The 266,708-nt window shown below is 28.3% G+C and overlaps 14 protein-coding genes across 30 annotated transcripts; 8 read left to right on the top strand and 6 right to left on the bottom strand.

The window, feature by feature from the left end:
* The first annotated feature begins 3,801 nt into the window (after window positions 1–3,801).
* On the top strand, window positions 3,802–8,982 carry LOC132949270 (enhanced level of genomic instability 1). Its single transcript, XM_061020066.1, has 11 exons — window positions 3,802–4,474; window positions 4,551–4,812; window positions 5,566–5,773; window positions 5,851–6,002; window positions 6,073–6,187; window positions 7,095–7,171; window positions 7,258–7,435; window positions 7,528–7,673; window positions 7,756–7,941; window positions 8,012–8,205; window positions 8,294–8,982. Exons 1-11 carry the CDS (start codon window positions 4,101–4,103, stop codon window positions 8,583–8,585), a joined length of 2,184 nt encoding a protein of 727 aa, XP_060876049.1. The 5' UTR covers window positions 3,802–4,100; the 3' UTR covers window positions 8,586–8,982.
* A 3,842-nt stretch (window positions 8,983–12,824) lies between these two features.
* LOC132948718 (LYR motif-containing protein 4) lies at window positions 12,825–16,509 on the top strand. The gene is made up of 3 exons (XM_061019339.1): window positions 12,825–13,089; window positions 13,151–13,271; window positions 16,040–16,509. The coding sequence occupies exons 1-3, from the start codon at window positions 13,001–13,003 to the stop codon at window positions 16,106–16,108; spliced, it is 279 nt and encodes a 92-aa protein (XP_060875322.1). The 5' UTR covers window positions 12,825–13,000; the 3' UTR covers window positions 16,109–16,509.
* Window positions 16,510–20,069: 3,560 nt separating this feature from the next.
* Window positions 20,070–22,042, top strand: LOC132948776 (protein SCO1 homolog, mitochondrial). The gene is made up of 5 exons (XM_061019420.1): window positions 20,070–20,431; window positions 20,568–20,766; window positions 21,183–21,380; window positions 21,451–21,659; window positions 21,735–22,042. The coding sequence occupies exons 1-5, from the start codon at window positions 20,396–20,398 to the stop codon at window positions 21,933–21,935; spliced, it is 843 nt and encodes a 280-aa protein (XP_060875403.1). The 5' UTR covers window positions 20,070–20,395; the 3' UTR covers window positions 21,936–22,042.
* Window positions 22,043–22,580: 538 nt separating this feature from the next.
* LOC132949276 (zinc finger CCCH domain-containing protein 10-like) lies at window positions 22,581–26,076 on the top strand. Of its 7 annotated transcripts, none has more exons than XM_061020081.1 (4): window positions 22,582–22,879; window positions 23,660–23,932; window positions 24,026–24,417; window positions 24,978–26,076. In XM_061020081.1, the coding sequence occupies exons 2-4, from the start codon at window positions 23,662–23,664 to the stop codon at window positions 25,068–25,070; spliced, it is 756 nt and encodes a 251-aa protein (XP_060876064.1). In that variant the 5' UTR covers window positions 22,582–22,879; window positions 23,660–23,661; the 3' UTR covers window positions 25,071–26,076. The 7 variants fall into 7 exon arrangements, with proteins under 7 accessions (XP_060876059.1, XP_060876063.1, XP_060876064.1 ...); XM_061020078.1 differs by having other exon boundaries at window positions 22,583–22,879; window positions 23,660–23,962; window positions 24,026–24,638; XM_061020079.1 differs by having other exon boundaries at window positions 22,584–22,879; window positions 24,026–24,638.
* Window positions 26,077–28,443: 2,367 nt separating this feature from the next.
* Window positions 28,444–34,984, bottom strand: LOC132949058 (dynamin-like 120 kDa protein, mitochondrial). 4 transcript variants are annotated; one of them, XM_061019814.1, is made up of 20 exons: window positions 34,866–34,984; window positions 33,664–33,942; window positions 33,435–33,567; window positions 33,224–33,328; window positions 32,272–32,349; window positions 32,050–32,186; window positions 31,807–31,970; window positions 31,590–31,728; window positions 31,389–31,514; window positions 31,088–31,318; window positions 30,858–31,003; window positions 30,636–30,797; window positions 30,350–30,549; window positions 30,071–30,291; window positions 29,883–30,002; window positions 29,679–29,816; window positions 29,406–29,609; window positions 29,046–29,139; window positions 28,853–28,963; window positions 28,444–28,790 (listed from the first exon to the last, which is right to left on the bottom strand). In XM_061019814.1, exons 1-20 carry the CDS (start codon window positions 34,878–34,880, stop codon window positions 28,726–28,728), a joined length of 2,868 nt encoding a protein of 955 aa, XP_060875797.1. In that variant the 5' UTR covers window positions 34,881–34,984; the 3' UTR covers window positions 28,444–28,725. The 4 variants fall into 4 exon arrangements, with proteins under 4 accessions (XP_060875797.1, XP_060875799.1, XP_060875798.1 ...); XM_061019816.1 differs by having other exon boundaries at window positions 34,754–34,970; XM_061019815.1 differs by having other exon boundaries at window positions 34,603–34,970.
* A 3,485-nt stretch (window positions 34,985–38,469) lies between these two features.
* LOC132949020 (E3 ubiquitin-protein ligase ariadne-1) lies at window positions 38,470–48,474 on the bottom strand. The gene is made up of 10 exons (XM_061019765.1): window positions 47,961–48,474; window positions 47,599–47,751; window positions 45,936–46,010; window positions 43,021–43,236; window positions 42,728–42,949; window positions 41,277–41,407; window positions 40,677–40,881; window positions 40,456–40,569; window positions 40,268–40,380; window positions 38,470–39,524 (listed from the first exon to the last, which is right to left on the bottom strand). Exons 1-10 carry the CDS (start codon window positions 48,165–48,167, stop codon window positions 39,437–39,439), a joined length of 1,524 nt encoding a protein of 507 aa, XP_060875748.1. The 5' UTR covers window positions 48,168–48,474; the 3' UTR covers window positions 38,470–39,436.
* A 6,917-nt stretch (window positions 48,475–55,391) lies between these two features.
* LOC132948870 (cytochrome b5-like) lies at window positions 55,392–79,152 on the top strand. Its single transcript, XM_061019546.1, has 5 exons — window positions 55,392–55,588; window positions 60,828–60,965; window positions 75,649–75,777; window positions 77,153–77,229; window positions 78,720–79,152. The coding sequence occupies exons 1-5, from the start codon at window positions 55,478–55,480 to the stop codon at window positions 78,796–78,798; spliced, it is 534 nt and encodes a 177-aa protein (XP_060875529.1). The 5' UTR covers window positions 55,392–55,477; the 3' UTR covers window positions 78,799–79,152.
* A 3,155-nt stretch (window positions 79,153–82,307) lies between these two features.
* Window positions 82,308–91,421, bottom strand: LOC132949792 (syndetin). 2 transcript variants are annotated; one of them, XM_061020873.1, is made up of 18 exons: window positions 91,287–91,421; window positions 91,100–91,227; window positions 89,860–90,051; window positions 89,540–89,676; window positions 89,280–89,457; window positions 89,032–89,220; window positions 88,747–88,947; window positions 88,543–88,672; window positions 88,258–88,426; window positions 87,330–87,519; window positions 87,079–87,261; window positions 86,742–86,999; window positions 86,570–86,680; window positions 83,310–83,501; window positions 83,030–83,188; window positions 82,847–82,968; window positions 82,597–82,786; window positions 82,308–82,518 (listed from the first exon to the last, which is right to left on the bottom strand). In XM_061020873.1, exons 2-18 carry the CDS (start codon window positions 91,142–91,144, stop codon window positions 82,411–82,413), a joined length of 2,754 nt encoding a protein of 917 aa, XP_060876856.1. In that variant the 5' UTR covers window positions 91,145–91,227; window positions 91,287–91,421; the 3' UTR covers window positions 82,308–82,410. The 2 variants fall into 2 exon arrangements, with proteins under 2 accessions (XP_060876856.1, XP_060876857.1); XM_061020874.1 differs by having other exon boundaries at window positions 89,908–90,051; window positions 91,100–91,410.
* A 101-nt stretch (window positions 91,422–91,522) lies between these two features.
* LOC132949794 (cellular tumor antigen p53-like) lies at window positions 91,523–96,273 on the top strand. Of its 2 annotated transcripts, XR_009665134.1 has the most exons (9): window positions 91,523–91,971; window positions 93,007–93,177; window positions 94,213–94,411; window positions 94,499–94,724; window positions 94,792–95,005; window positions 95,092–95,253; window positions 95,319–95,400; window positions 95,986–96,051; window positions 96,146–96,273. XR_009665134.1 is itself a non-coding variant. In XM_061020879.1 (7 exons), the coding sequence occupies exons 1-7, from the start codon at window positions 91,912–91,914 to the stop codon at window positions 95,361–95,363; spliced, it is 1,077 nt and encodes a 358-aa protein (XP_060876862.1). In that variant the 5' UTR covers window positions 91,523–91,911; the 3' UTR covers window positions 95,364–95,882. The 2 variants fall into 2 exon arrangements, 1 of the variants encoding a protein (XP_060876862.1); XM_061020879.1 differs by lacking the exons at window positions 95,986–96,051; window positions 96,146–96,273 and having other exon boundaries at window positions 95,319–95,882.
* On the bottom strand, window positions 95,473–96,484 carry LOC132949796 (uncharacterized; the record flags this gene model as incomplete). The annotated part of the gene is made up of 3 exons (XM_061020880.1): window positions 95,473–95,535; window positions 95,879–96,083; window positions 96,138–96,484. Coding segments are annotated over 3 exons (615 nt in total), but the record flags the coding sequence as incomplete, so codon positions are not given.
* A 2,100-nt stretch (window positions 96,485–98,584) lies between these two features.
* LOC132949793 (cullin-4B) lies at window positions 98,585–103,963 on the top strand. Of its 4 annotated transcripts, XM_061020878.1 has the most exons (3): window positions 98,585–98,772; window positions 98,838–98,981; window positions 101,163–103,963. In XM_061020878.1, exon 3 carries the CDS (start codon window positions 101,204–101,206, stop codon window positions 103,445–103,447), a length of 2,244 nt encoding a protein of 747 aa, XP_060876861.1. In that variant the 5' UTR covers window positions 98,585–98,772; window positions 98,838–98,981; window positions 101,163–101,203; the 3' UTR covers window positions 103,448–103,963. The 4 variants fall into 4 exon arrangements, with proteins under 4 accessions (XP_060876861.1, XP_060876858.1, XP_060876860.1 ...); XM_061020875.1 differs by having other exon boundaries at window positions 98,585–98,981; XM_061020877.1 differs by lacking the exons at window positions 98,585–98,772; window positions 98,838–98,981 and adding an exon at window positions 99,648–99,791.
* A 21,172-nt stretch (window positions 103,964–125,135) lies between these two features.
* Window positions 125,136–171,343, bottom strand: LOC132949275 (uncharacterized). Of its 2 annotated transcripts, none has more exons than XM_061020072.1 (4): window positions 171,073–171,343; window positions 137,654–137,729; window positions 126,464–126,700; window positions 125,136–125,525 (listed from the first exon to the last, which is right to left on the bottom strand). In XM_061020072.1, exons 2-4 carry the CDS (start codon window positions 137,681–137,683, stop codon window positions 125,373–125,375), a joined length of 420 nt encoding a protein of 139 aa, XP_060876055.1. In that variant the 5' UTR covers window positions 137,684–137,729; window positions 171,073–171,343; the 3' UTR covers window positions 125,136–125,372. The 2 variants fall into 2 exon arrangements, with proteins under 2 accessions (XP_060876055.1, XP_060876056.1); XM_061020073.1 differs by lacking the exon at window positions 171,073–171,343 and adding an exon at window positions 137,804–137,882.
* A 37,454-nt stretch (window positions 171,344–208,797) lies between these two features.
* LOC132948865 (cuticle protein 19-like) lies at window positions 208,798–225,467 on the bottom strand. Its single transcript, XM_061019542.1, has 4 exons — window positions 225,308–225,467; window positions 221,661–221,747; window positions 219,265–219,553; window positions 208,798–209,121 (listed from the first exon to the last, which is right to left on the bottom strand). The coding sequence occupies exons 1-4, from the start codon at window positions 225,326–225,328 to the stop codon at window positions 208,973–208,975; spliced, it is 546 nt and encodes a 181-aa protein (XP_060875525.1). The 5' UTR covers window positions 225,329–225,467; the 3' UTR covers window positions 208,798–208,972.
* A 15,585-nt stretch (window positions 225,468–241,052) lies between these two features.
* LOC132948526 (AT-rich interactive domain-containing protein 1B-like) lies at window positions 241,053–248,831 on the top strand. 2 transcript variants are annotated; one of them, XM_061019033.1, is made up of 4 exons: window positions 241,053–241,194; window positions 241,277–241,504; window positions 246,349–246,468; window positions 246,894–248,831. In XM_061019033.1, the coding sequence occupies exons 2-4, from the start codon at window positions 241,481–241,483 to the stop codon at window positions 248,274–248,276; spliced, it is 1,527 nt and encodes a 508-aa protein (XP_060875016.1). In that variant the 5' UTR covers window positions 241,053–241,194; window positions 241,277–241,480; the 3' UTR covers window positions 248,277–248,831. The 2 variants fall into 2 exon arrangements, with proteins under 2 accessions (XP_060875016.1, XP_060875015.1); XM_061019032.1 differs by having other exon boundaries at window positions 241,078–241,504.
* Window positions 248,832–266,708: the final 17,877 nt, after the last annotated feature.

Below are 266,708 nucleotides of genomic sequence, written 5' to 3' on the forward strand. Positions count from 1 at the left end.
TTTTCTGGTGAGTTCAGGTTTTTTAGAATAGAAATCGGACAACGTAAACTAACTTTAATTTTGTTAAAACTTAAGGTCTTTTGAGCTAAAATTGAAGGCAGTAGCGAGGCCTTTTAAAGTCTCAATGTGGTACATTATTATGGGTAGGTATGTTTGATTCACTCATTATAATAATATAGTGGTATATACTGTATAAAAATAAAATATTATGATAATATATAATTATTATTTTACACTTATAAACCTAACTCAATGAATTGTTTATTGTATTGTTATACAATTATATTCATATTTTATTGCATTGTAAAGCAATTACATTTAACGCTGAAAATCGCAATTTAAATTTTAAAATAATAGGTAAGCGAAACCTCCACAGCTTATATTATCACTAAAAGTATTTTGCACCTAGTGCCTACTTATCTGCAGCCGTGCCTGGTGATATTATAAAATTATCGTTATTGGTACATGTATTATAAACATGTATTAAGATTGTTAATAAAATTGGTAAGGTTTAAAGTTTAGTAATAGTTATTTATAGTCACACATGTTCACTGTTGGTTCGTCTGTCTCTAAACTATATTATTTGAAGTATTAATATAGTTCACAATGAATTCGAATAAATTAGATTTAATGAAAGAAAAGTTATAGTGTTAAAAATCGTTCATTAAAACCAAATAGTGCAGTTTTAACAAAAGAAAAATATGCAAGTTTGATAATAGACGTGAAAAAAATTAAAATAAAAAAGAAATCTTCTCGTGACTATTGGTTAGAAAAACATTGCAATATTGTAAAAATAAACGACATTGAAAGATTAATACTACCCGTGGGCCGTGAGTAATCAAAATTAAAATGTTAAATTATATGTTATGATTGAAGAATTTTTTGATTATTTACATGAAATTCATATATGTATTGAACACGGGGGTAGAGACCGCATGTAATATGAAATAAATAAACGTTATGAAAATATTACTCAATCTGATATGTTAAGCATTACTTGGATTTGTGTATACCTTGCCAGCAAAAAAACGCTTGCCAAGTCAGGGATCGGCATGTAAACTTTCTTGATTTTTCATTTTTAGAAATGTATTAACTGATATCACACCCAAGCGGTATAACAATTTGAATCCAGAAAAATGTCGGTGTGGACAGCCCCACAAAAAATCATTTTCATTTTCATTTAGTGAGATAGATCTCCGAAACCGGAGAGCGGCTTTCGTTGTTTGGGGTCTTGTTAGATTCACATTGGTTAGGAGAAGTGCACTGAAGATTTTCAGAACTTTATCTCTAATAGTTAATTCATTACAGAACATAAAAAAAATTAAAACAAATTTTATTGGGCGTTTTTTTTGATGTTATTCAGCTCAACAGCTTTGTAATGAATTAAATGATATTATATCATTGAATTCAAATTTAACACCATCCATTACAGTGACCCACTTGTAACATACTGTACAGCAGAGCAACATCCACTTACGCACCTTTTTTTTTAATGTTCTGTAGTGAATTAACTATTAAAGATAAAGTTCTGAAAATCTTCACTGCACTACTCCTAGCCAATGTGAATCTAACAAGACCCCAAACAACAAAATCCGTTTTCCAGTTTCGGAAATCTATCTCGATAAATGAAAATCTTGCAAAAAATAACTCTTTTTTTATCTGAGAAAAATTAAATAATTTTTTAAAAAAATTTAAATTCCACATTTAGTTAGATACTTGATAATCCCTTTTTTATGAGTTATTAACCAACTTTCTAGCTATCATAGTTTAGGAGAAAAGTTAAAAAATAGAAATTTTGGGACTGTTCACGCCGACGTTTTAATGGATTCAAGTGGTTATACGGCTTGGGTCTGATATCAAATCTCTCTCATTAATATTTTATATTAATGCTAGCTAAATTACCCACTAAAGCACCTACTCATCATTACTGAGTTACAATTTCATTATTTTCCTATTTAACACAAATTCTTGAAGTTTTCAAAATTCAGAATTTTTCATTTTTCATTTTCCATACTTAAAGTAAAAAAAAGGTATTGTTGTAAAACCAATGGTGTTTGAAGATTTTAACAGCCGCAAATAATGTAATTATAATTAATTCAGTAAAATAACATATTTTAATATATATATTATTTTAAATTATTTTAATGTATATTATACTTCAACGGATATCAAACTAAAAATTAAAATTGTATAGAATAACTAGATATTCTATGAAATAACTAGTTAAAAAATAATTTTCATGTATTATTTCATACTTTAACTAACATTCGTAGGTAATTCGTGAACTACCTATTTTTATAGTTATTTCATAAAATAACGTAATTCAACACTTTAGCTGTAACATATATGATATAATAATATTATTATTACGACTTTAGTTTGATTGTAGTTTATTTAACAAAAAAATAATTGTTTTTACAATTTGAATATTTTTTTAATCTATTTAACTAATCGATGGTAGTCATTAAGAAATCCTGTATATTTCATGATTAACTTACAATTACTAATTAGTAATTAACTCGTTTTCTTGTACTGAATGTCTGAATACCAAATATCTAACACCTGTATACATCTAATATATAAAATTCTCGTGTCACAATGTCAGTTACCATACTCCTCCGAAACGGTTTGACCGATTTCTATAAAATTTTATATACATATTCAGTGGGTCTGAGAATCGGCTACTATATATTTTTCATACCCCTAAGTGATAAGGGTTGTCCAGAAAAAAATAAAAATAAAAATAATAATAGTGTATTATATATTGGTTGATATTGGTTAATCGGGCACGTTTGTTGATTTGTATTATTATTTTTTGTCAATATATAAATATAAATTAATGTTTGTGTGTAGATTAGACATCTCCTGGGAAAAAGATAGGTTAATTTAAAAAGGGTTAAATTCGGATTTTTTATTCATCGGATTTTAGTTCAGTTAGGTTAGGTTAGAATTTCGTATTAATTGATTATATTAATCCACCGTAGGTGGAATTAAGTAAAAACGACCAACTTGGTATAACTTTGATACTTTAAGAGTTAAATCACACACTTACGTACAAACAGCACGGGGTCCGCGATCCACCACAATGCAGGCTACTTGATAATATACTGCTGCGAATCAGAATTTTTATTCCGGGCAACAGAAAAGTTAAGATAAGTCTATAGAACATCGTACACCGAATATTAAATAACGCATTGAACAAAGTTTGAGTCGAATACAGACCTGTACATTTAACGGGCAACGGAGTGCACGGGATCAGCTAGTATATAACATAATATAATATATATTATGTTCTTGATTTTAAGTTTTTACTTGAACATACTAAAATCTTACATTTAATATACCGCACGGATAAAAAGAACGTTATTTCTATCCGTGGTATACCATAATATGGCGTATGCGATTGGTACGACGATATGAGTTGACATCACATCGATGTTTTAAATCGTTATAATTCTGGTGGTGAACAACAATCATGAATAAATATTAAAAAATTAATACCATAATTGAACATTTTTTAAACAATATTTGATTTGTTTCATTCGTTGGAAATTGGGTTCCATCGTGAATGGTGGCCGTAAAAATTGTGTTTTGCCGTTTTGGTCTATTCGACAATGAACATTAGATATTATTTTGTTCATGTTGCCGCGCAATAATATACTGAAACGTTACGTCAACCGTTATGCCATAGAACAATTTGTACCACGGAATAGATGAAATTTCATCTATTCTGTGGTTATACCGCGGTTATGGTGGACACGATAAAAAAAAATTGGCGGGAACGTTGCATTCCGTCATTCCGATAAGACGCGATAACCGTTGACTGTGTGCAAGAACTGAGAACAGCACTACTGCAGAGAACAATAGTATTTGTGAAGTATGAATGAATCGCGTTAGTTCATTTATCGTAAGTTGTTTTATGTTTATTGTGATGTTCTCGTGTCGGGTCGCAAACATTACACAAATACACAATTCAACAATTGTCATGTCACAACCCCTTTTTTAAACAATAAAATCTGCTATCGTCACTACTGAATGGCAATGCCATTGCTGTGATTTCTACCAACAAAATTTGAGTGATCATCATCAGCGTACTGACGATGGTTGGACGCACGGCAAAGAGGTCATCGGATGATTGCGTTTTTGCCGACACCAAGAAAAAAAAAATTTCTAAAGAAAAGGGAGAGACAGATGCGGTGGTGTCCAATGAAAAAGCGTCTACGCTCTGCAACGGAGACTTGAGGCAGAAAAAGGCATTTTTTGCATATTTCGGTAAATCATTTGATGAGGGCAAAAACAGCACTACTGTTTACAATGGTGGCAATTCGAAAACCACCGATTCCAACCACAGTGTGACAAAACAGAACATCATCGTCAAAACTAGTAGTTGTGGTGATAGTTCAAAAACTCCGTTAGTCATTAACACAAAGAAAAAAGATATTCAGCTGCCCAATGACGCTGTTTGTATCATTAAGTATGACACGTTTTAACAATTTATTGTACCTTTTACTTGGGTTATTATTATTCACAATGTTCTCTTATGTTTTCAGGAGTAATGCCAATTTGCCTTATATCAGTAGTTTTGTCGAAGAATTCGGATGTTTTCCTAAGATCACACACACTAACCATCCGACATCTTTGAGGTCATCAGATCCTATACTCTGTTTGAAGGAAGAAGTATTCCATGAAAATTGTAATAAAAACTCTATTCTTACATTTAAAACTGTTCACTCTCTACCTAAACGCCTAGTATTAGAGCCCTACCAAATGGAAATTAATTTTCCATACATGATTTCATCTTTAAAAACATCTGTAAGTATTAAGATTTTCAAGGGAAAATAGTGTAACAATACATACCTATTGGATATTGGTACAAAATTAGCATTTAAAATGACATGTACGTAATATACCAGCAATGTGTTTGCATTGTATTGGTCTCAGACTTTGATACAAATCTGTTTGTAATTACTGCGTATTGAAACACAAACATTTTCTTCTACAAAATCTTTTATATTTTATATTTTATTAGGTATATTTATTTTCCTTATTTTTTTGGCCAATAATTATTTTATGATATTAATCGTTAGAATAAATCAATTCTTAATATTAATCCAATTGTTTGGAACCAAGTGCCTAAATTATTTTTCAACCTATTTTCACTTCAATTTAACTATCTATATTTAAGTTTTGTGATAGTTGATCTTCAATACTATAACTTTCAGAACTGATCTTAATATGATATTAATATATTTATCCTCTAACTAAATACAATAGTGTAGACCTCTTTTATTTTGTTTCCAGATGGCTTGCTGAAGCCACTTAATATTAAATAATATAAATAAATTATTTAAATATATTTCATACCTTTAGGTTTTTACGATAATTTAATTTATTTTGAATGAAATGTTTAAATATTTCATACAACTTATACTTTAAACTAAACATTTCATTATTTATCATTTCATACTCACAAAAATGTTAGGTAGTTGTTTATACAAATGTGTACTAATAATAACATGCACTTGAAAATATGGTAATTTACTTATAGATGATTTTTATTTACAGGTACCAAATTTTCCAGTTTCAGATTTTCATAAGAATTTGAAGAAAAAACATTTAGTGGCAAAGAAATCTACAACAGATATTGAATCTATGTGGATTGATAAATATAAGCCAATGTGTAAAGAAGAGGTGCTTGGTAATGGTAAACTTGTTAAGGATTTGAAGAATTGGTTAGCACCTAATAAAAAAAATTCTAAAAAGCCAAAAAAAGGTTAGTTTTAACACAACAAATATTGAAAATGTATAATTTAGTTGATATAATTTTTTCTAATATCTTGTTATTTTTAGGTCAAAAGTATGATGATGATGATGATTTTATCTTTGATAGTGATAGTGAATCTAGTTGTAAACAACAACTTAACTTAGCAATTTTACTTGGACCAAGTGGTTGTGGTAAAACTAGTACAGTTTATGCTGTAGCCAATGAACTTAATGCAAATGTAATGAAATTGTAAATCATCTTTGCAAATATAAATATAAAAATAACTTGGTTTTTAATGTATTGTATAGGTGATAGAGCTGAATGCTTCCTGTAACAGAAATGGAAAACGTATTATTACTGATTTAATGGAAGCTACACAATCACATGCAGTGGAAAAAAACTGTTTATTAAATCTAATAAAAGGTTTAGTATTTAATCTAGACTATATATTTTGTAAAATAACTCATGAACCAATATTGTGATCTGAGACAGAAAGCCTAATATAACTTTAGAACAAGTAGGTCTTAAAATGAGTGAATTTGCTTTATAGTTTAATGTGATATGGATAGTGACAAAAAATGTTTGTGTATTATCAATAATCCTCTTAAGACGATATCAGTGTAACATTGGTTGCCTCTTTCACATACTCATTGTAAAAAAACTGTACCATTCATTTAGCATAGTCTAGCTAAGTATTATATTAGCATAAAATATTACAAACTCGACTTAAAAGTTGTTAATTTTATACTTGAAGATTCTTCAATCTTTTTAAATATCTTATAGAACATATTTAATTATTTATTTATCTATTGTATCATAAATGAGCAATGTACAATTATTACAATTATGAATTGTACATCTAGTATTTATAGAAAACAGTTGAATGCATCAAAGCAATCATGGCTAATATATAATTGAAGTTTCAAGTTAATTATAAAAGTTTCTTTAATATTTTACATTTAGAAAAATCCTACGTAAGAAATTTTATTAAAACCTATTTTTAGTATATTTTGTTATATGCTATAATATGTTTACCTATTCTGAGCAGTTTGCCAGCATAATATTTATATTTATATATATTTCAGACCTAAATTCCGTATTACACAAAGTTAAATAACTCAAAAACTACTGGTTATTTATTTGATTTAAATACATCAATATTTTGAAAATACATCTAAACAATTTTTCAGAAAATAATGACGGTTCACATTTGAATACTTGGGTATTCTTGGTCATCCCGTATCATCAATTCCATAGAAAAAAAAATATATTCAATATTTGATTAATATTTATTTTACTTCTAAAAGTAATATTATTTTCTATATTTTAGGAAAAAAAATTAAAATCAAAAAACATAAGACGAAAGAAAAAGCAAATGAAAAAATGACAATTATTTTAATTGAAGATGTAAGTATAAAACCATATTTTAATAAATGTTGAATTGTGACTTTAAATTCATATTGACTAATTTTATTTTGTTTTATAATATTTAGGCTGATATATTCTTTGAAAATCATGATGATGGATTTTTAGCTGCAATATCAACTTTAGCTACAGATTCAAAACGACCATTAATTTTAACAGCAAATGACCCTTTTAGTAATCATTTGTTGAAATTTTTCTTGTCTAATGAAACTTTACATTTTATCCATCCACCAAAAGAAGATTTAAGTGAGAATATTGTGAAATACCAATTCAGTTATATTTAGTATAAAAGATTTCTAATTTTAAGCCTTTTAATACTGTACTGTGTGTTGTTTCAGATTGTTTTCTACAGTTAATAGCGTTAAACGAAGGAGTCATTATGACAAAAGACGAAATAAATGCATTTATCCACCCATTTAAACCTGATATTAGGCAGAGTACTCTTCAATTACAATATGTTTTGAGTAGCGGAGAAATAGATCAGGTAATATATATATATAAAAACTAAATATTCAAATCATTTTATTTGTTTCTTGATTAATTTATTCACAATATTATGTATTTAGAAAGTCCTAAATCAACAATCCGAAATGAGTTTAAATTCTATTTGGTGGAATTGGCCGCATATGATTGGTTGTCATTCGACTAGCGTAGAAGACACCAAACAACCAAAGTGCAATGTTGATATATCTACAATATCTCGAAATCTAGATATTATGTCAGAATTAAACTTAATCTATTCAAAAACGCAGGTTTATAATTTGAATTTCAGTACTAATCAAATTGTTTTTAAATGATGTAATGTGGTTTTATGTGCTTTAGAGTTACAATTTCTTAGACCCACAACCGTTTTGGCATCACCTTGCCACGAGGGATAGTTCTAGTTTAATTGAAACCCATCATTGGTCAGACAGTTCTATTCTGCTTTCCACGGATATTACTCAATGGATATACAACCATATAAATACACGAGATAATATTCCAGAAAAACTTTACCCCACTTCTGAGGAATTAAAGTAACTATACAAATTAAAGTTCTGAGTGAAATTTATTGTGAACTAAAATATGTTTATCTATATTTAACATTTTAAATATTTTTAATAGTCTTCGTCAAAGAACATGGAACACATCTAAGGACGTGCTAGAACAAATAGGCTTAGATTATTGTAATCGAAAAAATGAAACGAGTTATGATTATTTATCTACTATACGATCTATGTATAAGAATCAACACATAAATCAATCATTTGTAAACCTGAGGAATTCAAAAATGTTTTCATACTTGAGACAGATTAATATTAACGTTGACAACAAAGATTTAAATTATTTGTGTGACTCTTTTCACTCGGATTCTAATAATTATGATCCCCAATTGGAAATATCAGACCAGTTTTAGTTGATATATATCTATTGGTTTTTAATGAAATATTTGTAAAATATTTTTAATCATTTATATTATTACTTTTATATCATATTTGTTCGATACAATTGATCTATCAGCACTTATCATTTTATTTATAAAAAAAAATTAAAATATTATTAAATTGTATCCTAACCAATCATGTTCTATACAGTTTTAATTCTTTTATTTGTATATAAATTATAATTGCTATATAAATTTATAAATACTTATTTAAATTGTGTATAATATATTAATAGATATATATTTATAGATTATTATATTTTCTCAAATATTTTTGTTCAAAAAAATTAAACTGTTATGACATGCTACATTAATTAGTCTATTAGATTCTGAGCGGAGCGAATAAATGGTATTGGTTTTATAATGATATGGGTTTCTTTTTCAGTCTATCAGCAACATTTTGTATAGTAAGCATGCTTTGATTTTTGAGATCAGTATCTTTTCTTATAGAGAAGTGAACCTAGTTGGTACTTTTCCAAGTAGTTATAGCAAGTGAAGAGAAAAAGAAAAGAAAAGTGATAATATTTACGCAAAACCAATTTTGGAGAAAATCAATTTTATTTTTTTAGTGTAACTCAAAAATAAATAACTGTAGACCATTGAAATTTTCACCAAATATTTATATTAGCACTTCACATAAATGTTAGCATTTTGATTATATTTTAACTATTTTTTGAATAGTTTATAGTTATAGCCTTGAACATTTTTTAGAAATTTGTATTTTTTAAACTTTTTCACTTAGGAAAAAAAATTTAAAATTTAATACAAGATTCCTTATAACTTATAAGTTTCATAAATGTGAGATCAAAAAATCAGTAATACATAGGCACGATTTTTTTTTTTTGTGCAATTGAAGTTCAAGTTTTGACAAGATACCTAACATTTTTCATTTAGAAATTCACAACTGGTTTACTTTTCAACGGTAACATTATAAATGTTGAAAGAAGACTCAACCCAAATTTACCTACCTTAATCAAAAAAAAAAGTTTACCGAAAAGCAACATTTATTTTTTATTTTTTTATGTTCAAATCTAAGATTTAAAAAGAAAAAATTTTATGAATTCTCAACTCAAAATAATTTGCTAAATTTCGTGATTTTTCCGTATTTTGTCAAGATTTGAACTTTAAATGCTTATAATTAAAAACTATGACTAAGGATTTTTAATTTTTTTCATCTGTCTTTGAAACAATAACCTAGGTGCCTTCTATTAAATTTTCAAGCTTTTTTAACCAACAAATAAAATTTTATTGATATTTATAGAAAAAAAAACTAAAAAAAATGGAAACTGAAAATGTCCGTATACAGCTCAAAATAAGTCAAAATATTTGGAAAATGTTATGGTGTATAGAAAATGCTAATATAAACATTCGGTCAAAATTGCATGTACCTACCTACGGTCATATGTTTTAGAGTTATACCAATAACCAAAATTTCTCGAAGTAAAGTACTGACTAGATTCACTTTCCTATCAGAAAAGTTACTGTTGAAGAAAATCCAAGAACTTTTACTGTCCTAAAAGGTGATGACAGACACAAAAAAAAATAAAAAAATCAATACATTCATCGCTTCGCTCAGAATCTAAAATTTTAATAGAACATTTTACATTAAGTTTTTCTACCTGTAACAAACAAAAAAAAGTGTACTTTAACGGGACATTACTTTTTTATGAGCTTTTAAACTTATAATTTTTACAATATTTAATATACAGCGGTAAATTATTGATCGATTTTTGATAACTTGTAGTATTTCCAAAACGAATAACTTTATATTCACGAAATGTTCATCAAAGATGTATATCAGTATTTTCCATGAATGGTAAAATTTTCTAACTATTTCGACGCATTTTGAGTTATTTAAAGCAGTGATATATTTTTCAAATTGTGTAAACTATTTTTCAGTTAGAAATTCATAGAAGTTTTTCTTTTCGTAGCTAATATAAGAAATTTTAATGAAAGGTTCCCAAAAAAATTTTCTACTTGTAACAAAACAATTAAGTTTAAACGTTAAGTAACAATATTTTTTTATGAGCGTTTGAATATATATAACTTTTACGATGTTGTATATTTTTGTAGTAATTTATTGGATTCAACAAGACCTTAAATTATTTCCTTTATTATTACAATTGTAATCTGGTGAAATCTTTTTGAAGATGTGTTTGGGCCATATACTATTACTACAGCTTTATTGTTATTATAAAGTAAGCTAGGCCGGTGGACCCAAACCTTTTTTTAAATCACTGGGGTAAATTATTTTTCCAGGTGTCAGACTATACGTTTGTTGACTGAAATTCTATTTATGACTTCATCTATACTATTTGGCTCTTTACACTACATTATATAATACCTTTAATATTATGTCGGGCACTACGCAGTCTGAGGTATTTACTACAGTAGCCATACGTAACCTAACCGAACAGGTGCCACTGAGCAAGGCCTTTTGATTTAATTTTAATTTCTAACGATTTGCTTATGACCATAGCAACGAATAAAAAAATAATAATATTATAAGGACTACGCTAACCGCTCAGAATCGTTTTTTGTACCCAATGATTTATCATTGAATTCAAATATAACACATCCAAAATTTCAGTGACATACTCTACAACTACTATACAGCAGAGCAGTACCCACTTGTCCACCTTTTTTTAAATTGTTATAGGTAATTATTTTATTTTAGAAAATAATATTTTCCTTTTAGTTATCAATATAAATGGTGAATTAATGTATAAAGCTATCATAGACCTTAGTTAAGATATTTCATAATGTATTTACTCTAGTCGTTATTAATAAATTTTTATTTTTACACCTACCCTAACACGAGAAAACGCGATTTCTCCATGTAGGTGCTGCGGTAACGTTACCCCAGCACTGCCCATGACCAATTATTATCAAATCAATTTTTTAATATAAATATTTCAACTTTGTTGAGTCTTTAGAGAATAAGTACTTACTATTTAATTTTATCTCATTTTTTTTTTTGCTTTATGATATTAATTTGCCTACGGGCTTCCGTGTTGCCCTCCACAATTTGTTTTCAGTAATTTAACTATAGTTACAGTATACTGTTGATCTTTGTATGTCAATTTTTTGAACTCTGACAACCAGGTGGCATCTAAATTTTTTTAAATTTTTTTTTTTGATTCTTAAAACGGTTTTGCCTGCGGACGCCAATGTCCTCTTTCAATTTTTTTTTCATAAATTTAACTCAAATTGATTATTTTGTAAAAATTATTCAAACAGACCAACAGGTGTCATCCAAATTTAAAAAAAAAAAATTTTACTTATTTAAATGCGTATGCCTGCAGGCACCCACGTTCCTCTTCCGTTTTTTTTTTAATCAATTTGACTGTTTTTGTTCTTTTGTATAGATTTTTAAACATTGACAACCTTCAGATGCCATCTGATAAAAAATTTTTTTTTGGTTCTTTAAATGACTTTGCCTGCAGGCGCCCACGTTTGCTTTTCAATTTTTTTTTTTTAATTTAACTCTTGATTTTTAATATAAATATTTTCAATATTGATGATCTGGTGGTCTCCATTTAGTTTATTAAATAAATAATTATCATTATTTAATAAACTAATTATTGTGAATATTATTTTCTGTTTGAAATCTTGAGATTGTAGTTTGCATTCTTTAGTTATTTTGTCTAATATTTTTTTTGTTTTCCTAAATGCATGTAGGATTAAAAAATATAATATTAGTGGTAATTAGAAAGTATTTTTTTCGCTAAGCATGTTCAGGCAACAGTGTTTTTGTTATCGCAGTTGGAATGGAATCGGTCCCGGGTTCTAGTATTATAGAGAATGGAATATTATATTATTATTATTATTATATTGTCAAAAAATCACGGACGACAACAAGCGTGACTAAATAAGTCATGTCATGAGGATGAGATTCAGATATTATGAGAACAAGGTTTATACATTTGTCATGACGTAGAGCTTGGAATGAGATCAAAGAACATAGCTTATAGCCACGAATTAAGATATACCTTGATTAGGTACATCTTAATTGGTGCTCATAGCTGAGCTATAAGCTATAAAATAATTATAATTGTATAAACTAGTTTATGTCGTTTAATCGTTTATGAGAATATGAGATGACCGGGTTTCTGTGATAAGATTTTCTTATCAATCTGTCAACTTTATCGTTATCACCCACGGACTAGTCTTATCACCTGAGTCAGGCAACCGGAAAACGTTATCACGTATTATACGGACTCTGCCGTCCTGGGAAATGGGAATTGCCATTGGCAATTAGCTTCATTATTCAATATTCATTTCAACAGAAAACCAACAAACTGCCAGACGTCGTGAGTGCCGGTTCTCAAATTTTAAGGACCTGTTCATTTTTACTGTCATTTCTTCTTGAACGGTCTTTAGCCGCGATGGCAGCCCCAGTGACCAGGGCTGAAGTTCTCAAAATCTACAAGACCATGTTGAGGGAGAGTAGCAAGTTTTCATTCTACAACTACAGGTAAATGAGGTTGTTTGAATCTGTCCGATCACCGTTTCAATGAAATTAAATTTTTTGAAAGGATGTACGCAGTCAGACGCGTGAAAGATGCGTTCAGGGAGCAAAAGGCGGTCAATGATACTTCAGAAATCCAACAGCACCTGCTTGAGGCGCACAGGTTTTTGGATATCATCAAGCGACAAGTAATTTAACATTTTAGACACACCATTTATCACTGCACGTTTCGGGTGACCCAATCCCTTAAGTGCTTATTTATGTTCAGTTTTCCCTTTATTTCCTCAAAAAAAACCATTACAATTATATACGTTTCATGTTAGTTATGTTATTTTTTTTAATAAGTATTTCAGGCCTAAAAATACGTATATTTATTTTGTAGGAATCCTATTTTTTATTCCGTGTCACAAATTACATAATTTTTTATGGGTTCAGTTTATGGACTGTAATTAGGTATAATAGTATGATAAAAATATATACCAGTTTATTGTTTGTAGGAAGTTAATAGTACATTAGGACATGGTCAATACCATAGTCCGTTAGTGCATATTATTATTAACTATTAAAAGCAGGTACACCAATAGTTTAAAATGTTCTCATTTTAATTTCTGAGCTTAGCAAGAATGTAGGTATTATTATTCTTATTTGTTGTCTCTGATTTCACATCTTTTAACAGACAATTATCTTCACACGTTAATGGTGATTTGTTAATAAATTTGAATTCTTACAATTTTCTTCATACATTTGTCTTAGCATTTTCTACACATGATAAAACTTTAATATTTTAGCTCTTTTTAAACTATCTATGAAATGTACAACTTAGTTTTTTTTTAAATTTATGTTGATTAAAAATTATTGGTCACAAATTTAACTCAAGATACCTGATATGTTATTTTAACAGTTAAAAAATATCAAAAATGTGTAAGCATAATGTGTTTTTGCAATAATTGTGTTTAGTTTAAATTTGAAAATTATTTTGAAATCTTAATCTTGAAAATGTAATACAGTCTTTAGTACAATATAGTTTTTGTTGTATAATGTAAATATAAAAAATAATGTTATAAGTATTTAAAGTTAAAATGTTGATGTAATTTGTTATTGTAAGTTGGGTATGTAAAAATGTATATTTTGTAATTTCAATTTATTTTAATAATAATTCTGGAAATAAAATACAAGCTGGATAATTTGTTATCCTATTATAAAACAAATTATGTATCATTGCAGTGCCTTAGACAAGAATTTAATATGGGTAAGGGGGTATATCATAGTAATTACATAATATATTATAATTAATTGAATAAATACATTTATATACTTTCAATGTTGAAATTGGGGTGTTAAATTGTCCAGCTTGCATCTTATTTCCAGGATTTTTATCATTATAAATTGAAAATGTATACATTTTTAAATACCTTACCTACAATAACAAATTACACCAAGATTTTAACTTTAAATGCTTATAAAACCAGTTTTTGAGATTTGACATTATACAACACATCCCCCCTCCCTATATCATTGATTTTAAATTGAATATATCTATTACAGAGACATAGGTACTCACTAATGAGGTACACTTGAAACCTACTTAAGGTCAGAGCGAGTTCCCCAGTGTTTTATAATATATTTTAACATTGATTATAATTTATACATATTATATGTATAATATAACATGGTATTTATAATCAATGATTTCATGTTTACATAGACCAACATAATTACCGTCTATTAGGGTATTAGACTAAATGTATTTAGGTACTTACTGTACATTATTTGCTAATAATTATAATTATGTTATTGTCATGTAATACTGGTTAGTTTTATTATTGAATTTGAAATGCTGCTTTATAAATTATATTAGTAAATAGTTAATATACAAACTATCTACTATTCATTTTATTGATACAAAAAAAAGTATAAAGGTTATAAGTAGAGCACAAATTTATAAACATTAAAAACCAACCAAATAAGCGCTAAAAAATCTTAAATATATTATGCACTAAAATTTTGAAATATGCATGAAAAATAAAAATTATACATAAAATATTGTGTGTTTTGAACATTTAATTAAAACAATATATTTAAAATTATGGAACCCTCCTACAAACACTTTTCTTCATTTTTTTCTGAAATAATGTCAATGGTCAATGGTTGTAATCAATATTTTCTTATCTTGGTATATGTTTTTTATTTCACCGATTATTGATCTAAGCTCATCTTTGGGAAAACCGTTTATATCTACAAGCATATCTATTGATTTATTTTGATATTAATCGAAACAATAAAAGTATAATATTATTTTCTAATATTACAATAGTACCTATATATTTCAAAAACGTCTAATAAAATATCAAAATATGCAATTTAAATTATAAAATAAGCCCTTAAAATAGTAAAAAATGTGTAAATGTCAAAATATGCATTTAAAGTTACATTTTTTAAATTGTTATGCCATGAAACAAATGTAGTGCTCACTTAGCATATCATGCAATCAACCAGAACAAATATGCAAATGCATATAAATCCGCTTTCTTGTTATTAGTAATAATTTATTTATTCACTGTGACTTGTATAATACAGATTTTGAAATAATTATCTTGATAAATATTATGTGATTTAGTTTAAATTTTCACTAAAATGTATCCCATTAGTAAAAGTGTTTCCTAACTTATTTCTATGGGTAGAACCCACACTATTTTTAATACTAATATTATCAATATTTATTTAGTAGAATTTAAATGTATATTCCCAATTCAATAACATAATGTTTGTTCAGTAGATAAACCATTAAAACATATATGTATAGTAATTGTTCGTGCACTAGCTATGGGAAAATATTGTATTATTTTAAGAAAATGTCTGTAGGTACGTTACAGCTGTTTATAATAAGCAACAATAATTATTTTAATTAACTTTAACTTGTATTAATCAAATTGTTAATCTTGTTATTTTGTTGTAGGCCATTGTTGGAGACTTGTACAAATTTGATAAGCTCGTAATCGAAGTAGATAATAATGAAAAACATTAGTTTGTGGATCATGCTGGATTTGAGAGGCTGAGAGTGTTATTGAATTTACCAGTCAAATTTTCAAATGTCTACACGCAAGTTTTTTTAATTGATGATTGTTCCTATGTTCAATACTAGTATATATTATTATATTGATCAACACCATCATTGCTTGCATTGTGTGAGATTAAATATGTACTGAAAATTTTAAAAACTGATAGCAACAACCAGTTTTATAAAAATTATGTGTGGTGCATTAAGCATTTTATTTTTGTACATTGTAAACCACTATAAAAAATTATAATAGCAGATAAATATCTTATGATTGTCTTTGCTTTTGATAATATATTGTAATATTGTATAGTTATTAGTAACATTTCTCAATGAAGTATAAAATTTATTAAATATAATATTTTTATTGATTTGAAGTTTTATTTAATTCAATTATTGATATAGACTATTAAAAAAATATTTATATTTAATATTATACAAATATCACATAAGTGTAATATTTAGTATGATTTAAGAATATTGTACCTACTATAAGATCTAAGATATAAATCATTATATTATTTAATGGAAGTAAAAGAAACTATTTTGATGCCATAGTCTTTTCAAAAAACATGAAGAACATTAAAGTTTATGTAAATGTTGTGAGTGTAGCAGTCGGCTAAACGAGTTATCTTGTATAAATATTAAATTTACCATTAGATGAAATACTATAGTTAATTTGTATTTGTTTCCAGTCTTCACACAACCCAGACTTGCTACATAAATTCTGTAGGTTGTCAATATTGTTGAGAATAAACCCAAGTGGCCACGTTGATTATTTGGCTGGATAACACAGGTAAAAACAAGCAAACTTTTCAACTCTTTAACAAAGTGAAATCTAAGCTTTTTAAACTAAGAGCTATTTTGAGCCGAGTATAATACCTAATAATAAAATACTTCTATTTATTATGATTCAATACCAAGTGTAAAACAGAAAAAAAACACGACTTTATGATAATGACTTGGCAGTTAATTGTAGTGGTAGCGGATAGCCAATAATAAAGGAATATTGTTTATAGGCATAAAAAAAAATGAATACTTGTGATTTTTATTTTTTGCCAATGAAACAATGGTTTGTAGCACGACAATTGTTTAAACCAAAAAATATAATTGTATTAAAAGTCTTAAACATCAACCATCAATGAATTTAAACTGTATAATTTTATAATTACCGAGTACGAGGAAAATACGTATTATACCTTCCTCACAAAAGAAAAACAATTTAATGATTAACACTATACAGAATTGGAATTTGCGTTAAACAAGACTTAGATAGGTTAAAATGTAATCCTTTTACCACCTTGGCACCTTCTTAGTTCTCACACTGAAGTGATTGGAATAGGTACCAAAAAAAAAATGTTAGTTTTCTTTCGAATTTAAGTTGGGTTTTCTTCTACAACCGAAAATTTTTTGGGGAAAATATGACGACTTATTCAATTGGCAAATAGGTAATATTTTAATATATTCCTTCAAATGTCCTGTTAATTAGACAATTAGTACTAGTCTGACAGTCTGTGTAGCATTGTAGGTACCTACTTAGAAAATAAGCCGTAGATAAGTTAAACAATTGCTGTCATCTTTATGCTAGGAAAATAAAACAACAAAACTATTCACACACTAAGCACAAATGTAAATGTATTATCAAAAGTTCTTGGCGAAAATGAATGTTCGTAAAAATCCAGACAAATTTCTAAGAGGATTCTAAGACCTGGTCATATTTTACTTTCAAATTATGAAATCGTATCAGGAAGTTGTAGAAAATATTAAAAATCGAATATTATTCTTTTATTAGATTTTTGCCAATGTTGCCAATGGAAGTCAGGACCTGAATTAAGATATTTTGCTACTGCACACCTAATAAAATTCCACATCAAAATATTTTAAAATAATGAACGTAGACCTAGTAGTGCACATGCCACATATAACTTCATTGCATAATTGTGTTTACTATTCATTAATAATTAATAGTAATACAATCTAAGACAATCGTCTATAAAATTCCTTGATACCTATAGGTATAGGTATATGACTGAACATTTTAAAATTAAAAACGAAATAGCTTGGGTTAATATACTTATTATATTATAAGCCGCCCAGAATATGGTGTAGTCGGTATTATTTTTAGTGTTGAGGATTTTAAACGAATACAATATGCTAATTAGTAATTTTCAATAATCAATATTGAATATTAATCAAAAAAAAAAATGTATAAAAGCCGAAAATAAGTACTGCACACTCTTAAATTTACTACTGGACATTTAATATTAGCTACTGCACACAATTTTAGGCCCTGATGGAGGTCGGCCAATGTTCTTGGTGAATTTGAATGCTTGTATTAATTCTGATAAATTTTCAAAAGGATATTTAGACCTTCTGACCAAGAAACAATGGCCTAACCGACCTAACCCGTTATAAGTAAAATAAACAATATCCTAAACATAGTGCAAACGCATTAAATTCACATCCCTGATTACCACATTTTTCAATATTTATATAAAAACGTTGCAAATTTATCGCAAAAACTGTTGGTATCCAATAAATCATAATTTACGCCGCTGATTAAGTAATGAAAATAATGTTTTTATTTTTCATGCAATCATGAATTATTTGTTTATTAGTTTATAGTTATAAATAATCTTATTTGTGATCAATGGCAGGGGGTATAATGTAGAATACCTACCTAACTTAGATTTACGTAGGTATATAAGTTATTACTTCAATCTTTTCTACTTTTGAAGTATTCTTGTATACGGCTTATGGACGCCGATAATTGAACACTATTGTACGTTAAATCCATAGAAAGTTGAAAATATATTATGATTTAAGGAATAAAATTCAAAATGTATTATATTATGGTGGTGACATTTATGTTCTAAATTATTTGTATGCAAGTATTTAAATGTTTTCTTTTTTTTTAATATATTTCTTTTTATTATTAAATACTGTCATGTTTAAATGTCCTATTACAAAAAAAAATATACGAAAAATGTAAGAGTTAATTCATTAAATGATCATACATAATGCTTTCAAAGTGTTACAATTAACAAATAATAATTATTAATTATTAATTAATATATTGATTTTAAATACAATTCATAATATGCTTGTATTGAGGTTAATACTAGTATTCATATTACCTATGTGATATCAAAATGCATATATTTTGAATACCTTTTTATAAGCATTTATTACTTGGTTGTACCTATCACCATTGATTTTATAATATATTCATCGTATTTATAGTATATTATAAAATCAATGCTATTACCTATATAATATTATATATCAACCGAGATCCGGCAGGGGATAGATTTATATGGTCATCCTAGGTCAGTACTTATTTTCTTTAGACTTCAAGCGTTTATGAAAAAAAGTTTAAAGAGTTAAATTTAAATACTATTATTAATATTTTTCAAAATTATATACAAACATTAATTTACTATCCATTTTTTAAATATATCTGTGTAAAACAGTACATGTTATTGTAGGTACCTAATTTAGAAAAAAAAAAAATTAATAATCTTGATTAAGGGGGCCTTGACGGTTTTACATTAAATTTAGGGATTCTCATGGTACATCTTAAACCGATGTGACGACACCTTATCAATAAACCTTGATATTATGATCCACGGACTAAGATAATGGTCTGGTACCGACATGGTCGGCGGGGGTCGAAGGACGGCCTCGAAAAGGTGTCACTTAGCTGATAAGAACTCTGTTCTTGAAGTTTTCAGCGCTACCGGTGGTTGTATTTGGCTATACAATTTGTATCTTAGTCCGTGTTAAATGCAGAGGGCGCTGTGAACTCCAGGAACACATAGCGACCCCCCCCCCGCACTTTGCTTCTTGTACATATATTGGTGGCCGTGATAAGCTGCTCGTTTCCAGTCCATTACATCTTAGTCCGTGATAATATGATCTAATATGTTATATGAGTGATATGAGCATCATAAATCATAATATTAATTTGTGATCGTAGATGAAAATCAAAAAGTTCTCAAACCTCAAGTATAAAGTATTTGTGTCCACTGTTTATTCCTCATCCGTCGTAGTTGATAAAACTTTACCATATTTATTATAGATCCCTATGAAAAATCGATCAGAAAATATTATTGGCCAAGTGAACTCGCTTTTTTGCAATACGAAATTTTTTGTGGATTAAATCCTATACTTAAAATAAAGATAACATTTTATCAAAGTATTTAAAAAAGTGTTCACAACATTAATTTTCGTGATTTTTAAAAATCTCTATCAGTCATGTCATATTTTTGTTCCAGAAGAATTTTCCAACAAGTAAAATATCTACATAATATTATTTACTTGTTTTTATCATATTATGTTATTTTTTTTTGCTGTTATACTAATTTGAATTATAAAATCTGATTTCCAATTAATTAATTATGTATTAATGCGGTTATTTTCATTATAGTTCCAAATCAAACAAATAAAAAAATTCAACTTTAGTAATGTGTCAGGAGGTCCAAATAAACATGTTGAATTTCCCAAACGTAATAAACCAATATTTGGAAAAGATGGTCCGATTACGTGGAAAACTGTTGGAATTACTGGTGTTTTGGGAGCGGGTATGGTCACATACTTATTATATCTTAAAGAAGAACAAGAAGAAAGTAAGTGTTTATAATTATTAACTGATAACTCAACCTAATTCAGTTATTTATAATTTGTTTAATATTATCATGTATTTTATTATTTAATCATTATTCTATAATTTCAAAAAAATTTTAAATATACAATAAACAAAAAATGTAATATTCTTAATATTGTTCCTATTTAGTTATACCTGCTGTAATTTTTGTTAGTTTTTCTGATATTCTTTCTTGATATTAATATAAGGTATTATATTTTTTATAATTGTTTACCGTGCTATCTGTCCGTATTTTTAATAATTAAAATAAAATAAAACTACACATTGATATTACTTATTAAATGATAAAGTTAAAATTGTATCATTATTTTATACTAAATTAGATACATTATAATGTATAACTTAAACAAAACCTTAATAAAATGTATATATTTTCAGAACAAAGACGAGAGAGAAAGCGTCAGTTAGGAAAAGCACAAATTGGAGGTCCATTTGAGTTACTTGATGGATCCAACAATATTGTAAAAAGTGAACAATTTTTGGGGAAGTGGATGCTCATCTATTTTGGTTTCAGTCATTGTCCAGATATATGTCCTGATGAATTAGAAAAAATGGCATTAGTTGTAGATAATCTTGGTACATACATAATTAAATAAAACAATATTTTAATAATAACTTAATCATATCAGCTTTTTGCAAATTTTAGAAAAAGAAGACATGAATACAGGCATTCAAGGTATTTTCATCACTGTAGATCCAGACAGAGATACTCCTAAAATTGTAGACAAATATATTAAGGAATTTTCTTCAAAATTCATTGGTTTAAGTGGCACTTCAGATCAAATTCAGCAAGTGTGCAAAAGATATAGAGTTTATTATAGCCCTGGAAAGAAAGACGTCGATAATGATTATATTGTGAGTTTGTGACCACATTTTTTTGTTATACTTTCAGAATTAGTTATACATTTATATTTATATCCATCATTTCAGGTGGATCATACGATCATTATGTACTTGGTTAATCCAGAGGGTGAATTCATAGATTATTTCGGACAAAACAAAACTGCAGATGAAATAGTAGAACATATTTTGTTACACATGTTTAAATTCAAACAAGAAAAAGGTTCATTGTTAAGCAGCACTTTAGAAAAGATAAACTCATTAAGTGGGAAAAAAATTGTTACGTCATAAACTTGTATTTAAATGTAATCAAACTTTTTATGTTTAGACTAACTTCAGTTGCTGTTAATTGTTAAAATAATTTGAAACTAATACATCAATTTTAAAAAAGCTTGAGTTTTTTAAGTATCTACTGCTATCTGCAAGTACTCAACTCGCATGGATCCTTTAAGGTGCTCACACACCGCAGCGGTGGCGGCAAATTGCTGCAGAAGACATTTCACCGCGGCGGTAAAGCCAAGACAAGAATTTAACGCCACCGCTGCAGTGCGTGGGGACTTTTACCCATAGACCAATCTTTAGACAAAAATTTTTTTTTATACCATAGACGGTGGTCGCAGTCGACAATGTTGACTGTTGAGCCCAAATGCACGGTTTAAGAATTAATAATTAAATAATTAAGTGTGTATTAAATCGTGCTGTTGAGTCCCGATCACTGAACTAAATATAGTTTTAGTATTAACTTCAGTGTTCCTGATATATTAATATCCTATTTTTTTTCTTATAATACTTCGGTCTGTACTCTGTAGTTTGCTAGTATCCGGGATGTAGAAAAGATCTTCGTTTTTCTTCCAGGTCCCAGAACCGCTTGGAATAAAAAACTTTAAATGTTTACATCTCACTGTTTAAGCCACGCCCCAAAGGTCATTGATTATTTTTCCATTTTGATTTTAATATTTTATTATAAGAGTCGAAAAGTGGTGATTATTCTTAAATTCTTATTATATTGTTGTCTCGTAAAATCAATTGAATGTACAAAGTTTGATATTCGAGTTAACGTAGTACCTTGAACCTATACAATAATTTTACTGTTGTATATACAGTTTCTCATAGTATATAATAAAAATATAGTTGATCTAAATTGTAAATAGTCTCAATACAGCTATCGTAGTTCGTACATCCCAATAATTAATTGGAGTTTTGGCTTAATTTTTGTAAAAAATAATCTTCTAAAGGTAAAGTATTGATTAGTTATTATTATAATATACCATTATTATTATTATTATGTACAATGACGTGCCCTAATATAGTATTTAACGACATTTCGCGCTAAGTCGCCTGAATGCCAGCGATCTCGTCTCTAGGTTTAGTGGACATTTCGGCGCTACCTGCAACTGCCCAACGCCGGTCGTTCGAACATTTTTTCTCAAAAATATTTTAGATTATATGAACTGCCAACGTCTCACGCGCATTACCCGGCCATCGAATTTTCCATTGGCATCCCGCGTAATTTGCGCCGATAAATTGAGTATTTACGCAGCGAGTATAAAAATATTGAATGTGTTGATAATTATTATTTAGCAATGATTTACTGAAGTTGGGTAGGTAATTGGTATTAATTAATTGGTAGCTTTCACTTACTACAGAAGTGTGCGAGTTTTAAACATATTATTACAAGTTTTTTTTTTTTTTTTTTTACTTCCAATCGTTGGCAACATAAAAAATATGTAATAAATCTGATTGTTTATTAAAAAAATATATCTCACATAATAATGTGAAATACTTATTCAAATTTCAAGCACTTTCTGATATAATGTTATGTCATATTATTTTTGTCCCCATAATTGTCTAATAATATTAATTAACCTAATTTTATGATTGTTATTATTTAAACAATATTCTTTAAATAATATAATTCAATAAATTAAGTATATTATTATATGCTGTATTAAACCCAATTTTAGATTTTGAAATGCTAAATGCATGCAAAATTGTATAATAGTCTGAAATCGCAGGGATGAAGGGGAAAAAGGAACAGGAATCAGAAACAACCGAGAATGTATGTCGTGATTTCATGCGCAATGTGTGCAATAGAGGCAAATCTTGCAAATTTTTTCATCCTCCTGTCGAAGAGGATAAGCGCAAATATGTATTTTGCCATGACTTTCAAAATGGCAAGTGTAGTCGACACGACTGCAGGTTCATTCATTGTTCTCGTGAGGATGAGGAGTATTATAATCGGACCGGACGCATGGCACCAGAAGTGTTGAGGACGATTGAAATAACTGGTGCGCCTCCTTCTGATGATATACCTATTTGTAAAGATTATTTAAAAGGCAATTGCCATCGTAGCCAAGCTCATTGTAAATTTCGTCATGTAGATCAACCGCTTGATGTACCTGTTAGAGGTCCTAATGGTCCTTTCAATTCACCCCAGCCAGCGATGCCACCTAACTTCGGTAATGAGTTGTTCCGCAGACGCTTTGATTTCGATGAAGAGCCCGATCCCAAGCGTAGGCGCTACGAATTTGACAACAGAATGCCGCTAGGGCGCCCATTCCCCAATCGCGACATGGACTTTTCCGCGCCACCTGGGCCTGTGCATCAACAGCCATATTGGTTGTTGCAAGATGAGGTGGAAATGTTGCGCAAGCGTGTGGCTGAGTTGAAAAAGCGCAATGAGGAATTGCAAGCGACTAATGAATTCTTGTTGGAGCAAAACGCACAGCTGCGCATAAATGAACAAGCGCCCCTGCGCAGCACCCAGCAAATGGTGAGCGCTATACGCACCGTGACCACAGTCCCAGTCAGCTTGGCGGCGGTGGCTGCGGCCGGCACACCCGTGTCCATAGCTACCGTCTCCATGGCTCCAATTCAGATACCACCTGTTGTATCTGGGTCTGGCCCGCCGCCCCTGCCGCAGCCAACTAACTCGCAGCCTTTGGTATCTTATCCTATTGGCAGATCGACATCGGCCCAACACTATATCCAACCGTAGGTATGTGCCTACCATTAATTTTTTTTTTATTCTCATGAATCTCGATTTGCTTATTTTATGTTTACATGACAGTATTAGCATGTTTAAACTTCCCTTATTATTTTTATGTTTAATATTAGTTTGTATTATGTCTTCTAGTCTGAACAATTGAATAATTCACCCTTTTGGTGCAAAACTCGAGGGATTTTATATGCGGCATTTATTTAGGACATCTGTTTCATCTTGGCAGGGGCGTGGGCATGGCAGTCAATAACTGCCTAGATGAAATGGACTGACTTGTGTTAAACATTATTTTTACCATTTCAAATAACATTTTTGTGTTTGGATTGTTTCAGTTTATGAACAGTGGAAATGGAAACGTTGCTAATAAGAATTTGACATTAACAAAACAAAGAATGTACAATATATGTTTCAATAATAGAATGTAAGAAACCATTTTTTATACAATTTGAGTACCACAGTATTTTTGACGGTGGAAAGTAAAATCTCTTAATCGTGAAATGTATAAATTTAATAAAAAAATAAGTTACTTCATACTAATTTAATGTTTCATTTCTTAATGCTATTTGAATTTTTATTATAAACGTCAGCATTTGTTTTCTGATTAATAACACTCTTTTAATTGCTATTAACCTGTACAAATTAGACGTTTATAACATTTTATTGAAGTAATACCATCAATTTTCTTATCATAATATAGTGTTTGTTTATATTACGGTGAAGGTCCTTGAAAATCAATCATTAAATTACAGTACATTGGTAAAATGTAAATAAAATATTTAGTAGAAAAGAAAAATTGTCATACTGACAATTTTTATATTTTATTTTTCTCCTTTATTGCCTCTTAACGTATATTTATTTGATTGAAAGATGTTTACTCATCATGTAAGTAAGTAATTAACTATTTAATTACTATATTAAATGGTAAAGTGTAATATTATAAATGTTCCATATCTGATATTAATATTAATATATACAATTTTTAACAGATATACTCAAAGATTATCACTTTTCCATTGATAATTAATGTATGTGTCAGTATTTTTAATATTAATAATAAATATAATTGGCATAACCAATTTTGTGAGTTGTGCAAAAATTTAATAGCCAATGTGTTCTTTTACCTCTTTTCTACTTCCACATACAATCTTAATTTTTAACTTTTTTTTTTTTGTCACATGCTATTTTTATATGTAATTCAACAATTTTGTTGCTAAATCATCATGTTCATATTTGTAAACATTATAATTTAAATTTAATTAATTTGTATTTCTTGCAATTAATATTTAAATCAATTAAGTAGATTATAAATGTAACTAGTCTTTTAATTTATGTTATAGTCAAGTTTTGTAGATTATAATATATAATATATCTTTAGAATGTTTTCAGTGCATTAAAAAATAAATATTGAAAATTAAAATATTTTGAAATAAACATGGATGTAATTTATGTTTTACTTTATTATTTGTATATTATAATATACTATACACACTTTATTCATCCAATTAATTAAGTTAGAAATTTTTTTTAATGTTCTTTAGAGCTATTAATACTTGAAATCACTCTATGTCCTATGTATTTTAAGAAAATTATCATACAGACTTTTCATATTACAATTATTATCATCGTGTTGTAAACAACTAAACAAGTGGGTGATTCACCATAAACCTTTGAGCGCCGTCCCACAATTGTTTACATATATCATTTATCTAGGTACATAATAAATATAAGTATTTCTCGCCAAGTCCAGTTGAACACACACACACATCATACAAAAGTACAATAAGACTGTATGTTTTGATTACTATAAGCTTCAAGAAACTTCTTTTGGTACAAGCTATCAGCTGATGTTACTGGTATTTTTAACATGATTCTCAAAGCAATAGATGTTAGGAAATTAACCTTTCATCTTTTTTTAAGTACTAAGAACTTTAAGCGGAGTTGTATTGTCAATTGCCATATATCATCATACTAAAAGTAAATAGTTCAGAAAACATGTCTTACCAAATCATTCAGATCACCATCGGAAAATATTGATATTGGAGGATCAATATCTCGTTTAACAATAAACTTAAATTTGTAATCAATCATTAAAAAAAAAAGCGCATAAGAAATGTATATATAAAATATTTGAATATTTTTTATATTGCAAAACAATATTTATGAAAATATTTTGTGTAACAAGTGCGTCTAGACTTGCTAGACCCTAATTATGCCCCTGCTCGTATGAATAAACGTAATTAAATATGGGTGTTTAATTCTAGGTGGTTTGCTGCGTCCACGCATGGATGAACCGCTGTATAACCAGCCTATAAGACTATTCGAAATTGTGTGTACTTAAATCTCACCATAGAACAATTATAGTCTTATGAAATTCAAATAAAATGAAAACTCATTGCTCCAATGAAAAGTGATATGCTAGTTTGTGAGAATTTGTTTACCAAGTGAAAAAAGAAATAAGATAATAACAAAATTGATACATGCTAGAACTCCGTTTATAATTAAAATATAAAATTTAAGATTTTCACTTTACAAAACACATTACACGTAACTATACAAATATGTAAGTTAATATAAAAACTAAGTGGTTATTACTGTAAATTGTATTGATTCACATTTCACACTTTTTACATAACCATGAAGACTAGAATTCTACTATTCATGGGCATAACTAACGAATTCATGGCATTACTGATTACCTGGACGACTGTTGGCTATAATTAATAATATATTAGTATAAAATAAGTATTCATTTTAGATATTTAACTTTGAATTATATAAACTCACAAATAAAGTTAAATTATTCCTAAATGTAGTCACGTTAATATTTTAATTTGACTAACTAGTGTCAAATGTTGATAGTTGTATAGTTTCAGTAACAATTAAATGCTATCTATTAAAAAATAATATTGATACGTAGGTATTGTTAGACATTTTTTGAATAGCTTAGCTTTAACTCGCTTGTTACTCCAAAATTGCATGTATGTTAACTTGAAGATATTCTCACACAATGTTATCTTGAGGAACAAAATATTTGGCTTCTCATAGATAATGTGCTGTATATTTGTAGGTCTTTTTGTTTCTTAAGATTCTGTTCACAAAACTAAACATTTCTTTAAATACAAAAAACATTTTTAGACAACCATAATTATTGTTTGTGCAGTAGACGATTGTTGAAGTTTATAGACCAATCTCATCTGCGCATTATTGGTGCTACAGTATTCCATCATATTAATAATATGCTGGTTTAGATATTTTTTTATGTTTTATCGGTTTTGTTCTTAGTCTTTTCAGATGAAGACTTATAGTAAAAGCACTAAAAGCCTGATGTTCACAACGCAAATAACAGTATTCTATTTGATATTAATCATACGCTACTATAATAAATACAACACAATTTTATAAGATAACATAAAAAAAAATTATCTTTGTATCAAATAATTATTTCTCATTTATTTCCTAATATAAATGATAGCTTTAAATGCATTACTACATGCAGACATATTGTTAAGTGTTAACCCTTTCACTGCTACACTATTTATCCACTGCAACGGTATGCTACGTAAAATAAAATATTTATTTTTTTTAAGATTTTAATTTTGAAATCTATATAAACTAATTATTTAAGTTTAAAATAATGTGAAATGTGGTTTCCAAAACTTGTACGGTTACTGGAAAATGAGAATATTATTAAATACAGGGACGTAATAGTACGTCTGAAGCAGTGAAAAGGTTAAGATAACATAATTTGAAAGAGATTTTTACTATGATTACATACTTACAAACAAGAATAAAAAGTAGTAAGAAATGAATGATTTTTTAATATTATCCAATCCATCAGTCAACTATTAAATAAACATAATATACAAATATAATTATGTAAAAATTAAAGAAAACATTATCAGTTTTGTACAAATTATAATATAATAACATAATTTATAGGCATTTTAAATGGAACTAACCACTTGTAAAACAAAAAATATACAAATTGAAAAAACTAAATTATATTAAGCCAACAGTAAATAGTTAAAAAAAAAACCATCATAAGAAGCCTAAGTCTAGTTTAACGATCAAATTAAAACATTATTTTTCTTTATTCAATGCTTGAATGAAATCCTCAAGTTTCTCTTGAATCTGTTTGACTTTATCTAAAGTAAAAAAAGCTCATAAAAATACATATTCCAGACTTTATAAAGCTTACAAAACTCACTGAGTTCTTCAACTAGAGTTACACGGCGACCAGTCAACAGTTTGCACTTCATCTCAATATTTTGGCTGTACTCATCCAAAACTTCTTTTAACTCTTTATGTAAACGTCTCACTTATGTAAAAAAAAAATCAAATTAATGTATGGTTTTAGTTTACATAGTAAGTAAATTAAACTTAAATTAATATAGTATTACATTCTCTATTGGTAATCTGTTGTCTTAAGACGTTGGCCGTTACTTTGATCATACGAGTTATTCTCCAAAACATTTCAATATCATAATACTCATTCTAAACATATAATTATTTTGTTTTATAATACGTAATAATCCTTATTATACATATACATAATACATGTCACATATAATAATGAAACTACTCTTTTTATAACTTTGGATAGTATCCACATGGTGAATACGATATATTTTTATGCAAGTGGATAGACAGATGCACATAGTATATTAGTATTGTATTCAATAACAGTATTAAGATAAATTTTGTATTGAATTATTATTTTTTACAATTAAGTAAATAATATTAAGTTTTTAAATATATACCTGTAAGCCATTTGATTCTTGATAGTGGTAAAAATGTTTTTTAATATTTTGTGCATTTTCTAAAGCTATTTTGAAATAATGACGCCTGTACACTAAATACCACGTTTGCCATATATCATCAAGTTCACACGGTGTTCCATTTTTCTGTTTCAAATTGTTGCTAATGGTTATTTGTTCGTCTTTACTTAACAAATTACTATGGCTCTAAATACAATAAACGGACATAAATATGACAATTTAGTTACAAAATCAGTATTAAAATAATTTAATTACTGGATTTGAGTGCAATAAATTTTCCAGTTCATATTTAATATTATTTCTTTTAGTTTGTTCGGCCGTAGAACTTTGCCAGTAAAACCATTTCTCATAATTGGAAGGGCCAACCATTTCTTTTAGTAAGCCATCAGTTACCTAAACAAAATTAATTAAATGACATTGCTTTAAGCATATAATAATAATAATAAATCAATTGTTTACTTTTAAATTATTTTCCAAGGTACTGGTAAGAAATTGAGCTGCTTGATCCCAGTTATGTTTATCTTTTATACACCTATCTTCTAAAGTGTTCAATTGAATCACTCGTAACATTTCTAATGCCTGTTAAAAATATTTAAATTTTCTCATAAATTCATACTAGCAGTTACAAATCATCAATAATGCCTTACCTTATCTTCCCAAGAGTGCCTTTTTAATGCTTCATCAATAACAGCCATTTTTAAAGTTTCTAAAATTTCATCGGAAGCTTGAAGTTTTTGGTTTTGGTTTTCTTCAAACATTGTTTTGAACATATCTTTCAGCACAACCCAACCTATATTAATGGATTTTCTGGGTAACTGCTCTTCAGCCCACTGCTTTAATTTAATATCAACCATTGTATTGAAGCTTGCTACACAGAAATATCAAAAATTTAATTTAAGAATATATAGCTTTATTATTATCATTACCAGTACTGTTTGTTTGATTCACAGAATAACCTGCAGGTAAGTAGACATTTTCAATTATATAGTGAGAAATGCCATTCCAAAGTTCAGCACTAAGTTTCTCTTCCCAATCTTTGACGGATACAAGACTAAGATTCACCACTTCATTTAACACTTCTCCCCGAGCTTTTTCAAACAACTCGTCTCTGTCCAGTTCCAAATACCTAGAGAGGTTAATGTCGAAAATGTTAAAATATCATTCTAAAAGACTTCTTGTGTTGTATAAGATTTATAATAGTTTGTCAAATACCTAGGAAAATTATTTTTCCATTCGGTTTCCAAATTGTATCTAGTTGCTTTAAAAGAATCTGCTTGTTGTTCAACTGTTTCGCGAACCATTTTCCAAAAGCAATCAGAAACAGCCATGCTCAAGTTGCGTGTAGTCAACTGTGATGAAATACCAATGGACTCTCTATAAGACAACAACAGAAATCAGTGTCGATAAATTCTTCAAAGGTATTATAGATATTACCTAAATAGTTTGGAATTCCTAAAAAAATTCTCTTCATATTCCTTTATACTATCAATACTATCATTTTGATTGCCTTTCCCAGTTATGACAGCAAAGTATCCCAATGCTTTCATAGGAAATAGACTGCCACTAAGTATTTTGTTAACCTAAAGGTAAAACAACGTCAATTTAAATAAGAAAACTGAAAAGAAATTTTGATTTAGATGTGACAAAATATTCCTTTCACATACACGCTCCGCATTGGCCATATTTTTTTCAGCCAAATCAACTTTAGTTAATACTAATATAGTACGCCGACCATGTGGATCAATTTGGGATACCAAATCTGTAACATTGCTTCTTTCTGCATCTACAGATCCATCTTGAATACAGAGAATGATTGCATTTGGATTAGACATATACGCTGTAGACATCTGACGAATACATTCTCGTGTGTCAGGTGCCATGCCTTGGGTCACACTCTAATAAATAAATCCACACAAAATTGATAGTTTATTATTATGTAATGGCAATATTAACTTATTAACTTACGCTAATGATGCCTGGTAGATCGACAAGCACCATTCGTTGAAGACCAGGACCACGGACTGTCATTGAAATAACTTCATTACTTACCGAATTTCCTCGGCTTACAGTGTTTTTCATTCTTGCCTCTACCTTTTAATAAAGTTTACATTGGACACAAATAAATAATAGATGTGATATCATAAATTATACAAGAATGAATCTTACTTCTTTTCTGAGTTCAGCTAACTCAGATTCTTTGGTTAAATCAAATTCTCTAGCACTATCTTTGAACTGTGCTACATGATATGGACCTTCACTTAGTGTCACTTTAACTGGTGCTCTGGTCATCATTTCTCCAGCACCCCTAAAAATATTATATGATATAATATCAATGCAAAATATTTTTATCAAACTAAAACTTATATAATATGTTCTATATTACCTAGGAAAAATTCTTGCTTGTGCTATCATTTCTAAAACCGACGTTTTCCCAGAACTTTGATCACCAATTACAATAACTCTGGGCAAATGGTCTTGAGTTTGGTAGTTTGAATCGTAATCATTCAATTCATCAAGTAGTTCAGAGTACATATCTATTAATGATTTCTAAGCAAAAAAATATATTAATTATTACATAAATGTTTTAATAAAAACAAAACTAATTGGAATTGTTTTTAATAATTACTTTAACTTTTCTCATATTCATTTTATGATTTTTTGCAAGTAAAAGTATCTTTCGCAATTCTTTGTTTTCTTTTTCTAGTTTTTCCAATTCTTTTTGGTACCTTAACTGTATTTCTATAATTTCTTGTTGTGATATTTCTAATATAGTAAATGTAATTAATTAGAACCAAACAATATAATGTATAATTTGGACAATCTATAAGTATTCTGAAAATATATCTACCCAATTTCTGTTTGTAATCTTTAGAGTTTGGTGTTGCAGCTTTAGTAATAATGGGAGAAATATCTTCAACAATTTTAGCTATAAAAATAATATGTAAGTAAATGGTATGTTTAAAAATGTTCACTATTATAAATTATTTCCTCAGATAAAAAAAATTTAATACTTAATGTAAGCTAACATTAATTGGATTAGTTATATTATATTATATATTAAAGTTAATGAAGATCAAATATTTTTATCGATACATGTTTCATATTATGTTATATTATACTCTATTCCATTTAAGTTGACCCGCTTTAGTGCATACAGACTGAGCCATTGTAACGTAACATTCGGACCCTCTTGCCAGGAGCTCTGTGAATGTTAGTTGGCAACCGGCATTACTTCTCGTTTTAGCCACCTGCCGCCATGCTTATGGGAGGGACTGCAACTGGGTTTGTCAGATGAGTGGGTCAAAATAAATGGAATAGAGTATAAGAAAATGATGGTATTATAAAATTAAAAATGATATTATATACTAGAAAAATAACAAATATTAGATATACCTAATAAATTAAGTATTAAAAAAACTTGTTTAGAAAATAAAAACTTTAACTAAAAATAAGTTTCTAATTTTATTTAGGAAAAAAAAGGAAAAGCAACCGCAAATGGAAGAACTTAAATAAGTAAAAAAAATTATATATATGAATTTATCTAACTTGAATAAACATGCATACTTTCTCGAATTCAAATACAAGTAGCTTACTTAACTTCACACTGATAAACTTGAGAATTAATTAGAAGCAGTTACTGGATTTTAAATTTGATCAAGTGCATACTTTTATGTGAACAAACAATATAAAAAAAAAAGCAAGGGGAATAAAATTACAATATTTTTAGGCACTGACAAGATATTAGACATATTTCAAAATTAAGATGGTAATTTAGTTTTCTCTCACAGATAAAAACTCACATTGGTCATCTGATTCAGTTATTTCTGCAGCCTTAAATGCTTGATCAATATGAGAATCAAGCCAGACCTTTAATTTGTCCAACTTTTCATTAGATTTTGAAGAGTCTATAACATACAATGAACTGTTTGTACAGTCTAAACACTAGATTATCTCAGTCTTTAACAGATTTAAGTTCTTCCACTTAAAACATAATCAGTTTTAGGCTCTTACCGAAATCAATATCCTGCACAGTGTCCAAAATTGATTTCAATGATGTTTGAATAGTATTGGCTATGTTATTGTTGGGAAAAATATCTTCCAGCCAACTTAAATCGGGCAATGAATCCTTCCATTCTTGGTATTTCTATAACATTACATATAATTTGCAAATAATAGTAGTTACTGATTAATTAATAATGATGGTAATTGGTAATTGTAAATTGAGTTATGTATTCAATACCTTTGAAACAGATACGCCTCCACCAACAGCACTACCTATCACTAAATATCGTAGTTTTAAAACTGAACTTAAAACTCGCATTATTGCAAAATGTCTTGACAATTGTGGATTGTTTATTTTAAATAATGGATTTCTGTCCATTCTACGTTGCATAATATGGCTCATACTTCTTTGTTGATTATGACTGTAAGTATGACACCTCTTTATGAACTTTCGATTCTTTAAAATGCTCACTAGAACAGGTCGCCGACAAGCCAATATCTCCATTATTAAATTAATCTAAAAACATAATAAAAATTTCAAATTATAGTTATTCAGCACTCTTAATAACATTTTTATAAGTAATTGAATAATTTTCAATATTTTTTTTTAAATATAGCTTTATAGTTTAATTTATTTAAAAATGCTATATTTAAAATCTTTTTAAGAAAATTTAAATTGTATTTGAATTGTTCCACAAAATATATGTTAATAATGTTTACTTTTTAAAGGTTTAGATGTAAATAATGTTATTACCTACTTGATGGAAAATTCAAAATGGATTCAAATAAGATTATCAGCTATTCATTTAAATTATAAAATATTATAAAGGAAGATAAGCAATATGATACGAGGTAATATTTAGTTGCCTCTAAAGTTTATATCTATACTAAAAATATAATAAATATGAAATTAAGTGATTAAGAAAATATTATTTCTAATTTTCAACTGGCTAGCCATATTATTATTAGGTATTTCGGTCTTTGATTAAAAGTACAATGTACATATTATATAATATGAAATTATACAACAATCAGTGTCAAAAAAAGTAATAACTGTTGAATTTATAAATTTGACGTGCAATCAAAATAATACATTTTTAATAACATTATAAGGTAACCCTAATGTATTTCAATTTATTTTTGCAATAAATTATCAAGGGTTGTCGTGAGAACATACCTGTTTGCTATATTTAAGTATAAATAAAAAATAAGATTAGCCAAAGTCAAACTTGAGGAGCGACGTTGATCAAAATTGGACAGTTTAAAAGTATTTTAAAGAATATTTAATATTGTATTATTATTCACACAATTAAAACTATATATCTTACATAGAACCACGATATTTAAATAAGTTACGAGGGTACGCAATTTCACCAATATGGTTAAACTCAGAGGATATGTAAGTAATAAATAGTATGGATAAAATGAACAAAAAATAACCTCTCGTATGGTCATATATTATGCTAAATCGTTAGAGTAAAGTTCTTCACGAATCACATCATTAACTTCACAAATCGCAATTTATTCACAAGAAGGGTTCTTCTTGTCAGTGTTCCGACAACTGTTATCAATAGTTATTTTTGCGGTAATATTCATTGACTGATAAAGGACCGAGGTATAGGAAAACCGCAGACTAAGATGGGGGTCCGTGGGTGTGACTAAAAAACTAACAACCGTAGATACTTTAAATTTTCATCGGATGTTTATATTAAATTACCATTTTCTATACACCATTAAATTTTCAAAATATCTTGATTCTTAGAACTGTTTATAGACATTGGAAAATTTATAAAATATAATACATAAATATATAAAGTTTTTTATAAAAATTATTGTTGATAAAAAATGTTTGTTCTGTCAAAATGCTTGAAAATTTAATACACGATTCTCCATAAGTTGTTCTTCATGGAAATTTTAATAAAAAGTTGAACGTACATCAACAATAATTTTTCATGAGCGTCGGAAGTAAATTCCGACAAAATTTGTCAAAATCACAAACATTTGCAAATTATTTATTGTTCGAAATTCATAAAATGTTTTATATATTTTATATCTAAGATTTGAAAATTGAATACGAGCCTCATAAGTTTTCTTACTTTAGAAAAAAAAAAAAAAGCTTATACCGGAAGTCAATCTAATTTTTATGAGCGTTATTTGAAGTTAAAATTTTTTCGACATTGGATTTTCAGACCTAAATTAACTATTTTCTTATTTTGTTGTTATTGAAAAACGAATAACCGTAAATATTAAAATATACTTGACATTTTTATACATTAATACAAGAATATTCAAAAGTTGCTATAATAGCAGTTGAGAAATATTAAAGATCCATAGTCACGATTTTTTTATATAAGTATTTAAAGTTCAAATTTTGAGAAAATCTCGAAAGTTGTCAAATTAGTTTGTGGTTATTTATGTATAAGTGTTCAATTTTTACAGCTTAAGATTGAAAATGTAATAAAATGTATTCTCATAAAAAGTTAATACTGAAACCAAAAAATCTTAAAAATATATAAACGGTTGTTTTATTGACATTTTAAGTTATAATTTGGAGGAAATTTGATATTTAAACAAATTGTGTTTTAGTTGTTTTGTTGTAATTTAAAAATATTATTCGTGAAAACCTGAAACATAAACATTTAAATAAATTTTAAAAATATATATAAAAAATATGAATAAATATATTTATTTATATGTCTATGACTTGAAACTTTTAAAATATATTATCATATTTTATACACACCATGAAATTTTCAAATCCAATTTTTTTGGCCAAAATTAATTTAACCTACTGTAGTACTAATGCCTGCCTCCTAATAGCAAAACAAATTAACCTATTCTTTTCTGTTTTAGTCTATTTATAATTATGTTTAATATTTAAATTTCTATATTAAGAACTCATCGCCTTCGACAGAAGCACAGCTTATAGAAAGTGAGCAGACAATACCTATTATAATTATAATTTCAAGTGTATTAATTGTTGTGTTTGCAAATAAATTCTAATTCTAATAAATTAAGAAATTAAGAAAAAAAAAATTAAAAATTACTCTAATCACAATAATATCACAAAATATTATATGAGGACAGAAGTATAAAGTCTTCGCTCAGAATCGCTTTTTGTATACAATGACTTTTATATTATTAAATTCAAATTTAACATATCCACTATTACAGTAACTTCTTTATACACATAATATACTGCTAAGCATTACCCACTTGCCTGATTTTTTTATATATAACTCTTGGGAATAATTTTCAAGTATTTTGACTGAGCCTAAAATGATTTTTATAAACATTTATAAAAATAAAAATAAAAATTCTCATTTTTCAAATACGTATAAATAGCTAGTAAAAAATGTAAAAAATATTAAGTATTAAAATTAAACACTATCCATTTATATATAGCCAATATGGTTATATCAGGTATTCAAACAATTTTCATCCCATGGCTTCACAATATTTTTTTGCTCTCAAATTATTTAGGATACAGAGAAATGTTTTTAATGTTTTATTATTTATAATTATAATTATATATATCGGGAGACGAAGTGGCCGAGCGAACTAAGGCGTCGGTTGCGACGTGCACCGATGTTGGTTTGATCCCTGCCACGGGCGGCATTTTTCTTTGAGCAGTCACGGTGTCCGGAGAGAGAGGTCACCATCCCCCACCCGGGCATGGCAGATACCTACGGGTGCCCACTTGAAAATTCTGCTAAATACAAAAACGTGTTCCTCCAATCGTACCAAAAAACACTACAGTACCTCCCACAGCTCCTCAGTTGCCGGGCTATGACCAATGAAAAAAAAAAATTACATATATTATAAATACATCAATTATATCAGACAACTAATTTAATGGTGATTATGAATAGATAACCGAAATTAAATGTTAGGTAAGTGATCTACCATAATTAAAATAATATATTAATCACCAACATCTTATTGTTTTCTACTGTGCTTTGGCTCCTACACTGACAAAGTTAGAATACCTCTTGGTTATCTCAAAATACGTTAAAAAAATGTCAATCATTTCAATTTGATGTAGATATTTAACAATTACATTGGTTTTCTAAATAAAGTTTCATGTAATAAAGTTATTTAAAATGTTTATGAACTTATAGTTATATTTAAAAAAAAACCTTTATTCAATTGTTAACTATTACAACACTTAAATTACACATAAAAGGATATTTGGAAGACGAGCTAATTTATCTCCAAAGTTGTATCACAATTTTGAACATAAATAATATTAAAAATTTTGAAATGTATTTTAGATTTTAGGGTCAATATTTTTTATAAATTGAAAGAATATAAAAAAATACTCTGATATATAAACTAAAAAAAATATTTTTAACTAAAATAGAATGAGAATCATATTATTATCCATACACTTGTGTATATACTTATAAATACGATAAACTAACAATACAAACTATGATTTAATTACAAACTAAAGGGAGATAAACAACATTAGTAGATAGGTATAGCCAAACGATTTAAAAATCTAAATAAAAAATAAATCATTATTATCATATGGCATATACTATATTTTGTATATTATATAATCAATGAAAAAAAAAAATGATAAAATTAGTTTCATTCAAATTAAATACATAAAGCACAATAATAGGTTTATGTACTTGTTATCTGAATTAATAACATTCAATTAAAAATTAATTATCAGTTTAATACAATAATTTACATTAAACACAAAAATATTTGTAATCGTTTTTCACAGTAAAAAAAAAAATATTTGTATCCTATAGAAAAAGTTACAAATTTTAAATTAGAAGTTGTTTCAAATGGAAAACATTATTATAATGTATTATCAAAAATACAACTCTAATTTTTATTGATAAGTTATTTTCTGTACTCATGAATAAATAACTTATTATTTATAAATTTATAATTTATAATATTATGCAAATCTACAATGACATTTAATATATTATTTAATAATATATTGGAAGCAGATAGGAAATAGTGATAAAAAATTATATGATGAGAGCTGTTCAATTAGTGTTTACATTAAATACATTCAATTAAAAAAAAAAATTAAGTCATATTTAATTTTACAAAATAATCCTTTTTGCTGTAAATGTAATACTATTCTATAATGATGCCACTAAAAAAACAACTTCAAATTATATTCCAATTTTGGACTGCTGTTAAGTTAAGAAAGTCACTTGATAGAATACCCACTATTTACTAACACACTATACCTTGTACAACATTAAATTCAGTTATAAATTGTGTAAACAAAAAAATAATATGAACAGCCCAAGCTATCACAAAATAACACAAAATAAAACAATTTTTTTTTATATTTGATTTAAATTAACACGAAAAAAATTAAAATACCAACAAGATTTTAAGAATACCGTTAAAAGTACACTTCTTTCCAATTCAAATCTATATTATCACAGTAGTGAGTACCCTGAAAATATACTTTAATTTTTAATTTAACTGTTTCGAGAAAAAGGTATTTTAATTGGACAATGCAAGTCCTATGTTTTCTGATACACAATTTAATTTTGCTAGAAACTAGACATTAATCATTTTAGTAAGTATATAATATTTATATAGAATAATGAGCAATTTTAGAAAATTTAAATTATTCATCAAGGATAAAACTTATGATAAGAAATGATTACGTCAAACAGATGATTTTTTTTCTCGTCAACAATATTGAAATAATGGAAATAAGGCCAAAAAAACCTTAAATAATTATAATTATAATAATAATTAAAAAATAAAATTAATAATTATATTCATAATATAAGATGTACAGCGAGGACATTGCTACTTATAAATAATGAAAGTATTAATTACTAAAAAATATATAGTAAATAAAGCTACAGTTGTTCATTATTTTTGACTTATAATTATTAGTACATAAACATATATAATATATGATTTATGGTAGTTAAAAATTTTTTAAGCATGTTTGTGTAAATGTGTTGTATTTTTTATGTATACTTAATTTTATATCACAGATATATGTGACTAGTTCACAACTTTTCTGTGTAATCCCACCAGTCTTTCTCATAACCTTCGTGAACATGCTCTAGCAACACTTTTCGCCGACTTTCGCAGTAACTGAAAAAAATAAAATTATATTGAGCTATTAATTGGTGATGTTAGTAAAATAATATATATTGGTAAAATCATAGATAATATATATAATATATAAACTTTAATCATAGTTTTTTTATATTATATAGTTCAGAATTCACGAATTGTATTAAATATGTGTTCATTGAGTTTGCTATTACATACAGATTAAGATTATGATGTAATATTTATATTAAAATAAATAATAATTTTGCAATAACAAAAATGTAATTAGTGAATATTTTGGGTTTAATCCACGATTAACTTACATAATAAAATCCCTTTCAGTGACCAAATGACAAATCAGTAGAAACTACTATATAACAACCTACCAATTTTCAAAGGAAAATTTATAAAGGAATAGCATTAAAGTAGCGTGTTACATTTAAGCAATAGTGTTAAAACTTAGAAGTAGTGCACTACATATTTAAGAAAGTAGCCATTACTACAAAGTAGCGTCCCGACCACTGTGATTTCCTAACATCTAGCTAATAAGTTTTTTTGGTTATAATATTAACATAATATTCAGATTTCGTTTGATTTCAGTTTGTGTTTCCTACGATCCTCTCATTTATAAAAACCCAAACTACAACAATCATACATATTTCAATATTAGTTTTAAAGATATCAAACATTTTCCTAGGATTTAGGTACTAATAATAATTAATCAAAGAAACAATTTGAAAACCATCTAAATGTTAAAATAATTAATTACAAATGTTTATTACCGATATTTATCTTGAACTTTCTGCTTGATGTCGGCTAAATTTTCTGAAGTGATATCTCTTTCTAAATATTCTGACAGAGTTTCTGTAGCACTTTCTAAGTCTCGTTGGTTATCCTAATGTAACACAAAATACTACAATTTTAGCAACAATAATTAGATTTATAAATATATACAATTCATTAGATTCACCTCAAAAAGAACTGATTGATTATTCTTCTTCAAATAGTATGCAAACACATAAGTGTACATGAGTGTCTGTCTACATTGACATAATATATCGACAGCTTTTTTTAAAAATTGTACCTAAAATAGAATTCATAATTATTATTTTTATTTATATAATTTAATTGGTTACAATATTTAAAAGAAAAAAAGAAAAATAATTGTATATATTTTAAATAAAATAACACCTCAATCCATGACATATTATGTTGTTGCATTTCTTCCATCTTTTCTTTCACGCTAGCATAAAGCTTATGTTCAAACTTAAGTGATTGCATATGATTCATGTAACGGTTACAGTAGAAAAGATACCTCTGTAATGCGGCTCTGGATCGTTCTTGAGCATCTCTAGCAGCTTTAGCTTCTTCTTCATCATACCGATTACAGTTATACCTGCATAATATAAAAAATACTATAGTAATAATAGAGGTGGGTTGAACTCAAAAATATGGTCTCAAACTGAACCTTCTAATACTATGTTGAATAGAACTCAAATAATATGTTCAACATCGAACCGAACCCATATCAAACATTTTGATAAATACCAAACTGTTGAATTAAATTATGAATTAAAGTTTTTGTTTTAAATGTCAAACCAAAATATAAAGTATAAAACATTTTTTGCTCAAAATTTTGATTTTTAAAGTTCTAGTAAGTTCAATTTGGTTTTTAAAAAACTAGGTTTGAATTTTGAAAAAATTGATTTTTCAAACTTCAAACAGATAGAGACATACTTATAAATAATACATATGTACAAGTTATACAAAAATATTAATCTTATATTTTACCAAGAAGATCCATGTGGTTCCCATGGTCCAAGACATACCCAACAAAAGTCAGTTTTGCAATTTTGATTTTTGCAAACCATATGGTTGCAGCCACCATCTTTTTCTATAGTTACATTACATTTAGGGCATTCCTAAAAATATAGTAAAAATATTTTTAATTAATTTGAAAAATTATAATATCAATACTTAAATAGTTATTTACTAATCTAATTTGAAAGTGAAGTTGTGAAATTGAAGTTAAATTAATGATTAATTCATTTTAAATGTATATTGACATTGTGCTGTTTAAATGTTTTAACAGTGTACAGAAATTACTACTCGTACAGTTAGATATAGCAAGAAGAAAATGAGATTAACATGGTTAATAGATTCTACAAACTGAAAAGAAGTATGATACATGATGGAAAAAGGCTCATAACATTTTTTATGCAAAAAGCCAAAATATGCATAGAGTTTAATACAAGATGTACAGAGAGTTCACAAGACTCATATAACAAAACAATTAAACCAGAAAATAAATGGAATAAAGAAAGGATAGAGGATAAGAGAAATTCTTGAGGGCAAAGATGGAGATTTGACAACAATAGACAGAAATAGCAAAAGAATGGTAACAGATTATTTTAGCCTAATTTCAATGGTGAAGATTCTAAAGATTCTAAGTATTCTAAGTTGATCAAACAAGATGAGAACTTAATGATTATGTTTGCAAGGCTCCAACAATGCAAGAAATTATGTTACAAATAAAAAGGTTAAAGAATCAAAATTTAAATTAGTTAATGAAATCTAACGTGAGTTATTGAAATGCATAAATGCAGTAATGGTTAAATACGCATATGGTAAGGAGCCAAAGTTAACATGAGTCTGTAACATGGTGATGCACTGATCTTTCCAATACATAATCTTGTATTGGTAAAAGTAATTAAAATGATTAATATATCAACAAACACAGAAAAAAATTTGTGCAAAAAGCGATTGGAAAGGCTAATATAAAATTAATTAGCCACAACCCCCTCAAAATAAATAAAAAGTAAAATATTATTCCTATTATATGATTATGGGCACTTATAACAAATATATAATTGTTCATAGAATTATAATATTATCTAATATTAAACATAAATAAAACCTCAAATAAAACTTCCTTGTCCTCCATCCTTTCTCAATATATTTACTCTGATTCTGATTCTTGGAAATTTTAACTAATTGGAGACCATCTTATCAAATATATACTTATATTTGTATATCATTAAAGAAGTATTCTATGGCGATACAAACTTCTTTTTTCTAAGAAAAATGTTAATAATCAAATGATTTTTTTAAAATTTAGACACATCTTAATTGAGTTACATTCGAGGGATTCAGTTTATGTACTAATGGATAATTGTTTAATATAGAATATATAATATTCAGTCTAGAACTTGAGAATATTATAAAATTGTTTATACAATTACTTTAGTATTAGCTGCAATCCAATTTGAAGTTTCTGAATCATCATCACACTTTTTGATCCACTTCCTTAATAAATTACATTTAACAGGATCATGCCAATTTTCTCCACACACAAAACAAAATACATGCAAACATCGGCAGATCACTGGTTTTGAATCAATATACTGGGCTTTAATAACATTATTACAGTCAGGCGATGGACACCAACGTAATAATCTGTTACACTATTTTAAAACAACAAAATAAATATGTATAGAGGTATAGATTAAAAGTAAAAAGAGATAATATAACTTACCTCAACAAAACTATTAGTAATTAGATGTTGATATTTCATTCGAACTTTCGGATCTCTGACTAATCGCATAACAGTGGCATCATCTACTAATATATCACAACCACTTGCTGCACATGCAATTGTTTGACCAACACCTTCTTCAATAATTTTTGTTGTTAAATATTCAGTCCAACACTGTGTACAGAATCGATGATTACATTCTAATCCAGTCATCATCTATAAGTACAAAAAAAAGTTTTTACTATATCAGTAGACATTAGCATTTAAAAATAACTATAGTATTTTTATAAATAACAGCAAATGAAGCTTATGAAGTTATTAACAAGTATATTATAAATTAATAGTAATTAATGATGTTTAGTATAATTACTTAGTTATAGAATAATTTAAACTATGATAGTATGATTATATTAACACTGATAATTATTTGATGTAATAAAGTAATAACTAATAGCCACAAGTACAAAATATAATATTATATAATTTATTATTCATATTTTAGATTTTGAGCAGAGCAAAATCAATTTTTGAAAATCGATTTTGTTTTTAGTGAAAAAATATAGTGACTCTTTTTAAGCTATTTATAGGCATGAGAACATTTTAAGATTCATTATTTTATTTTCATCATTTTCTGTACATTATAAAATTTTGACATGTTTTGAGTTATTTATAAACATTTGAAATTTGAATTTTTTTTTCCTATAAATATAAATAAAATTGTATTTATTGGGTGAAAAAGTTTGAAAATTGAATACAAGATTCTCCATAAATAGTTCAAACTGTAACTAACAAATTTAAAAAATAAATTATTAACATTTTTTTTTATATACAGTTAAATTCATATTTGAACAAAATTGCATATTAAAACCAGTTTTTAGTTATTTTAATGTAATTTAAAAATATTATTCGTTGGTATATGACAATTTTAAAATATGTTATTATATTTTGTACACACAATAACATTTTCAAATGTATTTTTTTTGGAAAAATGAATTCAACATACTGGTACTAATACCTAATAGTAAAATAAATTACTTTTATTACAATAATATTATCATCAAATATACTTAGTAATATTATAGGCTGACAAACAGTTTGCTCAGAATTGTTTTTCGTATACAGTGATTTTAAATCATTGAATTCAAATATAACACATCCATTACAGTGACTCTCTAAACACAAAATGTACAGCAGAACGTTACCCACTTTTTAATATTATTGTTATGTATCAAAATATAAAATTCCAAGTCATTCACGAAAAGATAAAATAAATCCTTATTAGCATAAATGAAACTACAATTTAGTCTCACTTTATAAAAATTGATTAAAGTTATAATATATACAGAGTGGTTTACACAATGCAATTTAATTAGAATGGCCATTTTTTAAAAACCGAATAAAAAATCAACCCAAAACACATTTTTCCTGGTTATATTATGGGGATTTAAATAGTCTGCTGATCAAATACTTAAATCAAGTATGAGATACAATTTAAAATATAAATTTCACTAATTCACTGCTTTTTATATTTTTAATTTTTATTCATTTTAAATTTTTATAAACTTAAAAATTTAATGGATTTACATTTTACATAGTTATGTTTAAATTGGAACAAAATGATCGCTAATCATACAGGTATGTAGTTGAAATACATAAATGTAAATGTACATAATATAATCTTTGGGTTGCTTAGGCACTTGCAAAAATATATTTACCTATCACAACCTACACCATACATTCAAATTAAAATATTAAACACAATTATTTAAATAAAATTTAATTATAAATATTAATATTTAAAAATATTTTTTTTAAAATCAATTTTATGTATTATTTTTAATTAATTTTTTTTTTTGTCTGAAAAGGAACTTTTACTAGAAGAAAACTTTCCCCTAACTTCTAAGGAGGTTTCTGGTAGAAAATTGAATCTAGTTTCTATTTTGGTAGATCAGAAGTAGTTATTTCTTAGTACATTTTAAAATCGTTAAAAAATAAGAACATATTTAGTAAAATTGTTTATATTATTATTGAATAATTGTTTGGTAACCTTGAACTTACGTTTTAAAATTTTAACTATATTATCTAATATTTAAACTGTAGATATTTTTTAAAAATTAAAAATTTTTATATTTATGTTTAATAATTTTGAAAATTTAACGTTATTTTATTTTTATTTAAATTTATCTAACAATTTTTATGTAATATTCTGTAAAACAGGTTTTTAATCTTTCTTATGCAATTGTACTGCGTGTATGGATCTTATTACATCATATAGCTTTTCTCACATAACTATTATACAGTAGATTCCGCTTAATGTGGGCACGTTGTGGGACCAAACTCATTAGAACAAATTAAGTTAATTAGTATACATTGGAATTGGGACTAGACCATTTTGCCCATATTAACCTGTGCCCACATTAGGCGGAACCCAATGTACTATTATTCTATATTCTTACAAGACAATAAATAAATTAACATTTACTTTGATAACAGGAAAAAGTGTAGGTATAATAAATATAATAAAGAACAACTGTATGAAGATTGTATGGTGAATACCAATAAAAAACTAACCCATTCAAAATCAATTATTATTTGTTGACTATATTTTTTGACATTTTTGAAATGGATAGGGGTTAAGATGAACAACATTCCAATACTTTGAGTATAGAATGAAGATTTTCATACTACCACAGAATTAAAACTTTATCATAAGAAAAACAACAACCTAGCAACCCTGGAAAATGCACTCATGTCTATATTTGTCTTTACTATATTTTCTTAACATTTACATGAAGAAAACAGTTATTAGCTATAATTATTATAACAGGATCAATATTGTTAAATGTAAGATTTGACTATACATTTAAATAATTATATTACATAATGCTATAAATAAAAGCTTAAATTTAACTTACATTGTTTGGAAGCCTTACAAAGCAAATAGCACAATCTTCCATTCCAGGAGTACCTCTACTGCGTGTAGACGTTGGCTGTAATATATATAAAATAAAATGAATAATGCTTAGTCAAACTACTATTATATAATAAATTAAATTTTACAATACAATAATAATCAAACATTTTGTTATAATTACTTAAATCCATTGTTAATTTTATCAAAACTATTGAACTATGGTGTATATAACATTACAACAATACGATTACACAAACAAGTACAACTTTGTTATCACCCGCCATTGCACAGTATAAAATGTATTGACCCGCCACCAAGTGACTGTCTATCGGGTTAATCTAAAAATTTGAAATTTATGATCTATACCTATTTCTCTATGTCTATGATAATATTATCACTATCACAATTGTGTATTATGTAATGTCAAGTGCATACCTGTTTTACAAACATTATTTTAAAATACTATTAAAAATGTATAGGAATGAATCATTTACCATAATATTTAAGCTAGAAATTTATATTTATAAAAAAAATGTTCCGCTGAAAATGTAATAAGACAATAGTAAATAAATTACAATCAATTTATTTTTAAGAAATTGTCTAATTCCTTTATGCTTAATTATGTGAAATTATGAAATATGAATTATTATTCACTTTTATAAAAAAATGTTATCATAACATATAAAATAGAATGGTCATCTGGCGGGTAATTATAAATTAATTAACAATAAAATTAAATAATAGATACTTTTTGGTTATCATACTCCAGCAGCCAGTGGTGTGTATCATTAAAAAATTGGTGTGGCTCAAATAATACTGTCATACCGACCTATAAAATGACCTATTTTTTCATCTATCAATACCCACCCACCAACCCATATTTAAGGTGTTGCCCGAGCAACACTTGGACACTATGTTACACGCCACTGCCAGCAGCCAATAAGCAAAGTTTAAATCTCGAATCCGTTATCATATGCCCAACTGTTAAGTATTTTGTTCAGTATAATATGCATATAATATTATATAATATCCAATATACTATAATATGCAGATCAATCACAAATTTAATTTTGGAGATTTGACTAGAGGAGCACACACTCAAAATATTAAATGTTTAAGGTGATCAGTTAAAGACTAAAGAGCAGGATATAAATCAGTCAGGAACTTATTGGACTACATTAAATTCCTTCATAGGTGAATTTCTGTCTGCAGAAAAATCAAAAGTATTAAATGAATATTTAATCAAATAATAATTATTATTGTTAAATTAATGTCTAATTTATAAATTAACTACCTGGCTACCTATAATTGTTTACATTTTATTTTATTTTTCTACATCTATTCATAGTTTTAAAAGTAGGTAGTAGTCTATATAATATACATTTAAATTGACTAATGACTATCTATACCCCAAATATAATACATAAATGCAAGGAGTAATAACAAATATAAACATGAAGTTAAATAGTACAAAACCAGAATCGAAATCTCTACCGGCACTCAATTGGCCAACAGAGTATGACAACTGAGAAGTACCAAATAATACTATGAGAATAAGATAATCAATAATACAGAATACGACTCCAAAAAATGCAATACTAAAATGGTGTTTAAGTAGTCTAAAATGCATTGTTATAACATTATTCAAAAAAATAATTAATTACCCTCTGTATAATCGGTTGAGTCCTTTTAAATGGATTTATTACTCTAGCTTCAGAGAATAATTTATCCTGGTCACCATCATAAAACCGCTCCATTAACTTTTCTTTGTCCCATTTAAAATGATTTAATAAAATGCGAGTTGTTGTAGCAGGCATCTGAAATTACCAAAAGATATAATACACAGAAATTGTAACTTTAAATCTTTTAAATATAAACCAAATAATATGTAGGTATAAAGGTTATCTAATACATATCTTATAATATTCTATTCTGTGTAGGTATACGTGGACACAATAATAGAGTTCTATAAAACAAGGTCATGTATTGCATTTCTGAAATTAAAATAAACTTTCATTATGCTTACTTGAAGCACAGTATTCACGTCTTTGATGCAATCAATCATGTGTTGAACAATATTGTCTGTGGACAAAACTTCAAAGGGAAAATCATCAATGTCCTGGTTTTTTTCACGTTCGTGCCGCACATCAACCTCCATTGCAAAATCCACATCATCTCCGCTAGATTCATTTCCAGAGTCTATATCGTTCAATGCATCTTCATCCGAGTCCATCGCAACAGCTAATTCCAGTAGAATTCAACAGCAAGACAATTTTGATAAAAATTTAGGTATTTGGTACTTGGGAAATTTTAATTTTTTTTTCAATATCGCGATCGTCAGGCGAAGTACGATCTCGTCGATTGTTATTGTTATTCGTTTAATGTTTTCTAGGTGTGATGATGACTGATGGTGGACGGTGGTGGCCCAGTGAACATATTTTGAAAAAATAATTATTATTATTTATGTATCAGAAATATATTTCTGTTTTAAACACAAATTTTTTATTTTATTTTGCCTAGCAAGTAGCAATCAGTTGTTTTCTGACCCCGGTGACGTCACCCACTTTGTGATCTTATTTCCTCTATAACCTCTTTGGCTTTTATTAGTATTCAAAATGGTAAACACTGACTGTGGCCCTATAATTTCGATCCCCGCGGGCGGATTGGCCATGCAAGTATGCAACCTTATCACCCGGGGATTAATGGTTCATTGCAAACATGTAAAGCCGCGTACCATAGAAAAGAGATAGTTCAGCACTTGTAACATTTGCATTTTGCGCCTAACATCCTTTGATGCGGCCAAATTTACCGACAACTGGCGGAACGGCGTTACGGCGTTACAGAGAATGTTACAAGTGTGTACGCGGCTCAATATTGCAATATTAATGCAACATTAATGCAAAAAAACTAGAACCCTTTAGAACCATAGATAAAGAAATGGATAGGCTGTCAGTCTTTTCGGTGTTCCAAGACTGATAAGAAAGTGTATAGTATCATATTATATTATATTATATTCGATAATCAGTATGAATATATTATGTACAACGAAGTGATAATTCCATAGACCTATAAACTGATAGACAGCGCATTCCACTCAGGGGCGGCACCAGTGACATGGTTAGGGGGGGGGGGAGTCATAATTTTCAGACAATTTCGATGATTTTTTTTTTGTAATTTTGTTTTTAACTGTTTAAAATTGTTTAGAAATACAGCTTGGGGAGGCGGACCCTAGGATCCCCCCCTGGGGCCAACCTCTGATTCCATTCCGCCCTGCCCTCAATGCACGAGAATCATATAAGAGAAAGAAAGAACATAAAGTAGTAATCATAGACCTATAAACTAACACTGTATTTCCCCCCACGTTCTCTTTTATCTTTTACTCTATATCGTACCCCTGGGCTCTGACCTCTCTCTCTCTAAACGCTGTCCATTAGTTTATAGGTTTATGGATAATTCGCCTCTGTTTTCTTCCCCTTTAACGGCTCTCCGGGAACACGACCTCACTTGAGATAAGCATAGCCGTGGCCTATCAATTTCTTTATTATCTATGTTCAGAACTAAAAGTATGTACCTGACTAAAATCCTTTAGACATCTTGTCAATCAAGTCCCCGGACACATTTCACTCACGTCCTTAAAAATTATCCATGGCCATATGGAAGAAAATCTAAATGCATTAACTTTAGTGGTTAAATACTTAGATTTGAGAGAAGAATATCAAATTTTAAACGAGATAGGGAATGTATCTATAGGTATTGATATGTCCCGACCGTAAAAAATGGGGAATCAAGTTTAAAAAAAAAAAGCGGGTAAATGGGCCTAGACTCTAAAAAGTCTTGTATACGAATAACGATTCTGTCTGCCTATAATATTACTAATTTAATTGTATGATATTATCATTGTGATTAAAGTAATATAAATATATTTATTTTACTATTAGGCATTAGTACTACAGTAAGATACCTATATTATACAAAAATGTATAGTTTATTTATTTGATATAATATTTAAGTATTGTACGTATATAGCTTTTTTTATAGCAATAGCAGTATGTAGGCACCAAAAATGAACATATGTTATGAATATAATATAATATGAGTGCATGTCTGTATAAATTTAGTAAATTTCGCATGTAGGTAGGTACCTACTTAGTACTTGGGAGGTACCAATAAAATATTTTTAAATATTACAGAACAGCGAACATAATTTATTTAGGTTTATTTGTTTAGCCGTTTATGTAGGTAGGTACTTAGGTATCAACATTGTTACGAACTTTTTGCATTTTTGTTGCGCAAATTGCAAATATCCAAACTAGATAATATGTTAATGTTATTATAATATAATATACAAAGTTACATATTATTATAATTGATTATTGATGATTGATTCTAAATACCATTTGTCTATTTAAAATCAATAATATTAAATTTAAAATATTATATAGAAAGTTCATGCCTTATAATTTTTGAGTTGATAACTAAACATGCGTCCAAGTAATTTGATAAACATAAACGTATTATTTAGCTTTGTCGTTTCATACATAGGCTTGATATTATTTAGGTAGTAAATTGAGGTCAAGCCAAATTCGAGTAACCTATAATATTAAGCTATTAGTTATTATTATCTCTAGGGCTCAAATTTGTATGTAAATGGATTTTATTGAATACAGATTTCTTAATTCTGATTAAATATTACCAAGTTTCATAACACCCTAAATAAAAAAAAAGGTATTCATTTTTGCATATTAAAAATAAATGCTTATCTATACAGATTTTATCATTAAGTACATATTTTGTTCATATTTTTATATTTAGCTATTTACAGACGTATTTACAAATAATTACAATAATCGTTATATTAGACAATTTCTAGCAACATTTCATTTTAAAAAAATGCTAAATTGAACATGTGTATAGCACACGTAGTCGAAACAATAAGAGTAGGTATAGGCGTATAGCTGTTTCCCGCAAATGATTAATTTATTAATCGCAAATCGCAATTGAAAAAACAGATTTACTCAAAGCTCCAAGTAGAGTACTAAAATACAAGGAGTTATATTCAAATGTGTTATGAGTATTATGACGTGTACTTTCCACATTAACCAATAATTAGGTACTCGGTGAGAATTTGATTAGAAACTGTTGAATATTATTCTAAAAATTTCAAAAAAATTAAAGACGTATTACATTTTCAAGTATTTTTACTCGTTTGTCAAAATTTAAACTGTAAATATTTATAAAAAAAAATTGTGCAGACAATATAAGACTTATATCACAGATTTAATGTAATCTGTGCTTATATTTTAAGTGATATAACTATACCCGTTTCCACAAAAAAAGTTTTTAAAGAAATGATTTTAATTTGTATGTACCTATATTTCAAAAAAAAAATTGTTAAAATCTATTTAGGTAAAAATACTTTAGTGGGTTCAACTGAAGAAAATTTTAAGCTGCTGAATGTGTTACCAGACGAAATTATATATAAAAAAGTAACAATAAAGTATAAGGTGATTATGAATTTTTTTTTTGATGTGGAAAATATAAGAAGAAAAAAAGGTGGATAAGTGGATGTCGCTCTGCTGTACAGTAGGTTACAAGTGGGTCACTGTAATGGATGGTGTTAAATTTGAATTCAATGATATAATATCATTGTATAAGAAAAAAGATTCTGAGCGAAAACGGTCAGTCAGCCTATGATATTACCAAGTATATTTGATGATTTTATTGTGAATAAAGTAATTTATATATAACCTATTTACGTGGAGCCTTGTTTTAAATTTTCAATCCTTAGCCATAAAAGTTAAACATTTTATACATTTTTAACTACAAAATAATTTTCTCAAAATTTGAACTTTAAATGCTTATAAAAAAAAATTGTGCCTATGTATTTTTAATATTTTTCAACTGCTATTAGAACGATATATCAGGAGCCTTATATTAAATTTTCATGATTTTTTACACAACAAATAAAATTTTATTAATATTTATAGAAAAAAAAACTAAAAAAATTGAAAACTGACAATGTCGCCGTAAACAGCAAAAAGAGTCAAAATATTTTATAAATTTTATCGTGTATAGAAAATGCTAATATAAATGCTAATAACATTCAGTGAAATTTTCAAGTATCTACAGTCATTCGTTTTTTAATTACAATAAAATAAGAAAATTGTTACATGAGAAATCGAGTGAATATCAAATGTTGTAAAAATATAAATTTCAGACGCTCATAAAAATGTAATTTAAGTTTCTTGTAGACATTTTTTTTTTTGATAAAAGTAGACAAAACTTATGAGGAATTTTGTATTACATTTTCAAATCATAGATTTAAAAAGAAAAATTTTTATGAATTCTCAACTCAATATAATTTGTTAATTTTCGTGATTTTTCAGTATTTTTGTCAAGATTTGAACTTTAAATGCTTATAAAAAGAACTGTGACTAAGGATTTTTAATATTTTTCAAATGTCATTGTAACAATATAGTAGGAGCCTTATATTACATTTTCAAGTATTTTTACTCAACAAATAAAGTATTGTTGACATTCATAGAAAAAAAACTAATAAAATTGGAAACTGAAAATGTCCCTAAACAGTTCAAAACAAATCAAAATATTTTGAAAATTGTATTGTGTATAGAAAATGCAAATATAAACAACCAGTTAAAATGTCATGTATCTACGGTCAGTTGTTTTAAAGTTACACCAAAAATCAAAGTCGATTTTGTGTAAAAATTCCCGTTTTTCCTTAATTTTTTTTTTTCACGGCGCTTTTGAAAATTTTAAATTACTGGGAATTTTAAATTTTGACCTCCTCAATGCACCAACAATATTGACTTTCCCATCAAACAAGATACTGAAGTTGAAAATTGAAGCATTATTTTTACTACTTATCGTGTACAGACACAAAAATAAAAATAAAATTAAAAAAAAACACACACACACATCTTTGTAAAATCAATACATTCATCGTTCCACTCAAAATCTAAAATTAATTAAACCACGTTCTTGCCAAAAATGTTGGAATACAGTAGGTATATACATAACATGAAAACTAACCAACTGACTGCAGCATGTCGAGTGGTTATCAATTGGATAATTTGGCAGTCATGGCCAAAGTTGCAGGATTTAGGGGTCATCTCAAAGTTTAATATCGAATTACATGCAGTAGGATCAGAGAAATAGAGAAAATAAAATGGATTAACGACTGAACTATAATATCTGTATACCTAATATATAGTATAATATATTATATTAACTTTAATTTATTTCAAGATGTTCAGTCTAATATAAATCAAATGGATTATTGTACATAAAACTATCATAATAAAAAAAAGGTGGGCAAGTGGATGTCGCTCTGCTGTACTGTAGGTTACAAGTGGGTCACTGTATAATGGATGGTATTAAAAATGAATTCAATGATATATAATTGTATAAGAAAAACGATTCTGAGTGGAGACGATATGTCAGTCTAGGTATAAGACATATTATACACTTATCTATGGTATTAAAAAAAAAATTGACCTATAATAAATTCCAAATTAATCATATCACAATATCCATTAGGTACATATAACGCGTTATACATCAACAACAAACCGTGATACTATCATCATAATATATCGATGAAAATATTACAAATTAGAAGTTTCAAGTGCCCACGAATAATATTATACAATCACAACAAAATAACTAAAATAGTTATTCTAGGTTTTTATGTAATTTCGTCCAAATTTGAACTTAAAATGACTATACAAATAAACTGTGCTTGTGTATTTTTTAGATTTTTTGGTAACCGAATTATCTATTTACATGGAATCTTGTTTTAAATTTTCAATCCTTAGCTATAAAAACTGAACATTTTATAATTTATTAATTACAATGGTTGATAATTTTCGAGATTTTGATAAATTCTGTCCAAATTTGATCTTTAAATGCTTATAAAAAAAAACTGTGCCTATGTATTTTCAATATTTTTCAACTGCTATTGTAAAAATATATCAGGAGTCTTGTATTAAATTTTTACACTTTTTGGCCCAACAGATAAAACTTTATTGATATTTATAGAAAAAAAAACTAAAAAAATTGAAAACTGAAAATGCCCGTAAACAGCTCAAAAAGTGTCAAAATATTTTCAAAATTGTATGGTGTATAGGAAATGCTAATATAAACATTCAGTGAAATTTTCATGTATCTACAGTTATTCGTTTTTGAATTACAAGAAAATAAGGAAATCGGTACATGAGAAATCGAGTGAATATCTAATGTTGTAAAAATATGAATTTAAAACGCTCATAAAAATTTAATTTGACTTTCTTGTAGAAATTTTTTTTTTGATAAAGTTAGACAAACTTATGAGGAATCTTCTATTAGATTTTAAAATCTTAGATTTAAAAAGAAAATTTTTTATGAATTTCTAACTCAAAATAATTTGCAAATTTTCGTGATTTTTCCGTATTTTTTCAAGATTTGAACTTTAAACGTGTATAAAAAAAAACTGTGACTAAGGATTTTTAATTTTTTTCATCTGCCTTTGAAACAATAACCTAGGAGCCTTCTATTAAATTTTCAAGCTTTTTTACCCAATAAATAAAAATTTATTGATATTTATAGAAAAAAAATTTAAAAAAACTGAAAACTGACAATGTCCGTAAACAGTTCAAAAAAAGTCAAATTATTTTCAAAATTGTATTGTGTATAGAAAATGCAAATATAAACAACCAGTGAAAATTTCATGCATCTACGGTCATTTGTTTTAGAGTTACACCAATAACCAAAATCGATTTTGTTAAAAATCGATTTTGCGTAAAAATTCCCGTTTTTCCTTAATTTTTCTTTTGTTTTTCACATCGCTTTTGAAAACTACTGGGAAATTAAAATTTTGACCTCCCCAATGCACCAACGATATTCACTTTCCCATCGAACAAGATACTGAAGTCGAAAATCGAAGCATTATTTCGACTACTTATCGTGTACACAGACACAAAAATAAAAAATAAAAAAAAAAATAAAAAAAAAAAACACACATCATTGTAAAATCAATACATTCATCGTTTCACTCAGAATCTAAAATTAATTAATAATTATTTAAAACATTTTATTAAAATTCCATATTACATATTATAAGCAAATTATATTAATTTAAATTGTTTCTGCTATGAGTATTATAATCCGCAATTAATTAATCATACCGGTTCAAAATGTATAATATAGACCCGACGTAATAATCACCAGAATATATTATTATACATTATACCTACTATAGGTACTACAAAGTAAATATACAGCGCACATACACATAATTTTATGTATAGGTATTCTAGGCTTATACTGTTGGGATCGACACTTCCTATAATACTCGTACATTGTATTCAAATGATTTTATGTTAATGTGCAATACTTGTTAGTAGGTAGCTATAGTGCCATACGACAAATTCGATTTCGATATGCATAATATCCTCATTTGAAATACATACCTAGTTAGTTTTTACTAATTTTTTAGTGCTATATATTATATATAAATAGGTACGTTTATTAATAAGAATTTTTAACATGTCTATACATTGTTACACTCCTACCACAGTATCCAATCATAAAAGAACATGCGATGCTTGGATCAGCATTCATGGAAATGTATATGATATTACCAATTTCATTACAGTGGTGAGTACCTATATTGAGTTTCGTATTAATCATTAATACTCCCATATTATATATTAATTAAATATATAATAAAAACTAAAATTGCTAAATTAAAATACGTTATTGATTTTTAGAGGTACACGTGTCATGTTATATTATAAAACATAAAAAACTAAATAAGTACCTATTATGTAGTAATGTAGTATAGTACTATATAGTAGTATACTAGTATAGACATAACTTTACGTATAAATATCCACTTATTAGTTATTAATTTATTGATTATAGTTATATAATAAAATATGTCGATTTTCTATGTTTTTTTATAACGTTAACAGGTATTATAATTCTTAATAATATTCAGATTAACATTAACCAATACAAGTTACAACTATAGGTACTAGTATATAACTATATTAAGTTGCAGACAACATGTCAACATGTGATTATTGATTACACAATAACTAATATTGTTACATACTGTTAAAACAACTTACACAGTTACACAGTGCGCATCTATTATTCTCACTATATCTTATTTTCTCAGCAAGAAGTGGAATGTGTTGGCTTTGCTTATTTTTCTGTAGACACAATTACTGGTGGTATAATTAGTTTTATCAAGAAAATTTCCCTTTAAATTAGTTGTAAATCGAGTCTAGTTAGTAATTGGTATACTTAGAAAAAGCGAGCGCTTTTGAAGAAAGTTAGAAGTACTTAGGTATTTAGTATAGATAGAGATAGAACCATAGAAATATTTAAAAAATCTATATGAATTAAGAATTGATAATATAGTATAGGTATTGGAATTATATTTAATTATACCTTCATAAATTGTCTTCAAAATAATTTCCGTAGATAGGACATCGAAATCAATGTAATAAATAAAGTTACAAATTTAAAAGCACAAAACAAGAATGTCTAGTTTATCTGGACACCGGGACACAGACATTGTCAATGTCAAAATACACAGGAACGATTTGGCCCACCAACACGCTAAAAATACACCAGTACCTATCCAATGTTTCCAAACTAAAACATTAAACAATATACCTACATAAACCAAAATTCACTGGCAAGACATCTGTAATCGCCCCATGGAAATCCCCCTCACCCTCATCCAGGCACGAAGAAGTAGTTATCACAAGGACTCGGATTAGATACTCCCATTTAACACACTTACACAGTTGCACCTCATAACAAAAGAAGACTGCTCGATCTGCGAATTCTGTGACAAAGAACTCATCATCAATCACATCACACTAGAATGCCCCAAGTCAACAGCTCCAGACAAATTCTCGGAAACCAAGCAACAATGCAACGAGCACTTGGCTAAAACCATAAAATATCTACGAATTTTTCACAAACATAAGTTTAGCAAAATGACTGTAAAAAAATAATAATATTTCACAAACTCCCTCAACTGTACAAAAAATATAAAGTACCCCCATATAGTGTTATGAGTTTATGACCAATATGTAATTATTACAGGCTAATAAGTTCAGAAGTTAAAGCCTTATCAACCATAAAGAAAAATATCTGGCAAAATCACTGGTAAAACCAATACACAAAATTATGAAAAATACGATAAAAAATAAATTTCCGGCAAAGCTTTAGAACAGCTTTTCTCAACCTGTGGTACGCGGAAAGATCATAGGTGGAACGCTTAGTAAATCTCTCTTTATAAAAAAAATGGAATGGATCATTTGACAATAAATATTATTTGGTTTATTAAAAATTAATTGTACATATTTAATTTTCTTTTTATGCTTAAATGTTTGTAATATTATCATAATTTTGTAGTTCCTAATAAACTGTATTTCCACACATATTGTATTCATGTTTGATAAACAAAAAATATCGTTTTTTGGTCAAGTGGTAGGTACATGACAATTTTCAAACTATACGTAGGTGGTACGAGCATATAAAAAGATTGAGAACCGCTGCTTTACAACATTTAGAATAACAGAAATAAATAATAATAATAATCCGGCTGAGAGCCTGAGAATCGAACGAACAAGAAAAATAAGACCACAACATAGCAGAGAACCTTTATAAAACAATAGGTCCCGATCACTAACTATAACAAGAGATGACGTCAAATAATTTCTTAGGAGTACCTACTTCAGACTTCAGTACTACAGATAAATATATTTAATAATACAAATATTAAGATCTTGCGAGGTTTTACGCCATTACATAAATGATTATTTTCTATTTTCTATATTATTATTTATTATTATAAAAAAATTAAGCAAATTTGTGCCTATGATTATACCTACTTACAGAACATTTTTGTACATTTTATCTTTCATATAATAATATAATTAAATGTTTAAAAATCGGTATTAAAAAAGTTGTGTAAATATCTATTTTATCTTCCAGTCATTATAATAATCGATATTATGCTAATATTCTGCCTGTAAAAATAAATATCCAGATTTAAGTGTATTGGGTATTAGGTTCCTATTTAATATTTATCCATTGTAATAGGTACCTACATAAAAACGACTCTGATTATTATTATTAAAAGAATAATAATAATTCATATTATATTACGACAATGTAATCTAATTTTAGATTCTGAGCGAAACGATGAATGTATTGATTTTACAATGATGTGTGTTTTTTTTAAATTATTTTTATTTTTGTGTCTGTCATCACCTTTTAGGACAGTAAAAGTGCTTGGATTTTCTTCAACAGTATCTTTTCTGATAGGAAAGTGAGTTTAGTTAGTACTTTGGTGAGTCTAAAGTAAAAATTTCCCAGTAGTTTTCAAAAGCGACGTGAAAAACAAAAGAAAAATTAAGGAAAAACGGGAATTTTTACGCAATCTGTTTTCGAGAAAATCGATTTTGGTTTTTGGTGTAACTCTAAAACAAATGATCGTAGGGACATGAAATTTTGACTGAATGTTTATATTTGCATTTCCTATACACCATAAAATTTTCCAAATATTTTGACTTATTTTTAGCTGTTTACGGACATGTTTCCATATTTTTTAGTTTTTTTTTCTATAAATATCAAAAAAGTTTTATCTGTTGAGTAAAAAAGCTTGAAAATTTAATAGAAGGCTCCTAGGTCAATGTTTCGAAGGTAGATGAAAAAAATTAAAAATCCTTAGTCACAGTTTTTATTTATAAGCATTTAAAGTTCAAATTTTGATAAAATATGAAAAAATCACGAAAATTAGCTATTATTTTGAGTTGAAAATTCATAAAAATTTTTCTTTTTAAATCTAAGATTTGAAAATGTAATATAAGATTACTCATAAGTTTGACTACCTTTATCAAAAAAAAAAATGTCTACAAGAAACTTAAATTACATTTTTATGAGCGTCTGAAATTTATATTTTTACAACATTTGATATTCACTCGATTTCTCATGTAACAATTTTCTTATTTTATTGTAATTAAAAAACGAATGATTGTAGATACTTGAAAATTTCACTGAATGTTTATATTAACATTTTCTATATACCATAAAATTTATAAAATATTTTGACTCTTTTTGAGCTGTTTACGGACATTGTCAGTTTTCAATTTTTTTAGTTTTTTTTTCTATAAATATTAATAAAATTTTATTTGTTGGGTAAAAAAGCGTGAAAATTTAATATAAGGCTCCTGATATATCGTTCTAATAGCAGTTGAAAAATATTAAAAATACATAGGCACAATTTTTTTTTATAAGCATTTAAAGTTCAAATTTTGACAAAATTATTTTGTAGTTAAAAATGTATAAAATGTTTAACTTTTATAGCTAAGGATTGAAAATTTAAAACAAAGCTCCACGTAAATATGTTATATATAAATTACTTTATTCACAATAATATCATCAAATATACTTGGTAATATCATAGGCTGACTGACCGTTTTCGCTCAGAATCGTTTTTCTTATACAATGATATTATATTATTGAATTCAAATTTAATACCATCCATTACAGTGACCCACTTGTAACCTACTGTACACCAGAGCGACATCCACTTACCCACCTTTTTATTATTGTATAGCCTTCGATCTCATATTACGATATTTTTGATTTACTTATGCCAATGTCTTTGATCTGTATCATTAAAAAGCTGAACAGTAAACATGTATATTGGCTATATGCTTATGAATTATCAACTATGATAAATCTATCTTATGAGTTAAAATAATACTGTAGTATGTTGTTGTATATATTACTAACCAGTATAGTTAACAGTGAACTAATAATTTATTATTAAACAAAAACTGATACATAATTAATGATTATTTATTTAAAATATAGTTTAAGTATTAAACTAATTAAAAAACATATTATTAAACCAAGCATGATACTGGAAATTTGAATATATCTACGATAAATGTATAATATATATTATTCTAATTTATTGTTAAAACTTAACACAATAAGTATAAATTATAATTTATAAGTATAGGTACCCACTTAATAACTATAACTTATAACTTTATAAGTGTTATCTATATGGATAAATAGCTAGTATATACATACTTATACTATACATACTCTTGACTCTTGAGTCTTGAATAACATTTATTTATAGGTACAAATTAATTTGAACTACGGTGAATATAAAAAAATATGGAAAATATTTTTAATACTTAGAACCTATAGGTTACCTACCGTTTGTGATGTGAACGATTTGTTCATTCCATAGTGGCATATAATATCTATTATGATCCCTTTTTCATTAAAAAACTATAATTTTTTTTTTTTGTGTTTCAATAATAGTAATGAATTATTTATTTATTTTAACCTCTCTCTTAAGTAATACAAAAAATCTCAAGAATTTGATAATATTATAATAAGGTTTATATGAAAATTCTCCAGGTGACCTCAGAACACGTTTGAAACGTAAATGATGCCGGGACCTCTTAAATGATTTAAAACCATTGCTCATTACCACGTATAAAGTTCCATCATTGGATGAATTCTTCCTTCAAGAGTACAGTTCAAATAGTCCAATTACTCATACATAATTTATGCGTATTGTAAAAAAATGTTTACGAATTGTAAAGTAATATTTAAAATAAAAAATAAAAACAATCAGAATTTGAATAAAAAAAATTGTGGCGAGCATGCTTGGTAAATCACCCTGTATATTAAAATGTATATAATTTAATTTTAATTTTAAATTAACTTGTTTTTAAGAAATGCGAATTTATTAAGCTTGTCTTAATCTTAGAGTTTATGATATAATTAAATGGAAGTATCTATATAAAAAAAATATAAACGCATGGTTAAATTATGATTTTAGCACCCGGGAGGTGAAGAAGTTCTTGTTGAAGCAGCAGGAACAGATGCAACATTGTGTTTTGATAGTATTGGACACTCAGATGAAGCTTACAAGTTAATGAACGATTTAAAAATAGGAAAGTTATCATCAAAAGATGAGGTGAGTATTTATATTAGATTAACGTATGTAGATATGTGTAATATACTATAATATGTAGTACAAATATTGAAATATTGGATAATAATGGATTATTGTAGTTATAATTGTTATAAGTTATCAGTTATAACTCATATAAATATAGCTGATAATAAAGGATACATACCTATCCCATTCCCATATATTATAGAAGGACGATTATTTATAATTTAATGGATTAACTTTATTCTAAAAATAAGTTGAATATTACATTTTTTTTAGTTAAGATTCACCGATTGGCGATTATTGTTACCGAACATTATTATTATTAGAATTTAGTTTTATTACTATATTAAACAATCTGTAAATGATTATATCACAATAAGCGCAAGTGATGTATTGTATTAACTATTAAGTGACATTCAAGTAATAGCTAGACGTACTTAGAAATGTTTCTATTGGTTTTAAATTTTTGTTGGAAAAGAAACTGACAATCTTTTCCATAATGATCAACAGTTTCAGTAATTTCACCACAACCACTATTCTGCTACCGTTCAATACGGGTTGTATCAACCTATCTAAAATATTTTTAAATAAATTGTTTAATTTCTTTTTCTCTTTTAAAATAACCGTGTCAAGTTATAATTCTGCTAAAAAATTATTTAGAAAACAACTATATATTTTAAAATTTTTTTAGTCTTGTGCATTTAATACAATTTATTCTAATACTTAATACCTACACGGCTCACTGAATAATCATTTAACACCATAATACAACTATAATAATATTATTATCAATATTATAATAACATTTTATTTATTCTATTTATTAATATATACCCATAGTAGGTATACGAATTCTTTAAAATTACTTCCTTGTTAAGGTTAGGTTAGGCTAGGTTAGGGTTACCTTTTTCACAAGGAAGACACCTTATTTTTCTCGTTTTTGTTACTTAATATTTTATAAAAATATTTTTCATTACTAAAATTAAATATTTCAACATGTATTTTTATATGGAATATATTATTTAAAAATAAGCTTCTACACGTATGCCATATGCGTTTATAATTGATTATTGACCAAAATATTATTGTCATTGAATAAATTGTACATCTATGAACGTAATTAAGTACTAAATACCAAAGTCCTTGAGTTGGAATTTTCAATTACTTATTACTATTTAGTATTTACTAGGTATTTAATACATGGGTAATTAATTTGAATTAAGTAAACGATAAATGTACATATATACATAATACATCATGTCATATGGTTTTATGTGGTACAACCTTCAAGTAATATTATAATATGTTATACCTGTGGCAAAAAATTTAACTGTTGGTACCTACGTCTCACGTCTGTACATATTGTTTTAAGAATAACGTTTGAACGATAAATTATATTTGATTAGATATTTTAAAATAAATACGTCTTTATATTAAATTTTCCTCAAGCGTTCGTGTTAATATGTTATGTTTGTTCTTTTTTCATTCTACATTCATATTATGCTTATTATAACTGTTATTACAGTTTGTATATTTTCAAATGAATGTTTAAAAATAGTGAGCAAGTGGGTACCTTTCTGCTGCTGTACATATTATACAGTATGTGTCTATGGAGACTGGAGAGATCGGTGGAATGGATGTGATAAATTTGAAGTCAATGATATGAAATAATATTATATGAAAAACGATTCTGGTCAAAAACCGTTAGCCTATTTTTAATTGACAATAATTCAAAAAAACTAATAAAAATCCAAAATGTGTATACATTTTACTTAAAAATTCCTGTTTTTCATAAATTTTTTTGATCTCGACGCTTTTGAAAACAACTAGGAATTTTAAACTTTGATCTACCGAATGCACCAATACTAGATCCACGATACTGAAGTTGAAAACCAAAGCATTATTCCAACTACTTTCGTGTACACAGACAAAAAAATCGCTACGCTCTGAATCTAAAACTGAATTACGATTACCTAACTAATATCGTCTATATGACTATAATATCTAGTGATTGCCTATAAACTTAAAATATAATGAATATTGAAATAATATACTAAAATATTTTTAATAATATCGCTATATTTTTGTATTAATCGCCAATATCTAATTAATTCACATTTGTAATCTATAAAAATCAAAGTTTTCCAATTGATTTAACTATTACCGCGGTGTATCATCAAGCGATCAACCATATATCTTACCGTTATAGGTATATTAATTATAGTTTTCCACTCCTACGGACTATATAATGGAAAAAAAATGAAACAAAGATTCATCATATTATATTTATATACGCATATATACTGATATTGATATACCTATATTTTTTAGGTTCTAAGTGGAGCGATAAATGTATTGGTTTTACAATGATGTGTTTTTAATTTTCAGTTATTGTATATTATTTGCGAAGTAAAGATACTTCAATCTTCAACTTTGAGGGTGGTTTCTGGTAGAAATTTTGATCTAGTTAGTCCTTTGTTAGGACAAAAAATCGTTGAAATTTTCAAAATAATCAGGAAAAGCAAAAAAAAAAAACGTGGTATTTTTGACCTCTCTGCTGTACAGTAGATGTCGAGACAATCGAGTGGGTCACTGTAATGGATGGTATTAAATTAAATTAAATTATATATCATTGAATACAAAATACGATTCTGCACGGGGATGGTCTGTCAGATAGTATATTTCATGATGTTTTTCGATATTATTGTTATTAAAGTAAGTCACCTATTTTACTAATATAGTAGTAAAGCTTAAAATAATTTTTTGTCACGCCTGCACTGAAATTTGGTTTTCGATAGCGGTTGAAGCGTTGGAAAGCGTCCCTTTTCCGTCCAGCGGGCGGTAAAGTGGAAATCCCCAAAGTTCCGGGCGGAAAAGTAGAAATCCCCAAAAGTGCCGGGTGGAAAAGAAGAAATCCCCAAAAGTGCCGGCCGCCGGGCGCGTATCCTTCTGCACAACCAGAAACTAAAATGTATACCTACCTGCACGGTCCTTACAAAACATAAACTTTTGGTTACATCTTAAATGTATAGTATAACCTCCTTGCATGACGCATAAACATTTAAACATATTTAATTTGCACTGTTCCTAGATAAGTGCGTCGAACGATGCGTTAGTAAGTTTATTTCACGCAATTTGTATAATAATCTTATCAGTTACAATAATAAAATATACAAAGTGAAAATTGTAATTTTGAAATAAAATAAAATGTCTTCCATGAAATTGTTTTTGTAGAATAGTCTATAATTGTTGCATAGATCCCTGCATAACCTTTTCCATGAACGCAGGGGCGTGACAAAAAATAGTATGTGTGGCTCGCGCGGGAAAGCCATTTCAGTCTTGGGCGAAATGCGGCACACGACGCCCGCGACTGAAATGGCTCACTTCCCGCCCTTGCCACACAATATACTATTTTGTCACGCCTGCACCGAAATTTGGTTTTCGATAGCGGTTGAAGCGTTGGAAAGCGTCATTTTTCCGTCCAGCGGGTGGTAAAGTGGGAATCCCTAATAGTGCCGGGCGGTAAAGTGGAAATCCCCAAAAGTGCTGCGCGCACATTTCACGCGCGACGTGCGTATACCCCGCACAAACAGTCACTGAAATCTATACCACGGTCGTCGGTTCCTTACAAATTATAAACTTTTGGTTACATCTCATAATCATATTATACGTATAAGTATATATAACCTCCATGCGTGACGTTTAAAATAAATAAAACTAAATCGTTTCTTTTGTGAAATATATTGTTGTCGTATAATTATAATTTAGTTGTTGCATAGAGATCCCTGCATTACCTTTGCCGTTGTCGATGGGGTTATCGATGAATGCGGAGGCGTGACAAAATAATAGTATGTGTGGCTCGGGCGGGAAGGCAATATACTATTAAATATTTGGAGATTATCATTGCGTATGGTAAGGTATAATATGCTATATGCGTTAAGTTTTTTAAGTCCCCGCGAATAATGTTTTTGATTTGTAACGTAATTAGTAATTACTAACATCTTTATTCTTCATTTAAATATCTAAATTTCCCTCAAATGTCAACTTAAAATAGCTATAACAAAAACTGTGTTTAGGTATATATTTTTTTGGTAAGAGTATGAACTAATAATGATAAACTTATTATTATATTTTCAAGCTTTAGCTATAAAAATTTAACATTTTATACATTTTTAACTATACAACTATTTGTACATTTTCGTGATTTTGACGAATTTTGTCAAAATTATAACTTTAAACGATAATAAAAAAATGTGCAGATGTATAAATAACATTTTTAAATTTATATTATAATAATTTATCAGGAATCTTGTATTAAAATATTAAATAGTTTTTCAAGCTTTTTGACTTAGTAAAAAACGTTTTGTCGATTTTGATAGAAATAAAATTTAAAAATGAAAATGTCTATATAAAATGTTATAATTTAGTTATTTACAGAAAAGGCTAATATAAACATTTGGTGAAAATATTTTGTGCTATTTATTATAGACTTTTTCATTTATTTTCACTGAATCAAAAGCTTGAAAATTCAATACAAGGTTTTTTATAAGTTGTTATAATAGCAGTTCGAAAATATTAAAGATATATGCACGGTTTTTTTTTTTTTTTTATTTAGAGGAAAAAAGCCCTCGGCAACATAGGCCATTGGGTTTAGGTACATAAGATTAAATTACATGTTTAATGTTAAATATGAATATACTATTGAGGATTTAATTTTAAATTTTTGGTTGAAGGTTTGCTGCTGTGATGAATTGGATGATGTCGGCTATGGCTTTGGGTTGATTGTCGAGTATTTCGGCGAGTGATTCGGGCAGGTTGAGGCTTGATCGGAGGGTGTGGTATGTACGGCATTCGGTAAGTATATGTTTTATGGTGATTTGGACGCCGCATGTTGTGCATATTGGAGGTTCTTCCTTGGCCATTAAAAAACTATGAGAGTTTTGCGAGTGGCCGATTCTTAGTCTCGTTATGATGACTTCAAATTTTTTTGGTGCTTCGAAGGGAAATGTCCAGTTGTCTGTGTTGTGTTTGATTTGGTTTAGCTTGGTGGAGAAGGATAACCATTTCTGATGCCATCGTAGATGACATTTATTAGTTATCAGTGCTTGTATGTCCCTGTATGATATTATGATGTTTGAGGGGGACGATAGCAGAAGAGGTTGAAGAGGTGATTGCAGTTTTGGCAGCTAGGTCAGCGCGCTCGTTTTCAGCACGGTTTTTGTATAAGTATTTAAAGTTCAAATTTTGACAAAATTCATCGTTCATCGAAATCGGGAAAAAATTTTAAATTATTTTGTAGTTAGCATATTGTGTTATGTTTAATTTTTATAGGCTTATAGCTAAGGATTTAAAATTTAAAACAAAGTTTCTCATAAGTATTTCATAATAGTGTAACCAGGGGTGGAATGTCTACTTTTGGTCCAGGATGAAAAATTAATTAGGGGCCCGTAATTTTTATTTAAACTTACTAAAATTAGGAAAGAGTTCTACATTGCAATAAGAGATAATTTAAGAAAGGGCCCGAAAATGGTAATCGGGGCCTGTAATATAAATATGAATGGGGGCCCGGGGTGCTACCTGGTTTATAGTACCCTGGACCAGTCCGCCCCTGAGTGTAACCAATAAATCTAAAAATTATATATACACTGTCTTTTTTAATAGATATTTTAAGTTCAAATTTGGACAAAATTCGGTATTTAAACAGAGAATAACAATTTTAGTTATTTAGAAAAAATATTATTATAATATAGGCCGATAAACCGTCTTCGTTCAGAATCGTTTTTTGTATATCATTGAATTCAAATTAAACGCATCCATTACAGTGACCCACACAGCCACACGGCATCTAATCTACCTTCAGCAAAGCGGTACCCACTTTCCCACCCAAACACATTACTTTTATTATGTGGGTAAAAAGGTAATTCGCCAAAACGCATGACGCCCAGCTGTAGGGTACAGCTTTGCTGAACAGTAGGTGTCGAGTGGGTCACTGTTATGGATGTATTAAATTTTAAATCAATGATTTAACACTGTAGACGAAAAACGATCCTGATCAGAAAAGGTCTGTAAAGGTCCAAGTTAGTATAGGTACCTATATTTAATGATGTTTTTTTCATATTGCTATCAAGTCACTTATTTTACTATAATTAATACCTACCTTTTACGATAGTCTGATTAAAATTTTGTCGAAAATATTGTATTTATTTTATTATTAATATTAAATTTATTATGGTATAAATAGGTAATAATGTAATATATAATATAATAACCTAAAATTAATCTAAATAATTTGAAAATGTCATTGCGTGTATAATAACATTTATAATGCACCTACTTAAATTGTCATGTCACAAAAAAAATAAAAAAATAAAGAACACACATCTTTATAAAATTAATACATTCATCACTCCGCTCAGAATTTAAAACATTCATATAGTTTAGAATGTTTAGCTAGGTAGAAATATTTTATTCCATGTGATACAATAATACTAGACTCTAGACTACATGTCTCTAGTGTCTAGAGTACATGGATATGAGTATGATACTAAGATATATAATAGTTTATAAGTCAGTATGTCATACGTCATAACTCATAATTTAAATATAAAAACTGTACCTACTTATAGGAAATTAGCTAGGTAGCCTTGTTATTTGACCTTCACGATTCAATTGGTCACTTAAAAGTAGGTACCTAATGGTTAATTGCTGTACCTATATAAAAATACATAGATGTATTAAGCTAGTTAATTTGAAACTAAACATAGTATATATAATATATATTATATTTATAAATAGGTATTAGGTACTTTAAGTCCTTAGATTTCACTATATTGGTATGGTATACTATTTATACACTTGAGTTATAAGTGAAACATATATAAGTATATTCAAAGTTTTTCAATTAATTTTACCTGTTATAAAAATGTTTGTCAATATTCTCTTTGTATATTATATCTTCTTTCTAGGTTATGTATGAGTACGATGACGGTTTTTTAAACTAATAAAATCACAGTATTCCAAAACTATATTGTTTTTATCTTATAGGTACCTATACATAATATTACCTACATTTATATGATAACGTATTATTGTATTAGGATTATATTTATACTGTATTAAGATTATATATATATATACAAATATATATTTTTAACAGCCTTTAATCTGTTATTCTATCCGATAATAATTTGAACTCATGTACATGTAGTTCTATATATATATATATATATATTCTAATTTACTTCCAAAATTGTGCATATTGCTCAGTCCTGAAAAGTATATAACATACTGTCCGACCAGTATTTTACATTTGTCCTACGTATTTACGGCTGTCCATCTAAAGTCTCTTGCAAGTTACAACATAGCTATAATTAATGTTGAATAAGCACCTAGCACATCAACCAGGTTTTGGCAGGCGCTAGTTCTAAACAAACTTTAGGCTATCTGTTACAACTTACAAGTTCAAACAATATGCTCATTTGATGATTATAAATAATAAATAAAAAATTTACATGGAAAACAGAGTAAAGAAGCATCCCAGGAGGTACTTCAAAATTTCGAATATTTAATCCATTAATCCGTGCTTTGGACTTAGGTTGTGATAGTATCCTAACATAGTAACATATGTTTATTTTTCCAAGGCTACAGGGTTTTGAACCCTGCATTTAACCCCCGACATGGAGGAACAGCCCACGCACCTTAGATCATGTACAAGAATATGATCTAATCCACGCACTAACTATTTATTAATTAAGGTAAGCGTCGAGGCTATATATTATATTTTTGATGTAGTCATATGGGAACGCCGATTAATGGCTACTACTTATATCGTTATTACTATTTAAGTCTTATATTTTTTTGAATAACAGCGAATACATTATAAATGTCATATTCTTAAGCAGAATATGTTTTTGTAAAATGTCAATATTCAAAAATTGAATTTCAAACGAATAAGTAATTAATTAGATATAGTTAACATAACTCAAGTTTAAATGAGTGGAGGGAGTATTGTGGTAAGGGTAACTGGTAAGGTTAGGTAACCTAAGTTACGATAAAGCAGTATTTGTTTTTTTTAGCAATAAACGACTAAGCATAGAATTTTTCAAGCAACGTTGTCACAGTATCTATGCAGTGCCGTAATGAGCCGCGTATCATACAATTACAAACCTCTAAATAAATGTAAAAAATAGATGAATTAAATATGAAATCTTTCAACCAGTATTTAAATTATAAAAACACTTAAAATGTATATATTAGGTATATTATTTAGATAAATAATTTAAAAAAATGTCAATGTTTTTTTTAAATATGTATATTTTTAACTTAACGATTGAAAATAACCTAGAATAATTATTTTTATTATTATTCATTGACGGGTCATTAATATGTTACATACTCGCATATACTATATACATGACCATGAAATCGGTTTTTAATTCATACCATATTATTGTAATTATTCAAATTAATACAATAATACATATTGTATAATACTATGGTCTTACAACTTTTTTTACATAATATCAAATATTCAAGTTCATTGTTCATTCCAATAATGAACATATTAATTATTTTGGCAAATGGAAACACCGCACGACTTTTTATGCTTAATAATCTGTAGGTTTTTTTAGCTTTTAATTTGTACGTGCCCATTAGTAAGCCGATAAAGTTGCTTAATCATGTATAAAAAGGTGGGCAAGTGGGTGTCGCTCTGCTCCACAGAAGGTTACAGAACGGTCAGTCAGCCTACGATATAACTAAGTATATTTGATGATTTATTGTGAATAAAGAAATTTATATATAATCTATTTTCATGGAACATTGTTTTAAATTTAAAATTCTTGATTATAATAATAACAATAATATATTTGCAATAATAATATACAAAATATTGTGTGTTAAACTTAACAAGTTTATAATATTGCAGCACCCCCTAAAAGCTAAGCTTGTGATGGGGAGCCATTCTTATCAATTTTATGAATACATAAGAGAAGTCAAATTTAAATAAAAAGAATAAATAAATACGTTTTATTAAATTTTCATTACACAATAATATTATTAAAGTTGAACATTTTATAAATTTTTAACAAAAAAATAATAGTTAAATTTTAAATTTGAGAAATGTTGTCAAAATTTAAACTGTAAATATTTATAAAAAAAAATTGTGCAGACAATATAAGACTTATATCACAGATTTAATGTAATCTGTGCTTATATTTTAAGTGATATAACTATACCCGTTTCCACAAAAAAAGTTTTTAAAGAAATGATTTTAATTTGTATGTACCTATATTTCAAAAAAAAAATTGTTAAAATCTATTTAGGTAAAAATACTTTAGTGGGTTCAACTGAAGAAAATTTTAAGTTGCTGAATGTGTTACCAGACGAAATTATATATAAAAAAGTAACAATAAAGTATAAGGTGATTATGAATTTTTTTTTTGATGTGGAAAATATAAGAAGAAAAAAAGGTGGATAAGTGGATGTCGCTCTGCTGTACAGTAGGTTACAAGTGGGTCACTGTAATGGATGGTGTTAAATTTGAATTCAATGATATAATATCATTGTATAAGAAAAAAGATTCTGAGCGAAAACGGTCAGTCAGCCTATGATATTACCAAGTATATTTGATGATTTTATTGTGAATAAAGTAATTTATATATAACCTATTTACGTGGAGCCTTGTTTTAAATTTTCAATCCTTAGCCATAAAAGTTAAACATTTTATACATTTTTAACTACAAAATAATTTTCTCAAAATTTGAACTTTAAATGCTTATAAAAAAAAATTGTGCCTATGTATTTTTAATATTTTTCAACTGCTATTAGAACGATATATCAGGAGCCTTATATTAAATTTTCATGATTTTTTACACAACAAATAAAATTTTATTAATATTTATAGAAAAAAAAACTAAAAAAATTGAAAACTGACAATGTCGCCGTAAACAGCAAAAAGAGTCAAAATATTTTATAAATTTTATCGTGTATAGAAAATGCTAATATAAATGCTAATAACATTCAGTGAAATTTTCAAGTATCTACAGTCATTCGTTTTTTAATTACAATAAAATAAGAAAATTGTTACATGAGAAATCGAGTGAATATCAAATGTTGTAAAAATATAAATTTCAGACGCTCATAAAAATGTAATTTAAGTTTCTTGTAGACATTTTTTTTTTTGATAAAAGTAGACAAAACTTATGAGGAATTTTGTATTACATTTTCAAATCATAGATTTAAAAAGAAAAATTTTTATGAATTCTCAACTCAATATAATTTGTTAATTTTCGTGATTTTTCAGTATTTTTGTCAAGATTTGAACTTTAAATGCTTATAAAAAGAACTGTGACTAAGGATTTTTAATATTTTTCAAATGTCATTGTAACAATATAGTAGGAGCCTTATATTACATTTTCAAGTATTTTTACTCAACAAATAAAGTATTGTTGACATTCATAGAAAAAAAACTAATAAAATTGGAAACTGAAAATGTCCCTAAACAGTTCAAAACAAATCAAAATATTTTGAAAATTGTATTGTGTATAGAAAATGCAAATATAAACAACCAGTTAAAATGTCATGTATCTATGGTAATTTGTTTTAAAGTTACACCAAAAATCAAAGTCGATTTTGTGTAAAAATTCCCGTTTTTCCTTAATTTTTCTTTTGTTTTTCACGGTGCTTTTGAAAATTACTGGGAATTTTAAATTTTGACCTCCTCAATGGACCAACAATATTGACTTTCCCATCGAACAAGATACTGAAATTGAAAATCGAAGCATTATTTCGACTACTCATCGTGTACACGAACACAGAAATAAAAAAAAAATAAAAAAACTGTTAAAAAAAAAAACACATCATTGTAAAATCAATACACCCATCGTTCCACTCAGAATCTAAAAGAGTTAGCCATCATTTTACTTTAATTTATTACATTTATTAATGTTCAGTGGGCGTGGACCACATACAATTTATTTAAATTTAAATTGAAAACTGAAGCAGTGAATCCGTAACGTCTAGTATCGGGTTACTTACATTACCTTAGATTAAACAAATGCCTAGGTATACAATCTAGAAATAATTTTTTGTAACGACAACTCTGAGCAACGACAACGCCAAATAACATAATAAATTGATAGGTATTTCACTATCATCACTATTCATTATTCATTACTAATTCACTACTTCACTAGTAGGTAGATTAGAGTGGCCCTTAAAAATAAATATTCACATATTTTTTGTGACACCCACCTATTTTTTGTAAATACCCAATTCAATATTAACTTCAAATTTTGAAATCAATCGTTCAATTTTAAGACGTGCCCCCGGGAACTTGAAGTTTAGTAGTTTTGAAATTTTTTACGAAAATTACTTAACATTGGACTATGAATTTTTTTTTCAACCAGAATATTAAATATTAATTATTTAAGGTAGTAAGTTTTATGACGGTTTTAAAAATGTTACTTTTTACATTATTATATAATTTAATACCAGCATAGTTGCAATTTTATGCAAAAAATAAGTAAAAGCTCAAACAATCTAACTAAACCGTTTTTTAATGTTTTTTTATTTATGTCAGTCAAATGATTCAAAACACATTAAAATTATATGTATGTACAAAATTATTAAAATTAAATTTCTTATTAAAATGTTTTAAAATAATTACTTATATAGGTATGTTTAGTTACAATTTTTTTTTAATGTTTCCTTTTTGCAGTCAGGAAATATTTTTCTGTAATCATTTACAATTTGTACCACAAATTGTTTTTGTTCCTCATTGGTGGTGAGTATTGAATTGTAGTCTTAAATCAATTGTATTCTCCTCTCGGCCGTATCATTGACCGTTTTTAGTTTATAGTGACCATTTGCAATGCATATAAAAATGACAAGTTTCACTCCAATCTGATGGCTCATTGACGGGAAAAAAAAAATTCTGTATCCAAATTAAATATTTTCAAAAAATCGAATGTTTCACTTGAGACGAAAAATTTCTATTTCGTTTTTCACAAATTCAGGAATTTCTGATTCTTTTAAATTTAATCGTTTCTTTTTTTTTCTTTTAATCTATTTTATTAGTTAGTTTAACGATCATTTTTTATTTCATTCAATAGTAATAGTTTTATCGAAAAATGCCAATGCAACTGCTTCGGGTGTTATAGATACCACAAATGATTGTGAAATCAAATGAATCTATCTGGTAGATATTGTCGGTAACAGTGGCGCAAATGAAAAAAAATGATTAGGGGAATTTTTTTAAAATTAAAATATATATTATATTATTATTTTTTGAGGGGGCTTTGAATGATTTTAAGAGGGCTAAGCCCCCCGCCTATTTGCGCCACTGGTCGTTAACATACATTATACAATATTATATACATATATATTATACATTTATATGTCATGTTTATTACCCATAATACCTATAATAAGTAGTTACTTATTCAAGTACGACCGTTGTCCGTTTTGCGTCATAATAACAAGTATTTATAATTTATAATGTAGAACGTAGGTACTTTAATATTATAATAGTATATTGTGACAGTTATAATAAAGTTCCCCTCGTGAACGTCGATCATCAATTTATATATAGGTATGAATCATATTTTGTACTGAGTAGTGACTATAGTGAGTTGTAGTGAGTACTGGATAGCAATCTTCGCATCATTATTTATCAGTTATCACTCCGAGGAAGTCAAGGGCAACCCAACGGCCGGTGGTGGGTTGGAGGGAATCGAAACGACTGAGTGCGCAGTCGTCCAGCGTTGCTGAAGCGGCAATAGCATTGTGATTGTATATAATATTTTTTATACAAATATAATAATTATTATATACAGTTATACAGCGTGTCCCAAAAGTCCGTTATCACTCTAAGCATTTACATTTTTAATTTACAGTTTTAAAAAATGTTATCAAGAAATGGCTATCATAAAAATTTAAAAACCTTAATTGCATAAAATCATAAAATTTGAAAAAAAAAATTGTTGAGTCGTATCCCATCCAATTATAATTTCCATTCTTATCACCTACTGGCCTATTGTACAAAAATCAGCATTAGTGCAATTTAAATATATTGATTTGCCACGGATATAAGGGCGATACGAGACTTTTGGGACACACCATAATATTATAATAATAATATATATTATGTAAATAAGCAATGTAGCCTGTAGGCGCGCATCAAATAAATTAAAGTACGATTTTTGTGGTGCGCAATAGAATCACGTTTTTCACTTGTCCACAGTGAATCAGGATGATTAATATTCAATGAGAATTAGGAATTTTGTTAATTAAACAGAAAATTAGAAACAAGTAAAAACTCAACTACCGACACGACACGATTTGTCGTAAAATGTTAAAAATTACAACAGATTAAGGTGCCAAGAAATATTTAATACTGCTAATTTCCACTCGTTTAGGTTGCACGAATACGGAATAATAAATAATAATAGTATATCATCTTAATTCGTAATAGGTATTAACTAGAAGGGACGTAACAAAAAAGTGTTACCTACTGCTTAGTATTATTATAGGTAGAGGTAGTGCAGCCACAGAATTTGTGAACATTTTTTTTTGTGAATTCTGTGGACTTTGGTGTAAATGTGTAATACAATTTTGTCATGGCGTAGTAAACACTATATACAGTAAAGTTGTAGTGTTTAATGTTTATATTACTTTATAAAATCATCAACCGCATTACCATAGAACCACGGAATTGCCAATCAAGTACAGATATCTGTGTTACCCGAGGACATATTTTATTAATATAGAACATCTATAGACTATAATATAGATAGCCGACCGTAATAATCTTTTTATTTTTTTTTATCAATTTCGATGATAAGGTCGCAATATTGTAACCGCCGCCGATCCGAGCATAATAATATAACCGTAAACACGCGCCAACGACCGACGAACCTATCAACCACTCGCTGTGACGTCGATTCGCCGCGGCGCAATCACCTGGCCTCGTAATTTTAATACCATAGTTTTCACCACTCCCACCTTTTCGCAGCACCGTGCACCGTATGCGAATACCGGTCCGGTCGTCGTGTACTCGTGTCTATTTCAGTCGGAAATGACAGTCTGTACATTTTCTGCAATTCCGTTGGTGTTTCGTCGCTGTTCGCTCGCCGCCCGTTTTAACGACACACGCAATATCATTACAATCTGTGCCTATAATTGATATTGTAGTCGTGGGCCAGAGCTGCACCGTTCGTCCGCAGTCCACACGTCGTCTTGTCCGCCGCGTACCCGTAGCGATATCCGATATCCGATAACAATATTAATATAAAACATTATCGAATATTTATATTCCGTTCGTCAGTAAGTTGTCTTGCGACCAGTAGCTTAGGTTAGGTAATAATATAAACTGTGTTTTTTTTCACCGTCGCACTTCCGTGTCTCGCGCTCGGTACTATTCAATCGCACCCCATACCGCAGTGTAACGGTTGCCCGTAAGTCACGATGACCGAAAAAGAAGTGAAAAAATACTCAATGGCCGAGGTCGTTGAAAATACGAACGCTACAAACCCGTGGATCGTGATCAACGACTGCATATACGACGTCACAGAATTTCTAAACGACGTACGTCCTCCACCGTTGTTGTATATTCACGGCCAAGCCGCGCCGACTTGTGTTCCGCCGGGTACACGTCGTCTGGCCATCGGTTTTAATCCGTTATCTGGGTTTTTGATTACAGCATCCCGGTGGCGAAGAGGTCCTGTTGGAACAAGCTGGCAAGGACGCGACCGAGGAGTTTGAAGACGTAGGACACTCGAGTGACGCACGCGAAGTCATGCAAAAATACAAGATTGGAGAACTTATAGAAGTAAGTGTCGGGCACGGGTGGCATATTTGATATTGTGCGGTTCGGATCCACTTTGTGTGCACAACTTTAGTGTACACTCATTATCTAAATTATATTTTTTCGCTTTCGAGGACAAATATCGTTTGTCGGTACCTATGTACATCTATAATGAGTACTTATCAGTTATCATGATTTCAAACACTGTATTTGGTTGGCTTACTAATTATTAGTGGTCAAGGATTGTTGATGTTGATGTACTTATGTGACTTGTTATACCTATTCTGTATGTGATGTAAACCAGAGGTTGTGCAACTGGTTCAATATCATATTATTAATGTTATTAATATAGGCATCTCATTGTGACTTTGTGTGGGAATATAGATAGTGAAGTGCTTCCTCCCTCATTGCTAATATTGAGTCTGTTCGAGGTAAACTAATAGGCGTGTCAATCAAATTAACTGATTCAGACCATGATAGGTTCTATAGGTAGGTACCTAGTTTTGTATTGCAATACCTACCTATGCGTTTTATTACATTTTAAAATGCTAATATCATTAATTATTAGTCACAATCTACTGTTATATATAAAAATAATATATCTATATACCTATAAATAGGTAGTTGTATGCTGTAGATGTGATGTGGAAATAATTCTGATCTTAAATCTATTAATCAATATTTAGGTGCATATATAATAGAACACTTGAAATTATGTGTTCCTAACTATGCCTTTTTTTTATGCTTTTAACATTTTAAGTAATTTGTAACATCTAAAAATAACTTCATACTTATAAATAGGTAACTGACTTAATTTTAGTATCTAATATCTATAGACTGACAAAATATTGGAGTCCATAGTCCATTGGTGTTAGGTAGGTACTTTAAAATAAGCTTATTGTGCTTTTCATATTCAAAGTGAATGGGTTATTCCTTGTTTCGGTATATTTATCTTTTTAAATATTATGATTTTTTTTGAAATAATTGTCTTATTTTAGAAAATTGATTAATGAAAAATATTTAGCATAATATTATATAAAACACTTCAGGTATTAAACAAAAAAATATACCATTGTTATTATTACCATTTATCCATTTGAATAAGCTATAAAAAATAAATTGTATAATTTTACAATTTAAGTATTTATTGCTTACACTTTTATATTTGATTTTGGTTATGTAACATTCTCTATGTGTTTTATTTTTAAAGTAGTTAGTATTAATGATTTTGAAATTAGTTAATTACTTTCATAATTAATAAATTATTGTATATTCTGTATATTATAATCGAATCAAATATTTTAAGAAATAATATTTCCTTAATTATTATGATTAATTTAAATATCACAATATGAATTATATTGTTTAATAATTTGTTTTAATATTATTTTAATTATAGGAGGATAAAAGACAAAATAAGAAACCTGTGAACAAACCAACACCTGTATCATCAAGTGCATCTGGAGATGATTTTAGGTTAGTAAGATGTGTTAAGAAAATTAATTTACGTATGAGTATTATTTTATTAATTTTTATTAGTCTATCAAGTTATTTTTTAATGAAATATATATGAAAAAGAAATGAAAGTGGGTATTTTAATTATTTTTAAAATTAATAAGTATATACATTTATTTACTAAACATGATTTAAATGTATTTGTTACTCTACTTGATATTGATTTTAAAAATTGATTAAGTTTAACTTAAATTTTCCTTCCAAGTAATAATCAATATGTGTACCTATCTTTAAAATTAAATTAAATTCATAATATTTCGTGCTACTGCCACAAGTGATATGTGCTAACTTGAAGCAATATTTCAGCTTCTGTACAAAATTGTTACATATTTTTCTATGAAATAATATCCTAATTTTAGATTCTGAGCGGAGCGAAAGAATGTATGAGTTTTACAATAATGTGTGTTTTTTTTCTGTCTATCAGCACCATTTTGGATAGTAAGCATGCTTCGATTTTTGAGATCAGCATCTTTTCTGATAGAAAAGTGAATCTAGTTGGTACTTTCGGGAAGTCAAAATTGATAATTCCAAGTAGTTTTAGATAGCGTCCAGAAAAACTACAGACAAATTACAAAAAAAAATTCTAAAAATGAGATTTTAAATTCTAACGATTTGCTTATCACCATAGTAACAAATAAAAAAATAATAATATTATAAGGACTACGCTAACCGCTCAGAATCATTTTTCATATACAATGGTTTATCATTGTATTCAAATATAACACATCCATTACAACTACACTATACAGCTCTATTTGTTTTTCTCAGCATGCATGCATATCGGCTAGGACATGGCGTTATAATTATTACATTACACTTCATAATTCTAATGAAATAGTTAACAATAACATTTCCTGTGGGCTGTGATATAGTTGTAACTGCAATATTACCGACCTCTTAATTATTCAAATTATTTACTCTTGATTCATTGCAATTTATATTTCTTAGCACATTACATGTTCAATAGTATTATGAAAGAAATTAAAATATATGATCGCTTAAAATTAATATGTTATTTAATAATTAAGTTTCATAACTTCACACTTATTTTTTTATACCTAGTATATAATATTATGTTAATGAATACTTATGATTATATAAGAAAAAGTATTTTTTTTAATTTTATTTTCATAACAAAAAATGATAAAAGATATCAAAATATATTTTATGTACATAATAAAAGTATACATACATTTTTTTTACTACAAGTTAGTCTGAGTATATTTTTATAAGTGTATGCTGGTTTATCATGTTATTAATAATATCATTTAATATCATTTAGAACTTGATTGTACTAATATGTTATAACATTCTTTATATTTTATTCAAAATAGATAAGTAAGAAAGATAATGTTAATTTTATTGAAATAAAAATATAGTTATACACATGTTTTCATTTTACATTTTTCTTTCTAATACATTATGAATAATACAGGTTTTTTATTTTTTAGTCTTTGGAAATCGTGGTTGCTGCCTTTGACGATGGGAGTGCTTGCTATCTTCGTTTACCGATACTTTATTGCTTCATAAAAGATCAAAGTTATTTAAGTTTATCATAAAGTTATTATTGTCAACCAAAGTTCTGGGTTAACTCAAAAATATTGTCTTTAAATCCTTTTTGTGTATTTTGTCAGTGGTCAATCATTAAACTACATTCCATTCTATGTTTACTGTTTACATAATGTTTTCATTAATACGATCATAAAACAAGAAAGATTTGTATAGTTTAAACCTAAATATTACTATTAAACCTAAATATTAAAATTAATATGACCGTTTGAACATAAATATAGTGGCTAGACATGGTAGAAATTAGTAATTCTTGGAATTTAGTATTATTAATGTTTGAATTTTCAAAAAAATATATTCATACATACAGAAATACATATTGTGTTTTTAATATCTACTATAATAATAATAATAATAAAAAAAGCTTCCTCAAATCCATTGACGTTTGTATCTATAATGATAACTATTAATAATTTTAAAATTGATTTAAATTAATTTATAAGTTATAGTTAGTTATGTAAGCTTATGAAGTCTATGATTGATGACTAAAAAAGATTGGTGGATTAAGAAGAAGACCAGAGTTCAACTTTCTAAGTCATAATTAAAAGTCATATTATTCCTTCAAAATGCTTGCAATTTCATAAACATTCAAACCATTTCCTATTAACTGATATGGGTGATTTTAAAATTATAAAATCATTAGAATTCGTTAGGTTAGGTTAGGTAATCTAACCAAGTGGGTACATGCCTACATTCTATATTAACTAAATAACAGTAGCAAAATCATAAAATATCAAAGGCTGTGTATTAAAAATTAAAAATAAATTATTTCCAATTCAGTTTTGAAAAATATGTAAGTAATATTAAAATTAAATATTAGTAGCATACAATAATATATAAATTAAATAATGCATGCAGGAATCTTGATGATTCTTACGTTTCTAGTTCCTGTTCGATTCCCAGAAAAACTAAAATATAGGTTTCGGTTTCTTCTCAGTTCTTAAAAAATAAAATTGTGTTACCTGTTTTGGTTTTATACTTATGCAAAAAAAATTGTAAAGTAAAAGAAGTACATCTATCCCCCATATCTCCCCTCCACGTAAATACGCCACCGATGGACCGTATCTTAGTGCGTCCCATGCCTCACTGAATATAATATAGGTATTACTATATTTTTAGCTCCATAACTTCTGTTAAAATATTAGAAAAATTTATTAAGTACCGTAAAAGTGCTAAATTTGAGCGTTTACTTATAATTTAATCATAAAAAATTATCATAGAAGGTTAGGTACTGTTATTCCACATACCTATTATAGTTTAATTTAACTAATACATTCTAGTAGTTTGAAAAATTTGGTTTCACTACTCTGGTCATATAAACTTTAAATACTTATAACCAAAATTTCACAAATTTCAATTGTTTGCAATTAATTTACAAAATATTGACACCGGTTTGGAGTCAATCGGACGAGTTGGTGGGGCTAACTTCACTATCGTCGGCTTTGGCACCCTTAAATGAGGTTATTGGTTAATGATGAAAAAGTTCAAATTGAATAGTGAATTAATAATCTTGAAATACCCTAATACTGTATACAAAAAAGAAATTAATAATTATTCACATCAAACTATTTATTATTATTTATTTCTCTATATAACAATTTCTAAAAGTAATCAATTAGTGATTAGAAAAAATGTCCTCAGATTGTTACTTCATAATTATTGTTAACTTAGTTCTTACTTTCTTAGATAATATCAATACGGACAATAAAGGATCTAAATCGGAAATAACAACCTTCATTGTCCATATGTACCTAGTTGAAATGCTATATTAGTATAGATAAATGATATATCATATATTATGCTTATGTATTATACATATTCAATATCATAATACATTTTTATAAGCTGATACGTATCACTATATTATATAGCAACAACCCTCAATGAATCTATCGTCAACTTGCACTAATTAACATGAGGAGTAAGAGTGTTATTTAAAAAGTGAACCCAATGTTGACACTTAGCGATTTCTCTTAGCCACCTCAATCAAAATGTAAGCAAATTTATCAGCATGTTTTTGGTAAAAAATAACGTAGGTCAGTTGTAGGTTGTTGACTGATCATCTTTCTTGAAATCTACCTCATAGGTACTCTTTGATTAATTGTTGAATGTTTGCAAACATTAGCTTTTTTTTGTATTATTCTAAAAAAATATCATCAAAACAATGCTATTAGCTTTAGGCTAAAAATATTTAAGAAATAGCAAGTTTTATGTAAAAGAGTACATGCCATAACCAATAAATGACATCTATATCATAAATTGGTTGAAGTAATCCTTGATTTGTAAAATAAAGCTTATGAAAAGTATAGCCTAGAGTATTATTATATTATAAATTATAATATATGGTTATAGCATATTGGGTTTATCAGAACTGTCAGATGAATAATTCGGAACTTCTGTTAGGAACACGAGTATGAGTAATTTACTTTAGAACTTATAAGTGCTATAATGTATGCACAATTAGTAGAGAAAGGACTTTCACGCATTTGCATATTTTTTTCTGGTTAATATTATCTTCGTAAGTACACAATACATTTCACAGCGTTTCTGATCAAATACTTAACGTTTGAATGAAATCTGTATAGGCTGTGTTATTAGTTTTTTAATACAGAAAGGTACATAGAAAATTTAATTAAGTAAAATAACTAAAATAAAATAAAGAAAATTTAAATTTAAAGAAAACATTTAATTTTAGGGCATATTTTTCATTTTTTAGTGCATTTTTTAAGTCCTTTCTTAAGTGATTAGCAATATTTTTTTGTTTTATCATACTTTACAGTAATAAGACCATAAAGTTTAATATATGTAAACGCAAATGCTTAAAAAGAAATAGCATAGGATAGTGTAATCTTTACTAATAACATATTTCAATAAAATAAAAGTTAACTAAAATTTCACAAAAAAAGAATTGGAAAATTAAATTATAAGTATCCAAATCTCGCTGATGAGAGGAAATAATAGCGCATGAATTTACTTTTAAGTTGCAAGTAAGAATCCTAGTGAGTTTATACCTATATACTTTCAATTTAAATTACTTATTGGGAAACAAAATAACTTTCTTTTTTTATTTGGTAAAACCTATTCAACCTTTTAATGTGGACCCTGGAAATTGGGAGGTCGCAATTCCTACATGTAGTACACAGAGATAAAAATTGAAATCTTAATCAGGGTATAGTGTTGAAACTTATGGAAAATAAATAATAAGCGGAAAGACAATTTCCAAAATTTTAGAACTGGAAGAGACAAAAAATATAAGGAATCTACTTTTGATTTAAAATGGATAAGCATTCTATGGAAACTCTGATAAATTTTTGAATTTTTGGAGTTGCTGAAAAAATTGGAAAATTGTGTGTACTATAAAATAGGTATATAGTATCTACTATTAAGTACTAAATAATCATTGAACGAAGACTTAATTTAACCGATATGGAATAAACTGACTTAGGTAGAACTGTTGGTTGATGTATACATAAAAAACATGTTTACCAATTATTAATAATTGCATAATTTATAACTGAATAAATACAAATAATTAAAAATAAATAACTAATACATTTAGTAATGAAAATGAGATTATCTTTGTAGAGATTCTTCTAATAAATTTGTCAGCTTTTGTCGTGACCGTTTATTGTTTTGACACACACAGTTTATGACAGCTAATAATTGTTTATGTGTATATTCCTGAAATTTATATGTAAACAGAGAGTTATTAATGTTTATTTATTTTATTTATTAAGCACATTAATAAATTAATATAACCTGATGATCCCTTGTCCATGTTTCCAATGATGTTTCAGGTAAGTAATAAGCCTTGATATACACTTCAACTAGTTCTTTGTGTGGTAATGGATTGATAGGACAAATTGAGGTTATTTGCGACATAAACTGTGTGAAATCAAGTTGCATTAATGCTCGGCCAGCATTAGAACATTTTTTGGCTAGTGAAAATCTAAAATAAAAATAATATTGAGTAGTAACAAAAATTTGAATAGCTATTTATTAATTTTACCCTTCGATAAAAACAGATGATACTAGAACAGCTATAGCTTCCCAAATAGAATTTAATACCTGCTCATTTAAATATATATTTGATGTTGATGTTTTAAGAGTTTTAAAAAAAGCTCGTAACTCCTATAAACATTATTAGTCATTGAAAAAAAAAAATTAGATTTTTATATTCTATTCAACATACTTGTAGGAAATAATCAACATATCCACTATGTTCACACATAATATCTTTTACCTCCCAATTGACTTTAGTCATCATACCAAGTACTTGATTATAATCAATAGATTTACAAATCACACGTCCATATACTGGTTTTCGTAAATCTACAGCTACTGCTACAGTCTTAAACAAATATTTAATATTTTATGTCTTTGTAACAAATCAATAACTCCCAAATATTGATTTTATAATTTGTTATTATGGTTCATCATTAAACACTGTTAGAATAAATAATTAATTGTACTTGATTAAAAAATTGTTGTAATGAATAACTGCTTGTATCTGATGTTAATAATGAATTCAAATAAGAATGTAATAGCTTGTACTGTTCTCCTAAAAACACTAATGATTCTACAGCAACAATTCGTTCAGAAATGCTATATAAATTGTTTGCATCTGACAGACTTAACATGTGAAGTGCTACTGGTTCTCGAATCTGAAATTTAATTTTTCATACAAATATTAATACATTTTCCTGTAAAGTAAACACTTTTCATTTTGATCTATTTCATAACAAAACAATTATAAACAAGAAAAACTATACACTTAAGTATAAAAAATATACAAAGGTGGAAGTATTTTAAATGGCCAGGAGCGCTGATGAACTCTTGCTACAGCACTACAGAGTGTACAGAACTGTCTCCACTCAGAATTATTTTTCGTGTACAACAATATTACTAAATTTTAAATATATATTTTTCATCTGCCTTTAAAACAATAACCTAGGAGCCTTCTATTAAATATTCTAGCTTTTTTAACCAACAAATAAAATTTAATTGATATTTATAGAAAAAAAACTAAAAAAAATGGAAGCCGAAAATGTCCGTAAACAGTTTAAAACAAGTCAAAATATTTGGAAAATGTTATGGTGCATAGAAAATGCTAATATAAACATTCAGTCAAAATTGCATGTACCTATGGTCATTTGTTTTAGAGTTGCACCAAAAACCAAAATCGATTTTCTCAAAAACAGATTTTGCATAAAATTTCCCGTTTTTTCCTTAATTTTTCTTTTGTTTTTCACGGCGCTTTTGAAAACTACTGGGAAATTTTTCTTTTGACCCCCCAAAGTACCAACTAGATTCACTTTTCTATCAGAAAAGTTACTGTTGAAGAAAATCTAAGCATTATTAATGTCCTAAAAGGTGATGAGACACAAAAATAAAAAACAATTCTGAGCGAGAACGGTCAGTTAGCCTATGATATTACCAAGTATATTTGATGATATTATTGTGAATAAAGTAATTTATACATAACCTATTTACGTGAAACCTTGTTTTAAATTTTCGATCCTCAGCTATAAAAGTTGAACATTTAATAAATTTTTAACTACAAAATAATTATTAAAATTGATAAATTTTGTCAAAATTTGAACTTTAAATGCTTACAAAAAAAAATGTGCCTATGTATTTTCAATATTTTTCAACTGCTATTGTATCAATATATCAGGAGCCTTGCATTAAAATGTCACGCTTTTTTATCCAACAAATACAATTTAATTTATATTTATAGAAATAAAAACTAAAAAAAGGTGGATAAGTGGATGTCGCTCTGCTGTACGGTAGGTTACAAGTGGGTCACTGTAATGGATGGTGTTAAATTTGAATTCAATGATATAATATCATTGTATAAGAAAAACGATTCTGAGCGAAAACGGTCAGTCACCCTATGATATTACCAAGTATATTTGATGATATTATTGTGAATAAAGTAATTTATATATAACCTATTAACGTGGAGCCTTGTTTTAAATTTTCAATCCTTAGCCATAAAAGTTAAACATTTTATAAATTTTTAACCACAAAATAATTAATAAATTATAAATTTGATAAATGTTGTCAAAATTTGAACTTTAAATGCTTATAAAAAAAAATTGTGCAAATGTATTTTTAATATTTTTCAACTGCTATTAAAACGATATATCAGGAGTCTAATATTAAATTTTCACGCTTTTTTACCCAACAAATAAAAATTTATTGATATTTATAGAAAAAAAAACTAAAAAAATTGAAAACTGACAATGTCCGTAAACAGCTCAAAAAGAGTCAAAATATTTTCAACATTTTATGGTGTATAGAAAATGCTAATATAAACATTCAGTGAAATTTTCAAATATCTACAGTCATTCGTTTTTTAATTACAATAAAATAAGAAAATTGTTACATGAGAAATCGAGTAAATATCAAATGTTGTATAAATATAAATTTCAGACGCTCATAAAAATTTAATTTAAGTTTCTTCTAGACATTTTTTTTTTGATAAAGGTAGACAAACTTATGAGTAATCTTATATTACATTTTAAAATCTTAGATTTAAAAAGAAAATTTTTTATGAATTTCTAACTCAAAATAATTTGCAAATTTTCGTGATTTTTCCGTATTTTTTCAAGATTTGAACTTTAAACGTGTATAAAAAAAAACTGTGACTAAGGATTTTTAATTTTTTTCATCTGCCTTTGAAACAATAACCTAGGAGCCTTCTATTAAATTTTCAAGCTTTTTTACCCAACAAATAAAATTTTATTGATATTTATAGAAAAAAAATTTAAAAAAACTGAAAACTGACAATGTCCGTAAACAGTTCAAAAAAAGTCAAATTATTTTCAAAATTGTATTGTGTATAGAAAATGCAAATATAAACAACCAGTGAAAATTTCATGCATCTACGGTCATTTGTTTTAGAGTTACACCAATAACCAAAATCGATTTTGTTAAAAATCGATTTTGCGTAAAAATTCCCGTTTTTCCTTAATTTTTCTTTTGTTTTTCACATCGCTTTTGAAAACTACTGGGAAATTAAAACTTTGACCTCCCCAATGCACCAACGATATTCACTTTCCCATCGAACAAGATACTGAAGTCGAAAATCGAAGCATTATTTCGACTACTTATCGTGTACACAGACACAAAAATAAAAAAATAAAAAAAAAATAAAAAAAAAAAAATAAAAAAAAAAACACACATCATTGTAAAATCAATACATTCATCGTTTCACTCAGAATCTAAAATTGAAAACTGACAATGTCCGTAAACAGCTCAAAAAGAGTCAAATTATTTTCAAAATTTTATCGTGTATAGAAAATGCTAATATAAACATTCAGTGAAATTTTCAAGTATTTACAGTCATTCGTTTTTTAATTACAACAAAATAAGAAAACCGTTATATGAGAAATCGAGTGGTAGGGTCTATCATTAGAATGCCTCCTTTCTGTTAGTATTCCTCTTATATTATGTATTATTTTTGTTTTTGTTTATATACTTTAATCAGTTAGTTTTCCTAATTGTGCATTAGAGTGAATTGTAAATATTCAGTTAAAAAAAAAATGAAACTGATTTTTAATTAAGTCAATTTACTTTATTTTTTTTTTTACTTTTAAAAGTTAAAAACAAATAAAAGTAACTTAACCTTTAAACTTAACTTACATTTTTTTTACATAATAAGTTAAATTATAGAGTTAAATATATTAGTTAACTTGTCTAGCCTTGCTTTATTGTAAATACTTACAAATGGATCTTGATTTGTTTCATTTTCATGGTTACATTGAATCAAAGTGTTGCATATCCTAGTTATTACTGATTGAAGTTTTACACTATTTACACCACTACATATCTGAGGCTACAAACAACATACAAGGTAATTTAATGAATAAAATTCAGCCAATGCTTTTTATACTTACCATACTGTCTGATGTGAATAGCAAATGGACTGAGTACAGATAATATTCAAACAGCTGACATAAGCAAGTGACTACGTCTTCTGATATAGATTTTAATATGTTACATATTTTTAAGTATTTTCCACAATGTCTCATTACTGTTAGTGTTGTATTTGTAAGCAAAGGTGGCCTTTCATAGTTATCTGCTGTTATATTATCATTGTCTGTGTCTTCATAACTATTATTAGTATCATCACTACAAATACTATTTCCATCTATCTAGAAAAAGTTATTATAAACAACATTAATAAATTACTGAAAATGCATAAAATATATTAAAATAAATGTTTGTTATTACTTCTGTATCTAATATATCTTCACAGTAGGTAGTATTTAAATCATTATCAAACGGCGATTTATCTGACGTGAAATGAAAATATTCGCTTGTACTAATAGAGCTACTGTCCATAGATGAATTTCTACTATGAGTTAGACGAGAAGAATCAGTTTTTTGAATATGATTTTTAATTGTTCTATATTCCTTATGGTAAAAGTATTTGTATATAAATTCTATCGAATAATCATTCAAATATTTTAATATTTTCTTACCTGCAGTTGAAATAAATTAAATTCACGTTTCACTGGACAAGGAGTCCAACTTTCGTTTTCAAAAAATATTGTAAGCTCATCCAGACAATTTTTATGATAGGTATGAAAATAACTGATACAAGACTTTTTAGTATCATTTTGTAATTGTTCCGATTTACTATTACAAAATTCTTCACCAATTTTAATATGCCTAAAATATAATAATATATTAAAAATAATAAATTGCTGTCAATCATTGTTTCATCATAAATAACATGGTATATATTATATTGCAATTTCTTAAACACATACCTAAAGAAATAGGGTATAAAACATAAAAAGCGGTTTACAAAATGCAGCGAGAAATTGTTGTTTAGAATACATTATTAATTAAGAAAAAATTTTGATTTTCATCATATATGCACATGCACTTAGGCTAAGTTATAGACATAGGCAGGTATTGTTCAATTGTTTAACCGCACTTCTATAAAAATAATTAATTAAATTCATTGCTTATAGATCGGAAAAATAGTTAGCAGGACTCTTAAAATGGCGATTGTAGACAGAAATGCTCTTAATAACTATCAATTGGTAAAATATTTATCAGGTTTCCTTTCAAATCTTTTCAAAAGAGAAAGAGGCCAAGACCCAAAACTTTAAGAGGTACACAAGAATTCAGTGTGCTAATCAGAGCCAGTAGGCTGTATTCATATGATGTGGTTAAACAATAGCACAATATGTTCATAATTGGTTGAAATTTAAAAACTAAAAAAATCAGAGATATCTTCATGGTTTAAATGGTTATAAATTCTTAATAAGTCTGACAATAATGCAGTTCAATCCGATTGCAGTTTTGAAATTAATGTATAAACCTTTGTTAATTTAAATAATTTAAGAAAAAAAGTATCTGGTAAACTGCATTGTTCTAAAAATGGATAATTTCAAATACTTGTTTAGTATGGACAGCACTTGAAGAAAGTCGTCAAATTTGAATTTTGTCATATTTGAATTGAATACTAAATTAGATATTTTGGTAATGATGTCACCCCATAACCTTGTTGGACCTATTTCAAATTTTTTACTAATATATTCTTGATTTACATATTCTTCAATATCATCTGAAACATACGGATAAATATAATAAAAAATCTAATGTAACATTATTAAAATTTTATCAAAATCTTTATATAATGTTTAAAAATTTGTGAACACAATACTAATAATATATTTATACCTTCACTATCTGTACTAATATCTTTAAATTCTCTATGCCAATCTGCCGCTTTCTTATAGCTTTGTAATATGTTCCAAAATATTTTACTCAATGCGATAAGACATGGAATTAATTGTTCATCAGGAACACACTATTTTGAAAATAATGTAACATTGTTTAATAACTTACAAGCCATTAAATAAATGAAATATAATAAAATATAACCTGGCACAAAAGGGCAAATGAGTTTTTATTGTTTTCCACCTTATCTGTATTAACAAATAAATTGATTGTATCAAACGAAGTACTGTGGACTGCTGATGTATAATGCATATGCAATTGGTCAATAGCAATTCTTGTTTTACCCAAGCGTCTATAAGCTTCTTGAACAGCTGAGTACTTCTCATTATCAAAATTGAAACACATCTATATGAACATATTTATATAATAAATATATTGCTATTTCAATATTTTTAAATATAGTCTAAACAATTGTTTGATTTTACTTACGTTTGACAAAACAATGTCTAATTGCTCTTCTGTCATAATTAATGCATCTTGGAGTTTAACAGATAATGCAGCAATGCAAGTAAATTGTTTAAAAGGGGAAGCACCTTGAGTACATTCTAAAAGTAATGCTATTCCTTTCGCATAGTTAGCTTGAGACACTAATTCTTCAAGTTTTTTTTCAGTTTGTAGCTAAAAATATAAATTTTTTTTTTAAGAAATTATAAAAACACTGTTGTATTTTATCTTACCAGCATTTTGATACTATTTAAAGAATTTAATAAATCGAGGATTAAAGATTTTTTTCTGCAATTGCCCAAAAGACCCAAACCAGCTGTAGTGATTTGTCTTTTAGCTAGTTTTAAGCAATTCTTAGCATATTCACAATTTTCTAAACTAGATTTTAATTTATTTTGCAACATTCCAATTCTGTAAAAAAATAAATAAAAATATGATACCTAATAATAATAATATAAATAATTAATTTACAATAATTATAAAAAATAGTTACTTGTCTAATTCATCATCACATGCAGCTTGATTTTCAAGTATCAACTGTAGCAACTGTTTCTCAACAATTTCATGTTGTGCCCTTAGGTTTTTTACATCATTGGCAATCAATTTTTTATCAAGAACTCTTGGCAATTTCTAGAATTAGTAATATGTTTATTTAAATAATATTCAAAATGGTTCGTTCATCGAGAAAAGAAATAGCACAATGATAATAAATAATTAAATATCAATATGAAGAGCAAATATTAACATTTTATTTTCTCGATGATCAGATTATATATTATAATAAATAATATTTGATAATAATTTAAGACCTACTTCTAGCTCAAATTTAGCAAAATCAAAATCAGAACTGTTAAAATATACTTGATCTATATTTGATATTAGTTCAGCATCACGTTTTTCAACAAATTTTTCATTATTCACAGCTTTTAATAAAAGTGAGTCACTTTTTTTGCTAGAAATATCCTGAAAGTCTTGTGATCCTATGAGCGGTACTTTCACAGCAGTCTATAAAAATATAAATTAAACATCAGTAGTTTATTATAATATACAAATATTAAAATAAAATAAAAATAAAAACATTGTCTGATAAAATTTTTGTTTGTGAGTAAATAAGATTAAAATTAATATAATATAATGTTCTTAATTTTACTTAATTTGATATTAAAAAAAAATAAAATCTTTAGTTATCTTGTTGTAGTTCAAACTATTTTAATATAAAATAATATTCATAGGGACTCGAAACTTATTGATCATACAAATTTTATTGTTTACTAAAAACAATAGAAACATTTTTTAAAATATTTAGAAGAATTTCAGCTACTTTTACCATGACATTAAATAAATTATAAAATATCTTTATACATAGGGCTTGGCGGCTGACTTACAGTCTCTGACTTATTGAAAGCCATTTGCAAATATACGATTTTGGTAGTAGAGTATGGGAAAAATGTATACATAGATTAATAAGGAAAAATCAAAAAAAATAAAGGCCCCCTAAATTGTTTCTTTTTTAACATACTATTTTCCAATAAGTCATAAGGCAAGTCAAAATTTTCAGAAAATTTCGATGATTTCTTTTTGTAATTTGTTTTGAACAGCATAAAATTGTTTAGAAATAGATCTCTCCTACGAAACCACCCCTGACCAGAAGGTGTATACAGAGTGAATTCCAATAATATACAATAATATACTATATTTAGTAACTACCATAGACATATAGAACAACTAGATAGCTGACTATAATTTGTTATTGAAGCAGCTTCCCCATCCCGTCCGCTCTATGCCTAAACACCTTTATATGATAACAATGATCAATATATATTTATATTTTAAATATGATAAAATATAAACATTGCCGTTTAGACAAATGGCGACACAACCTCAAGACATTGCATGACAGTTTTATAGTAGTCGGCTATCTAGTTGTTCTATATATCTATGGTAATTACTAATTACTATAGCTAAAATTATGTATAATTGAAAATGTAAAACAAATAGAAATTTCCATATAACATGCATATATTATAGAAAATAATTAAGTTTAAAAACACACCTTGGTATCTAAGAGATTCTTAAGTTTTTGTTTCAATTCAGACATACTGCTCAGGTTTTAGTAGACAAAATTGAGATTCTTCTTTTTTTTTTTAAATTGCATTGACATTTTTTTATCGTAGATACATACTGTAAGACAAATTTTGATTACTGTATTATACACATAATACACTTACATAATATCATACATTGCTTTATAGTTTATACACCCAACGGGTAAACATTTATGAATTTATATCACAATTAAAAAAAATACTTAAAAAGTAAAAATTAAAATTATAATACGTAGATATTTCTTCGTGTTTATATTAGGAATTTTACTGATAATAAATAATAATGACTGATTGTTGATAATGCACGTTTTCATGGAATAACATCATACAGAATATTGCATGTTATTAGATAATAATTGTAGTCATGAGTCGCCTATAGTAGTATAGTTCATGCTTATTATAGGCTTATATTATGATCATATTAATATGATTTAGGATATTATTATGATCTAAGTTATAAGTTATAAGCTGGAATATGGTCTATGCAAGGTGTATTCAGTATTGATACAATGATACACGTCCAGCTTGGGTCTATCGTCTATGCAAAGTCGTCCACGGTAACGTAGACAACAGTTGTTGTTACCATGGCAGTGGTTCCGATGGTATTTTTAATCTTATCTCTGGAAGTCTGACACTCTGAACTTGTTTAGACTTGAAATAACTTGTCATTACATGCTTCACAATCGCCCAGAATGTTAAACTTTTAAACTTGTAACATTTATTCAGACTTTATACCGGTATATATTATTCCAAGTGTCGCATGATCTCATGTAATATTATAATGGATACTATTAAATTTGAAAATGAGGAAATAATTGAGGTGAGTTATTATTCACGTTTATCTACTAGTATTTTAGTAGGTATCTTAGTTTAACGAAAAAAAAATAAATGCATAACTATAACTTATAAGTAGAGCGCGGATTTGTATGCACTTAAAAGTATTGAAATATGCCATATAATATGCAGTAAAAATCATGAAAATATGCAAAAAATATGCAGTAAAAATCATGAAAATATGCAAAAAATATGGAGTCAAAATCATAAAAATATGTAAAAAATATGCAAACATTTTTTATTTATTTAAAATTTACAATACAACTTATAATAATTAATTACTTAAATAGGTACTTCATAAAAAAAAATTTACGGAATTTTCTGAAAAACTTAATTTATTTTTAAAATTTTATTTATTATTTATTTATTAAATTCGTGAATTTTGTTAGAAAACGAACTCCTTATTTTTAGCATATTTACAATTTACGGACAACGATAATCGACGAAACTCAATTGTATACTGGTATGTCGATAACTGACTGATACAGCAAGAGCAATTTAGATTATAGGTAGACACACATTTATTTTCGGCATATTAACGATTTACGGACAACGAAAAACGATGTAACCGAGTGCCAAGTGGTATGTCAATAACCGACTGACACAGCAAGAGCGATTAAGTTTACGTCGTAATCGATTATTTATCTTATAAAGGTTTAAATAAATATATATATACATTATTATTTAGTGACTATGAAATTTAGTTTTAATTTTTCTACTTGACAAAATATTATTTTATACATTTTTTTAAATTTTCGCTTCAATATGCAATAAATTTTGAATTTTGCCAAAATATGCAAAAATATGCAATAACCTTTAAATATGCAGGAATATGCAAAAAAAATTTTTTCCATTAGCTTCAAATTATGATGATTTGTGGAGATAACTGACAACAATCCAAAAATATTAAAAGGAAAAAAATATGCAATTGCATAGAAATCCGCGCTCTACTTATAAGGCTAATATATTAAGTAATAAGCATTAACTTAACTATTTACGTACTGAAAATGATAAATGTTAGGTGGTCAATAGTGAAGCCGAAACTGAATCACCATCTTGCAGTGAGGAATCAGAATCTTATTACCAACATTTAAGACAAACTGGTTTACAAATTTGTACTGAAGATTATCCTGGGCAATTTAATTTTGACTTTTTTTTAGATTCTACAGAAATTTCTAAAAGGCATTGGATGGTAAGTATTGTTTTTAACTGTAAATAGTTTGTTAGTTAACTATTTGTTGCCTTTAGTAAATTTAATTTAATACTAAAAAAACTTCTTAAAAGTTATTGTTGAAAAATATTATTTAGCAATTCTATTTTTTAAAGGTACATATTTCATTATCACAGCTGAATATTTTAACATAGAACACTCATTATTTCAAAATAATAAAATTTAAAAAAAAATTAGAATTAGAATTTATTATTTTTTTGTATGACAACATACATTTTTAAATCCTTATATCTCAGAAGAATATTATTTGGATTATTTAGATTTACATAAAAATCAAATAAGTCGAAGTAGTTAATTAGTTTCAAGTATTTAAAGCTTAAATGAGTAGTGGGCCAACATTTTCCAAGGTACCGTGACCACTTCACTCCACTAATCTAAACTCTAAATACTTAAAAAATTTAACTCATAAACTGCTCATTCAATATACAATTTTAATACATCAAAGTATTCTGAAAATCATTCTGCTTTGAAACAAGGATTTAAAAATGTATGTTGTCATTAAAAAAAGTAATAAAATTTAAAATTATAATAATAAAAATTTAAGCTTTTTTCAAAAATATTGTATTATAATTTGTAACTTCTTAAAATCATGCAAATTAATATTTTTAATAACATAAATAGGTTTTTAAATAATAAGTGTTCTTTGATAAAAAAATAACTTGGTATATTATAAAATATTGTATAATTTGTAATTTTCTAAAAAAAAACACATTATTATTTATTTAGATCAAATTATAAATAGAAATAACATTTTTGATTTACTCTCATAACTTATAATGGTTAGGTTATGTGTATTTATTTGAATAAATAAATAAGATTATCATTAAATCCATTTCTAATATTTCTTGTAAAACTAAAATATTGTAGTAATTTAATTGGTGCTAATTCTGTATTATTAATTTTATCAAAATGTTTTATGTATCCTGTTTAATACGTAAGTTGTAACTGTCTTTTTTTTAAATTAGGAATTCATCTGATGAATATTTTATGTTTTAGTACTCAGCCGTTTTAAATAAAGTATACATTGATATGAATCGAGTACTGCCTATTCAGTTCCAATGGAAATTTGATGATATTGGATTAATAGGAATAAAAAATCTTCAAATACGTGCATTACCAATTTTTGCAAATTCTGAATTTCAACAGTTGTCCATCAAACGTTGCCCTATACATATTATGCAGGATAAATTGTGTGGTATAAAAAATATTGGGCTATGAACCTACTCATTCAAAGTTAATTTTACTTACTATTTAAATTAATTTGTTTTTAATTTGATTTTAGATAGAAAAAAAATGGAACATATACTTTGGTGTGAACAGAGTGATGCTGTATATGAACAAAATCACACGAGCCAAAGGCACAGTGTTATTGCCATTGTTCATAATTTTGTACCTTGTTCAGATTTTAAAACTTACAATGTGTTATATAAATTTATGTGTAAATCTAGTTGTAGTATGAGTCTTAGCCGAAGACCCATTTATGTAGTTTTTACTTTAGAAACCTTACAGTAAGATGTCTGTTGTGTAATAATAATTTTTAAACAATATATCTAATACTTTTTTGTTTTGTTTTAGTGGACAAGTATTAGGTAGAAAAAAAATTGGTGTAAAAGTTTGTAGTTGTCCAAGAAGAGATATGTTAAAAGAAGAAGAAATAGAAAAAAAAAGAATAAATGGAGTAAATGCTTTTAACAAACGTACAACATTAATTGAGGATAACGAAATTCCAGGAAAAATACCAAAAACTAATAGTGATAATACCGAAGAAAAAACGTATGATCTACCATCAGTAAGCAATTTTATTATATTAATCAATTTTAACATACAAATTAAAATATTTATAAAAAAAAATGTTATTAATACAATGATTTTTAGTTACCTATTCTAGGAAAACACTTATATTTAAGCACTTTAGAATTATTACATGGTCATTTTTTGGGCAGTGCCGTTCGAGAAGATCGCTTAATAGACTCACATCCTTTGATTAGCATGCTTTCTGATCTAATATCTCAAGTGAAATCCGAAAATAATAATCATGTAAGTTGTAAGATATTGCTTGAAAATGTATAAATAAGTTAAAAAAATGTTTTCATTTTCTTTAGAACAACAAAGCTGATTCGGAAAACCAATTAACTCAGATAAATTAAAAAAAGCCATTGATGTGATAATGATAACATTGTAAAAGTAATTTAATTATTAAGTTAAAACACTAACTGTTTCTTCTAAAATGTAAAAAAAATTATATATCTTTCTCTTCTATAATTTTGGATTGTGATTATTTTCTATGTAGCCTTCATATTTTACAACAGCAGAAATAATCTAAAATAAAAAGAATAAAAATTAAGCTGTGAATATTGTTATAACGATAACATAGTATACATAATACATATAGATTTTACTGAATATACTGTAATTATGTTCTATGTAAAACTTTCAGAAGAATTTTATAACTAAATATTGAGTATTGATCTTTAAATTATTATTACAGAAAACTAATTTAATTAATTTACTGTTCGGTGAGAAAAAATAATGTTATTGAAAATGATAAACTTAACCTACAAAAAGTAAATTGGATATCACCTTAATATTGTTGTACACCTACTTCATTATTAAAATATTTATATTATTATTTAACTGTTTTAATCACTTGTATTATTATTACCTGAATAACTAATATAGCGTAAAATGAGTATCTTGTGTATGCTATAGAGTTTATTTGATTAGCTATTATCGAAGAGCAACTATTTTGATAATATTTTTCTGGATCAGGTTGTTCACAATCGGTGAATGTATTGCAAATAACGTCAGGTAAACAACAACTTATGGGAGCAGCAGGTATAATTAATTTTCCATTACGTTGTGTGTATCTTGAATAAAGTTTTAAATAATATTATCCCAATTTATGAAATATTATTTTTTACTTTTTTAGTAGAGAAAATGAAGATAAAACAATTGGTGAAACCCAAGCTGTTTGGTACCAATCAATATTTTGGGAACTACCGCAACAATAATAGTGTTGTTGAAATTGATTCCAAAATAATCGCCAGTTTCTATTCGTGGCATATTTGCAGAGACTTGCGGTCAAGATGTTTTCTACTTCTCCAGAAATTGTTTGTAAAGTAAATTGTAAATTGGCACAATAACAAATAAGTACTGTAGCTTCAACTGCAGTTACCAACACATAAGATTTCAGTTTTAGACTTTGCTTTGACGATTCAATTTTTCTAAAAACCAAAAACAATTTTGTTAGTCCAGACAGATCTGTATATTATGTGTCATTTTCATTAAAAAGAACTGACCATTCAGCTGTTAACTTTCAGGGTACTCAAAATCCATCATCTCCTGATGACAATTATCTCGGGTTCACTCATGATAAAATACTAACTTGGGGCCCCCACTTTAAACTAAAAAGAAAACCCTCAACAGCCGACTACATCTACTTCGTCCAATTTTAAAATCAAAGTTCTCAATCAGCACCAAATGTATTATCATTTATCATTGATTATATATCTATATTTATACTAATATTATAAGAATAAATTCCTAACATAATGCTACCTCCTAGATATTTTAACATGAATATGTTTTTGGGGCTGGGACACTGGGTACAGATATTTTATTTTTCTAACTGATTTTGCAATATGGACATTTATGTAACTTGAATAAAAATTATAATTTATATTAAACCCACAACCCACATATTATTTCATTGTGTATTCCCAAGAATTAACTAGTCTTCAGCTTGGTCATGGACTATAATATTATATAGGTAGGTATATCAGTCCATCTTGTTGGATTTAAAAACTATAAATAAGAAGGTACGTTTATAACTTACATAATATTTCACAAAGTTAAGATCAATGATTTAATCAGAAATGTTTGTTCAGGCTTTAATATAATATGATTTTTATTTACAATTGAATTTAGCTGCATCAAAATTCTAATTTGGACTTTTATTTTTAGTGCAAATTGTTTATTGTGTAAAATCCAAGTACCATTTGCTTTTCTGAAAATTATAACCTGTTCATCTCATGAATTATGAAGAATTTATCAAGAAACATTTAGATGTTTGTTACGTTAACGAATAAACTCATATACACACACTAATGTTCATTGACTAGTGACTACTCACACACAGGGCTTGAAACCGATTGAAAATATTTCGGTTTCGATTTTGTATAGGTAACAGTTTTTAATTGTTTTCGATTTCGGTTTTGGTTTTAAATTATAATACCTTTTTCCAATTTCAGTTTTTAAACGGTTTATGCCGGTTTTAAAACCTGGACTATATACGTTCATTCTTAGCCTTAGGCTAACTAGTTTAGTTTATTAATTTATTTGAATCGCCGGGAAAGTTTCCAAAATGTTCAAGATACAAAGATTTTCAAAAAAAATACCGTTTTTTAAATTATATATTAGGTTTTGGTTTTAAATTATAACACAGGTATTCAATTTTTTCTGTTTTGGTTTTGAAGTTAATACCGGTATCCATATTTTTGGTTTTATGACGGTTTATATTGGTTTCTGAAATCAGTTTTAAGCCCAGTGAACTAAATAGGATTTAGTTCAGTGTTCAAGCCTTGTTTCAGTGCTCACATTGCCCAAATGTTCATATGATCATGTGAATTGCCTAAATATTACTCCTTAAAACATGATATGCTGGAAACACCATGGTTCTTCGTAAGTATTTACCTTTAGTACAAAATCGTCGGCGTTTTGGAGGTAGTTTTATCACCAATATATATTTATACTTTTTGAATTTTAACATTTTATGATATTAATATAATAATTAAATAATATATTATAATATCTATATTAAGCTCCGTTGGAATTATACGTATATAACCCCACCCACCCCTCTTCCTTGAAAACACCACAGGTGTCTGTAGCCTTTAGCTTCTAAGTCAGCAATCCCCACTCATCACTAGGATTTTGGAAAGTGCCAAATATTATTTTTGAAAATTACTTTGGGGCCGCATGCAGTGAAAAATTTAAATTTAGGCATAATAATATAGACCTAAAAATAAAAAAGGGTCTTTGATGGGCGTAATTATTCTCCCGTGACTCTGGTGTAAAGATTCCTAGTTACGCTTTGAATGATAATAATTTAATAATTATAAGTTATAAAAGTTAAAATAATATTATCTTATAATAAGTCACGAATTAAGATATATCAAGTATTTAAGTATATCTTAATTCGCGTTATAAGTATTGCGATTTGCGATCACCATTCAGTATTCACCGGTAGCTCGGTACCATAGATAAGTTTATAACAAGGTGGTTTTATAATGTTCTTAAGACGACCGTGGTGGTCACGATGTTCTTCTATTATCTGTGCTACAGTAAAACTCCAGCGGCTCTTGGTGGCGACACTGGCACCGGAGCGCTTGCAATGCACGACACGTGCATGGTTTACGCGCGTTGGCTATTGGTAACCCCGTAAACAACGTTGGGGTACAATAATATGAGTAGCAATAATAATAAAATTGTTTACGGAATAATAATAATCATCATTTATACGGAATCCCGGTTATCACGATTGAATTAAATGTAGCGGTGAGCGTTATTCGTATTTATTTTGTTATTATATTAATAAACTATTGTTGTTCGTTTACATTAAGTCATCGTCGTCCGATCATCCGAAGCGTTACACAGTAGCGTCCGCTCGGAAAATCGTACACCGTTGCCATTCCAACGAGCGCAAGAATTCAGGAAACCATCGCGCAATGCACCGACAATAGACGTATTCGTCTGCCCAGACTGAGGTAATAACACAGTTATAGACATAACATTATGCGCGCGTTTTATGATAGAAAATACCATTGTAGGGCCTGTTAACTGTATAAATATCGTGTTCGGTCGCATCCACATTTTCAAAATTGTCCCGTTTGCGGTTAACGCGCAACCGGCGTCTGACACTAACGCCGCCGCCGCCACTGGGCTCGACACTTACTACCGGCAAGACCTAGCGCCGAGTTCTCCGTCCGTAGTTCGTACTCCGTAGTACGATTTTAAACATAGATATTACATGTATATTGTATATTATGTACTATCTATGATTTTAAAGAACTGTTTTATAATGTGCTCCGTAGCGACTTGTTTGATAATATAAAATATAATATAACGTGTACCTATACAACAATAATTATAATAAAATATTAAAATATTATAATGATAAATGAATGTGTTTCGTGATTGTTATTACTGTGTAGTCCGACGCCGATGATAAAATATAAAATAATAAATTCAAGCGAAATTTCAAATTTCATTTTTTCCGTGGTAACTAATAACATTGTTATTGTTATGTCTTATGTGGTGGTGGAAGTGTAGGATACGTAATCAACAGGGAGAAATTGAGAAACGTGATAAGCGTATACGGTATACCAATACTACCAAATACCAACATCTGAGTTACCTCTGTAATATTGAAAATAGATAACATGTAACTACCGTCTGTACTCTGTAGTCTGTATGGACGCAGTATGTCTGTTTATGTTTGTTTCCTTCATTATTGTAGTTTTTATTATGTTACGACGATTTACGAATCCGTTGCGTTTTAAAAATCAGGATCGAAAGTGAGTAAACGGTCTGAAATTCTGAAAATAATTATATGACCAATAGATATATCATACTATTCAAGGCCGTTTTATAATATATTTTTAACATTGATGATTGATCTCCTTGATGTTGTCCTCATTGCGTTTGAATCGAATAAAATATAAATATAATTTTGAAATGATTTAAAATAAGTAAGTACCTATATTGTCTACTCTTATTTTACACATGATTCCTATTTTACTTTTTAATTCGGTAATAATTAACACCTCGACTTGCTTCAATAATTAATTTTAGTAATTTCTACTTAGCTTTATATTTATGTCAGTAGTGGATCTTGTTGGTATTTTTCCGTGAGGCTAAATGTATTTCCCACTCCACCATTATATAGTCATTATTCAGTGAATATAAATGTTACCTAGTAAAAAAATAGAAGTTGGTTTGTCTTTTCACATCTAGTAAGTGTCATCTCTGTCTTACAATTAGTATACATCATAGCAAATTTGCATTGTTAGCTATAATATTAATGATAAAACTACATTTTACCAAACATAAAGGTTAGTACATTATTTATGTTTGTACAAGGATTTTTTGCAATTTTGTTTAAGCCAGTGTTAAAGCCCTTGTTACCTATGACTTATGAACATTTCTAAGTTAATTTATTTTACATTCTTTTATATCTTTAAGTTTTCTAATAGGTCAATTTACTCTAATATTAAAGCTAACAACACAAAATTGGTTCTGCTAATTTACTTTGTTGTATGTTGATAGTGATGACACATGTGGGTGAAATTCAGAAAATCATGCTTATTAAATTGTATTTAACATGACAAAATCAAATAAGTGTTTCTAATATAATATCATAGCAGTTGATTAGATACAGGATCATTACTAATATATACAAATTAGGCGACATACTGCAATTGAAAATTTATAAAATGTAGATGATAGTTCAAACAAGGCAGAATTCGATTATTTTCAGCCGAGTAGATAATAATTTAGGTATTTCGTTTTTTGAACACTGCCTTCTACAAGTTGCAACATAATTGTAATACTGTGCACTTACTATTATAAAAAGTCCGACAGTATAATTATTAATAATAATTGTATACAAATTTTTACTATCGGTGGTGGGGGATTGAACCTATATAACTCCCCCCTATATATAACACTGATAGTTTATATTATATTTTATTGTAATTATAGTATAGGCAAATACAGGGAATATAATAGGTATAAGCAGTCATCATTGGTTGACATAATATATGTGTTAGTTTGACAAGTGAATGTTATTTTATGAATACAATTTATATTTGAATAAATTGTGTACCTGTTACTGTGTATGACTATTTATAATACCTATAATTGAACTAAAATATTTTTTTTTTCAGAAATTGATTTTTGATTGAAGAACTTCCCTACAAAATTAATCATGGCAGATACAAAAAGGTCTAATTTAACGGCATTGAATGGTCTGTCGTTAAATGCATCATTAAAATCCAATCCTACAAAAAAGCTAGTAGTGAAAAATCTCAGAAAGAAACCTATGTTACCTGACAATTATCAGGAACAAACATGGAAGAAGTTACGCGAAGCTGTTATTGCCATACAAACTTCAACTGCTATTCAATATACCATGGAAGAGCTGTATCAAGCTGTAGAAAATATGTGCAACAATAATTTAGCTGCAGCATTGTATAATAACCTTATTGAGCTTAGTGAAGCACATGTTAAAAAACTATTATTGAATTTTACTGAAGTAACAAATGATAAAATCATATTTTTAAAAAAAGTAAACCATCATTGGTCATCACACTGTGAACAAATGTTAATGATACGTAGTATATTTCTATTTCTAGACCGAACTTATGTACTTCAAAATCCTAATGTTAACTCCATTTGGGATATGGGCTTGAATTTATTCCGTCATCATATCATGTTAAACACTAATGTTCAAAATCGAGCAGTTGATGGTTTGCTTCTACTCATAGAAAAAGAAAGACAAGGTGATATGGTAGATAAAACATTGCTCAAATCATTGCTTAGAATGCTTTCTGATTTAAAAATTTATCAAGATGCTTTTGAAGGAAAGTTCCTACAAGCCACTGAACGTCTTTATGCAACTGAAGGTTTACGATTAATGCTTGAGCTTGAAGTTTCCGAATATTTGTATCATGTTGAGAAGCGTTTAAATGAAGAAAATGAACGTCTCATTCATTATTTAGATACATCTACGAAGTGGTCACTAATACACACTGTTGAAAAACAATTGATAAGCGAACATGTTAGCTCCATATTACAAAAAGGATTGGAACAATTGCTCAATGAGAATAGACTGGACGATCTAAAGTTAATGTACAGCCTATTGACACGTGTAAAAAAAGGACTTGCAGAGCTCTGTATAAATTTTAATGCTTACATAAAAAAATATGGGCGAACTATTGTTATAGACCCAGAAAAGGATAAAACTATGGTACAGGAATTATTAGATTTCAAAGACAAAATGGATGTTATTGTTAAAAAATGTTTCCAAGCAAATGAGAAATTTGGTAACAGTTTAAAAGAAGCATTTGAAAATTTTGTTAACCAACGAACAAATAAACCGGCTGAGCTTATTGCCAAATTTGTTGACTCTAAACTTAAAGTTGGAAATAAAGAATCTACAGAAGAAGAGCTAGAGAAACTTTTAGATAAAATTATGGTTCTGTTTCGGTTCATTCATGGCAAAGATGTTTTTGAAGCTTTTTACAAAAAGGATTTAGCTAAAAGATTGTTGCTTGGAAAATCTGCAAGCGTGGATGCTGAAAAAAGTATGCTGTCTAAATTAAAACAAGAATGTGGTGGAGGGTTTACATCCAAACTTGAGGGCATGTTTAAAGATATGGAGATTAGTAAAGATATAAATGTGGCTTACAAACAGTATTTGGCACATGTTAAAGATATTCAACTCTCTGTTATTGACATGACCGTCAACATATTGACTATGGGGCACTGGCCAACTTATGTCGTAACAGAAGTGGCTATGCCCAACGAAATTATTGAATATCAAGACTGTTTTAATAAGTTTTACCTAGCCAAACACAATGGAAGAAAATTACAGTGGCAGCCAACTCTAGGTCATTGTGTATTGCGTTCTCAGTTCAAGCAGGGTAATAAAGAGTTACAGGTTAGTTTGTTCCAAGCAATGGTGCTGTTGTTGTTTAACGATTATCAAACTCTCCCTTTTAAAGAAATAAAAACTGCGACCAACATGGAAGATACTGAATTGAGGAGAACACTGCAGTCGTTGGCATGTGGTAAAGCAAGAGTGTTGATAAAGGTGCCCAAAGGACGGGAAATAGGTGATATTGATCAGTTTTCCATCAACAATGATTTTTGTAATAAGTTATATAGAATTAAAATCAACCAAGTGCAGATGAAAGAAACAAATGAAGAGCAGAAGGCAACTGAAGAACGAGTCTATCAGGATAGACAGTACCAAATGGATGCAGCTATTGTTAGGATAATGAAAATGCGCAAGTCACTCATGCATAATCTTTTGATCAGTGAACTGTTCAATCAGCTCAAGTTTCCTGCCAAGCCAGCCGATTTAAAGAAACGCATAGAGTCTCTTATTGACCGAGACTATATGGAAAGAGACAAAGATAATCCTAATCAATATAATTATATTGCATAATTTGTTTTTCTGAAATTATGTTGCTTTCTTTATATATTTTTAATTATGTCAATGTATATTTTCAAATTTATATGTGTGTATATAATGTATTTATTTATAGAGAAAATATACTGACAAGACGATTGTTTACGGTCCTTAAATATTTTCCCAATATATCAGTGAAGGATCGCATGATAATAACAGTGTGGCTGTTAGATGATAGTACTTATCTTGTTTTTATATTAGTAGCTTAATACAGTAATGATTTTTCTTATGGAATACGTTTTCTTCTTTCTATTTTAATTAAGCATCTAATCCATGTGTCGACTTTGTTTAATTTGGATTTTTATTTTGACATGGTTCACTTATCTACTGTGTTTACCTCAGATATAATGAATACATTTTATTAATTTAAGAAGATCATACGTGTTTGTGAATATTATATTTTATATTGTTAAAATTAAAATTAAAAAAGTAGTGTAAATTACTTTTTGTATGAATATTGTAAAATTGTTGTAAAAATATGAAAAATTCATAGTTGATTGTATTTTTATTTTATATCTAATTAAAGTTAGAAACAATCTTCTTTATGGCATAATATCAAAAGAATAAGTACAATATCTGTAGTAAGTATTTATTTGATTTAATATTTTTCTATAATCGTTATAAATGTTGTGTTAATTGAATTAAATGTATAATATTATTATACATCGAGGTTGAGCAAGCCAAAGCACATGATTATTCTTAATACAATAATATGGTAGCAGAACTACAAGAAAATAAACCAAAAAAATACTTAAAATGTTAAGCACTCATACCTACTTAAAAGTTTAAGCTTAATATTAAATTTTAAGGAATATATTAACTGTATTTGTTTTTTTCAATGTAATATTATTTTTACAATTAACCATTGGAAATCATTAATTTTAATTTTAATAATTGCAAAGTGTAGGTGTTTATAGTCACTTCTGGATTTCTGTTTGTCAACCACAGTAGTAATATGATGAAACGTTAGAATGTCTTAATTTTAAAATTTTGGTATTGGTACCATAATATAATATAATATATTTAATACATATTGAATAATACTGAAGTAAATATTATTAGTCAAATTAAATAATAGGGTTAAATGAAATGAATAGACATTGTATGACGGTGTAAAACAAAGATTAACTATGACGATTGTGGGGGATGCCTAACAGTTAACCTATTAATTTATAAATTCATATTTTATTATTATGTAGGCACTTTGTAAGGTATTTTATAATCTACCTTGGAGCCCTATTATGCTAATATAACCTGGGTACATAATTAAATCAAGATACAGTAAAACCTTCCCTATTGGACACCCAAGTATCAAACCACAAACTGAATCCTCTGAGGCCCTGAATAGCGAAAAAAAACTTCAGTGAGAGTAGATATTCGGTATATAGCGGTTTCACAATGTCACTGTAGGAACCTATGTAAAAATGAATGTTTTTTTTGTCCTTTTTATGTACATACTGGATCTTTTTCAATAAAAGCTATGTATAACAATGCATTCCTTGAGACTTAGATTTTAGTTTTGGCTCAGAAAAATATTTTGTTTATTTAAATGGTTGCCATTGGTAACAGATTATAGTGTCATAAAAATTAGTAGAAATATGGTATTTCAAAATTAAAAGTATGAGAACGAATTGTGTTAGGTAGGTCAGGAACCGGTGGCATGGTGGTGAGAGTGCCCCCCCCCCCTCTTTGAATTATTTATGTCATACAATTTATACATGACACTATATTACGTGGTCTAATAGTAAAAAATGCATATCCTCGAGGAAAGAAGGATAGAAATGTAGGAGTTATAACCACCGGTATTACAGTGTCGACGTGCTGATAGTTGAATTCAGTGGCCATAGAGTTCAAAATAACTCTCCAAAAACATTTCTCGTGACAATAATCAGAATTTATAATAAATATTAAATAATGAGAAGAAGTGATATTGATATTTGTTTATATCATTCAAACACTTGTAGGTGCCTATCATTTTTACCTATACTATAGATACAGTGGTGGTCAGATGAGGGGGGGATAGATCCCCCCATGATTTTTTTTTCAATATTTATAACAATTTATAATTAAACATATTCTACAATGCATTGAATTTTGTTCAATTTTTTTTCTAAAAACAAATTATCAACTATTGTAAATTTTGACAAAATGTCAAAACATGTTTATATGTATTTATATGAAATGACTATATTATTATCTAGACTCATATCTTGGAACTATAGATATTATTATTAAGGGGATTCGATACCGTAATTTTCTGTTTTTGCTTAACACACACGTGATATAGGATTTTAGACTGGTTGTTTGGCAAACACACCAATTGATCTAATTAAGCGATAAGAATTCTAAAAATAGATTTGAATTTGACGTCAAGTCTACTTGAAATCGACTTTTCCACATTTTTGATTTTTTGATTTTAACTTCTCCAAAAATTAAACACGACAATTTTTAAATATTCTTTTTTATATGACATTTATAGGAATTTGGGGAATAATATCAAACATGTGGGAAAGTCGATTTCATGTAGACTTGACGAAAAATTCAAATCTATTTTCAGAATTCTTATCGTTTTAATAGATCAATTGGAATGTTTGGCAAAAATCACGTTTAAAATACTATGTCGCGCATAGGTTAGACAAAAACAGAAAATCACGGTATCGAATCCCCTTAAAGAGTTCAAACTAAAATGTCCAGAATCTTAAACAGAAAAAACTAGACAAATTAATTAGTTCATCAAAGAAGGATTATTCATAGAGAATGTTTAAAGTCTATACAAAAATTCAATTTGAGTTGGTATAATGAAAAATATGTTGGAAGGGGTCCGCTGGCAAATGCATTTTAGAAAGCAAAAAACAAATTTGAAAAAAATTTACAGTGATAACAAACACTAAAGCATCAAACTACAATCTCCAGATTCTTAAGCAGAAAATACTATTCATACTAATTTGTATTCATACACAAGACTGCGACTAACACAATCATATTTTTATAAAAGTATATGATATAGGTAACTTCTATTTTTGAATTGATCGTTTTTTTTTTCTGGCACTTTACTATGTCGTGCATAGGTTAGACAAAAACAGAAAATCACGGTATCGAATCCCCTTAATATTTAGTTGTTTACACAAAATATAATATGGGAATAAATTATCCCTCTAGATCAGTGGTTCTCGACCGGTGTGCCGCGAGAAATGTCTGATATTTGGGATTATGCTGTTGAAAATACCAATTTTTATAAAACTGTGGCAATTAAATGTCAATTAATTGTGCAGATAAGACCGCGATGCATATGTAAGCACATAGCGATGAGTGATGACTAATTTTCTCGCATTACGGCCGTCATTAGGGGGGGGGGGGGCGAGCAGGGCCCAGACCCTGGGCTTCACAATTTTTGCTTACATTTGGATGCATGGCGTTTAAAAAATTTGATAAAATTGATTTAAAATTTGGACCTTGAAAATCCTAAGAACGGCCCATGGTTGCTTCGCATGGTTGCCAAAGTTATTGTTGTTGTTGTCAAGTGCGCGAGTGTGTCGCGAAAACTTGTAATGTATAATAGTGTGCCGTGAACCAAAAAAGGTTGAGAACCACTGCTCTAGATGATCGAGAATTCTCAATAACAACCAGCTCTACACTTTCCGAGAACATTGGCCCATACGGGCGATAGTGCGATCGGTAGGTATATTTTACAATATTACGTACCTCCAGCCCCAGGTCATTAATTGGTTGAAAACTTGAAACATCGATTGCTTATTATTTGTCATAACTCATAACTAATAATATTTAGTTATCACCGTGATTCGTCTTCACTCTTTCGTACTCGTGTTTTCTACTGTGTGTCCGTGTAGTGTACTAAAGTGTATTACTATTATACAGTCGGTGTCTTTTGTAATATTGACTATTTTGTCTTTTTATATTTTCACAATTACTATGTCTAATAAAAAAAAAAAATACTAGCTATTTTGATGCAAGTTGCTCTACTTCTAAACGCTCGGTGGATGAAAAAATAAGTAAGATAATATAATATCGTTACAGAAAATCAAGTCGTGGACTTAGTGGTAATATTTTTACTATGGCTGTTCATCGTGTGCTTTAAAGATAACATCCAACAAAGTACAGGACGAATTTGCAAAAAAAAAACAAAAAAAAATAGATTTACTAATATAATAAAAATATTGTTAATACTATAAATTATAATATACTTATAAAGTCTGTATGGTAAATGGACATTTTCCTCCGAGTCCATAGGCGCAATTTGGGGGGTCTAGGGGGGCTTGGCCCCTCCTAGTTTTATTTAAGCCCCTCTAAGTTTTTAAATATATTCATTTTTAAATCCACCTAATAAAAAAATAATGTCTGTATTGATTTTATGAATTTAGTCCCCCCCCCAAATCAACTGTCCAAATTGCGCCTATGCCCCCGACTGTTGTAGTAGGATATTTAAACATTTCCCCCCGATATATTTTTGATGCGGACATTTCCCCCCCATTTTTTTTTAAAGTTTATTATTGACTAATAAATAATAATATTGAATTTAATAATACAATATTATTTATTATTTAATATGAAATTATTTTTTTTTTTAAATATGAAAATATATATTATAAACATTTTTTTTTCATAAATATAATAGATTATAAATCTATATGTTCGATCCACTAAATACTTAAAAAAAAATAAGCATACAATAAAATATAATTAATAAATAATAAAAATAGCTAAAAATTCAGGCATTAAAATGATACATTTTGTAAAAAATATTTGATTACTAATTCTTTTGTTATTTCTAAACACATATTTTTTAGCCTTTGGTCTTAATTTTTTGTTAAGATTATACTAGTTTGGATATTTAACAATTCAATAATTGCTTTTAAATTTGATTCAAGTAGTTCAGTTGATCAAAAATATACATCTATAATTATTAATTTATTATATTTATGAAAATATTTGAAAATATTAGACAATAGGCAAAATAATAATTTCATATATTTATATTATTATTAAATAAAAACTTTAAAAAAATGGGGGGGAAATATCCACATAAAAAATATATCGAGGGGGGGGGGGGGAAATGTCCGTGAGTCTGTATAACCTAAGTTATCTCAATAAGTCAATCTAAATAAAGTTTTTATTTACCATAATTTTATAAATTGATATTAGACATAACCATAAATTATATTTTTAATGACAAAATAATGCATGTGTCAAAAAATCAGCCATATCCCTCCCCATGACAAAATCCTTTGACCGCCACTGTATAGATGTACATATTTTCTTTAATAAAATACCTAAATAGATTGAGTACCTACCCAGCAAAATAAATTAGGTGCATATTATACTTACCAACCTCAGGTAGGTACTTTATTTTTAAAATACTACTGTCTATTTTTCTATTTTCTATTTTTATTTCTATTTCATATGATGGGTTTCAAAAGTTTTAACAATATTATATAGATACATTTACATAAATATTTTATATGATTAATGAAAAACAATATTTAGTGTAGGTACCTACTAACCTATTGTTATTAAATAATATGATATAAAAGTAGAAAAATCAATAATTATACTAAAGATTCATTAATTACTATACAGCTACCTGTCTAATGTTAAAATCATATGTAGGCAACCACTCCTTGTCCCCCAAGAAAAAATCCCACCCGGGGCAAGATGAAAATTGCCTATACATTATAATCTAATATTAGTTATAGTGATATTAATATATAATTAGGTACACGCAGTAAAAAATTCCCAGGGAGGCAATGGCCCCTTTGGCTCACTCTGCGGGTGCCCTTATAGGTACCGCCCACATAAACAACGGAGAAGCGTACAGATAGGTAAAAAAATTTTGTTTGGAAAACTAGACGGCAAACGACAATGAATGGCGAATGCGTGAATTGATAAATAGAATGCTGGTGAGAGCATTCTTCCTCGGGGCTTGGGTCAGTCAGAACTTTGGATTTTGGATAATCATCCCGCAGACGATGTCTGGACACTTCATTACCTTAATACTGAACAAGAAGGAGAAAAGACGCAAGCAGACTATAAGAATCAGGTTTCATTTTGTTTTTTAATTTTCACCTGAATTATTAAAAATGTACAAAATTAGAATCACATTTACTAAATACAGACGACAAATCCATAACGAAAAATCGGGTAAATGTGTAACGCTAGAGAGTCACTTAGAATTCAATACGAAAAACGATTCTAAGCGAATATGTATCACCCTGTATAATATTACTAGGTAGTGGGTAAGTATATTTTTTGATATTATATTGTGATTAAAGTAATTTATTTTACTATTAGGTATTAGTATAATAGTTAAACAGTAGATTAAATTTATTTTTGTCAAAAAAATTATATTTGAAAATGTCTTTATGTGTGTATAAAATATAATAATAATATACTCTAAAAATGTCATATAGCCATATGGGTAACCTGCAAGAATAATATTTTTGAATTGGGTACGAAAAAATAGGTAACTGAAATCTTTATTCTCCGTTTAAATATCTAGATAATTACGTCATAATTTAAACACAAAATGTCTATTAAAAAATACTGTGCTTTTATAATTTTTAGATTTTTAGGTACACTTTTGAATATCTATAAGAAACATTGATTTCAATTTTCTATGCTTAGCCATAAAAATTGAATATTTTATAAATTTTTATCTACTAAATAATTTACATTTTTTCGTAATAAATTAATAATAAGATAAATTTTATCAAAATTTGAACTTTTAATGTTTATGAAAAAAAATGTATCTTGTAGGTAGGTACCTATGTAGATACTCGTATCCTAAATATTTTCCAATTACTAGTATAACTAATTATGAGGAATGTTGTAATACATTTTTAAGTTTTTTGACCGAGCAAATAATTTTTTATCGATAATAATTAAAATAAAACGGGACATTTTCTTATGCCTAGGTACTATATATAGCAAAGTAATGTTTCGAAAATGTTATGGCTCATAGAAATTGCTAATAAAAACATTCAGTGAACATTTCATCTATCTACTGTTTTTTTTATAGAGTAGCGCTAAAAACAAAATCGATTTTCAAAAACTAGTTTTGCGTAAAAATCTCAGTTTTTTATTAATTTTTTGTTTGCTTTTCCTGACGTTTTTGAAAAGTATTGGCAATTTATTTCTTTTGACCTCCTCAAAGTAACAACTAGATTCACTTTCATTGGCCCAATTAGATCTTTTAAAATTAAATCTCTCCGTTTGCCCCTTCCCTCTCCGCCGCTGATGCCACTGCATTGTTATTAAAAACAAAAAAAAACAATTAATTTTAATACTAAAATAAAAAATATAAAATGCACCAAAATTATAACAACTATATAATATTATACCTAATGAAAAATGATACACCATACACCTATGACTCTATATTTCCCCACTGAACACGATGACATAAATCTTGACATTTATTATTTATGTAAGTACCTACAACTTACTTGAACCTGTGTATGTTCTTTTCCGCGTAGTCCGCCGAGCTGATGGCGGTCACCGATATAACGAAAAGTGAAGCGCAAATCGAATAGAAAATTAAGTTCGACAGCCAGTCTCGGAGAGGACTGATCAAATGGTTCTTCATGTCTATCACCAAAACTGACTGGACGATTGTCATGAACGCCAACAGATATTTTAACACCGTAACGATAGTTCCGAAACACACAAATGCCGCTTTGTTCATTTTTTGCCTTCGTACCGATACGTAGGTACCTATGCGTATCTTAATGCCGTTCAGTGTTAACCTAGTATGTATATTTTGAAAAATCGACGGTATAAGATCTAATATTAAGGGCACATATAACAGGAGACTGATATAATATATTGTTGTATTTTATAGATAGCCACCATAACGCAGTAACCAGGTAACCCGCGATTATAGTTACTCACCAGTTAAGTCAGTTGTCAAAGTAACGGCTGTCATCTCTATAATATGACTATATATTATCATCTGCATTCCTGCATGCACATACACAATGAGGTAAAACCGATGTTCACATTTATCAATTTTCATAGGTACCTATATATTTTGCCTAAAAAAAAAAATTAAAAAAAATTAAATTTTAACTTTACTATGGACCTATCAAATTAGGTTAATAACCCATATTATTAATTTACGAACATTATAAAGGAAATATTGATCAATTTTATATTATTATATAATAGTGATCAATGTAAGACATATAAGTACCTACATATATGTCATACCTACCATTGGTGGATCCAGGGGGAGGGCAAAGGGGGAATTTGCCCCCCAAATTAAACCTAGGATCCCTAACTCACGCATTTTTTCTCGATTTTTAAACTACTGTTAGTACCTGCCTACTAGTTTATTATAACTAATTAATTAAAATCATGAAGACTGAAGTATACTTACTATTTAATTAATTAGTTTATAACAAAGTTCTTAAATAGGTACCTCAATAAAACAATATTTGATATGCCATATTCTGTATAGTTTATATACATTTTATAATAGGTAACTCCTAATAACTTTTACAAAATAAAATTTTATTTAGTCTAACTTAAACACGATTAAAAAATATAGCCTATAATATTAAATTTCGTGTTTACAGTGCAAAAGAAAATCAATAATATTTTTATTATTTTAGTAGTATTGTATGGGATGTAGAAGAGAGTACCCTGTTAGGTATAGGCAGTGGTGTTAAGATGAATACCAGATAAGGTCAATAAAAAGTTTATAATGATTTTTTTCTCATTAGTAGGTATACGTCATAATACATTTTATTTTTTATATATTATTTTTTAATCAAAGAAAAAAAACAGGTAAAGGTTTTCCGTATTGGATCATAAACTTGAGAAATGGTACATCGAACTATAACTATTTGACGTATAGTATAGAAAAGTTCGAAAACAAATACAAATTATGTTCCGAATCCGACGAATAACAATACATCAGTTTTTATTAACAAACAACGAATAATTGAATTACAAAATTGTTTCTTTCAACGAACAGAACTTTCAAGTAAAGGCAACCTTCCAAATTGGAATAATAATGCATTTAATTATTTTAAAGTACACCCAATATAATATTTGAAACGAACTTACCAAAACACGGAAATCTGAAGATATTATTTAGGTTTTTGATAAGAAAATTGAACAGACATTTTGTATCAATTACATTTTTTTTTCATAATATTTCTAAAAAGTAAAAATGAACATAATATTATGTCTTGATGAGGTTTATAAAAATATTAGGAATTAAAACTATTGGTACAATTACGGACGCAGTCGGGGCACAGCTATTAAAAAGCTAAAATATTGAATACCGGACACACTATATACCTATAAATAAAATGAACGCACTTCTTAAGAATTGCCTATATCAAACTCCTTAAAAGCGGTCGATATCGAATCCCCTCAAAATCTATTGCTTAATAATATTTATATAATGTTTACCTATACTAATATTTATTTGATATTTTAATCCATCATAATATATTATATAATATGTAAATTATTTTGTAGATAACAATTTATAAAATGTTCAATTTTTATGAAAAAAAAAAGATTGAAAAATCTAAAACAATATTTGTCACAGGGATTTAATAGAGCAACCTAAATATCTAAAAATTATATACCTACACAGTATTTTTTAATAGACATTTAAACGGAGAATAACGATTTCAGTTAATTTTTTGTTATTTAAAAATATTATTATAATATAAGCTGACAGAACTTCTTCACTCCAAATGGATTTTCGTATAAAATGGTTTTATATTATCGAATTCAAATTTAACACATCCATTACAGTGCTCCACAACACACCCGATGTACTGCAGAGAGGTTACCCACTTTTTTTAAATGTTATTTTATTAAAATAATTTGTATACCTTATTATTTAAAATATGTACCATTGTGTTAATTTATAAAACATTTTCTTTGTGATTTTTATCTCATTATATTATATTATCATTATGGTGAAATACTGAAATAAATTACAAGTTTATATATACAATTAATGACTATCCATTAAATATTCGCAGTATTATCGAATATTAATTAAGTTGCTTATTTTTTTTTAATTTTCAAGATTATAATAAAATTAGAAAACCATGAAAATCCTCTAATAAAAAGCTTACATATCCCGTCACTTCCTGGAAATTCCCGTCGCAGGCTGAAAAGAAAATGGTGTAGGGATCATCTAACTTAATCCTAATAAGTTAAAATCACATAATAAACAAGCTAAGTGCTACTGATGGGTGGCTTCTTCTTCACGTAACACCATAATGTTTGTTTCCCTAATCTCACATATACTTATTGTGCTTAATTGTTATAGATTGAATATTTCTTGTAAAAATAAAAAAAAAAATAAAAAAATATTCAAGATACCATTACAATAAATTGCTAACCACTACAATAATACTCGACACGATTTTATCGATAAATAGATTTTGTTATTAGATTAATTCACTCATGTTAGTGCTTAGTGTTGTTAATGCTCAAGTACAATCAAACATGGTCTTGGTAATAGGTAAGAGTGCGATAATGACGCATTGCTATGTTTGATACCTATCAAATTTTATCTTAAAATACCTTTTACATATTTTCTTGTAACTATTTAATTTAATAAATATATATAATTACAAGTATAATGCATATGTAAGTGTAAATGTATAATGTATATTGCATGTACTTATATTATTATAAATATTATAAACCTACCTATATTAGCTGTTATTTTATCTCCAATTTTTAATCAACCATGACGAAAATAGCATACTCGTGACCAGTTATATTAATATTGATCATAAATATTTAACAAAAGCTTAAAAGATAATCTCATGATTTATAATAATATTATATATTTATACATATAATATATATGGTATTCTTGATATTGGGAATTTGGAAACTATTGTTGTTGATTCATCTGTTCTGCAGATTTTAGTTTCTGATCAAAGACAATTTGATGATGGGTTAGTAAAATATTACTATTCTAGGTATTAGTATGTAAGTAATAACATTGATTACGAATGTGTATTCATAATCAATAGTAATAGTATGGGTGGATATACATTGTCGGGCTATTTTTATACAGAGATCAAATTTTATTTGCACAACGTGTCACACGAGTAATAAAAATAATAATAAAATGCATGTGTGTCAACTCTCATACATTTTATGAATTTATGAACAATTATTCCACCCCGACCAAAAAGTGTAACTGTGTAAGTAACTAATAGCTAATATGGCCATGGGTAAGAAGAAATAAGTATAATATAAAATCCATTTACCATGAATAGTATATAGTATTTTGTATAGAAATGTAGAACATTAGAACATTACTAATTACTTATTAGTCACACATCCATGAACTAATGATAAATTAGATTACAATTTATAACTGTTAAATTTTTCAAAAAACCTAACCTAACCTAACGATTTAACTTAGTGTAGGATAACAGTAAACTACCAAAAAGTACGAAGTAATAAAGTCCGTTTAAAAAGTCTGAGACGTAAAAAGTCCAAGGTGTAAAAAGTCAACGGTAAAAATGTCCAAAACATAAAAAGTCGGTGGTGAAAAAGTCCGGTATATATAATTACTAATTAGGTAGAAGGAAAAATACAATGTGATGCACAATCAAACTTCCAATTAGTATTAATATTAGTAATTGATATAAATTGTAACTAAATTATTTACCTGAAAAAATGAATAAATAATCTTGTAGGTACCAATAACAACTTTTTTTGGACATTGAACACTGCTTTACTTTAAGCTGCATGTAATATTCAAATACGATTGCTTTTGTCTTAATTATCTGGTTTTTCGAGTTTTACTCGTATAGCCTAAACATAATCCGATATAGTTAAGGCACCCGGTGCCGATTCCATTTTGTCCTCAAAAATACACTCTGCGGGAATAACGACGATACCGCCTTGTAGAATTAACCAAATTACATAATTTTTTTTTTTAATTGCTAGTGGGAAATATTCTATCGCCCGCGTCGATCTCTGATTTCAATATTTTATTCTCAAACTTTATAATATATCTAAAAAAAATACAAGATAATAAGTATTTTTTTACAAATTTTCGAATACAATTATTTGAAATAATATGGTAGACTTGATTTTTACTGGACTTTTTTACCGCTATTCCTGTATAACATAATATACTTACATAACTTAATTATTTATTTACGTACAAACACACAATATAATAAATTCTGAACCTTTTTCATTTTAATATCTATGGCTTGAAAAAGTAACAGAAGATTCGGATATAAAATATTTTTTAGGTGGAGAGGGTGGAAAGGAAGATATATGTTTAAAAAATGTACAAACATAATAGAATATATTTTAAGAAAATTTTGTCATTATCTCCTTTTTTAATTAGCAACTGAAATTCCCCGCCCATTACATCATATTTTTTATGTGATTTATGTTCCTATCTATAATTTGATATTTTTTTTTAATACCAGGTGTGTATTTTGTCAGTTTTAATGAAACACAAACTTCATCCATCAGTGTATTCTTTTGTTTTGAATAAATATAGCATTCATCGTGAAAAATAAACTTTCACAAATTACAACTATAGATGTTGACTCGCCTGGAAGTAAATTCCCGACATTCAGCATTTCATAATTAGTAACTGAGTATTATTTAGAAATAATAAAAGACATATTTTAGATTCTGAGCGAAGTGAATGGATATTATGTATACAATGATGAGTTTTTTTTTGTCATCATTATTTGGGGTAGTAAAAATGCTCCGATTTTCGATATCAGCATCTTCTCTGATACAAAAGTGAATGTTGTTGGTGCAAAATTGAAAAATACCTAGTAGTTATTGAAAGCACCGGGGGAGGGGGGGGAATGAAGTAACATTTTCCATTTTTACACAAAACCAATTTTTGACGGAAACGATATTATTTTTTTGATGTAGGTACCTAACTTAAAAACTAATAACCACATGGACACTTGAAATTTTCAACAAATATTTATATTAGTATTTTCTATATAAGGTAATATTTTCGAAATATTTTAACTTTTTGAACTTTTGAGAAATTTTTCGAATTTTTCGAATTTTGTAAATTTTTTTAAAATTTTTGTCGATAAAAATTTTTTTGTTTTGTAAAAAAGCTTGAAAATGTAACACAATGTTCCTTATAATGTCGACATGGAGGTGATCGACCTCGAGTCTACCTCCACGCTGGAGGCAGTGACCGCTGCCGTAAAAAGCCCTATTCTGATGGCCGCTAGCAAGGGCGACCAAGCAGTGGCGGCTGCCGCCGGATTGATTTCGGTCACCTCTATGTAGAAGTTTAAGAACGGACAAAAGGTGATAAAGGTTAGCGTGCCCAGAGCCGCCAAACCCACCGAGGTGAGCCACGTCAGGGTTGGCTGGACCAGTTGCAGGTTCAGAATCCGCCGCCCAGACGCCACAAGATGCTTCAAATATCACGGTTTCGGGCACGCCCAGGGCAGCTGCTCAGATCCCGACTTGAAGGACGCATGTCGGAAATGTGGGGACAAATCCCATAAGGAAAAGGAATGCCCACAGGCCTCAAAGCGTGTAGCCTGCGATCGAGCTGAACTCAAGTCAGGCCCACGCTGACCTGGATCCGCTGCCTGCTAGGCCAGGTGTGTCACCGAGTCATGGCGCAGAACGGGAAGTCTAGGAGAGCTGGCCCAGGCCGGTTCGAGAAGAGGACCCTCTGAACGAGATGTCTAGGACGACGGCGCAGGCCGGTTCGGGAAGACATCGAACACAGTTTGCAAAACTAAATTGCTAAAATGTGAGGGGATCGCCCGGGGCATGTCTCGGCATCATGGGGTTGGGGTATGCGGATACATACTAGCCAACGCTAAGGAAGGTATATATACCACTTCCCCATGTGAGCCGAAACACATGTGTAAAAATTTATATCAAATAAACGATGTTACATGGGGGCTAAGCAATGCCACAGCATTACGGCCTCCGTGTAGTTGTTTTTCCTGGAAAAAAAGGGTCCCCCCTCCCTAAAAAAGCACACTCCGTCATCACTTAGAATCGTTTTGTAGAATTGTAGATTTGTAGGTATATGCAATGATTCAAATTCAATACAATTAATTCATTACAGCGAGTCAGTGACCTACAATCCTGCAATGACGAGGTTCACTCGAAACTTACTATTCAGAAAAGCGACTTACCCGGTTTTTTCTTAGGACTTGTAGTTTTGATGTACAAGTTTATTATAGGCTTTAAATTTCAATACAAGGTCATTATTTTAAAAACATTTATACTCGTACATGCTATATATATATATTTTTATGAGTATTTAACAGTTATAACATCTGACAATAATTATTATGAACTCTATAATATAATATGACACGACCTCCGCCCAGATCTCAGAACCGTTTTCCGTGTGCAATGAATTATCATTCCTTTCAAATATATAATAACAACACAACCACTGCAGACTTGTGCCAAGGTGAATGTAGCGCAACGATTGCCCATTGCACTCAGTTTCTGAATTTCTCAGTACATCCTATCAGTAGATACACATTTTTTGGGAAACCTGTTCATTTATCTAAACGAGCATCCATTTTAAAATGTATATTACGTAGAAAGTATCACTTTGGTAAATGGAAGGTATAATAGGATAATATCAAGGTTTTGACTTTGGTGATGTTGCAATAAATTGAGTTCTAAACTAATTTTGCACAAGAATAAGTGCGAAGAGACATCATAATTGTTAACGTTGTTGATAATACAAATTAATTTTATACATTTTATATAATTAAACAGAATCAACAAATTTAGATAAGAAAATAGCCATTTTTATTGACAACATAAAGGATTTCAGTCCTTATAGGATATAGTGCTTATCAGTTCGCCGTTACATGCGATTGGTTTAGAACAACAAGATTTTTTTTTGTTTTCTAACAAGACTCATAGGGCGATAAACTCCTCTATCAATATTAATACATCTCTAGCCATCTTGTATATAATACTTATACGCATTTTAAAAACATATTAAAACGCTAAACGCATTTTTATGATTCATTGTTATTTATTGTGCAGCATCAGATGGTCCATATCCACGAGCTGCAGGTAACCACGATATTTTCCGTCGTCGGTCAGTCAAACTTAGGACAACTTGGTAGTCACCGGCCTTTTTTTTTGGGTCTGTCGTGCAGTATGATCAATCTGTTTTCACGTTGTCGTCATCAGCGAGTGCGTATTAATAAGTAGGCATTTGTGCGTTTTAAGTTATTTGCTGCAGTACGACCAAGTTCCAGCGGAGCAAGTCCTGTATACAGTAGGTACCGTACGTATTTTTGCGAGCCTCATTAACCAATCGTCGGTCTAACGAAACGCGTCGCCTGTTTTTCAAGGATTACAAGCTTAGGGCGCGGTGAGTCAAGACGACACGCAGGCACATAATAATATTATGTCATCTACAATCTACATTATTCACACATATTTATCGTAAACTGTAGCCTGTAGGGATGTTTATTTTACGGTTATTCATGCCTATAACTAAACGTTACAAACAATCTTTTTTCCTTCTATTCAAAAACAATTTAGCAATATGTACACTAGACCAAATTTAAGTATTTAGGTACATTTACATTTCAGATGACTTTCCATTAATAATGGACCATCAATACGTGTACCGCGTAATGACCGATCATAATGATTAAAACATCAACCATATGATCACAAAGGGCCAAATAATATTTATGTATATAACAGGTACTTAATTATAAACGAAAATATGTTTAATTTAAAAAAATAAATAAAAGTCATCCCTACAAAAGTGCTGTCCGGGCTGATCGCGGGTGATCCCTCCCCACCCATTACACTCTCTCCACACTGAAATAGGGGTACATATAATGTAATATAGGTACGAGTAATATTATAATGTACAACTTTAATATTGAAATTCTATATAAGTACCCTCAGTATTCAGTATTCAGTATTATGAATGAGTTTGCATTTGGACGGCTCAATACTAAAATTAATAGTGCGTTGTATTGGATATCTGGACGTTCGGAGCAGTAGACTGTAAATAATTGTTCGGAACAATGCGTGTACACGCGAAATCGTTGTAGCTCTATCGGCAAACGTATCGAAATTGTATACGAGCGTTGAATGGCATATGATATTGCATTAGTATACGGTATAGGTAAGTACCCTACATAATATACGCGTAATATATACCTATAATATTTATAGCATTTTGAGTATTGAATAAAAAAAAAGCGACAAACAGAACCGTTATGTTCTACTCCGGATTTCGTTTCGTTGTAGGTACATATTATTATAGGTACACTTATTAAAATTCGGCGGACCACATAATATCACATCGTCGACCACACAGCGCACGCGTTCCACTGTATACTAAGTTTATTATACGTATTGCGTCAAAAAGTACCCATACATAGGTACACGTACCTACACCTCTACGACCTACGATATAGTTGTATACGATCTGCACAGTCGACATAAAGGTGATATTATTTTCGAACCCACGTGTGTGGTCACATTTGTATTTGAGAGCGCACTGTTTGCGCTCAGACATAATATTAATATAGCTCTCCGATTGCACATACTTATGGGTACTCACATACCTCCGTAGTAGGCACACCTATATTATATACTGTAAACGCTGTGAATACGTGTGTTGATGTGTAGATATGAATTAGGTATACACAATTTTAGCAATAACACGGAACGTTTTAACAATACCTATTATTAACATATTAAAAACTATATTTTATCATTTGCGATTCATTAAACATAAAAATAACGTATAAAATGTCTCTTTTGAAAGTTGAAAGAGAAAGTTTCGTCGTTCGGTACTTAAAATTTTCCGAGTAAAGCATACACCACGGGTACTACGTTAAATTATGTTATGCTTGATATGTATTCGGTGCTTAAAAGTTGGGTAGTATGCATATAATATATTATATAATAGGTATACATAGTATTACATTTAGATTCTACTGATATAATTATGTTATATTCCTACGATATCTTAACATAGTACCGTGAATTAGTAAGATTGGTATCGAGTTTTGTTTTATTGATTATAAACCATAACCAAGTTACTATAACTTAAAATAATTATTGGGAACAGTTTTAATTATTGATGATGGTTCCCCCGTAAAAAAAGTATAAATGAGTCAAAGCTGAAAGGTAAATGTAATAAAGGACGTTAAAGGTTAGGTCCTATTTATTATATTATTATATTATAGGTAGTCGATTTATTCACGAGTAAATACAAAATTGAAAATACAATGGGAAAACAAAATTTTTTTCACGGTTCTCAGAACGAGAAAATGCAGCCTTATATTATTCCGATAGCATATAATGATTATTTTTTTGATCAGGAATAACGGAAATTATTTTGCTTGTATATTCTTTTTGAAATGATAAATATCTGTTATTCATCAAAAAAACGTACAAATTACATTTGTTAGGGTTTGACATATTTTTATTAGCGTACCTACTATCTTTTGACTTACAAAATATGCAACATTTTTCAAATTGTTTTTGATTATTTTATATTTAATATTTTAGTAGGTCAAGATAGAATAGCTATTGGTATACTCTCTAGAATCACTTTGCTTTATATTATTTATATTATACAGAAAGATTCACCGTGTTTGTTTTTGTCCGTATTCTGTAGCCTGTGCACCTCCTTTGTATCTTTTATTCCTTTAATAATATATTTATTTAAGTAATTATGATTTTTAAATATACTTGAAGACCATATTTTTAAATACTAAGATTTTTATACCATTTAAGAGGATGTCAGCGCACTATTTATTTTCTCTCTTTGAACCACGCACAACATATATACAAAACGCATTTGCGCAGAATCGTTTTTTCTATGTTTTAAAGTAATCTTAGAGTAAAATCACCCATTACAGAAAAGATAGAGAACAATATTTTTGAGGGAATATCATATCGATTTTATGTTTTATTGTTATTTGACTTTGTAATTGAGTTTCAAAATAAACAAACAAATGTTGTAAATGTAAATGATGTTTAAATTGTTTTGAAACAATATTTAGAGAAATCGATATGACATTCCCTCAAAAATATTATTCTCTATCTTTTTTGCGATGGGTAATTTTACTCTAAGATTACTTAAAAACATAGAAAAAACGATTCTGCGCAAATGCGTTTTGTCTATATGTTGCGCGTGGGCCAGAGAGAGAAAACCAATAGTGCGCTGACATCCTTTTAAGGAATGTACTGTGGCGAAACTATCTTCTTTTTTGCAACGTTTCTTAATTATTAATTAATTTTTATAATAAAAGATTTGTATTATTATTTATTTATAATAACTATAATTACTGTATAAATTACTGTCCATGTGTAAGGGGGTCGGGGGATATTCATATATCGTGCCAACATAATAATGTATTATAATTTTCCATTTGATGTTTCTATTTATATATTTTATTATAAATAGTTGAAAGTTTTAATTAAAATTGGATGATTATAAAATGTAAATTCAAAAACTAAATTTGTAATGATGTGACTGCGGTCTGCGGCTCATACTTTTATATAAATTATAATGAAATCAAACATTTTTTGTTAAGGGGTCAAACATAATAATTGGAAAAAGTTGATAGACACCTAATATTATAATCTTGAATCAATTCTTTATAGCTTTTAGTTGTAATATTATGATCGGAATAAAATTAACCCACCAAGTGGTTTTGTATTTATTTCAAATTATATAGGTATTATAAATATATAATCGTATATAATATACAATCTCAATAGGTATAATAAAACATTTTCTCTCGAATGATATATGTGTAAATGCATATATTATACTATCTAGGATTATGCGATGATGCGACTAGATGAATTCCGAAGACTGTATTCAACACTTAGAACATTCCCACTCGTATCGTCTTAAATGTTTGATATGTTCAAATCTGACACCTTTATCCCGACTTGAGCCAATAATTATCGATTTCCTGCTAGTTACATAATATAATTATTGTAATATTCCCGAGGCCTTCTATTGTGTTTATTTAACCATTTCACGGTACCTGTGTGGCTGTGTCAGTAAAGACGGAATGGCATTATTTTATTTTTTATCTACCTACACTAACAATAGCTATTAGTTGTTTATTGTGACGAAATGTGTGAGCCTCTGATTTAAAAAAAATATTTTTACAATCATTTAAAATCAATTTTATTACAATATAATACCCTTACAGAATACATTCAATTTGTTTCTAAGAAAATGGTCATCATTTGTATGATTTTTATTTGCATTGAAATTTGAAGTATAACGAGTATTACATTACCTAATAAGATGATACTCGAATAATTCAATGTACACTGTACAGGTTTCATCCGACATTTCACTGAGCGATAAAAAAATGCGTACAATTTGGAGGACGACGTCTTTAAAAACATAAATACATGATGTTGTTTTTTATCATTAATATTTTTTTTTTATCTTGCAACATGACGTACCTACCTATTTTTTCCATAATCTCAAAATCAAAACTCTAAAACAAACCACGTTAAATTAAAACATAACGAACGTATAGGTATACTTTATCTAACGAACATCCATACCTCTGGCACTTATTCAATTTGCCATCGAATAATTTGTTTTTACATTTCATTGAAACTTTCACAAGTTAATGGAACATAATATTTTAATATATAATTTATGTAGAGCTCATAGTTACCGTAGTTTTCTGTATTTGTTTTAAATTGACTTTGTACCTGTTATTTAGACATTTCGTCTATAATATGTTCCATACGACTATACTCTATAAAACGTGTGTACGCCACCTTCAGAGAATTCTTATTTTTGACCTTCGTCACCGAACTGGACTCGATTTGCTCGTCACTCTTTGACTATTCATATAATTCTCTTCCGGCAGTTAATTTCCGGTTGATTTCCGATGACATCATATATTCATATATGACAAACCGTCAAACGAGCGGTTCGGTGACGAGTCGGCTGATTGGCCTATTCGAAGCTTTGTGTTTCTCGAATTTATGCTTTTTGTGTTATTATATCTTTTTTGATTAAAACCTTCAGAAAATATGAAAATGTTAGTGTACGAGATTATATAGCTTTAAAATACTGGATGTTTCCTTTTGTATATGTACAGACTTGTCCATGCTTTTATTCAAAAATATTAATTAGAAAAAGTTATTGTTGAAAAAAAGAAACTACTTAAAAAAAACTTTTAACTTATATTTATATACCTAAAACATAAAAATCATTCATTATAATCAGTAACAATTTAAAAACAACACAGCTTGAGATTTAGGAAAATAGAAGAAAGTTCTGTTTGGAAATTAATTAAAAATATTTTAGGTACACTTATATTAAAATATCGTTGTCAACTTTTCAGTTTTCACCGATCAGTGCACTGAAATATTAGACTTGGGCCTGGTGTGGCGCGGTGGTTGGCCGGAGTCACTAACGTGTGCTGCGACTAAGCACTGTCCGGGGTTGCTGGCTCCCGGATGGTTGTCAACCAGCTGGTTCTAGGTGACGAATTATTATCTCATATAAAAACACGTGTTTCAACCAACCGTAAACCCCCACGGCCCCACACATCCAATAGGCCACGTTGCCAAAGGTAAAAAAAAATAGCGTTGAATAAGAAAAATCACTGATTAGGTTAGGTCACTGATTATCAAAGATTTATTGTTACACAGATATAACGAATTATGTTTGTAGCCACTAAAATGTTATTACATTTACTCTTCATATGTTGACACCCCTTTGGTCACCACAACCCTAAGGAAGTATACAGGCTAGCTGGCCACGAACCCGAAACTTCTTGATAAAAGTTTTTTAACAGTCTCTGTTGTAATACTGTTTTTTAATACCTATTAAAAGCATAAATACCTGTATGTATGATGTCAATTTTTATTTCATTCTCAAATTGTTAACTAAAATGTTATTACATTTACTCTTCATATGTTGACACCCCTTTGGTCACCACAACCCTAAGGAAGTATACAGGCTAGCTGGCCACGAACCCGAAACTTCTTGATAAAAGTTTTTTAACAGTCTCTGTTGTAATACTGTTTTTTAATACCTATTAAAAGCATAAATACCTGTATGTATGATGTCAATTTTTATTTCATTCTCAAATTGTTAACATTACCGGCACCATATTATACACCTCTTAAATCACAAACGTACTAGTCGTTCGAGTTTCTATATATACATACATGATATACATAGATGCCACATTAGGAATATTATAACCCTCGAGCCTCGAAACACTATATGAACTACGTGTGGTTAATGTGTATACGATTAGTGATTGGTATAAGACATTAAGAGTTAAGACTTAGTGTATAACACGATGAGTGTTTGCAATTATAACTATGATATAAAAGAGATGTTCTCGTGACTAATAATACAAATTATTGCAGAAATATGTTTTCAAAATATTATGATTTATTATAATTTAAAGTTTTCTTTTCGGTATTTACCCTTTGGTTTATCGAAGGTAACGGCATATTACAATAATAGGTACCTTGGTAAATCATTTCAGTTTTAGCAAAGTTATTGTTGACCTTTCTGATGAATAGTGGTTAGGGAGTCACATGAAATAGATCACATAATTGGATTTTTGATAAGGACTATAGGTACGCAATTACACATTTAAATATTGACAGTGTGTTCATAATATACAAATATGACATTTATTACACGTTGTTATAATATTATACTATATTATATTAAAATATTACATATAAATTATATTACAAAACAATATTGGTTATAGTATAGAGATAGAAACAATTATTTTTAAGAGGTAAAAAATGTATAACATTTTATTTTAATTACATATAATATATCAATATATGTATATGACATGGCAAATATTTTTGACGACAAGATGGCTTATAACACTTATCAGTTCAATGGAATATAATTTTGCTGTGGGATATTTGAATAGTATTTCCGTCTCATATTTTCGTTTTTGATAAGCTTCTGATACTTGGTCGCTGTGAGAGGGTATTTTTCATATTTCGAATAAGGTTTTTGGAACTTAATTTTCATTGGTACCTGTAAAGTATGTACACATGATATTAGTTAGGTAGAGTATAAAAAAAGTATTGGTTTTAACTTTTCATAATACTTTCGTATAATAAAAAATAAAAAAATGTACTTTTATTAGTTAAAATATTAATATTGTTTACAAAAAAAGGTGGCTGCTTAGGATTTAAGGCGTATCTTGGCCAATTTCTTTTCAGCCTTAAATCGTATTTTAAAGTTTGATTTTTTATTCAAAGTATTTATTACTCTTTTAGACTTGATGGAATTCACCAATGAAAAAGTTGAACTGTAGGTTTGTGATAAATAAATATCCAGTGGTTGTAAACTTCACTCAAGGTACAGGTAAATGACACATGTAAACTGCGCCTGAGTTTTTATCAAGTGTAGTAAGTTGATATGTAAACTGCGACCGGGTAAAATTTTAAAAATCAACAAGTAAGTAACTATATTTTTGCAAAATCAAATAAAATTACAAAACTACATATCTTAAAAATCTACAATACTTAGTACTTTATACTTAATTCGTTATAACCATATAATATATGAATAATTAATAGAATAAAATTAATAATTAAAAAAATATAATTTTAAAAAGTACAAAAGTAGGACAATATAATCACATATTGAAATTTCACCACTATTATATTTATTAATTAAACTTTGTAACTTTTCACTTTTTATTGTTATAGAATATTTCGATATTTAATTATACATCCATAATTGTATGTATGATCGTATGGCGTGTACATGTGTAATATCTACTGTCTATATAAGTTGGTTATCATTGTCATTATGTCATTTTGTTATAGGTATTGATAGAGCATTCGCAAACAAAATAACTCGCTATAAGATCATTGTAATCAATTATATGTCAAAACGTTTTCAAACTGCTTATGCATTAATCGCGTTACCGTGTATCGCTGTAGGAATAAAACAGTTGTTATTACCAGTATAAGACTTTGAGGCGCCAAGTACTCGATGAAGTTGTATGGGATTGGCACATAAGACGGATCCAATGGTGGTGGTTCGGGCCTTTCTTCCGAATACTCTTGTACGGGAGCCGGTGGTGCCAGATAGGAACCAGGCACGGGAATTATTTTTGGCTCTGGCGCAGCAGGTTCAATGGGCGTCGTCTTGCCTGTTGGCACTGATATCGCCGCTCCCAAATCCATCATGCACAGGCACTGCGTGTAACACAATCAGTAATCGGAATTTAATTTGAAATAGTAGTAATAATAAAATAAAATATAATATGTATCATGTTATTCATGTTGTCCTAAACTTATGATGAAACGTGAAAAAAAAACCGATTCAAAAAGTGTTGCTACGTGGTGTAGTTCTTACATAACTTTACAATTAATGATACACTAAACATCTAACATAATTTTAGTTAAGATCGCGAAAAACCCTCGCGTACGGAACTACTATACACGATTTGAACGATAGTCAGCACTAGTCTCAAGAGACCTTTCTGTTCGCTTTATGCTGTTGAAAAACACCTACAATCATTTATAAAATGTACTGGTTTTTTTAAATTCATGATAAAGTAAACTTATTTTGTTGAATATGTATGAAGTAAGAGTGCTTTTTTAATTGGTATTTATATATTTTTTTAACGTTGATAAAATGTGATTCCAAGAGAATTGTTACCCGTAAACTACTCGCATGTTTTTTGAGTAAGAACTAAGAATCAATGTAAACCATAAATGTATTTAATTTATCAATGACGTATTTAATTATTTATATATCTCCAAAGTTGAAAATAGTATCCAACTAAGCAAGGTCAACATTGCATTTAGTTTTTTGTACTAACCACAATCAACTTATTTTGGCTTTTTTAAAATTAATTTAGAATATAATACGCAGTTTTAATTGAGTTTTACAAAATGTATTTGAGAGTCGATATAAGTAGATTTCTATGTAATCTATAATATTATATTACGGTATTTATGGTAATAAAGTTTTAATACATATTTGTGGTTGAGAATGAAAGTTTCAAAATTAAGCTTTAATGTAAAATCATTTTTTAGAATAAGAGTTATTTATAGTCTTAACTGACAGTAGGTATAACCTACTTTAAGTGTGTTAAATTTAAAAACCAAATTGTTCGTGTCAATTTCTTCGTATTTTTTAATAATCCTAAACCAACAATTCCCAATGAAACAAAAAAATGTTTCTTAATATGGATTGATACGTCATAAGCGTTCAAATTTAATTTGAAATATTCTTTTTCATATAAATTATGAATTAACTTAAAATTACAGCAACAGTATAATATGATTTATTAGGCAATCTACTGGTAGGTATGTATAATGTATTATATTATAAACAATTTACCTACACAACACAATAATCTTCTTGTGATTTCTTTTCGACAACGGGTATCTATTATAATTTGAAATCTAATTCAAAAAGTAAAATATTGTATACAACTAATGGTCAAATCATGAAAAAATAATAAAATATGTACCTATACATAAAAAACTCAATCTATAATTCTTAATTCATTAAATTCTTAACAAATGTAACACGCTACTAGATAATTTTCCACTGGACTATATCCAAAACATATCCACGATTCCTCAATTTTCTTTGCAGATAAATAGTATCTTATAACATTCCTACTACTTTTTTTGTCTTGCTCGATAAATAATAGTAAGAATACAATAGATACGATCAAAATTTTTTTGGTTTTGTTTTGTAGACAGTAATACATCGAAGTTCTTGTAACACTTCTTCGTCAATACTATTTACAATTTTGTAATTCTATGAGAATGACGTGTTTAACTCTCTTAACAACCGATGAGTGAAATATAATAACATAATATATGAGAGTTAAAACAAACGTATGAACACAATATAGTTATGATGCTTCTCATGAGTCAACTATTATTTTTAATATTTCACATTTTGTGTGTACACGGTGGAAATAATAAAAAGCGTGAAATTGCAGTCTGTTTATGATAATACCGTATAATATTATTCTCGTGCGGTGTTGACGGTCGCACCTATACTTACTGGCAGTCACGGTCGTTTAGCAATCTAGATAATATTCGTATTCATCACCGATAGCGTTAAACTGTAGTCAATATAATATAATATTATTTTATCGATGGTACAATTTATAATATAATAAATAAAACACGCGCATACACACATATTGAGTACAGATAAATGATTGCTACATTAATCGACAAGGTTAATTTATTGTATATTGTCCAATAGGTAGTACACTATATTATTATAGGTAAAGACGTACCCAAAGATACTTTAAATGCTGTAAATAATATTAACATTTAAATAGTGCGCAACGTGAAATTCTACCGTTTTAATATGTCCACGCACTTTTTATGTGTACCTATAGCAATGGATTTGAATGGTATATAGACTATTAAAATAATATGTCATCACCTCAATGGTCATAAAACGTGCATTGTTTACCATAGTAAACTCGATAACTTTTACTTTATTATAATATTATTTCGACGTGTTCACGTTTGAAATTTGTCTTAATGCGTTTATTGTGAAACTTAGAAAATTCAAAATTACCACTTTGTCATTAAGTACGAGTTTTGTTGCTCCGGTTTTTTTTTGAAGTGAAATATTTAGTAATTAAACGAAACAATCAAAAGTGGTATTGAAAATTATCTTGCAAATATCGGATCTTATGTTATTCACACACCCTGTAACGTTCCTGTTATTATTATCGATACAAAAAGTAAAAATTAGCGCAATATTTAATACCTACAGCCATTGGCGACAAACTATAATAGTGTACCTCTACCTATAATGTTTAATGTATATTAGGTATGCTTTGGTGTATGCAATAATTAGGCATTGAGCTATTGACATTTCAAACGGTAATCATTAAAACTTGGAAGTAAATATAAATGTCCAGATATATACATATTCGTGTTACTATATAACTATGTGTTTATCGAAATAATACGGCTACTTTACGTCGTGAATAAATCACAATTAATTAATAATTACGGCAGGTCATTGTAAACATAGACGTCTCGTTTGTGATCGCGTGAGTGGCTGAATACATTTGCGTGATTTCAACAATTATTACGTATCGAAGGTAACAGTATTGATATTTCCCCCTTATTTCGACCACATCGTAATTTTCGCGTCGTCGTAATCGAAAAATACATTTTTCTCCTTCTATCGTGGGCGGATATCGTTTTTTTTCCCGGGAAAATACATAAATATGTTACTGGCAAAAGCTGAAGTCGGGCAAACATCGAAAATGCCCGCGGGCTAAACGCGAACTGCCCACGATACTCGGACAAATCACATTTCGGCTTTTGCCCGGGAAAACCTAGTTATGAATATGAACAATCTTATTTGGGCATTATACTGTAGCGTCTATAAATTAAAATTTTCAACAGCAGCTTGTATAGGTCCATGTTTTTTTTTGTATGTTACTTATAAAAACGATAAAATGAATATTATTATTGAAATATAGTTAAATATGATTGAATACGTATAAATAATAACGGAAATTGAACGGTATTAGCCATTACATTATTTTTAACCAGATATACCTACTACGAAGAGATGCAAGTACAAACCACAAAATATTTTTTAAATGTACCTATTAATTTCTTTAATTCTTAAAATCAACATTATACATACTATCATTATATTTTGTAACACAGGTATTATATATATATATATAATATATAGATACCAAGCTAATTTCTTTTCTATGACATAATATAATATACTAGAACTTATTAAATTTATTGTATTCTATCTGATTCGTAACAGTGTAGTTGTCATACATATTTGTTTAACCGTCGTAACTCAGAAATTAGTCTCAAGTACTATAGGTTCCTCCTACTGTTATAAGTTATATAACAATATAAAATAAGCATTTTAATACAAACGAGTAGGTAATTTAATTTCAAAATAATAAAATACATTTTCTTATTTAATTAATAAATTAGCATAGGTACATAAAAGCACAGTATTTAATACTAGTGAATTTGACCTATTATCAAAATTTTAAAAATTAAATTAAAATTATTAAAATTTAAACGAAGAATATTGTCTAGTGAATCTCATAGGATATTTTTATATTTAAATTTGAATGCAAGCTATGAGCATTTTAAAATGTACTAACAATAAAACATTTTGTAGTGTCCTCTTAAGAAGAACAAGAAGTCACTTTAAAAAAGAGATTAATCAGCCACACTTGTCTAAATGGTAAGCAGATTTTTATGTATCACATACAATCGTCGTTACACTGAATCACAAATCACAGTATCTATTTTTATTTTTATTTTTATTTTTTTTATAGGTACGTTCGATATTACAGTATGATCGTCTTAGATTTTCGGACAAATATATGAAACTAATATAGTTTAATAGAAAATAATATTATATTTATACTAGGTGTATAAAATTAAATATTTTCGTAGGTAATAATAAATTGTTGTCAATGTTATCATGACTTGACACTTTATATGTACAGCCATACTGCAGGTAGGTAGTATGGATCGTCAAAAAAAAATAACAATTAGCGAACTGTTATTAAATTGTTTTTACAGTAGGTACATATTAGTATTTATTATAATAGTAAATACATTGATATATTGTATGGTTGCAAATAACTATATAATTAAATGCAATCGCTGAATGCGTACAACTGTTTGCAATTCATTGATGTCTATATGCCTCCAGAAATATAATATAATTGATACATTTTTCCTAGAGACATAATAATATGACAACGGTAAACTTGAATGGAATGGCGTTATACATCAACATCGAACACGTTACAGTGAATTATTCGTGTCAGCGTATAACATATCAGTCTAATAGTATACTAACTACACACTGTTTGAACGGTAAAATATAAATGTCCACTATATTAGTAATCGCGCGAAATTTATTTGCGCCTCGTAACAATAGATTTGGGGATTCGAATCAGATATTTCGTTGGATTATTGTAAATAAAAAATATATAAAACGAGGTTATACTTTAAGCTCGAAATCGTGTCAACGCTTGGGTCAAATTGCTGGTATAGTATTGGATTACTATACTAGGTACCTAGGCAGTTTCGCCCTGTTGTCCATATTATATTAAAATATCAGATATTCGCTTATTTTCAACCTACCAAACGTGTTTTAACTTTTAAAATGTGTCACAATTTGTTTACGTCTCTTCTTGAATTCTATCTCACTTTTAAATTTCAATATATGAGTGATCAACACTATTTCGAGTACTTACACATTTTATAGTGTTGTTTTATCTGCACGTACCATGAATTGTTATTAAAGTCTTCAAGTGCTTACACTGCATGTTCTATGTACACTGTACACAGTTTTTAACACTTTGATTTTTACCTTCCATTCTCGAAATCAAAATGTTTCCTGTTACAGTTTCAGAATCTGTTTTCTATCAGATGATCACAGTGAATTTAATTATAACTGACATTGGAGACTAGTTGAACAGCCAAAACCCCCAAAACAAGTTCTATCATTATTCATCAATTTATTATGGGTATATTGAAGGACTGCTACTACGTATACCTAACTAATCTTCTATAATATAATCATAATCGTTTTTAAAAAAAGAAAATAACAGATTCGAAAAATAGGTCATATTATATTTGAATCAAAGCTTAAAAAACTATTTGAATCGAATAAGCCAATTATTATAAGTTTATTGTAAAATAAAACTAGATTATTGAGGGGTATCATTTTTTTCCAACTATCAAGATATATTTTTTGTTTTATTAAGTATATCAATATTATTGACTATCTATATAGGTACAATACTACTAATATACGTAAAATAATTGTATCCTTATTTTTCAATATAAAATATATTCATAGATTTTTTTATTTTATAGTTAAAATGTACTATATAACATAAAGTTTTAGTGTATACCTAATAAAAGTAATAACATTTCACTTACTTAAATTTTATTATTTTGTTGTTTTTTATTTATAGATTTAATTTATTTGTATCTAGTAATTCTAAATCTGACATAAATTTGACATTGACAACTATTAGTTTTAATTTACATGTAGTTTACTATTTGATTTACCTGGGACAACTAATACCATGATGATGTGACAACTGACAACCGACCCAGAACCTCCACAGCGTAGGTTGTCAAAAATTTCTTTTTAATTTGAAATTCGAAAAATGTATTTTGACATAATATTAGTGTTTTGATTTTTTTTTTTAGTATGTTTTCAAGATAATAACTTAAATAATGTGACAATTATTGTTAAAAAAAAAAAAAAAAATGAATTAGTAAAACCTGTGACAACTAGCTCCGGTCTCCCCTACACATATTTTATTTTGTTTTTATATTATGTGGAATGATGATTATTTTATCATTATATTGCTGTCTATTTTAAATAATATCAGTCGTTAAGAATATAATGACGTCATGCCATTATCCTTAGTTATGCGTATACGCGTTTCCTTCTGATATACCGAGTACCTAATGATAATTCGACGTTTCATGCTCAATCGGTTTAATACAGAAATTTTTTAAAAAATTATGACTACCTACGAAATATCGCAGAAGCAAGGCTGAGATGATAATGTGTGCTGTGTCTATCACTATATATTTTAAACTAAATATAATCAATATAATAATATATTAGCTGTATAATCATTATAATAATTATAATAAAACTATTATGCGTATAATATCCCACCGATTGTATTTATTCATACCGACACTTTATTCTGTGTGTAATATGTTTTCCCTTAGGTACTATAAAATCGTTTCCATCACTGGAGGAGAGGTCGCGGCGTCGATGACGATGACGAGGTCGTGTACATCACATACCGGAACGTTTTTATATCTTCCAGTAAGAACTTCCGCAGCTCATTATCTTATATAAATATACTTATACACAGTGAGTAAAATGTACACAGGTGTGTATTATTGTATGCGCAACTGAAATCGTGTATTCGTGATTTCACATATATCACATTGTTATTTTTATGGTCAACGGATAAAATATGAATTTAGTCATCTCTAAGAGTGAATACTGATTTTTAACGACTTTTCGAGTCCATGGACATATTATGTTTATAGTATAGCGTAAATTATTGTAATTAGGTATACATAATTTATGTGATATATTATTATTCTTTATTCTATTGTATTGTCTATCAAAATTCTCGTGACTGTTAGAAAATCCCCATGATATTATAGTTACCCGAGTCTAAGGTAATGTTTATTAGACACAGTAAAAAATATTTCCATGCGTGGGAGTACGTTCGCGGTATTAAAGGTCGGCGCATTGACTTTAATTATTTTTCTGAATCGTAGAATTGATGAATAATAATACTGAAAAAACATTATTTGATCAATAGATTCATCAAACTATGAATACAACAGAAAACGAATACTATGTAGGTAGGTACCTACTCGTTTTTCAAACTTGGTATGTCTGTGATGACTGATGAGTTATGACACCATTATAATATTAAATATTATAATCATATATGCGAAAACTGAAAATGATTGGAAATTAGATTTATAACTTTATAAGTTCCCATGCAGGGATCGAAGTTCTCAGAAAAATATTTTGCATTAGTATATGAAAACAAAAACATGTAAAATTATATGACGCAGTTTAAAAAGTAAAAACTTCAAAACTATAAAAATAAAAAATAATAAAAATATAATTTTTTTTTCGAAAATGTTGAGTTGTAATAATTTAGAAAATTTAAAAATATTTTTTAAAACGTAGGTAAACACTTTTCTTGATGGTTGGTGTTGAATGTTAAACATTTTATCCTGTTTGCTCGTATAAGAAATTGTTTTAAGCCAATATTTATCGTATTGTTTTTCCTTTCCGCACAATTCTTAGATTGTATTTTTGTTATGTATTGATTTTCTCGGATAGGTATATATATATTATTTTTATTAAATTTTCTCCAAATATTATGGTTGGCTTTGAAAGGGATTCGATAAAAAAAAAAAAAACCACACGTGCTAAAAAGTAATAAAGGTAATACGTATCTATTGATAACTATTAACTATTAACTAGCCACCGATTATCCATTATCGTTATTACCTAGGTACTAAATAAGTTATACCTATTATTCGCACGTACGCTTTCATCAGAATCAACCCAAATGGCTTTCTTTATTTTTCGTTCATTATTGTTCTATATTCCTGAGATTTTTTTTTCTTATATTGCATGTTTCTCTAGTAAAATCTATATTTATTAAAATACCTGATTGAATTTAAGAAGACATGGAAATAATGAATATGGACATATTATAGCCTAAAGATATCGGGTTTCCGGTGTAGGACTCTTGTGCCGTTCACTCACCTCGGCGCGCTATACTGTTTTGTCTCTACATATAATAATATTATGAATTTCACGAGTCATTGTATTAGAAAATCGACTTTGAATGGAGCTCAGATAAAAGAAAAGTTCCTTAAATTCCTCAAATGTTTTTGTACCCATAGTTTTTTCATAGTTGATAAGCATAGGCATGCGTAGACATTTGTGGCAGGGTGGGCCAAGTCAATAAAGATCAAGAAACCTGAACTCTGATGGAAGAAACAATTAAAATGTTACATACTTTATTTTAATTATTTATAATCACCCACTATTTAAGGCACAAATAATTCATATGATAAAAAACAGATACATATTTTTTAAAAATTAAATAAGAAATATTTTAATTGTCAACACAGTTTTAAATTTTAAATAAATACAATTTCGCAATCTGTAATGGTAATATGTTATCAATTTTATTTTTAAAGACATTTAATTTATTATTATTTATTATCATTGAGTATCAATGTTATTTTTTACCTACATATTCTATGTTCTATGATTTAAAAAATCAAAAATCGTGATGTTTAGATCATGTATTATTGTGTATTTCAAATTTCGGTACGTATCGCAGGGTGGGCCATGGCCCTGTGCGCACGCTTATATTGATAAGCCTCAAACATACCGAGAAAATCAAAAAGTTACTACATTAAATCACTTAAAAGCATTACATCTTTATCATCTATGCAGTTTATCTTTCCAGTTTATATGCAGTACCTAGGTACTTGCAACTTTTGTATATTTTTACTATTCTAAATATTGTGTCCATCACATAAAAGATATCGATGGAAATAAAAATAGAACTTGTAAACATATTTTTTGAGATTTTAGACATCGAAATGTTGTAGGTATTTATCCATTTTCAAGTATTATAAAAATTGTACAACCAATAATATAATTTTAAAAGACACAATCATACACGGTTAAATTATTCAAAAATTCACCATGGTGACTCGTAGACCTCGATGGTTATTTTACGATTTTACGTTTACTGCACCGTGAATAGTTTTTGAATTTAACAGTCTGACTTCTGAAAGGTCATTTAATGTTATTTTAATTTTTAACGTAGAATTGTACAATGCGATTTGAGATTTAATGGAAATATGACGATGAGATACAAAAATAAGAGATTACTAGTCGAGTATAATAATTAATAAATGAAAGTATTCATCCATATAAATGATAACTATTAGCACGTTCTAAATAATTATCGCGGTACATGGAACTAATTAATATAATTAATTATATTAAAAAGGCTGAATCAATCGATATTTTGTTGATTTGTGGTTTCGTTTCGTCCCAATTTATATAATCACCTATATTTAACTAATTAATAATTCTTGATATATTTTGTAGTAGCTATACATACTTATTTATTTTTAAAGCTATAATTAATATCAAGGTAAATTAAAAATCTTTAATCTGTATCATGATTTATTTATATAATATAATATAAACATAATATTATTATTATTATTATTATTATGTTTATACAGGGTGAAATGACTGGAGTCTTGATTAGGTTTATAACTGGATATTAATGGAAGATTTGGTTTGGATTTTTGTAATGCATTTGTATAGTGTTAAAGCTAATATAAACCGACATGTTATATGCGAATTGACTGAACTCGTGATTATGTTTAACTGGATATTCATCGGAGAATTACTTTAAAATACGTTTGTATAATATTGTCATCATATCCTATAGGAAATTCCCCCAAATGATATCTCCAAACTAAGGTTTTAGTAATAGTGTAGGTAATTGCCGTTTTGTTTCGAAATTTAGTAATTATGAATACGAAATTGTATTTCGACATAGGTAATCGATAAGTATCCGAGTAAGGTCAGATTTGTATTGATATAATATACTCTTCAACAATATGTTTACCGTTCCGTAAACATGCGTTTCGCAGCGTTTTCCTTATCCCGAATGTGTGTACAAATATTTAAAAAGCTGTTGAAGTAAAACAAACAAGATGTTTTAACATCCTGACAATACTTGGCTTGGAGAAAATCATAATTATTGCTAAATCCACATAAAAGGTAATATTTTTGATGATGTTGGTATATGGATATAAACCTATGTCTGGTAGTGCGTCTAACAGAGCATGACATAGGTTACAGATCATTTTACTAAATATATGAAATATGACGCTATTTAGACTTTCTTATATTTACGTTCCACGTGATAGCTACTTCTTCAGTTACGATATTACATCGGCAAGTTTTGGATTCAATACGTTTTTACTGTAATCATATTTAGCATTGAAACGGCAAAAGACAAAGAAATAAAACTTACTGTAAAAGGAAATGCTCAAGAATATTTGTGTCAGTGGAAAAATTCAGTGTTTGATGTTTTTACTTTTTACTCGGGTAACCCGAGTTATTTAGAACCAAGAAAAGCGGATACAATTATTTATTACGGCACAATTTATTTTAGTTTACTTTTATTAAGATAATTAGTAATTTATACAAATCTTTAGTTATAAATTATAATGCAAGTTTGAATATAATTTTATAATTTAAAACTTATGCGATTAATACGAAACGTATTTAATTATAATAAATAGGTACGTTGTTTTTGAAATATTTACTTTGTTTGAAATATCAAAATATATTAAACTTGAGAAAATGTAATGATCATTTGGTAAAAGTTTATTCTCAGTAAAACGTTAAAATAAGCTGTGTATTAGTTCCGTAATTAGAATAATTAAAAATATTATTTTCAATTTTTGTAATAGTTGTATCAAGACGTTTTATGATTTCTGCTTCTCAAATATTTATTAAATATAGGTACTTACAGATACGACGGTTGTCAGAAACATCAACATTTTGCAAAAGACGCGTTTGATCTTTGATATTGTTACTTTTAGTTACCTGTGATTAAAAAAAAAAAAAATTAATCAATAGTTTAAGTCGCGGAAAAAAATAGTACGACGTTCAAAACCAACAGTTGTTGCTTATATTTATATTTATGTTATAATGCTCGCACAGAGGTTCCTGAACGTTTGAACTGGAAAAAATAATGAAAAAAATAACATCATAGAAGAAGATTGTGACAATGTGTTTGTGTGCATCAAAAGAACGTATAACTCAAGGCCGTTTACCGTCGACCTTCAACTCGATCAAGCAAAAACTGAAAAACATCAGCAACTGCACTGGAGGGGGGGGGACCAACTCCATAGCCCTTGGCTGAACAGTAAGCACGTCTGCTGCTGCATCGTGTTTATTTGGTATATATGTACTTCAATCCCCACACTCGTTTTAATGTATAATATCTTATTAAAAACACAATATTTATAATTTAAATTAACAATATTATATAACCGAAATAATATCTTTGTTGTCGTATCCTATACACATATAATATTGACAGGTTTAGAATGTATACAATATACATCACATTATTATATTGTACTTATATTATACGCTTAGAGAACTCTGAAATTTGAAAATGGTTTTGTTTACAATGTAAATATTTATTACAATTCATGTCGCCGAAAAATCAATTAAATACTACTGAATTGATAATATTAATTCTAATATAGCACGGCGTGCTTACAATTTAAATTCTGAAATTCGTTCATAGTTTTTATAATCCTGGAAATTTAAAAACGTGCATATATAACTATAATGCTCTAATCTGCATTAAATTTCCGACGGAGCGAGAATGAAATATTATGCAACTTTTGCGCTACTATTGTTTAACTAAAAAAGTTATTACATGCCAACTGAAAAATACCCAATATATTTCGGTTCATTGAAAATATATTATTAAAAAATTATATTTAACATAAATTATAATTTTTGTTTCATACATATAGTTCATTTATAATCTGATTTTCTATAAATATTGCAAGTTGAATATTGATTGGAATTTGAAACTTATTTTTTATAACTCGTTTAAAATACGTATTTAATATTGTTTTTACTCGCATAATTAATTAATTAATTTCAATTTTAAAAACTTTATGTTAAGCTTCGTATCATAGTTATTTGAAATAATTTTATGTTGTGCTAATGTATTATAATATTATATATCTTGAATCTATACGACTGATACGACGTATATAATATATGCGACCGATGATACTAAAATAGATATCAAACAATGTACAGAATATATATTAGGTAATTGCATTATTAACGGAGCTCTTTGAGTGACCCTGTATTTGAAATTACATAATATTATTGATTAATATTATTATATCAGATAAATTAGTTTTAGTTACAAAAATGTTCACAATTATTATTGTGGTTATTGAAGAAAAAAAGGTATTTTACTTCTATTATTTTGAACTATCATTATACTATTATTACGCGTAAAATCGTATTAATATTTAATTACTCGTTATTGAATTTTACTTTTCTTTTAAGTTTTACTAATGATTTGCAAAACAGATATTATTAAAGAAATATACATGAATGTTATTTGTTTAATTAGCGCCATAATTTGTTAATTACAAATCGCATCATTCTTTATTATGGTGTATATCAACGGATTTAAATAAACAGTAGGTAATTAGGATTTCATCAAGTTAAATACTATTATAATTTATTTATAAGACTTAATTGACGTATTAAATTATTACCAAATAAACGTGGCTAACGACTAACGAGTGTAACATATTATGGATAAAGATCGACTTGACGTGAATGTTTAGCAAAGTCATCAGCATAACTTTTCGACACTGATTAATAGTGTTATTGTAATTACAATATACGATTCGTTTGATATATTGTTTTCTTATCGATTTCTTCCTATAGATTAAAGCAAATACTACAATTTGAACCATTGTACAATCAAAAACTACATATTTAATATTACAGAAGAATAATATTGTGTCCTCGGATTTCTACTCGTTAATTTAAACGGCACATTATATCCTGTCGATTTTTAACTCGTCATAATATCATGTGTTTCGAACTGTTTACTAGCTATTAGAAATGTATACAATATTATACAACATTAATACGATATTTATTTAAATGTAATTTGTAAATAAAGTCATCACTTTTATCAGTATCTTTAACTTGGCAGGTTAAATTATTTGAAGAACGCTTCCCGTGTAAAATATTAAGCGTAATTTCCTATTTTTTTTTTACAAATTAATAAAGACCAATGATAACCGTTTATCTTCCAATAATATATTTAGTACTTTTATTTGTTTATCGATTTAACGCATACAAAAATAAATTACAACCCAACGCGTCAGTAGTTTTATTAATATTTATTATGTTTGATTATTATTTTAAATTCTGACAAAATAAAGAGATCTACCTAAGCTTTTGTCTAGATAATATTATACGATGCATAAGTATGTTTTAGATATTTGTATTGTAATTGGTCGAACTAAATATTAGTTAATAACTTAATAAAACCTTCGTTTTAGAAATGATCACTTACTCAAAGTTAAATATGTCTTTGTAAATGTGTTGTGAAAATTAATACCTGCTTAGGTAGTTAGGTATAGCTTTCGTTCACATGCATTACAACTCGACGATTGCAATAATCACAAACTATTAACTAATAAGTAATAATAATATGGAAGTACGGCAATAATGAGTATTTCGATAATATAGTGTGGTACATGAGATAATATTAAGTACATTGTATAGGTTACATACTTATATATTATAATATATTATAGTTTACAACATTGAGTAGCATATAGGTTTAGGTTATACTTGGGCTATGTAGCCTGTATATTATTTTAAAATGTCGTGTCCGTTGTCGAATTACGTTGTACTTGTATAACATAATGCAACCAAAAATTATACATGTGCGAGTTTTGTTTGTTCGAATAAAAAATAATTATACAACACCGTTATATTATTATAAGTCGAAAACACGGGAATTAAGTAACGTAGTGTAGGTAATGTGATGTTAACAAATGTATGGAGAAACACGGTGCTTGGAGTGAAGTGTGTGCAGAACAGTGGAAAAAAGAGTATATAGGACTTTAATGATGGTCTTTAAATATTATCAATTGTAATAATATAGATATTATAAACGGATAGAGAAAGCAAAGGGGTGGAATTTCGAATGAGTGAGTGGAAATTATTAACGGATAATTCTCATCTTTGCCGAGTCATTTATTGTGATCTGGCAGAGATTTGAAGAATTATTGGTCGACCCTCAAAATTGTTTGTGTAAATACCCGCACATAGTGCATATTTTACGAGAATTCATTGGTGTTTAATAATCATTGTGCACTCATCGGTGTTGTGGGTGCACATAGACATGTTATTTTAATACGGCTTCCCGGGCTTAGGAAGTGATCACAGGAGGACTGTTGTGGCCAGCGATTAATTTTGCTCGATCTCTCAACCCCATTACCAGGACGACATTATTCCGATAAACCCTAAGAATTATACATCGTGATAGTATTGTTTTGCATGGAAATTAGAGAATTTTATTTTTTGTAGGTCGTGTCGACCAGTTGTCAATGTGGAGTGGACCAAAGTCGGCTAAAGCATTCGCTCAAAACACTCATAATTGAGGTTATGTCTCATCCCGTTGGGTATGGAAACAATTCAAAATGCTATTTTTTACACCGATATGTGTGATGTGTACCAATAATATATATATATTATTATTATTCGTATCTTAAACACATGGATATTTAGCAGTTAATAAATATTAAAAGCCATTTTCTATACGTGTTGGAATATTTCACGTACATCTTGATATAGATCATTTATCATCAATAAACTTACAAATATAGGTAGGTGCTACGACACTTTTCACTCGGTTTTCATTCAGTCTATAATATCATAATATACAAGCTGTAGGTACATACAATTAAAAATGGAGCAAATGTTTCGTTTTTGCTTACTCACGAACCACGTATTGAAGACTTCTTCAGGTTTTGTATCGGTTTACAGCTGATATTCGGGATGTTGAGCAATGCTAATCCATTCAATCCTTGTCGATACCAGTCAATCCTTTCCGTGATAGACTTTAAACAGATTTTAGTTCGTTTGAATGACGAGAAGGATCTTTTAGATGTACAGATACCTAGTAGGTACAGGATTTTTTTTTTTTTATGAAATTGCATATTCGGTATAACGAACTATAGGTACACAATGTATAGACACGGAGTTGGTTATTATTCATAAAAGCTTAAAAAAAACCTCGTAACATATATAAGTACCTACCTACATTCTAAATTGGTATATTCGTGTGCATTTTCGTGGAGAACACTACACATACATCGTACTTTAGTAGTATAATACAAATTAATGGTTGAGTGTAGATTAGGTATAGTAGATCTATTCTCAATGGTAATATCGACCTAAGTGCACAATATTGGTGGTGTAATATAACGTGGTGTCCGACTATACCGATTAGATTTTTAAAGGAGAGTAATTTTTTTTATAATTTATTAGATTCTTATAAAACAATATAAAATTACGATCGCACCTCGTATTTTAATTAATTTTACTTGTGCGTCGTAAATATGAAATTTAACCTATTCGCCGACCTGCAACAACTTGGTAAATGGTAGGTAAGTAGGTAACACAATAGCCGATATGTGCTTAATGTGACATAATATTATTTGCATACATCCAGAAATGTATATAATAATATATAGATTACAATAATATAATGTAATAATATGTTCCATTGTCCACACCAGAATAATAGCTATGTATTCAATATTGTAGAAGTGACAATTCAAAAATTATTAAAAAGAATTCGACATTCATGCCAAATATGAACAGTTACGTAGGTATCTACTTTAAATGTACAAACGTCGAGCGTATATATGTATGTACAGGTATATATCATTATACAAATATAAATGCTTCAAAATACGTAATATACATTTTTTAGGTACAACTGTACAATGCAATAAAATATTATGTTATTACCTACTTATCGTTGTATTTGTGTCCGATTGAAACTGAGAAGTGACAAATTAATAAAGATACTGTTTACACGGTGTAACGCAATCCGAGCGTGGGTATAAAAAAAAAATATATAATTCACGAAAAATCAAAAACCGCAATGATAATAGTAAATTCTTGTATACACATGTGGTGCACATAATATAATAATTATACATACATATAAATACACGTCCACATATTATTATATACCTATATATAATAGTAAAATATCGACAAACACACAACATCTGTAAAACCGGTATTTGTGTGTGTATGTCGCTAAAACCTATTTTCTGTAGACAATAAATATTAAATAGGTACGTATTATTATATATAATATATGTCATATATATAATATACACGTACATACGAGAGCAACCGTACTGGTTTTCATTTATTTATTTTCCGTGAAAGGTACTCGTGTGCCCGTGATTGAATCGTTTTATGTAAGTTTGTAAGGTGTATAATAGGCACGCATAACGTCAATGGCAAGCCCAAATGTATAATATTTGAAATCTGTATAGGTACTAGGTACTACTGTTATAAGCAGCAGCAGCTGTGATGTTATATTTTTTAAATGGACAGAGGAACGACCGTGCGCGCGTAACACTCGACGTCCAGTGCGTTTTCGAACGGTTATAAAAACAAAAATGTCTTATGATTATAGACATAATATTTTGAAATAAAATTACAATCCGTCAGTGTCACGAGACATTAGTCCGGTCGACCAACCGCCGTCGCTGACGGTCATCTGTAATTGCACAATAATAGTTTTAAATTAGACATCGCATTTATATATATATATATATTAAATCATCTGGGCAATTATTATAATTATTAATACACTCATATATATATATATGTATAAATATTTTTTTTTTTTACCAATGATTTCGTTTGATGTAACATCATGCTTTTTAAAGGTTGTTTAATTTTTAGTTATAGGTATAATGGTTTGAATTTATTATGAACCGGTTTCGAAAAATTGCCTAGGTTCCTACTAAAACGACGTAATTAACCCATTTCATGAGTATCACCAATATTTTTCGAATACTCCGTATCACAGTAAAAACTCTACATTATATACAGGTACAATTTTATACTTTAAATGGCTGTATTCATTACTTGTAATTACTTCATAACGCAAATTGATGAGTTAAATACTTTTTTTTTAAATCCTATCCATAAAATCAATAGGCTTCAAAAAAGAAATGAACACATTTTTGAAGATTAAATTTTACACAAATATATTAACATGGTATAATAATATTTTACTAATAATCTATTCAGTACTTAGGATTAGTATAAATTAAAGTATATAGAATATTTTGATAATACGGTATTGTAATGTTCACCGTTGCTACTCTTGCAAACCACAAATGGATAAACGTATTCCTATGAACCTTTCTTTAACGGGTTGATTTCATAATATCAATTAATATTTTCATCACAGCAGTAAACAATTTGTCACCACGGACTGAAAATCAAAATTAAAATTCACTCTGTTATACTAGGTTTGCAAGAAAAACATTTTTATTGATTTTATGTAAATTAGTCTTATAATAAATTATTTGTAAAGGATGTACAAAATATAGGTTATATTATACATTTCGATTTATAGTAAAATAAATTACACTCTACAGAGTAAGTATAGGTACCTATAGGACAAAAACATACCTATAGAACAAAAACAATTTATAACAATAATTAACAAGTAATTCAAATTTTTTTATAAACTTTTTTATGGATCAGTATGATATAGGTAATGTTGATTTATTAAGCATTTTAAAAATAAAGAGGTATAAATTATAATATATAATATTTAATTTGAAATATTTATAACTCTTAATTATATCTGTACCACAATTTAATGATACAACTGGTATTGTAGCCTAAAAACATTTTATTTATCATAAAAAAATGTGTTCGTTAATTTCGTTTTTTTGTTTTGTTTTACATATTGGCTTGTCTTAATAAATAAACTGTAAAAAAAAAAATCTGTTTATGTATTGTGTGTATTAATAAAATATATTGTTATAAAATTAATAATATATATATATAGATGTTATAGGTAGGTATTATATATCTTCAAGTGCTCAAAAATGTTCCACACAGGTACCTAATACTGCAATAATAACACCGATACAAAATCACAATATTATTGAATTTATAATTTTTATCGATGTACCTATCCCTACATATTTTATACTTGATAGCTTCGAAGTGAAAAATAAATTGCCAATAAACGTTAACGGACATGTTTTTTTTTTTTTTTCAAATGAGGAATTCTCTTCAAAATGATTTTGTACATAATATTATTTCGTATTGTGACTGCGATATTTCACGCACAATACAACTATACCGTTGTTGAGTAATATTTTATACTGTTTGTGATTAAATTAGACGTCTATGGTGATAACAGTATGTAATAATAATTGTTCAACATTCCGTATGAACCGTAAGTGTACACTTTTTACCTATACTATATAATAGGTAGGTACCCAGGTACCTTAACCACCTTTATGTAACGGATGGCTTACAGTCAAATTAAAAATTTTCGTTTGACGTGTCCCATTACTTTGCCACATAATACGCCGTACGCACGGTTTCCTATGCAAATTATTCATATACCTAACACACTGTTTATTGACTATATTATGTTTTGCTGTGTTAATGATGGACCTTATATTGTCCGTTAAATAGAAAGCGAGTAAACCATACTATGGGAACAAAAATCGTTTACTTATTACATGAAGAGAATCGTGACTACTCACGAGAGAAAGATCGTAATATTATGAAATCTAGATTGATAAAACTGTAGCGGTGTAAATTTTAAATACAAAGAGAGTAGGTTGTATTAAACGTTGTCCGAAGAATTGAAACCCAAAAGTGTAAATGTAAATAAGAATTCAAAAAAAGTCCTAAAAAATATTTCAAATCAACGTATAGGTTATATATAAACCTATCTAACTACTAGCAGAAGCCGTTCGTGTTTTGGGTATGATACTTTCGAATCGTGACTTTATACATAGAATAGAGGTGCGTATGATTTCGTGGCAGTAAAAAACCTTAACGTTAATAAGGTGTATTACAATTTTTTGAACCATGATAAATAATGAACAGTGTTTTAGATTGCTTATTGTTTCATTTATTTTTTCAAATATAATACATTCTATTAATTTTGTTTTAACTAATACTCACTAAAAACTTGTTAATATAGATAATGTATAATTATGGCTTTTAAAAATTGGAAGGTAATAGCAATCATCAAGTAATGAAAGGGTAGAAATACGTTATTATTAATAATTGTATAATTTAAACCAGTTTCTAAGAACGCAACGATAGTAATTTTGCTTCGTGCATGAAATAGATTGTTAAGTGCTTAACAAGCTTTCAGCGACAGTGATGATGGGTATTTAATGGTTCAATATAGGTATAATATTAGGTATAGTACACTGCAGTTGCTTAAGACGATATTCGAATAATATTTTATTGCAATATTAAACTAAAAAAGTTGATTGTTGGCTTAACTTTCTACACGTGTGTCGTGTATCGTTATAGTTTAAAAAAAAAAATCCTTTTACATTGTGCTAGGTATTATTCGATTATTTGAATTTTCATTCGTAATAAGTTATTAATTATTAGCTATTAGTTAATAACAAGCGCAATATAGGACCGACCATAATATTATACGATAATACATCACGAGGGACCACGACGGTTTTTAATTTGATTAATTTACAGATTTATATGGTGCAATTTTTTATAGAATCCGTTGGAATTGTTATATCTAGTGGACCACCTACATAAACCATGGTGAATTGGTAACTCGCTTTCAGTCCGTGGACCCCGAAAGTGTCACCGAGTGCATCAAAATTACCAGCATAGGCGTAAGTTTGGTGAACTTTTTTTTGTGGCCAGTCTACTGCGGGCTCCCCCCCTCCCACCCCCGTAACAACCCAAGTTACTCCGATGAAATATTTATTATATATGACAATCATAAAATATAATTAATATTATGATGTATTTTATTTTTACTTAACAGATCAGGAATCAATAATAATAGCTAGTTTAATATTCTAACACAGCTTCTCACCATCATGATGTATTATTATATTATGTCATGTGATACGTATTATAGGTATTGCACACTACACGAATCATATACGATCTTGATTCTGTTAATAAAATTAGTAATAACTATATTATAAGTTATTACTCACAAAATCCATTACAATTTATAATGGATTTCCGAGATCGTATAAATATTCCTCTAATGCAAGTCGGTCTATGGCCGCCGTAACAGTGTAAGTGCATAATATCGTTATCCTTAAATCAAAATGTTCACGTTCAATTCGAAATATAGTGATAGTCATATAGTTTTGGGTTTTGAATAAAAATATGGTATTATGTGGGCTATGCGTTTAATAAACCGACATTACGGGGAGGGGAGGAGGGGAAAGTAGTGCACCCACATTCGTCGTGTCGTGTGCCTCGTTCCTGGCGCCAATATGTTTACTGCATACCTAGTCGAACAACAAGTTGGCTGCGCCCCGAGGCGACTGTTTCGGGGGATTCTGCCGGCGCCAGCCAATATCTTCGGAGCCTGCAGTGCCAGGGAACCATCCCGAAACGGGTTTCGCAAGATAAGTTCAATAGCGCCGCTGAATATATTAATATTATAAATTTTCGACAATTTTCTAATAGGGAAATACAACGACAACAAAATATAACAGCAGCCGCTATATTATTTAAAAACAGTAGGTACCCGCAACAAAATATTACATCGTCACGCTATTAATCGATTTTATATTAATTCGTTTTTAAAAAAAAAAATCTGATGTAGATAAAATAATAACTTTTTTAATTATTACTTTCAAGTACTTTTCACTTGCCATCTCATGTTTTATATACACGAATAATTTAAGGGTTGATTGGGTGGTGATGAGGAGAAACACTATAGAAACACTAATTTTTGGATTACCTACGTTAGTTTTATCAAAATTAATATTTTGAAAGAAAAACAAAAAATACAACAATTACCTATTTGTCGAACTGTAAGTTTGTTTCTACAATAAAAGTTATAAATTTGTGAGTAACAAATGAAAACTTATGTTGACAATGAGTTAATAGTTTGAAGTTTTTAAAACGACTTAGTGGTGAAATAAACACTACCACTTGAAATCGATTAAACGAAATAAAAATAGATTACCCTTGGTGCCATTTTAATATATTTATGAAAATATATAGGTCATTGAACCATCGTGACATGGCTATTGATCAAAAGTTTACATTTTTAAGTTATTTTATTGCGAAGGACACTATCATCTTTTATTTGTTTTTTTATACCACAAACTTCTACAAATTATAATAGTCTATTGTATATACCTATATAATATAGACAATAGGCAATCAACTATTATTCTGATATTTTAATAATCATATTATATTAAAAAATAAAAATCACGTAACACGTAAGGCATAGAGAAATTTAACTGTTAATGTCCATTACTAAGGAACAACGATTATTACTACCTACTATTCGCTAAAATATTATTTTATCAGTTTATAGAAGACATAATAATATTATTAATTTAATAAGAAAGTTTTTAAAAATCATATGATGCATATGATGCGTTCAAGTAATTTAGGTAAACCGCTGTCGTAGTGATTCGACACTTTTGAAAACATTTGTATAATGTTTTGTTATTTGTTAGAATATTATAATTTATAAACGTTCGTAAGATACAGAATACTTATAACGGTGGTGCAAGTTAGTAATCGTGACATGAGTCATCATAAAGTAAAGAAAACAATAATTTGTAGATTATGGATTGTTGACACGAGTAGCACAATACAAATAACATGATCAAGAGGAGAATCAAACAATAGCTGGTTGGCAATCGCGAGTGGACACTTTCTCTTCAAGGACGAGTATCGTGCCAGATTGCAAAATATAATAATATAATACAGCATTTAATATTATTAGAGTCTTATGGAATTAATTATTAAACGACGTGGTAGGCTTGAACCGATTATGACTTATGATACCTACTAACAGTAGTAACTATAGTAGAGTATGTTTTTCATAATTCATAGTATGCATATATCAATAATAGCCAATAGGTGGTAGGTAGTTTAAAATGTGAAAAAATTGTAAAACTCAATGAAGTGGAAAATTGTATGATATTAGGTTAGGTTATCCGACAGTGAAATCCTAAACGTTTACCGATAATTTTGGTTACCTGTATGAGCTGCAATAGTTAATTAATAAATTGTTAAGATATTTAATCTAACTTAAAAATTAAATAAAAATTAATGTATTTATTACACACAGTGATGGATACAGGAAGGGGGCCCAGGAGCTTCGGCTTCCCCCCAGACCTCTTCAACAGACAACAGACTTATCTGTTTACTTACAGAAATATTTTAACGTGTGTAATGTATATAAGTAATTTTTTAAGGAGCCCCCCAAAAAATTAAACCCTGGATCCGCCACTGATTACATACAGCCTCATGTCCATAGAATCATATGTTTTCGCGGTTAATAAGTTTAAAAGTGCAACTAGTTGCGATTTTTTTGGGGGGAATTGGAATTGTATCAGCAGCATAGACACTGCTAATTTCTATTTTAATATAAAATGGGGGGAGGGGGTAAGTTCTTCCAAGCCCCCTAATTTTGCCTATGACAGGTATCTAAATAAGTTTCATAAATTCAATATTTTTTTATTCAATAAGGTATTCATTTTATTATGTAATTTAGTAATTATGAGTGATCCATCTTTAGGACGTAATTTCAATGAAATGCAATGCTATAAATTGCATTGAACGTTCTACAAAATACTAAAAATCAAAATACTTTTTCTTTAATAAATCATTTTATAAGTACCTACTTGTTAAATTTAAAAGCTAAACAATTTCCATTATTTTTTGTAAAATAAATTTCTGATAAAAAACTATGCGAATACACGCACCTATGTAAAAACAAATGTATGACAAACGTAGGTAGGTACACCAATATTAAACAATATACCTAATGACAATAATGGCAGTAATGACTTCGTTGTTTATTTAAATCGATTATCATGATATGACTTATATTTTACCTACTCGGTAAAAAAAATACTTATACTTAGATCAATTAATAATTTATTTGAAATAAAAAAAAGCGATTAAATAACAGACATACAATATAATAATATGTTAATATGTCAATATTTAAATAAATATAATTACAGGTACTACCTGATAGATTCCTATAGTATGTTAACTTTGTTTTGTATAAATTGTCACATCTTTAAATTTGTCTACACGTTTTCGTGACTTCTATATCGGTTTCATAGTTATTCAGAAATGTTCTCCGGTGTATCCATAGACGTGACTGATTTTTAGAGCAGGCAACAATAATATGACCACGAATCATGTTTTAAATTACCCTTGTGACGGATACCTTCGATTCATGAGAAATTATTGCGTCTAATTGAAATTAATTGCCGTCTACAGTCGACTTAAACTGTATTTCGTGTAATCGTGAAGATAATGGTAGTAGTTGGAGTAATTCAGATCTTTATTACGTTTCATTAAACGATAGTAATTTATGATGTACAAGATGTAATAATAAAACTGTCAATAAAAGGACGACAAATATTCATCCTTCAGTATTTACCCATACATTGTAAATCCTTAGTAAATTTCTATAATATTACAATATGCATTCAAAATGTGATAGTTTGGAAAATAATGTAATATAGTAATATTATGATTTGATTTAATAATAATATCCATTTGTTGACTTATAATAAAAACTATAATATTTAATGCAAACAAGTAAAAAAATAAACATATTTTCTTACGAACATAAAATGTCGATACCTCAGATACTTCAGTTTTAAAATGTACTATGCGTCTTTGCCAAATAAAAATTGATTACCAAAGTGATGTTTACATATTAATTCAATACTATAATAATAAATTGAATAAATATTGTCATATTGGACGTATTTAGATGAACATTTTTTATTAATATGTAAACGTTATTGCTTGAAATGATCATTGGAAATTTACTTAATTTTGAATGTCGTTTAAACTTTATTTGAATTTATTTTTACAACACTGATCATTTAGTATAAATGATCAATCATAGCACACATTGTTGCTATCGACCAAAGATCATATGATAAATCTTTTGTTGGCTAAAAAGTACGCTTGCACTTGTATGCCACTTACAGTGATTACGATTCCGCAGCAACAGCAGTGGCATTATTATTAATGTTTCATAAAAAATTCGTAAACCGCTAAACTGCCCTAGGACGTGATATTATGTTGGAAAATATCGTATATGTATCTTAAATGAATAATGATTGATACGATGATTAATGGAATCGACGGGTCATTTGTTTCCTCCTGGTCAGCAAATCGGTCAAAGTTTCACACCGATAGTATCTAGTTTATACCTACCGCGAACCAGAGAACAATAATATACTTCTATATTTATATACATGACCGGCGACGGCTTACTTTCATTTTATTATTTTTCGTTCTGTGTGCTCCGAGGGCTAATACGTAATATGTAACAAAAAAAAAAAATGATGAACACGAATAGGACGTGTACATAACATTTATTTATTTGCTATATTAGCTTGCACATGGACCCATAATCGTTATCGTTTCACGTCGGACATATTATTATGTACCTATCGTGATTTTTTTTTTTTGAGAGAGAATCCAGACTTGCGATATTGGCGTACGATGTAAAAATAACTCATTGTTGGTGTTTCAACACATTGTTTTAACTTGTACGCTTTTTAGTTAATAGTAATGTACCTATTTCCTTTTTTAACGTCCACTAACAAACCGAGTATTTTTTACCGTCACTCTTCTAGTATAAATTGGCTTTCTAAAGTTTTAGTTTCCCGTAAACTAAAACTTTATATTTACGTAAAGATATATTGTAATGATCTATTTGTATCTGTGCACCCTTATCTGCAGTTAAAATATTTTAATTTTCGTATGTTTACATTTTTTTTTAAAATTATTGGAAGAACAACGTTTGTTTATTTAGCTGTTATAAAAAATATCTACATCATAAGTAGTGAACTTTTTATGATTGAAATAGATATTTCTCACATTGTTAATGCTATCGATTCTTGAATAGAATTTGTCATTAATGTATAATGCCATTACGCGCCAGTATTTTTACCCATACAATGCTAAAATAATATTTTATAAAATATTCATTTAAAGTTATAAAATCAACATAGAAATATAATATCGATATCATGACGTGTAGTAAATAGATCATTGTTCATTTACCTTCCTTGAAATTATAAATTATTAACTATAGAGGAGAAAGTCCAAATACGTAATTGCGTGATATTTCAGCAATCGCAAGTCGCGAGCTAGTTAAATATAATATTTAAACTACTTTTTTTGTGCCAACATAACTATTAGAGCATTGAAGTATATTAGAATATGATTAATATTATATTTTGTACATACTGCACATATTACACGTCATATAGTTTGTTTTTTTTATACATTTTGTAGTCAGTTTATTGAATACCTACTATACAGTATACTCACAGTAAATATAATATATTCTATTTTTTTAGGAAAACATAATATTATTATAATATAGTATATTACTATTGACTAGTTTAAAAAAAAAAAACCAGTCAAATATTATATTTATTATTTTAACCACCCATTAGAGGATAATGCATTTTTGCAATATTCCACTCTATTAAATAACAGTGGTATTGTTTTGCATAATATGCAATATGCCAATACGTATAATTTGCTAATAATATATGAGTCTTGTGGACTAGTATAACTACTATAATCAAGAATCAACTATGCTAATATAGTACAATTATGAGTATGATGAACCACTTCAAAGATTATTTTTTATGAATAATATAATATACGATGTATACTTAGTAAAATTGTTGTAAAAACGTTGAAATATGAAAATATTATGTTTAAGAATAAAAGTTATGAGATTTTGCTATTTTAATTTACGATTTTCAAGCAAAGTATTTAGGATTCTATATTTGGATCCAATTAAATTAAATTTTGTGTTTATTTTTAATTGAGAATTTATGATATGATGCAACCATTATTATAGTTTACAATACGAATAATTGCGATAAATTACATAAACTTCGAAGATAATTATTAAATTGTTGGTAACGATAGACCGTAGCACGTGTTCTTCACCAGTTTGTTTATTGTTTATTTGCCTAATTTATGTATATAAACATTTAACTAAAATATTATTCAGTGTTTAGTTTATAAGTCTGTTGAAATAATGTATCCTAAGAACATTATTTACTTCATTTAAATGCATTACCTATTTAAAACGCATTCGTATTGTATTATATTTAGGCTTAACAAGGACATTGAGTGACATACATAAATATTATATTACACATCCAACGATTTTTGTCATTCAAATTGTTAATAATAATGATAACTGTTGATAATATTATAACATTGGGCTTGCACAGTCTCTCCTCCCCAACAACATCTATAGCTATCCAATTTCGATGGCCAATCCCACGAGCGTTCTTGAATAAATGTCACATTGTGTTCTACGAGGATAGCATATTAAAATACACCAAACGTCCATACGATATATACATATATATGACTGTTGCGAAAGTTATGTATAAATACATACATAATGTAAATTGTATAATTGAAACACACACTCGGGCGTTGTTATAATGACGGTTCAAAAATATTACGGTCTAATCCGTTTCTGGCTTCGCATTAATTCATGTATGTACCTATGTACCCATGTATTATGTTTGAATGAACTGTAATTTGCAATAATTCGATGGTTGTACCTCTATGGCTGTACACGCACATATGTATAAACTATAAACTATAAATGCATAATAACGATGATCGTATGTTTGCAGGATACATTGTAACTTTATTAAGATGAAAATATGCCCAGAAGTGGTTGAATGTGCGAAATTATTTTCATCTTCTCGTGGAACTATTGATTCACGGGGATCATTGTGATTTCGAGAGAAAGCTGTATCGTTGTACCCACCAATAGAACATTTGTACGTTTAAATAAATAATATAAACAGTAACAAGTTGAACATTTTCCGAGAACTTGAACTGCTCAAAAATTATTTATTTTTTTAGGAATTACTTGTATTTTTGATTTACTTTATACTCGTCTTGTATATACCTAATAGTGCCTATCTAATTATTTATTTATATTATTATTTATCGTATTTTATAAAAAATAAGCGGTCTTACTCTTGGATTTTAAAAAACTATAATTTTATATTATTCAAGGATAGTTGATCTTGAGAGTCAATGCGACAATTAACTCAAAAATCGATTTTGGGATCTAAATCAATATATTTTTTTTTGTGTTTTTACAATCATTATTTTGTTCAATAGTTCATAAGCGTACCTTTGGAACAAGACTGTCGCAACTTAAAATTCATACATTTTGAGTTATGACTGCATTCGAATTAGTGAAGAAATAGCTCTATAAAATGCATGGATATTCAATATCATTTTTCATTTAGCCACTAAAAATATGTGTCAGTAATGAATTATTTAATTTTTAGATAATTTTCAAAGGTAGAGAGCAATATTTACTTAATGGCAGTATACTTATCTTAATTTATCCAATTAATCACTGAAGTCAAAATTCAAGACCGCCTTATTTCGATTTGTTCTTAAATAAAAACGGTGTTTAATAAAAACTAACTATCGTGTGATATGCTGAGTACAAAACAGCAATATTTAGAGCTGTGGCGGTAAATTGCATTTTATAATTTGTGATATTGCAGCCACAATATGAAATACATTGCTGCCATATTTTAGTACTTAAATGGCTGTCTTAAAATCAATTTCTGTATGAAATACAGCCACATCTTAAAATATGGCAATCTTGCATTCACTTAAACAATTTTAAAAGGCCACAAGTTTTGGGTTTAAGAAAGTATTTCATAATATTTTAAAAAGTCATATTGCAAAGACGTAATAAATGTTGCAAGTATTTAAGTTTTTAGTTTCAAACGCATAGGTAAAAAACTCTTTAAAATATCTTAACTCAAACTTCAAATCTAAACTTTCAAAAATATACATTTTGAACAGTGTCAGTCTCTTGTTCTAGACGTATGGTATACGGAACATAAAAAGTTAGTACAATATTGTACGAGTTATTTATATTAGTTATTCTGACCGAATAAGAGATACAAATCCTGATGTAAATATGTAATACGTCGCCTGAATGTTACATCTTACATATTTTATTCGCAATTATTTTCATTGGGTTACAATATTGTCAATATTGTCACAATATAATTCAATAATGAAAAAGATGAATATTTCAAACAGAAAACGTTAAAATAATAATATGAATGTAGGTAAGTAGGTACATAAAACAAAATAAAATAATAGATATAACAGATTCACAAAAATAAGAAACTTACGGTTAATGTAGGTAAACTTATGTATAATACATAATCGACTATTATGCGAGTATAATAATATGTGTACCCAGGTAATACATAATGCCAGTAGGTATTATAAAATATATTACTCTTGTGCAAAAAAGGTTTCGTGAGATGAAATATTAAAAAAAAATCATCTCAAGTAATTGTGTGTTAAGCGGTAGTAAATACCTATAAAATATGTCCGGGACAAAAAATACTTACTTGTATATATTAGAATATACATTTTTTTCAATTTAAACTTTTAATAAAAACATTAAAAAGAAATCCTGTATTTTATTCAATGTTTATTGTCACTATAATAACTAATAAGTAATAACTAATAAGAACAAACTTTATAATTAATGTTTATAAATATATTTCGAATTGTTAATATTATATTATTTTATATACTAAACTAATATAAGACAATATAATACAGGGTGATTCACTAAGTATTATCACTCCCATTTTTTCCTTTAATAATGAATTTATTCGAATTCTGATTTTTGAAATTTTGAGATATACTCGTAGACCATTTTTTAAAATTCTTGAATTTATTTTTACTACTTAAAGAATATCCGGTGGTAATAAAAACTTCTGTTTTTAAATAATTTTTTTGAAAATGTTGATGTACCTAATTCAAAATTCAAATGAGTAGTTTCTTAGTCATTAAAATGTTTTTATTATAGGATAATAGTCCTTAAAAATGATTTTACATAAACACAAAATAGACGTACAACTGGATCTAGTATTTATTATATTTGGACCATTTTTACAAATTATTGATATTGATGAATTAATATTAATGATTACAATTTTAAAATCACCATAGCCCCCATACCATATAAATCCATTACCATGGATATTTTATCCTTCGAACACATAAAGTTGAATAACTCAAAACCTACGCGTAAGAATTTTGATTCTGATTCGCAAAAAATTTCAGAAAAATTATCCACCGTATTATTTACAGTTTAAATAAGGTGTTCTCATTTTGAAAACAAGAGCTTGTATCTCCACAGGATACTTCTTAAGTAATACAAAAAATCTCAAGAACTTTAAAATATAGTCTTAAAGTATGTTTAAAAATCCGAAAAATCAGATTTTTAATAACTGAATTATTGAATTAATGATGAAAATGGGAGTGAACATGTTTGGTGAATCACACTGTTTAGTACACATATTTTGAACTTTTTCATTTTACGTTATTTATTTTATGTTCTCTATAATATTATTTAATATTATAATTTATATAATATGTTAATTTTCTTTCTGTAAATTAATATTAATAATGCAATATAATATGTAAAATAGGCACTATATGTCTATACTCTATATGTCACATCCAATGAGCATGAAGCGGCATTCCGTGGCGGATAATAACGAAAAAATAATTTGAAATACTTGAAATAATACGCTATAATATTTTAACACATGTTAAATATAATAATTTAAAATAATGGATATGATTAACATAGTAAAATTTATCGTATAAGATTGTGTATAATAAATTAATAATATTGTACGATTTAATTTAAAGCAATAATATCGTATTATAGTGAACAGCCATCATTGTTAAATTCGTTGAATGATAACGTTTGATTTTATAGATTTATCTATTTATACTCATAAATATTATATATAAATACGAAGAAACAAAAACTAACTTACATTTAACAAAGTCAGTGATATCTGTCAAGGGATTAGAAAGCGAAAACTTTGTTGGTAAATAATTCATGGTTGTATGTGTTAAACTTTGAATAGTAATACATGAAAATATCCAGTCTTATTGAACATAATATTATATAATTTATGAACAGGTAATAAATACATTTCCGTCTGGAGATAAGACTCTCGTGCAACGAGGAAATTACAAAATAAAAAAATTGTCAAAAGAATTTTCATTTTATAGTCTGTATTATATTATTTGTATAAGTATACATCAAATTGCAGAATGTGACACTAATGTTAGTGAGGTAGCGTAAATTTATATAGATACCTATGTTGCATTTTACCAAGTTACTCGGTGCCATCTCGTTGGCCTTATTAATTATAATTTGAATTGCTTATTTTCGTTTGGGCGTATAATTATTTATTCGTACAGTATAAATAAAAGAATAAACAACGTCGGTTAAACAATGAATACTAATGGACTCCAATTATTATAAAACAATATCAGATTTTTAGAATACTTATGGCTCAAAAAACATTCGCATAAAAATAATAAACAATTAAAACGAGAAAAAAATACAACATCCATTACCTAAAACCTTGGCTCTGTAATTATTGTTAAGGAGCTGTTGTACTCTAGGCCATGAATGCAGTGTGGGCATATCGGGATAAGGTATTTTTTTAACAGTGGTTCATAAGGAAAACAAAATTTGATTTCTAGAAAAAGGACCCTTGGACCCTTGTACTAAAATCTAAAAAGTGGTTTTTATGTTACTCGGTGGTAGTATTGCTATGATGGACATTACAAACATTCCACGTCAAAGCACATCATATCATTTTAATTCCATGGCCATGATTACAAATCGCGTAATATATCTTACAAAATACGATTCCCTCTAAATGCTGTAAGTGTCTATAATCATAATATGTATACTGGCTGTGACCGGCATTCGACCGACGACCATACAGTGATTTGTGATAATATTGACATGCAAACACACGATATTTAGCCAACTGCAAACCGTTACTCTCGCACGTTCAGTATTATGTGTGTTGCATTATCTAGTGGATAGAAATAATGTGGTCGACCGTCTCGGAATCATCGTCTACGCGTATTTAGATGTTAAATATCGTAATCGTAATAGATATTGCAAAATCGTATTGGAATTATTCTACTCACGTGTGTATAGAATACGTATATTCAGACAACATTGTGGTACGTCTATCTTTGTTTTTTTTGCACATTGTGTTGAAGACCAGTTTATGATAATATTATTTTTTGTACAGTGTAAGTATAGGGACATGAGGGCATTCCAATTAGATATTATTATATTGGCTTTGTCACCCGTTTTTTAAGAACACTTTATTGTGTTTTTTTTTTTATAACCTTTTCCTATCACTTAACAGAAAATGTGATTAATGTTCCCATTATTATTTTTATTACTTACAAGTTACAATAAGTGTGTAAATAAACTGTAAAAGACAGAATTAAATTGCATTTCAAATGTATTATGTAAGCTAACTATTAGGTGTACAATGAAGTGTATAGAGCACTATATAGTATATACTAGGTAGGTAGATGTATAGACATCTGAAACATAGTAAAAGAGAAATATAAGTAAAAACGATAATGCTTGTAGTTCTAATAAATTGTATCACGATGTTGTGTTGTTGTGATGAGAGAACTGAAGACTTTTTAGTTGTTATATTGGTACAGATACAATTATAATAACTAATAATTATATATAGTATCTACCTAATACCTATAACCTTGTTCAGGGAATATTAATTTTTAAATCATATAAATAAATTAAAATGGATACAAATAATTTTCCATGTTGTAAAATTATAAAATAAAATGTCCCTATCATGCATAATTTGTTTAGAAAATAAAATAAAGCGTGCCTGACTTACAGAATAGATAATAGTACAATCTACAAATGTAAGGATAAAGATTTGTTGAATTAATACTGAAAAACAATTGTAATAATTATATACGCATATATGATACGGACACACTACGGTCTTTATTTTTTAATACCCCGTGACCTGTGTTATGAAGTGGTTCAATGGTTTCAGAATATTTATGTACAACTATATACGACCTCTGTGCCTCAAATACTTAAAACCATGAGGATTTTTCGACACACTGGATGCTAATACTGTTATGCACCAGAACAATGAGGCTCATTGAAGATTATTGTGTAGGATAATATGGGTTCGGTTTCAGACGGCATTCAAATATCAAGGAAACGGCTCATAGTTGAGAATCTATTCAATATGAGGAATTATATTATGACGGTTCAGTCCGTATTATCGCGAACAATGGTGGCGGACACCGACATAGTACGTCATCTATAGCTTTTGAAAAGTTGAATTCCGAAATCAACAAAATTAATATTTAGATACATTCATTATTTTTTTGTGTGATTAGATTTATAACCTTGTGAAAAATTGAAATAAACTTGTTATTATAATGTTTATAATTTATAGGCATGTCTTATAAAAGTGCAATGATGATGAAATAATTAATTAATTTATAATACTATACAGATGGGATCTATTAACAGTAAACAGTCATTATCTCGAAAAGTATTAACGTTACGAAAAGTACCTATAAGTTAATTGATTTATATTTTATTTATATATAATAGGTAGGTACTATATGTCGCATACGTACGTGTAACGTATGATCGATTTTTTTTAGAGAAACAGAAATCCAGTTTGTAAAAAACAATCAGACCGTAGATACGCTATAACTGAGTTTTGAATAGAAAAAATGGACATAGTTTTTATTCTTAACATTAAATAAATATAGCTAAATAATTAATCATTATTCCATCTAAAAATGCTGTAGAGTGAACTGAATAAGTACCTATACTAATTTTATCAATAAGTATCGTTAATTTCCTAAATTTCTAAAAATATTATAAAATGTGTCATGACGTGCAGGTTATATTTTATATTGTCAAACTGTTTTTGCTGCTATAACGTGTGTTTCTAATTATTATCAGAAAAATTCAGATATAATACTTTTTAGAAATTATTTGTGATACTGGTTATTTTATTTTGTCTTATTTGGTATTTCTCATTTCTTAAATGTTATCAAAATAATTTCCGAAAAAATTCTAAGTGATTATCACTACGATATTACCCATTTTATTTTTCAGACAATGTCACTGATGCTGGTTTGAGGAAATCGTTTTTTGAATGCTATAATCATAACTTAATATAGGTATTAGGCAGGTATAAGTAATATGATTAAAATTCCAGTCACCTTTCATGACTTAATCGTTTTTTTTTAGTAATTCAGTAATTCAGTGATAATATTATACACAACATGCAAAGAATGTTAAAATCTTATTTTACTAACTAGTTTATATTTTCTTAATACTTAAATAAATCAAAAAAAGTTAATTTTACAAGTGTATCTACCATTTTACTTACTTTACTACCTTTCAATCTAAACATCAAAACAGTGAGTTCAAAAATCACGGGATGGCCCAAAAGTTATAAAATACTTACACAAAATGTAAATTATATATAAATTAATGATGTTTAAAAAAAATTTGATTTTTTTTGAGAATATAGTGAGGGAATCCACAATAAATATTCTCTGAATCAGAGGTTTACAAAGTGGTGGTCGTAAGTTATACCAATACGAAACATGTTTATGATATAACCTGTATTCCTGTTATCAGTGGCGTGGCAAATTTTATTAACTTATGAGGCACAATAATTTATATTGGTAATTATAAATACTTATATATAAATAATTACATATTTACGTAATGGTAACTGAGAATGATTGGTTTAGTCTTATAGTGTGTACTCAATAAAATATTATTTACTATACCTATGTGAAATGCCCCTAGTCTCCAGGACACCCACCACCCTTTAGCTGAGGCACGTGCCTCAAATAAAGTCCTTCGTCACGCCACTACCTGTTATACAATAATATTCAATATTTTATCACAATTTATTATTTAAATATAATTAAATTAAATTGTATTTCAAGGGAGTAGTAAGTAATTGTTGGACGACTGCGTCCAAATTTGGTAAGCAAAAAAAACGACAATACCATAATTTTGTCACAACCTAGTTGTAAACTTATCAAATAGGAACCAGTTTTGTTCTTGTTTTCTTATACCTAGTAACTAGTTATAGGCGATAGTAAATGGTCAAATTATATCTGTTGCGGTTGGCGCAGGTAGCAGCCTTGCCCTTTATTTGGGTTTTAGAAATTTATTGAAGTTTTAATAATGTTCAAAAAGAACATCTCAAGTTTGAAAAATAAACTGCAGAAAGCTATAGGAAAGAAGGTTTTGTTAAAGACACTTTATCTAGATAAGTTTAGTGGTAGGTACGACAATACACGGTTCAAGTCATTGAAATGCTGTATTAGCAAACAAGATTTTACCATTATAGTTCAAAACTAAAGTATTTACATTACCTTCTTATATTAGGTGCACTTACTATGTGTATTAACCTTTTTATAATCACATAATTTTATAATTATAAGTATTATTATATTTATTGCATTATATTTTATGACAATTCAAACATTGTTTATAACTTTTGAAAAACAATTAATTTACCTATTTATAATATTATCAAAAAAATATGAGCGTAATTCGGTTGTGTTTTTGAATTGTCCACACGCAATTCAACATACTGAAATATTAAAATACCTAACTTTATAAGAACGCGAAATTTAATTTAATTTGAATGCCATTATGCAGCAAAATGTTTAACATCAAAATAAAAACTTTAACAGAAAATAAAGAAAAAGTACACGTTATTTGGCATGTATAAATACAAATTAATACTAAATATTAAGAATTAAACTCACAGACGAGGTATAATACTGTTTTAGTTCATTGTAAGTTACAAATAAATAAATATTGGCTTCTAGAATTCTTAACAATGAAATTCATGCTTATATAGATATGAAGTACCTATAATGTCTTGTTCAATATTTACTATATTATAATGATTACTAAAATATAATATATAAATAATATAGTAAATAATAGTAATAGTATTACACCTAAATATTTCATAACTGTTTGAGTTGATACATTAAAATTTGTCAATTACTGAAACTAGCACGCAATTATATCATTAGGTATATGAATGGAATTTAATTACAATTATTGTTTTTGCAATAAACTGATTAAATGTTCGACACACGTTTAATAAGTTTTAACTATAATCACTATTATAATGTATTATAGTACCTAATGTAATATATATTTAAACATGTTTCCATATTTTTCAATGGGAGAAAGTAGGTATGATCCTATACTATATTATATTGTCTGCATTACCTATATACACACACACACACACACACACACACACACACACACACACACATACACACACACAGGTTTTGTTTGTTATTTATTTACAAAAATAATTGTTCACATTACTCTTCATTAAATTATGAATACTGCAAAACTTTAAGATTTTAGAGGTTAAACCTACTTGTGATAATTACTTTTACTGAGTAAGTTTAGCTTAATCGCAACAAGAAATCGAATTAAATTGTTTATCATACCTAAATAGGTATATACATAATAAATAACAACAATAATATATGAGTAAGTAAGTAAGTAAGTAGATGATATTATTCAAACTGTTCTCTGTATAGTAAAAAAAAATCTAAAACAATAAAAGTTTTCCGTTTATTATGACGTTTTTAAAATGATTTTATGAACATAATTGTTGTATTACGTATTATATATAGCCATATAGGTACATCAAAAAAGTCAAATTGTTTGCAGCATAATATAAGTATATTGTGTCCATTGCATTCGTATACCTACGCCTATCTTGTTAATTTAGCAGGTATGTAGTTTGAAAGCAAAGAAGTGTTTACGTAATAATCAGGTTTGAAAATAAACTTCCGACAACAAGTTAACTAACGCCCCCGCTTGGCAGACTCTATGCACACTCTACGGACTTGTCCGTCTATCCGTGTGCCAACAGTAAGACGAGCTCACTATTTTCAATTTTGTACGCACATTTCTCATGGAAAACACACGGTTAATTGTTACTTGTATAAGACTATGCGGCCATGTATTCTGCTCAAGATGTTTATCCTAGTTTCAAAGACAAACGCACGGATAATGATTATTAAATAACAACTTGTTTGGGACGTAAAACGGTCAACGAGTCACGATAGACAAGTCGGGTTCATTACAATATAATTCGTGAATCGCACAAAATATAGACTTAATATTATGGACGGATTGGAATGGGTTTTGTCGTGACTTATCTAAATGGCACGATGATTATTTTTTTCGAGTATTATGCAGTATGCACCTTTTGAACAATGGCGTGTATTGTCTTCAAATGCTTTTGAAGCGGATCATCGTATAAAATTCAAAACAATACGACAAAACGAACTGATCGTTTTTTAGTGATATGCAAATAAATGACGGTAGTTGTAGGGTGTAAAGTGCGATTAATTTTGACACTTGACCCGTTATCGATTGTCGCATAATATGAGGATAACGTTAAGACAGGCGGATTCCTATACGATAAATCACAAATCTTATAACAATGCGAACAAATTACATGTTAAGACGATATGAATAAATACTTATATAAGGGGCCTGAAATCCGAATAAGGTTTTTTTATTAAGGGCATATAAAATATAACAAGCCTACCTTTCGCCGGCTCAAACGTTCCCAAATTATGTTGTATTCTCTGTACTCTCATATAGTAAAAAACATACATTTATATATAAAAAAAAAAGGTGGGCAAGTGGATGTCGCTCTGCTGTACTGTAGGTTACAAGTGGGTCACTGTATAATGGATGGTATTAAATTTGAATTCAATGATATATCATTGTATAAGAAAAACGATTCTGAGTGGAGACGATATGTCAGTCTAGGTATAAGACATATTATACACTTATCTATGGTATTAAAAAAAAAATTGACCTATAATAAATTCCAAATTAATCATATCACAATATCCATTAGGTACATATAACGCGTTATACATCAACAACAAACCGTGATACTATCATCATAATATATCGATGAAAATATTACAAATTAGAAGTTTCAAGTGCCCACGAATAATATTATACAATCACAACAAAATAACTAAAATAGTTATTCTAGGTTTTTATGTAATTTCGTCCAAATTTGAACTTAAAATGACTATACAAATAAACTGTGCTTGTGTATTTTTTAGATTTTTTGGTAACCGAATTATCTATTTACATGGAATCTTGTTTTAAATTTTCAATCCTTAGCTAAAAAAACTGAACATTTTATAATTTATTAATTACAATGGTTGATAATTTTCGAGATTTTGATAAATTCTGTCCAAATTTGATCTTTAAATGCTTATAAAAAAAAACTGTGCCTATGTATTTTCAATATTTTTCAACTGCTATTGTAAAAATATATCAGGAGTCTTGTATTAAATTTTTACACTTTTTGGCCCAACAGATAAAACTTTATTGATATTTATAGAAAAAAAAACTAAAAAAATTGAAAACTGAAAATGCCCGTAAACAGCTCAAAAAGTGTCAAAATATTTTCAAAATTGTATGGTGTATAGGAAATGCTAATATAAACATTCAGTGAAATTTTCATGTATCTACAGTTATTCGTTTTTGAATTACAAGAAAATAAGGAAATCGGTACATGAGAAATCGAGTGAATATCTAATGTTGTAAAAATATGAATTTAAAACGCTCATAAAAATTTAATTTGACTTTCTTGTAGAAATTTTTTTTTTGATAAAGTTAGACAAACTTATGAGGAATCTTGTATTAGATTTTCAAATCTTAGATTTAAAAAGAAAATTTTTTATGAATTTCTAACTCAAAATAATTTGCAAATTTTCGTGATTTTTCCGTATTTTTTCAAGATTTGAACTTTAAACGTGTATAAAAAAAAACTGTGACTAAGGATTTTTAATTTTTTTCATCTGCCTTTGAAACAATAACCTAGGAGCCTTCTATTAAATTTTCAAGCTTTTTTACCCAACAAATAAAATTTTATTGATATTTATAGAAAAAAAATTTAAAAAAACTGAAAACTGACAATGTCCGTAAACAGTTCAAAAAAAGTCAAATTATTTTCAAAATTGTATTGTGTATAGAAAATGCAAATATAAACAACCAGTGAAAATTTCATGCATCTACGGTCATTTGTTTTAGAGTTACACCAATAACCAAAATCGATTTTGTTAAAAATCGATTTTGCGTAAAAATTCCCGTTTTTCCTTAATTTTTCTTTTGTTTTTCACATCGCTTTTGAAAACTACTGGGAAATTAAAATTTTGACCTCCCCAATGCACCAACGATATTCACTTTCCCATCGAACAAGATACTGAAGTCGAAAATCGAAGCATTATTTCGACTACTTATCGTGTACACAGACACAAAAATAAAAAAATAAAAAAAAAAATAAAAAAAAAATAAAAAAAAAATAAAAAAAAAAATAAAAAAAAAAAATAAAAAAAAAAACACACATCATTGTAAAATCAATACATTCATCGTTTCACTCAGAATCTAAAATAATCAACAAAAAAATAGGTACACCTCTGTAATGTGTATTTATTCGTCATTTCTATTAGAGTGTAACACTATTATTATTGTTTTAATACTATTTTATTATTATTATATCATCATATAATATTTGTTATCTTTTATTCCTAATGTTAAAAAATGTATTTATCTTCTGTATACCTACTAGTAGTTAGTACTAGGTTTCGATGCCTTAGTCAGGAAAACTTGATAATATAAAACAAGTTAAGAACATTATGTAGACTAACTACCTTAAATTATTTATAAATTACACACGCAGTTTAATCAGCAGATGAAACTATATGAAAGTGTATATTGTATAATAATTAATATTATATACATATACGTAGATATTATTTGATGCGATTATATTAACATATTATTGTATTATATTATGCATACTATATAAATAGGTAAATTGATACTGTTTGATGAGATACCTTGTACCATTAATTATTGGCAATCATTAAACTAATTGTGCATGTAATTTCCTTTGTAACTGTTTAATGCATTCGATTATAATTTACACTAATAAGAATTTTGGTTGATACTCTTACAAATATTGAACTGAGATAAGATTTTTTCAAGACATCTCAACTAAATGACGGCCAAAGTCTTTTTTATTTAATATTAAAAAGATACGGGTCCATAAAAAAAAAAATCTCCAGGAACCCTAACTGCAGAGTTTGTAGCCCGTCTTCCCTGGCCATTAGCCAGACTACCGTTGATTTATTATAAATTTATAAAGTCGACCTGATAAATAAAGTGGTTTTCGAAATTATAATATTATAATTTAAGATTCTAAGAAAAACAAGGAGAGAGGAAAATAATGTTTGGCGTATATTATGTGATTTTAAAATTGTATTGTGTTTATATTTTGATAAAGATGATTATTATTATTGTTTTTGAACAATATTATTATTACGTATTAATTACTTGGGCGTAAAATAAATTACACTAATACTGCGGCTGTCAGCACAAGGTTCTCGAGACCTCTGTACTCAAGGTATTGATGTTAAACTAAATTACATACGTTTACTAAGCTTGCAGTGACGAGCGTCAAGGGAAAACGAGGGAATATGGATGATTCGGGCCACTGATAACACATAATATTATGGTCATTCAGTACATCAACGTAGACCGAGGTCAAGGGATTTTCACTTAACAAGAATCAGTGATGTCCATCGCCATAAAAAGTGTTCACACACAATTATAAAATAATAATTTTACACAGGAGGTCTAAACGAATTCATAAATCGCGTGTACTGATCTTAATAAATATCGTACCTACAGCTTGTATAACAATTTTTTTTTATTACAGATTACTGTATCGGGAAATATGTTTCAAACATTTAGGTACCTATATCTACCTATCTACATACAGTTATGGAAGTGAACTAAATCCGTATACTTCATATTTTATTATTGCGTAATGCGTATAGTGTATAACTGCAGTATAAATATATTCGTGTTATTTAATTGATTATATTTCAATGAAGCACTTTGTAAACTGAACGTATAATATGAATAAATAGATTACAATCCGAAGAATATTTACTTATTATGTACCGATTGAGAAACAACATTTCAGATGGTAAACATGCTCTTTAAAATTCGTGCATAAAATTGTTGAGATAGGTACCTAATCTTATATAATTCATAAGCGATTTGATGAAAGTCGTCCATCGTTATTTGTTATAAATACACTGCTGTATATTACATTATACAAGTATAATATATAAAATCGTAAATAAATTTTCAATTGTAAATGTATTACTTATTCATTATTTTGACAACATAAATGATTACCCAAAAATTGTATAACCTTCTACAACAACTATAATATCAAAGAGTAAAATATATGATAAATTATATAATGTTAAACATTATTTAAATTATACACGCTCAAAACGTATACGTAGCATATACATTTTATTATAATATGTTATATTATAAGATTAATAAATGTATACGTATTATAAGCAGTTTTTCCTTCGAAATTTCGAAATTTCGAAATCTTAATCTGGAATTTCGTACATTATTTTGTATGTTCAAACATGTTTTGAGGTTTTAAGTCCTAGTGTAGTAGTTGGCGTATTAAAGTAAACATAAGTTATATTGACTGTTCGTACACATAGAAGATGCTGGATTACGGCATCTAATATAAAGCATGAGATATAATATATATATATATATATATATATATTTTAAACAAGAAAATATTATGTAATATAATAATATGGTTTTAAGTTGAAATAACATTGGAATAAGCTAATTGGACTCAAATATTATAGTGAATGACAAGATATTTGAAATAAAACTATATCATTAAACCCTTTCTGAATAGATGGCATACTTATTGTTCCGTAATTGTGTTAAATATAGGTATGTATGGCCGTAGAATATATATTTTATAGTTGTTATAAAAAAAAAATGTTATTCCATGTCAATCACATAGTATATAAACTAAAACCTAACAATGCAATTGTTCGTGTAATAATATGTACGATATACCAATTTATAAATTAAAAATTAGGCCAGTTTATCGTACGTGTGTTTAGTGTTTTTACTAATTATATATTTTATTGGTATTTAAAATTGGTTTCTTGGGTATATTGTCATATAATATTATTAGTTATAAGTAGGGCAGAGGACTTGTAGCTCTAAAAGTCACCAAATATGCATTTAAATATACAAAATATGCATTAAAAATATGCACTTAAGTATAAAAAATTATGCATTTTAAAGTGGATATTTTTGAATAAAAAATAAGAATTTTTCTGTTGGTATTTATTATTTTGATGAAAAAATGTTTTTTACAACTTTATTTAACAACTTACAATTAATTATTTGATAATATAATTAATTAATAACCCGACAAATTGCGGCATTAGATCGGCAAATCTCGAGAAATCTCGTCGATAATATCAACGTTATTTTGGGTGTATAAATAAATAAATAAAAACGTCGAAGAAAAAATATTGATAAACCTATAAACTATTTAAAATATGCATCTAAAAGTATAAAATGGAAAAAATTTGCCATAAAAACAAAAAAAAAAACAAAATTTGCCCTAAAAACCATAAAAAACGCAAAATATGCCCTAAAAACCAAAAAAACGCAAAATATGCATTTATATGCACAATAAAATTTCAAAACTAGCTTTGTGGTAGCATGAAACGCATTTGTTTCGCACTCTGCTATTTTTGTGACTGTGCAAAAAAAATATGCAAATGCTACAAGTCCTCTGCCCTAGTTATAAGTAACTTATAACTCATAACTGTTAGTAATAAATATTTTATAAAAACTATGGACAAAATTAAAAAATAAGTATAATACATATTACTATAGATTTATATATAAAATAAAATGAGATTAATAAGCAATAAAATCACTCGATAAAAGCTATTTTCAATTTAAGAACCTACGACATACCTATATCAATAAAATGCATAATAGATTTGACCACCCCATCAAATTTAAGAAAAAAAGCAACAGAGAGATTTATATTATTTATATTAATGTACGACATACGAGCACAACAATTTTCAGTTTTGTATAACGAAATTTTACATACGGGATCGACACTATTATGTTTTCTATACAGTTATTCAAACATGAAAAGAAAAGAAATGTATAGGTACACTACCTCGGGCTTATAATCTACTTAAATGTGATATATACATTCCTAGGTGCATATAATATAATTGTATGGTAAAATAAACTACTTATATTATTAAAAATGATTATATAATAACGATTAGAATACAGACAATATGTCATAATATTATAATTTACGAAACGGAGACTCTTACTATTATAAGTAGGCACTATTGATCAAAAGTAAAAACACAATAATGATGTATACCTAAGTAACGGTCATACAAACGTCCAAACTAAACAATAGCACAATGTTCAATACACTATGTGTCTTGGTATAAAGGAGAACTAAATATTTAAGACTAAAATAGTAAATGGTCGTATATAGGGCTTGTGATATATAGTGTAGTCCCAATAAGTTATGAGTAGCCAGTGAGGACTGTATAGGTGTTTGAATTTTGTTTATCAAATTTAGAGAACACAAAGTTAAACATCTTCAACATGATTTTGTACTTCAATAACTCGATAGGCGTGGACAATTCGAACTTATCTGTATGCTTTTTAATAAATTAATTTTGAAATAACTGCAGCGTATCACGTAACGAAACATAACCCCATCTTGTAGTAGTAGTGTAGTACACATCATATTACTTAAATGTTTATTGTAATTCCTTATTATTTGCAAACACTCATACGGCGCTCGCTGTAATATATTTTGTAACATGATAAATATAATAATTCATCGTTTCTTATTACAGTGTCTTACTTGGATAATCTTGAATATTAATATAAGTTTAGTAAATGGAAAAATAATTCAGCGAGCGGAGGGACTTTCTGAAATATTTTTCAAAAACCTTCCAACACGGATGTCGTAAATAGTTTTCCCGTATGCATAAAGGATAGATATAAATTATTGTGAAAAATCAAAAAGACTCTTTAACTAACAGCCAATAGACTCCAATCTATACAATATTATGTTATATTATTATGGAATCATGTGCATCTTTTGGGACACACCTTCCGCCCGAAAAAGCAAAGACAGGAAATATGATAAGAAATAAATTACAGAAGTTAATATTTGGGTAAAAGTCAGTGGGTGATTTTCATCAGCAGTAGCTCAGTAGACAGTAGCATATAAATGTAATGTAGTAATATTTCTAATGTTATAACAATGAACGTGTACATAAATATGCCGAAGTGTCGAGAAAAATATGCAGGGCAATCTGAACTTTACTTGATTCTCGTTAAAATATGCTTGTTCATGAAAATCAATTTATATTTTAGACATATTTTGTTGGTCAAAAATCATAGAAAAGTATGGTTTTAAAAATACAGGGGATGCCCAATATGAACTATAAGAATTGAGCTTACCTTAAAAGAAAAAAGAAAAAATAGATATTAGTTGGCTATCGAAGGCAATTACCCGCAGGGTAAGATATAACGCATGTCTCATAAAATATTTAGTGTCGTAAACTGAAAATATACTCGTGCATGATGGAAACCAACGGGTACTACCCGAGACAATAATATATCATAACGTAAGTTCTATTATCGAATAAACGGTTTCAGCTCTAGAATACAGAGTGCTAAGCACGCACAGCACCTCTGCGATTTGAGCTTACCGGTTGGCGATTGTAGGCTATAGGTGCGTATTATACGTGTAAATATAAACAGTCTGTTTTGGATGTCGTATACAGGTACGATGTCGGGGGATGCAGTTGAGATGTGATGTTATGTATTTACTCGACTGTACACCTAATGACAATACATTATAATATATAGGTACACTCATCAAATCTCAAACCCAAACCGCATAAACAAATCTCAAACCGCTGATGAACACGCATACAACAACGATAATGTAAGACCCTTCTCGCCGACCCCTGCAGCAGTCGTCTCGTGCCAATAACAATAATAATGATAACCCGGCCACCAAACATAGTATAATATTATAATACACGTATATATAACGAATAACCAAAAACCGCGTTAAAAATTCCGAAATGGTTCGGCGGCCACACTTACCGCGGGCAACAAGTCGAGTCTTGTGTACAGTGTGGGCGGTCGTGACGGGTGTGTGTGTGTGTGTACGTGTGTGTGTGAGCGTGTGTGTGTGCGCGCGCGCGCCTGGGCGAAACGACGACGATGTGCTTTTTATCTTAAGTGGCGTGGATCGTGTTCGCGACCGGCGAGGAGCTATTGTCCAGACGTGATATTGTAACGGACTGCGGCGAATCGGACTGAGCGGTTAAGCGCGCGACACGCGCCCGGCACGGCGCACGCACGCTATGCGGTCGAGAGGCGGTGGCGGCAGTGTGTGCTGCGATTCGTCCGGCGGCGGTGGACGCCGTCCGTCCGTCCGTCCGTCTCTGTCCGTCTGCACAACAACATAATAATATAATAAAATTGTAACGTCGTCACGTATGGCGGCGCCACCCTTCCCATATCACAGGGAGGATGGGCAGCAACCCGAAGTAACTAGCGGGCCAGTAACGGGCCACTTTCAAGTACTTTAAAAATCTAGCGGGCCGCAGTGCATAGGAGAAAGCAAAAAAAAGGTCCTTTAAATTTACTAACATTTATTTTTTATCTTTATTTATATTTACAATTATTATTTAATGTGATACTTGAGGATGAGGTTTTTCAATAGACAGTTTAGTAAAATCCACTTCTATTTCTGTAGTTGAAACTCTTAGTAAATTTCCCTGCAAGGTTTCGTCTGTTAAACGATTTCTTTCCTTCGATTTAATATGTTTCGTGTTCGAACATGTACATTCGCATATGAATGTGGTTCCAAACATAGATAACATTTTTAATGCGAAATCTCTTAGAATTGGATATTTTTCAACTGGTAATGTTTTCCAAAATGACACATCAATCTCTTTTGCAGATAAAAATGGATCTGTTTGTAACTCACATAATTCTAATTGAAGTGAAGGATCTTGTTTTTCAATTTCAACTGCCGTAGGATTATTAAATTAATTTATTTGAGGACGCATAAGTTCAACTTCTTCAAATCGTCTTTTGAACTCTACAATTAATTCATCAATGTGGGTAATGCAATGTTCAAAATTAAATTCATTATCAAATTCTTGCTTTATAACTTCACAACATGGAAAATGTATTAGTTTATTTTCAACAAATACATTTTTAAACAGTTCCAATTTTTTTCTGAATCCATCTAATAAAACTACGGCAGTACGGATATGACTAAACCGATAAAATGAAATAAAGTAACTAGACAAGAATTTATATCCACATTTTATCGAAAAATGTAATAAAATAAAATACAGATAAGCGCTAAAATGATATGAAGTAATTTGAAAATGTAGCGCGGGCCGCCAGTTGCCCATCCCTGCTATATTACAATAGGTATTTCAGACTTTGGAGTACATTTCGATAGGATACCCGTGATGGTCTACGACTGCAGTCGCTCAAAAAGTCTGAAATTGTATGAAAAATATTTAAAAATGTACCATAAGTATTAACACTTTTCGGCTGTCTATCTGCGCTAGTACGTATTTGATGTGCAAAAGTTGATCAGCCCGCGCCGACAAAAAAATTCTGGCCACGCCACTGACATTAATCCGCCGCCACGTATATAGTGGACCCGTCGTAGTCGACGTCGGTCAGTCAGTCAGTAGGTATAGTAATAATATGATATCATAATGTATATAATATTATGTGGGGCAGTGGCGTCGAAACCAAAAAAATCAGGTAGGGCAAACTTTTAAAACTATGAAACACCACCACCCCATCCCATGATCAATAATATTTGATGTTTACAAGAAATATTTGATACTACAAAGGTACAATATCCCTATACAGCACATTATTTTATTAAACCATATCAGAAGTAATCATACAAACTTTGATAAACTTTATTATTTTAACCTGTGTATATATCTATCAACTATAATATTATTGTAGTTTTAGGCTTTAGGCTACATAAATAAGTCTACCTAAATACTAAAGACTTAATTATAAACTATTTTTATTTATAATTTACTATAACTTATAATAAACTCGCTGACCCAACCACTGCTGCACCACCCACCCACCACCAAAATAGTATAAAGTAGGGCAGATGCCCTACCTGAACATAGGGTTCGGCGCCACTGATGTGGGGACTGAAAGTAAATGCCGGTCGAGCACACCGTCGACAAATTTAACAGCCGCGTGTATCGAAGCGCGCGACGAATTTTTCGACAGCCCTCTCGATGGCCTGGTCGAGGTGCGGGTAGGGGCAACTGCTCGATTAATGGCCCGCCGACATATTTTACTTCCTTGTATGGAATTAATATTATTTGTCGGATAAGACCACACCCCCCCCTCCCCCCCCCCATTCGCAGTGTTGTCAAGTATAATATCATGTACTCGAGTAAAAGTATTCAAATGTTCATACCTTAAAATATACTGTTGAAACAAGTATCCGGACAAAGTTATTCAAATACAGTAGCTGTATTTAAAAACGAATAGGTACTTACTATATAATAGACAAAAGTATTCAAATTTTTTTTTTCTTTCTACTGTGTTTATTTCCAATTTCGCGTAGAATAAAAAAATTGATAACACTGCGGTTTGTCGTAGCTGTACCTATATGAGATAATATTTGTTTCATGCAATTTATATACCCAACAGAAATTCAAATACCTCGATAAAGAAAATTATGAAAGATAATTTTACTTAGGTACCCGCACCAAATAGTACGGTGTGAAATGTCCTACAAAAATACGAAAAAAATCGGTTCAGCTGCAGATTCATTATAAGATAAACATTTCAAGATGTCCAAAAATATTTTTTTTAAATTCCTCTGTTTGAACTGAAACTCTTTTTATTCACCAGAGTATTGAAGCACCTTTGTCATTTAGAAACATTTTCTGAGTTATTGACTTTTAGAAGATTGCCCGACAGGTGTGGCGGCAGCGGCCGGAGCAGTATAACCTAAAATATCATTATTCATTACGTTACGCACCGTTACGGTTCACGGCGAGCACGCGAGTCCGACGACGCCTTGTGGCCATCAGACTCGCCAAAGACGCGTGGTTACGACTTACGATTAGGTCTGAACCGGACAAGAATAACTCATCGAACGGTGTTGGCAATATACTCTGTATATCATGTAATATACGCAATCTACATTGATATTATAATATGTACATTATACAATTATTAGCCCTTACTATCCTTTTCAATATAAATCCGTACTTAAACGTTTTTATTTTTATTTTCACCGTAAAAAGGAGACTTATTGTTTCAAAAGTCCGTTCTTGTTTTTAAAATGAACTCGTTACTACCATCTACAGTCTCTTCGAAATGAAAAAAAAAATCAAGTAAAAATTACCATCATTATAGGATACTTTCACTGCGATCATTTCTAAGTACAAAAAATCTGATTGATGTCGTGACTCGTGAGACAAATTCTTTGCTCCTAATAATATGTTAAACATATGCATTTTGATAAAAAGGGGATTCTTTCATAATATATATAGTGATATAGGTACCTACTGATATGTTTCTATGATTTTAAAACTATTATTATAAGTTCGTAATTTTGTTCTACAAAGGAATATATTCTTCTTGTGAAAACAAGTTTGTTAATGTCACTGGCATTGTATATTTAAGCCCACACGTTGAAAAAACCGATTTAACCACATCATAAAAGCGCATCCCACTTCAGTGAATCTTCGAATCCTCCGAATACGTAATACTGTGGCACATCACGTCATAATATATTAAACTGTGTCATCATACTTATTTTAATAATACTATATAGTGTCAATACTCAATGTTATAAATAAAATAGAAATAATTAAAGTCGAATATGACGCAGAAGGTATGGGTATTAATTTATCATACGCATTAGTATCTACTGTATGCCTCACTAATTTAGGGAGAAGAAATAATAAAGAAAAATAAACACGAATTTATTGATAACGTTACCACGAGGAACACATGGGGTTTTTTTTTGTGTATAACTAGTTTATTGGTGACATTATCACTACTAACTTTAAGTAACTTATAACTGATAACTTATCAGTCTCAAGAAAATATGGCAAGCCAAAACTGGGCTAAAACTAGTACTTGCCTAGTTGCCTACTATATTTTTGTGTTCAAAATTACTACCTATATAATTAACTGACATTTGAAAGCATACACGATATTGATTCGCAAGCTAATCAATATAACTTCGAAAAAAATATTAAATATAAATAAATAAATTCTTAAAATGAATAAATTATGCCATTGGATCAATAATGTTTCGTGATCTCAAAAATTAAATGTTTATATAAGAACACTTATTTGAGCATTTTTTTTTTTTTTTAACAAATATTTGAGTTTGCATAGTAATAAATAATAATATTATAATATAATATAAAGTTTACGTATCATTTTAATTTTCCGATATTATTTTTTCATAATTTAATTTATGAATAAGTATTTTGATAATATTTAGACTCTCCCATGCTATATTAACCATTCGCCGTAATTTATTCAACATATACGCGTAATAATATAATATCATATAATATAATTTATTATTATATTATATAAATAATAACGACCTATTGCGATAGGTCATACGTATATAATATTACTCGAGTAAAAAAAAAAAAAAAACACGACCGAAGTAGTCGCATACGTGCCCGACAAATTATCATCGTCGTCGTCGTCGCGTTCTCGACGATTGGACAATACGCGGCGCGCATTTTAAATATGACGACAGCCGCCGAAGCCCGGAGGAGACAGTCGCGGTCCGATTTGGTATTCGGACTCTGTAAACTCGCACGCGTTTCGTTATGGCTTATTGTATTGTCATTACTACAACGACCATTACAACTATTACCACTAACAACACTGTTATTAATACACGGACACGGCGGACGTGTGCAGTGTTTATAATACATAATAACGTCGTACACGGGTGTACCCTACACCCATTACGTTGTTATAATATAGGTAGGTTACACATAAATATATTATGACTAGTTACTGGTTGACGCAGCCCGACACGCGGGTACTCCGTATCGATGATGTTTACGTAACGATAATATACATTATATCAAAGGGGGTGTGTGTACAACTATATAATAACAATAATAGCATCGTTATTATATTATTATATTATACATATTGTTGTTGTTGTTGTTGTTGTTGTACAGCAGACGGCAGCGCGCGGATTTGCGTTTTGAAACGGTTTACGTTTGTATATTCTATTATTACACGCACAGAGGCACGCCGCCGACCGGTAAACGTACAAGCCGCTAAATGGCGATATAATATAATAATATAACAAGATTGAGGCGTCATTAGGGTAATAGAATATTATTACGTTGTACACTTTGGTAGCCGGTCGGTTCTGTGGTAACTCGTGGTAACTCGCTGCAGGTTCTATCCGGGCGTGATCGCGCGTGACATTTGCGTCGGTTTCACATTTTCAGATTCAAATCGTTCTTTTCACAAAGTCCGAACGCCCAATAATTCACGAACAGTAACCATGATAATATTATTAACTTGAGTTAGGTACACATTTTTTTATTACTCGAAACGGACGATTGTCTTCATCTGACCACGAAACGCACGATCATTTTATTTGGTATACTTGTTATGAAATGAAATCTCTTGTTTCCGCAAAATGGAATGACTTTTCATGAAACGGATAGAGTTTTCAAACTTTCAGATATTCGCAATAATTTTTGTTTTAAACAAACTCATTAAATACAATTTATTATTTTTTTTTTTAATACAATACACGTAAGCATTACTACATTTATTAAGAAAATTAAATAATCCAGCATTTTAATATGTATATACCCACGGTTCTGCTAGTACCTACTCTGAAACGATCATAAATATCAGGATTACACGCGATGAACGGCGGTGTAAGATGTTTCACATTTCTGGATAAAATCTATCAATTCCAGGAAAACATTATTTGCATTTTATAATTTGGGTTTTGTGAAGAAGTGGACACAACATTAATTATCATCCGATTATCGTGTATAGATAAACATTATTCAGTATATGGTTAATTTGCAAAAAGTGGATGTGACGTAAATTATAATTGTTGAGTGTATCCAATAGGTCACTACAACACGGTCGGCGCAAGAATCCTGGAAAAATCTTCGCCATATGAAGGTGCGTATATTATTAATCCATGTTATTATATTCAGAACCTTAGTTGTTGTGGTCAGAATTTTTTATTTGGGAGTGGGGGGGGGGCTTACTATTTTTATTACTAATCATTTTTAGAATTAAAACTCATGTTTAATAAAGTAATACAAGTATAATGTTGAATATAAAATAATAATCAAGTTAAATGTTGAAATCTTAACGCCTTTCATTATTAGAGGCAAATGAATCAATGATTTTTCTATATTTATTTCAATGTCAATATGCATATTAATTTGTGCCAAACATATAATAATTGACAGACCGGAGAAGTTTCTCTCTGCTGAAGCTGTTGCCAAATTGAATTGAGTATATTTTTAATAATGTTTTAACAATATTTACTTTAGGAAATACGATCTCGAGGGCAACATCTTAATGTATTCAGTATTCTAGTGGGTTATTTGGCACTGCATTTTCCGTTTTCCATTTCATTTGAAATAATAACTCAAACGCTCCTTCAAACAAGAATGTAAAATGAGCGTACAATTGTATTTAAATGATCTGTATGAAATCATAAGACACCATCAAAATTAATGTAGCTACTACTACTGTACACCTAAAAAGGTAACAAGCAAGACAGTGAAATTAAAATGTTTGAATAAAACTTTTATCTGAAAGAGAAAGCAAGTCATGTAGTCTTAATTGTGGATAAAAAAAAAAAAAAAAAAAATGGAATTCCTGCTGTAGTTATCTCCGATGACTTTACACGGCTAGCACCACGATTGGTCTATAATTGATAATTTATTTATTTATTATAGTTTTATCTGATAATACTATTACAATGCCAATGCCTGTCGTATAATTGTATCGTCTGCAAAACGGCGAAATAACCAATAATTAAAAAAAAAAAAACAAAAAAAGATTTCGGGGAGGGGCGCGTGCCCCGGTCGGCCTCTGGCCACGGGATCGGTTACATTGTTATGTATACTCGCGTACCTATATATTATATTCCGTTTCTTTCCGGGTTTCTCGAAACGACGCCGCGAACACTCATTACGTCCGGGCATCGCGTACAATAATAATGATAATAAAAATATACGCATACCTGGAGCTACCACCCGCCGCCGCCGGTTCGCTGAGCGACCGTTCTCGATCTCTTGTGATAAGACACCGACAAACGGCGTCCACGTGGAATCCACGCACGCGTATAGATTATTATAACCCGCGTTTAAGTATTCACAATAGATTTATAATATCATATTATATCATCGTCGTGCGACGAGCCCGCCGCGTGTGCAACCCATACGATCCGGCGTCTCCGCCGTCGCAGGCTTAAATGAAATCGAGCGAGTCGGATAACGGACGACTTACACAATCCGTCGCAGGTCGGCCGATGAGCTCGCGTGAGTATTTATCACGCACATAATATAGAATTACCATCAGGATGCGCGTACGTTACACACGTTTTAATTCGACAGATAACGATATATGTTGATTCGTTGTGCTAGAAAATAGTGTTGTTGTACGCCATAATCATCCGTCAGCTATGATATTATAGTGTAAGACAGTGGTTCTCAACCTTTTTTGTTTCACGGCACACTATTATACATTACAAATTTTCGCGACACACCCACGCACTTGACAACAACAACAATAACTTTGGCAACCATGCAAAGCAACCATAGGCCGTTCTTAGGATTTTCAAGGTCCAAATTTGGTCTAATATAAAGTCAAAAAAGATCTAACAATGCTAGGGGTGGAAAACCACAAGGAGGTATCACTAAATATAAAGAGATAGAAGGAAGTGTGTGATACAAAAATGGGTCTAAAAGGCCTTTGAAGCTGAAAAAAAATTTATCTGTACAGCGAGTAAAATTAAATTTTCTTTTTGTCTCTGTGAAATTATGAGTAATACGAAAATATTTTTGGATTTCGTTATTGAATACTATAGTAATATGTATACTACATTTTTTTTTATTTATTTCATTAGTGATTAATGATTATGTACAATAATAATGCATTGTGTTCATTGCGCTAAGTTGTTAAAATACTACACAATAATGAATGTTAGTACTTAATATTAAATTAGGGTCACGATAAGAAAACAAAATTTCTAGTGTGTTTTAAAAAAATTGTAACGAATATATATTATGTACCTACCTTCTACGTTTGATATAACTGACAAATATAAATTCAACGTTAATACTGATATACTATTATTGAAAAAAAAACTATGTTAGTATAACAATAATATTATAATAAATTGTTATAATATTATTTGAAGATTTAACTTCTTAGATTTCTACCCTCCCTGTTATAATTCTAAAAATATTTTTATCAAAATTAAGTTTATTTTATAACAACCCTACAAGTAAAACTTTTCACAATTTTCATAATAACATGTGAAGAGGAATATTATAAATATTTTTTAATCAAGATTATTATTATATAACTATGTTAGTTTTATTCGATTGTTTATTTAACTAGGTTATATTATATAATATATGTTATTTAATATAATTTTTAAGTACCTATAATTTATTCGTCCATACGAATGTAAATATTTTATATCTATTTGCTTTTATCTGTACGGCTATACTTAAGGGTTCTAAACATAGTTTACATTACCAATAATTCAATATACATCAAACATAATTGGTTACATTATTAAATATAAATTGAATGTGTATTATTTTAAAATTGTAAATTGTATAAAATAGAAAATATATTTTACTAAGATTAGTTAAATCATTAATCAACATTTTAAATCCTACAAATTTAATAACATATATATTATATTTATTGTATTGCTTGTTTCAAACATTTCAAGTGAATAACGTTAATAATATTTTATTGGTTACTTTTTTAGGCAGGGATACATTTAGTAGATAAAAAGTAAATTGCGGTAATCGCAATTCGTGAACCTACAGGCCACAATAATAAATTCTGGTTTTATTGTAGACAATATAATTAGAACATTATATTATAAACAATATTTAAATGTTTTTATAAACTTTACATTTAATGATTTATTGATCGATACGTTTAAAAAAAAACATTTATAATATCAATACACTTTGTATCACTCAAAATCTAAAATGACAATGGTTTTATTTGTGCAATTCGTGTTACTATTCAGATGACTTTATCCTATAGTGATTTATCTACTCGATTGCATCTTATATATAGCTACCACGGTTTTTTACTTGTGATTTTTAAAATGTCAAATATTATGATTGACATGATTGATATACAGCTTATAATAAATAAATAGGTATGCCATTACATTCGATTTGAAACATAATTTATCTATATGCATTGTTTTCTGAGTATAAAATTGTTAACTATTATAAAAGTTTGTATTCTATTTCAACATAAAGAAATACGTTTATTGATGATTAACTCTTATGTGATTTTTACAATAATAATAATAATATACTAAGAGGTAGGTATATATTTGTTTTAACGATGTAGACAAAAAATCCAACAGACTATATAATTTTGTAATTTAATAAAAAAAAAAAAAACTGGTAATTCGTGATCTATGTAATTATATGAATTTATTGTTTAGAAATTATAATATGAAATACCTGACGAGCAGAGGCGTGTATACTGGTTATCTGAATTTCTGTGCTATATCACTGCAGGTATCCTATGGTGGATCGGTGTATAAATTAGTTTTCTTTTTGGTAATTCGACAAAATATTAACAGAAAAATAAAATAGGTAGGTACTCGTGTTTGGTAGTCCTGTATTTTTATAATATATAATATGTATATATTATGTAGGTACCATTGTTTTGTATATTTATTTTTAATTTTCTAGTTCTTTCACGATTTAAATTACGATTAATTATGATATTATTACGTTAATTAGAGTTTAACCGTATCTAATCTGATTTAGTATTTAATATATACTATAGTATTTCTTAGTCTAATAGTTCTTAAAGGCTTATAGTCAGGAGAGTACATCAGCTTCGTCATAATCCAAAGATACATTTTAAGTTGAATGAATTTGTAAATTTTATTTTCATTATACGATACTATTGTTTAAATATGAATGGGAAAATGAACTTAGCTGATAAATACAGAAGTTGCGTAATAAAAAACTATTTGATTTTTAATAAATTTAAATAAATTAAATTATTAACACAGTTTTGCTTTTTATCCTTTTATATTTTATTGTGTATTAATAATAATTAATTCTCATGTGCTATTTAAATTGTCTTCTCATAGTGTAAAGATTTAATTTTAAATTTAAATTTAAATTTTCTATTTAAAGATCTAATTAATTTTTTTAATAATGTTGATACATTAAAGTGTTAATACTCTACTTACTTGTTGATATACGTATTTTAATGGATGAAAAAAAGGTCGTTAATAGTTACAATTTTACTCTTTATTGTGAACCGTTATAAAAAGTCATAAATGTCAAGTATTTTGTAATAATGAAGGATATACCTACCTAACATATTAACAAAATTTGACGAAATAGGTCATTACACGTGGTTGGGATCTGTGATACAAATGATACAACACATAGTTCTTGTACGAAACCAAAAAAATATTATTATAAGCCATCTTCATGGACGGAAAAAAATAAATTAAATTGTTCAATGGACACTGAACATTCAACTTAATAGATTTTAGACAGAAATAACATTTATATTTAATTCATGTAATTTATACTAATTAATAATTGCATGTATACCTATTAATAGCTTATGTTGACATAATAATGTTTATGAGTACTTACAACTTAACTTTATATTATCAAAAAACTGAAAAAATCACATCAGATTGAAAATATTTAATCTAATTTAGTAGCATATTTAAAAGCTTATAACTATAAATACGTCAATAATAACTATTTTTTATTCGTTTTAAAAGTATAATTCTAATAAACAAGATGTATTTATATAGAATCAAAACAAACTTTTAATACAAAGCTATTTTGAAAAACAGCCAGAGCTTAGATTAATATTATACGTAAATTTATTTGATATACTTTTATAAATTAATATTCTGCAATTACATGATAATTAATATAATATACTATATCGAGATATCAGTAAAAAAAAACTACGATAATTTCAGAAATATTCTTTGATAAGTTCAGTTAAGTATTAAAACAATTAAAAAGCAATATATAAACCAAGCATTTTGAAACATTTAACTCCATTGATGACGGTATGACATCGAATTTAATAATAAAAAAAAATCGTAAAACTCAATTATTTCAGAGACTTGACATTCTCTCCATAAAAACGAGCACGATCTATACTTTATTATTTAATAATACGTCGCAAATAATTTTGGTCAAATCACGCTAAGTAATGTGATTTCATTAATTGGATTCAACGTCGGGTTTTAATTAGGAAACTGACATTGACCTTTAAACATGATACAGGTATCGTTATGCGTATGTTTTCCGAGCTACCATCAGATTATATTAAGATAGGTAATTATTTATTTCAATTTCCAGTACCTATGGTAGCTCGTACTTTAGACGCCCAGATGCAAGCACACTACGATCGCATCATGCAATGCACAAAAATTACCTTTAAAAATACCTCACTGTTGATATAATATTCATTAAAAGTGCTGTTGTAATATGAAACAAAATTAAATATAACTTGTGACGACAACATTAAATAACACACAGCCACAGCGAGTAAACTTGGTTATTTGCATTTAATTTTAATGTTTGTATATTAGGTAGGTACCTACCCATTTTTTATTTGCACAAAATTATATCATCATTTATCGTCCTTACTGAATACATAATATATATTGTTAATAATTATTGTTTAGTACGACTTGTTCATTATAATATATTAATTTATATAATATTTGACATGAATAATGTTCATTAAATTTTATAATATTATTGTAACAAACCACTAATGGTTTATTCCGAAAAGTCGTACATAATGTTCAGCTAACAGTAAACTAGGTCTTGGCAAATTTACAAGATTCTCATATTATTTTATAAATATAATAAATATTTCTATGATCAATTAATATTAATATAATAAACCACACGCGAGCTTATAATATAATTAATATTCTATATCCTTATATTTGAATTTTATAACATAATTTTTCTGTTTATTAGACATCGGGATTACCTTATATTGCTCACAGAAGTGAATTTACTATTAAAAAACCCCGTTAAATTTAAAATAACATGCCTACTACTAAAAACAAAATCAAACATCTTTTGTGATTACTTGACATACTTTAAAATAAAATTAATGCCATGTTTAATACAAAAAAGGGCATATATTATGAGTGCGCTTTTTAAACATTATGCGACAAAAAAACAGTTATGTAACAGGAAATTTGGATTGCGAGGCATTTAACTATGCAAGAACCCCTAGGGAAAAATATGTTTATAACATGATAGATGTTCATTACATAATCATTTTAGTTTTTTATCCTAATAAAAATTATAATTGTATTGACTTCATAATTACATTAAGAGTATTATTAAAACGTCCACTGGGTACAATTAAAAAAAATAGAAAAATCCAAAGTCATGCGATTGAATACATTAATTACCAATATGACTATTATGTAACAATGTAAAATTAATGGCAGGTAAGTACCTTATATTTTTTTTTTATTAACTATATTAATTTGTAATACAATTTATAAGTAATGAAAATAATAATAATAAAAAAACTATAAGAATAATTGAATAAAAGTTTTGACTGAAAATCTGTGATCATTAAACAATTGTTTTGTACATTTAAAGTGTGTTTCACAAAACATGTTCATTGTTCATCCACATTTTTTTATTTAATAATTAATTTATTGAAATTCTGGTTAATTTACTCAAAGAAAAATTATCAAATTTTTGAGATTATTTGAAGTACCTACCTACCTAGGTTATTAAGGAGTGTCTTGTGGTGTTACAAATTTACAAACTTTTGTTTACCAAATGGGAACCCCCCCCCCCCCCTCATTTTTATACTGTAGATTAGTTAGTCGATAATTTTTTTTGTAAATATTGATGTACCAAATTTAAAATTCAAACGAGTAGTTTCTCAGTTATTTAAATATTTATACTACTTATGAAGAATAGTCCTTAAATATGGTTTTACAAAAGTAAAGTATAAATTGTAGTATTGAATCTAATATGTATTATACTTGGACCATTTGTACAAACAAAAAATCATGATGAATTAACATTCATTTCTAAGGTTGTAAAATCATTTTAGTCCTTATATCTACCAAACCCATTATCATAGACATATTATTCTTAGTTGTACACAAAGCCAAATAACTCAAAACTTCTCTTTTGAATTTTTATTTTGATAAATTAACGATTTCAGAAAAATTATACACTAAATTAATAAATAATTTAGGGGAAAAAGAGGGTTCTCATTTTAAAAACAAAAGATTGTATCTCCACAGGACACTCTATAGGTAGTACAAAAATTCTTAAAAAATTGAAATAGCTATAACACTAGGGTTCTTAAATATGCTTAAAATTCCTAAAATTCAGAATTTGAATTAGTTAATTATTATATGTAAACATGGGGGTGAGCATTCTTCTATATTACCTATCTTCTTATATTTAGATGTTACGGTTAAATTATTGATATCAGTAAAACCTATGTGCGTTACTGGTAATTGTATTTTTATCACAACAAATATACCTACATAAAATGTTAACATGTCTTAATGTACAAATAATAAGTTGGTATATTATGTATAATTAATATTGATCATTTGATTCCATATTGTTGTGTACTTATATAATATAATACTATTACATATATTATATATTATTGCATAAGTATTATGTTAGTATAATGTTTATTATCAGTTTGGTTAAAGGTACAATAATCTTTATGTTTGTTATTAAAATATTAATGATATCCATTATAATTGTTTCAGATTTAGTACCAATATTATTACCAATCCTAAAATCGCTTAACAATTTTAACATAAATATAATTTTCATTACGCGATTAATAGTGATGCTATCCGATTGAACAAATAATATTATAATTGTGTAAAGTACAAGTGAGTGATAGAATTATACAATTCCTTGACTGAAAGATTAAGTTTTGATTTAACATCATGTCCCCATCTACGAATACGGTAGAATTCAACGTGTATTGTAATATTTATCGATTGAATCAATACATTCATAGTATGTTATATTTTACAAAAAACAACAAGACTCATAAAAAATAAAAAACTTAAAGTAAATTGACTAAATGACTAAAAGAAACTCGAAATAGTATACCCTATTCTTAAATGTGAATCTCAAACATACGAATTGTTGTACAATTGTTAAAGTTGCCAAAATAATTGTTTATCTATTATTATTCGATGTTGTCGGATACCTATATAGCTATAAAGTATAAACGATTTCAAATATAAAGTTTAGTATACCTACTACACAGGATTAAAATATTTAATCATTGTATTTACACTTGAAATGAAAACTCAAAATTCAAAATATTATATATTTATTTACTGTACATTTACAAATAACGACCAGTGGTTAAAGTGGTAGTAAAAGGGTGGCCGAGGGGGAGTATCCCTACCCCTGATAGCTGTTTGCGCTTAGGCTGTAGGCGTTTCATTTAACTAATTCTTCGAATAGTATGCTCATTGGCGAAACTAGACATTTGAACTAGGGGTGCTTAAGCTCCAGGTTTTTTGTGACTCAATGGGACCTAACACCTAACGATTTTTAGGGGGGGGGGGTGCTAATTTTGACTAAGGGGGTGCTAAGGACCCAAAGCCCCCCTAGTTGTGCCAATGGGGACGCTGGTACGCTGTTACGCTGAGGCATTGAAGCTTAACCAAAATAACTTCTCCTCCATTCATATTAATTATTTAATTTCGATAATTTATCTTTTTTATTTTTCAGTATTTGGAATAATATTTTTTTTAGTCAAGTAAAAAATTAATTGATAAATATTATTTGCATGATGAGCTTTGCAACTTGTTAATTATTATATATATAGCATTTTATGCAATGTACCTAACTCACTGCAAGGGAAATATAATTTATATTCTTTTTGATATTTAATTTTCTTAATTTATAATATTATGTAAGTGTTAAAAAACTATATTATGATATGAAATCCTTCGCAGAAAGACAATTATAATTTATGTGCCTAAGCCTAACTATATTTATACTTATTTAATTAAATTTAATATACAGGCATTATGATTTTATGTAATAAGGATATTTTTGCTACCTATTAACAAAATCAATTAACATTTCGAGAAAAAATTTTTTGGTTCAACAAATTGATGAATATTGTTTTACGGGAAAACATTATTACACGAAACCCTCAAAATAAAATATGATTCACGGTATTTATACCTGCCTGGCCATTTTTTGCCACCACTGCACACTGCTACTTTAACCCCAAATATAACGATAGTAAAGATTTTACTGATAATATATTGTGTATGTACCTCAAGTAGGCTTCCTAGTGGCCACCCTAATTTATGTACAAATACTGTTACTGCCTATATACAATCTGTAATCAATTTATACTGCGCTAATAATTGTGTTATAACATGTCGTATACAATTGTATATATTATGCCTTTTTATTCAAACGTAATACAATATAGACATTTTAAAACATTTGATATATTTTAATGGCTGACATGGTTGTGTTATTTTAAAAATGTCGCAGAGTGAAATAAATAATATGCGAAGATCGGTGTGTTTGTTAAGGCAATACTATTTGTTGTTCGTCGAATAACGTCTAAAAAAACATTAGCATGCCCCTGATAATATGCTCTATCAAAAAGCTGCGCGGTATACCGATCGATCGAGTGGTGTGCACACATTTCAAGAAAAACGATTGGCCCGTTACAAAACGCAACATGCCATATCGTAATGACGTGTTCTTCCAGGGCTATAGACGTCGGAATCCATTCACCGTCGATCGTATCGACATAATCCGGTCCGATGGGGCATACCGATGGGGCAGAAGCGTTTGAGTCGGAACGGGTTTTCCATCGCCCATCGATCATTTGACATTGCGACGAAATCCATACCGATTGGTACAGAAGCCTCGGTATATGTCTCAAGTTGATGGTATGCTCCGCTGATCCGCGAAGCCATCGGAGCGAGGTGTCGCTCGCCGATTAAGGGACGCCCGAGAAACTTTAACGCGTCAAGTGTACGGACTGGTATCCCCCCATTGGATATCTATTATCATTAGACGGACATTAATAGATGATACCTTCTATAGGTAAATGATTAGTACCCGGAATCCATTTGTTGTGGTGAAATGTTTTGAGACGATTTACTATTATATTACAATGCGTTTGATTAGAGACTAGAGTGAAAACTTGAAAAACAAAAGTTTTATGATTTATTATTTTTAAGATTGAAAAAACTGATTTTGAACCTCCAAAGTAAGATGATGAGTACGTACGTATTTTGTAAGTTTAAAATTGTCAAAGTTGAGTTTATTGTTTTTTTTACCATTGACGTCTGTCGATACATAGGGCCCTTAGTTTAAAATTCACAAGTTTCTTTGTTGTATTGTTATAGCCACAGCTATGAAATTGTTTCTTGTAAGCTGCAGGTCTGAATAACGTAAATAAATGACTTTGTACATTTTAGCTAAAAAATACAAGTAGCTACCAAAATTACTGTTAACTAATTAGCATACATTCGTACACATCAGTAGCATTTATGCGTATAATTTCGAGTAATTTATTTATTTTAGTTTTAGGTATATGCTTTTACATCATCTTTAGATACAAATGTTTATATCATTTATTTTATGCGTTATAAATCCATAGATGATAAAAATGTTTTTAATAATATAGAAAATAAATTAACATTACAGTAAAGTTAGCTGTATGTGCTGTTCTAGAAACACAGGTGCACAATTACTTACTACAATAAAAAATAATTATAAGATAACTATTGTTTATTAAGAAGTACACGTCGGTGACCATTTGTGACTGCGACGATGTCATAAATTATTATTCTATTATTCGGCTTATGGACATACAAGTTATATTATTTTTACTTTTGTGTACGTACTTGCATTGGCCTTTGGCGTTTTGACACCATATCATACCATGTCTGTATAACGCTCTACATAACCAGTTCCAAGTCAATGTACCGATGAACTAAATATGCTTTAATTGAATAACCCCATTTCTATATAATCTTCTATGGAGTATGATTATTATTATTCAATTATGTTAGAGTATTGGTAATAGCGTTATGAATAAAAAATAATGTAAAAGAGTTTTAAAATCAAACCATTGATACAATTATAATTCAATAATTAAAACATCTACAAGTTATTCTCTATGGGGGATTTAATATTTTTTTTATCTATGATCAAAAAAACAATTCAACTATAATTTTCATTTTTCATTTTCATTTTTCATATAATTATTTGTGTAACACTTACACGAAATACAATTACAAAGTTCCGTATTTTACATTAGAGAGTTGAGAACCCTAAGTATAGGTAATAGTGTATATTGTAATTTCCATTTAAGAAATAAAACCGTAAAATAAAATATTATTATTGCGCTCATCATCGCCCATTGTTCACAATGAAAGTTGTATAATACTATAATGTACGATCAAATTACGCGGTGCATTAAGGATTGTTCTTTACATATGATATACCTACCTATATTAATGCCGTAAAGTGTTACATTTTTAGTATTATAACTTGTAAACCTCACAGAAGACACGGTGTTAACAATTTTTCACTAAAATAGATCAAAATGCAGTGTAATGGACTTTTCGTAAGTCATTGGTTAACATAATATATAATTACATAGTTAATAATATCTAACAAAACCTACGCATTTTCAAACGTGTGAAACACATTTACGTCGCGTTTATAGCACCCCGAAGCTAATTGATGGCTTACTTCGTTTTATTTTATTTTTTTTAAATTATGGTCACTTTATAATAATAATTATTAATAAAAGTTGCATAAGCCGTCAGAAAATAATAACATAATCACGAACTCGTTGCTGAAATTAAAATCTAATCTAATCTAACGTAAAACCATAGATTAACAATAGTTTCGAACATTTTGTATCGGCCAATAATATTATGCTGTAATTGCATATTGTATCAGTAAGTTAATTTGAAGTCTGGATGCCTTCCCGTGTTATTGGGAATATTAAAATATAAGTGGCTCGTCCTGAATATTATTGTACTAAAATATGATCAAATAATTAAGTTGACGAAAATGAAAAAAAAAAATGTTTCTGAGTAGGTAACATTTACAGACTATTGTCACCTTGAAGCATTTATCAATGTGATTTTGATAATTAAATAAAATAATTTACTAGGCTTTACAAATTGAGAGTAAATTATTATTTGATAGAACAAAAGTTGTATTCAGTTGTATTTATATTTTTTTTTTTTGTTTTTGATCTTATAAGCTTCAATTATTAGTGTTTATTAAATATTAACTATAATTTTATTACCATTTACAATATAATAAATTGGTAATATATTTGTCTTTTATTAGCTACCTAATATTGAGAACATACAATAGACTTATCATGTTGCATTATAAATAATGTTGTGCATAACCAATGTTAGAACAATTATAATATAGGTATCTCACTATTGAGACTTAGGTACTGGAAATGTTTGTTTGTAGATACTTACGAAAATGTGAAATATAACTTATAAGTATTATGTTTTTACACTTCTTGGGTTACAACAGAAAAATAATATTTTACTTGGTAATTATTTTTATATTTATAACGGTTGCGACTATTATTAATCAGGTAATTTATAAGTACAATAATTAAGTATTATAATTAAGAAATATTTTAAATTTTAATAATACATTATTTAAAACAGACTCTTATTTTCAAACATAAAAAATAATCTTCTCTGTAACGCTACCTTAAAAATCATTATTCTATACGACTATACTTATTAGTCCATACAATTTAACTCCTATAAAAAACAACTTATAACATCTGTATAAACTGTCATAGTAAAAATGTTGTTTAAAAATAACGTGAGCAATAGGTTTACGTATACCTACTGTCATATTAATATTATTCTCTTTTCACATATTCTTATTTTGCCCTAGGGTACAGGCGGAATAGGTATATATATATTTTTTAAAACCAAAAAAATAAATAACGTGATATTATATAAAATTTAGTTATACAATAAGGCTGTTTGAATGTTAATATTTACAAATGGATTTGAGATGAAAATCGTAAATATTATTTACAAAACCGCATGACAGTACTTATACCTATGCGACCATGCATACATCCCACGTTCAGAATATATTGAGAATATATATTCAGTTATTAATAAATTGGTGTATGCGAATAAACTGTTTAATTGTAGCGATGATAAATATTGTAAAGGATAATATATTTATGTAAAAATGTAGTATACGTTTGTACTGTGTATACTGTGTGGTTTGTATCTTGAAAGCTTTATTTTAATATACACTATTCATTGCTTACGAATTACGATAAATGACTCTGATTGGTGACGTTGTATCAACCTCTATTTCTAAAGATATTTTATAATTTATTTATATCAATTTATTTTCTATTTTTACTTATACAGTAGGTTAAACATATTATTGCCAAAAACTTTCCATAGTTAATTATCATATCCTTAATTATATTATACAGGGTGATTCACTATGCATGAACAGTGTTCATTGAACACCCTAATTTTTTCATTTAATAATTTATTTATTCGTATTCTGATTTTCAGATATTTTTTTAAACATTTTAATAATATACTTCGGAACCTAGTTCAAAATTCGAACGAGTAGTTTCTCAGTTATTTCAATATTTCTAACAAGGATAATGTTCCTGAAAAATGGTGTCACAACAATATAAAATTATGTATTATTGGATCTAGTATTTAATATTTATTATACTTGGACTATTTCTACAAATTATAATTCTTGTTGGATTAATGTTAATTATTACAATTTTCAAGTCATCCTAGCCCTTATATCTTCTGAAACCATTATCATGAAAATATTGGACCTATTATCTTTAGTGCGTAAAATTAAATAAATCAAAAACGACTCGTTCAAATTTTGATTTTGATACGTCATATTTTTTCAGAAAAATTATCCACTATATAATTTTCAGTAGAAGGGGAGAGGGGTCTTATATGAAAAAAGAAACTTGTATATCCACAGGATACTCTTTAAGTAATACAAAAAAATTTCAAGAGTTTAAAAATATGGCCTATATTTAAAAATTCCAAACATCAGATATTGATAATAACTGTATTATTAAAGAAAAAGGAACTGAGCGTGCGTGGTGAATCCGTTCTATATTAAAATTGATTTTTGTGAAAATGTGAAAGTGTGTTAAAACTTAATAAATTCCTAATGTTAACAACTATTTTTCAAATTCAAATATACGATTAGTTGTTATCTACCTATATACTGCGCTCTTGATGAAAAAAAAATATACGTTTCGTTAAATTTTTTTCCAAACTTAATTAATCAATGCATTCTAATTGACAGATGACAATATTGTAATATACTTATACGTAATGATACTACTATACTAGTAGGTATAGTTACAACTTACAACTTTACAAGATGCGTAATATAATATACATACAAGAGAATTAAATATCAGTAACTAATAAGTATTATAGTATAAATATTCAATGAAGTATTCAAAGATCAAATATTATCATATTTTCACACCTTTTACGTATTTCAATAAAAAATTAACGATTGCATAATATTGACACCCAAACTAAATTAATTGCGATTTTTGGTCCTCTGAATTTGTATTTGCCCTTTTCCCCATAGTCCTATAGTGGAGGGCGCTGGCTATACCTCCTACTCATAGTACTTAGTATTAATACTTGTTATAATACGTTGGCCACAAACATAACATATAAGTATACAAACAAGTTATTCATATTTTATATTATAATAAATAATATAATATGCTGGCTAAAATATTAATATGTCTGTATGTATTTTCTTTTATTATAAGAAACTAACCATAATATACCTATTATTATAACACTGTTTGTTTAAATTTTGTTCAAAATACATTTACATAATATACATACATTTTAGCATTCATGAAAAATATGTATATTTTTCCGATTAACTGTTATAATTTGTAGTTTCTAAAAGTTTTCCAAGTTTATTTAACTTTCCTTAGTTTATTTTTGTTTGTGAATAATATATTATTTTTTATCTTAAATATGAAACCATTACACCGTTTTAGATTCATAAATGCACACATCAACAATGAATGCAATTATTAACAAAGGATTTTATTTCTCAGAACACAATTCAATATTTTTATTTTTTTCATTGTTAAGCTTGATAACAAATGTATAGAGTCCAAGTGATAGTAAGAATTTATTCTGATATATCATATAGTTCTTGGTCAGCACAACTAAACTAAACTAAATGCCTAAACCAAGTGAGATGGTTTTATATATTTTGTAATTATATTTATTTAGACATATTACATTTTATAAGTATAACTATTAGTCGGGTGGCCGTGGCACTACCTATAATGCTCTCCCAATCTGTCAGTCTCGCAATGTATGTATTGTAACCTAAATGAAAATTACTTATTGTGCCTACTTAATTTGTATATAAATATTGTAATTACTAATTATATTTTAATAATAATAAAAAAAAAAGGTGGATAAGTGGATGTCGCTCTGCTGTACAGTAGGTTACAAGTGGGTCACTGTAATGGATGGTGTTAAATTTGAATTCAATGATATAATATCATTGTATAAGAAAAACGATTCTGAGCGAAAACGGTCAGTCAGCCTATGATTTTACCAAGTATATTAATTGATGATATTATTGTCAATAAAGTAATTTATATATAACCTATTTACGTGGAGCCTTGTTTTAAATTTTCAATCCTTAGCCATAAAAGTTAAAAATTTATAAATTTATAAATTTGTGGTTAAAAATTTATAAATTTATAAATTTTTAACCACAAAATAATTAATAAATTATAAATTTGATAAATGTTGTCAAAATTTGAACTTTAAATGCTTATTAAAAAAAATTGTGCCTATGTATTTTTAATATTTTTCAACTGCTATTAGAACGATATATCAGGGGCCTTATATTAAATTTTCACGCTTTTTTACCCAACAAATAAAAATTTATTGATATTTATAGAAAAAAAAACTAAAAAAATTGAAAACTGACAACGTCCGTAAACAGCTCAAAAAGAGTCAAAATATTTTCAACATTTTATGGTGTATAGAAAATGCTAATATAAACATTCAGTGAAATTTTCAAGTATCTACAGTCATTAGTTTTTTAATTACAATAAAATAAGAAAATTGTTACATGAGAAATCGAGTAAATATCAAATGTTGTAAAAATATAAATTTCAGACGCTCATAAAAATTTAATTTAAGTTTCTTCTAGACATTTTTTTTTTGATAAAGGTAGACAAACTTATGAGTAATCTTATATTACATTTTCAAATCTTAGATTTAAAAAGAAAAATTTTTATGAATTCTCATCAAAATAATTTGCTATTTTTCGTGATTTTTCCGTATTTTGTCAAAATTTGAACTTTAAATGCTTATAATTAAAAACTGTGACTAAGGATTTTTAATTTTTTTCATCTGCCTTTGAAACAATAACCTAGGAGCCTTCTATTAAATTTTCAAGCTTTTTTACTCAACAGATAAAATTTTATTGATATTTATAGAAAAAAAAACTAAAAAAATTGAAAACTGACAATGGCCGTAAACAGCTCAAAAAGAGTCAAAATATTTGGAAAATTTTATGGTGTATAGAAAATGCTAATATAAACATTCAGTCAAAATTTCATGTCCCTACGGTCATTTGTTTTAGAGTTACACCAAAAACCAAAATCGATTTTCTCGAAAACAGATTTTGCGTAAAAATTCCCGTTTTTCCTTAATTTTTCTTTCGTTTTTCACGTCGCTTGTGAAAACTACTGGGAAAATTTTACTTTTGACCCCCCAAAGTACCAACTAGATTCACTTTCCTATCAGAAAAGTTACTATTGAAGAAAATCCAAGCACTTTTACTGTCCTAAAAGGTGATGACAGACACAAAAATAAAAAAAAAAATAAAAAAAAAAACACACATCATTGTAGAATCAATACATTCATCGCTTCGCTCAGAATCTAAAAGTATACCTTATTAGGTATTTTTAGTAGGCATTTATTGTAGTAGTGTATAATATTATATTATAAGTACTATAGATTTGTAGACTTTAACGCTCAGGGGGCCCATCTGTGCTAACGGCAGTGACAATTTAGTCACTTGAGGATTTCGGCGATTTAGTAGATGCTGAAATGAAAATTTTTCACGGAGCATCTTCCCCATATTATTCGTATCACGTATAATTATTATTTTATTTAATATTGTTATCGCCGTTTCATCACTTTGTCTAAAACATCACCTACTATCGCCGGCCGGCATCACACACAGAAACACGTTATTTCAGGATCGTAAAAAAAATGTTTATGGAAGTGTTTTTTAACATTTTAGACAAGTTTAATAGAGTTGTTCTATTGTACTGAGTGGTTGGAGACTTAGAAGTAGGACTTTGGCTGATCACTCAATTATAATAAATAAAATATAATGTATGACAAGTATAATTATAATAATATAATGTGGCGCCCTTGCAACATTGTCGTTCATTATCGTGTCCTTATAGTTGCAATATAAACTATAATCATAATAATATTTATTTTACACAAAATTACTCATATTAGGATAAATAAATTAAATAAGCTTTGCTTTTGAAAAGAGAGAGGAAGTTCGCTATAATACAGTAATTTTACTGTTTGCAGAGTGGTTATTTTAACAGTAAACTTCCATTATAAATAATTAATAAATACTAATCACCAGAATCTTGAAGTATAGGTATTCCAATGTGTATTAATTATGCATATGATAAAATAGAAGTTACATTTAAGTATCTTTTTATATTTAAATACTATATATATATTTTTTTGGCGTGTAAAGCTGTGAAACTAGATATCTAAAGTGAATTCATTAAGTTAGTTGGTTGATAATTTTTTATTATTATTTGTAGCAATTACGAGTATTTTAAATAATCCGCAGATGGAAGTGCTATTATTTTTCTGCAAACAGAAAACGAAAAACAAACATACATACCTAATATTAACAGACGCCAGAAGGTTGTTAATGATTAACAATTAACAAACATTTCGATGAAACAATACAAATTAATTGGTATATCAACCAACATTATGCGTTAATTTAACAACGATTTGTTTATCAACAAAAATTATTATATTGTTTGTTTAATAATGGCTCGATGAGTTAAAGATGATTGTGTAAGTTACACACAAAACCATGATACCTTTGCAAAATAAAATTCAGTCTTAATGCATATTGGGTATATTATAAAATATATTTGCTGGTATTTTTAAATAAACAAAGACTTGCCATTTTTTTTGACTACTCTTGGTGTGTCTTGTGGGGATACAAACTTCTTTTATTACAATGAGAACCCTATTTTTCTACTGTAAATTATTTAGCAGACATTTTGTCTGAAAATGTATAAGCTATACTTATGACTCAAACGAGATTTTAGTTTAAGAAAAGAAAAAGTATTACTTAAATTAAGGTTGGTCGATATCTACCTTAAGCGTTGTTTCATCACACATTTTTATTTTTTAAATTATCAAAATTATCTTAAGTAATAGGTATTTTTCAATACTTATTCTTAAACATCGACTAAGGATACGGCCCTTAGTGATTTGAAATTTACTAGATTTATTGTACATATTATATTTTATATTTTTGTAAAACCATATATTTTACTCATTTACGAACAATCAGTCTTAATATAAACATGTTAATAACTGAAAAACTACTTACTAGATAATCTTTTGAATTTTAAATAGGATATATTCAATACTTAGTAGCTTACAGTCAAAAAAGTCGGGGTATCTTATTTGAAAATAAAATATTTGTATCACCACAGTACAACAAATCTCAAGAATTTGAAAATATATAAACAAGTACCTAATTTTAGAAATTCTTAAAATCACAATTTTAAACAAAATGTGGATGAGCATGCTTGGCGAATTACCCTGTATATGTGATACAAAAATATGACAGGTATTCTAAAATATTTAAACTAGATACATTAACCATACACTTACAATCTGTTTTTAGCAGCAGAATTATCTATAGGTATATTGAAATAAGTATATGTGTGTTTTTTGTATTTAAATTGAAAAAGAATGCATGGTATTTATAAATATAAAATTAATGATTAGGTTATATAATAAAAATATTAGGTTAGTACCTATACTTAAATGATTGCAAACGTTACATAAGTTAAGTCAAGTTGTCCGGGTATCTGAGTATACTTTTTGATGTTTTATTATTTGAGTGGTATTTCGTACCTACACTATTAGTACGAAACACAGGATTATAATGCATGATCGAATATATTATATTATATTACTATGGTTTTAACAACTAATCTACATATAGACTTGTGATTTCGACCACAGATATGACTCTATAGTGATCTCTATCGGGTGTCCGAAACTGGTTTTTAGATAATGATGAATAGTAAATTTAATTTATAGCTTTTAAAATACGATTAGATTAATAATCGAAATAACAAATTTGTTTAAGACTTAGTACAAAATGTACCCAAATTTTTAAATCGTATTTAATTCGCATAAACAAATCTCAGAAATGCAACGATGTACATTAAATATGCAAATGTATGTAGAATACAACTTTGTGTTTAGTTGTGTTCCATATCCAACACATATAACAAATCTGTAGCTCAGTCAAAGTATTATAATATGATGATTTACTTATTTACTATGTGCATATAATATGTAAAACCAAGAAGTTCCGTGAGCCCTAATCATAGTTATGAAACGTTAGACTTTCACACGCAATACTATGAAAATAATTTACATTTTTTTTTACATTCTAGTAGAAATAAAATTAACATCGAGGCGATGCAACTGATCATATATTATTATGAAATTATTTAATATATCGCTTACCTAACTTAATCACCTATTACGAACCCTTAACTTCATAAATTATTCTAACCCGACGTTTCTCACTTCAAACAATTTATTACATTTAAAATGTTGTTCATAAAAAAAAAATATTTTTAAACCTTGGTAAATTACTAGTTACGTTTTTCAGCTTTTTTATCTGTTACAAAAACAGAATAAATAGGCTACACATTATGTACCCTCGAACGGATCATCAGTTGTAACTATCATATCCATAATGCGCATTAAAATTGAATACATAAATGAAAACAAAAAGCGTTTTGCTGGTTATATAAAATAAAATTCAATTTATGATTCAATTATATTTATGATGCTAAACAAGTCTGTCGTATTTATGTAATGACAACGAACTAATTTAAGAGTTATCCAACTTGTGAATTGAACATTAACAGTAGCGCACTATGATATAGCACGCCTCGAAGGCCGCACGAAATTGTAATTTATTTTTTTTATATTAAATATTCCGATCATTTTAATTTTAAGCACTTAATCAATGTTTATAATGCTCACGAATTGAATTCATCACAATTCTTATGTTTGCTCTATTACAATTTAATAGGGTATTTAGTGAAAAGGAAACTGCATATAACGTTTTAAAACGAATCAAGACAATCCATGTTTCGTAAACGCACACTTCAAATAATATTATACCTAAGATTTATTTTCTCGAACACAAGTGACGGGATTAAAATTTTCTGATGTTGAAAAATCCTGTCACCAGTGACCTCCCTCGCGGTATACATTTACACAAATTTAACCATTTATCGTGTAATGTAAGAATACAAGATGAATATGAAAAATCACACATTAAATAAATACTGACAGGCAAATTACGACCCGGCGGACTTGTAATAATTATAAAAAATACATAAACATTCGAGCAAACTTAAAATTCGTAATATTGTTACAAGATTGAACGCATGAGTTCTACTCGAATTCGTAACAAAACACACTATGAATTTATGAACTGCCTTTAGTTGAATATACATATAATTAAAACAAAAATAGATTGTTATAAGATGGTGTAGAAATTGTGTAAGTATTTCATAAACTTACATGTTGCCTAATTTGGTTATCGGTTTCAACGTTCTATGTGATATATTCAGCGTTAAATATCGATCGATACAAACTGTAGGTTTGCGTTTTTTTTTTGCCACCGCAGTAGTATCCTAACTTATTGATTACATAATAATATGGTGAGTTATTATTTTTAATTGTTCTTAATATTTAGAAATTATTATTTGAAGGTTCTCATAAAGTAATAAACATTAAGTTGTTTTTTCCATAAACTATGTATGAATATAAAAAATATTTTATCTGGGTGAGGGGATTTGGGGGTTTTTTTTGCCTCATAACTACAAGCTTATTGAACCTGACATAATATTATACCTATGTTGCTGCTATTAAGGATATTGTTTAGATATTTTTATTGGGTTGTTGAATATATTATGCATGTGCCTAACTGTTCTACCTAATATAGTTCATTAAGTTAGTTTTTCATATTATTTACAATTTTAAATACATTTGCCCAAAGTTAGGGCGCAACTCCCAAAAACGGCCGGAACTTTTTGCTCAAATTTAATAGGTAAACTAGTTTAATTTTGTTAGCCAAGAATCCGTAAATGTGTCTATAGTTTTGTTCCACGGTTTTACCTTTAAGATTTTAGGAAGCATAAATCAAAATAATTTTTGTTTAGTATTTACTTATTACTGATGATAACGTATTCTTTTTAATACCTATAGGTTTCTATGGAAAATTAGTTCCATGATGTTATTTAGCATCATCCAAATATCACCGCGATGAGGTGGCTTCTATTATCAAAAAGTTATGCTTGTGTTAATAAAAATATTTCTAATAATATTATACATTGATATTTGATCCTAGATAGGTATTTGCAATTTGTCATGACGTCGTTAAATTTTGTTGTATAGTTAAATGACATTTTTATACATTTAATAAATTGGTTCTGAGTTAACTTTCGTTTGTTATATTGCAGGACTATATTATCTTCGTTTTTCAATTTACGTTCTTTTACTTTCCCATATATTTATAGGAATTTCATCAGGATTTGTTGTAAATGGAAGTTATTTGATTTAATAAAAACTTCAGTTTGGTCTTATTGTATAACATCGAACTGCGTAGGCACCTATTACCTAGTAATAGTAATTACTATTAAAACTTTTATCAAACAACGAGTGAAATTACTCACACGCATTTGCTGTTACTTATATATACCTATCTACATATAATATTGTCACAGTTCATAAACACTATTACATTAGTTATGACATAATATTCTTTGTTTATTCAACTTGTAATCACTATAATACAGAAAAAATTTAAAAAATAATTTGCATTTATATAAAATAAATACCTAAGTATAGTTATAACTAAATATCAATCATAAATTATTTTGAGACATGTTTCCCAAAATGTTGAACGTAAAACTGGGGCGAAACGAATGCAATTATGATTGGGCCAAAAGAGGAAACTATTTTATCATGAAAAGAGGCGAAAAGACGAAGTGGTGAAAGGAGTATACCGTCTGGAAATTAATGAAGAGTAAACTAAATTACATCGTTACTCTGGTTTAGGTGTAGGCGTGTAGCTTAGAGATTATATTAGGCAACAGAGTTAAATCTTATGAAGGTTATAGTTTTGGCTTGTCAAAACTTAAAGTAAAAATTTGAAAATTATTAATATTGTATTTTTAAAAGCTTAAAATATCTAATTAACATAGGTAATTTATAAAAACAATTTAAAAGCTATATTATGGATATATATTAAATATTCAAATATATGTGGAAGTTATGGCAGGAGGTAGACTGTGAAGTATAAGGCATTTGGGTGGTAACATATTTTTCAACCTCTCTTCTGAAATTTGAATACATTTATATAACTTTAGCTAGAACACTAGAGTTACAAATAGTCATAGGAGAACTGTATTTTTGAATCGTGAAATGAGTTACAATAATATGCTATGTGTAACATGACTCCAAGTATCTTGAATTAAATTAAATTAAATTGAATTAAATTAACAAAACAATCGAGCATGGAAATATTAGGCATATTATATTGGTATATATTTTATATGCACCGAACCTTTTGAAAGTTACTAATCGATACAGTTAAATTAACAGCATTTAAATAATAAGTGGCGTAACGATAGTGTGGCATTGCAACTTGCAAGCATAAAGCCACGCAGGGAAACGACTACGGAGGGCACATCGTCATGAACAGTGGCGGATACCGGATTTATTTATTTTTTGGGGGGAGGGGGGGGGGGGGTTAATACTCCAAAATGCAGTGATAATTTTGGGAGTTATTTCTTTATTCACAGTAATAATACTTGTGCAATTTAAACTTTGGTTTTAGATTTTATGTGGTTTTATAAAAACCATTGAGCTTGCATATCATTTGGATCAAAAGTAATCTTCTTACTCCAATCCACTCCTATTTGTATAACAGTGATCAGGCAGCCAACTTCAATTTTTCCAGTAATTAATAAATATTGTCATGACTCATGAAATAGATTTATTTAGATACATTTAATTTCAAAATTTGTTGGTTATGATTAAATATGTTTTATACATGTTGTAATAATTAAGAAAAAAAAAAAGGTTAAACGTGGTTGTTAGAATAACCTAACCGGCATGTTTTGCCATGAGCATTGTAAATCCTATTTACGCCACTGCGTAAATTATGATGTAGTTTTTCCTACATAGGTACAGTGAACTTATATATTTTTATAGCTGTGTTTTAAGTTCAATAAAGAATGTTGTACACATGTACATATCATAACCAGCCAAATAATATTATCTTTTATATTAGCTCACATACATTCTCTACATTGATATAAGTACGGATTGTTAATGTACTTTCTACAATAGATGTGGGGAATCGACGGTTTGTAATAGGGTAGTATCTATATAATAAAAAAAAAATCCTGTATACTTATTGAAGGGACAGTTTTCGTCTGAAAAAAAAAATTAACTCATAATTGACCATGTAAGTCAAGTTCGCGCAAAGTTCCGAAACTTTTTGTTGTTATTTATTCAATTGTTTTTAAATGTAGAAAACAGAATTTGAAAGCTGAGATACCAAATTGTCTAGTAAATAGCATTAGTTGCATATTAATGTATTACTCTATGCAGGGTTTCTTTTTCAGACAAAAACTATCGATTAATTAAATAGTTAAATTAATTAGTTAACAATAACTAATGATGTCGATAAAAATATTTTAATAAATTGTCTCACACGATATTAACTAGGTATCTTATAATTGTTATTTTTGGGGTCTGGTCACTAACATATTCTGAGGTCAATCATCGGCCGGCGGCGTCGCTAATTCCCGGATGGACGACCACCCTGGTTTTTAGTGACGAATACTCGCGCTACATAGACGCATATTCCTCAACCAACTGTGACCCCCCCCCCCCCACACACACACAAAATTATAATGGCTATAGTCCATGTCCGATGCTTAAGATCAATAAAAAAAAAGTTGTTATTCAAACAAGAATTTACTTAATGAAAAATAAACACCTTGAATTATTTAAGTAATTATTTCTAATTGTACGAAAACAATTTTTTTTTCTTAAACCCCAATTATAATTCCATTTGAAATCAAACCACTATTCTTTTCATAGTAATTATAAGTTCATCATTTAAAATATTAAAAATGTTGATAGTGTTTTAAGAAATATAATTTTTTAATATATTTATTATGTTTTGTATATTATGTACTTTATGTTATATATATATAATATAGGCAATAAATAAATATAAAGATTAGATGTACAAGATAAATTGGAAATAAAATAACAAGTAACTGGAGTAGTGTTTATAATATTATAAGTTAATGTTCCAATTTATATACATTTAGAAGTACAATACGTCAATACATTGTCAATGAATGAAGTAAACGAACATTTAAGGAGAAGTTGAATGACTAAATAATTATAATATTTTAACCTATTATAAGATGGTTGAGAGCGTGAAATTATATAAGATTGGAGCATTGAGAAATAGAAGGTCAGGTACTCGTATTTTAGTATTTATGTGAAAATAATTATTTGAAAATGAAATTAGTACCTACCTACCTAGGTAGTATTTTAAATTGTATAATTAAAAAAAAAAAGCGTTATCAATAGGAGGTCTGAAGAAGTATTATGTGGGTCATTTGAAGGCAATAAATTTAAAACTTATGTTTTCTTTAGCACTTTAAAAATAAAATCGTTTAAATTATTAAAAGTTTTAATTTAAAATTAAATATAGTAAATTATAAAAAAATTAACATTTTACTTGAAAAGATGAAAAAAAATACAAATTAGGTACCTACTAATTATTCTGAATATATTATTAAATCATATTAATGATATTTTACATAAGATACATATTTATTATTGGTACAGGTATTTTAAGTTTTAATAGGTATTAATAATAGGTAGTTAGTTTGGTTTTGTAAGAATCGCTTTTTTTGCATTCACCTACATAGTATTTATCTATGTCAACTACCTAGCTATTAATTCGATTCGTAGATCAAATAGGTACATGCAATTTTATTTCGCTTTTTTGATCTTTTTAACTTTTAACTTTAAAAGTTTAATTTTGTTTTCAATACAATTTTGTTTTAAAAATTAGGTTCAAAATCGATGCGTATCCGAAATATTTGATAATTTGATAGTCAATATTTATTTTTAGATCATATTTGGTATCGCCACCTTCATTTTTTTCAAAAATATTTTTTAAATTTGTTTTTGTTATTTTTATGTATAACGTACTCGTTTTGTAATTGAAAAAATGTAATTAGCTGTAACATGTAATTGTCTTAGACCTAAGACTGGATTTGCCTAAAAGATTAGGTTTGTTCTTTATTAAAAGAACAAACGCCTCCACTTCTCAGAACATAGCTGGAATGAGAGACGAGAGCCCCACACCCAATTAATTTACCAATTATTATTTCTATGTAAAAGTGTGCACTGTTATATTATATATTACTGTATGTCTGTATACAATTAATATAATAATTAGTAATGTAAAACGTATTTATTAATTCGTAGGAGTCAATCGATTAGTAATTCTGAATTTGCGATACATGATGCCAAACTGGATACATTCGTATCTGAAATTGAATTGGTTGGGTAATTTTTAATTCTCTTTACAATACTGAACGATCTTTCACCAGTTGCATTAGATGGAATAATTGTTAAATACATTTTCAAAGCAGTGTCTAAATTTGGAAACGTTGTAACAATTTTTTTCTCTTAACATTTTTAAAAACACGATAAGAGATTTTTTATCTGACTCTAATATTTCAAGCTAGTTCAAAAATTGTTTGAAAAGTAACCATCCCTCATATAACTCATCTTCTAGGTCATTAGAATATTTTTCAACTAATATTTTAGTTATTTCTTTTAATATGTTTTGGGAACATAAATATCAAGTCTGTAAAAAAATTAAATCGACTATCAAGTTCAGTATAAGCTTTTGTCTTTGATATTTCTGATAATTCTAACAATAGTTTGTCGATTGTGTCCTACGAAAAAATGTATTTATTTTCATAGCTTCTTTTTCTTCTAAAATTATTTCATTTTTGACATTTTTATCTGATCGTTTGGAAATATTTATTTTTCTCTGTTTATCTTTTTAATAAATTTCGCATTTTGAAATAATTTTTACTATTTAGATATGAAAAATCAAGAGTATTGTCGGCCACGGTGCCCCCTCATGTTGTGGCGCCTCTAGGCTATAGCCTAGGTAGCCTAGTACTAAATCTTGCCTTGCTTAAACTATAAGTGTTTATTAGTTTTATTAAATTAAGGTCCAGTTACTATTATAATATGACTAATAAGAATCAGAACAAAATAATATTAAGTTGAAATGTTATAATACTATTGAAGAGCATGTATAATGAAAGCACTGTACTTAATTGTTTGTACCTACTGTATTTATTTGATTTGTAGGAAATACGTATTTCGTACGCAATAAAAATACAATTTTTAATTAACGTGGTTTTCAGCATCTTTATTTAAAATTTAATTAAAACGATTATATTATTTATTTGCCCATAGTGATCCTTTGTATAGTTTATGATTTCAAAGAATTGTTTGTACTCGTAGACAATTAATAAAAAAATAATATTTATTTTATATGGTGTAGACTGTTGATAACTATTTATTAATGGTAGTTTACATTTCGAGTAAAACATTTCAGCAATAAATAAGTAAGTACTTATTTGTAGAAATAATTCATCACATTAATATATATAAATTATTCAAACAACTATATTTCCCCAATATTTGAATTTTGAAAAAATAATTTGAAAACAGCTCTTTTTCTTTTTATTTTATTATGAGTACCTATTATGCAATACAGGCCATTATCCAATTATTAACAACACAAGTTTCATAAAATAGACTTACCTATCCCTAATTCTATACCTACCTATTTTATGGACTTTATAATAACCGATACCCAACGACTATTTATTTAATACAATATGATTTGAAATTTTTGTTTTTTTTTTGTTAAGGGTGTCGTTGCCGGTCATTTATTAAGGAGTTAAACTTAGGAAATTAATTCACGTGTTGTATGGGTTTCGCGCGGAACGTGCATGTGTGTGAGTATGTAAATCGATTTTAGTGTGAGTGAGTTATAATTACACGAGCAGATAAAGATATTTACGCACGCGCATGTACAAGTCAGTGATTGACTTCAATGACTATTATCGAGCACTATTTTGATGAACAAAAATGCTTTTACAGGAAAAACTCTCACGCCTCGTTGATATGTCGGATTCTGGTCATTTATTTAAGTTTTTGCTGGTCGGATCAAAGCTCGAATTTTTATTTTACCTTAAATAGTAGTAGGAAAATACGTTCGAGAAAGAACAAATATTGTGCATTATTCAAATGCATACCTATTCTAACTTCTATAATTACAATTTTCAAATTCGGACGTTGATCCGACCTGAAACATGTTTTCTACTTTTAAATAAAAAAAAAAATTAACGAAATCCGACTATTCTACAGGGCGTGAGAGTTTTTCCTGTAAGACATATTTTTGTATCAAAAAACGCACCGGCTCCGACCCCCTTAAGAACACTGATATCTGGACGCTAATTATTACGCTTTGTAATGGACTATAGCTAAAGTGCTGAGACGAAGATGTTGAGTTTCCTTGATGTAATATTAATATCTTTTTAACTATTTACGTCAATAATTTTATGCTTTATGTTATATTATATAGTATATACAATATACCTACTACATACAATAAACTTCTTATGTTAATGCGACGAATGTAAAACATGGATGTGGTAGAATATTATAATATTGGCACATCCATTCGTCTTTAATCACTATTGTGATTCGTATTAATAGTGCTAAGTATAATGAAATTAGTTCTCGTGCAGAACTTTTAATTACTTTTTTAATCGTTTTATCGTTATTGTCGAAGGCTTCTTAGTATATATTTATTTATATGATTATGTTTTATATATGTGCACATATTATATATTATGTATTCAAATAATCAAATTATTATAGTATTAGCGTATTATAATATTATGTATCTCATTTAGACATATAATAGTGTACCTATATAGGAACCTATAATACTAAATGATTTGATCGACGACATTGGGCTTAATCAAATATACAACGTTTAAAAAAATGTCAAAAAATTGTTTATGTGATCAAAACCAACGAGCAATTGGCATCGGTCACCCGGTCAGCTACAGGTCAAAGTCAACGTGTGGAGCCACAAAGGGTGATACGAGAGTATGCTGCTGCACGCCATAATCATCGACAAAAGGGCCGCTTATATATTTTATGTTTTAAGGGCCATTGCATAACCAAGCTTTTGAATTCGTGGGTGATTTTGTACTTTTTAGCAATTTATAGGTGGTAAATAATATCTATATAATATTATACAAAAAAAGTTTTGTTTATTTTATTTTCCACATAATATAATTACCATGGCAACCAATACACGAATAAATACCTAATAATTATTATTAATTAAACACTGAAAGCTCTAAATTATTTAGAATAAAGTTCGTATATTAATTTATCATCCGCATATTATAATATATTGTTTTTAAATTACAGTTATTAGATTCTATGATGCAAAAAGAGTGACCCTTAGGTCACAGGGTCGAAGCCCTCGTGGAGGTCAGTGAGCAAAGCGAACAGAGGCCAGATCCCTCTAGTTAAATACAGAGTGATCTACCAAGCATGCTCAGCCCATTTTTTCTTTAACAATGAATTTATATTTTCAAATTCTTGAGACTTTTTTGTATTATATTAGGAGTGTCCTGTGGCGATACAAACTTCTGTTTTTCGAATGAGAACCCCATTTTTTATTGTGCATTATTTAGTTGATAGTTTTTTTGAAAACTTTGACATTTATAATTAAAAATTGGAAAGATTAGTTTCTCAGTTTTTAAAATATTTATTATTAAGGATAATAAATATAGTCCTTAAAAAATGGTTTTACAAATTTATAAAATGTACGTAATGTTGAATCTAGTCTTCATTATAATACTTAGATTATTTTTACAAATTATAATTTATGATATAGTAATATTATTAATTAAAGTTTTAAAATTTCCCTCGTGTCTCCCAAACCCATTATCATACCTGGACCTATTAAACTTAGCACACAAAGTTAAGTAACTAAAAAATGTCTCGTTCTAATTTTTGATTTTGATACGATGACATTTTCAAAAAAATTATCCACTAAATAATTTATATTAGTAATGGTGGTTCTCATTTGATAAAACAGAAGTTTTCATCTCTACAGGTCCTTAATTAGTATAAAATATCAAGAATAGGATCTTTAAATATATTTAAAAATTCCAAAAATAAGATTTCAAATCACTGTAGAATTGAAAAAAAATATGTGATTATGCTAGATGAATCTCCTGTATAAATCTTAATAGTAGTTTGAAATTCGGATGAAACAAAATCATATCAATTCTGTATAGGTTAAGGTTCTGTAACGTATAACTAAGGTGTATTGATACACCGAGAAAGTTACCTCGTAATGTGTGATTTTTAATTTTTATCAATGAAACTATATACGGGGAAATTAAAACAGCGGGTGGACAGGAAATTGAACTGTACACTATACTCTGTTATCTACATAAAGGTGAAATAGTTGTATTTATTCAATATGTATACCAATTATAAATCATAACCAATCCCGCTCCAAAGTGATATTTTAACGTCGAAAATTGAAATTTCAAACAGAGAATCGCATGGACGTAACTGTTCTATAAAACTAAAATGATCAGTTGAAAAAAAATTTTACCATTCTGAAAAATATAATATAAATTAAATGCATCAAAAATAGTATTTTGAAAAATGTTTAAAATCACGGTTTTGAAAGAGGTATTGCAGCTAAGGATTTCTGATCCATTTTTGACTGTTCATAATAATAAAAATGACAATATAAATATTAATAATTGATAATTGGTTAAAACATTGATTGATTATGTATTTATGTCTATAAAGTGGCCGTAACAAATATAAATAATATCGGCGATTATTTACTGTTTGTAAGATAATGGAAAGTTTTAAGGCGATAGTAAAATAATATTACGAGTTTTGGTTATCGGTAAGACTACGAATTTGTAGAAAAATGCAAAATACATGCCTAATACAATGTTTAAATAACGTAACAATTGATTCAATTATGAAACTATTGTTTTAAATTTTGAAGTTCATTGTTTGCCTTTTTAGGGGTTTTTTTTAGTGTTTTTTTTTTTAAAAATGTCCGTACATCAAAAGTTCTTATACATTATTATACACAGACTGTTTACAGTATACATCACTGGTTTTTTTTTTTTTTAATTAGTATTTAGTATAAGTACCTATACCTAAATAAATCTTTTTTTAATAATTACGAACAAACATTTTTATCTTAATAAAACAATACTGTTTTATATTTTTAAGAACATAAAATGCATATTTTAGTACATTTAATTGTTTTTTTTTAAGTTTATTATAAACGAAATATTTTTTTGAATCAATACCCATTGTATATGTTACATAGTGTATTCAATTAAAATCCCCAGATATAAAGTTATAAAAAAATCTTGTTTTCTATTTGAAAGTTAAGCTCAAGTATTTCAAATATGAAGCGTCTAGAGCTTTTCACATTTTTACTCTCACAAATAATAGTAGTGTAGTTATTTATTTTCTGTTATAAATACTTATAATATTAAGTTATAAGTAAAAACAACTATGAAGAGTGGCGTGAAAGAGGGTGAAGGACAAAGCCTCATACACGTTTTTATGCCCATTAAAACTATGCATACTTACCTAAACTGAACATAACGGTCGAACGCAACTATATAAGTATGTCCATGGATTCGAACATGGGAATATTCGCCACTCAACAACTCCCACTAAAAACGATGATAACAATTTAATATACGAATTATGATAAAATTCTTTTTATACTGTTGTCTATTATATTTAATATTATTGTATATTTTGTGTTTCTTATTGTTTATTATAATATAATAGGTATAGATAGTGTAATATAGGAAAATGTACTGTCGAGCAAATGACGAAATTCCAACGTTTAATTCGTACAGATTTTATTTTAACGATCGATGTGTTATTGGTACACACATACAACTGTGTCATCGTACAATATTATATTGTTATTGTTCTACTAACAAGTCAAAATAATTTTCATTGGAGTTCAGATGTCTCATAGACACGTTTAATGTTACTGATTCAGTAATTTAAATATTCTTTGTAATAATTATTCGAGTGTTGTACGTAGCGTGGGTCGACGTCATAAGGATGTATGGATGTTGAGTCGTAATATTCCTGGTATACCGGTGCAGTAATTGAAAAATCTTCCTGTACATTCTTCGGGAAAGCTAAAAAGAAAGAACAAAATGCATGATTAAAAATGTATTTTGAATCCGAGAAGCATCGCATTTTAATTTATGATAACACTCTTCCGGGGTTTCGGTGCTAATATGAACGGTGTCGTAACTATAACAATACAATATAATATGAAACTCTTACTGCAGCATAATAATATACTGTACTTATTGGTGTTTATTATTTTATAACTATTTCCGAGTCAATTTATTATTGTTGATCGAAATTTTAATTTTGCTCCAAAGCGTCGAACGTAGGTATTACCGTAGCAAATGTCAGGACGTCGTGTCCGTAATACGTTCATAATAATATAGATAACAATTATATGCACAGTACACGCGTGCAAGCCATCGTGCATGTGTTATAATTTATATGTTACCATACATCCAAAATTGCGAAACTATTTATTAATATATTTTAGTTGTGGTGATTAGGTATATTATCATGATTAAATTAAAATGTATTCTGGTGTTAATATTAATATATGATTCTATTGAATTGATGAAGTTGAATTTTCAAATATTTACACGTCAGTCTATATATTCTCCTATTGGCGGGAATCACATTTTCAAATATTTACTTTTCAGTTTTAATATTATATTAAATAATTTCCCCCGAATCAATTAATGATGAACATAACCTGTAGTGGGATAATCAATTTATGGCAAGCTCATATTTCATTTTATTCCAATTGTTTACATTGGTGTCATTTACTTCATACACGTTATTTAAATTGAGTACCTACCTATACCTACGGCTACCTTCATTTTGGCCAAACATGTAACTTTTGCATCAATCAAAGTATCTGATTTCTAACGCTTTTTGTTTTGTAAATTATTTATTTTTAGTTGTAACCATTCAGCACAGTTAAAAAAGAATTTCAATCAGACAACGGCTTAAATTATTTATGTTTAGCTTTTACCATTCAACACAGTTAAAAAAGAATTTCAATCACAAATAGCGAAACTTGAATGTACTTGTCGACTGCCGTGAAACGACACCATAATTTATAGCACTAAAAATATATTTAAATATATATGTATAGCCTATATGTCTGCAGTTAAATGTTTGAATTAAGCAATCATGTACTAGAAGGAATCCAATTTTCTCAAAACATTTTGGTAAAATAATTATTTTTATAATTTATAGTATAAATATTAAGATAAAGGATGAACAAAAGTGTACAATAATCTGTTCCGTTAACTTGGAAGTGTAATACAACGATTTTCCAAAACATCACAAACATTTTTTTCAATAATAGTTAATATTTTTATATTATATCGTACATTATTGTTATTAACTTATAAATCAATACCGCTGTGTTGTAGAATGGTGATAATAATAGGTTTGGTCCTTCGTGGTATTAATAGAGTTGATTTATTCAACATATTTTTAAAAAATTTCTTTTTGTATGGAAATTTATAACATAAAATACAATAGTTGTAATAGTGGAATGTTTAAAAATTCTACGTATAATGGTATAAACGTTAATGTGGTTTGAATACCAACAAAATATTTAAATAATGTAATATATGCAATGTTTTTGGAAAAGTTAGTTAAATGTCAACATACCATAGGTACTTCTTATTGAAAAATATACTACTAATAGTAAAATAAATAAATTAAAGTATGTCTCTAGAAATACTATCTTACTCAATAACGAGGTACACTATTGTAACATATAGTAAAGCAAGTTTGCCAACTTTTTTTTCTATAGAACTGGGAATTTTCTTCTTTTGACTCCTCAAGGTACCAATTTTCTATCAGAAATAACCCTTTGGAGTTGAAGATTGAATAATTTTTCTTCTCATGGATTTTTTTTCTTTTTTTTCATTTATTAAATATTTAGCATATTTTTGCATAGTTGGTCCATAAATCTCTATCATTATCCGTCTGTTCATAAAAACAATTTTTCTAATTCACACATATTATCCTTCCTTTAAAGGATTAAATAATTCAATATTTATTTTAATGAATTAAAGAAAACTTTTTTCCTGCAACATGATTTAGCATGGAGTTAGAATGTACTTCTATGAATATTACCAACATTTGACCCTCATTAATTATTTTTATAATATTCACATATCTTCTCCCCAGCCATTCCGCCAAAAAAAAGGCGGTCGTTTAATGTTTCTTGAGCGATAAATCGATACTTAACTTAAGAAATACTGATAAATGACATTGACTTATCTTATCAGGTAATTACAGAAACATACTCAGATTACCAAGTGTCACACCGGCATCATAACTGACATCGCCCAGTCATAAGTCATAACCTACATTTCTGGAATTTTAACCATTGACAGTACAATATCATAATAAATATAATGTTAATCGGTTATTTTAGTAAAATTATTAGGTATTAAAAAAAAATATTAACAATTATTTAAAAAAAAACAGTGAAGGTGTGCGGTACTGCGGTTTAATGGGTAATATAACGATATTATTCGTTCATTTACTTGTTGGTTTATTTATATATTTCTTTGATAGGTTCAGTTTTGAATGAATTCCTTTAATTAATAATTATTTTGATCATTGACATTTAGTATAATAATAATTTTTGTGTGTAAATGGTTACGACGGCGTTTAGTATAGGCAATTATTTAAACGTTCATTCCTCGAACACATTCAAATTGAAATTTATATTGTTCTACGGCGTTGTAGAAATTAATGTTTTCCTGAATGGCGGGTTTTAATTAAACTTACATAACAATATTATAATGGATACCGTAATGAAGTTGTACAAGTTGTGTTTAAAATGAAATACTCGTAAGTGTTCAATACAAATAAACATATAAAGAAAATCACACTATATATTATACCAAAGCGTTCTACAACCGCAATTGGAATCAATGCAACATACATATTATTTATTTATACGTCTGCGATAAATTTTACAAAATAAAAATAATTAATACTTGGTTTTCAATCGAATAATACAGTAATTTTTTTAATTTAAGACGACTAAAGTCAGTAAAAATTCCATACTAATTCCTCCAAACACCACGTGTAGATAAGCATACTAGCTGCTAAAATGGTGTGTGTGTGTGTGAGTTTTTACAAAATATAATTTAAACCAATATTATTCACGGTGGATTTGCTCTAGAGTTTCAGAAATTGACTTCGATTTCAGTAACCATATTAATATACCTACTCTTCAATAGGAAGAAAAAGCAATAGCCAAAAGAATCGTAATTTATTTCTTATCGCATCAAATGTTTACATCCTGATTTTTCACGGTAACATGAACACGATTATTTTACATACCTACCTTATATTCTACCATTCAGTCGTGTATATACTATTGCGCTGCAGTGGTTACTCAAATTTGAAAGACCCATGACCTTTAAAAAAAATGGATGATGCAGGCTTCAAAAGGGCCACTGGGACTGGCTTATTTAAATTTGAAACGATTGGATTGAAATCACTGAATTCAAAAAAACAAACACGAGTATATTTTCTTGATCGTGTGACCCAAAAATATTGTTAATGTAACATTCAAAACGAGTGTTTGCCTACGTTGTTGTAGTTGTTTTTCCACTTTATAGGTACCTACATTTTTTTTAATGGTTCATAAATTTAATATATAATATTATTTATTTGCGATTCTGTCTCATCTAAGACTTGGGCACGAGTTCTGCGCATTAACTTCATAATAATCAATCGCGTGTTCAGTTATTCCAAATTTGTTTTATTATACATAGATGTGATTATGCTGCGCTGCTACATATAATAAGGTGACACGTTATGTGAGTTCCGGTAAGTTGATCTCAACAGTAAAAACAGGAACCGTTTATGGTCCAGTAGGTACAACTCCAGTGTAACATAGACGACGGTTACTGGGACGGTAGAAATGCTATGTAATACAGACATTTAAATGCATTTAAGTTGAAATTCGAAACTATCACATGATCATGATCCATTTTAAAATACTTATTATCCATTACACTGTATGCTACATTGCTACATAGTACATAATATGTTTTTCTATTATATCGTAATCAGTTTCCTGAACATAATACATACGTATAAATTATACATCTGAGAAACAATTTACAAATTAAATACTATGTTTTTCCATTGCGTCATAAGGATTGGGAGCCAGTAGAAAGTGGTGGCATATTGGTGTGAATTACATTAAACTTGTAATATCGATTAAAATTTTCAAGGAGCTACAAATATTGATTGGTATACCATCAAATAAGGCAAGGTTTTTGTTTTGTTTGAATTTATAATATTTTCTTGGATTGTTTAAATCATTATCATGAAATATATAAATCGTATTAATATATTTTATTAATAGGCAAATTCAATCATTTAGTAAAATTAACTTGACGTTCAACTTCTCTTTATATACAATATAAGATTTTAAAAATAAAAATAGAGCATCAATTTCCGATAATTTATAAATTTCAAAATAATATTATGTACCTAAAATCAAGTTAAGTCTTTATATTTTATTAGCCATTGAAATCTCAACAGAATTGAAAGAGGAATAAATGGAATAATAATGAATTAAAATAAAAAAAACAATTTTGACATTTTAGTTCTTTTAATATTTTTTTTTCTGAAAACATCTTAATGCTCCTTTAAATTGTGCATAGATATAAAATATAATATAGTGGTGTTTAAAACGTGTTCCATAAGATCTAATTTACATTGACCTCGTTTTGATGGAAGTGAAAAATTACATTTCTTTTCAAAATGTAATAATCTATTGTTCAGAATACCAGAAAAAGACATGAATAATAATGTTTGTCGTTCGTCATATTTTGATCAAGTTACGGTGACACTGCGGTTAACAATAATTATTATTAGTCTAGGACACGGATATTGTTGCATTTACAATTTTTATTTTACTGCTCCAATTTATTGCTAAGTAAGTTTAAATTGGTTTCATGTATGTATGAATTAAAAGCTAAATTATTTAAGAGCAATTTTTTGACTTTTGTCAACTGTGTTGCAATTTTGTTGAATTTACTAATTTATAAAAACAATTTTAACCATTTTTTCAAGTTTGTTCATAATATTTTAATTTGGTTTTTATTTGTTGGCTTCTAATTTAAGAACGTTTGATAATATGAAACTTCAATACAAACAGTTATAGCCCAATTCAATTATGTTGAAGGTAGTAGATTACATTGTTAAAGTAAAATATAGAATATATTAATTTCTTTCATAGAATTTGAATATTATTTCAGAAAAAATATGTGAAATGGTTTTTTATCAAATATTTATTCAAAATATACCGTAAACTGTAAAGTTAAAAAAAATTAATTATAATAACAATGAATTAAAACATTCATGACAAACCGTTATTCTTTAGTGCAATTTTTAAATGTTTAAGTGTAATTTTCGGTATTTTTTATTGCAATACTGCAATCAATTTTACTATTGTTTTATTACTATGACATCCGTGCTCTAATAATTACCACATATATCAGAACACTGCAGGTATACTTACGAACAATCCGTTATCGTTTAGCTAAATATTATCAGATCAATAGAATATGTTGTCACCATTGGATTAATGTAATCTCGAGAGATTTAAAACAACAATGATTATACTATAAATTAACTATTAGAAAATATTTTCATATAAGAATAAGGTTGTTCCGAACTTCCGAATCCTTTGATTAATTAAAAATGCGAGCTACGCTTTGACTTGTAAAATATTATTAAGCATTCGTCTGCGTCTCCTCACTATTTATTTAACTTCGAGCACTATATTTATATAAGGTATCTAGTATAATATTATAGTTGTATGTTGTATATACAGTGTTGGTGCATGTGGAGTACACGGTCGCAACGTGTATACTTAATGCATCTCTGATTTCATTTGAAAACATATTATGTGGGTAGGTAGTTACTTACTAGAAAGTTACTAAGAAACAACCTTGTGTAGAAGGAAGCGAAGCTCGTGCTGAGTTTAATTCAGTGCGTGGCGGATAGATACTGATGAAAATAATGAATATACGAACGCCACAAAAGAAAATTATTTATTATTTAATTATTTATTATTTGAAAGAGTATTTCATTTAAAATTCAAAAATCTGGCGAATATGGCGATTTAATGTATATTTTAAATAACAACTATAAATATTGAACCCTATGCGGGTTTTATAATTTCTTATTAAATAGTTCCATATAATGTTCACATTTAATTTGTATCAAACAAATAATGCAAATGTCTGAGTAATCTCAAAGGTGGCTAATATTTGTTTTAACTTTTCAGCTTGCGTATAGCTTAAGATTCGTTCAAAAAAAAGAATAAATTAATGTTTATAAAAAATATATTCTTTTAAACATCCCAATTACATAGTACAATAGTTTCTGGTAGTTCGTGTGACTCTTTTGTGTCTTTGTGCAATTGTCAAAGCAGTTGAGTCGACAGATTAGATTATCGTAATTGTTGTGTTAAATTTTAATTAATTAATGATAAATAATTGCATACGAAGTACGATTCTGACTGGAAACTTATAACTATTTCTAATGATCTTTTATAATATATTTATAAACTATACTGCTTTAAGTAATTTATTTTTTTACTTTTACTTTTTTTTTTTCTTTTGACAAGGTGGGTTAAATTAATTAATTTTATCAAAAGTAAAACATATTATATATAATATAATATAATAATGATAAATACATTATAATATTAGGTATAAGCTATTATGAACGTATTATAAATCAATATTGACGTTAGTACCGTATTACGATGTGAATAGAATAAATATTTTTAAATTAATGTAAATATTTCGAAAGTTTAATTGTGTATTTTAAATAATAATATATGAAATGGCGAAATTTTCCAAGTCGCCACGAATATTTTTTGAATTATTACAAAACAATATTATGAATTCATTATTTTTCGATTAAATATCATTACAGCTAGAATGTTAATGTATTTTTTCGCATTATATGTATTTTTGAGATTTATCCAAGTTTTATTTACGCAATAATTTTCAAATGTTAGTGATTATTACAAATTTTGACATTTTAAATTTAAACGCTTAAAAAAAATTGTGACTGTAAATTCGATATTTGTTGTTATAGTTATGATCTTATTATATTGTGTTTTATTTTCAAGGTTTTTGACATGGCAGTGCAATAAATCAATAACTTATGAGTATTTCTGTATTATATTTTCAAGCATTAGGTATTTAGGTATGAAAATTAGAACTTTAAACAGTTTAAACGCTTGTACAAAAAAAAAAGATTATGACGGACACACAAAAAAGAACACACATCATCGCTAAACCAATACATTTATTACTTCACTAAGAATTACCAATTTCTAATTACTGTTATGCCTATAATCGCGGCGGAAATAGACATTTTGTTTATGAAAACATCTTGTTATGAATCATGAGTGCTTATAAAAGTTTACATTAATTTAATTATTAATAAGAACATAATGGATGTACTTTGTATAGTTTTATAAATATCTCGAGGGACTCCTAGAACAAAATTGTACTATATGATAATAGGGTAAAATATTTTATTAATATTACATAACGGGATAAAATTATTAAGTTTTATTAAAATCACGCTAGCTGTATATATAGTAGTCATTTAATTAATCATAATACAAGGTTTATTATTAGTAAATTACATTTTATTAAATTCTTTTAAACTAGGTAGGCACCGTAAAAATTAAGTCTATAATATGACCAAAGTTTGGTCACTATATAGTTATTGTAAATACTTACAATGTTCATTAAATATTGATAAATTAAATTATTAAACTGAAGGTCAAGACTGTCAATATTCGAAAAAAATATATTATCTATTATAATATAGGTATTAAATAAACCATATTTATGGTTTCTGAGGGAACCTCGATCAAGATTTTCGAATCCCTGACCAGTGGCATAGGTACATGATCGATGCCTATAATAGTCCAACCCAAATTAAAAGGGTTAACACGAACATTACATAACGACAAATTCTGATTCATGGCCAATAACGATCAATTACGATTTACGAACATTATTTTAATTTCCTATATTAAAGTCTATGATTTACATTATGTAAATGGATATTTTTTCTAATCAAGGTTTACCAAATTCGACTTTATAATATATTGTATAAAATGTTTATTTTCAAGATAATATTCTGAATGAAATGAACAACTTTTTATTTTATAGGTGCATTCTTCGTAAATACATGGATAACATTTCACCGTTTTTCCGCATTCATACCAGTATTTAATAGAGTAATACGCTCATAGTAAGTATTATATCGAATGAATTTATAATATTTCCATTACGATTTCTAACTTATCGAAAGAATGTGTAATTAATTATCCTATAATTGACTAAATCATAATATACAAACACAATTTTATCGAGCTGACAACTAAATGTTATAACAGTTACTTACATATTTTTGAAAGTCTAGAAAAATAAAACGTAACAGCGGGAAAGGTGGCTTTAAATTCGTTACTATATGCGTATTAAAAATATCTTTGATCTTATGTACCTACATTTGATATTTTGCAACGTACATTTTTTTCCACAAAAAATTGTACCTACCTATTTCAATCGTTACTGAAATTGTATACGAATATACGATAATTTTAAATAATAATTTAACAAATGCGGTACGAAATAATAAAAGTTAATTAATAGTTTAAAACTTATCACGCAATGTAGGTAATACATGACGTCTAATAAATAAATAAATTTATATGTTTATTTCAAAGAGTTTACTTTTAAAACATTTAAATCGCTTATGACTAAGCTCCATGTGAAACAATTTACTTTTACTTTTCAATTGTTCGATAATAACAGACTCCATATTATTCAATATTTTTTGGTTGGAAGCCATATATACGCAAAAGCTTTAAACTTATTTTCATTCAATAAATTTCGCAAACGAGTTTTAATAACATATACGTATTATAAAGTGAGCGTTTAAGTTTTAAAATAATTTTTAATATAAAAACTCAAGCAATTGAAATAATATTTTAAAATTTAAATCATTACTTCAGTTGGATGACGGGGTAGAAGATATATGATGACATAAGATTATATGCAAATATTAATAATTATTGATGATATGCAAGAATATAAATCTAATACCTAATTATTCATTAAAACAACAAACAGCAATGTTTTTTCTTAATATTTATTTTTACCGCGAGAATTTTTGAAAATGTTTGTTTATATCGACGTTATATTTTTATTGGAGGTTTTTATTTTCATCAATATTAAAATTGTCTAAATATTATGAACCACGGGTATAATGATTTTTTTAAACCATTTCAACTTAGGGAAAAATATAATCGTTCTGATTGTATGCTATCCAAGCCTAGTAATATTATGGTCATTTTTTCAAGTTTTAAGCTAAGCATTAATAATATAAAGAATTTTTCGGAAATCCATTTTTAAATCAATAATTTCTCGATATGCCAATCCATTCCAGCTTTGGTGCGATTAAACGTAAATAATAAATATGGTGTTACAATCCGAAAATACAGTTAGGTACCTATTATATTATTTCAATATATAATTGTACTATCTATTAATTATTATAATGATTGGTTTATATGGTATACATGCAAGCTTTATAATTTATAAATTTATAATACAGCAATAGGTAAATATATTTCTTATATGAAGCGCAGTGGATCGAAACATATTTTTACCGCCGATAGGTGCATAATATCAACGATCAGCGGAATTTAACTTACTATTGGAATGATATGCAATATTTTTAATAACACCACGCCATCATACGTCATTGATAGGATTCCGGATTCGTATATAAATACCTACTCGTAGAGCACCTAGAATTTTTCAGAAGATAATTACAGTTCTAGACTGATGATCCGCCTATCGTATACAAGACTAATGATCGTCGTGCACTTTGTCACAGCAACATCGCTGCGAGTACTTAGTCATTCCCAGGCTCAGAGCTTAAAGCATATATTATAGTTATTTTGTGATCCTGGACTCAAGTGTTCTGTTTATTTACCCTATATCTTCATCACATATTATAAATAGTATGTGTCGATGACTCGTAATCGTTTCGAACATGGAACGCCGTTTAAATATTAACACCGTAATAATATGCAAACGAGCGCGAACACAGAGAGCACTGTTCTGGTGCAAGTGCCATTCGTAACTCACTTATCGGTCCTCTGGCCGAGTGCGGGTCGTCCGTGATGTCTGCGACGGTGGCGGGCGCGGTCCGGACGACGACGTACCGCGGTTTCTTGGGTTTACCGGACTTGCTGACAACCGCGTTGAAACCGTTAACCGGGTCGGCGGTGTAGTCGACGGTTCGTACTGTACCGTCGGGCTCCACGAGACTGTACTGACCGCGGACCACGTCGCCAGTTCGCTCTTCCGATTGGTGTTTGATGTCGCCCGTGGCGGGGTCGTGCACGCCGTACTTGTAAGCGTAACTCGCCGGCACCTGCAGGAGAAGAATATTATGTATCACAGGTAAGAATTGGTGACGCGGACACGACTATATCGTTTCGGCAAAGGAGACGTAAAATTATTTTCGATGGGCAGGTACACAAAAGTGTCGACGGCGTGTTTTGTCGGACACGCGTAAATTGCGCCCAACGAAGGGAAAAAATTGTAAATTGTGCCCGGTATTATGTGTCGGGTATACATTTTTATGTGGCAATAGTTGCACTCGCTGTTTTTCAGGTACAAATTTCCATGTAGGAAATCGCACCCAATAGAAATATTGTTTTTATAATAATAAAGGAGAAGGCGACAAAAATGATATTTCGGTTTGCTTGAAATAAATACATTTTTAATAAAAATGGACAGATTAATTTTTTCCTATTTTTTCCCATTTTATTTTTTTGATTTGACGTTTTGAAATTTATAAGGTCCATTTATAGTATTAATTTCGGAAATGTATAAGTTTGGTGGATTATAACCTCATTTTCTTTCTGGCTAAATCCAGTATGTATAATATCCATGTCGCACGCAAACGACTTACTAAAATATTACCTATATAGGACGCGCGTAAAGGCATTGATATCGCTAATATCATAATGACAAACGATTATAGCGATACACGTTCGGTTCATCCACCAATAAATGAACAACAAGTATTTAAAATATATATTATAATATATATCGATAGATATCAAGGTCACTTAGATACTTTGGGTGCAATTTACTATACCCATTTTTGAAACCAAAAAATCCCGGCCGCAATTTACTATAGTATTTTTTACTACCGTTTTGTCGGCATGTTTGGCAATCGTTTCTATCGTTATCGGTGCTTTTGTCAAATCAGTCGTTTTTCAGATTTATCGGAAAAGTGTTTAAGACATGAGGGCAAATAAGGACACCTGGTTGTAACAGATCTTAGTTCGTGATACGACGTTTTATCGATTCTTGAAATTTAATATCACATACGTTATAGCAAACCCACTTAACTAGGACAGTCAATTTCTGTGTCGGCACTTATTATTTTTGTGCGTTCTACCAGGAGAAGTGATTCGTCTATTTGCACAATACGTCATCTAACACACCATATTTGATTATTATCCCTCGAGGTAGGTATTATCATGAATACAAATATATTAGGTAATATGCAAACACAATATTTCGAAAAAAAGATTGGGTGTACCGTGTACCATTCTTTTTGATAACATATTATCCACTTGTTATACAAGAAAAAGTATTTGTAAAAGAAGTAATCAGAAAATGAAGAGTAACTGTACCTTAGTATTCGAGTCTCTGGGGAAATTTTAAACAATAGACCTACCTACAATTTCTAAATTAAATATTTTATATTACAATGATTTTTTATTGTACTAAAAAATCAGCGTTTATCTAAGTAAAACAAAAACTGTATCAAGTCACATATATAAAAATATATTAATCAGTGATTCTGTAGTTGGTTTTACAACTTTTTAAAGCTTATTCACTTTAATGTCAAAAAGTGTATGGAAGTATTTTACTCACAAAATAAACATTTTTATCTTAAGACACTAAAAAAAATACTGCATATTTATAATACACGATTTTAGTTAATGTTTTTAAATTTATTTTTGAAAATTGTAATTAATTAAAGATAATAAGTGACTATTTTTAACTATATATATTATATTGTTCGACAGTACAAACTGAACGTCTGAACTCTGAACGTATATCATTATTGTATATTTGTATATGTATACCTACAAATTATTGATGTAGGTGTTTAGTTAGACTTTATATAATTTACTATATTATTAATATAAGTGAACTGTGAAGTTATTAGACGGACACAAAATGATAAACTACGAGACAATCTGATAATTTAAAATCATTAAAGTCGAATACAATTGTCTATTGGCGTTTCTCCGTGTTTATTATTTTTTGAAACCTTAATATTAATCAAATTTAATATAAATATATTTTCATGCAGAAAATAATGCCATAAACTATATAACTTATACAACGAATAAACAATATTCATAGTTTACGTGGAGCTATAATATTCTAACTGAAGTGTTTCCATCATTATTTCATTTTTCATCGATTAATGATATATAATTAGTTGTTCTTACGTAATAATCAATATCTGGTCGACCTGGATATCTTGAGCTTGACCTCGACAATGATATGCTGACCATTAATAATAAACACGACAGCACCTGAAATTTTTTTTATTAGTATTAATAATATTAATAATATTAGCTATATAAACGTTTTTATATTCAGGCTATAAGATAGGCATATTAAATTACTCGTATGTACTTACATTATATCTCATGTAAACATGTCTGTTAAATAAAAACATAACTGCATTAAGGCGTGCAAATTGAGCAATACGGATGTATTTTATGAATAAAATAGATAAATAAATACGGTATAATAATATATTATACTTTGGTTTATTAAACAATTTAAGTTTTATAATAACTTATTAATTATTAAATATTACACAAAAGTAATAATGATCATGGAATCTTGACGTCCTAGTTATTAAACGATACAAGTTACAAGTCTTAAATGAACAATACAAAATATGCAAGCAGTAATTTTATTATAATAATTGTTCATTTATTTATTAAAATTTAGAGATCATAAATAAATACTAATATTCATTTGTTATAGTTTATAGGTATTAAATTATTAATTTAGAACAATAATTTATCAAATGGAAAATAGACATTTCTTAAATAGATACCATACGTCAATTTTTGTTAGGCATAAAGAAAATAAAATTGCCTAATTTATAACATTTAAACAAAAAACTATTATGGATTGCAATTATTATGTATGATATTTATTAAACATTTTAAAAATACATCACAGTTTACCACACTAGAATCATAAGAGTAAAATTTAAATGCAATATCTATTATTTATCAAATCTTTTATATGCCATCAACATACTTATAAGTAGTGACTTAAATTTTCGTAATTTTTTTTAAATATTACCTAGTTATAGTATTGACAATTTCAATTTCAAAAATTATAGCACGCATACTATATAATTCAACCTAATATAGCAATACTATTAAATTATGCTCTTGTAATCGGTGAGAAAATGGTTTTCAGTCTTTCATATAGAGATAATGAGAAAAATAATTTTTGCATGGTGTACACACAAATTTTAAGTTGTATAAAATAAAAAATAAGACGTATTATTATTTAAATTGGGAAATTACTTTTAGATATAATATGTAAATATTAACAATGATATAATAAGAACTCGCTTCAAAATATCAATATGGATTGATTAATAATAATTACTCATGGAAAAATAACTTATCGGGACACATCGGCGCTATTTTATCATCTGCTATGCTAAGGATCCCGTTGAACAGATATCAATGATATTATATTAATTACTATCCAAAGTTTAATTCACGCTATTTGTAATTTTTCGGTGTATTTTTTAAAATTAATCAGTCAACGAACAACGATTTTCAGGGTCTTGTGTTACGTATTCATTTTAAAGGATTTTATGGGAGAAAATGTGTTTAGAAATCTACTCAACTCACAATAGAGCCACAAGGTCGACGAGAATGAATTTCGTTCGAGTGAGTAGGTACTATTATTAGTAGTTCTAGTTTAATTCTTGTTCTAGATTATAGGATAGAAGGTCATTTGACAAAAAGGGACAATGTAGAAGTGAAAGATAATTTTTGAATTAAATTAATATAGACATTTTATGTTAATAAAATAATATAATAATATTAGGTTTCACACGATTAGCAATTATTACTATCATTATTTTGCAAAATTGTTGATATGGTTAAAAATGTGTTAATCGACCGTGTAAATATGTCTATAATAGTCTGAATAATATTAACGGGGAGTTTTTTTTTAACATACATGATATTATTTAGACGTATTAACCATTGTCTATGATTAACACGTATTATAAGCCTTCAAAAATAGTTTGACACCAAATTGATAACAAGCGATTAAAACTATTATGCAATTTCTTACATCATTGATAAATTTAGTACTTATTTGATTTTAAGCTGTCCATATTTAATCAACCTGCAGTATAATGTCTAAATTTATCCACGAAAAATAAAAACTATCAGTTTATATCAAGTAGCTGGCATTTTAAATGTAGGTATATTTGATATTACTAACTGTTTTAAAATATATTATAATATATACATATTATTAATTATAATATGTACCTCCATTATGTGGATTTTTTGATAATTATTATGTATTTCGCAAATTAAAAATACTAAATTTTATTAAACCTGAATAGTTAAGTAAAATAATATATAATTTATTGTTGTACTTACACAATTTTTTAGTTGAACTTGTGACCTAATTTAGTTTGTTCACTTTTGTAATTGTATAGTTTTAATTTATTTCCTTTGTAGGTTTCTTAGAATATCTCAATATGTAGTTAATTCACGGTTAATGATGTAAAAATGAAAATCATTTATTCAGAGGGTATACAAAGAATGAAAGAAGTATTGTCAACTTGGAGATAATTTACAAGTTACATATTATTTATGTTATTGCGTAAACGCAGTACAAAATAATTCATGAGTAGTTAAAAACGAATGAAATTAATTTGGAACTTTTACAGCTGTATGTTATAATAATTCTTCATTCGTAGCATTTATAAAAAAAAAAACATTTTATCTATTCATATAATACTCTCTAATATTATTTTAATTTAATTGTTTTTCATACTGCAGGTGTAACCATTGTATTAAGTATCCTTTTAAAATGTGAAATTTTAAAAATTTTAATCCGACACACGCGGGATCATAGTTGTACTGCCGGATTAACAAAAGCGCCGGTTTATCAAAAATACTAGACATTTTAACAAAAATCAGAAAATATACAATTGAAAATACAACTATATTGGTGATAATCCCAATGATATTATTGGATGGTTAAATTAACTTAAATTACATTGAATTATTAGAAGAAAATTATTACTTTGAGATGTATAATATGCAAAACGCAATTACAAATGGAACTCAAAATTCCAACAATAAATTAAACCTGGCAGTGACTAAAATGCAGCGCTACTCATTATTGTCTTATCGAGTAGTTAGGTAGGTACTCTACTGAGTATCGCCTAAATTCAATTCATATTTTAATAACGTATAAACCTAATTATACCTATCCTATAGCGTATTAAAAAAAAAAAATAAACACTATTGTTGAATTCTTAGATAATTGCAGGTATTTAATAGTGTGCCTATATTATTAAGTTATCTCGAGTTGATTGATCAATATGTTAGCTCTAGTAAAAGTTTTGGTTAGTTACTTTTAGTAAAAAGTTTTTAATAAAAGCCCAAATGATTGTAACTACTTAGGTGCTTTAAATTAAATTATTTCTTAATTTAGTTCAATTATAAAGTGACGTAACTTTAAATATTTAAGATATTGAACAATCATTATTGTTTAAAAAAAAATGATATATACAAAATTACTAATGGAACAAAGTTTACGTTGATTTTTTTTTCAAACGAATTGTTTGGTATATAAAAATGAGTAGTGTAATAATAATGGTAAAAGTGTACAACGGGTACCAGTAGTAAGTATAAATAATAAAATATTTATTTTTAAGGAAACTACAATAATACACGTTTGCATCTTGTTACTAATATTTTATATTTTTACGTAAATACCTAATATATATTATATTATATTATGTAACAATAGCTACAGATGATAGAGTAAAAAGTTAAATAATACAATAATTAATTTGACTTACTTGTAATGTAGAGCTTATCATTTTTATGGATGTTGTTTACCGAATCGAATTATTATTTTTTAATTATTAAACACACTCAAAGATGTACAATAACGGACGTTCCACGACTATGTTTCATTAAGTCTGACGAGTACTGACCACAAGACGACACAAACGGTATTTTCACATATGTAAGTCGTATTTATTCATTTTGTTTACTTATTGTGCTGTTTACAATAATTATTTAATGTTGTGTCAAAAACCTTATGGAAATCGAATACTATCATAATATTACGATCCCATGGCGAACACTGAACAATTGGACAACTGCTACAAGGTCGACCCATGGGAACTAGAATATGCTAAGTTTCCAGCACTATACGTGATATGACGTAATAAGATCCACAATTATTATTGTACTGTTTTGCATAATATGTTTGTATATGTACTTACACGTGTTTATTTTTTGTTTTCGACGCTGTGTGGAAATCATTAACAGGTTAATTGTTGGTAATAAGTTCATGAGTGAAATGTATTTAACAGTTTCAAAACACACCGACTTCTATAACTTGCACGTGTAAAACTATTAAATTTGTATATTATGTTTATATTGTAGCCTTTAGGGTTTCATAACGAGAGGAGCTGATATATTATTCTTAGCTGCTTTTCCACGCCACACGAAATTCCACCCATCACTCATTTTGATATGTGCTTTGTTGTTTTTATTTATTTTTTACATCTATTATTCAGGCTATATATCTATTAAACGTGTTGAATAATGAGCTTAATTGATATATACTAATAGGTAAATACAATAACGACAAGGATATTGCTGAGTGGAGAAAGCTCACAAAGGAAGGTACTTCGTCGTGAAATAGTTAAACACACACATTACAAATATTTTTTTTATTATTATTGTTATTACTTACTTCCAGTGACTTTAAATTGCTTATTGTTACCTAATATCAAATAGAATTAGTTTTAATTATGTATTTAATTTTAAAAATAATAATTTATGTGTTGTTCTTAATTTAATTAAAAAATAAATAAATAAAAACTAGATTCTAATTCTATGATATTACAGTGTAGCATCATAGGTTACAATGTAAATACCTAAAACCTTCCTATATTATATATGTTATATGTATATTGTATAATATATTATTTTAAGTAGTATCAGAAGATTTCAGTAAAATATATGATTCTGTTGCGCAATTAAGGGGGGGGGGGCTTGGGTGTGCTTAGCACCTCCAATTTTGAAATTACCACCCCCACATTTTTTCATGTTAATTTACATTTTAATAGTCATTATGTATAAAAAAAAAAGTTTTTATTATGTTATTTTTATTTATATTTATAAATAATAATATTATTTTAAAAACTAATCAAGTGATATTCTGATGAAACGTTTGTGTATGTAGAGTGTAGACGGGCAAGACGTGTAATAAAAAGATAAAATCATAGTGAACATTTTAAATTTAGATTATTTGTAAATACCGTAGCGGTGTCGATAACACCCGTTCGTACAGCGATTCGGCGAAAACGCATCGCTGGACACATTTGCAGTGTGACAAAATATATTACTCGAAATCTTCTATGGACAAACCACAATTTACTATTGCCACTATTATAATTTTATCATTGATAATGATAGTAAATAATTATGTTTATACGAGTGACCAATGTTTTCGAATTGCTATTTGCTTGTATTTATCGTCTACATAAGTGCAAAGTCTACATATGATAATTTGACAAAAAGAAATTTTTTCATTGAATTTGCGCCCCTGCCGTTGAAGTTAAGTGTGCACTGCACAGTATAAAAAGGTGGGTAAGTGGATGTCGCTCTGCTGTACAGTAGGTTACAAGTGGGTCACTGTAATGGATAGTGTTAAATTTGAATTCAATGATATAATATCATTATGTAAGAAAAACGATTCTGAGCGAAAACGGTCAGTCAGTCTATGATATTACCAAGTATATTTGATGATATTATTGTGAATAAAGTAATTTATATATTTACTTATTTACGTGGAACCTTGTTTTAAATTTTCAATCCTTAGCCACAAAAGTTGAACATTTTATAAATTTTTAACTTCAAAATAATTATTACACCTTAAATTTGATAAATTTTGTCAACATTTGAACTTTAAATGCTTATAAAAAAAAAATTGTGCCTATTTTTAACATTTTTCAACTGCTACTAGAACGATATATCAGGAGTCTTGTATTAAATTTTCAAGCTTTTATACCCAACAAATAAAATTTAATTGATATTTATAGAAAAAAAAACTAAAAAAAATGGAAACTGAAAATGTCTGTAAAAAACTCAAAATAAGTCAAAATATTTGGGAAATATTATGGTGTATAGGAAATGCTAATATAAAAATTCAGTCAAAATTGTATGTACCTACGGTCATTTGTTTTAGAGTTGCACCAAAAACCAAAATCAATTTTCTCGAAAACCGATTTTGCGTAAAAATTCCCGTTTTTTCTTAATTTTTCTTTTGTTTTTCATGTCACTTTTGAAATCTACTGGGAAATTTTGACCCCCCAAAATACCAACTAGATTCACTTTCCTATCAGAAAAGTTACTGTTGAAGAAAATCCAAGCACTTTTACTGTCCTAAAAGGTGATGACAGACACAAAAAAAAAATTTAAATAAATTAAAAATTAAAAAAATTAAAAAAAAACACACACATCATTGTAAAATCAATACATTCATCGTTCAGAATCTAAAATATAACAAATTACAAATAAAATAATAAAAACGCATCATTTATACAAATAAAAATAAATGTTTCTTTCTTTGTTTCTCTGTCTTTCATAATGGTGACATCAGGGTGATCTTATTTTTACCTTTAAGTACAATGTCTGTCATTAGTTTATCGTAATATACCATGTTATATTTATGTAAATCTTGAATTTTAATTCCTTTAAATGTTTACATTCGTCAAGTACGTCCACACAGTGACGTAACTGGGGGGCAAAATAATTTATTCACCAAAATAGAAATTATAACTTTTTAACATAAAACTGAAAACTCATTTTATGGCTTAGGACAAGTAGGTATACCCATGCCATTAAATAATAATAGTATATAAGAGTTCATTAAAAAAAGGTGCTATACCTTGTTTGAAAAAAATAATGTGATGATAGTCTTGTAATCATAATTCATGAAATAATATTATTGGGTTATTTTTGTATCTAATGCGATAACGTAGACAATACGTCAACAAATTATACAACAGGTGAAATGTAAAATAACTGTACTTATATGCAACAATTTGATGAAGAAATATTTATTACAAAATATGTATGCTAAATGTATTGTATTTTTTCTTTGTTTATGAAAATTAAAGATTTCTTCTATCGGCATAACTCGGGGAGGAAAATTGATAAGTTCCCTCCCGAAAAAATGGGGGGTGGGTGGTAAGTGCCCACTTACACCCCTCACAATTACGTCACTGCTTCTACATAATATATCCAGACATTATAAGATACATAGTATACAATTATTTATAAGTTGGTACGCATATTAGTACATTATAAGTTATAATAGGTATAGACATGTCATTTGTATATTTACTATACATATAAGTTAGACATATTTTAACCATGCGAATAATCCATTTTAAATTTTGAACGGAGCTAGAAAGTTAGTGGTTTGGTTTTACAGTGATGTTTATTTTTATTTTTATTTTTGTTCTATCCTGTATACAAAATTTCTACCAGAAGGAGTGGGTACTCTGGTTTCAACATAATATAGTATCTTATCTTTCAGTAAATTAGACCAAGATGGTACTTTAGAGAGGTCATTTTTCAATTTTCTCAATAGTTATTTAATGCCACGGGATAAAACCACCAATAATTACCAAATTACGAAAAACCGATAAAAATGTGATTTTAATTTCTAATGCTTTGTTTATCACCATAGAAACGAATAAAAAATAATAATATTATATTAATTCAACTCACAGGCTATAAAAAATAATAACAATATAAAATATCCAGACTGACAAACCGTCTCCGCTTAAAATCGTTTTTCTTATACAATGGTATTATATCATTGAATTCAAGTTTAACACAATTAATTATACATTGACCCACTTGTAACCTACTGTACAGCAGAGTGACATCCACTTGCCCGCTTTTTAATTTTGTTTAAATTAAGTGCATTAACTAACAATGTCTAGTGGACACATCTATTTAGAAACAGAGGCATTTAAAATATACTTTTTTATATTTTTATTGTACTGTATATATTATTATATAATATAAAGTAGATACCTATTCTATATAATGCCTATTTTAATTGTAAATCTGAAGTACTATAAGCTATTACTTTTTATATCGTGATTTACATAATAAAATAAATAGTAATCAATAAGTTTCTAATGATCAACACTCATCTTTGTTACCTACGTCCTACACTGAATAAAATTATGCATTTCTCATATAATTAGTCATTATTGTACTTTTTTGAATTAAATCTTATTTTTCTTTGTATTGCTCCCACGTATAAGATTTATTACTGCTTAAAACCCAGAAAGTTTCCAACTAGGTACTTACTTTCATATAGTATATACAACGTTTTCAACAAACTTTTTTTACCGTATTTGAGATTTACATTGAAAATTTATAAAGTCTCTTTTATTTTTAGCTTCAGATCATTATTTATTACTGGATGACGGAACTTATTTGTTTTTACATACCTATTTGTTGTTCGTATGTATACAATTGAATGGGAGTAAAATAATATCTTTACGATTCTCGAAATATAGAATTAATGGGTACATTTTTATTAATTACAAAAATGCATATTTTGAGATTAAAGAATATTGTAACGGAACAAAAACACACAACAGAAAAAAGGCATTTTTAGATCCACTACGAGTATGATCGGTGAAAAGAAGGAGGTTGTTAACAATCGAGAACAGCGTGGACCACACGGGGATACAAATAAACTTAGTGCAATTGCCAATTTTACATCAGTAGAATATGGCAATATACTGATGTAAAATCACACATAGGAAATGGCAGGCCCATGTTCAGCTTGCTACAGTAACATCGGTTTATGCTGAAAGGTATTTCGGAATTTACGAGTAATAATACATCCTAACAGACTGGCGCACAAATATGACTCCAAACTATATAGAACAAATTAATATTGTGTAATTCACTATTTTCAAAAAAAAAAAAAAAATAATAAAGAAAAATCTATCTATAGTATATTTATTTATTTTTGTTTTTATATATATATTGTGCATGTAAAATTGACCAAATATGTTTAATACTGCTTTTTATTGTATTAGATATTTTCAGTAATACACATATGGATTTATAAGACAATTATAAAAATATGATTTAAAACATTTAAAAATAAAACATTATGCTATATTAAATTATACTAAAGATACATCGCAAGTTCAATAATTTCAAAGAAACAAATTATATATTTTCAAAACTCTAATAATTACATGTTCAACATTTCAGATTATTTGTATGATTTAACAATCAACATGGGTCCTAACTAACCAAAAATAATTAACAAATTAGTCAAACTCTGCTATAGTTATTTATAATTGGCAGTTGTGGATCTTGGATTTTTTTCTGGTGGACGCTATGTTAATAATAAAGCTTTACTTATTTCTACTTATCATGAACAACTTCAGGGTAATAACCTAATTAACCTATTTGTTGGTAGTCTACACCTGTGGTCTACAATTAATACGTTTAGCTCTACCTAACTGCGTTTAACTGCTTTCTAAGTAATTTATAATAAAAAAATGTTCAATATGTGGAACGGTGGGTGCTTCAGCTCCAAATAGGTACTTAATAGTTAATATCTAAGTATTAAGTCATAACATTACCTATTAACAATTTTGTGTCAGTTGTAACACACCGAAATAATTCACTAGTTTCTTATTAAATTTAAGAGCTCGTGTTATATATGTGTTTATGGCTTAGGCTATACAGTATACATATATTCTACCGCTGTATAGTATAACGTTTGATGTTTCTGAAAGGAATATTTCGAAGACAATGAACACTAAACTACTGTAGATGCTAATGTAAAATCTACGGTGTCGTCTTATCATGGCGACTGCACCGATGATATGACATAATATGACCATTTTATCAATAATATTGAACGCCAATTTATGATGATGATTGTATATGAAAACATACAAACCTAGTAAGGGTTTGTAGTTGATATCATAATGTACCTAATTATAATATAACTATGTTTTCTTTTTACGTTAATAATAATTTATTCGATTTTAAATAAATGATAATTTGAGGTTTGTACCAATTTAACAGTCAAGATTCATCTTAATATTGTATTAAACATTTAATAAGCATAATACATGGGATGACAATACTGCAAACATTCAACGATTCTGCAACATTAAAAATACGTTTATTGCACTTATATATAATATGGTGCCGATTACTAGGTAGGTATAGTTTAGAAAATCATAAAAATGTATTATTATATAAACATGTATTGCAATATTATTTTTACATTTCTTTAACAACCGTACAAAATTTGGATGTAACTATTTCGGGCAATAATCATCGCGTATATTGAATATGAATAAAATATCAATGGTAACAGTATAATATGTTATGGCATTTATTGTTTGTGATTTTTTTTCCAATTGTATTTAATCGTGGACAGAAAATCGCAAACGTATTGAATCGTAATCTTGTTTTATAATGCACTGCTATTATACAACTCAGTCTAAATACGTGACCAGGTAACCGGTAAAACTTCTATTGTCACATGATTTTACACTTAATTGTGACGTTGAATTTAAACGTGAGAGAATTTCAAGAAGAGTCACCTATAGGAAACAGAAATTTTAACAAAAGTACGTCAGTTTCAGCTAACTAATTTTTTATAAAAATCTAGTTGTTAAGTTAGTATAAAATGTGGTTATAGAAACAATAATATTGTTCTTAAGTGGACGTGAATAATAATCACTACCTATGATATTAAATTAAATATTTATATAATATTATGCCTACATACGAAATAAAATATATACTTTGTAATTTTGTTTAAAATATTTATTGGCCAGATTTTAATTTAGTAAAACTGATTAGGTTATACCTATTAGTAATACCCATATTGAATAAGTAAATATTTGTAAAATTACTTAGGGTATTAAATTAAATAAAAATAAAAATAAAACAACATTTTTATAGGATATTAGTTTGTTATTAAAGTTTTGCGTGAATCTTTGTGGTGGCAATTAAATAAAGTGCGGCACAGTATTAACAAAGATAAGGTTAACGATGAATCAATTCATAATTCACCAACAGAGAAGAAAAACCAACAAGAGCTGATTTAATAGTAGTGTTGAAAAAAAAATTTCACCTGCACACAGTAAAGTTATATATGCAAAATTAGAAACACTAATAAATAAACAAAATTTAAACATTACCACTACAATATTACGAACTATACGCGTCTACAAACAAAAATAAAAAATCTCTGAGGATTATTATACAAGATAAAGAAAACAGTCTACAGACACTTACCGAAAAAGTAAACAATAAATCGATCTGATAAAAAAAAATTATATTGCTTTTAGAATTATTGTTATTTGACTTGCTTGATGTGAAGCTAATGATAAAATAGTAACTGATCAAAATATTATTTCAAACAATCTTAGTATATAAATAGTGTTTCAACTTTCAAACTCTGTAAATAAACTGAATGGTGAATAAAACGACATTAAAATAAAAAAATATTACAAAGAGAAAAGTTTTATAATAATACAATAAAAGCATAAAAAGAAACAGAGCGTAATTATAACAACAACAACAAGTTAACAACTTCGGGGTTAAGTCAGTTGATCAGTTGACCAATTGAGACGGGTGATAAGAATTTTCAATCGTTTTTGAAATAATTTAGTCAGCAGTGGCACAATTTAAAATTACAAAGAAAATTAACTTTTTCTAAAAAATATTTGTGTTGGAAATTAATTTGCGTCATATACAGTACCTATCCCGCAATCGAAAACCAGAAAAAAAGTTATGGATCTAAAGTAAAAACGAGGTTTTGTTTCAACTGCCCCTTAGACTTTTACATTAAGCACAATCAATACGTATCTACAATCCAAGATCAGTCTACCATAATATTGAGGAAATGAGGAATAAACAACTCTAAACAAAAATATTATATTGTATCAGGTATATACATATTGGTTTTATGGTACATGACGATATTAAAACTTGTTTTATCGTTACAGTACGTAGTACATATTGGTTTTAAGATGTAGAGTGCCTTTTTGATATATTTTACTTTTCCGGGTACCTATTGTAAAAAATTAAACTCAGCGTTACATTTTAAGGCGTTAATTATAGGCAATCTTTTTTGCTTGATGTGAGTTAACCCTTCAGTATTAATTGTGTATGTGAGACCGGAAATATTATTCATTTGGTTATACGTGCGGCGAGCAGTATACATGGTAAACCAATTGAAGGGCATAGGTTTACGTTCTATAAACTTTTGATGATTACTTATTATTTAGGTGCTTTTGATTTTAGACAATACGATGACTAATGAGGTACCTACAAAGATTTCGATTTGGCAAGAGGACGCGATGTATTGAGTGGTTTTTTGAAGGGTATAATTTGGTAATCAGAAAAAAAGTCCCGAAAAAAATGAATGAAAATATATCAAAATTGTATAGAAAAATACAATAAAAAAACATTTTTTTTTGAAAAATCGCTGAAAAAAGCAAAAAAAAGTACTATCAAATTTCATAATTGAACGTGTTGTAACACGACATACACTTGCATAGCACTCTGCTACATTTTAAATCAATCCATAAAAATAATCAAATGTTTTAAGTCCCGAGCCCTGGATCATTGCAGTTTTTTTGACAAAAATATATTCAAATTTCCGCCAAGAGAATTATTAAGTTAAATGTTATAAAATGCTAAATCTTACCTATGAAATAGTACTTAATATTTAGGTAAATAAACAAAAATACAAAATTGGATAACAAAAAATATATTTATGTAATGTTTGCGAATTTGTAAATGTATTCCGTAAGATCTTTGTAAGATAATTGTTCACGAGCAAATCGGCTTTTGATGGGTTAAATATGATTGGTTTTGCGCTTATTAAATTACAATGCTCATTGCATATATTTTGCATATTTGCCTTAAATTAATAAATAAGCGTATACCCTATAATGGCTATAGTTTTTTTTTTTACGAAAACACCGCTGGAGGTACTATATACTTCGTATCAGATTGCACATATTTTGCATTCCTAAATTTGTAGTTATAATTTTCCGTTGAAAATATTTTAATTTAGGTAATTACTTTTATTTAGACAATAGTTGTATTAACCTAAAACAGAGAAACAAACGCTTAAAACTGTAGTTGGGTGAGGTACACAAGCGCGGTGAAAATAGGCAACGTCTTGTTTAAGAGTTTTTTTTTTTTTATTATTTTAGTAGGTCTCTAGGCCACTGTCTTTTGAGTCTTCTAATTACATTGCCAGGAAGTGAGGTGGAAGAAAGTTGCTTTATTAATAGATTACTGTGAGAAATTTAGAGTAATGGGCTTTTGCTAATTGATTGAGTGTAGGCCTTTTTAGGTCTTTGTGAAGATTATCGTTTGTGAAATACCAAGGAGAAGATGTTATTAATCGTAGGCAGAAAGATTGAAAAGCTTGAAGCGTGTTGGTATTAGAGGGCTTTGCAGAGCCCCATAACTGGATACCATATGTCCAAGCTGGTCGGATTATTGATTTGTATATAGTAAGTTTATTGGAAAGGGAAAGTTTGGATTTTATGTGTGGGCTCCAGGTTAAGCGTTTGTCGAGAGTTAGCCCAAGGTATTTAACTTGGTTTGCCTTAGGAATTGTTATATTTGTTTAAGAGTTACAACTCGGGATCGCTGTATTCTGTGTATCGTCAAGTCAGACGCTACTCCCGTCATAATATTATTATGAGTGTTTCGAGTTTCGACGATTTATTTAAATATAATAATATTAGCCAACCCGTCACAGCTTCACCCGTGTTTGGTTGTTTATTTTGCTTTCGGACGATAATATGTATAATTTTTCATTCAAATTTTATCGTTTAATGTGATCGGCAAGTAAATATAGAAAACGGTTAATACGTTTTGAATTGAAATGTTTCTAGTGGTATTAATGATAAATGTGTTTTTGTAGCTGAAGCTGAACACGTACACTCAGTTGCCCGTAAAAAAAATCGCAACTGTTAAAAAATTATGATTGTTCAACTCCTTTTGGGTGTAACTTGCTGCAGTAAGTGCAACTCAGCCACCCTGGTAGGCAATCCGACTAGGTCGGATCGCGGACAAAAGGGCAACTCTTTCACTTTGGTAGGCAATGTTCAATAATTCGATTTGATGCAAGCTTGTACCTGATCTATCCGAATAACCAATGGAAACCAATAATAAATAAACACTAATTGCTACTGGTTTCTACTAACCAATGGCAACTAAATACAAATAATATTTCCAATGTGAACCTTAATGTCTGTGTTTGAGCACCTCTTTAAAATACGAATTTTGGCAAATGCTTTCTTATTGCCCGGTGAAAGCATTAGGAGAACCACTATTATTCCAAATTTCAAGTTTGAGATACAGCGATCAGTGAGTCAGTGGTATTTGGATTTTATATAATATTATGTAGATCACAATATTCACCCGGGAAACTAATATTAGGTATACAACTACATCATGCGATGCGTGTAGGTATACATTGTTGTATCTGTGTAGGATTCACTCCGACTTGTTGTAAATGTTGCATCTATATAATATATTATTATTATAATATCGTACGCACGTGGTAGGTACTTACCGTGTTGATTTAGACTGAAACGAATGTCTTGTAAACGGTTTGCGAAACGCGACAAAGTGGGGGTGGGTGTGTGAGGGGGCGGGGAGGGGATAATGCAAATAATTCAAAAAATAGTGGCATTTAGAAATTGCCTAGACAATCGGCGCGCAATTAGACATGACCCAGTAAACACGAATCTTTGGGCCGTGATTATAGTCAGATAGCGCCCCGGTAACCGGTGCAATTTTTCCCGACAATTTTGCAAACGGCCCGAGTTAACATAATCTGCAATGCAACACGGCCATGTTTAGCGAACGGTTTTAGGCACAGGCGCGTATTACGTGTTGGGGTCACGCACGGCACACGTGTTTTCCCGTTTTAACGCGCCGTGTCCGACGATTAATCGACATTTAAATAATTCGCCGTGTACTCGGCGTGCGCAAATGTAAGACTATACGTATTATTATTATTATTATTATTACTATTATTATTATATTATTTTTCTCCGGGCACCGGCCACGCAGGTCACAATCGCAATAATATTGACCGTATTTTGTATATTATTATAATACGGTCCATAGAACCGCGCGACGTGCGATATGGCGCCGTCTCCACCAGATTATTGACATATTATTACTCGTGTCGTTCGTGTTCAGGTGGGTGTCTATAATGTTTTAATCGGGCACGTTTTTGTGTAAGAACGATGTAGGTATAGATCCGACATAAAACGATAAAACACTGTATTCGTGTGTGATTGGTCGACTGCGAGCACAGCTGTTAGTAGCGTATTTCCACTATTATTTTGCTACCTATCGAATGATAAAAATAATAACCAAATACTGTTTTTAGCCGAGACGAACAGAGCAAAGTGTTTCTCTGCGTCCGATGTGTTTTTTATTTTTTATTCTTGTTTTGTAATAAATCCTAAATTATCCAACCTACATACAACAATGAATTTAAGTTAGTTAAACAAACAAACAATTCGTTCAATGATTTGATTTTGAACCAATCGTGAATTAAATTGAAACGTTGGGCAACTGGTTACGCTGTTGTTCTTTTGTTTCTATATGGAGACATTTCGAAATTATAACAATCAAAACAGTACAATATATTTGTATAATGTATAACACACAACAAACATATACACATACATGAATACCTAATAAGGCTATAACATATTGAATAATAAGACAATTTTATATGTTTAACACATTTGTACGTATCGTGGAAATGAATAAATTTTTTACTTTATTTAATTCATCTATATCTATAAAATATAAATTGACAAATTAATCAATTTAATAAACTATAAAAAAAAAAATCCAAAACAAATTAAATCGTATGAATAAATTTAAGTAGGTAAACTAAGTATGTTACAAATTATTATTAACTATCCAACTCCTATATTTTTTATGCGCACAAGTACATTATAATGCACGGAGACTTCATTTTTTGATTTATAAATTTCACATAATATTGATATTCATATTATGTTTTTTTGCTAAATAGTTAAAAATATACTGTAAAAAAAAATGTATTAGATAGCTTACAACAATTAGTTAATACTTAATATTCCCTCAAGTGCCTTCTATTTATTTCTATCTATTAAATGTAATTTTTCGCTGTCCATATTTTATTAGTTCAAAGTAAAAAGTACCTTTCAGTTATTATACTTCAATGGAATCTGCCTGCTTCCGCTAATTACCCAGTTTGCTGTAATACTAGCAATCAAGTGCATACTAAATACATATAGCTACTGTTGATTCTTTCATTTTCCGAGAATTTTTTTGTGATAATCTATTGTTATATTTTCCTTTATGTTGTCTGTTTAGCAGATTAACATGTTTTTTTCATCAACCATTTTGCTTTTATTTACTATAGAAATAACCTATCCATAGACATTAAAAAAGTAAAGTTTTTTTTTAAGTAAGTAGGTACATTGTATAAGAGTAGCTGTAGAATATAATTTTAGAAATGTATTTTAGAAAATTAAGGACAGGTATACTATTACTTATTAAATATTTTTAGCATATAGAATAAATCGTTTAAATCCATTTTAAAACATTATACTTATTGTAATCGTATTATAATTTATAATACCTGTATTAATGTGAAGGGTGTTCGGCTATCCGTGATTTGATGTTATTTGATAATTAAGTAGCAGTGCATGTTAATTACTATTTATATAAACTATAAAGTAGTATATAATAGGCTTAACAGATAATAATATTAAATAATGACAATGTGATGTATTGAGTGGTGAAGCCACCCATTGAGAGCGCTCATCCTTTTGTCACATCAACAAAATCTATGTTCTCAAGTATTACCATGTTATGCAATAGTCATAAAAAACAGTGAATTACATTTGATCAAATGCTTTTCTGCACCAGCAATTAAAGGAGTTCCTGAATGAATTGGATTCAGAATATCGTGACGTGGTATACTTCAGTCAAGTCAGATGGTTAAATCGTGGAAAATATTTACAGCGATTTTACGAGTTACGTCAAGAGACGTAATTGTTTAAAAATTATATAAATATGATAAGTAAAGACCACCGGTAATAGAATTAAGGAACGATAAATGGTTATATTGGATTTGTGCTTTTTAGTGGATATTGTTGAAAAACAACCAATTAAATACATCATTACAGGGAAAATAATTAATAATTGACACATTTAAATATTTGATCACATCAATGCATTTTAGAAGAAATGATTGTTATTTGAATTTCGATTAAAAAAAAAATAACGTTAAATACTATCTACTGCTAGCCTTCAGATCGTTTTTTTCGAAAATAAAATTCACCAAACGTGATTTTTTTTTAAAATTTTTTTTTATTAATTAATTAATCATCCTAACTTATTGTTATTGAGTTACATTTTTTTTTAGCATTTGGAAAATTGATAACAATTAGTAATATAATAAATAAATTAGTAATAAAGATACTATTGGCTAGTTTTTAAATTATTTACAGAAGAAAATTAATTAAATTAAATAAATAAATACATATAATTATAATTATAATAGTAGGTCGTGTGGGCGTCCTCGCTTGAGACGGCGTACAGAAGGTGGGTCACTTAATTTATACAATTTCGCACTGTGAACAGAATTGATGTGGTCGAAGAAATTGATTGATAATTTTTTTATGTACTCGGTTATTGTGGCTAGTTGGAAGTCTTTGTGAAGTGCATCATTACGTACGAACCATGGAGCATTGGAAATGGTTCTCAACACTTTTGATTGGAAAACTTGTATTTTGTGTATGTGGGTTTTTGCACATTTTCCCCACACAGGGACTGCGTATAGAAGTAACGGTCGTAGGATTTGCTTATAAAGCATAAGAGAACATCTCCAGCTTAATGCAGTTTGCCTGTTGATCAATGGGTATTTAACCTTTGATAGCCTTGTTGTAGTTTGGAGGTGATATGTGGATTCCATGTTAGTTTTCTGTTCAAAATTACTCCGAGGTATTTGATATTGGGTGACCAAGGAATACTATTACCGTACAATTTTAAGTTACCAGGCGTTTTGGGGCGCCGGTTGGTGAAGAGTACCGCTGTACTCTTTTGAGGGTGCCAAACGTGATAAGATTTGAGCTTGATTTACCTATGCTTAAACCTAACGAACAAAAACCTGCAACATCAATAATTGTGTTGTACAAATAAACGTATTTCTAAAGATTTTCAAAAGCTAAGTGAACGAGTTAAGAAATAAATACATATCTTACTAAATAAATAAAATATATCTATTATAGTTTGGACTACTTTTGTAGTTTGGAGGTGATATGTGGATTCCATGTTAGTTTTCTGTTCAAAATTACTCCGAGGTATTTTATATTGGGTGACCAAGGAATACTATTACCGTACAATTTTAAGTTACCAGGCGTTTTGGGGCGCCGGTTGGTGAAGAGTACCGCTGTACTCTTTTGAGGGTGCCAAACGTGATAAGATTTGAGCTTGATTTACCTATGCTTAAACCTAACGAACAAAAACCTGCAACATCAATAATTGTGATGTACAAATAAACGTATTTCTAAAGATTTTCAAAAGCTAAGTGAACGAGTTAAGAAATAAATACATATCTTACTAAATAAATAAAATATATCTATTATATTATTTATGTTTATTAATTTTTTTTTTTTATATAAATCATGAGTAATAATAAAAATAATAATAATTCACTCTGTTTGTTTTAATTAATATTTAAACACCAAAAGTTTTTTTTTTATTTTGTCCAAAACTAATATTATGTATAATTTAATATGTGGCCCTTGAGATTTTAATCCATTTCCAAAGTGACCCGCAAGATCATTTGGGTTAGCCACCCCTGCTTTGGTGTGTATCATGTCATTGCCTAGTATAAATTATATATTATTTTTTTTATTAAATGTAGGTATTCAATCTGTGATATTACCTACTAGTAATTATAATCGTCATAATTAGATCATAATATTATAATAGTATTGCAGCAATGCGTGCAGCAAACACGTACACAACCACACTGAGCAGTATGACGTGACATTCGATCATACGATAGGTAGATTACATATTTATAGGCACATATAATATTATTATATTATTGTTATACCGTTCCGGAAAATCGATTTCATTTACAATAATAATATTATGTAGGTACACATCTGGTAGGTACACCTAGCATGCAGTGTAACTATACGATATCTTATATATTATGATATTCCTACATCCATTGTAGACCTACCGACAGCGCACCTGTCGATATAATAAATTTGTGTATATATATATATATATATACGTGCTGGAAATGTAGGGTATTTATAACAATGTTAGAAGACGTAACTGGATAATATAATATTATATACACACGCATACACCTACCTCCTTGCCTATATAAATCCTACTGTTATTTCTTTTTTTTTATACATATTCTTTCGATTATTATGTCATGGTTTGGGTCTGGTGGCAGAGAAAAACGGTACAGCCAGTGAAAAATGGAGGGAAACTAAGGCAATACATAATTAACGGTCTCAAGCCAGCGTCCGTCATAGACCACTCTACCTTCACACCGGGAAATCGTAGTTGTTTATTAGATAAAGTACAGAGCTACATTATCATTATCTTTATCGTTATTTTTATTATTATTATTATTATTTATTGTCGTTATTACTTATTTTTAGTATTATTTGTATATTATCGTTGTGGTTGATGTTATTACTATCATTGTCAGTATCCTCGGACAGTTCACTGGACGTCTAGAAAATTCCAACAGTAAGCCGTCCACAGTTCTCGTTGTTGTCGCCATAATATACCGAACTTCTAGTGATACGCATAAAATATTAAGGACATTTTAGAGGAAACATCTATCGATCTACTCAGAAAACATGATCTCCGCACTACCAACCCGGGTAAGTCAACACATAATATTACATAAACGCGGATACATATAAGTATATGACAATAAGACATTATCTCTTCTGAATTTCGACTGCAGCCATCTTGCTGTCATGAGCCGCGTACACACTTGTAACATTTGCCCGTAACATATCCTTTGATGCGGCCAAATTTACCGACAACTGGTGGAACGGTGTTACGGGGTAACAGAAAATGTTACAAGTGTGTACGCGGCTTTAGCGATCGAACGTTTTTCCACAAAAATCATTTATCGGTGAATTCTTTCAACTTTTTTACGAAATATTTGTAAGGCCTACGGGTATATAGATGTTATATTATAACGGTACACAATAATATATTATAATATATTTTTACGTCACCCGATAAACGCAGTGGAAAAAATATTCACTATTAAACGTCTATCTTTAACAACTACTGACAATAACTACTTAATGCCCAATGGTTTTTAATATGTATCGCGTATTTCACTATAAATACAACCACATATAGTCTAATAAATCGTAAATTTACAAATTTGAAAAAAAATCATTAATTATTTTATTATATAAAATATAGGTAGGTAATTTGATCATACATATTATATATATTATTTTGATTCCTACGTGACAAATGACGCGAACAAAATTGGAGATATTTTAGAACTACTTTTGTTTTAGTATATTATTACGGGGTCATATTGTATTACATTATACTGAGTAAATATTTCAGAGTGACTTGTTTACATATACAATTATAATATATAGACATAATATACCATCTAAATCAAATATTTATTTTTTAATAATATAGAATGTATTAAATAAATAATCTTTTGAAAACATTTCTTGAGATATCTTATAAGATTCGTTTATAATTAAGCCTTTCGAAAAAATAATGCAATTGTATTTGTTTTAAATTCATAACGAGAATATCACTTTCTAATTAAAATACATTTTTTAAAAATATAATAAAATTCAATATTTTAGCTTAAATATAATAAAACAAATTAATAACTAATAAGGGTCCTCTCTAGTATCAAATCAGTTAATAGATTAAAATACCTACAATGCAGACTATATATGTTAAGTTTATTGATCTACTAACCAGCGTAAAATACATAATAATATATCGTAAATAAAAATTTTTCATTAATTACTAAATTATAGAAGACAATTTAAAAATTAGGATTATTTTTATCATAGCTAAAAGAAAATATATTTTATAGAATTTACAGAAAAGTAGTTTCAGAATATATTTCGTTCAGTATAAAAATCTGATCAGAGTTACTACCTAGGTACTTTAAGTGTTGTCTTGAAAATGAGTACCTACGGTGTAATCATACTAAATCGTTTAAAAATGTAATCTAAATTCATATTTTTTCTCATCACATATAATAGCATGTATAGATGTGAGTAAAAATTACACTTTTTTATTATGTTTCACTCTAATCTATTTTCCCCTCTTACGTAGACAACGACTAACGCAATGGATAATATTGTTATTAACAATTTTTTCCATCTAAAACTCTTAACTACCTATGTTTTGGTAGAGAGTGACCTAAATTTGTTTTAAAATATTTTAATACTTTCAGCTCTGTACATTTAATAACTTTAATAGATTAAATTAAATTTGGGTATAAGTTTTGAAAAAATGAAATTAAGATAAAAAACCTCTTTAATTGCCATTAACAATAACGCAGTAACGAACTATAGATTATAGTTAGTTTTGTATAAACTTGCTCGCAGAAAAATATTGGAGATGTAAAATTTTGGACAATATTTCATTAGACTCATTAAAAACGCGAATTTATTATAAGATATACCAAATCTATGTATATATTAAAAAACTTAAGTTTAAGTTGCCATTTTATAAACTATAGAAGATGGAAAAATTGTATTTTCATATTTTCATTCTGACTTGCTAATGGTACAAAGGTTTTTAAATTAAAAAACTTGTTTTTTTTCTTAAATCGTAGTCAACCAGTTAGTTAAATTATTCGCTATATCAGAATTTATTAATTTAAAAATATACGAAGTATTTTAGAATCATTTATTATTTATTTATTTAAAATAAATTTTTAATTTACATATTATGCGAGATAACGTAACATAATATTAAGATTCTTTCAAAAAAAAAAAAGTCAGTGCTGAAATAAAATCGAAAATTGATATAAAGCTATTTCTCGAGTGGTGTCCGCTGTCGAGTGACGTAACATTTGAATTCACCTCAACCCAAATAATATGGTACTCGGACGATTTGTTTACTTGGATTAATGCACGACATTTCACATACTTCAAAATTTTCATAAATTTATGTCTATTGATATTCCAGTCAATAAATATTTACTTACTAGGATTTATTGACAATTTGTTTCGGCTAATAAAATAAAAACATCTATTATGTACTCGTATATTGATGTTTCCTGGTAAGTATCACCCATTATATAAATTAGGTATATTGTTTTTCTTTCTATTTTCGAATGTCAATAGTCCGAGAATATTATTATGACGGTCAGTAAATCACTTAAAATTTGAAAATATATTAGTACTAGACGTCTAGACTTACCCTCAAACTTACAATATGCCAATATCTACCATAACCATGCTAGACATATTATTATACCCCAAATACTCATCGTATTGTACATATCCAATTTATAATTCAATAATAATATTATACAGTATACATTCCATAAATATTCCATAAGACCATATTTATTTCCTAAACTACAATATTCATAAATCATATTACTGTATTATTATTACCATTGCAAATACCAATGTTTAAAAATCATTTTTAATTCTAAACTTTCAAGAACATTTATATTTTGGAAGTAGGTTATAGTAAATAATATTTCGTTTTTTATCACTACCTATTTGGGAAATACATAATAGTATGATAATATAAATGCGAATGAGTTTAAAACATATGTACTGTCCATATTTGAATTAAAAATAAATATTTTTGTTTTTACTTTACTCAATGGGAGTTAAAAGTATATAATTTTGGAATATACATTAAAACTTTGAATTTACAAGTATATTTACCGAATGACTAAATTTGGTTTTCACGAATGCTAAAAACTAAAAAGCATACAAACGTTAAAATATGTTTTAATGTTCAATAGTTAAAGTTTCGTACAATCGTACACGTTAAATTGTGTAAACATATGTTTATACACTGCACGTACTCGTCAGAAAATATTTACTGACACATATAATTATTATAATTAGATTTTTGTGTAAGCTTATATAAGCTATATTTTCTATATTTTCTTTATATAGAAAACCATCCAAAACGTTAGATAAAACATTTTTATAATATTATAGGTAGGTACCTGGTACACTTATAATAGAAAAGAGTCATCTAAGAGTTACCTATAATGTTAATAACTTGGCATACATTTTCGAGAATAGTGCAATATTAATTGTTCCGCTAACTACCAATGTGGCAAAGAAATACGTTCGGGAGATTCTGAGACGCATATATTATCTAAATACTCTATCGCGAATATTCACTGCATGTTTATTACATTAACAATGTCACGTCAACGAGAAAGGCGCCGAAAGAAAAGCTTCGAAATTATTCGTAACAAAAGACGTAAACGAATGTATATCGATTCATTGTGTTCAAACCGATAACGTGAAACTGGTATTAAAGTGGGCGCGCGTGCTGTTTATTATAATATTGAAATAATAACATCAAACCTGATGATATTGTAAATCGCAGGAGATAGTGTGGATAGTATTTTTTACAAAAAAAAAAAATCAATACATTTTCTCAAACGTGCCACGTTTCAACTAATAATTACCATAATATCATTAATACGTTATTCGTGCACTATCGTGTAATTTTTAAGAAGTAATACAAAATAGATACAGTTAGCATAACATAAATAAATTATATAACAAACTTTTTTTTTTTTATTTTTTATTTTTGAATTAAGAAAATTTAACAATCTGTACTCGTGGTACAATAAGCTTAAAAGATATTTGAATACAATAGTAATAGAATTAATACAAACAAAAATGCGGCAGCATTCATTTATATGTAATGCTATTCTTATTTAACATGAAAAATCGTGAATTGAAGAGACTGTCCAGCAACAGCACTTCGGCGAGAATTTTTTTTTTTTTTTAAAGTTTAACGTATAGTCCTGTGTATTATGCTAACCAGTCTCTGGGCCAGTTACGCTGGAGTCTCCTTACCGTGTTACCCGGAAGGGAGTGAGATGAAAGATCTTTAATGAGGGGATTGGTGTGGTTTTGTAGTCTGTTGTGGAATTTAAGGTAGTAATAACAAACTTGTTCTCCAAAAACCTAAAATCTCAAGTCATGTTTATAAATACTTAAAGGCTTTTTGTGCCATAGATGAATAACAACTAATAACTAAAACCAAAAATCAGAGCCTTACTTAGAAATTTTGGGGCCCGGTGGTAGTTTTTTGGTGGGAGTACCTAAACTTAAATTATAAATTTAATTTTTTTTGCTTTATCGTTTCATTGTATTAATTTTATTTCTTGAGATTATAAATAAATTACACCATATAAGTCTATAAGTAATTATTTAACGTTGATTGATATGATTATATGAATAAATCATTCATGTCTGTATTTCAGTAATATACCCAGACATAATTAGAGTCCCATCTCTAATTATGTCTGGGCCCCGGTCTGCAACTCCCCTAGCCACCATCCCACCTAAGCAGGGCTCTGACCAAAATAAATGAAAACAATAAAAATATTTTTATGCGCAATATTATTCACAGCACACAATTTTTAACTTCACACGGCAGTCAGCACAAAGAATGTTATGTGGACTATAGTCCCCAATTACAATAATGATATCTCGTTTTCTAGGCTTTCAGAATATTAGTTTTTGCGACATGGGCGCAGAGATCTGTTTGGTGTCAATACTACGGCGAGCAGATAGGGGATGGTCATGGTGGTCATAACGAAGAACATCATGAAGATCATCACGTAAGTACACAAAAATCAAACTTTATATATTAATAATAGTCAGTAGTGAAAGTAATATTTAGTACTGTTAGTACTATAAAATAGTAGTAACAGCTTTATTAACTGTCACAAAAACTCTGTGATGTGGACAATTCAGATAAACCAGGTTTATCAATTGATTCGATATTGAATAAAAATATATGAAAACATTTAGCTTAAATCATGATATAGGAATGATAAAAATACAGTTTCTAAGAGTGACCAATCAAAACACAAATCATTAAACGTAATCATTAACGTAATTAATTTTGTGTAAGCATAAATTTAAAGTTTTCTGTTTTATCTACTATATAGTTTTCGTAAGCTAATTTTATCTTGCAGGCGTCGCTTATGACCGACAACTTTGTGAATTAGTTTAAAATTTTGGATTTTCGGTCGGTTCGCAGGTGAAGCCGCTGTACAAGTACGGATATTGGGTGCACGATCCAAAAACGAAAGATGTCAAGAGCCACTGGGAACACCGGGACGGAGACACGGTGCACGGTTCATACTCGTTTCTGCAACCGGACGGACACATGCGGGTGGTCGAGTACACGGCCGACAAGCATAACGGATTCAACGCACACGTCAAGTACATGTACGAAGGACATGGAGGAGGCAGCGACGGAGGGAGTGGCGACGGTGGCGGGTTCGGGGGAAGCGGCGGTGGTGGAGGATTCGGCGGCGGCTTCGAAAACCATTTGGAGGACGCGTCGGGAAAACAGTCCGCACCGATCGGAGGTGGTGGCGTCGGAGTGGGAGGCCGGCCAAAGCAGCCGTTGCACAAGTTCTACAAGAAACCACGAACGGAAAAACACGGCGGCCAACCGGGCCAGTACAAAAAACCGCAACAGTTCGACGGACGTCCGAAACCGGTGGCCGGATACAAGAAACAACGGCTGTCGCCGCCCGCGGAACAGTCGGCTGAACACCACTTCGGTGGCAAACCCAACAGCCATTTCGATCAGCTGCCCAAGTTCGGCGCCCCCGGACATCATCAAGCCAATTCACTAGGCGGCGGCGGCGGCGGTAGCCCCGAACGGTATCACGCAAATCAGCTGGGCGGCGGCGGCGGCAGCCCCGAACGGTATCACGCAAATCAGCTGGGCGGCGGCGGTGGTAGCCCCGAACGTTATCAGTCGAGCCATTTGGGCGGCGCCAGTCCGTTTGGGTATTTGGCCGAAGAACAGGGCGCTGATCAGCCGGTTGAACACTTTTCCCGCAAGTACTCGTCGACGACGTCGGCGGACACGTCCGCCTACCTGACCGGCATCCAATATCTATCGTCCGAACACGACCCGGTGGTGCACCGTCAGCCGGACGTCGCGCCCGCAGCGTCGACGGAACGCAAGCACCACAGCGGTTCGTCCGAGGAACGTCAGGCACAGGTGCCGGGCTCGGATCTGGAGCCGCCTCGACCGGCGCAGGTGGATGGGCCTTCCGAAGAGCCGCGCGACGATGGGAGCGCGCCGCTGCAGTACGACGATGCCGACAACCGTTCGCAGGAACGGGACGACAGGGACGGCAGGGATGACAGAGACTACAGGGATTACCGGGACGACCGCGCGGCCGACTCCGCCGACGAAACAGCGGTAACGGTACAAAAGCAACCGTTGCGGGAATACCGTTTCGAGGAGCCGCCATACCCGTTCGAAATTCCCGAAAGCGTGCAAGTCTCCGGCAAATACCGGAAGAGACACTCGCCGCAGCCGCCGGTAAACATGCACGGATACACGGCCGCATCGTCGTACTTTCCCAGCTGGTACGGCGGTAGCAGACGCTACGATTAGGCGGCATTAGGACCAGCCGATTCGCGACCGCGTCGAAGGGCTATTTTTCCAGGAGCAATAATAATATCATCGTTGCGCTTTGTTGTTATTTTTATCGTTAAATCGTTTTAGTTTGCTATCAATAATTCCACTACCATATTGGTAACTATGTTCGCATAGGGTATCATTGCCTACGAAACTTTTTGCAATACACACATTGAGGTAAAATCGAATAGAATAACATAAATAATAGAAAATAGATAATAACATATTATATATTCTATCGTAAATAATAGAAACCATATTATTTACACAACAGTATAATAATACATAATATTAGGGAATGCACATGAAGTGATTCCTGTAATCCTATTAAAACTCTGCAGCCACGAGATTGACGAGGATAAACAAAAACAAAAATTTAAACTACAACTTTTGATGAACACGCCACTTTAAGATGACGGAACTGTGGTAACCGTTACAGGAATACCGTTTCGATACGAACCTGCGACGTACCCGTTCAAAATATTGTCGCGAACGTACACGTATACCTGTTTGGTAAATGTCCTCTTTTTTTTTAAAACTTCATCGTTCATCATCCACAGCGCAGAAGTGTTCAATTGTGAATCGTTTGAAAATCTCTGCACCGAAAATCATTTAATTATGAACGGATGTTACCCACATAGTCGAAGAGTTTGTCAGTTTGGTCCACATGGAATCCTTTTGGTATCATGCCAGCCCAACACGGACAATAATATCCTGAACTACAGACGAGTATTATCGACACAAATATTTTAAAGTATCAGTTTTTATTCACGAATACCTCGTTAAAATGTTTATTTTATCAACATATCGCGAATATAATATTATATTGTTGTTAAACTGTATTAATTTTTGTTTACTGTCACATATTATTTTTATCATAATATCTACATGGATTTTTTTTATTATATTTCTCGAAACCACTGTATCGTTCTGCAATTGTAAATCATTATTTAAATCAATTCGATACAATGTTATTCTAAGGAATAATTAATAAAATACTAGGTACAAAATAATTATTTAGGTAGATTTGTGACTTTGTAGTTGTATTATTAACTATATAATATTATTATTTAAGTATATTTTAAGTGTTATCGTATGTGTATTGTGTATTATACTATTGTGTTAGTTATTCCTCCTAAAATATAAAATATACTACAATAAGATTTCATTATTGAATTGTTCAAATTATTTATAATATTATTTGAAAATATATTGACGTACACAATGAATCAGATATATAACATTTAAAACAAATTAACAAAATAACTTATTGAAATTAAAAAAATTTACTTTTATAGGTTCTGAGCGGAGCGATGGATTTTGTTATTAATTTCCCTTTTCTAAATCATGATTTATTATAATTTTAAATTATTTTAATGTGTTATAATATTGAATATTCACAATTACTCATTTAATATTTAGTTAATTATATATTATTTTATACCTAAGAAACAATTAATAGTTTTAACGATTATTTAAGCTTAGGTTTTAGATTTTTAAAGATTTGACATGAACATATTATTTTTAACGTTTTATTTAGTTGGCTATATTGGTTATCTCTGACTTATCATCATATTGACCCTATATAATAGGATTATAAGATTAGTCATATAATTATTCAAGTAAGACAATAATTTTATCATGAACACTTAGGTACCTACATTATTAGTTTTATAAGTAAATTAAATAACTTCGTTGACGGTTATACAACAAAAACACGGGCATCCACACGCCACCTTAGTTGACTACAACAAAAATAATAATATATATTTATGAAACGTATTATAGAACGGTCCGTTACACAGTTACACTCTAACTTGGCTCAAAGGAAATCATCGTAATTTGTCTGAGTGTCTACTGCACATAAAAAGCTGTTTTACTTTTTTCCCCCATGATGTGCGTTTGTAAAGTTTTTGGATTGCATCTGTGGATATTATTTATACTAACTCTGTGTGTGTGTGTGTGGTCTACATTATAATGAACAAGCTAAAATAATAATATGAAGTTTAATCGGGAAATAAGATAAGGATGCCAGATTTTAATTAAATTATATATTATATATGAATCATAACTTACTGCACCGACGTATACGATAGTGTATACCAACAATTATAGATAAATAACAAAACTCTCCAGTTTTTTTGCCAAACTTTACGAACGATTATAATGTGTTTCGAAAAAAACTACTGCTGAAAGCGTACAAAGTATAAGCATTTAACAGATTGCTCAAGTTTCAAAACTGAAAACGAATGCATAAAAGTATAGTCAAATATTCACTAACGGTATAATCTACAATATGCATACAGCAAGTTCCCGTTTTAAATAGGTAGACGAATAAGTTTGTGAAATAAAACGTTAGCCGAAATTCTCTCTATATTTTTCGTAAAAAATAAACAGCTACGCTAGTGAGACTGAAAAATCACAACAACAACAACAAAAGTTCACCATATGTCTTTATCTCTGGTCATAGTGCACTGTGCTGGACTGTATATTATAAGCGACACTTGGAATTTAGATGCTCGCTGATGATTTGTCATCCATGACGTACAAGTGTACAACTGACACTTTTCGTTCAGTGGGTCGTGTAGACAACAACGATTTTTAAGATGTGTAAGCATTTTCCCTCGCAGTGAAATCAATCTAATTTATATTTTGATGATCAGTGTAGTGTTGAATGTAACTTATGAAAAATGCATAAATACATCATAATATCACAAATTAAAAATACACTATATATTATATAATCGTTATAATTTAAAAATTGCTGAATAGACGACTATTAGATTGCATTAATATTAATTAGAACTTATTGGAAAGAAGACAAATATTTGAGAAATGAAATAATATTAATTAAGTTTGTACCTACGTACAGTTCCCCCTACTTACTATCCATAACTCCTGCAGTCACATTGCACGGTCTGCCGGCATACACACATCTTTCGTGTGGATTTCTGGACATAGCAATGTAGCAGGCAATGAAAAAGCCGACGTGGTCGCCATATTTCACACATGTCACCTAAAGCTATTACTATACCAGAATTATTATCTTACATCGACGCAAAAAAATACATGAAAAATCACACTTGCGAAAGGTGGCAACAATATTGGTCAAATCAAACAACCAACCTCAATGAAATAAAAAAATCAATACTCCCATGGCCTCCCCCGCCCGGTCGTTCCAGAAGACAAGAAACAATTATAAACCGCCTAAGAATAGGTCATACTTCATGTACCCACCGACACCTTATGACAAGAGAAGATTCACCCAATTGCACCACCTGTGGTGTACAACCCACGATCAAGCACATTTTCACTGAGTGCAAAAATAACCAACAAGATCGTATTGAAACCCACGGAGCTACTCACCTATACGAAATGTTCAGTCCAGAATCAACCGCAATTCAAAAACTATTTCTTTATATAAAGTAGATTTGTTTGGAAAAATAAATAGTTTTTGAATTTTTCTAAACAAATCTACTTTATATAAAGAAATATAACCTGTATATATATTATGTATAAATTGTATGTAACCGTGCAATAATAATGTAAGTCACTTTCAGACCAATGGTCAGAGCTGCCGTGGTCTTTTATGTTTAATAAAAAAAAAAAAAAAAATTGCTGAATAGACGACTATTAGATTGCATTAATATTAACAAAGTAGAACTTATTGGAAAGAAAACAAATATTTGTGAATTAAATAATATTAATTAAGTTTCTACCTACGTACAGTTTCCCCACTTGCAGTAGGAACATGACATTAATTATTAAACCCTTAGCACATAATCTCTATTCAACAATAATAACCAGTTATTAGAAGTTATAGACCTCATAACAGACATGGCCAATAATTTTAATTTGAATGACCCTGGATAAATTAATTTTATCCCTATTGAGTCTTTTTGTAATGTAATATTATACAATTTTGTTTGTGAATTGTTTGTCGTTATATTATTCATTAATTTTTATTTTGTTATTTTTTTTTCTGTTTAAAGTTTAAACGCACTTTTGTTATTATAGGTATATTTAAAACTGTTATCGGGAATCAGCACACTCGAATAATTAAATGATAACACACGCAAACGATCAAATTTTTAAGTTCTATTTCAGTTATTTAATAGCTAGTATAACTAATAGAAGTGACGAATAATAATTTTATCCACATCATGAAATCTGTTATTTTTAATATTTTAATATTTTCTTTTCAAAATGTCTTTATCTGAAGTTAGTCGGAACTGAATTGTTTTATTACAATTGCAAAGATGTTAACTATTTTATTTTCGTCCCGACTGTGGCCGGTAGCATGACATCTTGATAATTTATACGATTTTCTTTCAGACGGATGATTTAATGTAAGATATGCCAATAGGGCTCTGGTGCTCTACATACTAGTTACGTTCCTTATATATATATATACATATTATGTTTAATATTTATAAGAAATATATCTTCGTAGGTATATACGTAAGGGCATAATAACTAATAAGTATATAAAATATATATGGTACATGGATAAGATAAATTATACACAAAATAAAAAATACTAATATGAATAATTTGACAGACTTCAAGGAGAGATGACACTTGCAAACGTCCAAAATGTAAATACGAAAATAGGTGTAATATACTAATTGCAACCCTGTTTTTTTCAGTGCATATCCAAGTCTCGTCCCGAGTTACCCATTTTACTTGACTTGACAAAATACCAGTAATATATACTTTATATAATATGTCATAGGAATATATTATAATTATTATATAGGTAGGTACTATTGAGAAAGAAAAGTTAATGAGTAGTAGGTATATTATTATTTACAATAGGAAATTTCTTTTGTTGTGTACTGAGCTTTAGACTTAAAGAAAGTGTGCCAATGTTATGAATTAATAGGGACACATATACAACGGTGTATTATTTCAGTGACGTTGCATTAAACAATGATATTAATTAAAATCAACTCCATAAATAAATGCTACTAATGAGATAAAAATATCCAGGATTATAATCCGAGAAGTTTTATAGTTTCGTATAAAAAAAAGATGGATAAGTGAATGTCGCTCTGCTGTACAGTAGGTTACAAGTGGGTCACTGTAATGGATGGTGTTAAATTTGAATTCAATGATATAATATCATTGTATAAGAAAAACGATTCTGAGCGAAAACGGTCAGTCAGTCTATGATTTTACCAAGTATACTTGATGATATTATTGTGAATAAAGTAATTTATATATAACCTATTTACGTGGAGCCTTGTCTTAAATTTTCAATCCTTAGCCATAAAAGTTAAAAATTTATACATTTTTAACCTCAAAATAATTAATAAATTATAAATTTGATAAATGTTGTCAAAATTTTAACTTTAAATGCTTATAAAAAAAAATTGTGCCTATGTATTTTTAATATTTTTCAACTGCTATTAGAACGATATATCAGGAGCCTTATATTAAATTTTCACGCTTTTTTAACAAAACAAATAAAAATTTATTGATATTTATAGAAAAATAAACTAAAAAAAATGAAAACTAACAATGTCCGTAAACAGCTCAAAAAGAGTCAAAATATTTTCAACATTTTATGGTGTATAGAAAATGCTAATATAAACATTCAGTAAAATTTTCAAGTATCTACAGTCATTCGTTTTTTAATTACAATAAAATAAGAAAATTGTTACATGAGAAATCGAGTAAATATCAAATGTTGTAAAAATATAAATTTCAGACGCTCATAAAAATTTAATTTAAGTTTCTTCTAGACATTTTTTTTTTGATAAAGGTAGACAAACTTATGAGTAATCTTATATTACATTTTCAAATCTTAGATTTAAAAAGAAAAATTTTTATGAATTCTCAACTCAAAATAATTTGCTATTTTTCGTGATTTTTCCGTATTTTGTCAAAATTTGAACTTTAAATGCTTATAAATAAAAACTGTGACTAAGGATTTTAAATTTTTTTCATCTGCCTTTGAAACAATAACCTAGGAGCCTTCTATTAAATTTTCAAGCTTTTTTACTCAACAGATAAAATTGTATTGATATTTATAGAAAAAAAAACTAAAAAAATTGAAAACTGACAATGGCCGTAAACAGCTCAAAAAGAGTCAAAATATTTTGTAAATTTCATGGTGTATAGAAAATGCTAATATAAACATTCAGTCAAAATTTCATGTCCCTACAGTCATTTGTTTTAGAGTTACACCAAAAACCAAAATCGATTTTCTCGAAAACAGATTTTGCGTAAAAATTCCTGTTTTTCCTTAATTTTTCTTTTGTTTTTCACGTCGCTTGTGAAAACTACTGGGAAATTTTTATTTTTGATCCCCCAAAGTACCAACTAGATTCACTTTCCTATCAGAAAAGTTACTATTGAAGAAAATCCAAGCACTTTTACTGTCCTAAAAGGTGATGACAAACACAAAAATAAAAAAAAAAATAAAAAAAATACACATCATTGTAAAATCAATACATTCATCGCTTCGCTCAGAATCTAAAACTGAATTATCAACAAATAAATTCTCGGCCCTTAGTTAACCTTGACCGAGAAATGTCTATTATTGAAGCTGTGAACGACTAATCGTAATGAGTTATCAGTTATTAGTATAAAGGTTTTTCATGAAAAGGTATTAAAACGTATATTTTATACTTTATAGTTGAGTGCATTTATATAGTAGTATGAGCTATAAAATATATAAAGTATTATTTACATCATAATAGTGATTTCATATAGGTTTAGATATTATTAGATATATTATCATAATATAGTATATAATGTCGAATGCTGTAGACTGATAAAATAATAAATAAGAATTCATTCGGTAATGTATAATTGTAGTTTTTCACTACAAAATAAAATATAAAACTATATCATACTAGATAACAATATTATATTATAACGTATAAAAATCCACATGTCTGTAAACAAATTATATCCTAGGGTGGACAACTAAACAATTGTGTTATATATTTTAATCTACTTATTAATAATGCCTCCAGTATCATTTATTGTGTTTTAATTTTTAATACTGTTCTATAATATTATCCAATTTTTTTCCATACGAATGTTTTAATTTTTTCTTCGTCGAAGACTTATTATTTAGACTGCAGAGATATTTATTATTCTGTTGATGTTATCTACTTTGAATTACTATCAATTTATATTTTACCTGTTTCACACATGCCGTAGGATTGCATGTTATATTATGCATTTTGATTCAATCAGTATAAGATATCGTTACTGTATTAATCCTACGAAACATATTATAATCAATGCGTTATCATAAAAGTGTGTGCCTGTAATGTACGAATTTTAAGGATTATAGGAGAATTTATATGTCAAATTAATAAAAACTATTATTGTGCATAACATCAATCATGTATTATTGTTTGTACCAAATTGATTTATACATTAAGCAACTGTTATTGGACTCGGCCCGTGTACACTGTACACGCTTAAATATATAAATTATAAATAAATACAATTTTGAGTACTAATAATTAAATCAAAAAATCCACTGTCTATGAGTACAGTTAAGTTATGTTAGATAGATTCTGGATAACCATGTATGTAAGTAAATAATTGAATTAAAACCATTAAAAGGTTCAAAAGTAAATATAGGATAAACCTATTAAATGTATCGTTTGAAATTATTGTCGGAATATATTTTATGAACTATCGACCATTCGAACATTACATTTAACTAACTAACATCCAAAATTCAGATGCGCTGTGAATTGCCTGTGATCTGTGAATCAAAAAAAAGTAAAAGTATACTATATATTTTATTTTTATTAAAAACCAATTTGGTAACAATAAATGTCGGAAACCGTATTCGTACGACAAGGGGTGAGTAAGTAACAGTTCTGCTGTTAGTACAGTAGGCAGTAGAATCTAGGAATTTTTCAAGAGAGGGTATATATATATACAATTTTTAATAGACATTCAGTATACACGTGTGTATGTACATATTATATTCATAGTATTATATTATATTATGTTGTATTAAACGAATTTTCATCTATCAATTTGTGATATTTTGATTAATTCAAAAACTAATAATCCTACATACTTAAAATGTTCACCTAATGTTAAAATTACTAAAATATATATTTATGATTAAATTTTGTTAAAATGTTCAAACGATTTTGACTCTTTTTGAGCTATTTATAGTCGAAAGAAATTTTTTTAAATTCTGTAAATTATATTTTGCAAAATAACTGAAGTTAGACATTCATAAAATCTTTCCTTTTCATAGCTAACACTATACATTTTAATAGAAGGTTACCAACAAGTTTTACTATTTTACTAGTTACTACCTCTATGAAAAAGAAAAAGTTCACCGGAATGTTACGCTATTTATAGCCAGGAAAATATGAGATATTTACGATTTTAATTATTTTTTTTTTTTAACTATTAAATTCGACTATGTATAAAAGTATGCTAGGCTGACACAACATCTCCGCTCAGATTAGTTTTCGTATACAATGATTTGAATTCAAATATAACACACCCATTAGAACGACGTGCTCGACAACTACTGTACCTACTGCAGAGCGGTACCCACTTGTTCACCTTTTTTTTCTTTTACTGTGATGTATGTGACCGGTCTATACAGTATGAATACCAGAATACCTGACCTTATGATATAACATTCGGGTAATGGTCGCAGGTAAAAAGCAATCCCAAAAATGCAAATAGGTATATTATATTTTATAGGAAAAAATATCGACAAGTAAAAATTATATTGCACATATACAACGTATCTTTGTAGACATTGAAAACTTTTTCAATATGACGTTGTGTATTTGTATTTTATTAAGATTTTCCAATTTTATTTGCAAATGACAGTCGATGGCCGTAGAATTATTTATGGATGCACTCGCGATTACGTGTACGCGAGTGGGTACTTAGGTACCTACCTACTTGACGAATAACGATATGCGTTCAGTTATTATAACGTTACTGGATTCTGTGAATAGATAGGTACGTAGCATAATATAACAAACAATACCCGCAAAACTAATAATACGTACCAACCATCAGATTTATAAACAAGAGATAGTTATAGACAGACGAAGTCATCGTTATATGATATGTACGTTATAATATTATATATACCTACACATAACCGTCCCATATTTTAGTGAATACATCTGCAAATATCAACCAATATTATATGTTAATGGTTCGTATGGTACACGCATGCAACGTTCCCGATTCGTATTTTATAGAGAAATAAGTCCCTATGTGTACATCACTCAACAGTATAAACAGTAATGCAAACTACCAGCCAACCGTGCGTATATTATTATAATATATGTAATATTATATTACTTTATAACGGCTAGGGGATGATTCCAGTACTTGGTTTATATTATAACTCAACGGTATAAAACACATACACGGGTTAAACAGTTGAAACAATTCACGAGTCCGAATGAAAAAATAACTTATTTTACTTATTATAACAACGAAAGTCAACTCGTTTAAGGGCTCGCGTTGTTCGACGTACACGCCTATTACGATAAGTCTTACGCATATACACGCATATTACGATCAGTGCATTCGGTGACTAATTTAACTAATTTTTTCGTCAACTTTCGCAAGAATATCAAGCTGGCCGTCACTCGTCAATCTGTTAGAGTGAAGATAATTCCAAGCTGACTTGTTGACACTAGAATAGGATTATTACGTTTATAGTTCTCATGCAGTGGTAGCAGTAAAATGTAGGTATATCATTTTTGGTAAACGGACAAAACATTTGTCCCCCGACAATTGGGCCCCGCATAAAAATACTGTATGCGGACAATCAGTCTCCGTCATAATTTTATACACCGACAGTTGGTCAGCTAATTTTTTTTTGAGACTCTGAAAATGTTTTTTGTAGCATTATAATTTTTCAAGTGTGTACCTAAAGCGAGATACTTTTAAAATGTTATGTCTTATCATCAATTACAATTTGTTCTATGTTTTTTGGTTTGTTTTTTTTTGTATAATAAAAATTCCCAATTTATCATTTTGTTGCTGTTTAAACACAGCACGATTATAAAATTAGTCCATCATTTATAATAAAATTGTGATACACAAAGTGCATTAAATAATATTTTTTTCAGGACTTTTAATTTCAGAATTTTTTCCCAATTATCCGGTGAAATACAACGGAACACCGGACACAATTTACCTCCAAGAAAATATAATTTTACCACCACCACCAGACTTTTTTTATTTCTTTATTATGCCCAAAATTATCATGTTTTTTGACATTATATTATTGTGACCACAGTACAATGATATAGTGCACAATACTATGAAACAAAAACTTATACAATATGTGAACGACAAAGACGTAAATTAAGGAAATAAGTAATAACTTTAATGACTACACTCAACTACGATATTATACTCGATAAAATTAGATAGTATACGATATTAACTAGGAAATAACGTTAATGTCTATTATTTTCAGGCAATGATGCATTTAGAAATATTTCCTAGGTAATGACGATAATTCCGGGCTTTTTCACATATCATTATAATTGATAAAAATATTAAATCAATTAAAATAAAAAATAAAAATCTATTGATTTTACAAATAAACAGTAATGTATTAGGTACAAAACATTTTATTTGTAAATTTATATTTCAAGAAATTTGAATGACTTATTTATCCTAACACAAGCTTAGTTTTTAGGGATAAATTAATTATATGCGTCTTTTCCATTTAAATATTTCTTCGTAATGTATAAAATAATTTTAAATTAAACATTTGCGTTGTAAAATCGGTTTATCTGTAATCTTAACAATATCGTACTTTCCGGCTCTAATATATCGATCGTTGTACATTGTGTACATGATATTAAGTAAAATATAACCGTGCACCGGATACATCTGTCATATATACTCATATATATATATACTGCCCTCCAGCCTTCTAAGCCAAAAGGAAGTAAGCGACAAAATTTGAAAAATGAGTTTATTATACCAAAGTATTCGATATTTTAAGGCGATTGATTCCTTAGCAAAAATACCGTAAATGCAATATATTGTATGATAAACGTGGTTAAACGTATACGTATTTACAAATATATGAATGGTACTAAGCAAAAAAGCAGTATCGAACACATACTAAACAAAAAGGCAGTAACTGACCACGGTATACGGTAATTTTGCTTAGTATTGGCTCAAATTCGGTATTTTCGTTTAGTATTGATGATAATTTTCTAGTTGTATCACGCAATATCATATTATCATAGATTATAATAATTTATAAACATACGCTGTTAACAAACGGTCTTAGAAGACCCCGTTAACATTCTGGTTGTTATTAATTCTGCGATTGTATTTGACCCATCAACCATGGTTATATATTATATGATTTTATATTATTTCATGGTTATGCCGTTAATAAATGTGTTCATACTGCATTTTCCCTCTGCAAACAATAATATTTTTGTCTCACTCCACTAAGCTAAAAATACGTATATGCGTTTTGAGGTGTTAAGAGGTATCTTAGAGTTTATCCGTGAGCGTTATTGGATTCTACAGGAAAAGTTGTTTAAGAATCATTAATTTATTATTTTATTTTGATAACACGATAAAAATAACAAGGTGATTCAGAAAATGTTATTTTTCTCAAAACTACTGCATTGTTGCTTGCTGCATTTTGGCTTAGGAGGGCAGTTACTGCCGTGCTTAGCGAAAAAGCAGTATCTCCATCTAAGCAAAATGTTGGGAAATCGACTAAACAGGTTTAGACTCATTACTGATCCGTGCACCAAGTATAATTAACATACGATCCTAAAATAAACGTGTATATACTAATTTTATATCATAGAATTGATTTTATGAGTTTCTAAATATTTTCGTAAATTCCTTGACCATTAAAATGGACTTACTGCTTATTTTATAAGCACTATCAGAAGCAAATTTACAGTATATCCATTTCTATGGAGATACTGTATATTTTATTCTAACAAAATTTATTATAATAGGGAGATACTGTTTTTTTTTTAAACTACCTATGTAATATTATAAGGAAAATTAATAGAAAAATCTATAAAGTAATTACTAACTTAGTAGTAAATAGTAATAACTAATAACATATTTATACAATACATTTGGTACAATATACATATTATTATATAAATAAATAAGTTGCAAACACTTTTGAGCAAGTAAGTACTTTTTACTTTAAATTAACAATTTATAAAATAATTTTTAAAATAATTAAAAATAATTTAATCAGACTGACATTTTTATAATAATAACTATCATTATATTAATATTTTTAATTTTCGTAGTCACTGTATAAATCTGGTGCTTCCATAGCACATGGAAAATCTAGCCAGAATTGTTTCCTTGTTTCTGGCATTAAAGGAACTAATGTTTTTATGATACTTTCCTTTTTGATTGGATAAATACCAAGAACTTTAGTTTTTTGGTCTGGTTTTGAAATTCCATTTTTAATGATGTTGTTTTTTAAAAAATCAAGTTTTCCAAATGGACAATATTCACTGTAGTCGGTTTTGTAAAGCAAATAATTCAACCCTATTTCTGCCTTTATATGAACAATGTCACTAAGCATTGGTCTTATATTTTATATTTATACTTTTACTAAATTTAAAAATCTACAAAGAGTCAACGATATTACAGTAACAAAATTATAATGATTTAGTGATGCATTTGAATTTTGTAATAATTCAGTATTCCATCAAATTGATTATGGACATATTAGCTGTGTGACCATGATTGATATACCTTTAATATAAATCTGAAACCGTGGTTGTGACTACAGAATATAATTTATACACCAATATTATCAAATATACTATACGGAGATACTGTGTTTTTAGTTACTGTTTAAAATGTTTTGAAAATAAGCGAAATAACAGTAACTCCACGTCACTTACTGCTTATTTGCTACTTATTGGGATCTACTGTATTTTTGCTACTAGTTTCACAAAAATTATGGACTTACTGTTTATTTTCTTAATTTCAAATGCTTATTTTCAATGTTAAATATTGGATATACTGCTTTTTTACTGCGAAAAATGGTACAAAACCACATTGTTAACCCCCATGTAGCAATATCTCAATTTCGACTAAAATTGGAGATACTGCTTTTTCGCTTAGCACGGCAGAGTATAGGTAGCAGGTATAGAATACAAATTGCGATACTTATTTTTTATAATAGTTAATTAAATTATAATATTTGTACACACGCATTATGGCACACATTGCATAAATACACATTGTATTACATGTATCTATAGTATCTAATACCTATACCTTCAATGTGTCCCATTACACCAAATTGTGAAAATAAATTATTTTGTTTATTTAATTGACTTTATTTATGTAATATTATGTATAATTTATCATATGCATTATTAAATTGTTGACCCAATTTAAATATTTTGCCAAGCAAAATTATATCAGTATTAGACATTAAGCCGCTATAGGCATTTACGTTATTATATAATTTACATCATTGGCGGTAACACATATATAATATTATAAATATATAAACCTAGATGTAGGTATATGACGTATATATGCACGTATACCAACGTAAAAATACAAATTTTAACTTGGTTGTGTTTAATATCAATTGGAGAGAGGGGTCGTAGGGGGTCTGTAAATACACCACTGGGGTTGGAGCTGTAAATGGGCGAAAAATCAGGAAACTTATATCGTACTCGTATGATATAATATACCTAGTTACAAATTATAAATCACACGTGTATAGTGTGTGGCGGGTGTAATTATTATTGAAGTATTAAGGTTAAGGTATGGGTATAGGTATATATATATATATATCAGTATAGTTGCGCTCGGTGGAAATGCGAATACAACCGTTCGTGGCGGAAACAGCGCTCGTGCCAGTGGCTTCTACATGATACCGTAATAATAATATTATAACACACGTTTGGTATTAATTGCTGTTTCGATAGCGGTAGAGTCCTTCGCCGGGCGGATGCGCTGGACTTCGTGTCAGCACTCTACTCAATTGTATTATATTATGATTTCGACGGCTAACATACGCCGCCGTCCCAGTCGCCTCCACTACATTATATACACCGACAACAGTCTGCAGCTATATTAATATAATGGTGCACGTGAGTCGTGAGGTGTGTATTGTCGTGAACAATAATAATAATTATTACCTATATACGCAGAGGAACGATAACGCCTTTGCGGAAACGATGTGCTGATGATTCCGGAGTAATGATTATTATATGATCGTCCGCGGGTGATGGATATCGGAGATTAACAATATCAGTCTATATAGACATGTTTTACATTTTTAATATAATACATTAATTTGCCATACATTATTTTCCCCAAGTGGCATTATATCATCTGTATTCGAGATAAGCAAACTTCTACATGTTCGATAGCAAAATATTCCATTAAATCCCAACAGTCGAGCGCAGGTATTGCTGTATATTGTTCTATGGTACACTAAACTAGTTGTTTAAAAACTGTTGGTTTTCAAATTCATAGTGAGTGAACAACGGTTTAAAATAATAACCAAAAATATCAGTATCGAAAATACATTAATCGACCATTTGGTACAACAAGCATTCAGTCAATGTTTTCTTTAGTATTTTAAATAAATATTTACAACTGAACTTTGTGATTTCTATTATTACCTTATACCTAGGTAGTTATTCTATTTTAAAAAAAAATGTAATGTTTTTATTTTATAAATTATAATTTTTGTTTTTGTCAATAGTTCTACAATTGTATTTTATATTTCTATAAAGACAAAGACAATGATTTTTCATATTTGAAAAAAGTAAATTGTGTGCATAAATGAATCACATGACTAGAACAAAACAAATCAAAAGTAGGTCGTGAAAACTACAAAATCATATATGTATCCTATAAAAACTATACATTTATAATAATTTTATTGAAGGTTTTCATAATATAGTAATAAATAATAAATACTTATGCAATATGTATATAATAATAACCTATAATATAGGGTGCATAATCAACTTAAAATGTTTGGGTTTCAAATAAAAATTATAAATTTAACTCTTTAAGAGGACGCAATGCACTGTCTCCGTCTTACGCATGCCTAACATAGCAAATTGTACGTTCTGAATAATATATTTAACTTTGTTATGCTTAATGTAAGAACGAATTAATCTATTATCAAATTTTGAAGTGAGAATATTATTATCTAGTGAACCTCATAGGTTGTTTTATATTTTATTTTTAAAGCAAGTTATGAGTATTTTAAAATGCACAAACAATTTACAATTTTAACGTACTCATAACTTGCTTTAAAAATAAAATATAAAAAAACCTACGAGGTTCACTAGATAATAATATTCTCACTTCAAAATTTGATAATAGGTCAATTCGCTCCTATATTAATCAAAACAGAGTTAAATATATTATTCAGAACGTACAATTTGCTATGTTATGCGTTTGTAAGACAGAGACAATGTATACCGCGGGTGTAGCGCCATCTTAACCTTTGAAAAATGTAGCTCTTAAAATCATGGTAAGCATTTACATCAGATTTTTATGTTATCAATTTTTTATGCGAATAGAACAGTATATATTTACCAAGTTTCTATTATTTTTAAATAAACTCGGTTAATGGTCTATCATATTCATCTGAATTTTTTAAGTCCCGAGTAAACATTTATTATTTGTTTTGTTTTGAATAAACATTAAATAATATCTTATATTATAAGGGGAGAGTGGGGAAAGTTGACTACCTTAAGGTTTGATTAATTATCCTAGTACAAGCAACGGTTGGATAATCTTGAATTATTTTACAGATAATTTATAGTTTACTAAAAGCAAATGGTAATTTTTTGGTTTCTTAATATTCAATACCCTATGTTTAAAAATTATGTTTGTAAGTTTGTCAATTTTGTCAAATCGACCCATGGTTGGAACATATTGATAAGGACCATATTTAAGTAATTGTGGAGTTAGGAACATATTTCCACTTAAATAACGAGTATTTATGTCAACTTGCGCCAGCGTGTACTTTTGTGAAGATTTTTATTCACACCTAAAGTATAATAAAATTGCTTATTTTTGTAAGATATCTATATTAACTATTAGGTACATATAAGACATGGTTATGATGTATTCCCGTAATACTTTCTTAAAGTTACAACTCAATAATTTTCATGTTTTATACATTTAAAAAAATGTATTGTTATTTAATATTTTTTTATAAATCATTGATAATGTATTCAAGGGAGATTAAACGTGGTTTTTGAATGCATATTGAAATGTATATTGTATAACACGCATGGTGTAAAAGGTATCTAGGTAATATAGTAATTCGAGAAATGCATATTATAATTGATTCGTTTTTGGTTATTTATGTAGAACAATTTAATATGGTTTCAGATTTCAGTGTTTAAATAATGGTACACGCTCGAATTACACGATAAAACAATGTCATCGATATGCATGTATAGACATATTATAGTCACAAACTCACAATAAGAATAGATTCCACTTTTTTTTTGCTACTCGAATTTTACACTAAACTAGTGCACGATTCAATAACAACTGATATGGTTGAAAAATCGGATTTGGAAACAAATGAGTAGTACATTTATATTTATTGAAATATAATATATTATATTATAGCAATAATAAATTACATAATGATGAAAAATGCTCGTTTCTTCAATATTTTACTTAGATCGTATTGTTTTTCAACGGTTTCTTATGTATTATTATTGTGTTCGTTCTGTAGACAAGCGCATGTCCGTCGCGAAAAAATAATACTCTCGACGGTGATGATGATAAAAACGGTACATTCAGACGGGCCAATTGAAATAAACTTATAAAGCTTCTATTATAGGGTTGAACAATCATTTCGTAGGCACTGTATTATACTTCTCTCTTTTTTTTAAGAGTGACTCTCGGGATTTCACGAATCTAGTTACGAAGGATATATATCATCCCCAATAATGTTTTCGTCAGAAATTCATGGTTATATCTTGTATTATTATATTTAATTGATCGGACCCCCACCCGTGCCGTAGGAGATGTAGACGTAGTAGATACATGATTCACGTAGTTCGCTTTACAATTATACGTGACTAAATTACAATAATAATATAAATGTTATATGTATATTGGATAATTTGTTGAAGTTATTATACATGTATAGGTAGTATAAACTATAAAACAATTTTTTACAATCCTTAAGTACGAGTACTGTTTCAAAAGCGCTTCTTGGTAAACTTAAAAACCCCGAAATCAATTGTTTCACAAAGTTATTCTTAGTATAATTTCAAAAAACTTGAAGTTGTATCCAAAACCACAAAGATTTAACGAGGAATGTAAAGGTAGCGAGATAAATTAATTACCTTCTATTTATATATAATATAATATATAAAATAGTATAGTATAAAAATTGTACTATTTGATTCTTTAAACTTGGCGTTGAGTATTTAACAGTGTAAAGTTTCATTAGAATGCGTTTCGACCGGAACTTTATAACGTTGCACGTTTTTAACTATACTCCACGACTCATGCAACAGTTACGTGCTCTCCCAGAAGTCTAAGTAAGAAAACCCGTCGTTTGAAGTAATATAGAATATGATGATTCGTTTAAGAATTCCAAACACTGTTTAAACAAGTTTCGACGCCTCGTAAAGTGAACTTATATAAAACCCGGTTTAATACATAATATTAAAATGATATTCCCTGCTGCAACTGACAAGTAATTGGATCACTATACGAATTTCATTATTGTTACTAACATAATATTATATCTGTAGTATACCTAGGAGGTATGCGTTATACAATATCGCGTCCGTACATACCTACTATACGTTATACAATAATACACAGGTATGCTATTGTCGGCGTATCGTAAGTATAAATGAAATCTTCAATGATATTGGTCATTGTCGCCGACGTCCGAATGCATTCATGTAAAATATTCTGGCTACCAAAACCAATATAATATGACAACAACAATGATAAAAGTAATAATAATAGAATACAAGGAAAGCCACCTGTAATCGACAATATTCCCTCATGAGTTGGTTTTTCGTGTTATCGACAAACTCTTTCTCGATGTATTATACAATAAAATATATGTATCACAATATCTACAGTCACACAGTCACACATATCTCGATATTATTATGTGGATTCCCGGCACCGGAAAAACGGTTGACCTATTTTTCGCGCCATTTATACGAAGACGAAAACGGACATGCGGTACGAACTTAAACTGTTATTTTTTCTTTCAACATTTCTATATCCCCCGACTCTACAAAGACACAAACCGTGTCTGATATTTTTTTTTACTATCGAAATAACACTGATAAACGGTATGGGGCGAATCTCGAAGGACGCTGCGATAATGTAAAATAATATATTATAATATAAATACATAAAAACTATCTCGCG

Source organism: Metopolophium dirhodum, chromosome 7 (genome assembly GCF_019925205.1).
Source record: "Metopolophium dirhodum isolate CAU chromosome 7, ASM1992520v1, whole genome shotgun sequence".
Classification (NCBI taxonomy): Eukaryota; Metazoa; Arthropoda; class Insecta; order Hemiptera; family Aphididae; genus Metopolophium; species Metopolophium dirhodum.

What these genes read in the sequence shown, in the direction of transcription:
- LOC132949270 (XM_061020066.1), top strand. Translation starts at nt 4,101, where the DNA reads ATGGTTGGACGCACGGCAAAGAGGTCATCGGATGATTGCGTTTTTGCC. An exon ending in TTCTAAAAAGCCAAAAAAAG is followed by an intron (nt 5,774 to 5,850) that starts GTTAGTTTTAAC and finishes TGTTATTTTTAG; the next exon opens with GTCAAAAGTATGATGATGAT. An exon ending in TTTATTAAATCTAATAAAAG is followed by an intron (nt 6,188 to 7,094) that starts GTTTAGTATTTA and finishes TCTATATTTTAG; the next exon opens with GAAAAAAAATTAAAATCAAA.
- LOC132948718 (XM_061019339.1), top strand. Translation starts at nt 13,001, where the DNA reads ATGGCAGCCCCAGTGACCAGGGCTGAAGTTCTCAAAATCTACAAGACC. An exon ending in TTTTCATTCTACAACTACAG is followed by an intron (nt 13,090 to 13,150) that starts GTAAATGAGGTT and finishes ATTTTTTGAAAG; the next exon opens with GATGTACGCAGTCAGACGCG. An exon ending in TGGATATCATCAAGCGACAA is followed by an intron (nt 13,272 to 16,039) that starts GTAATTTAACAT and finishes ATTTTGTTGTAG; the next exon opens with GCCATTGTTGGAGACTTGTA.
- LOC132948776 (XM_061019420.1), top strand. Translation starts at nt 20,396, where the DNA reads ATGTCATATTTTTGTTCCAGAAGAATTTTCCAACAA. An exon ending in ATTAGTTGTAGATAATCTTG is followed by an intron (nt 21,381 to 21,450) that starts GTACATACATAA and finishes TGCAAATTTTAG; the next exon opens with AAAAAGAAGACATGAATACA. An exon ending in ACGTCGATAATGATTATATT is followed by an intron (nt 21,660 to 21,734) that starts GTGAGTTTGTGA and finishes CCATCATTTCAG; the next exon opens with GTGGATCATACGATCATTAT.
- LOC132949276 (XM_061020076.1), top strand. Translation starts at nt 23,662, where the DNA reads ATGAAGGGGAAAAAGGAACAGGAATCAGAAACAACCGAGAATGTATGT.
- LOC132949058 (XM_061019814.1), bottom strand. An exon ending in ATCTACCAGGCATCATTAGC is followed by an intron (nt 31,319 to 31,388) that starts GTAAGTTAATAA and finishes TTTATTTATTAG; the next exon opens with AGTGTGACCCAAGGCATGGC. An exon ending in ACAGATTACCAATAGAGAAT is followed by an intron (nt 28,964 to 29,045) that starts GTAATACTATAT and finishes TTTTTACATAAG; the next exon opens with TGAGACGTTTACATAAAGAG.
- LOC132949020 (XM_061019765.1), bottom strand. Translation starts at nt 48,167, where the DNA reads ATGGACTCGGATGAAGATGCATTGAACGATATAGACTCTGGAAATGAA. An exon ending in CTCAACCGATTATACAGAGG is followed by an intron (nt 46,011 to 47,598) that starts GTAATTAATTAT and finishes TATATATTACAG; the next exon opens with CCAACGTCTACACGCAGTAG. An exon ending in ATCAATCAGTTCTTTTTGAG is followed by an intron (nt 40,381 to 40,455) that starts GTGAATCTAATG and finishes GTGTTACATTAG; the next exon opens with GATAACCAACGAGACTTAGA.
- LOC132948870 (XM_061019546.1), top strand. Translation starts at nt 55,478, where the DNA reads ATGTCTATACATTGTTACACTCCTACCACAGTATCCAATCATAAAAGA. An exon ending in AGTTATCATCAAAAGATGAG is followed by an intron (nt 60,966 to 75,648) that starts GTGAGTATTTAT and finishes TTTTGATTACAG; the next exon opens with CATCCCGGTGGCGAAGAGGT. An exon ending in AGATTGGAGAACTTATAGAA is followed by an intron (nt 75,778 to 77,152) that starts GTAAGTGTCGGG and finishes TTTTAATTATAG; the next exon opens with GAGGATAAAAGACAAAATAA.
- LOC132949792 (XM_061020873.1), bottom strand. Translation starts at nt 91,144, where the DNA reads ATGTCTGAATTGAAACAAAAACTTAAGAATCTCTTAGATACCAAG. An exon ending in TTAATTTATTTCAACTGCAG is followed by an intron (nt 87,262 to 87,329) that starts GTAAGAAAATAT and finishes TTTTACCATAAG; the next exon opens with GAATATAGAACAATTAAAAA. An exon ending in AAACAAATCAAGATCCATTT is followed by an intron (nt 83,502 to 86,569) that starts GTAAGTATTTAC and finishes ATTAAATTTCAG; the next exon opens with ATTCGAGAACCAGTAGCACT.
- LOC132949794 (XM_061020879.1), top strand. Translation starts at nt 91,912, where the DNA reads ATGATCTCATGTAATATTATAATGGATACTATTAAATTTGAAAATGAG. An exon ending in TTTACTTTAGAAACCTTACA is followed by an intron (nt 94,725 to 94,791) that starts GTAAGATGTCTG and finishes GTTTTGTTTTAG; the next exon opens with TGGACAAGTATTAGGTAGAA. An exon ending in AAACGTATGATCTACCATCA is followed by an intron (nt 95,006 to 95,091) that starts GTAAGCAATTTT and finishes AATGATTTTTAG; the next exon opens with TTACCTATTCTAGGAAAACA.
- LOC132949793 (XM_061020875.1), top strand. Translation starts at nt 101,204, where the DNA reads ATGGCAGATACAAAAAGGTCTAATTTAACGGCATTGAATGGTCTGTCG.
- LOC132949275 (XM_061020072.1), bottom strand. Translation starts at nt 137,683, where the DNA reads ATGTTGATGTTTCTGACAACCGTCGTATCT. An exon ending in TTCTGACAACCGTCGTATCT is followed by an intron (nt 126,701 to 137,653) that starts GTAAGTACCTAT and finishes TGTTACACGCAG; the next exon opens with TGCCTGTGCATGATGGATTT. An exon ending in CGCCTCAAAGTCTTATACTG is followed by an intron (nt 125,526 to 126,463) that starts GTAATAACAACT and finishes CATACTTTACAG; the next exon opens with GTACCAATGAAAATTAAGTT.
- LOC132948865 (XM_061019542.1), bottom strand. Translation starts at nt 225,328, where the DNA reads ATGATAAGCTCTACATTACAA. An exon ending in TGATAAGCTCTACATTACAA is followed by an intron (nt 221,748 to 225,307) that starts GTAAGTCAAATT and finishes AAAAAATTTCAG; the next exon opens with GTGCTGTCGTGTTTATTATT. An exon ending in CTCGGCCAGAGGACCGATAA is followed by an intron (nt 209,122 to 219,264) that starts GTGAGTTACGAA and finishes CTTTCTTTTTAG; the next exon opens with CTTTCCCGAAGAATGTACAG.
- LOC132948526 (XM_061019033.1), top strand. Translation starts at nt 241,481, where the DNA reads ATGATCTCCGCACTACCAACCCGG. An exon ending in TCTCCGCACTACCAACCCGG is followed by an intron (nt 241,505 to 246,348) that starts GTAAGTCAACAC and finishes CTCGTTTTCTAG; the next exon opens with GCTTTCAGAATATTAGTTTT. An exon ending in AACATCATGAAGATCATCAC is followed by an intron (nt 246,469 to 246,893) that starts GTAAGTACACAA and finishes GTCGGTTCGCAG; the next exon opens with GTGAAGCCGCTGTACAAGTA.